The 288,358-nt window shown below is 41.4% G+C and overlaps 1 protein-coding gene across 1 annotated transcript; it reads left to right on the top strand.

Annotated features, from left to right (window-relative positions):
* Positions 1-75,631: 75,631 nt before the first annotated feature.
* On the top strand, positions 75,632-178,982 carry EPHA4 (EPH receptor A4; the record flags this gene model as incomplete). Its single annotated transcript, XM_082003822.1, has 17 exons — positions 75,632-76,720; positions 77,569-77,636; positions 82,006-82,669; positions 120,476-120,631; positions 135,725-136,063; positions 156,612-156,736; positions 157,944-158,103; positions 159,155-159,266; positions 164,538-164,596; positions 165,389-165,502; positions 165,683-165,868; positions 169,876-169,937; positions 170,449-170,658; positions 173,181-173,330; positions 175,716-175,909; positions 178,425-178,580; positions 178,868-178,982. The coding sequence occupies exons 1-17, from the start codon at positions 76,630-76,632 to the stop codon at positions 178,980-178,982; spliced, it is 2,961 nt and encodes a 986-aa protein (XP_081859948.1). The 5' UTR covers positions 75,632-76,629.
* Between the last annotated feature and the right edge of the window lie 109,376 nt (positions 178,983-288,358).

Raw genomic sequence — 288,358 nt, 5'->3', positions numbered from 1 at the left:
CCCTCAGCCGCCTCTCATAAGACTTGTGCTCCAGCCCCCTCACCAGCTTCGTTGCTCTTCACTGGACACACTCCAGCACCTCAGCGTCCTTCTTGTAGTGAGGGGCCCAAAACTGAACACAGGATTCAAGCTGCGGCCTCACCAGTGCCGAGTACAGGGGCACAATCACTTCCCTGCTCCTGCTGGCCACACTATTGCTGATACAGGCCAGGATGCTGTTGGCCTTCTTGGCCACCTGGGCACACTGCCGGCTCATGTTCAGGTCCCTTTCCGCCAGGCAGCTCTCCAGCCACTCCTCCCCAAGCCTGTAGCGTTGCATGGGGTTGTTGTGGCCGAAGTGCAGGACCCTGCACTTGGCCTTATTAAACCTCATATAGCTGACCTCAGCCCATCGATCCAGCCTGTCCAGATCCCTCTGCAGAGCCCTCCTACCCTCCAGCAGATTAACACTCCCACCCAACTTGGTGTCATCTGCAAACTTACTGAGGGAGCACTCGATCCCCTCATCCAGATCATCTATAAAGATATTGAACAAGACCAGCCCCAGAACCGAGCCCTGGGGAACACCGCTTGTGACCGGCCACCAGCCGAATTTAATGCCATTCACCACAACTCTCTGGGCTCTCTCCTTTGGCTTCTTGCTGTGGAGAAGACCATGCAACTATGCATTAGCTGGTACTATTTTCTGCTGGGTTTGATTGAGCAGCTTCAGTGGATTGCTGAAGCAGCTTAGAGCTGCAGCACTGCTCCCCCTTTGCTTCTCTTTCAAAGCCCTACAGTACATACGCTAACGTGTATGCAGGAACTCCTGGCTCCTTTTCTTCTGCTTTGAGACTCTGGCAGAGGTTGTCCCAGGGACTACCCAAATAGGTTGGTTCGGAGCTGAAGAGACAGACAGCAGAGCGTGGCCAGAACAACCTCTTACATACTTCATACCCCACCTCCTGTAACGGTTGTGTTCACTGTATAAAACGTGCTATCTTTGAGGCTAACAGCAATATAGTTTTCTCAGCACAGACAGGGATTAGCAGATTGAGGTTAGTTTATGGTTATGAGAATATACTTTGGAATTTGTCTACAAGCTGTTTTATCAAAAGAACTTCAATTCTACTGACATTTCAGTATCGAAAGTATCACCAGGATTGGCATACCTGGGTAGCATCGAAATGCCCTAGTCAGGATCCTGGATATTTCCTCTGCTGTGCAGTCACAAAGCAGAGCTGTGTCCTTGTCCCAGAGGCTATGGCAAGGACTTTCTCTAGTGCAGTGTTAGAGGTCTTTAAGAAGAGATTCAAACTTGAACTGAGTGCCTACACTCTGTAGTTGATAATATTGGCGAATGAGCTAGAAAAGCTTGAAGGAAACTCCTCAAGTGTGAACTCAGAGTCTGACACTTGAACAGCTGAAGGTGATGCTGCAGCAAAATTATAGCCGTCTCCCTCAGGAAGCCATAAGGAGGATGGGTAGAAGAGGAGGGTATGTATTACAACTGTATCCAGTGTTGCGTTTACGCCTATAGATACTGTACAGATGGATCTATTCAAATGAACACATGATGTGACTGATAATTGTCCAGTAATGAATATTAAAAAAGAATTACTGTTTCTCTCTAAATGCTGATAATGCTGCTTTACATCACATGATGATACTCAAATTCAGTATTCTTTCAGTAATACCAGTTAGAATTTAAAGGAATGTGAAACTGGAAGTGCAGTTTGAATAAATCTTATCAAGTGCTCTTCTCACAGAAGTACCTTTCACTTTTGTTGCATGCAGATTATTTGCACGACCTGAGGACAAGTCTGGAGATTATTTACTATCTAGGTGACAGAGTTCTGTTTGAGTTTCCAGCAACATGTGCCAAAAGAAGGCAGATACAAAGTAAAATAGTAACAGAGATTTTCTTTTTTAACTGAATAGAAGAAGCCTTTGTAGCTTGTTACAAGCCAACTCCAGCCCACTGCCAGGAATTTGATTAGCTTTTTTGATAATTTATCACGTTTTGATTATTTCTTTTTTTTAGTCTTTTTATGCCAACCTTACAATTTGATACTGAAATCTTAATTTCTGAAGTGTGGTGTTTCCTTTCTCCCTCTCCTTCTCCCTCTCTCTTTCTGTTTCCTCTCTGAATTGTAACATGATCCAAGTTAAACCTTTAAATACTGTTTTATGCATTTTATGGCATGTGGACAAGCACTGAAGCTGGTCTTACCTTCTGGAAGTGTTTGAGGATGGGCTCTGGAGGGTAACCAACTCCTGCTTCTGTAGTAGTAAGGTTAGCTTGAGTAACTACGTCCCCGCATAGTGATGAGAACAGGAGCTGGCAATGCTGGACCATGTGCCCATCTGAACTGATGACTCCATGTCAGGGGAACAGAGCTGAGAGTCTCTCTCTCGTTGGTATTTTAGGCCACCAGTGTTCTTTGGAAGACCTGGAGAGCTGTCCATGCTCGCTGGGGAGAAGAGACTTGAATTCTCCATTGTTAGCCAGGCCTCATCCCTGGCATAGCTTTCCCTCCTCTGTGACCCAAAAAGCTACATCCCAGCAGTGGTGCTGATTTACTTCATTTTTATGTTGATTTTAACAGATCTGTTTCCTGGGTGAAGTACTGCTTAACATCAGGGTGGCAGCAGGATTGAGTGTTTCTAGTTTTTGGTGTGTATGAGGGTAAAATGAAGCCAATAATAGTTATTTAGGACAAGGGGGCATCGGGAAGCTCATCGGGTAGAGCATTTTCCAGCTGTTAGCAACAAGCTATTAGGAAATATCCATGTAGTTAATTCCTAAGACTGGAGAACTGAGGCAAATTCCAAGAGGAGTTACTGGTTAATTATAATAATAAGCAGAACAGTATCGCAAATAGTACACCAAATCAGACCTATTTTAAAAGCATGCTCTGCTATGTCTGTAAGTCATGAAAAAGAGAGAAAAGCAGTGCAAAACCTCATGAGAATTTTCCTAACATCTCTTTACTGTCTTGTCCTTCTTGTCTCAGGATCTGTTTGCAGTGATTCATGAAAGAAGCCCTGAAGAGCTGACATTTGGGCTTTGGTCTTTGACACTTAAGTAAAATACTTTAAAGTGTAGTTTGGGAGCTTTAGACTCCCTCCTTTCACTCACTCTTTCAAACACTTTTGAAATAAAAAAAGCACTAACGGATGTTGGTTTTCAGTTTTCCTTTCTTCTGACTTAATCTCTTCTCTGGGGTGCTTGTGGAAAGTGTATCATTTCAAGGCAGCGTGGCCAGCCCACTTGCAGGTTGTAAACCCAAGGGGTTCAGGACTGTGGCAAACACTGCCACTTTGTTTGTTCAGCTCTTTGAGGAAAGCCAGTGAATACAAGGGCAGTGTGAACAGCTATGTTACCATGAGGAAAAAACGGGAATGAAGAGTTAACGTGCAGGAATGCACAATAAAATTATTAGGGCTTTTCTACTGCAGACCTGCCTATGAAACTAATAAAGATAGCACTTAGCACCTACGCAGGGCTTTGTTTTCAAAGATCCCTACGAACATTACCTAATTCCCTTCTGAAAGGGCTGTAGGAGTGGTTGAAAATAATTCAAAGTCTTTGTGCTTCATATATGGAGAAGAAAAGCCTTTGAATCCGTAAACAAAGACTGTTACGCTATTTCCACGTGGCTTTACGATGAACGGGTATCAGAGCCAGAAGCTCCCAAGCTCTTATTCAGCCTTTCTGTTTGCATCTGTGCTTTTCTGCCAGATCTAGCTGTGTGCACTGCACATAAAGTCAGAGAAAATAGAAAGCTGTGTTTGGTAAGGTATTCATACACACAAACCAATCTTACTGGAAAGTATTAACAATAATGGACCAGATCATGATCTCGGTTATACTGATGTAACTCTATCATAACCCTATTGACTGTGCTATATATGTTTCCTAATTAGCATTTTTTGTTTGTTTGTTTCACCATAAAATTGCATGATATGTTGTAAGTGTCAATAATGTGCCTTGCTGACAGTACTTGCTGTACTTTTGCAGCCCATTTCAGCCGTAAGGTTGTGGGTACCAAGTTTCAACATGTGCATACTTCAAAAACACTTGGGAGGCTGCATCTCGGCAGGAGCTCTGGGGAACAGCCCTTGATCCTAAGAGGACTAAACAAAAAATACACAAGGGTAATTAGGTGGCAGCAGCTCGAGTTTATATTAAACATCCTGCAGCTGTATCAACCAAATTCTCTTGTCAGTGTTGGCCACTATAGATGTCTAAGCTATTCACAATACAGCTCTTTACCCGTCAGCCATAGTTCTTGTGGAAAGGGCAGGTGGTCCACAGGGCTGAGATGCATTCAGCTCTGTCTTCTGCAGCCCAGCATGACTCAGACTTCTCCTGGGGAGAAAGGATATTTTTACTTATGATGATTCCTGAATTTCAACACTAAACACTTGCAGGCAGAAACAGAGAGAGGTGTCCTAATCTGATACTGGAATCAATGTTTTGTTAACACTAAATCCACTTACCTTTCCCAGGCAAAACCCAGAACCTTATTCCCACCGATCTGTGTCTACAGAGAAAATGGCTTTTCCTTATAGATTCAAAGAGTTAGCAAGTAAAATTGAAGTCCCCTCAAAGGGTCATGAAGCTATTCAGAGGTGAAATAACTAGTCCTAGGTGAGGCAAGAAATGAAACCTGCTTTGTCAACATCTCCAAAGTGTAATTTTTGGGTGGTATTGCTGAAACTAAGCTTAAGAGAATACTTCAAAGTAAAGTGATCTGCTTGGATCACATCTGCTTGCATGCTTGTTTGCAGTCATTACCTTTCCATCAAAGATGTGGGTCATGTGAACCTCAAGAGAAAAAATCAGAACAGAATATTCCAAATATTTTTCAACAAAATTCTGCTATTTTCCCCAATTTCTTTCTGGTGTGACTTCCTTTTGCTACTCAGAGATTTTGTTTGGTTCATTTCATTGCTAAAGACAGATGAGACAAAGATGTACATGGATTTTTCAATTTGTGAATGAGCACTACAAAGGAGAAGAAATGACATAAAATAACATCTCCGTCTTACAGTAAACAAAACAAGCTACTATACAATGAAGGAAATGACAGGAGCATGTTGTAAGTGTCAAAATGAAATAGGACATCCGTGTAGTAAAAAGTGCTGCTAAGAAAGCCTTTCAAGTGTTTAATGAGGGAAAACAGATCGTTAAAGTATGGATTTGATTTTTGGGAAGAACAATGCCTGCTGCTTTTGACAATGGCTCTTGGGCTGTTTATAATCAATATATTATCGCACAGTTCTTTCAGACCCCTTCTGCATTGTGCTGTTGTGTCAGTACCTGATTCGGAAAGAAGCTGAACTGATTTATCAATTAACTGCTTTGTAGTGAAATCATCACCTATCAGACTCCAGCATCTAGAGGTCACCAGATTAATAATGTGCTGGGAGACCCTGGCTATGCCTGGGGCCTGTTTGCAGGAGAGAAATGAGAAAGGAGGGTCAGTTCTCAATACAGGATCCTGCAAGTGCCTCTTAGCACTAGTGGGAATGAGAAGAAATCTGCAGCCAGTGGTAGAACGGAGACTGGACTGGAGTTTAGGGTTTTTTTGGTGTATATATTTGGATGAGTGGGAGCTGGGCAGGTATTTGAATTAGTTAAGGAAGGCATGACCCTCTTCAAATTTAAGTTCACTGTCTATCTGCAAGCTGACACTGCTATGACAGCAGGAGAGTGGTGTGGCTGGGAATGACTGTGGATAAATAAAGTTTACCTAGTTCCAGTCTGGGCAGCAGAGGATTTACCAGCATCTCCCCACGGAGCCCAGAAAACCAGGCTCTCGGCTGAGCTGTGCAGTCCAGCCGACCCTGGCGGTCGGCCTCGCTGCCCAGTTCTGCGCCCAGCGACCGGCAGCCGCTTCCAGCTGATGCTGCAGAGAGAAGAGGCCATTTTGCCACTTTGAAGGAAATTCTTCTTCCTTTTAAACAAGATTATTTTGTGCCTTTCAGTTATTTTTTTGTGGCATGGAATACATCTCTAGCTAATACCCTTCATTATGGATTTCCTTAATTATTTGGTTTCCCAGCGGCTTAGTAATCTAATATGACTCTAGGGACAAATCCTTGCCTGAGATCACAGCTAAATATCTAATGTTTTATGGGATCCAGAGATTAGCAGAACTAAATCCTAAATCCTCTGGGGCTAGAGTGCACCAGTGAAATCGATGGGGAACTGCCACTATGTGGCTGAAATCACAGGGAACAGAAGTCAAATAATGGTGCATCCAGATAAGTGGGAATGCACTGGCTCGCCCGCCACTCCAGCCTCTCCCATCCCCGAGTCTTAGTTGTTATTACAGGGGCACAGGGATTTGAAATGGGACAAAATCAGGGCGAGGTTCGGTGGAGCATCACCACAGGTCACTTGCAGTGGTTGGAAAGGGACGTCTGTTGTCACACACAAAGCATTCGTACCGAGGGAGTGGGAAAGAGAAGGAAGAGCCTCTTTTTTGCTATGCTATGCTGCTATTCCCTCCTGTTTTCTGGCTGTGGAAACAAACCCATTATCTCATGAACTGTTACAGCTATTTGTCTGATGCAGAGTAGTGAATCACATCCCAGCCAAAGGGAGGGCCCCAGGTTTTGATTGAATCCCAAACCAGACAGGTCCTATTATCCTTCTTTTTGTCTTTTATTCAAATGTGCCTGAATCATTATAGATTTTAACTTAAGGTACTGAAAAATATGTAAATTTCTGTAGGATTTCAGGCTTCTGAGATTTAAATTTTGCAAAACCAGACAGTAGATTTCAACATCTTATTTTAATGCAACCCTGTACCTGCAAATCTGGTCACTAAAATGTGCCTCTCTTTTTCTAGATCAGTTCCAATTATATACCGGGTCTGCTAACCTTTATTTTATCTATACATATGCAGTCTTTTTGGTTTTTTTTAATCCCATCTCGTTTGATAGTCTGGGAAAAAAAAATCGTTTATGGAGTTCAAAATTTTCATCACAGTAGTTCTGAGGTTAGAGCTCTGTCACCCTGTGTGTATATGGAATAGTTACAGATGTGCTCTGTACGTGTATACATGCTAATTTAGTATGGCCCTTGCCATGAATTTTGACATTTTGACCATACCAACTATTGCTGGTTTTAGTGGTCACTTGGGTCCCTCCAACTCCTGGTAATAGAGTCATCCTCACATCAATGCAGTATGTATGCAGCTTTGTCCCATATAAATTGCTTTGTATTGGAACTATCATTATAGCAATACTATTATTTTAGGAGTATAATGAAGTGCTCCGTCCCACTTTTGTTATTAGTGTAACTTTTCACAGCTCATTCTAGCAAACTTTGCAGCTATCTTAAGATTTCCTTTACAGCAAAAAGGGAATGAAGCATTAGGCACATCAAACAGTCTAAGAGCTACTGAAGTGTTACCCTTTGCTCTTGCGCTAAAGGCTTGTTGTTACTACCTGTTTTGAGAAAATAAGAGTGTTCAGTTCTTCAAACCTAATGAATACCAGCTGGGGCACATTTCCGTTTATATAAAGGAAAGTAGGTTTAACCTTTGTACAGTGGTGTTCACCCAAATTATTCAGCCTTGGGGATATTCTGCTGAGTGGCAGGATCTTGCCGAGCCGTGCATTGCTTATTTCTGCCCCATTTGTCATTCCAGCGCAAGGGTGTCTCAATAAACAACATCTGGAAAGTGACTTGAGAAGTTCCTTGTTAATCATTTATTGGTTATAGGCTGAAGAGCATTTGGTGAACGGGGCTGATGCCAATTACCTGGCAAGAATTTTGGTTTGCTCAGAAGACCTAAAGGACGCTGGGCTGGGATCATTAAATTCTTTCAGTCTCCCCTCTGGGAAAATATTAACTTGAGAGAGGCAGAGCTGTTAAACGAGAAATTTTAACAATTGATAAATGTATGTGGCAGGCTCTTCACAAACTTGTCTGCTGAATAAAATGTTTGCACTTTTTATCATTGGTATTGAAAGCCTAGTCCGTAGAGTTGTTTGCTCAGTCTCCAGAGAACAATCAGTTCAGATCAGTTGCTTTCAATGCTCGATGCACCACTCAGAAATGTTACTGATGTCTAACCAGCCGCGTGGATAAGAATCAAAAATCTGGGTGACATTCTACAAAGGCCGTGTTCATTCGGTGTTAGGAGCTTTCCTCTCTGACTTCCCACAGTAATGCTAATATTACATGTTGTTTTTAATAACAGTATGACATTACTCTCTGAACCTTAATATAACTTAGAAAAAGCAATTATGCAAACGGATTTCTACTGTGTCACAGCGGTTACCTGTGGGAGGGTGAGCTGGAAAGCTCTTAGATAACTGACAAAATGGTTTCCTTTTGGGGTCTGCGCTAGCTGGCTTGCTGCTGGGAGCTTGGGTGTGGTGGAGCACAGACACGGTGGAACTAGGGACAAACATTTTCTTACAGGACAACTGTCCATATTTTTTAAAAAAAGAAAATATTCAAGAAGTGTAAACAAAGCTGCACAACTGCTGCAGTTTTAATTTGCTAGAAGTGCAGACAGGGTAATCCTGATAACATCGAATTCATTTAAGCTCTTTCTGTCAGCAGTTTTCTTAATGTGTGATTTTTATCACAAGGGATGCTCTGTTTCCTTTGGCCTCTAAGGACTACTGTAATACAAATAATCGCTCACTGAGAGTTAATTGATAACTTTCACCTTTTCATAATCTTTGACCTTTACTCTTCTAATTTATACCAGCATATAAATTAGAAATTTATACCAGTGATTCTGGTGGACTTGCTCTGATCTACACTCAGCAAAGACAGGTCACTTGATTTCTGAGAACTGCTCTGTCCTCTCTTTCCTAAAACTGGTTGGTGGGAAAATATTGTCAGCAGGGCCAGTTTGTGCATGGCTGGGCTTAACAGAAGATTTCAATGCAATTGATTGCAGAAAAACAGCATTAAAAGAAATAAGGAAATATTTCAAGATTATGGATGTTTTGGTGGGTTTCAGTGGTATTTTAATGAGTGCTCCATGAGTCTTTACCACGGAACTATAATTATCCATTAAAAAAATAGTAAATTGATCAGTGTCTCTTTAAGATGAAATGAAGAATCGGGCTGGATGATTATTTAAATCCCTTCTCAGTCCTTTCTCTCTTTAGAAATTATATTTAACTGTATGTGGATGCTCCAAGGTTATAGTTTAGGTCTTTGATTACAGGAAGAGCGAAAGAGGGAGGATGGCTAAAAACCAGGGGCTTAAGATAGCCAATTTATTATGGAGTTAGCCTGGCTTCATACCCAAGTAACACAATTGGGACTCTATGCTGTCCACACTTAAGCTATGCAGATCTCTCCTTTTTCTATAATTAGAAAGAAATGCAGAGCTAAGTAACTGTCTCATCTGCATTATGCAAAGTAATTTTTTTCTCTCTCCTATAATTAAGTGCACAGCTTACGACACTGCCAAGTGCTGAAAGCAGCTTTAGCTTACCTGGTAGTGCATCCCAAGAAGATCACGTGGACTTTGGTTTTGATTTGAAAGGACGTTGTGGAGGTGAGAAGGTGGTTTGGAAATCAAGCATTATTTAAAAGTTTTAGTGAAAGCAGAAACTCTGAGAAATTTGCACATGAGACTTTTCTATTTCTATAGATTTTTCAAACAAGGAAAGGACTTTAAGTAAAACTGTAGAGATTCTATCAGTCTGTGAGTTTGGTAGCAATTCAGAGCTGACTTGATAAGTCAGACTTTCCTAATGTAGCACCATTCTAGCTGCTTTTATTTTTGCGATTTGCTTTTGTAATCTCCCAGGTAAATAATTTTCTAGTAAGTCTCCATGCAACAGTTTTGGAAGAATAGTAGTTTAACCAAACCTGCCAAATCTACTGTTGTGAGTAACAGAGTGAGGGGTTAATGATGTCAGTTAATCACCTGCCTTTCCCCTACATTTCCATCAACCTGGGATCATCAGAGGACTAGGTACTGCTTATGTGCACATTACTCATGCTTGAGTCGTGAATCCATGGCGTGTTTTGCACCCAAAGCACCGGCTCATTGTGTCAGTCTGACTACAAGGTGGCTGTGCTGAAGTGAGGGGGACTGTGTCTCTGGCCCTCAGATGCCCAGTGGCATGGTGTGAAGAGGGCACAGAGAGGGCTGTGCATCCTTTGCCTTTGGAGGAGTTCACGCTGCCTTCGGAGTCAAGCTGAAACATAATCAGCAGAGAGCACTTATGGTAATTCCTTCCAGGAGCAACTTGTTTGCCTTTGGAAAGGCCCAAAAGGCACCAAAAGGCACTTATTTTCAAAGCATTCCTAGGGAAAGATAGAACAATTCTATGTTTTCTTCCTTACTCGAGTCAGAGTTTCCATCCCACAAAAACAGACAGACCAACTGACCAGTTGCCTGCATTCAACATTTGGCAAAGCTTGATGAGTTTGCCAAATGGTGGTGGCTCTTTTCATAGATGACATTGCTGGGGAGAGGGTTTTTTAATTATTTCGAATGACTAGATCTCATGATCCCTTGCGGCGACATACCTATGTAGCTATTTGCAGTAAATTACAAGATTTTCCACAGGAAGTGGAGACAAGGTTTTGGTGTTTTTGAACTATTGGTTGCTTATAATGTTTTACTCTATTTGAGTGTGTTTTGAAGTGTTCTGCTTAGACATGGAGAGCACTCTCAAAAAGGAGCAGAACTCACGTGTGTGTGGGGAGTCTCTGGTGCCTGGCTCCAGCCCCGGGAGAGGACACCTCCAAAGGGACACCACTGCTCACCACAGGGAAGTGGGTTCAGCTAACAGGGGGATGGGAAGCTTTGGATTTGGATCCTGGTGATTATTCCAGTGAGAGGGAGATGTCCAGAAAATGAATGCTCTTCTGTGCCTCTGTGTAAATACCAAGAGCAGGGAGAGATGAAGGTGATGTGAGATTTTCAATAGAAAACTGGGAGAGGAGGGCTGGAGTGACAGACCCCACCAGGCATCCTCTCCTTGACAGGCCTGGCTGGAGTGGGCAGGAGTTGCTTGTGTGTCACAGTCAGGCTGTGTTTGAGCAAAAGCAGCTCAGTCGTTCAGGAGAACCTCACCGTGATGCGCAGCGCGGGAGGTGAGAAGAAAGAAGGGTAAGTTGGTTGACAAAGAGCGGTGTGATAGGAGGTGCCTTCTGCTTCTGGCTGCAGCCTATACAGATGACTAGACTTCTTTTGTATGGCTTTGCTTGTACGTCCTCACTGGGCAGTGACATGGCCCGTATGTCTGGCTGAGCAAGGGAGAAAGCAAGAACCAGAATTCCCCTTGCTGCCTTCTCCCCATACAAACAAGGAGTGTGTGTGTGGGTATATAAAACTTTCTCAAGGCTCTTGTAGCCGCTTCTACAGTGAAAAATCTTCAAGTGAGGTGCAACTAAACAAGATGTGTGTGTCTGTGACAGTGACCCAGCTGTCTACCAGTCAAGTCTGCTGATTGAAATTTCACAGGTCTGCGTGGCTCGCAACAGCTGCAAAATCACTTCATGCCGCCAGCAGATGTTGCCTGCTAGAATTCAGGCCCCCTTTCCCTCCCATCTTAGCTACTAAGGTGACCTGTATAGCTGAAGTCCTGAATGTGGGTGCAGTATTGATAATCAAGGCTAAAGATCGTGATTGCCAGGCTCTGAACAGAATAGTCTGTTGCCCTGGGTGCAGCACGTCCTCTGAGCCTGCTGCAGCTGGACAGACTTCCCAAGGACCAAAGTCAGATCAATAAAATACCCGCCTTGATTCTGCCAATTCAGAGTGTTTTTCCATTTTGTGATTCGGGTTCTCTGAGCATGCTGTCCTTCTCCTGTCTCTGTCAGGAAAGGGAAGAATTATGTCCTCTGTAGATGGTCAGGTTTTTCCACTGAGTTCAAAGGAACTGTAGTAAATTGGACCAATTAAGAGTCTGTCCTAAAACTTAATGTGTAGTAAGGTAGTGGCAGTAATTTAGTCATCTCAGAGAGCAACAACCTCCCCCATATCATGTGGAAACTGCTGAGGTTCTGGAAACTGCTGAGGTCCTCCTGCATGGAGGAGAGGAGGGATACCAAAGTCTTTCTCTCTTATTTTTGAGTGCGAGGCACAGTCCCACAAAACCAAATGTGTTTCTTCCCCTGTATGCCGAAACTTACCAGTAGCTTTCCAGTGCTTTTGTGGGGACAGGTTATCTTGAGAAAAACCACTGTGATCTGTGAGATTTGCAGTGTCAGAGCCACCAGGCTATCATCACAAGTGGTGGTGGTAATGAAGGAAGGGAAGGGAGGTTTTATTCTGTTCCTTTCTCTGAGTCCTCCACAGGCTGTAGGCTGATGGCAAGCAGCCCACAGGCACAGCCCGTACTTCAGGTAAACTGGTGTCAATCCAAAGTGACTCTGCCGAGCTGGAGTTAAGGGTGTTGTGGCAAACTCACATGGGAAGAGCTGAGAGTAGAATCTGTCTCACAAGCAGGTATCCAAAGGTAAATAAAGTTTAGCTGTGCATTTCTTTACGGTAACATAAGCCATTAGACAGAAAAGTGACGGTTTCTCCATTATTCCTGGGCAGATATACCAGGTGTGTCAGTGTTAGCGTGTTGAAAAATAATATCCAGTAATGCTTTCCTAGAAAGGAGAGTCAGTCGTCAGATTAAATGCAAGGAGATCATCATGCTCGAAGTGCAGTACTGTGCTTAACCAACGTAGGCAGGCGCTGGAGGTGTGAAATTGAAAAAGTCATGAATGCTTCCTACCTTATTCTTTCTAGGCGGGTTTTCTTGTACTTACTTAAAGGCCGAGAGTCCCAAGGGACAGTGTTACCACCTTTATTACTTTCTCTCTAATGAGATTTTTCAGATTTGTGGCAAAGCCACATCCCATATCACAAATGAGATACCGGCCTTTGCTGCATCAGTCAAGTTGCCTTACAGTGAAGAAGCAGCTGTAACTCTTGCCATTCTGTATTTTCTTAGCTTTCTTTAATGCATTTAAAACTTAACACAGAGATGCTGCCCTTTCTGAAGGGGAAAAATTCAACCTTGACAAAATTGTTATGTCAGTCAGGTACTCAGTAAGAGGGAATTTTTCTCAGAATTGTGTTTTAGATAAGACTTAGGACTAGGTTGGGCAGCATTTGCTTGTGAACAGAAGCCAAGTAAAAATAAGCAGAACTATTCTTTTAAGTCAGTACTTAGATCAGACTGTCCTTAAAGGTTTTAATTAACTTTTACTTAATCTCCCAAACATTTATATATTACAGTACTTCACTTACAACTTCATACCATACAACTTCATACATGTGCAGCTTTGGGACCACTATTTTATTTCCAAGAAAATTTAACATGTGGGTCAAGTGAAGACAACTGGAGCTTACTTCTACAAGGTACAATAAAGTTACATGGATATGATGACTGGTTAATATTCTTGGAGGTATTTAGCATGTGGTAGAATGGCAACTTGAAACACTAGAGCCAGGAGAACCAAAAATTTGGTAAGTCCCATTTTTTTCCTTTCAGAGAGCTGTGTATTTTAGGAAGCAATGGTGACTTCTACAAAGCCATATGGGGTCATTTATATACTAAATCTATTTTAGTTTTTGAAATCCAGTTTTGCAAGGCAGATTTTCCTGTGGAATATCCAAGTGGCCAGTGGTTTATTTTCTTTGTGACTCTGTGTTTCTTAAGTGTATATGCCTCTCACTCTAGGAAATGTTGCTACATTAAAAAACCTGTAATGACTTTTACCTCCTGGCATTATTCTGGACAACAGGACTCAGTCTCACTGTTTTCCAAGACCCTCTTTGCCTCACTGCTGTCACCTGCATCACACTGCTGATGAAACTCTAAGAAGTCAGATTGTCTAAGGGCTCTGTTATGGGGCTCTCGAAGGCAATGCTTCTCTCCTGTGGTCTGTGTGAACACTGCGAAAGAAAAATGCCAGCCCAACAACCTAGAATAAACTTGCCCTGTCAAGTAGACAAACAACAAAAGTGAGAGGGGAGGAGAGTAAAATAATAAGTTGGTGAAAATCCTGGAGGCAATACAATTTGTCATATTTTATCGTATATCACAGAATCACTAGGTTGGAAAAGACCTTCAAGATCATCAAGTCCAACCATTAATCTAGCACCACCATGTTCCTTAAACCATGTCCTGAAGTGCCACATCCACACGTTTTTTGAACACTTCCAGAGATGGCGGCTCCACCACCTCCCTGGGCAGCCTGTTCCAATGCCTGACCACCCTCTCAGTGAAGAAATTTGTATATGTCAGATGTGAGGTGGACTGATAAAGATTTTGGAGGGAATGCTGCCATAGCACTTCCTGGGGTCTTGCACAGGTGATTTTGGGAGTGAAGAGAAGTGGTTGTCCCCACAAGGTGTAAATGTGAGCAAAGTAGGTTGTAACTCACTTCCTCAGCCAAGGAAGATGCCTCTCCAGAGTCAGTTGCTGCATCTGACATTCCTTCTGCTCTCCGCCTTCCCTCGCTGGCTCACGACGTGGCACCTCTGTCACCCTGCTCCCACCAGGCGGGTCCACGGAGGACGCTGGTTTCTTCTGCGGGTGTGTCTGTGAGGTCTGAGAGCCCCTGCTCCAAATTCCTCCGGGCTCCTCAGTCAGGGTTAGATCTTGTACTGACTTGGAGGTGTAACAAGGAGGCAGTTAGCAGACTGACTGCTTAATTGGTGTTGTAAATGCATGAGTAAGTCTTTTAGTGTCCATGAAATCAACAAAAATGCCACAAGAGGAACATTTGTTTTCAACAGCCGCTTGACTGGGGAGACATCTTGCATTGATCCAGGGCTATTGGACTGCTAGACTTTTTTTCCAGTGTAGTCATCAGTAATGAACTGGTAAGGAGCAGTTAGAAGGGCTGAAAAGACTGCAGCCCTCTAATGTTAACCCCACGAACAGAGAGAAAGGATGACTCCAGCACCCATAAATACAGGAGAAGCATGATCTGAAAACAAGATCTTGTTGTTGAAAGGCTGCTCTCAGAGGCTTTACCTCTGCTCATTCCGGCAAGGTCCCAGTACAGAAGTCTTGCTAGAAAGTGTCACACAGTACTCCTCTGAGCTGGGAGGGGAGTCTTTCACGAGAGAGATGAAAAGTTAAAAAAAAGAGGAAGATTCCGTGACTGAAAGAAGAGCAGATAATTGCAATTTGTCTCTCTGAGCTTTTGTGAGCAGGTATTGAATAGAAAATGGTTCATATAATTGTATTTTTGGGAGCCTAGTTGCAGCCAAAGATTTATAGGTTTTTTGCCTGCAAAACCCCTGCTCTTTTCTATTTTAAAAGAGGGACTATCACCAAGTGTCACCCTGAAGAATTGGACCCACTACAGTGTTTTGTTACATATCAGAAAACAAAGTGCAAGGCTGGTACACTATTAAGCAACAGCAGTGGAGCTGCCACTCTCAACCTCATTATTCAAGCCTCTCTTTAGTTCAATTATACACCTCTACAGCTAAGGAAGATAGATGAAGGTCATTTGGGAGCTGTAAACCACAACGCATTGAATGCAGAACTATGTTCTTAAGCTGATTTACACCTTGTTCTTCAGTGTTGTACAGCATGGGGCTTCGATTGAAATGCAGAGGCAGTGATTGAAAAGCCTCTTTCCTCTTCTTAGCTCCAGATCCACTGCCTGTAATTATTACCTTGATTAGATGGTGAGAGACAATGGCTTCTGCTTTCTGTACCTGGGTGCTGACAAAACCCAAAATCTGGGGACTTGGGCAGAGAACCCACGGGGGATGCACAATGGTGTTTACCTTTGCAACAAGTTAATTCTTGATTGTATATTGGTCCAGCAAGGAAGAAAAACTGTGTTTGAGAGAAGCAATTTGCCTTTCCAGGAGAGACAAAGAACTGCCATCTTGTACTGATTTACCTCCTGTGTATCTCACAGCATGAGGAATGTTGTGTATATTGAAGAAAGTTAATTAAACAATGCAAATGCACACAAAAAAGAACGCTTTCATGCTATTGGCAGATGATTGTAGGTTTTACTTATAGGGAACAGAGACATTTTAAAAATAACTTAGCCCAAAGTATACTGTACAGAAACATCTGGGACCAGATTCTTAAGGCAGTGAATCTGGGGGTACAAATGCTAACCGTCAAGTATCCGGTTACCCAGTAATGCCCCAGGGGGAGACCAGTTTGGGTTTTCTAGTGTTTTGTTTAACTGTAAATCTGCCTCACTGTCCCTAAACATTGTTCCAGAGCTTATGCAATGCAAACACCTTGCTTTGTATGTTAAGGTTAAATTGCACATTATTTAGCACTTTTACTAAAGTCAATGGAAGCAGATGACAGCTCTGATTGAGTTAGATCTAACTAAATATCACCTTGTATTCCAGAGTTGTCTTGGGAAATGTTTTGTCAGTCTAAGCTAACTTAAGAGGGGAAAAAAGGCAATAAAAACAGAGTGATTTGAATTCTTTTCTGAAATGTGGTTTGCTAAGCATCCTGCATCTCTAGCAACTCATCTTTATTTAGAAATAAATTCTAACAATAATCATGCTTTTGTTCTTTTAACAGAGAGAACAGGAATTAGCACAGAGCCGCAGGTACTTTTGATAGAGAAATAAAGCCTACTTTAGCAAGATTGTATTTTTATCCGTAGACCAGAGCTTGCTTCATTAGCATTTCCTCTCTTTTTATATTAAGATGGAACATTAGGCACCATGAATGCATTTTTATTTATGATGTTTCAGAACTTGTTTCAGGTGGAGACATTTTTGCTATTTTTATTTAGTGGAAATAATCACAGAAGACTCTTTCAAACATTAATATTATATGAAAAGCTTTTACTCTGAAATATTTAAAGTTTTTATCATAGATATATATGTTTAATTTTTAGAATTAGTCCTTTCAAGTTAAAAGGAGAGAACTGCTCTCTACTTTGTCCTCATCTGACCCTCATTTTAGTTCCAGGGAGTCTGTTCATGAGTCCCCCTTGATTCCAGTATTGTGGCACTGTAAAAAAACCCTGATTCTGTCCACAAATGTGCACATGTGATGCCCACTATTTTCCTAGTACCTTCATCTGAAGGCCAGCATTCAGTCTGTGCTGTTTGCCTGAGATTTCATTATTTGCAACACCTGGTATCCTTAAGAAAAGAGCTTTCTGTCCATGTGCTCGTCAGGCTCTCCCTGCTGAGTTTGGCCTAGGAACAAACATGCAGTTCCCACTTCTAGCATGGCCCTGTTGCGTTATTATTTCTAATTATACATGAATCCAGTCCTGCTTTTATTAGAGTCAATGGGAGCACTGAAAGGGCTTGAGATTGCCGAAAAATGGAATCTCTAAGAAAGAGTTCACCAGGGAAAAATGTAATGATAGATATGCCCAAAGACAATAAAGTCATAATTATATATAATTTGCTACTAACTTAATTACGGATATTCTAAATGAAGATCTGGAATCCCCTTTTCTCACAGGAGGAATCCTACTTTTGTCAACAAGGCTGTTGTGTAAAAGCAAGCAAGACTTGGCCCTGGTGCACATGACTGCAATTTGCAGACCTTAACTGAGATTTTGCATTGATTCTTTCCTGCACTTAAGATTTGTGCTTCACTATTTATAAACTTTTATCTTCCTATTAAAACAAATGTCTTTTTAAAGGGGAAAAGAAGTCTCTGGGAACTACCCCCTAACTTCAGCATACTTTTGCTACGGAGATGCACACTCTGGAGTTGGTGCATGTGCTTCCCAGTAATAATGTCAAATTTAATGACTTGGAATTGTTAAAATGAAACTTCTTTAGTATTCATTCAAAACTTTCAACACAAACATTTACTCAAAAATTTGGGCAGCAATTTCCTCACGTAAAACTAGGGTTGTTCCCTGGTAACTGTTTTTTGGGGGGGAGTTTTTTTTTTCCCCACAAGTAATAATTTAGTTGTTGTCTTATTTATTTCCCTTGATTGCACTGATGCAGCTGTTTGCAGGGCTGCCTGGTGAACCAGATAAAGGAATGGTCTGGATTAAAAATATCATCAAAGGGCTTGAAACCTGTAGCAGTGTGGCAGCTGTGGGGATGGTGCAGGGATGGGAATACCTGGCCAAGGACAAAGAGGAGAACTGCCTACGCCAGTACAGATGCTGACATTTTTCAACTTCAGACTATGTATCAGCTGACCCAAATGCCAGACCAGGTATTGGCATAGCCAGTCTCTAATTGTGAGTATGGAAACTACTCACATGTTGCAGGCTGATAATCACTGATTTCTTGCCTCCTGTTCTCCCCCTCCCCAAGTTATTAGTAATTGTACTCATGAGGCAAAATTAATAACTTTGAATAATCCTGGCTTTTTAATTTTTTCCTTCTTCTGGCAGTGAATTTCAAATCTACCATACGTCCTATTCTGGCTGAAATACTGTTCTGAGTCTGTATTGGCATCCTGCAAACTCTCTTGGAAAGGGCAAGGCACGGCTGTACTCCAAAAAGCGGGGAGCAGGGAGGAGGAGAAATAGTCACGCCGGGGTGCATGTTCTGTACCCTGTGTGTAGAAATTCCCTGCAGAGAGCACTTCTGGGGAATGATGGTTCACCTCATCTGCATGAGTTGGCTTGTTTTTCAGGTCCTTCCTTCAGAGGAACTTTGGAAACTCCAGGATGCTGCTGTATCTTAGATGCTGCTATTCACATTTATGCTCTTAAAAGTAATTGCTATTTTTATTTGCCAGGTAAGATGACAAATGAAAGACGACAGGCCTTAATTTCAGGGACTGGGAATGCAAGATATCACAGAGGTTTCTACCATTTCTGCAAGCCATGGATAGACCAAGTCTTCTGCATCTTATCTTCCAATTTTTTTCCCTGTATTTTTTTTTTAATGCACCGTGAATCCCAACAATGTTAGCTCCAGAAATTATTGCAAGCCTTGCAGAGAAGGCACTGAGTGCATTGCACAGCTAGCAAGTGATGGTTTGTAGAAGACATGCTGTTCCTAACACCACTGTATGTGGATCACTGTAAAGCTTTCACCTTCCTTCTGTACCTCTCTTACAAGTGCAGTGTAGACAGGGTGAATTCTGTGTCCAGTTTCTTGCTCTGTCTTTTCCTTCTGTAAAAATCCGTGGGGTTTTTTGTGTTGAGAGGGACCAAAGACTGAAATAATCCTGCCAGTTTATTGGAACACATGGCAGGGAGGAGAACTTTTTCCACTTGTACATTTGGACCTTGGAAACACTGCGTATGCCAAGATGGGATACCCACTAGCTCGTAGCTGGAACCTCCCAAGGAAAGGATACAGCAGTATCAGCTAATTCCAAGAACTGTTGGAAAGAACAATCTCATGCAGGTGTCTAAGTGCTTAAACAGAATAGTTACATTTTTATTTGTCTTTTATGCAATAATCTTCTTCAGGGGCAACATCTGATAGCTTTATACAAAATCATAATAAAGTACTCAAGCAGATTATCCAGGCAGACTCTCAATTAGCTAAGACATCTTGACCTATGAATCTGAATAAAAGGTGCTGAGCTTATTGCTGTGACCTTTCTAATAAGCATGAAACTGCCATGGGTAGAGTTGTTACTGAAATAGCCATACTGTGGGGCAATAATTCTGAAAGAAGGTTACATCTACTCAGTTTTCTTATTTGCTCTTTGTGCAGGAGGGTTTCTGAGCTTTGTTTAATGATCCCAGCTGTTCCCGAGGAATTCAGATGGGCTTGGACTGAGGCATGTATCATAAACAAGGAGTAGCCCTGTGTATCTGTAACATTTCTTGGTCAAACTGACTGAAGGCATTTTATGAGCACGTGCTGTACACGTCATTGAAATGCAGTGCCTTGTAGGTACTAAAAAAGCAGTGCATGAGCCCCATTAGTAAGGAAGGATATATTATTAACCAAAGACATCAATGTAAACTTCTTCTCTAATCAAAAGTACAAGAGGTTAAGCTGAAACGGTCTGCCATTCTCAGTCTTCTCAGGTCTCATCCAAGAGATTTGTAGGTACTGTATTGTTTGGTACTCCATTTATTTTTCTTGGAAGGTGCTGAGCTGTTCCTTCCAAGGCCTCAATCTGTTCTCAAACAGCTACTCTGTGCTATTGAGGATCCGTTAATTTGAACATGTATGCCTCTTTGCATGTGCCTCCATCCAAAAGAGAGCCTGCTCTGATCAGAATACCTGGGCTACCTAGTGTTTTTAATGTAAAGTAGACTAAGACTCATACTTTTTCTGGTTTTTGGACTCTTGCTGTCCTGCGTAGAGCTAGTTATCTTAGAAATGAGAGACTTCTGTGACAGAGATCTATTAGATGTCCTTGCAAGAAAGCCAGAACAACCAGGGTTGTTTTTCCATGTGTCTTGGCCCCAGTTCCTGTTGCCTCTTTGCACCAACTGTTCAAGTTGAAGCATCAAAATGTGTGATTCTGCCCCAAGTAATTGAGGGCCCTGATAACAGGCCCCTGCTTCATCCTGCATGTCCTCTGACACCATGAACTGCACCATCTCCTTCTGCACAGTGCCACAGCCTCTGGGGTGGGAATGAAGCTTTCTCAGCCTGTCGTTCAGGGATTACAGCTCTCCTAGGAGACATGGGATCTTGGCTTAACATCCAAGTCCTGCAAGTCCTCTAACTACACACCTGCTGTATGAACTACAGATGGCAGCAATACTACCTCTCCTCTAACCATGTTTGTTGTTAAAACAAAGACATTACAATAAGTTTTGTGAAGGCATCATTCCTTAGACCTGCTCTGAATGTGGCTAGTGGAAGGGGCACCTTCTAGAGGACTGGCATGCTGCTCTGTCTGCCTTTGCATCTTGACCAGACTTTATCTGGGGATGTGTACTTAACTGTTCAGATTTGGTCAGTTTTCAATAAATGCAGAAGTGAAACTGTGGAGAGTGATCTCACTTTCAGGTGAAATAGGGAAGTATATACTTCATTTAGCTGCTGCTGTGCTGAGGTGTTGGTGGAGATATTTAGAAAAATGCAGGTGGAAGGGACCTCTGGAGCTCATCTAGTCCAATCCCCCGTACAAAGCGGAGTTAACATCAGAGGGTCCTGAGGTTAAATGCTTATAACCCATAGATCCTTGTATCAGTTTCCACAGTCTTTGCTGGACCTTTATTTTAAGTGGCTGGGAGGTCCAAGCCCAGCTGTTGGGACCGTCATCTTACCTATGTACGAGCAAATAGATGGCGTGGGGTATTAACAGTTCTGTAGGATGACTTTATGTAACAGAGAGAAGGAAGAATACTTACTGAGTTACATGGGAACACAGCATTGCAGCAGCATATAGTCTGGATGGTTTTAATAAAGTCATAGACTTTGAGGCGAGAAGGGATCATTATGATCATCTGTTCTGATCCTCTTTACGATGATACAGGGCCATTGAATAGACCTAATGCTGGAATAAAATTGTCTGCTTAGCACTACTTTTCTAAAATGATTTCTAAGTATTATAACATTTTTCTGAGTTATTCTCTAACCCCTAAATTACTCTTTTTCATACAAGGCTGTCAGTCAATCTGTTCTCTACTCCTCTGATAGCTTCGTCCCCACCTTCCAGTGTCTCAGGTGCCTTTTTTTTTCTGCTGTCAAACTCAGGCTAATTCATTTTCAGTTCCCTTAAGAGACCTGTTTGAGCATTGAAAGATCTGGACTCTTGCTATTTCATTAGCCCTCATTATTTTTCAGTTAATGGTTAGCTGGCAGCATTCGTTTTGATTTTTTTGTAATAGAAAGGAAGTAGGTTTGTATTTTACAGTCATTTTCCATCAGTCTCAGGGAGAAAAATATCTCTGTCTACAAAGATATTACAGTCTCCCCGAACTCAGGCTGTATTGTTATTTGCATCACTTTCAGTTATGCACAAGTTTAGTGGGAAAAGCGTATGAAGTTAGAGTGCAGGCAGCTGTTCACGAGTGCTAGCAGACCCTGCCACAGTCGCTGCCTCGCCACCTTTGTGACAGGACCTTAATTTTATCAAGACACTGAAGGGGAAGCTACGGGCCGAGATGGAGAAACAGCACTTAGTTTGCTCACAATACTATATGTTTTCTGATACTTTAAAGATACAACAGAGCTTTTAGGAGTATCATGATTAATTTTGCTACTCTGGAATAGAGCACAGAGGGTTATCGACTTCAAAGTGGCGTTGTTCAATTTGGCTCTGCAGTTAGCCGACGCTGAACTGCAATTTTCAAATAGGGGAGGGGGAGTAGAATACTTCCCTGATTACCCTTTACTGGGGTTACTAATTAATCAAGCACAAGCTTCTTACAATGACTGACTCAAGAATCATCATACCAGCTCTTTTTGTGGAAGAAGGATGAGAGAGATGTAAAAAATGTAACAGTGGCATGTGAAAATATTTTCCTGAAGACTGCAGAATCACAAGGAAGGAAAGATTTGAAATATTCAGGTCATTAGCCTGAAGTTTTCAACATGAATTTGGGTGTTAGATCCCCACAATTTCTTGCAGCTTTGGTAATCTCAGCTCACACAAAGTCAATCAGAAAATCAGCTAAGCATATCTTAATTTAGAGCAGACTTAATAGTCCTGTTGAATTTACCTGCATAAAATTATGCATGCAGGGTGACTTGCAGTTGCTGGGCCAGTGAGAAACAGGGCTTTGGAGTCTGAGATTTGATGAGCACTGGTAATAGCTGTGGTCTTGGGCAGCAACTGCATCCGAGCAGCTCCACTCAGAGCGAGGTGATTGTCACTTGTGATCATTTTATCAATAAACTCAGTGGTTATTTGTAAAAAATATATTTTACTCTCTTCCATCCTGGCCTGTTGCAGAATGTGTATTAATTCACTACTTATTATTCATTCTCTTATTATATATCATCTGTCAGTCTACCATCGACAAACCGTCTTCTCCATAACTGAGTTTACATGGAATGTAAACCTATGCAATTAACATTAGTTATAATTGCACTTCAGCGCTGACAGGGGAAATGACAAGAAATTTGTACTTGATGGAGAAAGGATTGCAAGAAGTAGTGTTTGGTAATGCAGTTAGTGGCATAAAAGAGTTATCCAGAATTAGCAGCTGGATCAGCATTAGCTTTCCTGTTTTTCCCAGAAATGTTTCTGCTAATAAAACAAACACAGATGTGGAATGGTTTTATAGCTCATCCTTAAGTATCCTCGTGTGGTGTCTGAAACCTAATCATTACAATGTTTTGCATGAAAGCCAGAATGTGAGCAGGTCATTATGTTGCTACGTGTTGACATGGTTCCTCAGTATCTTCTCCTGAAATAAATACAGCCTCTCTGTAGATTTGCTATAATTGGATTCTACTGCACTGTAATATGTAAATCATAAACTCCAATTACCAGTGCATAAAAATAGAAAATCATGTAAGTGTCTTAGAGAAAAATATATAAGCAACTAAGAATGTTTTGGGTAACCAAAAATATATATTATTTTGATACCGTCATCATCATGACCCTGAATCTTTAGGGTTTTTTTGTTTGTTGGGGTTTTTTTTCCCCAAAAACAATTTTACAGTTCTTGGTTGGGTCAACTGTGTCAGTTAGCTATATTTCACCGACCTTGTACCATACTGCTGACTGGAGGTGCATTGGCTCTTTAGTCTGTCTGTGATATTTTGATCATGAAATACCTACCTTAAAACAAATAAGCAAGAAGGTGTTTTAATATGTTGTGGTTTAAATTGCACTTAGGGCAATAATCTGAGTGTTTAGCTTACCTGTTGCTGTTTCTATACAGTTTGTGATGAGTGACTTCAGCAGTTTGTAAGTCTTATTTTTAGAGGTATGAGAGTGAGGACGGCTAATGCAGCACCTCCTGAAGGGGATGTTGGTACTGTGAGGCAGGTCCCCAAGAGGACTTTCATGCTTATTTTTCACAAATAAGAGAAGACATGGTCACACAATGGGGAAGGGACCACAAGGAGAAATGAAGAGATTGGTTTTCTTTCATATGGCATTTCACAGCCCAGAAGTGCTGGGTTTCACCGCCATGTGGTGTGGTGGCTCTTGGCAGACCACTGCTTATGCCAGTGAAGAGGCTGTTGTCTCATGGCCTCTTAGTGAGGAGCAGATGGCAACAAAACCTGCAGCAGCTGTACTGGATCAAATGATGGAGCCTCATGCACGAGGCATGAGATTTGACTTGCTGACGTAATTTGTCAAGTACAGTTGTTTAGAGGCAGCCAGCAGGAAAATAGGAGAGGGGTGAGTTTATCGGTGCCAGCTGAGTTAATAGAACAAAAGAAGCGGTCTTTGCTGCTTTCCTCTTCTATTTTCTTCTGTCACTGAAGTTCACTTACTTTGGTCCCTTAAATAAGGAAGACCAAACCTAAATTCCATTTTCATCTTTTGCACCAGCTCAACTCTCTCTGTTTTCCTGAGGCCCTTCTGTTCCAAACTGTTCCTGCTGCCTGAAGCTAGCTACTGGTAGAAACGTGTTCCACATTTACATTGCGCTGACACTGTATCAACATGCAGGATTCAAACAAATGGGCTGTTAGAATATGTCTTCAGGTGAGCTTTACAACTAGTGTCCATCACCATGTTCCAGAGAGATCGTTCCATTACTGTCAAAATGCATTTACTTTACTGATGTAAGTAACATCACCACTCATTACTATTATCACCAAGCCGTGGAATAGATTATTCTACATGTAAGTGTCTCAGAAAGTTGTAATTTATTTTCTTACCTGCCCAAAAGATTTCAGTAACAAAGAGATCAAGGAGGAAATGTGAATTTCTTCTACCTGCTATTTAATTCTAGATCTGCTTTTTTTATCTTAATGCAATTTAATGTTATGACAAAGAAATCCAGTATTCTCTTGCTATAGAAAATGTGTAAATTCAACTGTTGTCCTTTGTTCACCTTATATTCAGTGTATAGGTCCAAGAAGGTATTAAGGCAAAAACTTTCAAAGATACCTTGAAAGTGTAATTGCTTAATTTTTGTTGAATGCTAGTGTGATATTGGTGTCTGGTTCTTAAAGACTCTATGAAGCTAAAAGCTAAAAGGTGTCTGGTTCTTAAAGACTCTATGAGCCTAAACAAGCTTGTGTTACATTCGGGGCAATGCAAATTCAGGTAACTTTAGCAAACTACTATATCCATTATTCATTAATATTAGATGGTACTGAAGTTTGCACTTTGAGATGATCAAGTGCAATACCTTAAAAAAAACATTCTATTAGAAACCTTGCATCTTCAGTAAGAAAACAGGCCAGAAAAGCTTGCTTAAAAACACTACTGATTTCAAGATAATTTTGTGCTAAAGTGAAAGAATGAAAAGCCTGCAGCTAGCTTCAGCAGGGTTTGTTTAAAGATATGTTTAAAGAGGAATGCTTTTATTGTTAAGAATTACATTTCCAGGGAAAGGCCTTTGATACTAAAGAAATTAAAAATAAAAAAAAAGTTGGTCGTGCGATGCTGGAAAAATCCCATCACTGCTCTCCAGCTAGAATTGAGCCTATAATACAATGGGATCCTATCATGATCTTTCATTCACTGAGCCCACTATATTTTTTCTTGAAGGAGCAATTACTACTTAATCTCGTTAGGATAGATGGTAATGGAGCCTAGCTGTAAAATATACCTTTGTATCTTTTCTTCTATTTTGTTTTCAATCTATTGCCTTGATTTTTATCACATTTATGTGCACATCAAAGCACAGTTATTCATTGTTAAAACCAATCTGCAATCAATGTCGTTTTCTGTATTTTGTTTACCCACATTAGTGGCTTGATCCTGCTCATTGACTTCAATAAGAGCTTGACTTACCCTCTCCTCCCTCTCCCGTGGGTCTCCATTTTACAAAGGAGGAGTTTGTCCTTGGCCCTGGCCTTGGTGCACAATGAAAAGGGCCCGTGATATGGACTCCTACGTGCTCTGAGGAAACACCGGTGATATTTACCTATGCAGTTGCTGGGGCAGGGCAAAGTGTCATCCCTTCAACTCTCCTTGGCCTCCAGTAAAGGATAGCTGGAGGACAGGGGCTGGGAAAGGGTGGAAGAAGAAGTTGTAGGGAGGAGGATGACGGCAGAAAATCACTGGCAAATGAATTAGGAGACCAAACCACGGCATCCCAGGCAAAGGCTTTGTCATGCAAAGAGCTGGGACTGAGCTCCGCTCACCTGTGAGTATGAGGACCTGCAGGGCTCCTCTGAGCTGTCCTGTTTCACCTAGGGAAGAGCCTGTGGCTAAAGGCTACAAGATTGTCCGGTGAACTCTTGGGACAGAGGACTGTGTGTATGGAAATTCGGTTAATGAAGACAACTAAATGGAGGAAAATGAAATGTTCTCAGAGCTTAGAGGTGCAGCCCAGAAGAAAGGGCAAAAGCAGTCCTTTCTGACCTTCAAACATGTCTTTGCTTCAGAGTGGTTCCAGTTTCGAGCCATTTTCTGTGCATTCACTAGAAACCTTCCTCTCTTCAACTGATGGGATATTTGTGCTCTCCACCCTTTCCTGTCACTTTAGCACTTGTCATATATCCCCTTCCTTAAGTTATGAGCAAGTAGTTTTTTCCCCTATGAGCTGCATTCCTGTTCTGATGAAGAAACTTACTGTAACATTAAGCAAAGAAAGAAACTCAATTTCCTATCTCTCTAACTTGACTCAGGCTATCAGTTACCCTGGAGTAAAGTGGAGATTAATTTACCCCGTGTGTACTTGCTGTATTTAACAATAACAGTCCACTTGCCTTATCAATCTCCCTGTGGAAGTTTTGATCACAGAACTGAAGGAAGAATAAGCCTGTGTTGACTCTTCCTGAGGATCTTGACATTTGGCAGAGTGTTTACCCTGCTGGTTCTGTGCCAAAGCATTATGGCCCCAGTTGGCTGTGCAAGGGAGGGGGAAAACAAGTAGGAGAAAGCCCTCATTGGGGAGTGCTGGAAGAGAAAGCCTGCAGAGGTCACAGCGCAGTTTTGCTACCCACATTTAGTAGGGAGAAGTTGCATGGGCAAAGTAGGGTTGTCCCTGAGATGGTGAATCTTGCCTGCCACGGGGAGCATGCCAACTTCACCACCACAACCAGGCTGTGATTTTTTCGTTAACAGGAATATGTTACTTTTACTGCTCTTGTTTTTCTCTGAATATAGACTGCTTTCTGGTGCTCCAGGTGAGATCATATCCTCCTACCATGTATTTCAGTGTGAGGAATATCCAGTTAGCTTGGTTCTTGCCAGTCTGTCCATACCAAAAGGAATGCTCTTCCTTGGGTGATCTGAAAAGTCAGAATTGTCTCCATCTTTAAATTCTGCCTCAACAATCCTCTGTAACATGCTGTGCACAAGAGGTCAGCTAGTTAATTCTGTGGTAGATTAGTGGTGCTTGGGATAGAACATGTTTCATAGACAGTTTTTGTTTAACAAATGACAGTGAGAAGTGTCCTAGAGTATTGCAACTGCTAACATTGCACTTCCTCTACCTCTGCCCTAATTTAATTTCCTTAAAAAATACATTTTGAGCATTTCAAGGCACAGAAAGTGCCTGACTGCAGGTATATGGGGTATCTAGCATTATGGGACCCTAATTTCTACCTGGACCTTGTAATATTATTTCACATAAATAACAATTAATAACCTTTGAAGAGGAAGAGATCATTCTCAACCTTAGATGTATGACCAGAAATCTGGCCTCAGCCTGCCAGAGGTGTTACTGTGATTTTGCATGCATAAAGGGAAACTCTTCCCCCCACCCCGCTTCTGTACCAGTTCTGTGGTCAAGATAATCTCCTCTCCATGGATCATTTGTGGAGGGGCATGTACCATGGCCTGTTGTTTGGGAAGGGAGGAGTGCCATGCAGACCTGCCAGGCTCCTGGATCTCATGGGACCCAAGTCTCAAAAGGAAAAGGGGAAGGGGGTGGCCAGCAGAGATGTTGCCTGCTGCTTTGGCACTTCTGTAGAGGCATCCTCATATTACAACTCAAGTCAAAGAAGCTGCTTGCACCAGTTTGCAAACTCTTTTTTTTTTTGGGGGGGGGGGGATAAGGAGAAAGAAAGGACTCTTTTTAAAAAGAACATACTATTGTTCATACTTACTTGATGTCTGACAGTAGTTTTCTAGTCCTTTTTAAAATTAATCCTTACCCTAAAATGCAACATTACAAATATATCCTTTTCATTTCAAGTTATAGCAATTTTGCCAAGTTCTACTTTTCTCCCCTATTGATTTTATTCTTGTCTAAAACCTCTTTCTGTCATTCTCTAATAGAATAAAAATGGGCTAAATCAAGCACTTTATCCAATCGATGACTCTTCATACTTGACCAAGATTCTCTGTGCCAGAAATAACATTCCACAGTCTGGAAGCGATAAGGATGAAAAGGTCTATTACAACATATTAATCATTGTTCTTTCATTTTTCTTTAGGCAGGACAAGTTCCATTGCTGTTTATTCTGTGACTTGTGATGGGTATCTTTGAAGCTTGCTTTACAACAGCAATGACCTTAGGCTCTACATGCTTTCTTTGACTTTTTAAACTGCTGTGCCAAAATATGTGCCCATTGGTATGCATAACTCGCACTGAACACAGTACTGACTGGAAGTCTGCTGCGGGGTGGGAGTTTGGTAGTGTTTCTATGCTTGACCTGAAAGAACAGATGTGGTAAGTGCGTGGCGAAATCAGGTTCACAACTGTGTGTGGAAATATTCAGATGGTAGATATTGCCCATGCAGTGAGAGAAGTCAGGAGGCGGCTAAAATCCATCCTCCTCTATTTGTTGCAGGAGAAAGGAAATAGGCAGAAAGGGTTAGAGGTCTAGAGGTGGTGAGAGCTTATCAAAGAAATGTGGTCCAGCTGTTTCTGTATCAGACAGGAGAAGTAAAACTTGTGCTCAATCTCGAGTAGGGTTGTTGATGCTATAAAATAAAATGTCAAAGAAACAGTAAAAGAAAATCTTAAAGCTGAGCGTTCATCTCCTACCATGCTACTTAAAACTCTTCCTATCATGTCTATGCTAACCAGGGCCTGTAGAATCAAGTGTTTATAACGTGTATTTGCAGTGATTAGTTTGATTCACACAAACATTGGTGTAGCTTTTCTCAGCTTGGGACTAGATCTAGGAAAATGTTTCAGAGCAGCTACAATGCCTTGGGTTCCTTCGCAGTTCATGGGGAAGTACGGTGCTGCTTCAGAATGGCCTCTAAAGCATGCACTCTGTTGAGCATGGTTGTTTAAACCAGCCAGCAGGAAAATGGGAGAGGGGTGAGTGTTCAGTCATTTTCTTCAGTTGTAGGGAGGCTCTGTGCAATATATTATCCAGAGCCTCGAAACCTCTTCTGAAGGTAGGGGCCTCTTCTCAGATAACCAAACAGGTCTCTCTCTGTCTCTCTTGCTTTATTGGTCATCTTCTAAAAAAGCAATTAGAAAAGGAAAAGGAAGAATGATGCTGCTCACTCTTTAGTAATTTAACAGACTAACTATGATCAATTCCTTCTTCTGCCAGAATAAATTCAGCTGCACATCTTCTGGAAGGATGCTCTGTAGACAATTGTGGAGGAACGTATGATATCATTAACAAAAGAAATTGAGGTTACTGGGATCAGGAGGACAGGCTAGACAGGGACTGCAGCTGTGATCTGGTGTGGATTATGCAGGGGGGGACCCCTGCTCTCTGGATTTTCACAGCAACTCTGATCGAGTGAACCCCCCAATTTTTTGTTCTTGAATTTATTTTTACAGGGAAGGGTGAGCAGTCCCATTTCTCTTGTCCCATGCCAATCATACGCATTGGGGTACTTCCAGAGTATAACCCTGACCCTGGGAGAAGGATGTTTACCCAGGGCTAGGAATTCCCAGCAGAAGGCAAGTATGGCTTGGAATCCGCTCAAGAAAAAGGAGATACTCAGTAGAGGCAAGGCTGTGTGAGAGGCACTTCCTATCCACATCTCTCCTCAAAGTAACTACCATAAAGATTAAACTATATTTGAACAAAGGCTTTCAGGGTAGAAATTTTGGCATCACCTGAAATATAATTTCAGTGCTCAAGCCCAACGTCCTTTATTCAGCGGAGGGATGACAATCAGTGCAGAGTTAACATGTCTTGCAACTGAAATTGGATCTTTAGAAAGAACGAAGTTCCGCTGCACATGCCGAGCGGAGAATTTGGCCCACAGTTATTTTTAAGTATGCAGAACCTGGCCCCTTACTTCCGATGTTTGTTCTCTCCTCCCTCTTTCCTTCTGAAAAATAGTTAGACTTAAAATAGCTTACACTATACTTCCCCTTCATGAAGCAGTACTTACAAAGTAGGTAAAATTGAAAATTACATGGTACGTAACTGAGATAAATAATTAGAGCTACTTTACATAATCTAAGACTAAGTGCATGACTGTTGGGGTGTTTCTCATTAGAAGTTCATGGAATGTTCTTGCTTTCTTTTGCTTTATGTTACCTGTTTCTTGGTGTTTCCTGCACAGACTTACTGAAATAATTTTTTGTGTATTCTGCCATTTCCCCATTGACGTGGATCCACATTTCTTGTCCATTTAGTTAATCAAAAGTTTTGCAGTGACTTACGCAGCACTCAAAATTCAGGTTGAAAATATTTTCAAGGGTTTGCCATTTTAAAATGGTATGGATTTTTTAAAAAGCCAGCATTCTTGATACTGAATCACATGTTATGAAATGGAGATACGTAATGTGGTGGCACTTCTATTATTCATGACAGATCAATTTTATATGGAAGGTTATGGCAAAAAATGCAAAACAGACTGCCACGAGAGTTTACAACAGAGATAGATCACAGGTGACATTGGTTTCTGTAGAAACTACAGGCAGATAAAACCAAATATATTAGCAGGACAATGTTTCTCTTCTGGTGTTATTGGCAGAAGGATCAGATAAGTTATTTACTTGTTATTTTACAAATAAAGGAACATACAGAGAAGACGTCGTCAGAAAATATTTTGGACTCTAGATCATGTCCAAGGACTTCTGTAAATATTAGGAGGAAAACAAGCAGTGATATTCTTAATTTAAAATTGTGACTTATTTTAATATAACATTTATACCTGCATTTTTCTATGCTTCTTGAGCCGAGCAGAATCTTTAAGGAGCCCTCATCCCTCCAAAACCAAGTCTATATGCGGAGTAGAGTGCTGATTTGAGACAGAAAAGTCAGGTTCTGTCCCTTAAAAGCTAATCTCCCCACCCATCCTTCAGTCAGCCTCATGCAGTAACAAGCCCGTGGATTCTTACAAATAAGCTCTTCGGGTCTGTCCATGCTTAGCATCAGCCAGGCTGGTGTTACAGCATCACTTTCACTGGGGCGAGGGGGTGGTACCTGCTTTTCTTGGCTGGGAAAAGAGAGTGAGGAGGGGGGAAGCAAGCCCCGTGCGAGGAGGTGAGTTGGGGTGCAGCGCTGGCGGGGGAGAGCGATGCCGCTGGCAGGAGCAGTATCTGCACGGCGATCTCCCCGAGCTCCATGGCCCCAGAGCACTCGCCACCTTCTCACCCTCGCGCTTTCCCTGAAGCCCGTGCGTAGTGGCCAGTTGGGGAGTGCCACGCCTGCAGGTTCTATATGGTAGCCATGACTGCCCATTGTTGGGGGTGACAATCACCAATTTCTCCTCCACATTACTTTTGATTATCAGTTCTCCTATGACTAGAGGGTCCAGGTTTTGTGAAGGATGTTTCTTCACACCTAGTGAAACAGATATCAAATTGACCTAAAGGTTATTTCCTCTAAATTTCCTTTGGGTTCTGTTTTCTTCAGCTGGCTGAAAACAGGTTATTTCAAATGAAATTAGCCTACCATAAATCTTCTTTCACTTCCTTTTCTGCCACAGGCTCTTACTTCCATGTCAGCATTCTTCGATTTTTAAAAAAATATATTTAAGATAGACTTAGAGGCATTTTTGTAGATCTTAAGCTGATCACTACAAGAGTGTAAATTCAACTTCACATTAGTGAAGAATCTTTCCTGGGATGGCTAGCACCAGGGGTTGTACCCCACTCCTAAAAAATACGTTTGCTGTGTTCCTTCTGTTTTGGTGTGAATAGTAATTTTTAGGATGTCAGTATGGGGTACCTTTGTCACTATCAAATTTTCATGATCTTTCTGAAGTAATTCAGAAGGAAATGATTGAGTTTTGTAATGTGATGTCTTTTAAATGAGCCGGCTATACATGAGTTAAGTGAAGGTATTACAGCTGTTTCTTTATAGGTCATAAGTGCTTGGTTTTCATCAAAGCCTTAAATGTTAGCCTATTCCAAGGGGTCAACCTTTATATTAGATATCATTTATCAAGGTTTAACACAAAATTAAGTTTTAATTGTACAGTATGATGGAAAGTGGAATTTGTTTAAAAGAGGTAATAAAAGGAAATTTATGTGTTTAACTGAATAGCAGACTGGGATTGGGTGACTAGAGAATGCTTAATGTTTTTTCAGGAAAAGTAAGGAGGTGAAGGCAGAGAGGGGAGACAGGCACTCTGCTCGCTGATAACCTTCCCAGCCAGTGGAATTGTGCCGGGATCTCGTGCTTGACTGTTGGAGGATGACACTGCCATACGTTTTCATTTAAGCCAAACCTCCCAAAGATTAAAGCCACTTAGGGAAAGGCCAGCTAGCCAGCCGCTCTTATATTTTCATTCGGGAGTAAAGCTCACTCTTCACTTGTATTCTCAGCAATTTGGGGCTTGACTGAGATTGAGTTTGACAGTAAAAGAGATAAAACTTATCATTCGGTGTCATGATTCAGTACGTAGCCCAGAAGATAACTCATTTCAGACGTTGATAAAAATGTATTTGTTCATTTGCCATTATATGATCTGTTATATTTTCAAGCAATCTTACAATAGAAGAAACATCCATTAGCTAAAAACAGCTGTGTGCTGTCTGTAGAGTTAAAAGGCATTAAAGCACAGTTGTGTTTAAAAAACATATGTGTATTTTCAGATTTCAGCTACAGCTTGGTGAAGAGCCATTAGATACTTGGGTGGCCAGAAGAATAGTCACCGCTGAAATGGACACCCAGGCTAACGGCAGGGCACTTAGTAAAATTCCTCTTGGAAATAATTCAGCGTGTGCCACTGGCAGGTCAGCGCTCAGCCTCACGGAGCAGGTTAGCAGCTAAAGCTCTGCCTTCAGGGAGCGTAGCCGTAATCCAGGGAGGATGCTGGAGCTGGCCAGTGCATCTGGTACTCTGCCCTTTTTGAGAAAGATTTCAAAAAGCCTATGCGAATATGCAGAGATTACAAGAGGATGGATCTCTGTGAGTGACAGTTAAGCAATCTTAATGGGGCCATGCATTACAAATGTAAAGGCTTTGAAGCCCGATTTTAAACCAAAGGGAAAATATTCCTTCCAGCAGGGCTGGAGAAAATGGCATCTTTTCTGTCAAAGAGCTCTGGGCCAATTTCTTCATCTTTTATGCACTCCCTTTCTGCCTTTGCAGTTTCCCAGGCTGCCTTCCTTAACGGGCTTTTGCAAATCCTGCCTTTGCAGAAGGAAGCTGTCAGGTACTCTGACTCCTGTGCTGGTTTGCACAACTGCTAGAATGGGGGACAAGCTGTTCTCTCTCTTGCTCTCTTATTGATTATCTCACTTTAGCATCATTTGCACAGTTTCTGAATCACAACCTAGCACTGCTCTGCTAAAACCTCCTCTGACCAGTAGTAACCCTGGCGCAGGGATCTCCTATATCTCTCTGGAGTAAGAGACATTGCACGGTTACAGAAGAGCTAACTTAAATCACTGAGAGATTTATCACCAGTAAAACCTTCTGTTTATGTCTGCAGAAGCAAAAGTTATCTTAAATCCAGAATGAATCTTGGCATGCTTTACATAGGTCCCACAGCAATATGCAATTCCTTCAACAAAAAAAGTTAAACTTAAGGTCCCAATTCAGAAACACAGCTAAGGCAGTGCTCAAATTCTTTTCTGATCCATGTCCCAACTCAGCGTTTTCTTCCCCTTTCCAATGTACTTATGCTAATAACCTGACGGGAAAATGTTTCACAGGTTATACTTTTGTACCTGAAAATAATTTTCCTGTAGCCTGTGAGATGCAGTATGATGCATTGGTCCTGCTGCAGAGAGTTTTTTTCTGAATGTGCTTCATAAAATTATTATTACAAATGTAACTCCTTGAAACAAAATGAGATGACAAATGAGTGGAAATTCTATAAGTTCCACAGAAAATAACAACCAACATTTCCATGGGCACATTATTTATCAGTCCTGTGTCTTTGTATTTATACAGTACTTCTCATCATGAGCTGCTTTAATTATCCTTTCAAATACTTTCCTCTAAGTCAGGAAGTACTGTATTTTTGCTTAGAAGAAATCTGCTGAGAATTCACTCAGTTTCAGTTAGTTCTTGAGATCATATATATTTTTGTTCGTTTTAAATATCCTTTCCATAGCACAGAAGAATGTTCGATTTGTTTTTCTTGGTTTATTTACAAGTCAGCACTGTTTTCACTTTATGATCATGGTTTTGTAATTTGATTTTTATCTTCTTCCTCTCCCCCTGATTATTTTCTAATCAATGTCCCAAATATGCACAGTTAATTATTGATAACAGCCCCCCCTTTCACCTGTTACTTTTCTATGCTAAGCAGTTCAACCACTGTCTCACTAATAATATAATGAACAACTTTATCACAGAATATAATAATAAATAGCTTAAATTTTCTTGTACATAAGTCTCAGAGTTATACAGCATTATTTTCCCAAAATGATTGATTTAGACACTGGCAAATGATTGTTATTTATTACTGGCAATATGCAAAGTTGGGGAGAAAACACCAGTGTGTATTTGATGGTTATGTTTGCGGTCTGGAGTGCGTCCCCAGTGCAGCAATGCCTGACTCCTGCTGAGCGGGGACGGCGCGTTCTGGGCTGCTCCTATGGCAGAAGCCCCCTCCATACTCTCCCCCTTCCCTTAAAGCAGGCTGGCTGCGGTTTCCTGCCACCATTTCTGATGCCTTTTCTTTTCTCACATGTCATGGCACCTCTTTCTTTATGACATAAAACAGGGGTGACAGAACTGAGGAAAGATTGACCTTTTGTTCAGCTGTGCTTCTCCTGGATGATTTTTAACCTATTTTTGGATGAAGAGGGATTTTTGTCTACTTGGAAAGGCTTCTTTTTCAAAACCGGAGAAAATATTTCTGAGCCATCACTGAATGTTCAAATTAACTTTCCAATAGTTCTTAACTTTTCTGCCTGTCCCAGATTTATCCAGGCAATCACCTAGATGCAGAATGAATCTCTGTACTTAATAAAAAGCAGGTTTTTTTGCTAGTGGGAAGGAGGCAAACCATTTACTGCAGACTCATTTTTTGTAATTTTTCCACCTTACACCCGTCTGCTGTTCCCTGGTGGATATTCTGTAATATTGAGTACACTATACATTTGTGCCTTTCTCCGCTATGCAAAACATGCTCTCTTGAATGCTTTGCCATCTAGCTCCCAGCCTGTTTGTTACGTTCGCCCGCGCTACGTCTGTTGGGGAGGGATCTACCTTTTCTAGGGGCTTGATGGTGCCAAGAACAACGTTAGAAGGCTGTTTAAGCATTAGCACAGTTTAAATAATACTTAGCAGTCAGCTGGCTGTTTAATTAACTGTGAGCAGCTGACCTTGTCTTACCTGCATTCTTTATAAAACATGGACACGAGAAAGAGGATGTTAGTCTGATGAAGGTTTAATCAACAAAAACCCCTGTTAATTTTAAAGAAAACAGGGCATGATTCCTGTGATGCATTTACCTGTTATGTCTTGCTTCGGTATCATGCCTGATGAGACGTAAGTCCATGCAACGCAGTTCACCTCCGGCACCTTACCAGAGAATCAGAACAAAACTTGTTATGTGTACAACATCCATTAACCCAGGAAAAAATGTGCTTTCATTGATTGTGGCTTGCTTACTGAGTTAAGGCATAGTACAGCCATCCACGAGAAAGCACCTATAAATACCCCGTCCAGAGGTTTGTGTTGTCGGGGAGGCAGTGCCAACAGAGGAAAAAGCTCAAGATTAGATCTGTCCAAGTGCAGCACCCAATGTCTCAGTGACTTACTGGAATGATGGTGGGGTGGTTAGTTATTCAAAACACAAGCAGGTTCAGGAGCATTTCCCCCCAACACGGTAACAATCCTCAATTAAAATTAGTATAGAGACTTAGTAGTCTTGTGTCAGTCTTCCAGTCTGGACCTAGCTACCTGTTTCATTAAAGGCTGCAGTTGACTGTCTCGGATCTTATTCTTACCTCAATCTCTTCCTTTTTCAAAATAAAATTAAAAATATAGTAAAAATAGTTCCATGGCATTCATAGACCACTACTTAGAATACTGTGATTTCCTCCAGAATACAGCAAATCTCAGAAATAGTTTCAGTCCCAGTCTGTTACCGTGCTTGGTACCGTTTCTGGCAGGTTTTTCTGCAGCTTTAAAATGTGGATTTGGGATGAAAGGTTGAATCTATTTTGATAATGTGGTTCCTGTGATTCTTTTCCACGATGCTATTTCTGAACAGGCAGCAATAATAATTCCCCCTCTGCCCTCCAAAATAGAGCATATAAGACTCCATACTTCAATAAAAACATGCAATCCCCCCTCTCCTTAATTATTGTCTTTACAAAATGAAAAGCAATGGAGCTCATGGTTATTTGCCATGGATTTGTTAACTAGATACAGCAGGACAAGCTCTTGGGTCATAGGTGTCTGCCTGCTGTGTGCACGGGACACCTTCGGCAGCCACTGAAAACAGGGAAGCGCCCAGTCAGTATTACTTGCATCCCCCAAGCCTCGGTCCTTTACTCCACCTTCATTTTAGCAATTGGCTTTTCTCTGTAATGCTATTGATTGCAGAGTCATTGATCAGAACTGATCAATAATTGGCAGCCTCAATTTTAGCATATACTGCAAATTTTAGAGAAGTAAATTCTGACATTTACAAAGTGAAAAAATTTAATTTCGGAAAAGCCCCACCTTGTCCCAGTCAGACCTTGGTTTTCATACAAGATCCATCTCAGGCCCTCTTCTTGGCTGTCAGTCTCAAATTCCTGCTGAAGTTGATGGGAGCTGCAGGTACAACTTTCAGAAGCACATTCTTATAAGAGACTTGGAGGGTCTCTCAGGGAAAAGTGCTTTCCCTGCTCCCTCCCTTGCCCCCTACTACTTCTATGTGGTGTACAAAGAGGTCTTGAAAAGATGGAGCAGGGAAATCTTCAAACTTAAGCCTTCTAGGTCATCTTTTTATATCCTAAAATAATCTCAAGAGCAGAGACCTTTTAAAGGCTTTTCTTTTTGTTAGAATGCTTTAATGAGAAGTGTATAAACTGACATTGATCTCTTCACGTTAGGGTTTATAACACTGAGACGCTAGAGATGCTTTTAGGTGATAAAGTTCTGCTCAAGCACTCTGTAAATAAATGCCGTAATAGAGAGATTTGGCTTATGTCAAGAAGAGATGAGCTGAACAGAATAGACTATAATAGGCAACTTCTTCATGAAAACATTGGAGTATTATAAGAACAATGGGGTTTGTCAGTGTCCTTTGAACTCAATGAGAGTGAGTTGCGTGTGGTCTTATTTTAAGGATGAGGGAAATTGGATCAGATCTAAGAGTGGCTTTCTAAATTCTCCTCTTGGCTGTGCTGTCATCTTTAGTAGATGCTGCTAATGCAGATCAATGTTTCTGCTGATGTAAAGTAATCTTGCCATTGGAAAAAGTCTAATTTAGACACAGCCTAATTTAATTTGCTCTGTTTGGACATGCTGTATAATCCGGTGTTGAAAACCAAATCTTACAACAGCTTTTCTTGACTGTACTGACAGTTACATGAGTTAAGTGATTGTGCCTTTTGGGACAGCATGTTCACATCTTTGTGGCAGGTTTATATTTGTTTTATTTAGGTGCTATTTCAAGTCAGGGTTTATGTGATAACCACTCGGGCAGACAAATTAGCTGTTTCTGTTCTAATTAATCTCAGATAACTTTTGTTTGGAAGCCTTCAGGAATATTACTAATGAACATATTCAAGATAGATTACTTATAAACAAATACTTATGTCTTTATTCCTAAAGCATCATTTAAGTCTGAAAATATTATCACACGATTTCAGAAAGTTGTGTTCTATCCACTGTAAATGTAATGATTACATTACCATCACATTCACAAGCTGTCAGCTGTCAGATTTTACTGGTAAATATATTGAAGTAAATAGCGAAGCAGCATTGCAATTTCTTATGTTAATATGGTTCTGTAGCTATTAAAGCAGTCTAAATACATAATAAGTAAATAAAACTCAACAAACCAACATGGGAGGTGATTTGTTTCCCTCTCCAACAGTTTGTGGCATTAATGGAAGCGTGAGGTCAGGACACTCTGCCGGTGGTTACGGGATTAGTCGTCCTCTGGCGCGTTACGCACCGGCGGGGATCCGCCTCGCTGGCTCACAGACCTGGGATAATATTTTGGGTGCAATTTGCCTTAACACCGGCTTCCCAGAGGGGATAGATTTCTCTCTTGCCAGGTTTTTTGGGCGAGATGGGCGACAGAAAAGCTTGCATTGTCAAAATGAGAGAACAAAAAGGCAATTGGTTTTCTGTTGATCTAACAAAGCAAAGGGGAGAGTCAGGCTAGCAGGGCACTTGGGTGAACATAACTCTGGGCTCTCTCTTTCAGTGCGTACGGGAAACTACCCGTCCTTCCCCCCGCCCTGGCAGACCCTTTCCTTGCTACAGGGCTGAGAATAACACTGAAGTGAACAGTAAAATATAAAGCGCACCATCTTACAGTGTGACGTATCATTTTTCCTTGACATCTCATAATTTACCCTTTTCTACAGCTTTTTGTTCTGAGCCAAATGTCACAAGTTAATGCATGAATAAATGAGGACGGTTCTCACCACTCTCATGATATGTTGCAAAATATACACAGGTGGTGCTTTAAAGCTTGCCATTTGCCTCAATAACTAAATACCATTTGCATTTTACTGGCTTCTCTGTGTGTCAGATCCCGCACCTGTTCAAGACCGATTTCAGTAGGCATTTTACCAGAGCCTATATTTTACTTCTTTCCAGTGGTAAATAGGACAGTATTTCAAGACAAAAATCTATTAAAGAGAAAGTAAGTGTTCTGTCTGAAAGGAAATATGGCATGTATGAAGGTAAATTAAAAATAAATTGGGTAATAATCAGTCAAAAATGATAGAAGTGCTGAAGAAATCAGTCCAAACCAGAGGAGGAAAAAAACCCAAACAAACCCCAACTTCAAACTCTCATGCATTAAATTCATGTTTCCATAAAGCCTTTAAGTATGTACTTAACTTAAATATATTACTCACCCAGCAGTAATTGGGGTAAAGCACATATGCTTGAAGTTATACGTGTTCTTATGTACCTTGCTGATCTATGGCTAAAGTGGTCAAGCTTATTAAGTATCTCTGGAAAACATATTTCTCATTACATGTGGACAAAAACCACTGTTATGCTCACAGTATTTGATACTTTGAATATTTCTTAAAATACAGCAAGTTTGACCGTGATTAGAGGCATTGTGACACTAGATGCTGTGACACTTGATGAATAATATCAAGATTTGCTTAAGGGTTATTCTGAATGCATACATGATGCAAAGAACTAGTGGCTTTGGGAAGAGGTGATTTTTAATACTCCTGTTAACACCAGATGCTGCACGTAAGAAAAACTCCATGATCTTTCAAGGCATTGTAATCTATCTGGCATGATTGCTGATGGTTTTCAGCTTTCTGTACTCTGGTAAGGTGCTAGGAGTGGTTCCAGTACAAATTTGAGCAACCACTGCCTAAAGTGATCCATCAGCCACATTTCATCTTGTGCCTTTCAGCCCCAGCTAAGAACTTTGAGTCAGTCTGAATGAGAGTGTTTGTGTTGTTTACAGTTTACATTAAGTGGCTTTTGGAAAGGAAGAAAAGCTTTTACTTAATGAATTAACTGCTCTGTATATATTATTATGATGGTGCTAATAGAAGCTAGTGTACACAATAAAAGCAGAATCAAAACGCATCAGCTCTGGTTGTCAGGAAAATCAGAGTTTTTAAGAGTTGCATGTACGCAAATTAAATTGCGTTAAGAAATCTGTAATGCTATTAGGTGGCCTTTACAGGCTTTAAATTTATGAAGCAGAGCTTAGGTTTTCCCATTTCCCATTGTCAGTGGGCATGTGTGCGCACTGAGAGCTGGAACCGGAACCAAAACGTACATGAACCCAGGAACACCCAATTCGGCACGCGACTAGAAAAATGAACTGCTAGGGGCTTGAATGAAAAGTGCTTATGTTTATGTATCCAGAATTAATTACAGGCACCTGACATATAGGCATTTAGATCTCCAACTGTTGTGTTCCTGGGCTGGTTCTGCACCCAAAGCAAGCAGTTGGCTGTGAGGGGGAGATGGAGCACTGGCAACAACAGGAACGCTTGTGCTGAATCCCTGAGCCCTCTAACCTTCTCTTCCTCCACAAAATGCTTGGCTGATGGAGGTATTAGCATTTTTGGGGACTTATTTCCCCCCAGCAAGGGAGAAAAAATAGAGGCTAGGCTGGGTCTCTGCTGTTGACCTCTGCTGTTATAGCTGGAGGGGTCAGGAGTGTGAAGCACTCAGACTGTCACTAGCAAAAGCCTGAGCGAAGAAGTGGGCATTTTGTACACACTGTGCTTTCCTGAGGTAGCTTGTACAGGCTTTGCTGGGGGAATCTTAATCTTGCTTTTCCGATACCTGTCTTGCTATCGCAGAGAGACAGGTTTCCCCAAAATCTGCTCTTGCTGTGGATGTTGGTATGACCAGAGGCTCTTTAACTCAGTGTCAGAATACAAATGTTAGAGAAAGGAATTGGTCACATAGTGACCATGGAAAAATAGTTATTAACCTTGAAAGTGAGGTGGACTACTCTGAGACCAATCCTCCACTATCACCAATAGCTTTATAATAGATATCGAGAAGAATCCTCAGGAACATCTGAGCCACAGCACTCCATCCTTCATACCTTTCCTCAAGGCACAATAAGCCAGTATGTTTGTTCAGATGAAAAAGTGGAAATAATGTGAGTTTCACTCAGATGTCTGCTGTTTGTTCTTCAGCACTAAAAAAAAATGTTTCAGAAATATGTAGCTTTTTCTGCAGGAAAGTGTGGAAGTTGTATCTCAATGAAAGTGACAGCATTTATAAAGAAAAGGCAATGAGAGCACTTTCACAGGATAACATTTTGACTTTTCTTTCCTAAGCCATTATGAGAAATACAAATATTAATCTGGGACTGTTGAAAAATACCATTTATTGAAATAAAATTACTCCATCTCGGTTGGCTGAACCAACATCTTAACTGCTGAAGTACATTTACGCCTACTATAAGAGGAAGGGTATTTTCTAGCCTTAAAAAAAAAAAAAATTGCCAGTGTGGGTTAAACTACATTTTTCCCATTTCCCTGTAGTAGGAGGCAGCACATGACTATGCTACCCCAAGAGCAGATCCGGGAGATGCATACTCCTAGAGTAAAATCAGGGTTATGTGAAAGTCGTGACCATTTCATCGCTGCGTGCCGGTGGTGTTTTAACAGGTGGGTTCCTGCTGCTGGTTGCTACTGGCTGGCTGTTAATGGCAGACGCAGTTTCCCTCTGCTCTGTGTCAGCTCCTTTGGAGTCGCCGTGCGTGACCTTTCGCTGCGTAAGCTGTAGAGGGATGTCCCAACTCTGCCTTTCTCGCTGAGGTTGGTGCCATTTGCCACAATGCAACCCTCACCATCACCTCCTTGGTACAATAAATTAAGAAAGAAAAACACCTATACCAATAAAAATTACATGGTGCTGAGCTCTTATTCCTAAATATAGCGTTTGCTAACCCAAGGCCATGTGCTGGCACCATCTAGTAGGAGGCATGTGGCTGAGGGTCACTGTGCCCCACTGTGTGCCTTTTCACAGAATCACAGAATCACTAGGTTGGAAAGGACCTTCAAGATCATCAAGTCCAACCATTAATCCAGCGCCACCATGTCCCCTAAACCATGTCCTGAAGTGCCACATCCACACGTTTTTTGAACACTTCCAGAGATGGCGACTCCACCACCTCCCACCTCCCTGGGCAGCCTGTTCCAATGCCTGACCACCCTCTCAGTGAAGAAATTTTTCCTAATATCCAATCTAAACCTCCCCTGGCGCAACTTGAGGCCATTTCCTCTTGTCCTATCACTAGTTACTTGGGAGAAGAGGCCAACACCCACCTCGCCACAGCCCCCTTTCAGGTAGTTGTAGAGAGCGATAAGGTCTCTCCCCTCAGCCTCCTCTTCTCCAGACTAAACAACCCCAGTTCCCTCAGCTGTTCCTCATAAGACTTGTGCTCCAGCTCCCTCACCGTCTTCGTTGCCCTTCTCTGGACACGCTCCAGCACCTCAACATCCTTCTTGTAGGGAGGGGCCCAAAACTGAACACAGGATTTAAGCTGCGGCCTCACCAGTGCCGAGTACAGGGGCACGATCACTTCCCTACTCCTGCTGGCCACACTATTCCTGATACAGGCCAGGACGCTGTTGGCCTTCTTGGCCACCTGGGCACACTGCCGGCTCATGTTCAGCCGGCTGTCAACCAGCACCCCCAGGTCCCTTTCCGCCGGGCAGCTCTCCAGCCACTCCTCCCCAAGCCTGTAGCGTTGCATGGGGTTGTTGTGGCCGAAGTGCAGGACCCGGCACTTGGCCTTATTAAACCTCATACAGTTGGGTCTGAAAGAGTTGAGCTGTGCAGCTCCCGTTGTTGGTGATGGAAACTGCACAACTGATGTGCCAGTCACTCCACCAAAGTTTTTCCTTTAGAAATATCATAGAGTGAGCCACAAAGCACACAAAGTGCACATCAATCACAGCTGCACCCTGGCTCGATGCCTGCCTGCTGCTCCGTTCAGAGAGCTGCAGTGTGCAGTCTCTCTCAGAAGGTACCTGCTCTTATCTGGGTGGAGGAGAGTTACAGCCTCCATCATGTGGACCTGTTGGCGGTGAGTCTTCCTGAGTGTTTTTGAAACACTGTGAATGAAGTGGAAAGGAATTCCCTCCTTGGGTGCTTCAGGTTGGGAAAAACATGTGGCAGTACACAGTACAGCAAGAAATTCCAGATAACTTTGCTGTCCACAGGCCATGTTGCTGTGAAGCATGCATTGCTAATTGTAGCATCTTAAACCCACCATCCCGTGCTTTCTTTGCTGTAATATACCTCCAGAAGACGCACCTCTTGGCAGAAGACAGCACATGCTGCATTTCTGATTCAGCTGATTTGCATTCCTGCATGCACCCCTCAGACCATCCCTGGGGAGTCAGTGCCTGCGAGTCACTGCTCAAACATAAGCATTTTGCAACCCATATTTAATCAGCTTTAAAAATAGGCTTTTTTGGCAAGTAGGCTCACCTGTAACTTCTGTTGGCTTCGAAAGGATAAGTTCTTGATGTTTCTTAAAGTTGGACTAGTTTTTGATTCCTGAGCTTTGTCCAGCATTTTCAAACTTGATGTTGTGAAATGTTTTGTATGTCTGTAGACCATATAATCGGAAAGCTGTTGGGTGAAAGCTGAATCATCGTCTTGCTTTAGCCATGGATATAACTGAGCATGTTCAGAACTGTCCTCCCTTCTAAAAGATCAAATTCTTTAAAAAATTCTTAAATTCTTAAAAAAAAATCTTATTCTTAAAAAAGCAGCTAAAACTAATGTATATTTTCCTTTGCAAAGTTTGGAATTTGGTGACTTTACATTTTCCAAATCAAGTCCTTTTTGATTCTTCTTCCTGCAGATTACAGTGTCAATTTTCCTTTCGCATAACGATTGCTTGGGCTGCCTTGTGTGTAATGATCATTTGGTATTACCATCACGTGAACCAAACCTCAGCATCTTCAGAGATTCCTATCATACCAATACACCTGTTCTCACAAATGCTCTCAGAATTTGGAGGTGCCAAAATACTTCTGGGTATTTACCTATTCTTATGTTTGTGAGGCTTTTCTCTAAACACACATTTCTTATGTGTGTGTTTGCTTTCAACAGTAGCTACTGTTTTATAAACACCGACTGCTATACCATAAAGGATTGGCATGATTCTTGTAGCAGTTAAGTCATATTTGTCCTACCAAGATTTATTGTCTACATTTCTGCATCAGGCTGGAAAACTATATAAAGATAAGCCCTTTTAGATTGGCTGGTACAGACTCAGCACAGTGGAATGTGGAACAAACCTTTATATATGCCATTCATTGAGGATTTTTGCAGAACTTCAGGCAAGCAGGCGGCTGATGGCTGGTGCGAGCGTGCCCAGCTCTGCAGGTTGTGCTCTAATGTGTCCTCCTGCTCCAGCCATGAATTTGGCTTTTAGACTTGTGTTTGTTTCAGTTGTATGTTAAAGGAATGTGCAGGGATATGGGCATTGTTCTGTTGGCATGGAAGTTACCTAGACTTATGTATGTTTATTTTTCTGAACCTAGGGGATGAAGTACTTGATATGGTTAATTTATTGTGAGACATAAATTCAGTAACATGGTAAAGAACTTACTGTGAAATGATGGACAACTTGTATTAGAATTCCTCTACTAATGCTGTGCAACACTCATTTATTATTATTATACATCCAAAAGTGCTTTTGGCACAGTTTTGACACACTCTACTAACAGACATCCAGTCCAAATTTATTGCCAAAGATTGATCCCCATAGGAATGGCAAACTATCCACACTGTTCCTCTACTGTCAGATACCACACTTGGCCAGCTATCCAAACAACTGCAGGCCGGGGGCCAGGGAAAACATATTATAACATATTATAAAACACTATTTTGACTTACACCTTTGTTAAAAAAATAGGAGACTGAATTTTAAAATAATAATAATAGAAGAAATGCTTTTGAATTTGGAACCTAGTAATCTGAAGGCAATTCAGTGACACATCAGACTAATCACTTATAAAGACTAAACATTCAGTAAGATTCTGCAGTCAGTGCGGGGAAGTGAAATGCTAACTCGTACACCTCGCCATTCATTTTTTCTTCCCTTTATGATTTAATATTGAACAACGATGAAATATGTCATCCATAATGGGACAATTGGCTGAAGTGATTTTCCAGTAATTAAAAAAATGTATGGAATCTGGGTCAATCTCCCAGCAAAATATCCAATATAAATTGATTCAGAGAGAGCCTAATCCATGACACATATGATTTCAGTTCATTATCTGATTTCTGAAATGTTGTAGTACCTGAGGATCTTGTTTTCACTATCTAGGCGGATGGAGAGTAGTCCAAAGTTCCTTTAAAACGAGAGGGTGCATTGTAGCTTCCCCACGATGGAAAGCGTACTGGACGTGATTGAAATGAGTGTCAAAACTTCAGCAAGTTCAATACGTAGGTAGGGCAAAAGCATGTTAAATCTCTTCCCTTCCCCTTCCCTTGAAGCAGTTTTCTTAGTTGCCATGGTGTTCCCGAGGTGTCTCCCGCACTGATGGGCCAAACACTACTTGCTGTAGCCATGCAGTTAGTTTGCTTGAAACCAACAGAATTATTTTTCTAAGTAAGAAGAATGGTCTTTAGCTGCATTAATTACATTCATTTTTTTCTGTATTCATATAAAGGACTGCCCACTGATTTCAGTGAGCATTAGATGTAGGTTTTATAGCTTATTTCTTTTTTACTATGGTAAGCTCCTCTTGGCTTCTGAGATGCTTTTCTGGCAGGAAGTCTGCAAGATCATCCAGACTGCAAGTAACTCTCTGGTAGGATATTTATACCCTTTCTTGTGTTGGGGGGGAGGGCATCAGGAACTATAATCTTATTTGAGGCCAGACGGTTCCCCTGTTCCATCGTCAGTAATTTCAGCAAAGTAGATTTTGAGATTTTGTTGTTTTAAAATTAGAATCTCTATATTCCTATTTCATTAGAAGAAGTTCAACAGATTTGTAATAAAGGATTTGAAATCACTCTAATTTAATGGAAGCTCTTTCCTAATATGAATGATAGAACTGGTACATGACTAATCGAATATACTAATGCACAGAATGGAGATTGCATAGGCTCATTTGTCTTTTTGCCCAAGTTTTATATTGCCTATATTTTACCTTTTTCTTTCCATTTTCCCTTTACCTTCTCTCTGAGCTTCAACTGGACAAATTCACTTAGGGTTCATTGTAAGATGGTCCCGGAGTAGATTACATAGCGCTTAATGGATTGTATTTCTGCAAGGCCATTTAAATTATTTTTATTAGGGAGCTTAGGTTTATAGAAAATTAATACAAGTATCAAAAGATTTGTAACATTATATATGTTTGTGGGTTCCATAATTTTAACAGTTTTGTATGGAGGTCTACCATCTTTGTAGACCTAGCAAGTGATATGTCAAAGAAACACATTTGCTGCTTTCTCTACAGTTTTGATGTTACACTCCGTTCACTCCAGATATTTTAAAAATCAAGAAGTCTTATAAAAGTTAATTAGGCCTTTAAAAATGTGAAGTGTAATCAAAGAGTTTTGCTTCATGTCTGGATTTTGGTGCTAGACTATTGGCATCATATTGCATGATTAAGAGTCACTCTTCTAATTTAGCTATTAGACAATCATTAGCCTGATTACTACATATTGACTGCTGTACTTAGCGCTCAGATCATACTACAGGAGGGAGAAAAAATATACCAGCAGAAAGGAATAATTTCCCGATGATAGCCTTGCATAACAGTTCTCAGAGCTGCTTTGGTTTTTAAAACGTTTTCCTTTTCAAAGTAAATGCTCACCTTGGCATTTAGAGATGTAAAAGCCTGTCAGGTTGTTACAGCAGACTGTGTGACCGGGGCCGAGTTTTATGCTCTGAATGAGGCCAAAAGCTCCCTTTCTATCTCGGGCTCTGAAGGTCACTCCAAAGTCAGGCTGTATTTTCATAGTAGAAGGTGGCAGAGTGTAATTCTGCTTCTGACACCCAGAAAGCTTGAAAGCTGTATTTTAGAAACATTTAGGTACCCAACTCCTGTTAAACTCCGTCTGTGTCACAGCTTCCTACTTGGAAAGTAGGAGTGATGTTAATTTGGTCTGTCTAGTCTAGTTAGGCTGTAAACCCTTGGGGAGGGGGGCTGTCTCCAACCATATGCTTGTGCAGTGCCTGGCACAGTGGGGACCTGACTTCAGCCGAGGCCTCCGAGGACAATGGCAATACAAACAGCAATGATACGAAGTCAAAGAGGAATTTTCGACTCGTACAAAGTTAAAGCGATACTCCACGATCCGGAGCCTTCAGCGTTGCTTTCCCCCAGAAGCGTGGTGGCAGTGGAAAGCCAGCCCGCTTGCCTGGGACATGGACCCAAGGACCAGCATCCCACCCACCTGCCGCCTTACGTGAGGCTTCCCAGGCATTCCTCTTCTGCCCAAGTCTTTGAGGCATCTCCTCCCTGTGTCTAAAGTCAACCCCCACAGGACAAGAGCGAAGAGGAGTCTTTGCTGAAAGAGAGGAGTGAGAAATCTTTTATCTCCTCATTCCTGTGTGCCTAAACATCCTCCTCCAGGCTGCTCTGAGCTTGTCAATGTCCTCTCTTGCCTGGGATACCTCACCAGGGCACAGGTATGGTTTGTCAGTGGGCGCATATGGTCCTCCTGGAGCTAGAGCAATGCTGGGCGTAGCTCTGCTCTCCTTACAATCCTTAAAATGTTTGTGGAAATGAGCCTCAATTGGGCCTAGGGATGGACAGCCAAACCAGGACTGCTGTTAGTGTAAAAATGGGTTCTGGTGAAATCTAATCAATGCCTTGACTTAATTTTGGGCAAATTTCTCCCTTCTGAGTTTGTTTTGGCGTAATCAGGCTTTCTGAAGATGAAGTCCTTGGAACATTGCTCCATATCACCTCTATTAGGGCTGATAGCTGTTGGTGACAATTGATACTTTCATTCTTCCTCAGCCTAGCCCCATGACCACTTTTTGTGCCAGCCTGTTTGGCGCTGAAATGGAGCTCATCATACCTAGGATGAGCACAGAAAGCATTATCATCCGCTGCTTCTGGGAGGCTTGCTCGGTGGCTGTGCTCAGCAGCATAGTGAATAACATCCATAGTAAATAGCTAATTTAGCATCTCCTATCTGAAAATGTGGTAGTGATGAATAATCAGTGAAGATATAAATGATCAGAAACTTAAATACTTTTTGAAAGACTGAAAGATGAAACTGCAATCTGCTATGATATTCTCTATGTATTATATAATGCTAAGTGCCTATACAGACACTTATGTTAAAAGATAACACGAACATTGTTGGGACTTTACCCCATGTAAGGCACTTTTATTCTCTCATCAAGTAATCTTAAATTATTTTCCTTGTCAGGATGATTGACTGATCTTGATTGAAGAATCTTTCATTGTCAGAGAATACCTTTTTGTTTTATAATTTCCCTAATTAGCTCTAAATCCTGCTACTCCTCTCTGTAAAGAACTGATGTCTGCCAGAAGTAACTGCCCACATAAATGCAGACCCCTTTGAATATCGCCTCACAAAAGTTTCTTTTCCATATCAAAAGACATATGTGTCACACAATAAAGCTAAATAGCTTCAGCTAGAAAAATGGAATTAAGCGTAGAAATACTGCCTCAGATAAAATGCCAACCTATGCAAGCCTCCTTGGCATACACAAGCCAGCCCTGCACTGCTGGCACTTGGATGCATTCTGCCGGTTTCTGAGGATGAACCCCAGCCGTAGGGACCCTGGTGTGCAGCATCCCGCCATGGTTTTGCTGGGAAAATAGCCCTGGCTTGCTTCCTGGCCTGCAGAGCTGGTGGGTTAAGGTTGCTGGCTGCTTCTGGTGCCTATTCTTGCGTCTCACTTCTTTTTCTACTTCCTGCTAGCTGCCCCCCGCACTCCAGAAGGGGTTTTCCCTTTAGGTGTGCAGTTTATAGCTTCAGAGAAGGTGCGTGCAAGAGCGAGGAAGAAAGCAGAAGTGGTGGGTGTACAGAGGCGATGCTGCGGTCAGAGGTGGCTGGGCGCTGGCGCGAGCCACCCAGTCCCCCCCGGCACAGCGCTGGCCTTCTCTAGGTCATGTCACCAATTAGGACTGCTCCCGTGATGGGGAGGTGACCTGCCTGCAACCAGAAAATAGGACCGGTCTTGGTTTTCTGAGGCTTTCAGCTGTATAAAGGGTTTAGATCAGCTTTGGACAAGTTTCTGAGCTTACGCTTTTGTGGGGCATGAATCTTTTTTCTGCTCACGTCAATGTGTTTTGAATCAGGCCTCTTGTTGGGATAGGCCAACTCTTTTGATATATTAGCCTGTTACTGATTAAATGTATATTTCACTTTTTAATTTTCACTTTTCGGGGTAGCCATTGCTCTAATGGAGACCCATTTAGCCATTGCTATAGATCAAAAAAGCCAAGCTTCCTCTGCACCGCTATGGATTTTCCATGGAGCTTCCCATAAGAGCCTTGAAGTTATTAAATCCTTTTGTTTTGCTGTCAATTAAAGACGGGTAAACATCAGTCAAGGAAGGGTGGGTTGGTTTTTTGGGGCTTGGTAATTAATCAGTGAGCCCCTTCTCTCTCTCCTCTCCGCTTTCCCTCTCCTTTCTGTGCTTTATTTTATGTCTGTCCCGGTTTCTTTCTAATAGTAGCAGGCAGCTGTACAGCGTAGACTTCAGTGCTTTAGTAGCAGAACTCTGTGCTTGGATCAGTCACAGCCTTACAAATTAGAACAATCCCTGGTACGCATGTCAAAATATGAAAGAGAATCACCCTTATTTCATTTCATTTTATTTTATTTTACAGTGCTGCTTTGCACACAGCACACACAATGTCCTTTTACATTAAGAAATTAGTTACATTTCCTTGATGGCTCACTTTCTTATTAGGTCACATTTGGCATAACTGTTCAGGGCTACTTCTAATTATTCATATAGTATCATCTTACGTATGAGGATGGCCCATTTTCCACTAATTTCTCAACCCTGTTTTTCTTTCTCTAATGGCTTATGACCAGCTCCTAACGTAAAAGAAAAGAAAAGAAAGGAGGGTGAATAAAAGGATAGGAAAAGAAAAAGAACTCTGCTGTACAACCGAAACGGGTAATTATGCTCCTCTAAGCACATCACTAGAGCCCAGCTGGCACAATTAAAGAAATAGCTGATCAGTTCCAGTTATTGATTCTGCTAACATGTTTGTTCACGGTTGCTTCTTGTCTAATTAGTTTTTTCTGCTTTCTTAGTCTGAAAGCATACCTTTTCAGTCAAATCTGTTTTCAGGCATCAGATAGCAATGCTTTATTTAGACCACTTGCTAGCCATTTATTTTAATGCAACGGTACTTCTGTTCACTTTTTTTTTTTAACCCAATGCGGGGCTAATTCTTTGGAATAGTGTTGACTCTTCTGGAGCTTTTTGAGATAGTATGAAGTTTAAGATGATGCTTCATAATAGTGAAGTGAACAGATCCGAAAGTCAGGATCAGGTGATCTCTTGGGAGCACCTGAAAACACGGAGATACCTCTTGCAGGTTGTAAGAAGTTACTGCCGTACTTGGCAGTTAGGGAAGAGCAAATGTTAAGGCCCTGTGCTTGCATTTTAATTGTGCAGATAGACGATCTTAACTGTTCAAAGATTCTTCTGGTTACCTGAATCTGGTCTCTTTTCTTCTCTTTTGAAAAAACAGCTCCTATGTAGAAAATAGTACTTTGACAAAATGGCCCTTCTTCACAAAATGGGGACTGGGCAAAGAAAAAGGGAGTAGGAACTTAGTGGGAATCCAAGTGTGCTGGGTTTTGTCATTTCTGAAGTGCAAATGTGCAGCTATAAAATGCTTTTGGTTTCAAATGTGGATTTTACATAAAAATGAAGAGGATTGATATATCAAACAAACAATAATTTCCTTCCTCTAGAATTGCACCATGTGAAAACTTTTAGAAATGTAGCTTTTTGCCCTGATTCAGAATAACAACAACAAAGAAGAAAAAATCCTGGACTGTTTTTCAGGACAGAAAATCTGTTTTCTAACCAGCACTAGTTCTGTCGTTCCTTTGTGCTGCTGAGCAGCTCTCACACTGCACCTCAAACACGAATGCATTGCAGTGGCAGATAAAGCTTTATATATTTCAATAAAGAATAAATAGATCATTGCAGTCCAAATAACTTTTATCTTATATTTAAAAACAGCAAACGAGAAAGAACATGCTGCAGTCTCCATGACACAAGGTGTGTGTCTGCACACATGGGTGAACACAGCAAGTATAAAATGGATAGTAGTCTGACAGATTTAAAGGTGCAGAACATAGAAAAGACATCATAATTCTCTAACTTAAAAATGTTGTTCAGGCAATGATTTCTTCAGAAAAGAGAATTGCTTATTGCTTTGCGCAAAGAGATTTGAAGGAGTGCATTATCTGAACTGAGAGAATAAAAATGACTTTTATGTCTGTTCGAATCACGCTGTTCTTAAGATTTCTTTTTGGGTTATTAGAGCTGTATGAATACAAGTTGCTATCAACTGCTTTCAGCACCCGAAGATGTATACATATTTTAGATATTGCAGTAGCCCTTGTCTTCGTGATTGACATCACTCTCCTGATTTCCCATTTTCCACTGGGGGGGGAAGCCAAGAAGTACTGCAGCTGTTAGCAGGTGAAACCTGTACCCTACAACCTGGTTATCATTCCAGAAGCATCCAGCACAAACATCCAAACATTTTTGACACATCTGGGCTTCATCATTTCTTCCCTGGCCGCAATATTGAGTGCAGTTTAATCCTAGGTCTTGTCCCAACCTCCCTCCCTCTGTGTCCTGGGACACTGTGTCACTCCTGCTCCCCAAAGCTACCTTCTGCAGGTACATCCCTGCAGCTACACTGCTCTCCAAGTGTGGAAAAAGTGTGGGGAAGGAAGGAAGAAGTGTTAAGTGTACTGGAAAAGTCTAGGAAGCTGCTACTGCGTACTGGGGATGTGCTGGTGAGGGACCTGGGGGATGTGGGGATCCGCAGACGGTGGCTGAGCTGGGTACAGCGTGTAGGACAGCGTTACCCAGCACTGGGGGATTTCTGACGTTTGGCCTGCCGGGGCACAGGCGAGGTGCTGCAGCAGGCCGGCAGAGAGGCCAGGAATGTCCCACCATTAATCAAGGGATTTGGGAATCTGAGGCTCAGCGCCCAGCCCTGTCGTAGACTGCCTGGGGGATTTTGAGCAGGTAATCTTATTTCACTCTGCCTCAGTTTGCTGTCTGTAACATATAGAAAGTAGAGAAAATGTGCTTCCCTCCGCCCGAGGGCATTTGTGAGGACGAAAGCCACAGGGGTGCCGTGGCGCGGTGGGCAGCGAGGCTCGAGGAGGCGAGGAAGAAGGGGCTGGCTTTGGCCAGGGGCTCCGGCGCTGCCGCGGCTGCGACTGTGCGGCAGCGCATGGCCAGACGTGGGGGCCGTCTGATCTGTCTTTACTGAAGCGACAGCTCATTGTGGTGAAGCTTTCTCGTCTTCCTACCATAAAAAAGATGTAAATTGGAAGGGTACAGCACTCCTCATAAAAACTCTGTGCATTTATATTTAAACACTGAAGTCACACCACTCCCTATTGAAAAGCCCTTGGCTCTATTGTTGCACATGACTAGCACAGAAAGAGACCATTATACTTGGCAAAAATGTATTTTCCTTGCTCATTTTCCTGGAAACAAAACCTTCCGAGCCCTGGTGGCACAAACCTCACCAAATGGTATTGATAAAGAAGGAGAAATTGCACATGGCACCAGATCACCGACTCCGTCCGAGAGGGAAGGAATAAAGCTCCAAAATATGGCAACAGATGCCTGTGTGAAATGGCGAGATTGCCTTTGTGGCAAGGCAGAACAGTTTACCAATAAAGTGCTCTCTGGCTGTTATAGTTGTGTTCAATAGCAATGACAGCTGTCAAGGAGCTCGGGGACTCGCTGTGATGCCTTCAACATTTTAATCACTCCAGCAAAGGCACGGAAAAAGTGTTTGTGTTTGGAGCACTGTTATTGCCGTATGATATTTAAAAGGAATTGGTAATTGTTATTTACCTAAAAATTAGAAGGAGCTTTTGATTGTTGTGATACAGCTCTCATTTCTGTAAAGGGAAAGGACAGGTCCTCTCACATTTTAATTCCGAGCAGTTAATTGGTGATTTACATAGCCCCTTTAGCATCACACTCTCAATCCTCAGACGATGAACTATTTTTCCCTGAGAAGCTCAACTGACAGATTTTAATATTCCATTAACTTTACAGTTTTACTATAACACTGCATCTTGAGACACTGGGGCACTTTGATTCAAACTACAGGAAATTAATTTTCTCTCTTTTATTATACCACCAGTAACTACCTTAAAAAAAGAAACTTTAAAACTCCCGATGACATGAGTATAATATGTAAAAATGACAGGAAGAATTATGAATTTTATTTCCATAAGAGAAGGAAAGGGGGGGTAATTATAGTGCCGAATCATTGTATTCAATCTGAAATTAAGATACTTTTCTAAGACATGAAATTCGCATAGTGAAGAAATGATCGTGATGTAAATCTTTGCAGTTGAAAGGCATTAACAGTTGTTAACCCCTTTTGTTGCAGCCAAAATGTTTTGACTGAATATTTCTGCAAAAAGAGAAAAACCCACAAAATTTGGTATTGAGAAGACTGAACTTTTTAATCTTGTCTAAAATGACCACAACTCTTCCTGTGGAGAAAAAAAATAATGGCTGCTTCACTTAAATGTTTTCTCTCATTTGAATGAGTTCAGTTTCCTGGTAATATTCTGTTATGGCAAAGGTCTAAAATTGCACTGAAATACTTGCAAGTTATGGAAGTGTATCAAGCTGAATTTTATAGGTGGATATAGAATATATAGATGAATATAGAATATAGATTCATCTATATTATGCAGACAAATATACATTTCAATATATAAGAGTATCTATATATTCCCTGAGCACAGACAAACAATGGTTAAAAGCTAAAATACATTCAACTGGAAGAGCATGTTGATCTTCACACACACAAAAACGTAAAAATAAAAAGAAAAATTGTTTTTTATGTAATTTCCCCAAACGACAGAAATGCTATGAAGTCAAGAGGGTTTCTGGCAGTCTTCCACGCTCTGAAACACTTATCTCTGCTACCACGCTCTGACCCCTGCACCCTCCCGAAGCTGCCCACCAGTCCCCGGCCCCGGCGCCAGGAATTCCCATCGGCATCGCTTCTCCCTCAGTGCGGCCCAGGCGCGGACGCAGTGGTGCGTTATTTCCACTGCTAGACACAGAATGCCTCATTTTTCACATCGAATGCTCCTGACTTCAGGAAATGTTATAGCTGGGAGTTTTATGGCCTGATGGTATTGTCTAAGCCCTCTCTCTAACCGTAATTACCGAAGCTGCCAAGGGCAGATTACAAGAGGGGTTTAGGCTCAGCGCCCCAGGCTAAAGGGGGTCCCCTGCCCCACCCAGCCCACGAGGAGCCGGGGCACCCTGCACAGCTTCACCCCGGGGACCGGGCACCCTGCGCGGGGCAGGCCGCTGCTCGGCTTACCTCCGGTTACCGTCAAAGCCCCGGTAAATGAGCGGGGTCTGCAGAAACGCCAGGGAAGCTTCTATGGAGCTGGGGGGTGTTTCGCGCCGGCTGCTCAGGAGAGATGTGGGACGGAGGCCGGGTGGAGAATACGAACCCACACGCCGTGGGCAGGTGTCAGGACTGAGGGGAGAGGAAATGGCGGTGGTGTTAAAACAGGGCTTCACTGGGGTGGTGCAGACCTTCTTGAGAAAAGGTTAGCAGCTGTCTGTCTGGAGTGGTATCCTGCTTTGGGACAGGGGTCTCAGCTTAGACCTCTTGAGATCACATTTGTCCTATTTATTTTTAACGATTCAGTGATTAAAATGGCGTGAGAGGGATGGATTCAGGGGAAACCTGTCTGACCAAGCAATGACTGAGAAGATGAAATAATTTCTGAAATGTGGTAGTGTTACCCTGATTACTGGGATCGTGGAAGAACATGTATGGGAGGATTTAAAACATCCTTGTTGTACTTGTGTTTTAATTTCAAATCAAACAAGGATTTACAGGCTCCTATGCCATAGAACTATTTTTTGAATGGGCTTGCACATGGAAGACTCTTCCCATTTATCTTCAATTTAAACAGAAAGGATTTTCCTGTAGAGTATTGTGTTGGGTTGCAGAAGACTGGGGATGTCTGCACATCAGCAAAGACAGAGGATGATATAATTGCCGCACAGTTTGTGGGTCGGGTTGAGAAGGCACATCAATTGTAGAGGGAGGGATCCTGCCAGCAGCAAGGTGTTGGTTGCAAAGTGTTCACTGGTTCTGCTTTAGAAAAAGATGAGAGTAGCCTGGAAAATGCTCATCCACAATAAAAAAGTGAGACTTGTGAAACGCTTTTGGGAGGCAGGAGAAGATATGGGTACTGCTTCTGAGGAGGTCAGGATGAATTCCAGCACAAAGCAAACAAGCACTTGCTCTGTGTTGCTGGAATTAAGGCACTTAAATAGAGACTGAAATTATTGAAGGTTCTGTCTTTTTCAAAGTAGTAATATTCTAATAATATTTTATCTTCTTAGCTCTATCTTTATGAAATTTTTGTCCACAGTCTTAATCTTTTAATGAATTCCTGTTTATGCATGATTAAAAAAAAAAAAACAGATTTTGCTCATACTTTTTGTGACACCTGTATTGGATTAGGGATGACCTGGGAGTTACAGTTTCTGCCTGCTGTTTTCACAGGGCTTTTAGCAACAAAACCCTGCAGCTTTATATCCATAGGTGAAGGATTAGTCACATGGAGAGGAACCTGTGCAAAGTAAGCAATGTGACACTATATTCCCTGCTGAGATAATAACTCCACTTTCACGACAGGATGAGTAGAGAAGTAATTGAGATCTCAAAGAAATTAATTACATGTGCATTGCAAGCAGAGACTATGGCAGTAGTAGCTTTATGTTACCATAACATAGCAGCTTTACTATAACTTCCATGTGCTTCAGAGGAAGCCAAACAGGGATTTATGAGCTTTTCAGTGCTAGAACATGGTATGAACATATGTGGCTGCTTGAGAATTGCACTGAGATTTGGTAAATAGACTTTGGCATTTAGAAACAACTTTCCCAATGAACTCTTCTGCCCCTTATCCACATGTTTCCCATAGCTTGAGAAATTCTAGCACAAAAGTGTTGATTAATCTATATAAATTCTCAGATGGAAACTGTCATTCATCCTTAACCGGCCCTGTAGCCTCCTGTGATGATTCTGTATTTATTATTGATATAAGATTTTGTCTGTGAGGTGATAAAGGAGAGCAGAGGATGCTCGTCGTGGTTCTGTCACATAGTTCTGCTGTCAGTCCTCTGCAGTTTTAGTCAAGCCAGCACAGTGGAGGGGAATGATAAATGCCAATTGTTTCACAGTAAAGAAGTGTTTGTGAGTTTTGGCTGAATGTGGGGTTTGAGGCAGTTGTTTTATGTAGCTCTTACCTACCAATGCTTTTTCTCTCATAATTGGAGATCGCTCTAGTCTTTTAGCTTAATCCCCATGAAACACTGTGGCAAATGTAGGTCATCTTACTATAGTGATTCTGAGCCCTGGAAATTTTACTCCTCTCTTCTGCTTTGATACCTTGTGAAGAACCGGCTTTAGCAAAAGAGTATTGCATTTTTACCCTCAACCATAAATCCAAATCCTGTTGACTTCAAGTGCTAGAGCTGGCACGTGCTTATGGGCCCACTGAGGAGCTCCTTGCTAAGCACCAGAGCCAGCACCACACGGGATGCCGGCAGGGCAATTGTGATGCTTTTAGTATTTTAGTATTAACAATGCAAGCACCTGAGAAGTCACCAATATTTATTGCCTCCTTTGATTTATTTGTAAATGCCTGTTGTGGGACGAGTCCCCTGTAAAGCTGCTTTGGAGGCTGAAGCTTTCCATCATCGACACAGCTGCGAAGCCTGGCCGGGGCGGTGGGGAAGGCTGCGGGACGGCGTGCGCCCGCTCGGCACGGGGCTCCTGCCGCGCTCTCCCCCTGCCACTTACTTGCCAGTTGCCATGGAGAGCAGATTTTGTCATGCACACTAGTGGGTCCCTCGTGTCTCCTCTCTGCCAGGGTAATCTGCTGTCACTGCGGTCATCACAATAACCGGGCTTTTTTTTTTTTTAATATACCCTTTTCAGTGCCACGTATTACTTTAAGCTGCCTAGGTGCGTTTTTGATGTTAGCAGCATGATGTGCTACTGCTCGTTTAAACTGGGAGACAAACCCCAGACATGTTCTGCTGAAAGAATTGCTTGGTACTACTGTGTATTCTGCAAGGTTACTCGGGATACGTGTGCCAGTATTTCACCTTTTGTCTTTAAAGAGATGTAGGATGAATGTCTTTCAAATGAAAAGACAGGCAACTGGAAAAAAAGGGGAAAAAACAAGTAACAAGATCAAAGATGTAAATAGAACAAAATATGCACAAGAGATCTCATCTGAGATCAAAGATGTGAGCGTAATTACCATGAATAAGATGCTCAGAGCTCGCCAGAACAGAATGGTTTGTGCGCCTGGAGAATTCTGCAGAAATAAACCATTCTGTGGGAAATCAAGCGCTCCACAGAGTGAGGAAAGGACATTTATTCTGCATTGGAGGGGGAAGAGCGTAAAGCCCACCAGTATGGCAGGGTTGCTTATTGCTGGCTGACCCCGTGCAGGGCTGCATCCATCGAAGTACCTCAGAAAAAATCTCCAAACCTTTTATGTTAAAAAGATTCTGATCTGGCGGAAAAACCCCCAAACCCCAGCTCTTTAACCCTGGGAGACATGTAGTTTTCAGGCAGACATTTTCAAGGGTAAATGTAGTGATTGTGCTACAGGTGCAGTTGGAAGAAAAACAATTGCTTCTGTTAAAGTAGCTTAACTCATAGAGGGATTGTGCAGAACATGAAGAATTTCTTTTCACTAACTCTGTTCAGTCAGGCTTTGCGAATGTATTTGTGATTTTTATGGCTGCTATGTACACGTGTCCACAAGCCCTAACAGAACATCCTTATAAATGGAATAAATAAATAAGTTGTCTAGAAAAGTATGTAAGGAAAGTTACAGTGACTGAGTGGAAATTGCAAAATGCTGATTGTCCCCAGGGAAAGATTTTATGAGCTATATGCTGGTCATATATACCAGAATATTGTTTGATTTTTAGTGGAGTTACTCCAGATTTATTCTTCTTTTTCTGAGAACACACTCTGGACACTGATCAATCCTTGCTGTACTTCCAGATAAGATGTGCCTTCTCCATGAATATCTCAAACATGGCAGGAGCTTGGAAATGCAGGAAGTTTTAGGAGTGATTCTTATTTTAATATCTCTCTCTTTCCGTTGGCATGAACCAGCAGTTCAGACCCAGGTCCACATGTCAGGCTTGTTTCCACTTGGAAGAGGGGACAAAAAGGAAATATGTATGCTGAGCCTACTGTCAAGGCTTATTTTTACAGAAGCATTACAGGAACTGTGTTTAGCATGTAGATGATTTTTTTTTTTAACAGTAGCTTACACCATCTTTGTATAGAAACACCTGCTGTAGGGAACCTGGAAGGCATGTGCAGTCTAGAAATTAGTATTTCCACTCCCTTTATCCTTCTGACCGCTTTGTTTTTAGGAAGAGCCCACCCCGGCCTATAGGTTCTGCTGACCATGCCTTTGAATCGAACACTGAAAGTACCAGCTCTGTCTGTGTCAGATCTCTCATTGATCTGTGAACTGTACAACCTGTGGTGGCAATCTGGCTTTCCATGACAATAGACCGTCTCCATTGCAAAATCCCTATCAACATAGGCTGGATAATACCTTCAAAGGGTCATTTCTGCATAAAGTTCATTTCTTCATTCCATGATAAAGATATAGACTGATTCTGATGCATATAAGCATTTTGCAGGTACTGTAGAATTTTTATGGTATAACAATAAATTTTAAAATGTATAATTTTCAGCAGGCAAAAAATCAGTTTACTTTGAAAAAAATGTTGCACAGGTCCTTCTATTCTCTTCAGAAGAGTAGGCACAATTCTATCTTCCATCATGTCCCCATGATCTTTCTGAAATCGAGCTATACAGATTAAATTGAGAGAAGATTTTGTCCTTTTGAAGGAGATATTACTTCACAAAAAGAGCACTGTCAAGTCTTTAGGCCAAGGTGATTTATGATTTATCATCTTAGGATCATCGGATTCTGTCAGTTTAGAGACTGGGGAGAGTTTATTCTGTGGTGTCCGCTACTGTTTCTGTTCTCCCACGAGCCTTTGCTTGGGCTTCAGTGCAATCAGGAATCTGTAAACTCACTCATAAAATGAATAATATCTTTTTTTTAGCTTGAAGGTGTTGCTAGTATTCACAGATGCTTTCAAAATAACAAGTATGCCCATGCTCCCGGGCAGCCTGCTGCAGGTGACTCTGCCCGAGTAGGCGGTTGGATAAGATGACCTTCAGGGGTCCCTCCCAACCTCAGCCAGCCTGTGAGTGTATTTGGAGCTCCTCAGTCTCTTCATTTTGATTCAGATGGTAGAGCAATAGAAACCTTTGTCCCGTTTTATTCTATAAATGGGATCCATTCTACAAAATGGGCTCCACAGGAACAGTGATCACAAACTTCGTGTGTGTCTAATATACTTAGTTATTTTCATTAGATAATGCTGCGGGCTTTGGTTCAACTAAGTGCTTAAATGACAAAGGCAGGCACATGAATGATCCTGGGGAAGTCGGGAGAGGTGCTTTTATAGTGAATACTTAAGCTTAAGTGCTCGGCTGCGTAAGAGCCGTGCTCATGATTTTCATTAAAACAGTACTGAGAAGAGCATGTAGTTTGCGCAGCAGAGAGAAGGGCATGTGTTGCATGCAAGTCTCTACCTTCTACATAGTCTTTGAAATCTTGATGCTTAGCATTGGTGCAGGATGCAGAGTTGTCTCTGAAAATACAATTCACCATTGCTTAGCAATGAAGTAAACTGGATTTTGGGCAAATATCATCTTGCCCGATAACCAAATGGTTATTTGGTCTTTTTGCTGGTAAGAGTGAGCTGTCAAACCAATTTTCTGCGCCAACAGCAACTTAAGAGAGGCTCTCCTCCCCATCACCTCATCCAGCTATGCAAGTATTCAGTCAGTTCAAATAATTTGTTATTACCTGAGAGTTTCTGTAGCTCATGGCAACTGTGAACAGCCACAAAGGCATTAGAAGGCAGTTAAAAGGCAGTACGGCAAAAGAAAGCTATAGATACAGTCTCTAAATATATCTCCTTTTTTCTTGACTCATTTAACGCAAATTATATTGAACATATCTAAATTGTAAGATTAAGATTATTATGCCAAAGAGCTGCGTCACTACAGCATGTCCCAGGACACTGCGGGCTTGTTCCTCCCCCCCTGCGAAAAGGTGGCCAGGACTGCGACTGCTCACCATGGCAGGCTGCAGGCACTCATCTGTTTTCTTTTGGAAACACTTTCTCTGTCTTTACTTGCATCTGAGAAGTTCTACACATCCATAGCACTTAAGTAAAGTAATCAAGTGAGAGCTGGGTTTCGGTACAGCAGGGTCAAAGCAGGGCTTCGATCCAAGTCAGGCTCAAGCCTTTCATTTCGTGGGCGGCGGTGCTGTCTCTGCAGCATGGCACCTCCCGTTTGAATTGGCAATGTCAGATATGTTCCTCCCCTTTCCAAAATATTTTGGTCTGCCTTCTCCCTAAGACTAAAGCCTTCCTGGTGATTCCGGCAGTGAAAACAGTTTTACAGTGGGTGTAAAGATGATGCAAACCTTAGTTTAAGTGGGAATCAGGCCCTGAGCGTGTGTATCGAAGACTGAATTGCATTCAGCACTGTTCACGGTTTCTGAGGAGTTGTAAAGCCTGTTAAAAATGAAATACTGCTTACAGAAAGCGGCTTATGTTTTCTGTTCTGCTGAAAAAAGAAATAAGGAGGAAAACATATTTGTGCCTGTTCAAAGGCTGCCCAAGGACAGCTTTCATTCTTTGTGACCCACTTACGTTAAATGCTTTTACAGGAACTCCTCAGACACTTATTTAAAAAGAAAAGGAGAAAAAAAAAAGAAAAACACAGATCAGTGCTTCTAATCTTCACTCTGAGGACACATCCAGGCTCGGAGCCATTGATAGATATCTTGCATCCCTAGTTACCTGTATGAAAATTAAACAAAGCAAGAGATGAGCAGTACTGGAACTGAGAAATTAAGTCTGTCCGTGTCAACATTAAATAGCATAGTTTAAGATCATTTTGTTTTTAAGAAGTAGGACAATCAATTGTAACTTCAGCCAGCACAAGCTGACCTATTGCTCTTTCTCCAGTCAAATTTTTTTTTCTTTTGGCACTTTGGTGTTTTCTCTGGTATTACCAGACTTTCTAGAGTCCAGCTGGAAGCTTTCGTGGGCTTTTGATGCCAATGCCATACACACTGCCACAGTGCACGTACAGTGAAAGTGGCACTTACTGGACCCTTATAAGACAGGAACCCGGTAACTTTTAAACCTCTTTGTGTGGCAGGTGAACAGCACTGACGGGCCTCAGCCTGCCCTGCATCTTGAATCCTTACTAGGTTTACACAGGAGCTGATCCCTCTGCCTTTTGGACTCAGAACAGGTACTGTTGCAAATGAAATGTGTTACAGACTTTGTTACATCCTACCTAAAAACCAAATCACTATGTGCTTTGAGGGAAGGTAAACGAAGCTTTTTCTGATACTTCTTAATATTGTATCTGAGTAATGGTGTTCAATGCTACCTGAGGAACATGCAACTGGAAGGATTTCTTGGGGCTTGTGGTATATCCCTGTGCACCTTCCAGGGCTTCCAGAAGGGAAGGAGAGAGCGCACAGAGCTCCAGAGAGCACTGGGCAGCAGTACTGCATGTACACGGTGACAGAAAAAGCCTTTTGTGGAAACAGAGAGAGTCAAAGGCATAAGTGTGGTAAAATGCATCTGCTTGGAGTCCTTTTGGGTATCTTGTTTTCAGTGACTAAAGTAGTAGCAAATACGTTCTTCTTGGTGTTGTTGCTTCCTAATGAAGAAGAAAATAGAAACTAATAAAATCTGTTGTAGTTGCTTGTTGTGATTTTAAGACGTTAAGATACTTGCTATCCACATGTCGTGGTTTAGCCCCAGCCGGCAACTAAGCACCACGCAGCTGCTCGCTCGCCTCTGCCCCGCTGCGTGGGATGGGGGTGAGAATCGGAAAAAAACCACTTGTGGGTTGAGATAAAAACAGTTTAATAGGACAGCAGAAGAAGAGGAAATAATAATAATAACAATGATAATGATAATAATAATAGTAATAATAATAATAATGGAAGATACAAAAAACAAGTGATGCACAATGCAACAATTGCTCACCACCTGGTGATTGATAGCCCGTCCTCGAGCAGCGACTCCTGCCCCCTGGCCAACTCCAGTTTATACATTGGGCATGACGTTGTATGGTAGGGAATATCCCTCTGGCCAGGCTGGGTCAGCTGTCCTGGCTGTGCCCCCTCCCAGCTTCTTGTGCACCTCCCCATTGGCAGAGCACGGGAAGCTGAAAAGTCCTTGACTTAGTATAAGAACTACAACTACTTAGCAACTACTAAAACCACCAGTGTGTTAGCAACATTATTCTCATACTAAATCCAAAACACAGCACTATACCAGCTATTAGGAGGAAAACTAACTCTATCCCAGCCGAAATCAGGACATCACTATACTAATTCCCCTGATACCATGCCATGTTAGATCTGCCAAAATAAAAAAGATCTTAAAAAAGTCAGTGTTTTCTTGCTCTGAGCCCTGAATTCTTCTTTTTCCCATCATATGAATATTGAGGCATTGATATTTCATGTGTCACACAGAACGGTTGAGATATCAGAGAAAAATGATGATTTGCATAAGCATCCCAGAGGCATTTTCTGGCTTCCCAGCATGCAGAAGCTTTAGCCTATTGCCTTTACACAGAGTCTGCTGTAACGCTGCATGCCAGAGATGATAATTTGTTTTGTGAAACATGATCAGAAGAACCTTTATGAAGGTGCGACAGATGCAGCTGTAGCCATCACTTGAAGCACTTTCCCATAACCTGAAAAATGTATCTCCTTCTGATTTTCTTTCTTGATGACTTTTTTAGGCATTGTTGAGTTGCAACTGTTGCACGCAATGAAATTCCTAAAAGAGCAAGGGGATAAAAAGGTTAAAGTGCCCACGGCCACAGTTTCAGGACTTAATTGGACACTAGCTACTCAACTATGAGCATTCCCCAAAAGAATGGTGGAGTTCTTGTAGACTTCAAACAATGGAGATGCGTGGGTTGATGCCATCTGCAGCCTAGGGCTTGTGGAACAAAAAGATGTTTGAAGAAGAGGGAAATTCTCAGAGATATGGTAGAATGGGAATGATCTGAAAGTAATCAATCATTACGGTGACATAAATCACAACACACAACAGCCCACAGCCAGAAGATGTCAGATACCGCCCGCAGCGCATCAGTCTCTCTGGCATCATCACTTTTGTGTGTTGTGCCACTGCTCTTTTGTGGGCCATCAATTTTGTTGGGTGATGAAACTCAAGAATGCCGCTGTTTCTCCTTCGTCACTAATGCAAGCTTTATGATTGCGCACCCTAACGTGCACTTAAGGCGCATTCATCCTTTGACCCGAACCAACAATCGATTGTGAGCTAGGTGCCAAATCTGCCAGATGTTGCTTGATCTCATAATTACGTTAGTCCTATTGCTCCAGCGCAACAGCATCAAAACAATACCAGCCAATCTGGGGCACAAAGAGAGTCTGCAGCTCTCATGTGGTCATCTGGTCCACGCCTGACATTTTTGCCTAAAGCTCTCAGATGTTAAACTTAATTTCCCTTCCTTGATTATAAGCAAAATGATCTGTGCACAATATTAAAAAAACATTTATCAGCTGGAAAACAGTAAAAGGCATGGCATAAACTCATATAAATGTTAATGAAAGACAGACAAAATTAAGCAATAGTAGTGTGTTCCTCAGGCTCTCACACACTTTTACTTAAAAGAGGATCTAGTAGGCGAGGTCAGAACAGGGTTGGAGGATAAGCACAAAAAACATTGTTTTGAGATTTACTGCAGTTCTTCTTGTGGTTCAAAACACTGGTCTGGAAGTCCTGTTAAATGGAACAAGCATAATCCTCCTTTAACTTATTCCAATATTGATCATCAGATCAATATAAATCATAAATCCCATTGTCTCAGTAGAAAGGCTCCATCTTTCTGCTGTTGCCTATAAAATGAAACATGAGCTACTGGCTGCATAGCTCCTACCAAGAAACTGTAAAAAGTCGTTAAGCATTGACTGTGCCGGTTGCCAAATGGGGTCTATTCCTCCGAGTTAGAGCGATGCCATATTCATGGTCTGTAGGGCAGTCTGAGCACAAGACTCCAAATCCCAGTACAAAAATGCCTGAATGCAAATGACTCAAGCTATATTATCCTTCATCTTGTCAGACTGAGCTATAATCTGCTAACCTGGAGCTGAAATAAAACAAGGACATTTTCATTCCATTTTTCACACCCTCCAGATTGCCAGTGGGCATTGTGCCCCTCTCTCCTTCACCTGCCTTCCAGTCCACAGAGCTCTGAGACCTGCACTTGAGTCCTTTGGCGATGGTGGTGTATGTGGGAGCAGAGGTTCAGGGTGCACTAGGGCATTGCATAGCCCGCTGTAATTTTCTGCTTTTTAAAAAAAATATGGGTGAGTTCTCATCAGCAGCAACTGCAAAATCACAGCATTTTCCTTCCCTTTTGATTGTGAGCTACAACATGTATTTCAAATAGGCACAAGGAAAATTGTAGCACAAGACGGTAACTATCAGCTAAAAAGATTTTCTAAACAATACAAGTTGTCTTCAGCATGCCCTACTAATATTCTCCGTCTTACAGTATTTTCATTTCAAATAACAATATAAAGTCATACCACATATAGAAGAAATTTTGTTTCCTGTACTACTGCAGTTTTTAAGCATAATGGCCCATGTAGACCGGTGGGCAAATATTACATCCTAAAGTTTCAAATAATTGCCGTCTTTATGCTTCATATCTGATCTTTAATAAATGTTATTTTACACAGTGCAATTAGACTACAGGATTACTGAGTAATCCTGAACCTTTTAGCAGAGCTGGGTATTTTCAGGGTGCATTGATGTCTAGATTCTGATCTAACTAATGGCACAAATCTGAAGTAATTTCCTTGAAATCCATACAATTACACCAGCAAAAAACCCATAAAAGTGGGATGAGAGTCAGATCTTTATTTCTTTTCCAGTCAGCTCTAGAGATACAGTATTTTCCATTTAGTCAACTGAAAAGAACTGTAAAGGGATAGAAAGAAATGATAGAATAAATTTTATTATTTAACATATGTGAAACTTGGTTATTATTTTACCATAAGCACATGCAGGAAAAAGAGCCTGCTGAAGTAAAATGGAAAAAATTCACTTCAGGTGTTGTATCATGAAATCCAAGGAAGTGACATCAAAGATTAAACCCGGTCCATTTATTTTTAAGCTATTTTGTTTAAGTATCATATTTTATGTCTGGAGTTTTCCTTTACTCTGTGAAATTTTTTTTTTTTTTTTGGTAAGCATAAAACTGAATAAGGATCAAAAAATTTTGTTTTGTCACCTCCGTACCGACATACGACCCTTATATTGGGCACTCAAATTCTTTTAACAGTCTTGGGCATTGTGCATGGAAAAGCTGCAAACTGGGGTGAAGGTATACCCCAAGTTGGTGCACTGGTGGTTTTAGCCAAGCAGAAGGCAGTCATTTGCCCATGGACAAGCCATGGCTCACCGACTGCCAGAGAAGCCTTTTTCTTCAAAGGGCTTCTGCACTACTTGGTCACCCTGAGACAATCTTAATTTTCCGTTAGGTAACACTACCTCTTGGCCACTCCTCTTTCTTGAAGTGGGAGTGCCAGCGCTGTCCGGGCAGTCAGCCTTGCCGCCGTGCCCCCGCTTACCCCGTGAAGCCGCAGCCTGTTGCGCTGGCTGGGGAAGAGGCGTGATGGCCAGCGCTGGCTACTGCGTTCATTCGATTCATTGCACTAGCTCAGAAGGGTGAGAAAAGACCACTTGGGAAACCACAGGAAAACTTCCAAACTCTTATGGGAAGAAGAATTAAACGGACAGAAAAGACCTTGCTGTGGTTATGGGAGCCAGTAGGGAAAATATATCAGGGAGAGGGGAGGTGGGGACCGTGGGAGAGACGGCTCCAGGCTGACCCATTCCTTGCAGGCAGCAAGGTGCCCTGGAAGTCCTCGGCACATGGAGGTCTTCTTTGGGGCTCCTCGGCATGGGCCAGCCCTCCCCCAAGGGCTGGTGTGCTCTGGAGTATTTACCTGGACTTTCTGGACCCGGGGAAGTTCAGAGGAGTGTGGAAAGCTGGGTACGGAAAAGACATGTATCTGTCATGCTAAATTTTGTTCCAAGTCCAAAACTGAAAACCTTTTTGTGGGAAGAAGTTAACTGGAACTGCTGAAGTTTCTTTTCATGGGTTATTTAAGCAGTACAAGATGTTGTTAATTCTGAGTTTCTTCCATGTTATTCAGGAAAGTATGTCTGATTATGTAAATTAAAAGTTGCTGCTTAAAAATATTTTGCTTGAGAGATTGCAAAGGCAACACAGTAAATGAATTAAGATCAGACAGTCTTGCTCAAGTGAGAAGATTGCATAAGTAACCACATGTGTTACTGAAAAATACATATTGTTTACAACGTATTCTTACAGGATCCTTAAATATTTCACTTTGAGGTTTGCTTGATATAAAATATTGCATTTGTTCAAGTTGTCACACAGGCTGGGCTCTAAGCTGATTTGCAGCTACATGCAGATTAAAACCGCTATGCTGTCCCACTGCAATTTTGGATTTAATTTGGTTACTTTCCATCTTTTCAAGAGAAACAAGAGAGTTTTCAAACCAAAAGGCATTGACTGCTTACCTAATTAAAAATGTATCCATCTGCTGGTTTGGTGGCTGACTTGTTATTCAAAGCATGCAGATCTAAGTAGGTTGATTTATTTATGAAGACCTTGTGACACTGAGAGATATGCACTCAAAAACATGCAAAAATAAATGTGGCTGCAGATGGGTAGACACACACAGATCTTTATGGGGTTCTAAATAACAGATAGAGAGAATCTGGAAAATGTGCTTTACAGGAAAGATCCTTTTATGTCGCTTCCACGTGTTTAACATTTAGAGATCAAATAACAAAGCAGCCAGCTAACATGTTGTGAGATAACTCTAGTCTAAATATCCTATAGTGCCTTCAGAATGATTGTTTCTGAAAGCTTCGTGAGTGATAGACTCTTAAGGAGATGATACATTTTAAGCAACGTTTTATTTAGAGAACACTTTAAAGTGAATTTTAATTAAAGGGGGAAAAATCATTATCACTCACAAACGTCATGCATCGGAATCACAGTAAACGTCGTCTTATATTTAATTTCCTTGATGTATTGGTAAATTTCTACCAAATTAAGCTTCTTAGTAACTGTGCTCAGGCTTTGGAAACATCAAGTTCTAATGGACTCATTCTCAATGCTATAAATATTGTTGCAATCCTCAGGTAAAGTTTATTCATCAGTTTATAGGCTCTAGGAAATTCCCAGTGTAATGAAACCATCATGGTATTTCCAGGTGGGGTGTGGAGCTGCTGGTGTTAAACCTCACATCATTAGTGGTGCCATTCCGCTGGTGTGAGCTGGCTTCTTAAACTAATACAAATGGAATAATACCCATGACTTGTATATAATGCTCTCCATGAGGCTGGGTTTGTAGGTGGTCTGCATCGGCCACCTGAGGGGTATGAGGAAAATGGAGAATGATGTGGCTGGGAAAAACTTTGGAGTAGCTTTACGGCCTCGGTTTCTGTTTACAGCACAGTTTCTAGTTGGTCCTTCTTGGTTTTTCTTCCACCCGTGTGCCTGGCAGCATGGGTATTCAGCTTTTGTACGTGGTTGCATGTGTGTTTGTGTTCATAGGCAAAACAGAGCATTTTATCCAAAATAGACAGAATTATTCCTTTATAGACCACCTGATCACACTGGTACACTCTTAAATTGAAACTGTCTTGCACCAAACGATAAAGTTTTTCAGCAGAAATGTATTTTTTGCTGTATGTACCATGCCTTGACAATCATGTTCAGCTTCACAAAAATGTATTTCCCTAATCCCAAGGTCAGTTTAAACTGGTTCCCCAGTATACACATTTTTAAATTCTCTGTGAATCTCTTTTTATTTCCATGTCAAGACAAGCATGTCAGTTCCTTAGTGCCAACAAAATACAGAAACATGGTTTGTCTGTACGTTTAGTCAAGGAGGATATTAGACTGAGCTGGCTTTTGGTACGAAGCCATCCGGGCATTTCTTTGGAAGACTCTAGAGATGTTTGAATAATCCTTATACTAACAGATGTCACCACTGGGAGTCTGTTTTACTCTTACAGCTCTTTATTTGAGTATCTTGCTGGCATTTTGGGATATTTTGGAATAGTGGGGGAAACTCAAAAAAATCTACATTGTCTTTTACTTTGATCTTTCCCAAAGATATGTTTTGATGAAAGTTTCAGATAGTAATCAAGGGAAGAAAAACCATAAATTTTACTATGCGTGTTCCCTTTGTGCAGAAGGGAGTGGACAAAAAGATGACCAGTGATCCTCTCCTTTTGTTTCCAACACGCTGCAAGTGGCTCTTTTCTCTTTTCCTGGTGCTGTGCAAGCCCTTAAAATGGGGGAAAAGGGACCGCAATGGGTCAAGGCAAATAGTTAGTCACAGTCTTCCTTAGAATTGACCCCATTGTTCGAGTAGGGTAAGCAAGTTTTGCACTACTAATTTTAGTCTGCGTTAGAAACTATGGCCAGTGTGGCAACGTGAATAGGGATTAGTAATGGTGACGGGCAGGGGAAGATAGCTGAAGGGAAGGGTGGCATTTTTGTTCCCGTAAAAGCTGTAGTGGTTGCACATTTCTCCCCGAACATAATATTTTTGCTGTTTTACCTCAGGATACTGCAAGAGGAAATGTTTGGGAAAAAAATGTTGTTGGAAATATCAACTGCATACGTGTCAGGAAAGTCTTACAATTGACTGTCTCAGTAAAGCAATACCAATGAGTCATTTCTAATGGAAACCTTGCCTTAAGGTAGAATTCAGAGAGATATGTTCCTGCTCTTTACTGCTGTTATGGACCTGTCTACAAGAAAATACACTCAGGGTTTGGGGCTGACTTCCATTAAAGGAATGAGATGGTTACTGCTGAAGGAAAACTCGGAGGGGAACGGGACTTGACAAAAAGTGGTTGCAGCGGAAGAAAAATTGTTTGTTGGTGCCATTGGTGTATGAAATAAGAGGAATTAATTTGTATGTCGGAAATTAAAAAAATTCTTAAAGTGAGGTTCATGCCCGTGTAACAGAGGATGCAGGTACAGACCTGTCCACATCTTTTATTCTAATGCTAGAGTGATGCTCAGATCCCTGAGAGTGGATTTGAGATCTGGTTGTGCTAGCAGCTACGCAGGAATATCTCAGTATTTGACAAGACCCAGCAGATGGGTATAAATAAAAAGAGAACAAGGAAATAGAGCGGCAGTGTTGCCCAGCACAACAAACTACCTTATTGTCTGAACTCTTCCGAGATCAGTGACGGTACTGAGGAAAATAATGGCTGCCACTTTCTGACATAAAAGCAAGGGATTTTTTTTTCCACTGTCCTTCTTGCAGGTTTTCATTTCTGTGCCTACTATTTTGCTTACATGAAGTTAATCCACACTTTGCAATATTCTGCTATAAAATCAGGGCAAATACTGAGCTAGAACACACACATATGCATATACTCGCTTTCCCCAGTTAGTGGTTTCCCTAAAATAGGAAATATAATCTCTTAGACAATAAACAATGATTCATTGGTATCTATAAGCTTCTCTGAAATCAGAGCAGAGAAACACAGGCAATGCTTCAGATTCTGAGGTAAGCTCATCATTATTACTTTAAGGCTGGACAAGTTGTAGACCACAAGTCCCACGATGCCTTCTAGATGTTACCAAATGCAACCGTACATCTCCATATTCTTTGCAAGAATGGAGCAACAGGCACCGTATGCCTACGGATCTCTCTGACTTGACATTTGTTTAGCATCGCTGTTTTAAGGTGGGCATTTAAGGTCATCATCTACATCCAACTTCAAAAGTTTTGCTGCAGGTCTCTAAGGAAGTCTGTGAAGAACTTGGAGCAGAGCCCGTCTCCCAGATGTAAATTCACACTCTTAATCTTTCTCCTGTCCTGTCAATGTATCAGTCATGCCTGCATGCACAGAAAAAATGCACAAATGCTTTCCATTTTTTAGAACAAAAAGCGAGGTTTTTATATTTCATTCTAAAGAAAAAGAATCTTCCTCTGCCCTACTGTTAAAAAAATTGCACACATTAAAAAAGAAGGGGGGAGTGGTTTTGTTTCTTATTTTAAACACAAACAGTTTTCTTCTATATGGTTGCAAATATTTTGTTCATACAAATGGGTGGACTATCTCAGATAGGATGGTTTAATCTGAGTTAATTAGGATTTACACTCTATTAAAAGTGCCAGAAATCTTCAGTGCTCTGTAGGGAACCTGTCTCTGGTGCAGTTTGATTGGTACCATCATTGCATAAATAATCTCTGAAAAGATCACTGTCTCTGAACACACAGAATAAAAATGAATTAGAGCTCTGACGCTCTGTTCTTTTGATTATTTTACCAAAAAGACAATTTGAAGACTTTGCACAAAAATTATCTTTATTTATAGAGAACATTCAGTGGTGCAATAATCCTGTATCCTTTTTTTTTTTTTAAATAATACCTGCAGTAAATTATGGCAGAAAACCTAAAATTCCAGTATGAAAACAAATCTGGAAAACATTTTTTTTCATTGATATTAATTTTAGAAGATTTATTCTGTTTCACATGAAGGGCCCAATTCTGCCTACCTTAGTAGCTAAGCTGCTACTAAAATTCAAGTTTACCTTAGTACAGGCCAGAAATCTTAAAACTGTGACCCTATTCTTGAAAGAGGAAAACTAAGTCTGTCTGACTAAATAGTTTTTTCCCATTGCAGAAAAATGGGTGCGTGCTTTTAAAGAAATCTGGGTGTAGTTTGCAATTCTCTGTGCTTGGACTTTAGCTTTACCCTTCAAATGCAACCAAGGCTCCTCTGAAACTGCTACAAACGGATTCCCCACAATTTTTGGCAGGGGCTGTCTCACTTCCACTTGCTTCGTTATTAACGGAGCAGGCTCTCGCAGCGGCTGCAGGGAGCACTCGGGAGGAGGCCGCCCATGCAGCCTCCCCGCTGGCTGGTGGCCCTTGCCGCTGGCTGGTGGCCCTCGCCGCTGCCAGCAGCAATCCTCCCGCCGTCGCCGCTCGCCAGCGCGCGCAAGGCCGGCGCGCCAGCCCTACATCTTCATTCCTGCATCTGGAAGCTGACGCTACTCCCAAATGATCATGAGTGAGTAAGAAGCACAGCTGCTAGGGACTGGCAGTACAAAGCCGGCGATATTTGAAAGCAGTTTGTAATAATTAAGGTGTCTGTTAACCTCCACGGCTTTAAATAACCTTTCAATGAAACGTAGGCAGGCACATTCCTCTCCGGGTTGCCAAGCATCTGTGCTAGCACTGCAAACAACCTGCAGCTTTATACAGTTATTTGCACTGGTTTATTGGTCACACTGGCATGAAAAAGCCTGCAGGTTGCTGCTTGCCCCCCGCTCTTGATGAGGGCGAGGGCTGCAAAGAGCTAAGCTGACACCAACGCTGCAGAGGTGGGCACTTGCATTTATTACGTTTGATCAGCTTATTAGGTGAAAAGCGGTAATACCTGGTTTGACATCCTGGTGCGTTCACTCCTCTTTTCTTTGCTCCATCCGTACTGCTTTTCAGATTTTACCTTTTGCTGGTGCCCTTTAATGTTTGTTTATTTTAGAAAGCATAAACTGCATCGTAAACACTCCTGGCTTTGTAAATAGTTTCGGTGATAGGATTTCCTTTCAGGGACTTGATAATGGCATATTACAAATTTTAGACTATGAGATTTGAGTTGTGTTGTCAGGAGCAATGTAATACAAGGCACTACTTCAATTGTCATTAAAATCCCATTACATTTCACTTACGACTATCTAGTTTTCCTTAGCGCTGTAGGTTAGAAAAAGCAAAAAATCTATGCATCTGTCTGTCGGTGTGTTGTCAAGTCTCCACATGTGCCTAGTCTGAATAAAGACACTGTCACAAGTCCTGTAATCAGCATCAAGGCAGTAAAAAATAGGAACCTCTTGTGGTGATCATGAAGATTAAGAAAAGGAAGTGTAAATAATCTACAATGCCTAAAGCTCACTTTTTTGCAGAGTGGATTGCAAATGAGCTATAAACCTGATCCTTTTCTTATTGAGGTCAGCAGCAAAACTCCTGCTAATCCCAGCTGAAACAAAATCATTCTGCCAGCTTGATGTTTATAGGAATGCACATTATCTTCACATAGATGTTCTCCCACTATGGCTTCTTCTATTACAGACTGCAACTTCATCTAACGTAAACATGACCTGAGGAACGAAATCTTACTCATATCAAATAAAAAGCTGTTATTCTCAAAGAGCTAACAATAAATTTTGTCAAGTAATTTATCGGCAAATGTTTAATACTCACAGGTCCATTAAGACTCAGTAAATCCAGGGAGGGAAAGGCTCGGCACATCTGAGCACTGGGACAGGGAAGGAGCCGGCGGTTTACTCTCTGGTGCCAAGCCCGATGAAGGTGCACCTTTGGGGCATTATTCCCCGTGACAATGAGACTCTGTGTGTCAGTGTTAAACTTCCTGGCGTTATTTTACACTCCTTTGCAAATAGCCAAGTAGTGTGGAAGTTGTGTGGGAGTGGAGTAAGGGGGATTGCATTTTTGTGGGAAAAGGCTTTTCAGAGGAGCCGGGTGAATTTTTTCCTGCAGGCTGTGGAATTGCATACTAAAGGAAGAGCTTGTGCTTCCTCCCCCCTCCCGCTTTCTTCTTTTTGCTCTCTACCCGCCCCCCCCTCTAAATTGTAGTGCTGGGCCTCGGGAGGCCCATGAACACATAGAGCTTCCTACAGAGGTTGTCACTTGACTGACAGCAGAAAGCTTCTGGGGAGATGGACGAGCGTGAGTAGGTGGACATAGAAAAATGGAGAATGAAAAGATAAAGTAAAAACAGAACAGAATGTTCATCCAAACTCACAGCCCTTTCGGGGGCTGTAATGTATTTAACCTGCGAATGCTGTGTTTGTGATTGGGGAAAATGTAAAGCAGCCATATGTATATGAGTGTGTGTGAGAGACAATATCCATTCAGAATGCTCTATTAGAAATTATATCAACTATAGAAACACATCCAAGACAAACCACATGTGTCAATGCCCAACTATTTGTATACTAATATATTCCCTCGTTGTTTTAAAATAAGAGGAACACAAATTGTGAATGAATAGGAAATACAACAATCTTTCGGTCCTTCCACTTCAAGAGGATTTACCGTCTCTCAAAATCTCTGTGTTTGTGTGTTCATGTGCCTGTTTGTCTATATCACCCCCGTCCTACAAACAGATCTCTCAATAGTTCAGCTGGGGTTGACCTCTATGAAGCAGACAGGATCAAACATTTAACACACTGTCCTAATTATTACAGTGTGGGCTGCAAGTGAATATAGCTTCACTAAGGAGCTGAGACAAATATAAGAGACGCCGGCTGTGCTTTTTCGAGCTGCATTAAATTGAACGTTTAAATGGTGTAAACTCGATTATGGTGCAAACATGATTAGCTCCCATCAAAGCCGGATCGCTCCTGACAGTGCGTGGCAGTAAGAGAAGCCGGCAGGTTGGCAGCAGCGCAGGCTGCCCAGGTAATAGGCAGTTAAGAACAATGTAGCAGACCCAAGGGCCGTAACAAAATTTTAAGGAATTAATTTTGATGTCAGGTACTTTGTTGTATGCTGGAGTTACTTGCTGAAGCTGAGAACAGAATTTAGTCCAAGTATCGATGACATCTGTTAAAACCAAGCTGGGCTTTTACGAGCTGTTGAAATGACACAAAGTAAGGAAATTGTGATTATTTTGGCAAGGCTTCTTAAAAAAACACCCTTTTCTTGGAGCCAAAAATGTAGTGAATTTGGTAGAATTGCGAACATTCTAGTTTATGACATTTGCAGGGCCTTTTTACATTGTCTTTGTTTATTTTATGTGAAATTTTAAACAAATTTAAATTGCATTAATATAACAAAAATACTTTTAAAGTTTCAACTGACTTTTCTGGCATTGCAACAAAAATAACTTCAATTAAAAAAATATGTTTTGATGCTCCACCATTCCCATAAAGTTTATCCTGACTTATAGTAGATCTCTCAGGCGCATCAAAGATGTGGAAAGAAGAACACTTCGATTGCTTTAATTGAGGACTGCCTATATTTTTGTGTAAATAATAAAAAGGGAACTAATCCTTTTCTTCCTCCTCATTAGGCCAAGAATTCTTGTAGATAATTAAAGTCAGGAAGTACAAGATTTAACAGTTGCATTGACTGTGCTGCACTGTTTTCCAGCTCCCATTATCCACGCAGCCGCTTGGAAGATTTATTTTCTACGGAAAGAGAAGAACACACCAGCTATCTTTGCAGAGTTACTTTTAAGGTTCTGCCAGTGGGAGCTCCAAAATAAAAGTTCAAGGCAAAGGAAAACTATCTGAGCCTCAGACTATGGAAACCTCATTGTAAATACAGTGTTAATAAGCCTTTTGGGTTTAAAAAACAAAAAATGCATCCTACCTAGATCTTGACCTAAAATTAAAACAGGTGGAAGACACCCTATATTTTGAAGAAAAAAGTACTAATTAGAGTGTGTTTAGAAGTATGATGTTTTATAGGTGTTTGCGTTTAGAGTGATTTAAAGAGAAAACAGCTGATTCACGACAGGCACGTTTCCTGAGGCATAAAACTGTTAGTCGGGCTTTCCGGTGTATTGGAAATACTCTCCTACGTAACCGAGCTGCGATGGGGTTCCGTCCTTAAACTGCCGTTAACGTGGCGATAGCTCATTTTACCCCAGGCGGAAGAAAACTTGTCAGAGAGCCGGGCTGCCATCCCCTGCCTCCGCGGTGCAGCGGTTTGCGTGCTGCGCGGGGCGCAGGCAGCCCGCTCCGCGGGCCGCGTTACCGGGGGCGCCGAGGCGGCGGGCGCGCGGCCCGCTCCCGGCTGTGCGGCGGCTGGGTGTTTTCTCCCGCCGAGGGGCAGCGTGCCTGGGCGCAGGGCGTGAGAGAGCTGCCTCCGCGGGAAGGGGTCTCTTCCCGCTCGCTCGGCTGGGGGAGCGGGGGCAGCGCCGCCGAGTGCCTCAGGTGAAAGCAAGGGTGGTTTTAGCGCCCGGGGCAGAAAGCGCTTCCCGCGCTGCCGTCTGTGAAGCTTTTCAAAGAAAGAGCAGGGCGGGCTGATGTTGGAGCCTCACCGAATAACGGCGGTGCCGAACGGGAGCCCGCGAGCCGCGGTCGGGCGCAGCTTCGGGGGTGGGAGCCATCGGCCTGTCCCGCCGGAGCTCGGCCTCCCCGGGCCCGCGGCGCCGCTGCGGGGGGCAGCCGCGGGCTGACAGGGCCGCGGGGCGGCGGTGAGCGCGGGCTGTCGGGGGACGCCCCTCACCGCGCTGGCACTTGCTGGCACGGCGAGGACTCGGCGGCGGTTAAAGGCCGTGGGGTTGCTGTAAATCGGCGTCTGGGCAGTTTTAAACGAGGAGTCTCATGGTCAAAGCAAAGCAGGTACTTCTTGTGAGGAGGAGGATCTCTGCATTGCTTTAAAGACGTCAGCCAGTACAGGTGTTACTTGGTACACGGCTGCTTGAGTCGTGGGGATCTGTACAGGCACGTATTCCGTATGGGGGCGTGTGCGCCAGCGTCCGCGTCCTTACGGCTCTCGGCAGTGTCGGTCACGGCGGTCGGAGGGGGTCGCTCCGAACCCCGGCTTTTTCCTACTCGCCCCCTTCTCCCCCCCGACTGCTGCCCTTGCGCGTAAAAGCGTTAACGATGTGCGTATTCGCGGCGGCCGGGGGGGCTCGGCCGGGAGCTGCCGCATCTCCTCCAGCGGTGACCACCGCCGCCCGCCGAGCCCAGCGCCCGCCCCTCGCACCGGGGGCCACGCCGGCGCCGCCAGGTGGCGCTGTTGCTCAACGGTGGTGCCGGGCTGGGCGGGGTGGCGGGAGCCTCCCGGGACCCGGGGCCGCCCCGGGCTCGGCGCGGCTAAGGCCCGTCTGCGCGGCGCGCCTGCGGTTCCCCAGCCCCACTTCACTCCGCGGCACCGGACAGAGCGTGAAGGCTGCTCCTAACTTTTTTTTTTCCTCCTTTTTCTGTCATTTTTTGGTGTTCGGATAGTGTTAACGTTAATGACCCCCCGCGGAGCGCCGGGTCCTCGCCGGCGGGACCGCGGCCGCGCGCTACGCTCAGCCAGCCCGTGGCTGCGCGCCCCTCGGCCGCCCGCGGGGCACAGCGCCCGGCGCCGCTCCCCGCAACGCGCTCCGAGCTGCCGGGGCGGGGCGGGCGGCGCGGGGCGGGCAGCGATTGGCGGCACGTTGTGACGGGCAGGCGGCGCCCCGCCCCCTTGGCAATGTCTATCGCCCGCCGCGCGCCCCATGTAGGCAGTTATTCCACTGGGATAGAGCGGCCGAAGTGGCGGCATGGCCGGGGTCCCATTCTGCGCCCTCCTCCCGCTCCTCGTCGGCGTCTGCGGGGCCGTCACCGGCTCCCGGGTCTATCCCGCCAACGAAGGTGAGGCGCCGCGCGTGTCCCGCGGCCGGGCTCCGCGTTCCCTCGGCGGGGCGCCGGGGGGGAAGTTGCGTGCCCCTCGGGCGGGCGGCGGCCGCCGGGACCGCGCCGCCCCGGCCGGTGTCTGGGCGTCCGGCGGCCTCTGCCCCGCCCGAGCGGCGGCACAGGTGTGGCGGGGCGGAGCGGCCCCCGCCTTCCCCGCGCGTCCCCCCGTGCCGTCGCCGGTGCCCTGGGCCGGGCCGGCCCGCGGGGGCGCCGCCGGGAGCGCGGCTCCGTAAACCGGTTCTCCCGGGAGCCTTCGGCGGCGCCGCGCCGGTGCCCGTCCCGTGGGACTCTTCGGCGGCGGCTTCGCGGGGGAAACCCGCGGCCGTCCCGCGGGGCGGGCGGCGCCGGCCCCATCCGGGACACCCCCGCCCGCGAGGTCTCTCGGTGCCCGGCCCCGCTCCCAGTCGGGTCCGGGCGACTCCCGAGTGCCGGCAAGTAACGATTTTCCCCTCCTCGCCAGCGTGCGGCTGCGCCTGTACCAGACGGCGGCAAATGCCGCGGTCCCGGCCGGCCGGGACGCTCCCGCTCTTCCCCGCGCAGTCGGAGCGCTCCTCCATGCCCCGGCCCGAGGTGCCCGCGCCGCGCCCCGCCGGCCGCCTTAGCGCGCGGGGAAGGAACGGGCGTTCTCGGAGCTGCGGCAGAGTTTCACATTATTTAAGGTACTGGCGCAGTTGGAAGTAACATTTCAAGGGGAACGTGGATGCGATCGTGCTCCGCACATATGGAAACGCTCGCGTAAACGATTTCTTTTAATACTGCCTTTTGGCAGCTGGAACTTAATCTATTTTATTTGTATTTTTCTGCAGTTACCTTGCTGGATTCCAGATCAGTTCAGGGAGAACTGGGGTGGATAGCAAGTCCCCTGGAAGGAGGGGTAAGTTTTTAAACCGCTATCTGATCAAAAGGGTAAAGGGGGTGATTAGTAACTTTCAGAGAGTCCTAATGGCTCGATTATTGTTGATTGTGGTGAGGAGGTCGGGTTTCTTCCCTGGCTTACCCAGTGAATTACTGTTTGTTGGAGAAACTCTATACTCCCTTTGGATAGTTCTGTCATGGAAGAAGTGGAAACCAAAAGGATAGAAAAGAGGTTTCAGAATTAGGAGATTCGTTGAGGCCTGGCCTTAGATGCCTATTTAAAACTGAAATACCAACAAGAAATGTGATCTGGCGACTGAACTGGCATTCTTGACTGCAGTTATTATATCTATGGGCTGTCTCGGCTGGGAGATGTTCAGGGCAATTGCAGTTCTATTTCTGGATGAAAGGGATCAATATGCAACACAACCTTTTGGTGTGATGGGGCAGTTGTCCTATTTCAGTGTGTAAACATCGTATGTTTTGGTGTCTGAACAGATAAACTGAAGCACCCAGTGCTCCAAGGTGATTCCTTGGAGTTTCTCTTCATGTACTTTTCAGAGACCGTTCTAAGAGAAGATTGCTTGAATTCACTGCCTGTATGGTGATGTGATGACATGAAAAGAATCAGCCATCCAACACTGGGGCTTAGAGCCCCTTTGCTTAGTGAGCTGCAGGCAAGGTATCTCTACTAATTTAGCTTTATATTAGTGGATAGGCACCTTGCTGCTCCCTCATCTGTGCCCCATCCTGCAGGGTGCCCAGGGCCTCTGTGGGAAACTTCTGAGAACGCTGGACTCTGGAATTGGTGGGATCTCTTGGTTTTTGGGGTTTTTTTTTTTCTTTAATAAGCAATTAGAAAGGCTTTTTCTTTGAAGTGAACAATTTAAGAAAAATGCTAGCAATGCACACAAAACACTAATATATATCGACTCCCCCCGTCAAATTCTTTTAATATTAAATGAGCAAAGCAGCTTAGTATGCTTAAGTAGAAGTAACTAAGTCAAACTGATTGAAAAATAAAAATGCTGAAAGACTAGGACCTGTGCACAACAAAGCACTGGATTCTTCAGGAAACCTACAAATTCACTTTTTTGTGTGCGTTCCCATTTGTAATTAGGAGAAACAGAGCTAAGGAAACAGCAATGAGTGGAAGGAATCCGAGGTTGTGTTGGTTGGTGATGCATTATGCATAAGCTCTGAAAAACCATAACATGGGAGAATGGGGGATTGTTTTGCTCCCCCATTGTTGTTCTGGGTGAACTTGACTACAGTCCTGGCTTGTGCTCTGCCTGAGCACACTGTGCTGTCCCCGAAAATCGGTTTTTCGAAAAGTGGGGAGGTGATTGGCAGGCCTCTGGCAGGGCTGACGGTGCACATTCACTGCTGATTGCAGGCAATTGCCCTCATCTTTTGACAGTGTGGAAAGGTACAGCTCTATCTCGGCGAGAGTTGGGCTTCCTTGTTAATCCTATACCCTGGAAAGGTCAGTTAATGACACAGGGTCTTTCATATGGCTCTCCAAGGGATATCTGCGCCGTATATTAAAATAAGACCTAAAATACAAGTTTTAATAAGTTGGTAGTGGCATTGATAATCAGAGGACAGCTGTATATTATTCATGGCTGCTGGATTCCCCCTTTCTCACCATGTTTTCTCTGAAAGCGCCATGCAAGCTTGAGAAGGAAATGTGTGCTCTTATTGTGGACGTGATTCGTTTCACTAAACCTACATATGTGTGTTCTATTTTTAAGCCAGTAGTGAAAAATTTAAGAGTACATGGTCTGTCTCTGAGATACAGTGCTTGGAAAGCATTTATTTTAACTTCATATGCTGCAGGTTTATTTCAAGCAGCAGAAATGAACTTTATCTTCTTGGGAAGATTCTGTCCTTCAGTGCTAGTTTTTCTTTAACTGTGTGTACCTTAACGTCTGTTAAAAAAGCTGATTTTCTAGATCTATACAGTGTGGTTCGTGAGGTGTGAGGGTTGTGTGGATAAGAAGGGCTGGAGATAAACAGTGATTTAGCAGTGACTAGCAGTAATCAAATATATAGTAGCTCTGGAGGAATTAATGAATTGCATTATAAGTGTAATTAATGATTTACTCTTGCATTTCACAGTTGAAAAGCAGGTTTTGCACCCAGAATGTTTTAGTCTGCATCATTAAACCGTGGGAAGAGTTGAATTATAAAAGTTAATTTCAGCTTGAAAGAAAAAAGTTACAGCTTTGACCACATACTTAAGGTTACAAATCATTTACAGTGGCTGGAAATTTGGGGCTGTAGTTATTTTCAGCTCTGGCAGTAAGACACAGTTAGGTTTGTTTTGTGTACCTGTGGTTATGAAATAACAAAACCAGCTCTATATATTTGCGTTGTTTGTCAGGAGACAGAGGTGTGTTGAGAACCTGATCTGAAACTTGCTGAATTTAGTTGCAGTCTGTCTGTTGACCTCGGCGGTCTCTTTGTTGAATCCTTTAGCAGCATCCTCCATTGTATAAATGTACTCAAGGAAATCCCATCAACAAGTATTATTTCCCTCTGCTTCTTCCTTTCTCTTTGTACCGCATGCAGTATAGGTGGTGCAGACAGTCTGAAGATAAGCAGAATGGAAGGTGATGGATCATAAAGACAATATTGTAACAGTAAACTAGCTCTGTGGCAGCTGTAAATTAAACAACTCTGTCTTCTTACTAACACCATGTTACACTTTACATTGATAGATGACTTTTTAGGATTTATTTTTTCTGTTTCTGTGAAAAGGAGTGACATGCTGAGTATTGATCCCCCCTTCATTTTAATTTGCAGTTATCTCTAGGCAGCAAATAAAATATTACTCTTTCTGCTCCTAGTGACTCATGGTGCTAACTACTGTCATTTTATAAACGGATTCTGCTAAGATGGAATCTTTTTAAGTAAAAGTCACTTGCATAAGAGCCATCCTTGTGAGAAGAATGCAGGATGTTATACAAGAAGCCCCTTAACATTAAGGTTTCTGTTTATCAAAGCCACAGCTTCAGTAGTTCTGAAAAGCACTTCTGGGAAGTCTCTTTAAAGTTACTTCTGTTTTCCAAGAGTAATTTTATATATGCTTAATTGTATTGCATGCAAACCCTGGCAGTATGTCATTATCTAATACATTATATTTTAAAGAAGGATTTTTCTGATGCTGAAGTCCTACGGGTTTTTTGCTTGAAAGATGTTTCTCCATAATGCCCTTGCTTCCCTACCAGGAGAGCACTGTGATAAACTTTCTTCTACTTAAAACAATTTTTTTCAAAACTGTTGGTTATGCATGCTTTTCTTTTATAAGTTCATCATGCCAAACTACTGAATTAGGGCCAGATCTCTTTTTTTTTTTTTTTTTTTTTGTACCTTCCTTGGATTGCATGTGTTGTTTCTGTTTCATAATTATGTTGCCTGTTAGTTTGGCACTTCTGAAGATGCCTGAACTTGACTTGAGGGATGTGAGGGTTTTAAATCATGCAGCTAACCTGATCTTCCAGCTTTCACCCTCTCTGCTAACCTTTTTGGGTTTTTGAGAATATGACTTTAGCTATTTCCTGACATTTCCTCTAGGACACAATGTGCAGTATTCCTTCTCTTCCCACCTTCCCACTAACAAGAAACTTTGTCTGGATAGCAAAGTTATGGCAGTGTTGTTGGTAGACTGATGATGTTTGCCTCCTTACTGGTCCTTCCATCTTCTAATGCCACCCAAGTCAGGGACCCCGTTCTCTGTAGACAGCTATTTCTGCCCAGCTCCGAAGTAAAGACTATTTGCTGAGTGTGTCTGGGATATTGCTAGCCCAGGGAATTAGTTGACAGCTTAAAGAAATAATAAGGGGTGATTTAAGAGTTCAAAATATGTGGTAGTGATGCCAGAGATACGGCTGTTACTCCCTCTGCCCTGTGCTTTTTGTGCGACTAAGTCGTGTGATCTCACTGTTTGCTATTCCCACGTGCAAGGTGGGCTCCATGCACTGCCTGCCTCGTCCCCCACCAGGGAAACACCGCAGTGTCAGGGCTCCATGTAGCCCTGACCTAGGCAGGGTCCTGTGGACTGAACTGTAGTGCAAATAAACATAGTAAGTCAATAGAGCATTCTTGGCTTGGTTCAGAGGGCCTTTAAAACACATGCTTGCTCCTCGAGGTGCTACTTGATTTGGAGCTTGTTTCTCCTGGACAGATTCTTCTTTTAATGTCCAAGTAGTAGAGGTCCCGGCTATGGCCTGCTCTGCTGGGTGGTTTTCTTTTTCGTTTGTTTTCCTCTAATGGAAGAAATGCAATCTCCACGTTAGTTGTGGAATTGCAGGTTGTGTTTGCTGTGAAGCCCTGTTGTTCCTTTTAATGCCAATGTATTTTTCTTCCTTTTTTCCTCTTTGTAGTGGGAGGAAGTAAGCATTATGGATGAGAAGAACACTCCGATCCGCACCTATCAAGTCTGTAACGTGATGGAGCCCAGTCAGAATAACTGGTTACGAACTGATTGGATTCCCCGTGAGGGGGCTCAGAGGGTGTATATTGAAATCAAGTTCACGCTAAGAGACTGCAACAGCCTGCCAGGTGTCATGGGAACTTGCAAAGAGACTTTCAACCTTTATTACTATGAATCAAACAATGATAAGGAACGTTTTATTCGAGAGAGCCAGTTTGCCAAGATCGACACCATCGCTGCTGATGAGAGCTTCACCCAGGTGGACATTGGCGACAGGATCATGAAGCTGAATACAGAGATACGGGATGTGGGACCACTCAGCAAGAAGGGGTTTTACTTGGCTTTTCAGGATGTCGGTGCCTGCATTGCTTTGGTGTCTGTTCGTGTCTTCTATAAGAAGTGCCCGTTGACAGTTCGAAACCTGGCACAGTTTCCAGACACCATTACTGGGGCTGATACATCCTCTCTGGTGGAGGTTCGTGGCTCCTGCGTCAACAACTCGGAAGAGAAGGATGTGCCAAAAATGTACTGTGGGGCAGATGGTGAATGGCTGGTGCCCATTGGCAACTGTCTCTGCAATGCTGGCTATGAAGAACGTAATGGTGAATGCCAAGGTAGGATGAGCCATATTGTACTCTTCATTAGGGCTTAGTTGAATGCATAATTGAATTGGAGATGAGAGTAAATGGACTAAAGCCAGTAATTAGCAGCCCCTGTGGGATGCGGTGGGACAGAGGGGTTTAATGAAGAAGTCCAATAGCTCCAGGTGGCAAGGCTAAGAATTATGTAATGCAAAACAAATGATACTGCCATAATAGGCAGAAGGCGAAACACATTTTCTAGCAGGCGCCTAAATTTGAATTGGCTCACGATAGTCACCAAAATGTGAATGACTGCAAAACAGTGCAGTTGAGCTACTGTTGTTTAAAGAGACAAACCTTTACAGCTTTATTTGAAGTGAACTTTGTTAAGCGCAGGAAGTTCTGGCAAAGTCTCCTTTGGATAATGCAGTGGGGTAAAAACCAGTCGGGGAGGGGGGAAACAGGAGTTTTGGCTGGATTACTTCCCCACTTTGGGAAGGGGAAGTCTTTGGTGTTTTACTTGTTGCAAATTTTTAGCACTAAATAACCCTTTGATATTTGACACTGCTGCCTTTGTTAAATATTTTCATTTCTCAGAGGGTCTCCATTGTCAGCTTAATAATAGAGGTGCTAGGATACTCTTAGAAATGCTAAAAGTCTGCACCCCACCCTTCTACACACACCATCCTGTGTGCTGCAGAATTAGGGATTAAAGCTTGTATAAAAAACAGATTAGCCTAAAAAGAAAAAAACCTCAAAACCTGTGTTCTCTTCACCTCCCCTTTGTAGAAGAAAGTACTTGTAAAAGGTTAGGGAAGGAGAGAAGAGAGTTTATAAATAGAATATCTTTAGTCTCTGCTTCTAAACCTTTGCTTATATAAGCATAAATGAAAATCAAACTTAAATGGATTCTTGCACAGGTCAATGTGCTTAATTTTGGTGGCTGCTGAGTTGAAGGCGTTCAACTCTGTAGTGGATTTGGACCCATGTTTTTGGAAAAGGTTCTTTGGAGCCAGATGATTTTGCTTCACATCATCTTGGTGTGTTTTCCACTAGGTCTTTTATTTTTCATTTTGAGGCGGAGAATGAGATGGCAAAACAAGTAACTGACTGCTTTTGTGCTAGACTTCTAAGAGAACAGCATCTTTTGAATGTCCTACTTGATTTCTTTTAAATGATAATTTACAGTCAATATGAAGTTCGTTATTATACACTGAATTAAGCTTTAGCAGGAGAGAAGCACTAAGTATAAACTTCAGCTTTTGTTTCTAGTGTTTTTGCTTTATGGAGAAAGCCTAAGTGTGCCGTATTGGCAACAAAATTACCATGGGCTGTAGAGAGAACTGGCAAGATGAGCAGCATGATGACAGGGCATCCTGTCTGGGGTGAGTTGCTCTGTTTTGCTGGAACCTCGTGAGTTGGAAACCTGAAAACCTGTGTATTGTTAAACGTGAACATGTGGCTGTGGTGCTCCTGGGGAGAGCCACTGGTGGCTGGGGAGATGCTGTTACTTTCTAATAGCTTGGTAACTTCTGGGCAAAGCTGCTGGACACCTTTACAGCCTGGGTTGTCACAGAAGGAAGTGAATGGCAGGGGGGAAAGCATCTTGGTTTATTGTACAGAAATTATTCTGCCTTCTCCTAAAGGCCTGCTGGGCCGGTACTGGGGCACTCTGACACAGATCTACCATTTTTCAGTGTCAGTGGCCCAGATGTGATAAGACAATTGCCTAACAGATCCTGTGTTGCTCAAGGGAAATCTCTTGAGGCTTTGGTGGGCAGCAGTGATAGTGGGATGCTTTTTTTAATTTATTTTTGTGATGTTGAACTAGATCTTGAGGATGAATGTCAGCTTACCTCCCATCTCTCAGCTGCACCCAGGGAAGGCTGGGCTCAAGAGACCCAATTCTCTGTTTCCTGAGTAAAAGGAAGATCAGGCCATACCGTATTTACAAAGGAGATGGAAACGTTCTGTTTCTTGGGCTCTTCAGAGTGAAGTTGGCCTGTACTAGTCATTTTGAGAGGATTTGAGCCAGCATGTAATTTGAAAGTGCTAAACCCATTTCATCAGCAGTTATTTGTGGTTTCCTTTTCTCACATTTGCCATTCTTCAGCCAGAACAGTTTACTGGGAAGCTCCTCTTCATGAATTCATGAAGTTTACCAGAACTATGCAGCTTGCTCTCCGGTTTCTAGTGAGGCTGTTAAAGCAGTTTGGCCTTTGACACTGCTGAATGAAGCTTCCCCTTTTCTACCCCACTTAACTTCATAGTTCAGCAAATGTGCTGCTCCGGCAGGTTTTTGGAGAGGAGGAGGAGGATGAAGTGAGGAGGATTCCTGTGGTTTTGGTACAGAGGATTGCAGGCAGGGGGAGAGACTTTGAGTTTGGGAAAGGCTGTAAAAGGGTGCTGGGCTGGGACTGGAGTTGGTGAGCAGGTTCCACCTCAGTTGTTTTTCAATAGGTTGACTGTAGCAGGACAAATACAAGGGAAGGTCAGAGGTTGTCTGTTTCCTCATCCATCTTCCCCTGTGATCTGAGGGTCAAACTTAGGATTGATTAAGATCTTAAATGTTTGACAAAAGCTCGGTGGGCAGAAATAGTTTAGGCCACTGGAGCGGGGCTCTGTACTTGTTGGGAGAGCCATGGGAGGTGTCGGAGCTCCCTGTCCTGTCCTGGGACCTTCACCCTGCTGCACAGTGCTGGGATGGAGCAGCTGGAGCTTGGGTTGCCCTAAAAGCTGCCTCAAGTTCCCTCAACCTTCTGACTTTTAAATAATACATTTTCCTTGAGTTGCTTTTGCTTAATTTTTGATGTGTGTGTGTGGGAAGCATAATGAGAAGCCACTTCACATCTAAAGTGCTTCCTATAGTGGGAGTTAATGACTCTCTGACCTTGAACAGGATTTTTTTTAAATTATGTCAGTGATATGGAGATGTTTGAATGTGATGACAAAAAACTGCCCTTCCTCTGACTTCTATTTTTTTTCCAGCTGACTTTATTGATGATAATTGTCTTACTGAGCATCCATATATATATATATATGTGTGTGTGTATGCATGCAGGCATGCATGCAAAAACCCAGGTCAGGAAGGGAAAGGAGCCAAATATTTAATACATATGTATTTGGGAAGCTTCAAAGGTGTGTCACAGGAGTGGTTCCACAAAATTGGTTCTGATCAGTAGAAATATTAGGTGAGCACTGATTCTTTGCTTACAGCTGAATTTGTAGCTGTGAACTTGATGCTGAAAAAAACGCTGTTTGGGTTTTTTTTCTTACTATTTATTCTCCCCCCAAACTTCCTGTGTTAATGGCTACCCACTTCAATGTGGAATATTGTTGATGGAACATGGCTGTCCCAGCTAGTGGCACATCTCAAGGCTAAGGTAATTAGTGCTTTAGGGCAAAGCTGAGACATAAAATAGTATTAAACTTCACTTGTGTGCATCATTGTTATGTAAATTGGTTTGTTATATAGTAATATAATGTGGTTTGGATTTAGTTACGATTTCCTTACGATAAAACACATATCTTTTTAACTCAAAGGAGGAGGGGGGAAAGCAAGCAGGAGAGGAGAAAAGACAGATTAAAGAAGCAATAGACTGTAGCCATCTGTGATGATTTTGATGCTGTGAAATTACAAATCTCAATTTTAGACCTGCCATTTAGTATAAATATGTGAGACAGTTGAGATTTTTACTGTGATATTGTAAAGGTTATGAGAGCCAACAGCTTTGTCTTCATCTACACTTGCTTTTTTGAGTTGTGAATTGGCCAATTGGCAGAAAATCTAGTGTCATTTCAAATATGGCTCAGTCCTGGTTTCATATCACTGCTGTTTTTAGAATTTTCCTTCAAACTTTGATAAGAGCATCCCTAAGAAGTAATAATTTGAATGATAAGATTCTTTTTATCTTGGAGGCTTTGAAGAGTGGCTGTGATCGTTGAGAGCAGCAGTTCAGTGTACATCAGAAGGGTACAGCCTAATTATATTATTTTCTGTGATAAGATTTTTGGATGGTGCGTTTTGTAGGGGCGGGCAAGTGAAGTAATTTGTGTGTACTTTTCTGTTTTAGTCATAGACAACTTTTTTTGTCAGAATAACACTGATGAACAGTCTGGCTGCACAAAAGGGTAATCAGAAGGGTGACTAAAACTGTGCAGATTTGAGATTTCAGAAGGATTTTTTTCAGGTTGATTATTTTTGGCAGGAAAAAAAAAATGCACAGGCTCAACATGTTACATTTTAAAAGAATCTGAGAAGACGGAAGCTACCAGGAGGGGCATGGGAGCAATACTGAAACACTGTCTGAAGCAAATTTAGTTGGTTCTCTTCTCTGCTGAAGGAGTGATTTGGTTATGTTATGTTCTTGTGTAGCTCAATAGATCTTCCACGGGTTACTTCCTCTGATTTTTGTACCACCTGGTGCATTTAAAAACCTCCATTTAAACATCATTGCAGCTCTTTATTGCTTTCCTCCTCCCCGGCCCCCTCAGAAATCAAGCTACAGTTGTCAAGCAATTGTCCCTTCATGTACCTCTTGGAGAAAGGCTGGGATTGCTTCCTTCTGAATTCTCGACAAAATTTCTGCTGGTACACAGGGGAGCAATATCTGGTCCCTATTCTGCATGTTACTAGTAAAAAGCACAGTCCTCGGAATCAGAGCCAGATGAGCTGTTGTGGTGGTATGAATTTCATGTCAGGTTTGGATAGTCTTTTGTGGGGCATATAGACCATTTTCTGGTTTTTGTGTGTGTTTGTGTTGTTTTTTTTTTTTTTAAAAAAGGCAAAACAAAACTTCCCAGACACTCATCTTGTGTCTGATGACTTCAGTATTTAGATCTTGGCTGGGTAAGGGTTATTATCTGTCTAATAATATGCTCCACTGAGCTTGGTCTTTATTGCGCTTGTGAGAAGTGATTAAAGAAGTGCTCAGCAGTTACACTTCAGTCTTCTGAGACTGCATGAAAAGGCCCCCCAAACTTATGAGATAAATATCTTATCTGGTTTCGTTCCATGATGCCACATCCTTTTGATATGTTGCAGGGAGCAGGTGAGGTCACAGCTTTTTGTGAATCAGAGACAATTAACACTCCCATGACTAAATGGCCATTTTATGAATATTCAGAGCCTGCTTCACCTCCCTGGGAAGCAAACATGTTGGTTCCCTTCTCTTTCCTCCTGCTGGAGACTAAGGAAGCTCTCCCTGTGAATGGGGATTGGCAGCTGTCGGCCGCTTTGCCTTTTGCATGCAGCAAATTCCTCATTTACATCTTTTGTATACACCCTCATGCAAAGTAGCACACCCATTTCCCCATTTCACAAAGGAGATAAGAGTTTCCTTTGGAAACGCCAGCTAAAACCTCCTTCTGTTTATGCAGAGCTCAAAGATTTGGATTTTATGCAAATGGCTTCTGTTTTGATTTTTTTGATCTCTTTGTTTAAGAGATAGTGTAATATTTACACAGTGTGCTCCCTGTGGCTCGCTCTCCCCTTGACTATGAATGATTGTCACTCTTTCCCCAAGCTCTGCAGCCCGCTTGCTCGCTTCAAGCGGGCGTGTGGGAAAGTGCTGTGCTCTGAAACCCTGGCCGTGTTTGTAAAATGATGGCTGGAGGTGCGCGGAGTGCCGTTTCTCATGCCTGGTGGGGCTGCAGGCCCTTGGGTGTTGTCATCTCTAGATGTTCACTGGTGACCGTGAAGCCCTTTTGCAGCTACAACCTCAACTAGGGGAATGACCATCTTGAGGGGGTGGGACCCCCCTGCACTCTAAGTGTGTACACACACATGTGCCTGAAAACGGTGACGTTTTCTCTGTGTTGCGTTGACCTGCTCAGCCCTGGTGTAGTGCCCTTCACTTTGCTGGGCTGGCGGCAGAAACGGGCTTGGCCTATGGTTGTAGTTTGGTGCAAAGGGGAAGAGAGGCTGGTAGCGCTTGGGTAAACATGCACAAATGAACTGCTGTCTTTATTTATCGAAAGAAAATAATCTGTGAGAAAAGTTCTGCTTGCTTAAGCCTCATGATTACACAAGAACCCATATTTTATTTTATTTTTGGTTTTAGTGGCTTTCTTTTCTTTTTAACTTTTCTTTATTTCAACTTTACTCAAAATTGCCTTTGGCTTGAAATAAAGCTGAGGCTCATTAAATGCTCCCAAAACACAGGCTTGTTCAGAACGGATTTGTTGAAAGGTTTATTGATATAAGTTAGAACACATGGTGCACAAATGTACTGTATTTCTTTAAAGTACTGTTTTTCATTTTGTGTCTTTATAAATCAGTGGTATGAAATTGGGACCCTGATTGTGTTGAGGCTACAACCTATAAGAAACCAGAAGGGGGGGAAAAAAAACAACAATGGAGGGGTGTTCGTTTTTGTTGGATGTCCAATTAGTGTTTAACTTGAAGGTAATTTCACAGGGGTAGTAAACTGCACAGTGTGAAACCTCGCGGTGTAATTAAAGGAGGAAAGGCTCTTTAAAACAACAAAGGAACGTGCAAAAACTTTGCTTTTGTCTTAATAGTTACCTAGAAGGGGAGGTCATGCTGTTTAAAGTACAATATGGATGGGCTATTAAGGTTTAAAAAAAAAAAAAGCTATACTGTGCAGTTGGTATTTGCTTTGGCTTGTTTAGTCATGGATGCCTAGAGAAAACTCAGTTTGCTGATCTATTTTTTTTTTTTCAGATGGGTGGGTTTAAATCTCACTAAAGGAATCCTGTAAAACTAAATTCATCTATACAAACCCACTGAAAGGTGTGTTCGGAAACAGGCCTTGTATTTACTGGGGTCTGGGTGCCGCTCGGCACGGGCTGCTGAGCGGCTGTGGTTTCGGCCGGCTGTGTGAAGGTGGGGCTCCTGGCCAGGAGACAGAGGAGGAGGAAGGATGCTCTTGTGCTGCAGCAGCTGCAGGACGGAGGGAGGAAGACTAAGTAGCTTTTCCAGAGCCACACAGGATGTCTGTGGCTGAGATGAGACCGAAGGGAAGACTCAGCCTAGTGTCCTTGCTGCAAGATAGCTTCTCCCCCCTCCACTCTGGTTAAAAGGCATCGGTCACCTTTCTCTAATGCGTTACCCACCTTGCTCACTGGAACTCCTTAAAACACTGTTTGAACTAAGGCAATCGATAACTATTGCTTCTGCTTATATATGGGAATACTTCGTACAGCCACAGTACAAGGCTGCAGTACAGTGTCTTAATTACCCAGATAATCCTGTTTGCTTGTATTTTTAAACTATGGAGCGCTGGGTAATTATTCAATTCTTAATAGAAGGCAAATGGCAATGTAAACAATAATTAGGATGTTAGACTAATGCGCTTCAAAGCAAATTGGATTTTTTTCATACCGTTCAGCATGAAGTCTCATAAAGCTAACAATTTAGTGGCAAGGAAACAAGTTCCATTTTGTTCATATTTTCTGGTGTTATCTCTTCGTGCCTTGTTTCTGTGAATGTTTGCTCCAATGATGCTGCCTGCTCCAGAGCCAACATCGGGTTGACAGTTGGGTCCCTGCCGTTTGCCTGCGCTCTCCTGTGGCTTCCAATGGGCTTTTTGTCCCCTGTGGCCAGGGGTTAGAGGTCAGCGGCATCCTGAATTCCCTCCTGCCACGGGGGCTGGTGAGCGTGGAGGGCGGTGGCTGGTGCTGCAGGTGCAGCCGGGGCTCGGCTCGGTGGGTTGCGGCTGCCCTGGGCCGGGGTCCAGAGGAGCAGGCTGGACTCAGTGGCTGAGGCTCTTCCTTCATCTGGGTTCAGCTGCTCTTGCTTGCCAACCAGCACTGACTTTAGTCTTGGAAATAGAGACATACTTGAAGGGAGATTCAAGTTTTTGTCTCTTCAATCTTTGAAAGCAGGGTAATATGCTGTGGGTCAGAGCTACAACTCGTTATCTCCCTTAGCTTGGAGAGTGTTCCTGGTTTTCACAGCTCATCTCTGGTTTTACTAGAAGCATGATGTGAGCCACAAACATGGATGCAAAACACTCAATTGATTTCTGTTCTGTCTGCAAATCTTGTGTATGTAATGTATTTCAGTACTTCCACAGACCGTTAATTAAATCCTGTCATTGTATCCATTCCTCACATTGTATTTAGCCAGTGATCGAAGACTGTGTGTTGGTAGCAAAGGCGTTAGTCAATAATGCTGCTGCTTTCAGAAATATTTTAATAATGCCTCTGTCACACCGTGGGTTTTGTCTGGCCTTTGCCATGCATTCTCAGCGGTCTGAAGGGATTGAACAGTCGGCTTTATTTTCCCCATTATCAATGTTAAGAAAGGCCAAATGTTCTCCAGTCTTGACGCTGAATTACAGAAATTGAATTACAGAAATTTAATTTTAACTACATTTTACTTTTCTTCTGAGAAGTAGTGGTGGGGGAAATCAGTGGAACGCTTCAAGAGGTTATGGCTGAATTTTTTGATACTAATACAGGCTATCGTTATATTAAAGTACTTAAAGGGTGTGGATTTTCTGATTTTAAATCCCAGAGGCTTCTTGCCAGGCCACATTTTAATAGCATTAATTAACAAGTCTGTCTTTCTGTACATCAAACATCTCTGTCTGGGGAGCTGAAGAATACCAACCAGTGCTTCTCTGAACTTGGTGCTTGAATTCATTTGTTTTCAGTTTTAAGTGTTTTCTGCAGTTGAAAAAGACATCGCTGCTTTGAAAACAGTTTCCTTTTGAAGTGTCCAGCCGGGCAAGGACTGAAGCAGCCACTGGGCAAATTAGCATGTTAAAAGGACCAGATCAATACCTTCCCGTCGCCAGCTTTCCTCCGGGGCTGGGTCTGAGCAACCCTTGCTCGAGTCCGGCCAGCCGCACCCGTGCATTTCCGGGGAGCCATCAATAGCGGCGCGGGTTGCAATCAAGCTGAGACAGCTTGATCTAGTACCCAGGCTCTTTCAAGGATGGCCATTTGAAAATGGATTCGAGGGAATTGACAGCTTCGAGAAGATGAGACGGCTCGTGTAATTATGGAGAGGATTAGAAGGAAAGTGCAGGGAGAAATAGGAGATCAATCGTAGGGCACAAGTTGCCTGAACTCCCCTTCAGACGCTGGAGTATTCAGTTTTGTTGTACTTAGCTGATGTGTGTAAAAAATTTCTTTGGGCTTTTTTCAAGAGACAAATAAACACAAGTTAAAAAGAGCCTGTGTGGGCAGTCCCTACTGTTTCACAGAAATGCTTGGGGGCAGTGGCTGCTGGATAAGTATAGCAGGAGATGCTTGGATACAACAGTGTTTGCCGACAAACTGAAGATGGTTCTGGTTTCCCCAGTGTGCGGTCTGCAGCCACAGCCTATGTGCCTTCAAATGTGCAGCGGCACCCTCCAGGAGCTCTGGGTGAGATGCTCGCCCCTGCCCTTTGCTTTCTGGTGGCCGAACTCCTGTACTCTGACAAAGGCACCCCTGGGGCCTTTGGACAGTGCTCAATGTCTGTGCCTTGGTGGGAGAGACAGCTCCTCCACCCTTTCTTGGGAGTGGGGTGAGCATTGCAGGTTCTTCCTGTGTCCGTCAATGTTGAAAAAAACAAACAAAAAAATGGTTGCAGTAGTCAAAATTGCACCAGAGCCGTTCTGAAATAGAGCCTATTTCTTGAGAGGCTTCCTGTAGTCTCGCACACCAGAGATGCTAGAAGATAGCTGAATTCTGTTGCTGTTTCTTTTTAGTGGTTTCGGTATTTGCATCTTGCACATCTGCCAGCCTCCCCTTAATCTCTGAAGAACCATAACACAGTTATTAGGTTGACACATTTTGTCCACTCATAATTAGTTCTTGGATTTCCTCATGTATTTTTGTGGTGATCAGAAGTATCCAGGGTAGAGCTAATAAGACAGCTGAAATCAGGACCAGGTCCCTATATGTGCTCTACCTGCTCGTTAATCAAGGACTCTGCAGTTAATGAGAGTACTTTCCAGGTAATATTTAATCTCAGAGTAGCAATAGTTACACTTAATGTAGAAGAACTGTTTTGCAGTTGTTTGATGAAGTCGTTCCCATGGCATGTTAGAACTGTCCTCTTGTGCTAATCCCAGACACAGTTCTGTCATGCTGACCCAAATGTGGACTGCTTCTGAAAATCAAATCCATAAAAGATTAAAATACTGGATCCAATACTTGAGGCTGGATGTGACAATTTAGTGGGTGATGAGTACATGTGCGTACATATAGACGTGGCTGATAATGCGCTTTGAGGTTTGAAGGCCTGTCTGCGTGGGGAGGAAAGTTGAAAGGGATCAACTAAAGAGGTGAAGTCAGTGTGTATAACTTCAGGTGCATTGCTGATGACCTGTGAGATGATTTCCATTCTTTTTGGCTGATTCTACCTGCGTGCAGATCTTTTATCCATTTGGTTGATTGACCTTAAAATTCTTGGTGGTTCTTTGAAGATATGCACTTGGTACCCAGTTTTAATGTACCCAGAATTAATATACAACACACCCAATGGCTTGAAAGTGAGCTCAAAGAGTTGTGGGCACTGTGAAAGCACCTGCTTATAGCTTTAAGATAGATAGAGCACTTTGTTCTCCTTTCTCTCACACATTAAAATCCACCTACAGTCACTTGCAGTAGAGTGTGGAGTGGCAGCAGAAGGGAAAAGAGCATTGAGCATGGCCACAGCATTGCCAAGGAGGGCAGCTGGCTGGCTCCAGAAAGGGGTAGGAGACCTTGTCCGCTGTGAAAATGACGCTGGCTCTGGTGGTGCAGTGTCAAGAGCAGTATGTGACCCTATTAAGTATCGCATTTCCTTCCCATTAGGCTGCACTGGACAGTGACTGTGCAGTACTGGACCTTTTAGTTCAAGAAAACTGTAATCGGGGTATGGAAGTGTGAGAAAGGAGGTCTCCTCTCTTCCCTGTTTGGTTGGACATTGGTTTGTCCTTCCTTGCAGTCAGAGGACCCCTGTAGCTCTAGCTTGCACTGGGTTTTTTAACAGCTGCCAGCTCACTGTGGGGATACTGAGGAGAAGGAGCGGAGCCCACCATACTGGTCTGCTTCTTAAAGGGTCACTATTAATGCCTCTGTCTTGTGGCTGTACGTTTTAGCCAGTCTTCTGCAGGGATTGTGGTAATTTGACCTCTCTGTACACCTGTATTAACGTTTGACTTAAAAATGCACTGTAGCAGAGCAGGGACGAGACATTTTTCCGTGGGATTGTTGAGCTCTTTTAGAATGCCAAATGGCTAAGTTAACTCTTGTGCAAACACTGCCTTTTATTTGACTTTGTAATTTGCCCTTTGAAATACAAACATATTTGTGTCAATCAGCAAGTCTCCCTTCCGGAGTTCTGGTTGACCCTGCGTAAAGAAATGTGACTGTGCAATTATTAAAGGTGAGGCCTTCGTTTTAACAAATGCTGAGTAATTGCTATTCACTTGTCTCTGCACCTCTGTCATGATGGTGAACTGCCCCTAGCCCAGCTAAATAACAAGGAAGATACTTGTTTGGAAGGAATAATTCTTCAGAATTTGCTATGTGTCGGAAGTATTGTGTCACAGGGACTTGTAGGTAGGGCAAAAAAAAAAAGTTGCCTGTCTCAACTTGGAGTGCAGGAACCTTATTTAGGCTTTAAAATGCAATTAGGTCACATACGATATCTATGTCACTTGGCCAGAGTTAGAAGGGGTTGTCGAAGTCTAGCGGAGGGCAGAATTTGTCCATTATAAACTGATCTGAATTGAATATGGAAATATGATACTCTGGCAACTTACCCAGCACTTTTTATGATGAAAAAGATGAAAGCTCCTTCTCTGCCCTGCCGTAGTGTTGGCAGGTATTGGAAGAAGGCTCTTAATGTTTCTAGGAGCTTTTCCACAGCCTGGAGACTTGGACCTGGTTGGTGTCACTGCCCTGATCAATTCTGTACCGGGAAGTTGTCAGCCATGGTGACGAAGCTATGGATGAGTCATGCCAAAGAAATAGAAAATTGGACCTCACAACTGTTTTTGGAGAATAACCCCTGTCTTCTTCCAGATACTTGTTTTGTTGTTTTTTTTTAGTAAAAAACTTCTGAAGAACCAGAAGCCTGGTATAAAATCAATTTTATGAAGCATTACTGATGCTCTATAGAGATACCAAGATAGCCCAGTGCTGATTTGACCTGCTTTTTCTTTGTGTATTAGCTTATAATACCTATACCTTCATTCAGTCTGTGATTTCTCAAAATGAATTGTTTATTGCCCTGAGCTCAGCATCATGAATCTTGCAAACAGACCTTCGATAACAAATAAGTGCATGTGATAAGGGGAAATATGTTTTCTTCGAGAGCACTTGTCAATTTGTTCCTCAGAGAGGTTTTTTAGAAAGTAGTGGATTCTGTTTCACCAATGCACATCAACCAGTGTATTTTGGCCTTATTCCAGACAGATATAATTTAAGTACTAGGTGGTGTCTTTCTAAGTGATCTAGGCCTTGATTGATGAATTCGTAGCCCTCATGCAGGCTAAGGCATCCCTTCTGCCTATTTTAGCCCTTACTGTCCAGCTCCCTTAAGGAGTTCAAAGTTTGGACTTGCTTAGAGTTGAAGATATCTTGAAACGTCTCTCGCTTTTCTTCTTTAACCAGAGGTGTGTAGAAGTTGTCTGTAAAAGATGGAGCTGGTAACAGGGCAGGAAATGATGGGCTGAGATTGCAAAAAGAGAAGGTTAGGCTAGACATGAGAGGGGGAAAAAAAATTCATAATCACAAAGATCTGTAGTGTCAGTGCAGATTACCTGGGGATGTGAGGGAATCTCTGCACTTGAGGATTTTCAGAATGTTAGTTAGACATCTAGTAGCACGGTTTAAGTACAGGTTATTCTCCTGTGTGGCAGGGGAATAGACTAACTGGGGTCATGTCCAGCTTCATCCCTTGTGGTAGATGTTCTTGCGCAATTGCTATGGGATGACTATCATCTTACAGCTGAAAGGTAGCTCTTGAGGTCTGACCTAGAAATAGAGACATAATTGTGCTGTCTCCTGACCTCTTTTTTTGCCCCCACGAGGTTTCTTGGCTGCTAGAGTTCTTTCCCCACGTTTCGGTTTTCCAATTAACCAACCAGCTAATTTCAGCTAACCAGAACCCTCTTTAGGCATCCAGGATACCTCTCTCTGTTCCAATCCTCCACAGACCAGGGCGACACTGAATGGGCCCTGGTTTTTCTGAAGAACTGTGGCTCTACGTATGAGGTTTGCAGCTTCATTTTACTGGCCGTAGTGTCTCCTTATCTGAGCCCATGGTAATGATATGGTATGGCAGGGATGCTGCAGAGCAGCCACGAGGAGCTCTGCCTGTTACTGGCTCACCCGGAAAGACAAGCAGAAATGCTGCTTCCGTCTGGGTCCTTCCTTCGCCCCCGTTTGTAGCAGTACTGCTTTCATCGCTCCAAAACAACATGCAGTCTCTAACACTTCAAGAAGCCCAGAGTAGATGTGTGTAGCAGATGCGGTGCTGTGCGTCTTGCTTTGGGAGTCTGTGCTGTGTTTTGGCTTAATTTTGCATTCCCTCCCACGCACCTCAGATACTTGGCAAATTTATCTCAGCTTGTTGAAAGATGGCCTCCCTCACGCAGACGGAAACCTTCTCTTTGCATCCAGGTTGGTTTTAATGTGCAGCACATGTACTCACTTACAAGTTGAATAAAAAGGTACCTACTGAGGAGATATTGGCTGCTCAGGTGCAGTCCTATATCTGTTGGGATGCAGAGAAAGGATATTAAAATTGTTTACGAGGTCAGAACTATAGCGAGCCTTGCACCACCTTTGAGTTACGATATCATTACCTGAGCTGCGAGAACCAAGAAATAAAACCTTTTACCATGAAATACGAGGAGTGCTTATGACTTTGGAGTATAGAGTGGAAGAAAAATGTACACTATGTCCTAGTACATTTTTTTGGTTCAATTGCAGTGGGTTTGATTTTGCTTACTGGTGACACATACAGAATAGGTATGGCATTAGTTAATAATGTTTGTGCTACAGAAATGCTCCTTTTACTAGTTCATTTCTTTTTGGGTCATGCCAGGGCAAAGGTGCCTTTCTAAAAGCAGTAAATTACTCAAGCTTATTTAAGTAAACTTGCTATTACTTCGCTACCTGGTACCTGCACTGTTGCAAGTCCAGTCACTTGTATTCTTTTACCACATTGTTCACCTAAAGGATGGGAAGCACAGTTTTTCTTCTGCTATGGTGTAGAAGGCATTATTATGTTTAGACCAAATGAAAAATTGCGCTAAAACGTTGATGTAATAGAACAGAGATTGCTGAAGCAATATTGATTACGCTGATTATTCTCAGATGAGAGTAGCTAGCAGCTTACTTCTGTTATGAGAACCACTAGCAGTTTTTTAAAGACTGAAAGCAGTTGGTATCTTTATGCCCTATAGATAGCGATCTATCAAAACATATTTTGTCAGTTCTTATATGGTCCTTTATAGGTACTTGTCTCATAAGTCACTTTTCTGGCATTAAATAACACTATTACAAAGTTAAGTATCTGCAGAGCGAGAAAGACTTTAGAAGCCATCAACAAGTGAGAAGAACGTGTAGGTGTAAAAACTGGAATGAATGTGGGGTATCGGAACAGAAAGATGTGCTGCAGACGGCAGGAGAGGCAGCAAAGACTGTCCTGGGAGAAGCTGAGAGACAACTGCCATGATGAAAAGCAGTATATTCAGCAAAATTAACTTTTGGTTTCTTCAGAAACTGTATTTTGTGGTCTTGCTGGTCTACTGTTATGTCAATAACTTGCATCAAAACTTGCTTGAATCAGAACATCTGTTGCGGCCAATGGAAAGACTCCCCTTGACTTTCATGTGCTTTGGATCAGGCCCAAAATGCAAATACAGTTTTTCTCTCATCCTTTGAAGTCTTTAACATTTCATGGGCTCCCTTATGTTATTGGTAATTTGCACCAGAGGTATTTTGCATGCAAATGAAATTTCGGCAGTAACGACGACTGCATTTGTGAATATGCATGTAAGTGCGCACACACAAATATCAGTAAAGCAAATTTTACTTTTCAGTATACCAAACCAGAAATTTCTTGGTAATAGTGGGTTGTTTATAGTAACTAGAACTGCAATCAGATGCATTGACAAATGCATGTAAAAGACTGTATAAAACTGCCAAAGTACATTTTGATATGTCTATATAGAACCAATTGATTTTCCTTTTTTGTAGCTTGTGCATGTTAATGCATGTTTTTTATATGAAACTGGCGTTTGTCACTAACTTGTTACAGCAGTGTAGATGTCATAAATTTAAATACTGTAATTGAACCTGAATTCACTATGGTTTTATTTACCAGATCAAAGAATAACTTCAGCCTACAACACTCATTTTGTTTGCTAGTGTAAACTCATGAGCTTAGTGAAGTGCCAGAGAAGGATTATTCCTTTGAATTATGTGAGTGCTAGCAAATCTCACGGTTTTAGTTTTTAATAAATTGGAAGTGTATTTTGATTTTAGTATTAACATTTTAAAGTTTCTTAACTCATAAAGACTGTTGTTGTGCTCTGAGGAGTCTGCATGTGTTATTCTGCAATACCAGAGCAATATCATACGGCAATAAAATACGGCAAGTTTAGGGTGACCCCATTTACCTGATATTAGGACCTCACTCTATCATGTGAAGGGAATGAAGGTTCTTTGCCCCCTAGTACCTCTGCAGTTAAGTGTCTGGTGTTTTTCAGACAGGGTTATGTGGGCAGCATATTGACATCTCAAGTTGTCACCTGTCCTGACCACTGGGATGCTCGTCCTCATTTAAGGCTCATCCTCCCTTGTCTGTCTGTTTCCTTTCATCCTTTTCTCCCCTAGCCCTTTCTGCCTGAGCTCTCATTTGCAGGGCAATCCTGCCGAATCCCAGCAGGTTCAGCTGAAGTCGCATTCCCCTGCGGACTTGTGCCAAGGTCCTTCAGCCCTCCGCGGAGCAGCTGGCCCTACCTGTCCTGCTGTATGGCGGCTGGGTCACCTTTACTTCAAGGCCACAGCCAGCCAGTGACTGGGAGGGGAAAGGGGGAAAATAATGTGGGTTTGTGATTGCCCTAAGATACGATTAGGAACACCTTTCCACAGAGAAACGCCTGAGTATTGCAGGAAGGGCTTGTCAGTGCCGTTGCCTGTTAGGAGATCGCTGCGTATGACTGGAAATGTAAAGAATTAGTCACTCTCTTTGTACCTCAGGCTGTTATTTGAAGCTCTTGCTGGGAATGTCATTGCAATAGGGAGGGATTAGCAGGAAATAAGGGCTGGGGTCAACAGTGACAGCACTGAGTGGTGAGGAAGGATGCTTCGGAGGTGCCAGTGCTGAAAGCCCTCATCACTCAGGGGGCGAGTGCCAGGCAAGCAGGGAGCTCGTGGCCTAGCGAGGTGTCGGCTTGGATCGAGTTGGAGCTTCTGTCTGAATTCCTGTGCATCTATTTGTGTGTGTAAGAAAGAGGCACATGAATAATAAAAAATTGAAAGTGGTCTTTTGTAGACTGACATGTGGTTGCTCAACTCTTAAAAATGAAAGTCACCAAAAAGATTTGTCTGTTGTCAGTGGAAAGCATTTAAAGGAAAGAACTATCTTTCTGGTTCTCTGCATTTATTTTGTAGTGATTTAACAAAGTTTCATTTTGTGAAAGAGGAAAGACAATGTAAGGTGAATATATGAGGGGGGGTAATGTTGCAAGCAATATTATGTAGCTGCTGGCTGTACTGGGACAAAATAAGCTGGGCAAATGGAGGTACTTCAGCTGTTATGGGTAGCAAAGGTTTTTGACTAACACAGGTCCTGGTCTAGAAAATACTGAAGGGCAAGGAAGGAAAGGAGTGGGACTATGGACCAGGCTTTGCTAAAAGGTGCATTTGGAAGCTTTATAAAAACCTGCCTCTTCCCATGAGGCTATCCTCCGCCTGAAGTGCCCTGAGCCTTGCTGAGTCAATGCCTGCAGACCCAAGAGTAACGAAGGAGGCAGAGGGCCTCAGTAGGTTTTATGGTCCTGAGAAGCCAGTGCCAATGAACACATATCAGAAGAAGCCTGAGGCTGCCTTGTTTAATCCTGGAGCTGTGGGTTCTTTGAGCAACCTCTGACTTCAGAGGGGTACCGCTCTGCTTCCTTCAGTTGCTCGTACTGCAGGGTGGTGCTTGAGCCACTCTCAACTTTCCCTCCCCGGCCTTCTTCCAGGCGTTGCTCAGGGCGCAGCCTCAGGGAGGGCTTCAGGTGAGCGGGAGGGAAGGGTGCAGTGGCATTCATGCAAATCCCCAGCTGCTTTGAGCTCCTCTGTTCAAATGCAAGCTGTGGAGGTTTCTGATTCATGGGCTGTTCCATTTGCTTAAACATCCTGCTTGCTTTTTCTGAAGGCAGGTGGTGTCCCAAATTACTATGTAGCATAGACTCTTTAATATCATGAGTTCGAGGGCTAACTTTGATATGAGCTGCATAAGCAATGAATAATAGCTGCTTCATTCCTGGCGGAGGCTTGGCGACGGATATTGGCAGGGAGTATCTAGTTAATTTTTGAACTCTGTTCCTCCATCCAAAGTTAAAAGCCGATCCCAAACTATCAATGACATCTGGCACATAAACTACGTTGTTAAATCTCAACCCATCGGATTTTGTGGTTTGGGGGCACTGCTCAAGCCATACTGTGATACCGGAGCGTACTTGAAATTCACCTCACAAACATGCTGGTGTGTTCCTAATTCACTGCCACCCCTCTGGAGGGTCAGCAAGTGACCAGTCAGTGCAGTGAGAGCTGGGGTCTGTCTAAATTAGCATTCCAAAATAAGTGTGAGGTATTGCCCAATTAGTATACTCTGCATTACCGAAGACCATGAACAGCCTCTTCTGTGAGGGCCAAAGTTGTCTCTATAAAGAAACAATACAAAAATGTCTCTAGATATGCATGGAATGCATATTGATTATTTTAAACACTATAAAAGCCTTTCTTGTTATCTGGGAGACCAAGGACAGTTGTTTTATTGTACCGAGTCTTACAGCATCTTTGAAACTTTTCAGCTGCGTACAAGTCTTGAATGAGAATGATCTTCCAAGTCTGAATGACATACAAGTTGTAAGCAGTATTACTATTGCCAATGCAGAAGGGGGGATGGAGGGAGGAGGACGGTCCTCCCAGTAATGAGACGGGTTTAAAATTCAGAAATTGGGAGCTTACATGCTGTTCTTTGCAGTTCGGGGTGGGGACAGTTGTTTGTTTGTTTGTTGGGTTTTTGTTTTTTTAAACCCACTGGAGAGTATTTAGGTCATCATTCCAGGCTTTTTTCACTGCCAGGAAGGATGTGCTTTGACTTTAAGGTGAGAACGACAGTGCCCACTTAATTGTCTTTAGAGAGTGAGATTTTGATAAAACAACGCATACCGCGCAGATCGTGCAGCAAACGCCTGGTAGCTGCCTTCTGGCCCATAGAGTGGCACCTAACGTAACCACAGTGAGATTTAGTGCGGTGCACAAATCTGGTTTCTTGTGTGTCTTCTCAGCGCGCAGCCCTTGGGTCTGCTTCTCCTGCCTTACAACTTTTATATCAGTGAAACTCCACTAATGATGAGAATTTCAATTTGCTGCTTAAATTGATGTTAATGTCAATGCGAGGGGACTCAGACCATGTGTTATTAGGCTGGTTTTACGAGAGTAGTGATCAGGCTGTTGAGTCATTACATCTACTTTACGCTTTGGATTTTAATTGCTTTATGGAGCTTGTTAATTTTTGTTTAGTTCGCTGGTAGCTTATGAATGATAGTCATCTCTATCAAAAACTGCCACCAGCTCTTTCGTCACTACTTCTGTATAGTACCACAGTTCTTAGAAACATGCAGGCAGGATTTATCCTGGATAACTATTACATTGTAGCTTCAAAAATACCATTATGCTTTGTTTTGGCTTGTTTCCTTCTCTCTGTTAATAGGAACAGATACAACGCTCAGAACAGTGTGAGCAATAATCAGGATGTCTTAAAGATCAACTAATGTGGGAGATAAAACTACCCGGGTGACGTATTTATAAGTGCAAGCAGTAATAAAGCCGTATGAGAAGTCATTATCTCCACATTTTTAAATCATTTGTTGAGAAGTGTATTACTGTTTATTTAAAGTATCCTTAGCTCCTGGGAATACACAGCTAGAACGTGGTATGCAGGTCCCTCTGCGTGGGGCTTGCCACAGGCAGCTGTTCTTTCACCTCGCCCTTCATGAGGAGTTTTAGACTTTCATTTCTGGGTTACCAACTGCCCTCTCTCAGTATCACGCATTCACCTTAGCTTTCTAAAAATGCAGTGGCAAATCAGATTGCATTAATGGAAAATGCTGTGGCCTAGAAAACAGCTTTTACTGCTGACAGAACGGGCTGATGAAATCTGGGATGGTAAGGTATGCTATTTTTGCCTGTGAAAAGTGGCATTTTCTGAAGGTTTGCTGAATGCAGTAATGCGATTTCATGATCTTCGTTGTTAGTCATCTCTAGGTGCCGGTGATGGTAATGGACGTTGTTAATGTTAAACATTTAATCAGCTGAAGTATATGTCTGTCTGCTTTTCTTTCTCAAAATTTGCAAGGATTGTTACCAGTTCCATGTATTTTCAAAAAAGTCAAAAGCAGCTCAGAGAATGTGAACAGAGATCTGCTAAATCCATTTTAGAAGCCTATGAATGCAAATGAATGATTATGTGAAAAGAATTTAGTCTTCTCACTGGCTAAAGAGGTGCTTGCAGTAACCATTGGCTTGTACTGTCTTTCTCCAACCTTGCTGTGACTGTTTAATGAGGTCTGATTCAGACTAATTCCCACAATCTGTAGGTTTTATTCCCTGCTGAGTCTGGAATATTTGGATGTCTGTTCAGACATATAGTTTTCTTTTTAATTAGCACATCTGGTTGGGTTTTTTTTTTTCTTTTCTGAAGGCCACAACCTCTGTCCCAATCCGGGCAGGTGAAATTTCACAAGCACTTTATCATGGCTCATACCTCAAGCATCCGGACACACCTTTCTAATTGTCATTTATATCCGCCTGTCATTGCCTCTGGCATTTGCTGAGTTCACATTTCCACGTGATTTACTGCAAAACATTTTGTTTAACAGGTCGCTAACACACACTGACAGGGAAGTCCCCCTCAAGAAGCTGAAATAATGATTGCCTTCATCTCTGCTTTCTTGAGGTAGATGCTAAAAAATCAATCTGTTGGTATCAGTGCTTTAGACTTTGTAAATATGAAGAATTCTTGAAACTGGAAAACTCTGACCTTGAATCTGTGAGTGCTTTGAATTGCAAATGGTTTTTGTCATGGACTCTTGTGTGTGTAACAAGGTGGACGAGCTCTGAGGCAACACGTTTAATCCCCAGTTGCAGAATTTTGAGTGCAGTTGGCTTATGAGTCAGCAGCAGCTCTGCAAGTGTTCAGGTAACTATTACAGTATTTGGATGCTGAGGTTGCTCCTTAACAGCAGTTCTGGGAAACTTTTTAATATATGCGGGCAGCTGCCGTGTCTTCTGGACTCTTGCTTCCTTGGTCCCTGTCTGAGGGTTCCATGCTCAGCGGGGAAGGAGCCCTGCTGGGTGCCCTTCGCCCGTGGCCTCTCACCGGGGCACGCTGCAGCAGCAGCCTGGTGCGGGACACAGCCCAGGCAGGGAGGCTCCCGTTTCGCCTCCATGGACCCGGGAGGTCTTCAGCCAGGGGTCTTGGTGAGCTAGTTTTTAAGGCCATGGATGAGTCCAGTGTAACTGTTCCCATGTGGGAGCAGCTTTCCTTCTTTCCTTGCTGCTTTAAGGCAATCTGGGTAGGGGACATCTAATTTAGGCCTAGAATTTGCTCTCCTTTAGTTAAATATTCAAACCCCGTATTCCTCTGAAGCCCTAAAATTACTGTGCCAATGCACAGTTCTGTTTGTGTATTTCAGAACAAAGTCACTAAAGCATTTACAACGTCAGAACCCACTTAAAGTTGACAAAGGTGATTCGTATGGATCATTCAAAAGATTGCTTATGTCCCATAATGAGTTAGGTGCAACTTAAAAAAATAGCTCTAAATGACACATTCACAAAATGTAAGCAAATGCCTATAATAAATTTAGTGCAAACCATCTCCCCTCTTCCCCCAGTTGGTTGGTGATATCATATTTGGGGCTCTGCATGGCACAGTGCAAATTTACTGTCCCATTAGTGGCTGCTGTTCGGCTGCACCTTCACAAAAGAAAAATAGGTCTAGGAAATTAACTTGACACGTCAGATGTGCTATAGCTAATTCATTGCAGCCAGCACTTTTCCTCCTGCTCCGCTTAACTGCCTCAAGTGTTGATTATGTACAAACTTTGTGTTTTGGTTCTGTTAGAAATTCCTGGATTTGTTTATTTGAGTGGGTATTTCTCAATGAATGAATGGAGGCAAGAAAAAGCGTTAAGTGATTGCAAATAAGGCCTAATATGCTGATCTGAGCATTAGTTTTCAAAAGAACAGGTTCTCCTATGTTTTTTGATAGGCTAATAAAGATTTTGGTAATCAAGTGATGAAGCGCTTGAAAACTGAAGCAAATGGTGGTCCTTGAAGGACTTCTGACTGGGGCAACCTAGCAAATTCACAGTGAACTCTGTTTTGGTGGTCAAAAGCAGAACGCAAGTAACCCTTCTGTGGGGTGGGCGCAGGGGAGAAGTCTCTGGTGGCTGTAGATGGCTGCTGGGGCTGCTCTTGAGGATCATCCATGTAGTTGTATGGTGCCTTACTGTATGAAGCTTGACAGTCACAGGAACACCAGGAAGGCAGTGAAGTTTTGCAGGGTGGTTTTCTCTAGTTTGAGATGAATCCACTGATCGTTGACAAGGACAGAGAGGAAAAGGAGAACATTTCTGCTTCAGGTCTGTTTGGCTGAAGTTTGAAAGTGGAGGTTACTCTGTGTGAATTTGGGATCTCTTGAAAAGTGAAAGATAGGGGCTGAAAACAGAGGGTCTTGCATACACCAGTTAAACAAATACAGTTGGGTATGATCACCTTGTCAACAATATTTTAAACCCTCACTCTCCTAAGCTTGTCTTAGATGCAATTTGGATGCTACTGATAGCATTCTGTTAATTGTTGAGGCAAAATTAAGTCTTGATATGGTTTAGTGAGAGTAGATAAAAGTAGCGCTCATAAGAACTATGAACTGATAACTTATCGTATCAGGAAGAGCGCGGGGCGATCGGGGCGGATGTGAGTCACACGCCAGCTCCAGAGCATGTGAAGCCTTGGTGAGACTTGCCGCCAGACTTTTTTGCTGGAGTAAATTTTTGTGGCCTGGACTGAAGTCAGTGGTGCTTTTGGCCATTTCTAAATAGCTCCATGGTTGCCACAATTAATGTCTTTGTTTATTATCTTGTGCTAATTTACGTATCATGTAGATATATGAATAATAGCTCTATCATGTCATCCATGAGGGCCTCTGAGCCAAAATGAGATCTTATTGTTAGCTTTATTTGCCAATAGTTTAGTCGGAGATGGATGCTTTTCCAGATTAGAAGCAAAATTGTGTTCGTTTTGTCACTTTCTCCTAATCAGCAGCTGTGCGACATCCAGCAGGAATTTGAAAGGAAGCTTTTCTTCCTCTGCATCACCATTGCCAGGGTGCAGGCTCTGCAGGCGGGGCTGTGTCCTGACCTGTATCGCAGCCCGTGGGCTGTGCCCTGCGGGCACCTGCACTGGTGGCCAGGGGCGCAAGGGGCTCAGGGCGGTGTGGCAGAGCCCTGCTGGGGATGGCTCATCAGCTGTCCCTGCCGGGGACGGCACTGGCCTCCAGCAATCTGCATGGAGAGAGGGAAGAAGCCCACCATTTGTTCATCTATGCAGGCCAGCATTAACCCAGACACCTGAGAAGTCTTAATTTGCTTTAGTGATTGGGTCAGCTATGGGCTCATTCCTCATGCTGAAGCTGATCTTGTCTTGAAACTGCATTATCATGCCTTGGTTTGTGTGCAGCACCCAGAGTGCGAGCTGCATCTCCCCCAGGAGCAATAGGCACCTCCACTGTGTAAGCTTTCAGCCAGTGTGGTTTTGCTCCAGTACAGATGGATTCATACTCTGGATGCTTCACCTGGAGCGAGCAAGAGGGCCACTGCCTACCTCTTTCTTAATTGATCATTTCCACTGGCTTACTTGTGTGTCTGCTGAGAGCCTCCCTGGAATTGCCTGGTAAAGGCTAAGCTGGGGGAGAAGAGACCTATCACAACTGGTTTTGTTCACGTCTAACATGAGTTTCTGCAATTCTTTGCCCCAGGATTTTATTTAATTTAATGTATTTTTTTATGTAGCTGCTCATACAAAGGGAGACTTTCTGCAGAACTCTTGAAGAAAAGCTTAGCTTAAAGCATTCATCAAATGGCTGCCTCCATAAACAAAGCTACTTTCAAATTTTACCAGGTGATATGCTCATTGCAGAACTGGACCAAATCCTGCACTCTTAGAGCAGCAGCTGTGTTGTAAATCTGTGGGTTATCTGGACCTTGAAGACAGATGGGCAGAGCTGTGATACAAAGATACCATACATCAGCTAAAAGGAATTAGTGCATGATGTGTCTTGCGAATTCAGGATAGGCGAGGATTTAAAAACTAAGTCCAGCTCAAATTGTAATTCTTCTTATCCAGAACTCACAGCAGCCACTCATAAAACTGGTATATCTCTGGCTATTCTTTTTCTGAACCTCTTGCTTACTAGGGTTGCTAAAACAGGTCCTCCAAACCAGCCTCTGGTTGAGGGAGGCACATTCAGTGCCTTTCCTTCACTCTGCAGGGAGGTGTGATGATGAGAAGAGGCACTGAGTGCGGGCTCAGGGAAGACATCTGCTCTCTGTAGAGCAAGCACGGATGCACCAGCGTGGTGGAAACCGTTCTGAGTGAACCTGAACAGGGTCAGCAGTGTAGCCTGGATCGCAAGTGTGCTGCTTTCCTACTCCTCCTAGATTGGTGCAGTGCCATGGCTGGCATCTCCTTCAGGATGTTGTGATATGCAACTTAACAGGGGTTCTGCTGCACTGGTGTTTCTGTCATGACCTAACATTGTGCTTCAGTGCTACAAGCGATATGCTTCTCCGCATATAAATCTCTCTCTTGCTTTTATTTATCAGTGATAATAGACTGTCACAGATAAATAAGCATGTTCTCACTTGACTTGATAATTTACATGGCATTGCTGAAGGTGATTTATAATTTATACATGGAAAGGATTTGCTGATCTCATTAATAACTTTCCAAACATGTAGATAAACATGCTATTGCTCTGAATCAAGTGAGCTTGAAACAGCCAAGGTATTCACCTGCAAGGGCTTCTGGCACTCCGCTCTTTCCCAGACAACAGAAGTTTGACAAAAGAATGTGGGAACTGCCAAAACGCGTTTCTCCTCACAGCCACCCAGATCACCCTAAGGTGGGAGATTTCATCTATTCTTGCTAAATTATTCTTCTCTATTGAAAGGCTTGTTGACGGGAGTAGATTCCCAGCTCTTTGATTTTTAAATAGGGACCGTATTTCACAGCTCTGAGTGCTCAGCCCATGCAGGCATTTCTCTGCATCATCTCAAATGTCCTGCCAGTGCCTGTGATGCAAAGGAGCAGGTAAACAATCTCCGCAAGCTTTCTCTACCAAGGCTATAAAAGGGAGTTCAGACAGCCCTGGATATTCCCTGCTGGGTACACCAGGTTGTTGCCATGAGATTTTGTTTCATCAGAAGTAATCACCTTCTCTCTTGTATGGGTGCCTTGTTATCTGGAGATCTTCAAGTGCTCTGTATGTGCTTATTGCTTAATTAAACCTCACAACAGCTTTTAGATGCATCTATTGTGAATTTTATTGCCACTTTGTAAGTGGATAAACTGAGGCAGGGATATTGAAGTTTAAAGTCTGGGTGTCTGTGTAGTTACACCCTTCAAATTAGGGGGTCCATAGAAACAGTCCTACTTTCTCTTCCACTGCTCCCTGCTTCTTTCTTGCCATTAACATGTGTGAGAAAGGGTTATCTATGCCTGGGAGCCTCCCATGAGCCGCAGGGAGATGACCTGGAAGTTACTGAGCAGAAGGTGAGGCCAGACCGGCTTGGGATGTGAATGAATGATTTTTCCTCATAATACTGTGATACACACCATGTCTGTGAATGCAAGAGGTGGTTCGGGCAAGTTGTCCTCAGCCTCTGTGACACAGCCAGGAACCTAGACCTGGGTGACTGTCTTTCCTAGAGCCATGAGATCACACCTTCTTGTGAGGCATCGGGCTGTGAGAACAAATATAGAAGGATGGCTTCCAGATGCCTCCCTGCATGTTTTGGGTTTTGTAAGTTAGCCCAATAAGGAGCAAATTTTCAGTCTGATTTTTACATCTAGGATAAAATTAGGAGAAAAGGGTACCTAGAGAAATCCGGGGTGGTTTAAGTCTTCCTCTTGCATTTTCAGAATGTCTTTGGTAGTGAATGACAGGTTTAAAGAAGGGTGCACCTGCACATGCCCTATGTCTGACACTTTTCCTGAAAAGGTGTGATCTGTGTCGAATAAAGAAACATAACAGCTTGAGCAAATTTAAGGAGGAAAGACAAACAATTGAGCTGCTGTTTTCCTCTTGTTCAAATTAAGCTTCGTGCTAAACTTTGCATTGGTTATGAACTATAAGGGAAGAGTGACTGACGTAATCTACCTGGAGTTGTGCAAAGCATTTGGCACTGCCTGAATGACATCCTTGTCTCTAAATTGGAAATATGTGGATTTGATGGTTGGACCACTCAGTGGATAAGGAATTGGCTGGATGGTTGCACTCAAAGAGCAATGACTTGATGTCCAAGTGGAGACCAGTGATGAGTGGCATTCCTCAGGGGTCGGTATTTGGACTGGCTGTTTAATTGGGACTGGTGCTGTTTAACATCTTTGTTGGCGACAGGGACAGTGGAATAAAGCGCACCCTCAGCAAGTTTGCCAGTGACACCAAGCTGTGTGGTGCGGTCAACATCTGTGGAGGGAAGGAATGCCATCCAGAGGGACCTTGACAGGCTTGAGAGGTGGGCCCGTGCAAACCTCACGAAGTTCAACAAGGTCTAGTGCAAGGTCCTGCACCTGATTTGGGGCAATCCCAAGCACAAATACAGGCTGGGAGGAGAATGGTTTGAGAGCAGCCCTGAGGAGAAGGACATGGGGGTGTTTGTTGACGAGAAGCTCAGCATGAAAACCAACTGTATCCTGGGCTGCATCAAAAGAAGCATGACCAGCAGATTGAGGGAGGTGATTCTCCCCCCCATCTCTGCTCTTGTGAGACCCCACCTGGAGTACTGCATTCAGCTGTGCAGCTGCCAACATAAGAAAGACAGGGACCTGTTGGAGTGAGTCCAGAGATGGGCCTTGAATATGATCAGAGGGCTGGAGCACCTCTCCTGTGAAGACAAGCTGAGAGAGTTGGGGTTGTTCAGCCTATAAGGTTCTGGGGAGACCTTATAGCAACCTTCTAGTACCCGAAGGGGCCCTACAAGAAAGCTGGAGAGGACTTTTTACAAGTGATAGGACGAGGGGTAATGGCTTTCAACTGAAGGAGGGTAAATTTAGATTAAAGTTATATCTAAGAAATTCTTCACTTAGGACAGTGGTGAGGCACTGGAACAAGTTGCCCAGAGAAGTTGTGGATGCCCCATCCCTGGAAGCGTTCAAAGCCAGGTTGGATGGGGCTTTGAGCAACCTGGTGGAGTGGAAGGTGTCCCTGCCCATGGCAAGGGGGTTGGAACTAGATGATCTTTAAGGTCCCTTCCAACATAAACCATATCATGATTTTATTCTATGATTCTATGAAAAGTGGTCATGCACTCCACATAGCAAAGGGCAAAGAAGAGAGATGCAACTCATCAATGTATGACCCGCTTTAAAATGTCATGGGTAATCAAGTGTGAAGTACTTAATGGAGCATGATTTGCATGCCACCATTTTGATTGATGTACTACTTAGTAGAGGATTGATAGTTTTTTACAGTGATGCTGATGGGAGTCTCTCAGAAGCACCTCTGTCTATTTTCTGCAGTGCTGAGGAGAGCCAAAGCAGTGTTTGTTTGAAGCCATTGTGTTCCCAGTATCTTTGTTAAATGGTCAAAAATAGTGCAGAGTTGTTATCTTGCATAGACCCAGATCTCACCAGAACTGCCTATATTTAGGCATCTTCCAAAACCTTTGTGTCAAGCAATTCTCCGGGGAGACCAAAATAGCTTTGTGCCTTTTTTTTTTTTTTTAAATAGTGTCATACAGCCATTTAGAGAGGATGTGATGATTAAACCATATTAAGGCATCTAGCTATAGCTCCAAAGATATGAGCTTGAACTCTGTTCTGGGCTGTTCACAGTTAACCCAAGAATAAAAAAGCCCAGAAAAAAACCTGTAGTTTTCAGTTTGCTGGCATGAGGTGGCTCCATCCCAGTCATGATACAAGTTCAAACAGTAGCAGAAAACATGACAGCTATGCTGGGTTCTGCTGCGGAGTGAAATTCCGCTTGCATAAAGGAGACAGCATTAAAGGATTTATGCACAGGATCAATCCAAAAATTCTTGACAATAGACAATTCGTTCAAGGGTATTAACGTAATAATTATTTCAACCACCTTGCAATGTCTCAATAGTATGTATACAATACAAGCACCTTTTAAAATAACTGAAAACAACATTTTAAATGCTTTTTAATACCTTACGAGTACACCCTTTTTCGAAGTCCAAGACCCTTGGATGATGCCAGCTGATGCTTGTGTTAGGAGCAAATAGACATTTTAAACAATAATGCCGGGCTACATGTTTGGCTTTTCCATGTCAAACTGCTCAAGCTGCTACTGTGCTCTATCGCAGACTTCATCTAACTTTGGAAGTTTAATTGCCTTTCTGCAGAGCTGTTAAGATTTAGGAGATGAGAGAGAATCCCAGGCTGGCTGGACAGTGCTTTGAGATACAGATCTCTGTTCCCATCAGTGCTTTTACACCACTGGGGTGAGAAGCTTGTGAGCAGGTCTCCTGACAAGAGGATTAGGGCTTGTTAATGTGGAGATTCAGGCCAATTAATCAGCTTTCACTGGAGTATATTGTAAATCTTTAGCAGTGATTTTTTTTCTTTCTGTAAAATTCAGTTGCTTAAAGAACAAAAATCACGATTTTCTATGGGGTTTTTTTTTAATTTAAACAAACCTTTAACTTCTCAGGTTTGCTTAAAAATCTGCTAGTTTTGTGATTCTCCTTGTGCTGCTTCTGTTCAAGGGAAACCATCAACTTGTTTTTCTAATTGAGTAATTATTTGAAAGTGATTAGTTGACTCATCTCTTAAATCTCACAGCTTGTATAACGGTGATTAAACTTTGAAAGTTAGATGAAGTCCGTGACAGAGCACAGTGACAGCTTGAGCAGCCTGAAACGGAGAACGTGCGAACGCTTGACTCGGTACTATTTTAAAGATCCCCTCAGCACTTGCAGATGTGTGCTAGCAATGTTAGTACTCTCTGCACTGAATAAGGACACAAGTGCCCAATTGCTGTTTCTGAGAAAAGGGGTCTTTATCATAGCAGGGCATCTGTTTTTTGTTTAAATACTTGTTAAAAAAAAAAAAAAAAAGGCAAACCATTGAGGTGCCGAGTGTCCAGGTCAGCAGTACATCCCTATTCGTTAAAGCACTTAAATGTAAAGTTACGCGTGCTTTTAATTCTCTGCTGGATTGGATCCTACAGCTGCCTGGAAAGGAAGGGACACCTCCTGCAGACGTCGCAAGGACAAACAGTCCTTTCCGTTTGCCGCTGGTGGAGTGCTGGCCGCTTCACTTGCGATTGCCAGTCCTAGCAAATATCTTCCTGTAGAGAGCAGAGCAGGTTGGGATTTTCATTCCCTGTGGAAAGCGCTGACTTCTCACTGTGAAAGGGTTTTGTTTTTTTTTCAGTCAGGAATTGTTTCACTCAGACCCCAAATTTTTACCTTTCTAATTTTTATTTTCATTTCAGACAAAAAACCGAATGCAGCTAGTACTCTGTCTGGGGGTGATTTTTCCTTTTATATGTCCTGATGAGACTTTTCAGCTGACCCTCCTAGCACGGGGCTGGAAGTGGCGTATGCAGGCGGTGTTGACACTTCTAATGCGAGATCAGGGCACTACCAAAGATCAGGAGCAATCATGGTGTAGAAATGTCGAATTTATCCCCAACTATTTCCCCTCCAATACCACAGCTGTAGCAAAGACGGTTACATGTTGCATATGTAAGCTATTATTATTAATTCATCGAAATACAAAATTTTCAAGTTTGTATATTTTTTGAGCGTGGAGTTTGTTTTTAGCAGTTGTGATCTACCAGCTGTGTAACAAAGTTCAGAATAATTCTTAGTGTTTTTTAAGAATAAAAGCTAATTTTTCATTTTTGGGCTTTCCCATGTATATGCCTATTGAACTATTTAACATATGAATTGTATATATTTTTTTTTTCTTTTATGCTTTTGACTGTCTAGTTTCCCTAGAAAAAGGTGACTGATTATCAGTAGGTTTCCGCTTTTAAAATGATTGGGTTATCAGAATAATTGTATTTCTTTTGTGTGAGATAAAGTTAGTTTGAAGAGTTTCTTTAGAAGACAAGCATAGCATTTCTCTGTGTAAAACCTAGGAGAACTGGTACTCCTTAGGAGTGGCACCCCAAAAATACAAACTGTCCCTAAAGAGAGTGTAGCGATGCCCACGGTGCTGTGGGTCTGCGCATGCAGTATGCGGTCTCCAAGTGCAGGGCTGCACCGTAAAAATGTCTGGAGTTTGGCTGTATCCAAAAAATGATACCCGGGCGCAGCAGACCTCCTGGGCTGGGATTAATAGCCCGTTCTAGCGCTGGTGTCGTACACCTGGCAGTTTTGTCTGTGCCTGTAGCTCTCTTGAACAGATTGCCGTATCAGGTGTCCTCCTGTTGTGCTTCTTATGCCCTTTGCTGAGCAAGCAGTTTCTTCATTTCTCCTGTTTTATTTCGTGTATGTGTATATATATATAAAAAATTAAAGCTCTGGACTTCAGCAGAGCAGATTTTGGCTTGTTTAGGAATTTGCTTGTCAGGAGGGCAGCGAAGAAGTGCCCGTGACCTGCTGGGTTGTAAAGGACTTGCTGAAAGCACACGAACAACCCATTACAGCTGCAGAAGGCAAAGCAGGTGTAGCAAGGCCAAGGCTGATGGGCAGGGAGCTCCTGGGATGTCTCAGGCACATAAGTGAAGTGCCCAGGAGGACTGTATAATCTAGCCATTGCCTGAGGGTGCAGGGGAGGAGTTAGGAAAGCCAAAGTTTGGCTGGAGTTGGACCTAGTGAGGGATATATGAAGGACCACAAGAACTTCTGCAGGCACCAAAAGGAAGGCTGAAGGAAAATACGGTCCCACTGCTTGGTGGGGCAAGAGACCTAGTGACCAAGGACATGGAAAAGGCTGAAGTACTGAATGCCTTTTTGCCTCAGTTTTCACTGTTAAGGTTGGCCACCTGGCCTTCTGGATCCAGCAGAGTCTGTGGAAGTGAAGTGTTACAGGACTGAGTTAAAGGGCATTTAAGTGAAGTGGACATACAAGAATCCATGGGACCTGATGGAATGTGTCTGAGGGTGCGGCGAGATTTGCTCATGTCGGTGTATGGCCACTCCCCACTGTCTTTGACAGGCCGTGGCGATCAGTGCCTTGCAGTTAGCAGTGAGTGTCTCATCCCTTTCCCTCCTGAGGTTTGAAGGAGAGACCTTGGATGGTGATCATGATTCATTTCCACACTTAAAGATTTCTCTAGCTCCTTGCTCCTCACTTTTAACTTCTGAAACTGAAGTAGACAGCTGAATTTCTTGTCTCCTAGGAATCAAAAAAAAAAATCTAGCCACCTATCAATGAGGTGATCGTCACCTCACTATGGATGCACACCAGGCAGCGCACTGTTGGATTGCCGAAGGTTTCTGACTACTGCTGTGACTACCTACAGCCACTGCCTTGGGATGCTGCCCTCCTCTCCCTCATCCTGCTGTCTGCAGCTGAATCTTTCCTGATGGCCAAAAGGGCTGCAACGGTGCAGCGGAGCTACCATCATTTGGTCCGGCATGGCCGAGTCCTTCCACGGTGGCTGCTGTAGGTGTTTGGGTGGGTGCAGGTGGCTGATGGAGAGTCACTCTGTGGTGCTGCGCAGCTGGAGACCACACGCCTGGTGCCTGTCTTCTAATGTTTAGAATTACTGCGTTGGAAAAATCCAGCCAGATAAAGTCTCCTTGGAGGATGTGGCCTTTGGCCTTGCAAGAGTCACGCCCAGCGCAAGTTGGGAGGGAACAGCCCCGCATGCGGCTGCACGGCTGCCACCTCCGGCAGTGCTAGCCCAGCCTGGGCTGGCCTCGTCTCTGGGCAGCCCCCGGGGGACCCTGCGCTCTCCTGGGGCTGGGTGCCTGCCACCCTCCCCTCTCACCGCGCTGGGTGGCTGGGGGACGGAGGAAGGTGAGCCTCGGCAGCCGAGTGGAAGCCGCATGGCGCACAGGCTGGGCTCGCCCAGGGCAGCGGGGGAGAGGGGCCGTGTGCTGCTTGCAGCCGGCTCTGGGAGGGACATGTGTGCGAGGTGAGCGGCAGCAGGGTCATGTCACCTGCCAGACTTGCGGTCCCCACCCTAGGAACCACCGGAGGAAGCCCGGCAGAGGAGCAGACAGCCCTGTGCGCTGTCTGGGGTGGCCGTGCTTTCCTCCACTCCAGCCAGGGCTGCAGCTCTCCTGTCGCCACTGGGTCAGTCCCCGGGGTTTAAAACAACCAAACCACAGCACAAGCTGCAGACTTGTAGTCAAGGTTGCTACAAGGGAAAAAATAACCAAAGAGTTATTTAAAAGTGCTTATAAAAGTGCTTTTTTAAGGATGTTCAGATTTGGCTGTATGAAAAGCTCCTCCACTCAGTTTATGCGGCGGCTTTGCACAGGAGGTCTGCGTGTGTGCCTGCGAGTGTACCTGTGTGCAGAATTTCAGTGGCTTAAACAGCGTTTGGATTTCACATCATACTACATTTGTGCGCCAAGGTCCCTTTCTGTTCTGAACTTCCCAGGTTTGTACCCAGTCACGGGGTAAAAGTGAAGTCAAACAGCCTAGGTTCTTTCCCTAGTGGGATTGTGTTTGTGTTTCCTCTTGTCATTCATACAACAGAAATACCCGCATAGTGTGTAGAAATACTGGTTTTCTCATCAGAGATATGGTTAAAAATGGAGAACTTGTTTTAATTTGTAGTAATTGTACAATCATTGTTAACAGGAGGCAAAGATCTTGCACTGTGAACATCAAAGGAATCTGACGTTATTTGGAAACAGCATTTGGTATATCGCATCAAATTCTACAACTTGACTTTTAAGAAAAGCTCAAGAGAAAGCTTTTTTTTTTTCCCCTTTTATTTTATTTTTTTTCCCCCCTGGCTTCTAAGGATCTTTCTTTATCACCCTCAGGGGCATTACAGTGAGTAATTAGATTGGACCAGGAGAACGACTTAATTTTACAAGAAACTCATTAATTCATCCTATTTAAAATCTTCTCATTTCACCCCAAACCCAATTATGCTCGTAGTGGCAATGATCTGGAAGGGCATTGTCTCGTAGGTATTAGGGGGGCCACTGGGACTCCTGCAGTATTCATGTCGGGGAGACAAGGGTGACTCCCTTTCTTTGACTTTTAGGTCAAAAGAACTAGTTGCTGGGACAGCTTGACAATTAGAAAACCCTGATGAGCATTTGGAAGTAAAACAGCTGTACAATAACGGAGGGGTTCATGGTGCAGGGCAGAAAGCTCATCAAAAGAGACTATCCAAACAATCGAGTTCTATAATTAACACACAAAAATCTGTTCAGAAATGGTAATAACAGTAAAAGAGAGCTGAGAAGATGCTGCCTACTTATGCGGCAGATGTGGTTTTGTTACAATCTGAGAGAGAAAATCCATCCTCTTAAAGAATGAGAACAACATTAGAGGGGAAAAATAAAAGTAACTTTCTGTTCCTAAGGGTGCAGTTAAAACATGAGTTTAAAATATTTCCAGACAGTGAAGAGCTGTAGGAAAAGTAACCAGTGATGAATGACATGAAATATGCTATCAAAGTATTTTTTCAAGTCTTTATCTAAAAATTCCTTTTCTCACTGAAATTTATAAGCCTGACACTGAAATATCTTTTCTTAAATTATTTGCTTTGTCCTTCATTTCACCAAGAATACTATTTCAGGGTTTTTCATTAAAGTTGGCTACAACCATTGACTTAAAAAATGTTTCCCCTCTTCTATTATGTGTGGAGGGAGATTTGATTCAAAATTGCATCTCAAGAAATTTTGAAATTTTCATTGCTATGTAGCGGATAGGTTTTTCTGCTTCAAAAAACGGAAACTGTTAAATGAATAGTTTCTGAAATTTCAGTGAACTTTACAGATCTTTAGCCATATTATTCACTTGCCTGTGATAACACATGTTTTTGGCGGTGCGCTGGTCTCTCTTGGGAAGGAGGGGTGCAGCGGGAGCGTGGCTTGTGCTCGGTTGCCGATCCTGGCGTGGTTGAGGGCCCTTTCCCTGCAGAACTCTCTGGAGAGGGCGGCCTTTAGTGTAGCGATCTGCAGGGCGCCGGCGCCACGCTCCAGCGTGCCCGTGCCGCACCTCCTTCTGTACAGGACTGCCATCCCGCTCCTCTTTGCTGCCGCTGCTGCAAATAAGAACTTTAGAACGTCTATGTCGAATTTTCTTCTAGTATAAGTGTATTGACTTAACTAGATTTACTTGACCAAAACCATGGTTCTGTGCTTGTTTATTCACCCGTTTTCGTCACTAGCTCCTAATCTGGAAATCAGTATTTTTCTCGGTTGTGAACTCTCATCTTCAGGAGAGGCTGAAGCAGCAGATGGAAACTTTCTTCTGGCCTTGGTCCTGGTTGCCAGGGCTGCTGCGGGAGCTGCTGCCCAGCGGTTGTGCGCTCGGGGCCGGCCCGCCTGGGCCCTCCCCGGCCGTCAGCTCAGCCAGCCGCGCCTGGCCCCGGCGCCGCTCCCCGCCCCGGTTCGGAGGCGCTTCTTGGGGGTGAAGAGCAGAGCCCTGCCTCCACCTGCGGCTCCTGCGAGTTTTGAGAGATACGCACTGCAGTTTTAGTGATTTAGGAACCTGTCAACGGTAAGATTGGGATGGTTTCTTTGTCCAAGCCATCGCAAGAAATTACGCTCTTTTTTGAAAAAAATAACTATTAAATATGCCAAACCTTTTCCAAACTATGATGGAAAGATTCATTGCCATTTCAGCAAGGACAAAGGAACAATTTAAGAGCAAGCACTGGGGGATTTTTTTTTAACAACTTTTAAATTTGCAAGAGTAATTTTTTTAAAGATTCCCCTCCCCCCCGTCAGGAAAAAATATAGCTTATTTAAAAATACTTAAAAACAAGTTAATACTTGCATTTTGTTGTAGCTGTGACTAAAAAGAATGTGACTAGAATCCCATGCGCTGTGAGATGAGTTTTTAAATTCTGAAATTGCTGGCAGAAATTTTCTAGTAGAAAATTCAGCATTTGGAGAGACCAAGCAAGCAGACTTGCCCGCCCACACATGCATTCTTTTTCTTTTTTTTTTTTTTTTTTTTTTTTTGAGAAAGCCATGAGTTTGAAAACCAGGTTTTAATGAGAAAATGGAGTTTGAAAAACAGCTTGAGAAAATTTGCATCCAGGTTTGACTGAAGTTCCATAATTCTTCAGAGCAGTTTCTGCAGTTTTAACATGTATCGCTCTGGTAAATTAAAAAAAAAAAAAAAAACCAAACCCCAAAACCAACATATAATAATGACCAGCAGTGTTTGACAAATCCTGTCTTACTTTGAGAAATAGAAATCAAATAGATTTAACATTAGAATTCAAAGATATCAGCATAATTATTTCAAGCTGATGTCCATTTAAAACCAATGTGATTTGTTCTGAGGAAAACCTGAGCTTTTTCATGCTGAAAATATTTTTGTTTAAGAATTTTCCTTGGATCTAGTGCAGATGCTTGTAACCTTGTTATGCTTGTGGGTGATCTGAATGCGAGAAAAGATTTTTCTCTCTTCTTTTTTAAAAAGAAAAAAAACCCTAATTAAGGCAAAGCTAAGGAATTGAAATCAAAGTTTGCATTGCACATGTGAACTAATCTTTTTACAATGGTATCTTTCGAAAGCTGTGTAAGAGCCCCATTCATTCCGGGGCTCACCCAGCAAATCCTTCCTAGAAAAGCAGCCGCATGAAGATTTGTCATGAGCAAGCAATAAAGACTTTCAGGGAACAGGTTCGGTACAGACTTCTTGTTTGCCTACCAAATCATTAACCTTCAAAAAAAGCCCATCCGTAGCCTTACAGGCATTGCTTGCGATAGGTGTGTCAGCAGTACTTCATGCTAAGAACTGCTTTTACAGGATTAGATGGGAGTTTTTAAGTGACGGTACCATGGAGCCCTTAGGAGCAAAGAACTACTGGTTTAATGCAACACATTCTCTAATGTCTTTTTGTGCCATGTGCTGAAACGTGCTGAATCTCTGAGCGTACTAAAATGAAGAAAACTAAGTGTTCAGGAGTAGGTGATTTTTGAAGCAAAATGGCTGTGTGTGCTTTAGGAGCAGCCACTGCGTTTGGAGAGCTTTCTTCAGGTCTTGAAATATTAATGATCTGGGCTTAATATAGTAGAAAACAAAATGCAGTGCATGAAACGAGGAGGGAGGGAAAAAAAAAATCCTTGAATTACAGACTGTTGACCTTGCAGTACCCACTGAATCCATCTATTCCCTTTTAAACCACTGAGTCTGAAAAGACAGTTAAGGAGAAGGAGGAATGGCAGCAAAAATCTTTACCTGTGAGATTTTTCTACCTTTCCAACACCAAGTTATAGCTTGATCAGGATCTTCAGCCTTGTGCTAGATGGTTTATCATCTAAGTATTTTAATACTAGGAAGATGCTAGACAGCTCTTTGTTTAATAATTTCTGTAAACTATCATGTTCCTATTAACAGTAATGTTAGAGTTTACAAGTTTGATTTTAAAAAAACTTGAATAATAGAATTTTGTGGATAAAAGGTGTCAGACTGGTCTCCTGTTGTGTTCTGTTTTTCCATGCCTTGTCTTTATATATGGCAGCAAGATTCTGCCTGTCAGTGTCTGTCCTGGTCATATACAGACTTAGGCGTATTTCTGATCTGAGTTGTGACAGTGAAAACCGGGAATAATCTCTCAGATCAGCATCTGCCGCTTTGCTGCTGCTGTTAAACCAGGCACAGGAGGACATGTAGCGATAGTACAACTCACTCACCAGATACTGCAAATCATATCCAAAAATGAAAGGTAATTTTCCATGGTTTTTTAATTTATTTTATTTTTTTGGCAATTTGCATCACAAGCAGGATAAACTATTGTACACGGGTTGCCTTTGTGCCACGGCTGCCTGGCTGATAGGCCATACCCAGTGGGTTTGTATTTGTGTGCAGGGATTAATTGTCTGTGATATGGGGAGGCTGGGTTTGACCCCCGTGAGTCTTCCTGCCAAAGCTGTGGCTTCCGATTTTAATCGAAACCCCAAGGCCATTTGAAGCACAGCCAAAAAGCACCTTGCAGGTTGAACCTTATCTAATAACGTGATGCGCGTCAACGCTAGAAGCATAAATCTTAGTCACTTGAGCAATGTGTTTTTGTAAGGTCCTCTGGTCCGGCGAGAGCCCCAGCGGGCGAAAGCGGGCTGATCTCCCAGCTCTCTTGCAGATGGTGCACGGCACGTCGTAAAGTTAGGACTCGTTAAGGAAATTCCATAAATGGCTTTGGTTAATAGGAGTGAAGTAATTTGCTGTTTTATAAATGTGTTAGTAAAATCCCTCGCCGTTTCCCGTTGGAGGGCTTCATAAGAGAAGGAGGGAAAGAACAAGGAGGACTAAGGGAAGGGTAAAACAGAAAGAGCGACCCCGGCTGTGTGGGGGCCTGCGCCCTGCGTACTGAAGCCTGTGCATAGCAGAGGAACCCTAAAGGTAGCGTAGGTGATAAACGACGCGATGTGAGCGTGAGTCACGCAGTAAATACTGGGAACAACCTTTCATTTTTACACATTTGCATGCCTGGGTATTTCCTCTGTAGTGCTGAAAGCCCGTGGTGATGGTGGGCTTTTATCTCTAGCCAAGGGAGGAATTTCTAGGATGACATACCTGTTAGCCACTATTAAAATGTGTTATTAATGATGCTAATGAGTTTTTTCCAAGTGATGTAAAAGTAGCCATTCATGTAAGCATTGCATTTATGAAGATGATGTCACCGAAAGCTTGCCAGCTGCACGTGGGACCTGGTGGCAGTGGTGCAGCTACTGCTATGCGCTGGCTTCGAGGAGGGGAGAGCGTTGCTGGTTTCCTCCCTTGGGGAGAAAGAGCCAAATGAATCCTGCCTTGCCAGGAGGGAGACGTGCTGTTTCCGGGCATGTTAGGCTGAGGGCCTCGCTGCCAATCACAGTGGGTTCCTGTCCCACTCCCTCTTAAAAATTGGCAGTGTCTGACTGTCAGCTGCCATTCCTTAAGTGGTCATAGAATAAACCAATTGCACCCCTTTTGTCATGCTCTGTGTGTGTGTGTGAATGCAGGTGGACATGGGTTAAGCCACATGCAACTCCACAGTAAGCACAAAGAGGCAGCTGATTCTCTGGCAGTGTCAATAGAAGAGTATTTTTTTTTACCATCTCCAAGCTGGCTTTTAAAATGGCTCTTGCTGGAATTAGAAATCAGTATCCCCTGATATAGGAGTGTGATGATTGTTAATTCTTCACCTGGGGCTAAGAGGACATCATTAGATCTCTTTGAAATGCCTCCTGCCTTGATTTTGAATAAGTAAGCTAGCAATTTATGATCACAGCCTGGGCAAGTAACACTCTCCCTTCCTGTTCCTCCATCTAGCTTGCAAAATTGGATACTACAAGGCGCTCTCGACAGATGTTGCTTGTGCCAAATGCCCGCCTCACAGCTACTCCATCTGGGAAGGCTCTACCTCCTGCACCTGCGATCGGGGCTTTTTCCGAGCTGAAAATGATGCTGCCTCCATGCCCTGCACTCGTAAGTTGGTCTTTGAACAGTGTCTTCCCCTTTTATCATCCATGTCGTCTCCTGTCTTTCTTTCACTGTGGATGTTGGAAATACTGTGTCTCTAAGAAGTGTCCTGTTTCTGAGAGCAGCATTCCGTAGCTCTTGCAGCCCTTTGCAAATGCAGTTTGCATTGTGGCTCATGCTTCCGGGAGAGAAAGTGTTAGTTCTCAGCCCTGAATTCCGAACAAAGACATGGTTGCACTGACCCTTGAGAGCCTACAGTCTAAATAAATCAGGAGACTGGGAGGAGACAAAGCCACAAAAGAGGGAGTGACTTGCACACCTCAGTAACAGAGTTGGAAATAAAATACAGGTCTAAGTTCCAGTCCAAGGACCTGTCCAGTAGATCACATCACCTTTCATGTCTTTAAGTATTGATATTTGTAGAAACTGAAAGCTTTTCTCATAATTGTGTGACCTAGGGTAAATAGGTAATATTTATAATCTTCTTATATATCTAATTTGCTCAAAACATAGCTGGTGACCCTTAGGAACATAAAAGTGTTCCTCTGAAAGGGGTGGTAATAGTAAATCTTAAACCTTAATGAAACAAACACCCAAAGGTTGGTTTATTTTATCCTTTGTAGATAAATACATCATGTATAGCAAATGGAATTTGCTCTAGTTCCACCAAAATGCCTTCAGTGGGGAGAACAAGAGGCGTAGTGCACTGAGCACACCCGCGGGGTTGCTGGAACAGCTCCTGGTCCTATGTGTTGCTTAACAGCTCATGCAGACGAAGACCTGGGATTCCAGGCATGCCCTGGTGTTAAATCGTGATCGTCTAGTTCATTGGTTTTCACTTCTGTAGGAGCAGAGCAGTTTGAAACAGTAAGTGAAAGGGCTGTATTTTACCAGGGGATATCCATGTGTGGCTTTCCCTGAAAGCTGTTGGAAATGCTTCCAGATTTTTGGAGTTCAGCTGTATATTTATGTAGAGAGAGTATGTGTGTCTGAGTGAGGGAAGGCTGAGATATTTCTTTTGTAACATTTTAATATATTCCAAATTAATTTTGGAGAGATGACTCACATTTATTTAAATCTTAATTTCTCCCTTACAAGGCAGAAACAAAGCATGTCCATAACTAAGCCAGCACTCATCCATTCCCCACACCCCCTTGATTCCAGCTCTTCTTCAGTGATCTCCTTCTTTTCAGCTGTGAGTTTTGCTGGGTGGTTGTTAGACAGGTCTGGGCATAGCCAGGAGCAGCTGCTTTTGCTTAGTAGGAAAGCATAGAGGTCTGTATATCCCTTGCCAAATGTTGACTGGGGATGGAGGTCTAACTGTATTGTGAAACCTTGCTGAAGTGGGTAGGAACTTGCTTTTTATGATATAATTTACACTAGGAGATACAAAGTCTGAGCATTTTGATAGGAAAAATGTCTTTTTGCAACAATAAAACTATTGTTCAGAAGGTGCACCCTAAATAACATTATACTAGTAGAAGTTTCTCATAAAGCCCTGGTCCTAGTGAGTGATATCCTGACCAAATTGAAATCAAGTTAGTAATCAACTGGTTGAATTTAAATAAGCCTGTGCAGCGAGTGAAGCATGAGGAGAAAGCAAAACACTTCCAGATGGGAGAATTGTGAGCAAATGATACATATCTTCGCTTTTATTGCAAAATGTGCCCCTGCAAGCTTAGCCCTTTTTTGTCAAGTCTTGGGCCTGCTTCTGGCACCCTTCCCCATTCCTGTCTTCAGAGGTCAGTCAAAGTTAAGTCCCTGATCTTGGTCTTTTACCCTGAAAATATGAAGGGGGAAGAAGAGAAGGCAAGGGCTGTGATGCTGGCCTCAGTCTTCATCTCTGCAGCAGTCTAGGAGGCCTTGGCGTGCAGAGGCAAGCCAACACCACAATCCCATGGACACCTGGTCTTGGAAAACAGGCCTGCCTCTGGAGGTCCCATTTCATAGCTTTGAATTTTCCTGTAGTTTAAAGGCTTCTTTTTCTGTGATCCAAGGTGAACGAAGACATGGAGGTTATTTCTGAGGTGACTTGTGGGGCAGCTTTGCTCCACCACTCACTGCTGTGCTTGATAATATCCCCTTTTTGAGGTCTGCCTTAGCAGTCTTTGACTGTTGCTACAATGGTGGTACCTGCACAGACACAAAATGCAGCCCTGCGTGTGTGATGCACCTCTGCGTTGCACAAGGAGTGGGGTGCAAGGGGCTCCTGGGGGGGCCGTTTGTTTACCGTGCTCCCCACACTGAGCAGCTTTCTGCCCATGCACTTGAGGCAAATGACAGAAAACGTTTAGAGGGCCTCTGCTGAAGGAAGCCCCTCCGGAAGAAGCTCCCCATTTGTCTGCCTTTCCTGACAAGATGTGGAGACAGAAGGGAGCGTAAACATCAAAGGTTCTTTCAGACAGATTCAGACTCTAATCAGTTCTTACCAGTTGGTTAAACCAGGTGACAAACCCAATTCCCTTGTGCTGACAGCCATAATAATCAGGCACCTTCTTTGTTCATTATGCTCTCTTTAACCCTGGTATTCTCATTCAGTCCTGCATTTAGTAATCGCTCAGTGTGACGGCGCACTAATGAAGAAATAAAACACAGTATCTGAGATCCATTCTTCTAGCAAAAAGATAGACTCTGCTCCACTGGCTTGTAAAATCAGGTTTCTGTTCACTTGGAGAACTATTAGACCAGGTGAATAAAAGTAACATTGCGTAATTTGGAGAGAACACCTGGAATGGACTGTGGATTGATCCTTTCTTTATTTAAATACTTTTTAAGATGAAGAACTTCAGCCGCCTTAGGATGTGTTTTTGTAAAGCTTTGACCCTTGGCTATTGATTTCCTTTAGTAATAAACTGGCTGGCCTCGTCACTTATCTCGCCTTCTAGGTTGGGGGAGGAAGACTGTTACGGGTTTCCATTAGCCTGATTGTGCTGGTGGATGAACGGGAATTGGAGAATTCCCCTTCCTTTTCCTTTCTCTCAGTTCCCATGGTAAGTAATAAAAGCAACACCTACTTCCTGATGCACTGGTCAGCAGAGGTCCTCCAGAGTTTTCTCATCTCCATCCGTTGTTGAGTTGTAAAAACTGTGCCTAACCTTCAGGTAAGCCAGGCATCCATTCTAAATAACTCAAACTCAGGTTTTAGTATTCTGCTCTGTTTTAGCCCTGCTAGAGTGAGCAGTTATGGCTGGCTTAAATCTTGCACAAGTAAGAGCAGAATGTGGAGGAACATGAGCATAGCAGATGGTGGAGTGGGCTGTGTTGGACGGCCAGGCACAGACATCCTGACATACACATGTTTACTGATGGATCTTCTCCCTCAAGTTTGCCTCGTGGGGATAATCATCAACGTGTCTTGTCACCACTGAGGAGCAGAGCCGCCCTGGATCTGCCACTTTGACCTAACTCAGCGATTTAGACTTTCAACTCTGAAGCACAGTGAGCTTGTCAGCTGTGTGCTTGGGCACGGAGATGGTATGATTGACCTGTAACACACCTGAGCATAAACTGTGGAAAACATGGACACCTTTCCCTTTTGGAAGCATCGCAAAAGTTGTATTAAAGCAACTATTCAGACTTTCATTATATTTCAGTACTTGCTGAGAGGATGGGTCTTACATAAAGTTAGCAATCTAATGGAGAATAAATTGCCTTACCAACACACAAATCCATGAGGCTGGAAAACAGTCAGTCTCAATCATGGTCCACATCCCTGAATTTGCTTCTCCGTACGGAGATACTCTGTGAATTGCAGCCTGGCGCAGGCAGGTGCAGCTTCCACCCAAGTTAATGGGCGTTGGTCCTGTGTCGCCACCGTTAATGAGTCGGATTCTCTGTTTCTTAACAAACAATGCTTACATTATGAGTGAGAACGGGACGGTTTTGTATTGTTTATATTGCCTGTTCAATTCAGATTATTAATGATTTTTAATTGGGAGCCTTTTACAAAAGAGAGATTACCAGCATAGACTGTCCAGCTTGAAATCTGTCTCAGTAAATGACCCTGAATAATTTAGTCCGTTGTGCCACCCAAACAGTGACTGATTGATTGATATTTTGGCGTGGCCTGAAATATTTCTAAAACGGTTGCATTTAAGACAGTTTATACCGGAGAAGCTTAGACATAATGAGAGCAAATTTAGTGAGATGCAAGAGAAAAGTGCCTGCTTTAAAAGGGCTTTCTCCAGTTTAGGTTATCAAGAAATTGAAGAGCCTGACTTCAAACAGCAAACGTCACTTACTTGTCTTTACATTCGCCTCTTCTAATTGAATTTAGTGCACTGCTGTATTTCCTCCAGAAAGTATATTGTTTTTAAATTACCATTTCAGTGCTATTACTCAAGGCTCCTGCTTCTAATGCTTTCTGACAGTTATCAGCATAATGAACCATAATGAAATGATGAGCAATCTACAGTGGAAACTCAATGTGGATTCCACTAGAGCTGTGTGACTGTGTTGTTAAAATTTGAATGCACATTAAAATAACACTGTCCTTATTTGTTTCCAAGGTCAAGGCTTTAAAAAAAGGTCTGAAAGGTCTAAACACGTCAATTTTGTAAATGTTACAGCCTAATACATGCCTTTAGTGCAATCTTGTGTTGCATTTAATATATGTCAGAGATACGTATTTGACCTGCATTTTCAAAAAAGACTGAATTTACCTACCTAATAACTGTGCTTGCAAATGAGTAATTACACAGGAGCTGATTATTTGAGCATATGTTTATTATGATTGCTTAGACTTCTAAATAAACAAATGTGCTCTTTTTCCTTCAACTTAACTTATACCTCTTCTAAATTTCCAGACAGACACTGATTATTACTGTTCCAGCTTTTACAAGAATCAGAAAGTAGGGTGCAATGCGCGGTCATGCTGGCTAGCATGTTTTAGGTAGCTTTGCACTGGCTTTGCCATGCTTCCTTCCCAGGGTTTGCATACTTCTTGTGGCACTACTTCAGTCTAACCTCTGCTGTTGGAGCCCATTCTCTGTAATATGAAGTATATACCTGTACAGCCTCTGACCTTCAGAAGTTAAATTTATGACATAATAATTCTTCCACATCTTTATATATGTCCGTACCTTAAGTAAATTATTTTGTTCTTAAAACATCATGTAAGGTTGTTCATTATGTAAACAATACATTAAAATGCCTTTTAAGGTGTACTACAGCAGTTGCAAGAGCAGAGGGAAGAGTGGGTAGGCAGTATGGAGAGAATGATTTTTTCTTTTCCACATAGGCTGGGAAAATAGACCATCCATTGCTGCCAAACTGAGAGAAAGGGATTGTGAGTGATGAGAATCTCAAAGGAGAAGGCTGTCTCCCCTTGTCTGTGGTGATGAGCTGAAGGAATTGAGAAAACGTTGAATAAGAAGGGGAGTGGTTATGGCTTGAAGAGAAGAGACGGGAGTAATTTGACAATGTGTGTTTATAATCAGTAGACTTAAAATCATCACTCCTTTAAATACAACAACTGTTTATTAGCTGTCTTCTGATTTTCTGGCCAGAGCCTTAATTTAACAGAGGAATTTACTCAATTAAGTGGGGGCTTTGATTTGGTTAGTCAGGACCCAGTTCTGTAGAGTCATTGAAGTAAATTAGAGGGCTAACACAATAAGAAATTCAGCAGTTGGGCCAGTGACAGAACAGCTTATTTTTCTGGTTGGATTTCTTTCCTGTCAGACTGTCAGATAACTTTCTGGTATCCACAGTGGAATTCTTCTTTTTCTCTTGAAAGAATGAGTGAACACAGGTGGTATTGTCTGCAGCACAGCGTATTAGAGTAGATGCGATAACGTGTCATAGTGTCTGTGGCAATGCGGAATGTTCTTATATGGTGGTTTTTGGACGAGAAACCCAGAACCCACAGGGGTGGCACCTGCAAGCATCAGTTTTCCCACACCTCTGCCAGTGGAGAGCCTGGAGAGAAGAGGAAATGTTGATTGGATTGTTCTCCAGGTGAAAGGAACAAAGCCTATTGTGAAGCTGGTAACCAGGGTTCTCTTGGCAAGTAAATGGGAAGTCATACATGCCAGTAAAATGGGCATTTTATCATTGGCGCTGGTCCAAGATCATCCCTAGCCTGGCAGAACTCCCACTGAAGGCAAAGGAGTCTTGCCTGAGTAAATAAATTAAGAATTGTTTACCAAATCAGTTGCCTTATTAAAACCCAGTTGTAATGCTAACTGTGCACAGAAAGGAGAAGGGAGTGGAAATAGAGTAGGTGACTGATATTTCAAGTGGCTGCTGCATCTTGTGGACTGTTGACTTTGGACTCACCAGTTGTAAAAACACATAATCTATAATGATAAATGGTCAGGAATAGCCCGGTAGACAAGAAGTGAGGGTTGTCCGAGCTGTCAGTGCTTGTGTAAATTAGCCCACAGCATCAGACCTGTCCACAACTGCTGAAAGAAGCAATTAGTGGCAGCCACATATACAACTGTCACAGGAAAGTGTGGGCTTTATTTCTGAGTCTAAACTTACACAGCCCAGGTGTTTACTCTGCATTATAACTTGTCTTTCAGACGGTTAAAGATCAACAACAAAGGCTTATCTGAAGGGCTTCACAGCTCACATGCTGAAACATTATTGACAGCTCCACAGTTGTACATGTTTAATGAAGCTTTATGAGACGGAAAGAGGAGGCCAAGGTGCTTTTTCTTGAAGGCTGTGCCTGGCACCACTTTGCCAGACATTTTAGTGAGGGAACTTAAAGAGTTTAAAGACATTGATTATTTAATAATTACTTTCTTTGCATCCATTCTGAAAATGGTAAACTATTTCACACTCAGCCCTGCCTCCAGGGAGATGAATTTTAGGATCACGATCGAGTTACAGAGTATTGACTAGATTTGTTAAAGGCTATCTGTACAGTAACGGCGTTGTGGGGCCTCGTTGAGAGAGTAGCAGCATGGTCACTGCATCGGCGAGGCTGGCAACACGGCTAAAAGCCTTAGCAGAGTCATACTGCCTCTTGGTGCCTGAGCTAGCCCCTTCAAAGGTACTTGATGTACTTCTAGTGACGTTTCGTTGCTCTCTGTAGATACGCTCCAAAGATCTTCGGAGTTGGTCATTGGATGCATCTTTTCCTTTTTCCAGCTCTTTTCTTTGTTCTCTTTATTCTTGCTGTGTTGTACACAAAAGCTGGCTTGTATAGCAGATGTGCTAAACTTTTCACCACTTCTGACAGTGCGTTTCTAGTTGCGTTTTCTTGCTATTGAAAGCAATTGAATATTGAAGTTGGATGCTTACTCCCAGGTGCCTGCTGTCCTGTAACTTACCAAAGACTTAACTGCTCCTCTGTAGTATAGCCAAGGCCAAGTCGCTGATTCAAAACAGGCCAGTTCATACTAGGCTCCTTTTAAACGATGGTGAGTCATATGTTGTATGAATCTTGTTTACTATGTAGCAAATTAGCTCAAGATTTCTGAATACCCTTAGTTCCCTTTGAAATCACCCGGGATGAAGAGGGTCAGTGTCTCTGGAGCAGGCTCCTATAGAGGATCCTTTTGTCAGTCCCCGTCCAAAGCCCATTGAAGCCTGCTGGTCTGCCTGATTGACTTTGATTAACAAACACCCGTAGTTGGCACTCTGCTGCATTTAACAGTGTGTTTGTAGGGTTTTCTCAGTTTGAGGGCAAAGTTAGAAAGCTTCAAACTGCTACAGGTTATCGTATTATTTTTACTGCTTGTTAGAATAATTTTTAATCCTTATCAAGCTATGGTCTACTTTTTCTGCCTCAAAAAAGAGAGGTGATATTTTCCTCAAGGAGAGTGCAGGAATGCTTAAAGAAGATTAAAGTCTCTTCTACATGCTTGAGGTTTTCTGATGTCTGGTGGGAATTGCCAATGAAGCTTCCTTCCAATTTCACACTGTCAGGCGAATGCAGACTGAATGCAGGGTGACAACCCACTTGAAAATAATTATCCATTGCCCTGGCTGCAGGGACATCCATTACCTGATAGAGAAATGTGCTTTTACATACATGCACAGATAGACCGAGTGAATTATTTTTTAAATAATTTTCTTCTTCCAGGGCTCAAAAGCCTCATCCTGCTTGTTACTTAGTAACTTTTGAAAGCATCTTTCTTCTAAAGGAGGGTACATTTTAAATGCACTGATCTGGTGACTGACAGGATGCTGATAATGAAGTCTTGCCTTCTTGAGGGTATATGTTTGAAATATCTTCATTAGCACTTCCACGGAGAGTGTGGGTTTCAGCTTGCGTTTTTAATAAGAGCTCCTCCCACAGACAGCTCTTTCAAGGCAATAGATATTAACCATACCGTAGGTTAGTAGTAAACAGATGTGGTTAGAGTCCAAATACTGATAATATCAGTTTAGTCCTTAATGGGTAATGTGGCTGCCAAAATAATCCACTACCACTGTTAGTGGCTGAGGACTCAGCTGGCACAAAGAAAGGAGCTCCAGGCACGGAGCCCTCCGCCAGGGGACGGGCTGTGACGGAGGACTGCGCGCAGGCGGCTGTTCGTGGCTAGAGGCCTTTATTTTGGGTGCCATCAGAGTGGGATTCTCGTAAGTGCTAAATTCACTTTAAAGGCATTAGGTGTCACAACCCTGTGCTGAGGTGCTTTTTGGTTTGTTTGGTGATGTTTTTTGTTTTTCAAACCAAGAAAACAGTATAGCTATCATATAAAATTGGCCAAACCAAAGCCTACGACTTTATCTTCTGTGCTTTGTCCACAGGATCTCTGAGAAAAGGGGAAATAATTTTTTTACTTGCTTATGGCTTTGGTGAACAAAAGCTGTTTGCCCAAAATTTGGGGCTGCCTGTTGTCTAAAAGTGGAATTCTGGCATCCTATGAACCTGGGGCAGCAAAGAACCAAGCTGCAAGTTCCTCCTTATGTCTTGTCATTTTATGGGCCAACAAAGTCACTCGGGAGCTGTTTTGCTGGGAATCATTTATTTCATTCCCCTTTCACTGTCTCTTAATCCATACCTCCTAACTATGCACTGTTGCTGAACTAAATTAACTGGTTTAGTGAAGACAGTATTCTTTATGTCAAACAAGTCTGTCTGGTCCAGTTGTAGAAAACTGTAGCTGAATTTACTGCGTACACCCACAGACTCTTGCAGAGAAGCACCTTGCTGGGCAGATCAGTAGTAAGGAAGCAAGATGTAAACCCAGAGATATTAAAACCTTTGCCATAACCATTTAAATACAGTTTCTCAGAACAGTGCACTTACAGCTCTACCCTCAGATCCAGAGGTATTTTTCAGTTGCGTAGATCGGTCGGGTTTACAGCTGTAGGGAGAGGGGTGGACTGACTTGATTGGAGTCCATCTTCTATGGCCAGCAAATCGTGCCTGTCTGATTGTCTCGCTGGAGTCCCTCCAGCTCCGGGAGCCTAGCTAGAGCACGTCCTTTGACGTGGGTTTGTAGTACATGGAGTTTGTCAAGGGAGGGGCACGCTTTTGACTCATGGCTCGGTGGTGGTGCTGAACTTGCAGTCCTGGTGCAGCCTGGTGAGACCCTGTCCATCCTTGGGCACTCTGAGGGTCCTGGTGTCTGTACTTTCCCTTTGGCATATGTGAAGGGCTGGACGCGACCGATCCCTGAGGGCAGCAGGAATATTCACTCAGTTGCTTTGTGAATTTGTCTTTGTGCTATTTGCCTTTGAAATTGCATTGCAGGATAGACTTTCCTTTTCCTGGCAGAATGATTTTGCCAGTTCCACTAGGTTGAACCACCTACACTTGTACTGTGTTATCCTTTGGTGGCAGGAAGAAAGGGGCTTTGGGATAACTTCCTTCAGCAGGATGGTATCTGACCAACAGGCAAACTTTGAGTGAACAACCACTGATGGTCCCTCAGTGTGTAGGGCAGCTGATTTAAATGCAAAATATTATTTTCCTTGTAGATAAACAGTTTACTGAAACGTTGTTATGCCCACTGTTAGTCTGCAGCTTGCTTTGCTTCACAGCTGTGGCCCCTTGCCATCTGCACCCCACAGGTGCTAGTTCAGTCCTGGATTGCAAGTTCATTACTGGGTCTTCACTACGGAAACTGTATGCAAGTCACTTCGGTGCTTGGACCGGACTTGGTCCCTGGTATGAATCACAGAGGCTCCTTAGCTATGTCTACAGAGACCTCTAATCTACAGAGAGCTGGCACACAGGTAACTTAGCTCATGGAGATGTCCTGTGATCTAGAAGGCGGGACGCAGCCCGTAAGGTGTTCATACATGCCCTTGTCATGGTTTTCATCAGGCCTCTATCAGTCTTCCAGTGACATGCGGCAGGCTTCTGCCTGGAGTGGGACTTGAGCGTTTTGTAGGAAGGGACAGGGAGAAATATTGATGGATGAAAAGTTAAAGTGCAGCGTGAGGTTGTGGCAAGAGTGCTAAAATACATCACTGCTTTTAGTACAAGTAATGCTTATGCTGTTAACCCCTTACAAGCTCTAGTTTTCCTGAATATTAATTTGACGTAGGATAGAAAATTGTCCTTAAGACAGACAGATCTGTCTATCTGTGGGTGAAAGAAACAGATAGATATAATGGCTATAGCTTATTGCAGCAAGAGAAAGACAAACAATCTGCATTGCCCAATACATTTAAGTAAATCTAATAGGAGGGTTGAGGAAGATAGCAAGATTAGCTTGACAAAGATTATTTGTTGCTAAACAGACTCTTCAGTGTTTCCCTCAGCCCTGACGTGCACAATGAACTGTTCCACCCAGGGCCTTTCCATTTGCTTCATGGCTCAGTTGATTTTGATGGCTTTATTGTGAAGCAAGATTTATGGAGCCCCAGGAAGGAATAAAATTAAAAACTTCCGTTCCCTGTGTTCCCACAGAGGAGCCCCCCGTGTCCGCTCATGGTGCTAGTAAATGGGCTGGGTGAGGGATCCTGCTTTCAGGCTCCGTGATCAAACCGTGTCCTCTTTGCGGTCCCTGATGGGAGAAGTGCGAGCGGCTTTGCAGATCCATCCCTCAGGTTCTGTTGCCTTGGGCAGGGAAAACGAGAGCACCTGGCTTCCTAACATCATAAAATGAACTTTAAAATTAGTTGTTTTACAAAATAAAAATGTCTAGATTTTAATTTTTTTCTGTAGGCACTGTCACATTTTTAAGCTCTTCTGGGTGGTGTGGCAGTATTAGCTCAGTGCTTCCAAAGTGCTGAATGGCTCATGGAATAACATATTCCATCAGCAGGAGTTTTAAGAAAAATCCTGTAAATCATGGGAGTTGGGACAGAATCACAGAGGTTGGCACTAGTGTTTCAGAGGTGCAGCTCCTTGTCTGCCCTCTCATCTGCCCCGTAGCTAGATTTTTCAGCCAGAGGACAACGGTTTTGTGTGAGGGTGGTCATCTGGCCGGCAGGACGCTGTTCCTGTGGGATCCTGCTAGCTGGGTTCATCCTGGAACGGCGCTGGCACTTCCAGCCGGCCACGGCCCTCAAAGGGTTTTCGTTTCATCTGGCGGCAGTGGCTCTGTTGTCAGAAACAAAGAATCCCGATCAGCGCTGAAGGAGCAGATACGCCCTGTGTTTCAACATCTAAAACCAGGCCCATCAATCTGAAACTATTCCCCACTCCCAGTGCCAACAGCTCCATTGATGACTCTGCTCCAGAAAGAAAAGAAATTGCTTTTCCCCTCACTGTAATGTCAGCCCACCATTTGGAGACTCCCCCGCATCTTCCTTTTCATGCTGGAGGTGGTGCACTCATCTCTGTGACCTGCAAGCATCTGCTTCCCGGGTTTTCCGCTTCATTGCATCGCTGTTTAGACACTGCAATGCTCTGTCCCACATACTAATTACTGACTTTTTGCTTCTGAGGAGCTTGATTCATTCTGGCACATTTTCCCACGTGAAACTGGACCTAGGGCCTTGGAAAACATCTTAATGGACATCAGAGTAAGTCTGAGTTTAACCCCAAACTGGCTGCTGTATCTGAGCTAAAAGGCACATCTTTCAGACCATAACTGTGGCAGTATGAACCTTCCTTGCGTGGAGTGCTTTGCCTCACAAACATCCCCCTGAAACGAGGGCAGTCCTGGCAGAGCTGGGAGTACTCAGGGAGGGGAGGTGTTTGCACTGGCACCGCTTTATCTCGGCTTTCTTGGCCGTGCTCCGAGTTGATGCTCTTGCTTGTGTGATTGCAGCAGGAGAACGCTGTGTAAGAAAATGACTTCTGCCTTTTCTCGCTGTAAAGCTCTTTCCATTTCCCACAGGAGCGGTGTCTGTCCAGGGCTGGCTACTGCGAGGTACTGAACGGCCTCTGGGAGGACGGACGTCCTCAGCTCCCACCAGCTCTGGTGGCCACTGCGGCGACGGCAGGCCTTTGCTGCAGAGCATGTTCGTGGGCTTGTAGTCTACTGAGGCTGCTGGTTTCCTCCAGAGGCTTTTGTTGTGTTCTCCTGCCTCCTTGACAGTGCGGAGGAAAAATGTTGTCACCTTGTGCACCTGCCCGCCCTGAAAAGACAGCGCTGGTGTGAGGCAGTTTGGGGAGTTCTGGGGTAGATGGGGTTTAGATCAGTTCCTGCTCGGCAGTTCCTGCGCTGCTGCTTGAGTTCATGATTTCAGGACGTTCTTCTACCTCATTGCAGTCGGAGTGTATTTTTGAAAAGGAGGCTCGGGTATTTGCAGGCTAAGCAGAGACTGCTTTTTCCTGCCCAGGGGAGCTGGCAAACCCAGCTTTTGGGAGAAGGAGAGCTGGTTATGGGGCAGAGGCACAGGGCTGAGGCTTGGGAGAGTTGTGACCGATGTCCAGATGTGCAAGGTACATCTTGCGTGCCCTTGTCTGCTCACCACTTCCCTCTGTACCTCGGTTTCCACACAACCATCAGAGATTAAAACCAGTTTCTTTCCCTTTTCTTTCTCTGCTAGCTTTTAAGCATTTTTGGAGCAGGAAACATCTCTTACTGTGTTTGGTAACTGATCTTTGAGTAGAAGGGTTTTGTCCTTAGGAGTCCTAAACGCTGCCGGTGTATAAATAAAAGTCATGAATGGCAGCGTGGTGGTGCGGCAGGCGGGAGGGCTCCCCATCACAGAGGCTGGCCCGGGCGCTCTCTTCTTGCAGTAATTCTACCTGTCAGCCCTGATTAACTCGGAGAGTGTTTCAAAGGTTTGGCAGGAAGGGAGGATTTCCTTCTTTCCAAAATGAATATATTAATTTCATATTTGTGAAGTGAGCACAGAGAAACAATCCTTGCTCAGCTAACCTTGCAGCAGAGGCCTTTCATTTAGGTACCGAAGATAAGTAGATACATTTGACCTCTATGTAATTTAAGACTCTTTCCTTAACCTACCTGCCTGTCCTAAAATAAAAGTCTTGCCTCCTGTTGAACGTGTATTACATCCTGGTGGCTTCAAGCACAGACCTGGGCATGCGATGCAGCCCTCCAAACCTTGTCCTCCGCAGTGTGCTCGGGTCTCGGGCTTCTTTTTAGATGCACCTGATGAATCCGGGCAGCCAGAATTAATCTTTGCCATAGTCACCTCTTCATGGCTTAATCTCTTCCCTGCTACCCTTGAGTCACTTTGTAATTTCAGCAGAATTTCACTATAATGTATTGGGTTCCCAGCTTAGCCTGATGGCTGTTTTTGTACCTTTGGCGTGTGAGAGATTGATTGATTTATTTATACACCGAATGAAACTATTGGTGCTGGCTAAATTTTTGCAATTTTGTAACATTTGACAAATACAGGAATGGAAAACCCGGAATGAAACTTGCCAGAACTTTCTTTTTTCCTTCCTTTTTTACCAGGAGACCTGGTTGAACTTTTTTTAATTCCAACCATCAAATGTATTTTGATAAAATTTAAGAAGTTTTCATAATCTCTCCTGTGTTTTCCAGCATTTTCCTGCTAATAATATTTGTATTTAAAGCTCTAACTGTGAGCAATTACCAAGTACTCCTATTTTTACTGTATTCCAGTTTGGATCATTACATTTTGCAAGCTTTGTTCTCACTCTGTTTCATTTCCATTCAATACAATATTTACTTTATGACCTGTCCTAAAGTATTGTGCGCTTAGTGAGAGTGCCCTTGTGCTCTACCCCAGAACAGGCTGCCTTTTGATGATCAGTGAAGCTTTTGGTGATGTATAAAATACTCATCTGTTTCATGGGGTTGCTCTGAATCATCCGTGTTAAATTTAAGGGTGCAAAAAGCATGTCTCACCTCAACTGCATTGAAGTTAGATTAAGAGTCACAGGATTAGCTCTTCTGCAGTTTCAACGTGCTTATTGGTTTGGGGCCTGTGGGGCTTTAAGCATATAAAGAAGATTTCTGCCTGTGCATGGGTTACGGAGGGAGGCAGGGCGCTGCTGGAGGCAGTTTGCCCGTTGGGCAGAACTGACCATTACCGTCCCGGTGGGTTGCTGAAGGTGTTGGGAGGAGCTGCCTCCTGCGCACTCTGCTCTGCTCCTGCCGCCCCTTCCCTGCGCCCAGCTCTGCCCCTCTCCTCCCCAGCCTGCCGTCGGCTCTGTCCCCAAATCCCATCGTCCCTGTGCTGGAACCAGCTGGGAACTCTTTGGCTTTCTACTCAAATCTCCTTCCTGCATCCCGAAGCGCCATGTCCAGCTCCCTGCTTGACGGGCTTCGGTGTTCACCAAATACGATCTGACATCAACTTGTCCGGAAAATATTGCACTTGCATTCTTAAGAAAAAAATATCATGAGATCAACAATTTCAATGTGAGTCTGCCTGTTGGTAATGGGGGACTGTAAAAATCTCAAGTGAAGCAGGAGTTTGTGCGTTTGGTGCTTTGCTTGAGAGATCATGGAAAAGTGCATGTAAAATATATAAATTTTAAGTTTTTCATAACAAGTATAAATAGCAAAAGTGAAGAAACCCCACTCTTGTTTAATTGCAATACTGGGCTTACAGGTACATTTACAGCTGGAAAATACTGTTAATTCATCAGATGAAGATACCAGAGTTTAACTCTACCAGTTAATTTTTCACCTTCATTAAGAATACAGAGAAGTAAAATTCTGTGTGGTCTCCACTGTCCTTAACTTAACTGAGGGTTGCACATGGTCAGTATCACCTAGGACCCTAAGGCTGAGGATACTGTGTAAGGTTTTTCCACATACTAAAAACATGTGAACTTTTTCCTTCTAGGTCCTCCATCTGCTCCCCAGAACCTGATTTCCAATGTCAATGAGACATCGGTGAACTTGGAGTGGAGCCCCCCGCAGAACAAAGGTGGTCGGGAAGACATCTCGTACAATGTGGTATGCAAGAGGTGCGGCGTCGGTGACCTCAGCCGCTGCCGGTCCTGTGGCAGCGGTGTGCACTTCAGCCCCCAGCAGAACGGCTTGAAAACCACCAAAGTCTCCATTACCGACCTCCTGGCACACACTAACTACACCTTTGAAGTCTGGGCGGTGAATGGAGTGTCCAAGCAAAATCCCAGCCAGGACCAAGCTGTGTCAGTCACTGTGACAACTAACCAAGCTGGTAGGAACCTAAACACAAATTCTCTTCCTCTCTTTTCTGCCTGTTTTTTAGGAAAGCTGTGATTTGCATTACATTTAGCATTAACAAATGAATGCAGGGACCCCTAAGATGCAGAACTGGGTCAAACCCTTATTTTCTGGTTATTTATGTGGATAGTTTAAATTCCTTAGAGCTAGAAAAACAGGAGGATTTTACTGCTGTAGCTGGGAGCAGAGCTCTGCTGCAGCACGCTGTGAGGACACGGGGAGGCATTCTGCAGAAGCAGAGCAGCCCAGCTGGCCTGGGCGACACGAGGGGACGGAGCCAGGGGAGCCCTGCACATGGACACGAATATGCCCTTGGTGTTTACAGAGGGCAAAATACGCACTCGGAGAGCACAGGATTGTGCTTCTGCTCTCTCTCCAAAAAGACTGAACGTGTAAGATTCAAAAAGAGGGATGAGCTGGTGCTCCCTTGCCTGCTCCCTCTCCTCTCTCTGCAAAGTCAATTAGATTCTGTTCCATTGTTAAATAAATACCTCCTTAACCTGCTGCTAACGACGTTTCAATTGATCAGAGCTGGCATTACTTTAGAAATCCTGTATGAGCTTTCATCTTCCTGCTGGCTGATTTTTGCATTTCATTCATCCGGGAGAGTGAAATACTATTTCTGTTTATACCTGATTATTTCGGATACCCTAGGCAGTTCTACTTTTTTCAGTCCCCTGTGCTTGACCTAGTAAAGGCTGCTGCAGCAGATTGTGGTTTAGTTTTGATGAGCATTCGTATGATTTTTTTCTTTAATTACATGAAAGCATTTCTTGTTTGCAGCTAGCTAGGGTTTTAAGCACAGGGTTCCAGTTGAATTTTTAATTTAATGCACAAAATCATATACATTTGAATATGACACTCTTCTATATGCAAATTAGATACCTAGACTGTCAGACTGACTACAAGACCGTCAAACCTGTTATCTAATCGCTCACAGCTCTGATTGCCTTCAGGTCCCACAGATGTTGCAGGCATTCAGCACCTTAGAGCGTAGCTTACAGGGTTATAATTTATCGTTAGACTTACGGTGTATGGGACAATATTAACGTTGTATATTTTGATAGCACTGGACTAGATAAATATTTTGAATTATGGTTCCTAGTAGATGCATGTGAAAAATAGGTATGCATAGTCTAAATCTACAAATTTTAGCTGTAGTCCAGAACACTTTGATATTAACAGTGAGAGATACACTCAGTTTTGCAGTGACAGTTACAAGCAAAATTAAGTCCACACTGAAGCACCTTTGCAAATGTGGTCCAGTGTTTTTTGTTCTTTAAACCTACAGTTGACAGTATCCCTTTTAAATTACGATTCAAAAATTCAAACTACTGCTTTACCTAGTGAGAAAAAGACTAATAGAGAACAGGGGCTGTTACACAGTCTTGGCAGAAAGCTGCAGGAGAATGCTATCATATGCTGTATGAAAAGAGAAGATTGAAAACAGCAGCAGGGACAGTGGTTTTGTGCTGTGAATGCCTAGCAAAGAGAGTATTTCTGACTGATTTTGGCATGTGTAAGGATTAGTGGATGCATATATGCATGAATAAGTGAGTGGGATCCATCTACCGTGTGAAAATTCTACCATCTTATGCTTTAATATGCAAACCGAAATCTGATTGAATATGCAAATAAGAATTGATTTTGTTTATTATCCATGAGTAGCAGTTCTTCACATCAGGAAATTTGTATTTTTCCCAACATACCCAATTATGAAACATGCCCAGTCTATCAAATGCTTCAGAGGGCTGGAGAAAACTGTACTGGTGCAAATGAAAATTAACTCCAAGGTGCCGGAGTTCTCCCGTTGTTATACGACACTGTGTATTCTGCTGCACAGAAGATCTAAATAGAAATGTGTGGCCTAAACCTACAGATCTCAACTGACATAAATAGTCCTTACATGTGCAAATAATCCCATTGATTTCAGTGTAAATGCTTGCTCCAGTAAAGGTTTGTAAAGTTGGACCCTTGGGTTTTAGAAGTTCTGATCTGTTTAAGCATTGTAAATTGTGTCTGGGGTGCATTAAAATTCTTGTGCCACTCATTTTCTTTCCCTTTATTTCATTATAAAGGAATCATGTCATGATAGAGCACTGCCACAGGCTTGGTTTTGATCTTGCACCTTTCTTACACTAATGTAAAGCTACCTTGCTTTCTTTGCAGCAATTTCTAAATTGAGATTAGAGCCAAACTCCTCCTTTAATAACACTCTCTCACTGCTTTGCTAATAAAAATGAAACTGCCAACAGTGAAAATCAAACGACTTGGTTTTGCTATCTATGCTTGTGCTTTCCAACATTTGATAGGGAAAAAAAAAAGTTGCTAATGTGGTTCTTTAGTTCTTTAGATATGAGGCAGTGCTTTTGGGTCGCATTCTGGGCATTTTGCTGGAATTGTTTGCAAGAGGTGCTTCTTTGAATTAAGTTCAGTAGGGTTGATAAGTATGCAAGGGACCAGGAAATCCTCCCTCTCAACAGCAGTCTCAAATTGACCTTCCAAATATGCAGCCATACAATCTGATGAAAATATACAGAAATTTTAGAACGCAGTTTTTGATGTCAGAATCAGAAATCCAAATATTTGTATGTTTGCTTACATTGGTGCCAGCCCCTCTAGAAGGCATGTGTTTGGAGACAGATGGAAAGCAATGAGAAATCAGCACAAAATTGAAGAAAGGTGTTGCAATGACATAAAAGATGCAGTTGAAAGGCACAGGTGGCTTTTTGTTTGCTTTTGCCATTTTACTCCTGGAGATAATGAAATGAGGTAGTTTACTTTCCTTCTTTGTTTAGAAACTCTTTTCCGTTTCCAATACTGTAGAAAAATGTTTAAATGAAAATAAGCTTCTGCCATTCAAAGTAGGATCGAAAAGCATTTGAAAAAGTATTTTTTTCTGCTTCCTTTGAAAAGGTCCTAGTTTTTATAGCTTCTTTTTTTAAAAGAGAGAAGCTAAATTTCAGACTTTGAACCAAGTAAAATTTCTATCTCCTAGTGAAATACTTCGGTGTTGTGATATTTTGAGAATTTTGAGTGGTGAATTCAGCTCGCTCTTCTTACATGTTCTGTATAGTAAATTTTTTTAGTTTTTTGAGATGGGACCCACCACTCTTTTCCCATGTAAGATTAAAAAGAAATTTAAAAAGCAAAGGATGGAACACTGAGCTGTTGAAACTTGCAGCCAGCACCCTTATCACAATGAGTACTGGGAAGTGCTGCTGGTATTAAGGGTCTCCACCAGCAGTGGTGACTTTTGTGGCTTTCTGGTTTTGATTAAATGAAATCAGCACTTTGTCCATCTTTTAAAAACATGAAATGACTTGTGGAAGAGATGCAAACCAGCAATTCTCTTGCGATGCTGCTGGGAGAAGCTAATTTCAGTGAGAAACTCTACCAGGCAGTTGACTGAATAGCTCAAATATCTCTGGGCTCTTTTTTTTTTTTTCTGCTCAGGATAATGCTGTGAAGCTGTTCAAAATTAAAAGTAAATCTCTCAATAAAGAGACCTTGTTCACAGCAAGCATGAAGCTTTTGGTTTTTTTGAAGGGTGCCGAACAGTTTATATTTTTATTAAAGATTACAGCTGGGCTGTTTAGGTCTCCAACCGGACAGCCAGGTTCACCGCTAAGCTCGTCTGTGTGCCCGTCCGAGGGGGCAGCGCCGCAAGGGCACATTTTGGCAGGGATGCTAAAGGCGTTCGTAAGGCAGGGCAGCGGCGGGGAGAGCCTTCACAAGCTCTAAATGAGATTTAAAATCCAAACTAATTCTGCTGCTTGCTTTTCGCCCTTCTTTTTGTTTGCCTTTTGTGAGGGATATGTGTCCTTCTTGCTCCTTTGCTTGTTGGAGTTAAAACAGTTGGTATTTCTGAATGAACAGACTGCCTGGTGATTCGTTACCTGGTTAGGTTACCTTGGGCTCAGTGTTTCCTTATGTGGACCAGCACAGCTGGATGGAGGCAGGATGTGCTAATTAGGATGAAAATACAGTATAAATAAATAAACTTACTCTTTCTCCCATTGCATCGGACTGGATGTTTTCAAGCTGCCTGTGCTCAGGATCAAGAACTGATCCTTCTTATGAATATCTGTCTCTCTGCCCCATTTTTCCCTCTTTCTGTTCTCGTTCCTCTCCCCGGCTGCTTTTTCTCGGCGATCCCGCACACCTTGCCTGTCTAGCTGTCTGTTCGCCTGTCTGAAAGCCGCTTCGTCTCGGCAGCAGCGCGGTGTGGCTGGCTGTGCTGCAGTCCTTCCCCCCGCCTTCCGCATGCTCCCCCGGTCCCTCACCGTCACTCAGAGCCTGCGGTTGTTCGGTATCCATTTCCAGGCAGCAACGAAAGTGGGTCACGGTGCCGTCAGGACTCCAGCACCGCCGAGAAGACCGGTGTGAATTGAGTATTCTTCTGCGACAGGCTGCAGTTGTGGTGGCCAAACTGTCATGAACCCAAAATACCGACATTGGGGCAGGGAAGGAAAATGTCAACTGTTACTCAGTTTTATTTATCCTTTAGGTTTGTTTGTTATGTTCTTAATTCCATTACGAAAAGGATAAAAAAAATCTGACCGATCCTGATCCTTTGAGGATGATTGTGTTTCAAGTTAGAGTGTTTTTAGTTTAGGTGGCGGGGTGGAGGCGGGGGGGAAAGAAGGGGGAGTTATTTGCTTCCAGATGACTCACAAGTTCTACTGGACTTTTTGTAGGGGTATACATACTCCCGTTTTGCACTTCGGTGGGTCTTCTTTGAACGCCCACATTTCCTTTCAAATACTGATTAGCATTCCTCATGTGTTGTACAGAACAGCACAGAAAATGCATATAAGGTCTTGCATTTTGCCAAGCGTGGTTTAGCCTGTGCAGAGCTAAATTTGCAGTCAGTAAAAATTCATGGACATACATTGCCCTTGGTCAGTGTGCACTCTTCATATCGACAAAGTAATAGTTGCTCAGGCACATCAAAAGCAACACATGCCAGGGCCAGGATACCCAAGGTTTTCAGTATTTTCTCTTTCATGTGCTATTTATAACTTATCTATAAAGAATTGCTCTGTGGTGAGACATCAAAAGACATTGTTAAGTAGATTTCAGTCACAGAGCTTTCTTCAGGTGACTGCATGAATACCCTTAAACTACTACCGGAAAATAAAATTAACAGATACCCTGAAGATCGATCGATCCATATGATTCTCTAAACTCTATCGTGTTCTTTGAGTTTAGTCCTGGTTTCAGTATAAATAACAGTAAATCTTTCTGTTCGGTGAGAGTGAACATAACATTTTTTGATTTTGTCTGTGGTGATATTTATGTACATATTGAGAATCTTATCGATAGGGAGGTGGTAAAAGAAGTTAATTTTGCTTTCAAAAATAGCAAGGTCTGTAGTTATTCAGACTGCTACAGTTTTATGCTCAGCCCTTGTAAAATTTTTCCTTTTTTTAATGCAATCCTGGTGATGAGCTGTTTATTGCTGTGTTGAAATGTAATTTTGAAGAGCTGTATAACCCCAAGGAAGATGTCATCTCCAAAGAGCCAGGGAAAGAGCTCCGTGAACTTGAAGACAGGTTTCATCACACAGTCATGTCACAGTTTCATAGACCCTCTAAAATAGCGTAAGTGGGCAAAGTCAGTCATTTTCTGTTCTGACATCACCCTTCCCTAGTGCCTCCTGAGGGCATGGGGAGGCTCATGCAGGTCAGCTCCCCTTTCGCGGCTGGGTTTCCAGTCCGGCTCCCCGCCTGGCTCCCTTGGGTGGTGCGAGGACGGGGCAGAGCCGGTGAGGTTTAGGGCGTTGTGGAGGGCAGGGTTAAGGTGCTGGGACAGGCTGTCACTAGGCGAGTGTTTTGGACCAGTTGGGAAGTGGTGAGGTTTGCAGCAAGTTGGACGGCTGGAAGCTGTGAAGGTGGGCAAGTTCGTGTCTCTGCCCCAACAGAGGAGCGAGTGGCACTCCAGATGCTGGGCACAGCAGTACCTGGCTGTAGCCTTCCCAGACACCCAGGAGTCAATTCAATTTTTTATTTTTATTTTTTCTCAAAATACTTGCTACCAGCGTGGTCCCACCCTTTCCAGTTACTTGTTCCCTGCAGCCAAAGGATACAAATAGCCTGTTCCAGGAGTCGTTTCACAGGCACACAAACCCAGGAGGAAACTCGTGCACGTAGCAGGGTGTGTTTAAACAGTCACAGCACCCTGGCCACCCAGTTCCCCACAAGCCTGATTTAAAATAATCTCTTGGCAAACATCTGGATAGATGCCAGATGTCCGGAGCATGGGATGTGTGTGTGATACTCCTAGCTGCTGCATTCTTTTTTCTGTAAAATGTCAGGGTAATGAAAAAGGGGAGTTGCAAGGGGGTGTTTTTATTTTGCTTTAAAGGTGTTTGTACTAAGGATGATGGATCGGCAGCCTCCTTGTTCCTCAAATGGAGCTGTGTCAAGCGTGAATTCAATAAGGAAAGAGATTCAAAACTAGTGAGCAGGGACTTCAGAAAGGGGTGATTGGTGAGCGTGACACCCCGAGTGATTTGTTGCAGCATTTTGCCGGATTCCGGGCTAATTGTATGCAACTTTCTCGTTCTGAATCTAAACCAGTGTGGTTTCTAAGGCTTCACATTTTCTGCTAGACATAAGCAGCAATCCCTCCCCGTAGACACACGTCCCAGCAGAAGCGTTGGGACAAGTTGTCAGCTGTTGCGGGGTTCCGCCTGCCGTAACCGGTGAGGTGACCTGCCAGTCGGCGCAGGACAGGGACCTGCCTCGCTCTTCCCTCCCCTTGTTTCTCCGAGGGAGCTGTGTTTTGGCTTTTGCTGTCTGAAGATCTACATGGAAGGGAGTTACCTCGAGGACTTCTGAAGCAAACCAAATAACGTGTTTTGGGAAACCACAGGCCTTTCAAATATAAACGCAGCGGGAGATGCAGAAAGAAGATAAGCGCAAGAAATTTGGGAATTGCATGGAAAGCAGCAGTTAGGAATACTTCTGAATGGGCAGATTTTGGTGTTGCCTCAGAGATGGCGTGTGTTGACCGCTTCAGATTTCTTCTACTGCACATTTAATTACGTGTGTAAGATAGTGTGTCTGAGTAAGGAGCTTCTCCAGGCTGGCAGATGCAAGTGGGAGTTTCTTGTTAACAACTCTGTGTTCTTGCTCGGGTTTTAACTGATGGTCTGTAATAAATGCGTACTTATAAGCATACGTGCTCCTGTCTTAAAAACAAAACCGGGAAGACTATTGTTGGGAGGGATTAAATTATTATTATTTTAAGGTAACTACAGCTTTCCACAAAGAAATAATAATTAAAATAACAACTGCCTGCTTGCTGGCAAAGCCGCCTGCACCACCCATTTCCATGAATTTGTATTCAAGGTGGGGGATACAAGTCTTGGTCGGAAGGGAGGAAAAAAAAAAGTGCTTTCTAAAGATCCTTGGTAAATAACCAGCTTCAGGGTTCAGCGAACAGCTTAGACAAGTTGTATGTCAGATAGAGCCAAGAAGTAATTGCAACATTTAAATAGAAGTTTGGTCACATTTTAAAAAGATCTCATGGTTTGCTAGGGAAAAAAGAGGTTAGTTACATATCCTCCTGGGAAAAAAGGCATTTAATTTCAGGACTGGGTAGTGTTGACCATATTTAAATTATATAAATTTACTTTTAGGAGGCATCAAATCAAATTCTGGTCTCAGTGATGTTGGTACAGATGAATAGTTACCAAACTGACAGAGATGAAGATACGGTTCTGCAGCTTTTGTTTGCTCTGGACTATTTAACTGCGCGTTTTCTTTCGCTGGCAGCACGCTGACATTTCACATTTGTGAAGCTTGCTGTCCAGTCTGAGCGCTTCCCTTCAACAATTGGCAAGGAAATACTTTCATGTGGAAGGAGATTTTGCCAAAGAATGTTTGTGGCTACCAAATGTTTAGATGGGCTTCTGAATTTTCTAGATTTTTTTTTTCAGCTGACTAAATTAATTGGAAAGCAGCCAGAGAAACAGCAGAGTCCAGTCTGTAGTTGAGCAACAATAAAAGGCTTCGGAGAACTTTATCAAAGCTTCCATTAACCCCCTGCTGATGTCCTCAAACAGGCTTTTTTTGAGAGAGTGGAAACACAAAAGCTAGGCTGCACAACTGCCCCTGTGTGTCCATTCAAAGGTTTTAAATCCGCACAGTTACTAATTAAAATGCCATGCAGAGTAGCACAAATAAACATCGCTAGTCCCTGAAGCCCAAAGTTTCTGCACTGGCTCAGAGTTTGGAGGGCAGGATGCTGAGCTGACCCCGTAAGGGCAGGTAAAGCAGCCCCCTTTGGTTCAGATATTCTGTCCTTGTACAGGGAGCTTCAAAATGTGTGTCGAGTCCATCCATATGCATGAAATCATACTCCCAGAATGCCGTCCCAAGGCAGCCTGTTATTTTTATTTCTTTTTTGCGTAGCATTGCGTTGAACCATGAGGACTAAATAGAGCTGTGGCATGCCTGCTGGATCTCTGTAATCAGGTTTGCCAGATTTTGGTGGACATCAAAATGCTGAGCACGCGAGTGAATACTGCTCCTTTCATTGAGAAATGTCACTTCAGATTTATCGCCACGTGTGAACTGGTGTGCAGGGAGCGCTTTATTATTATGGCAGGGCTCCAGTGGGCTTCCCCTCCCAAACAAAGCAGGCGAATGCATAGCCTCTATCTGCGTCTCACTTGAAGGATTTCATGGCGTCTCCTTAGATTAAGGTAATCTGCCTTCATTACTAAATTCGAGAACCGGCGTCCCAGAACTCTTAGTAGCGCGCTCCGAGAATGGATTCAGGGTCTCTGAAAGTTGTGATTTGTAAACTGATAATAACAAAAGTTGATCATGGTTTTGGATTGTGTGGTTTTTTTAAATATAATCTAGAGAGATGTAGGAAGCTCAAGCATTTGTATTTTATTCCTCTGGTCATTTGGATTTCAAAACATCTCTTATGGAAAACTCCTACTGTTAATTTAAAACTCCTACTGTTAATTTAAAAAAGGCTTTTGTTTCAGCCTTCTGAACTGTTCCTGCAGAATTTATTAGGATTTTTATTCCTGCTATCGAGTTCTATCACCTAGTCTTAAAAAGACGATAGACTGATTCTGATTTTTTTATTAAATACTTCTACTGTTCCATAAAATCTCTTTGGTTTTGTCTGAAAATCTCTTTGGTTTTGTCTGTATTAAAATCCATTGAAAGTATCCATGGATTATTACAGACAGAAAAACCCTTAAACTGTAATGTGCTTTGGATATAAATGTCTTTCAGTTCCGTGGATTACTGAAGACTAAAAGGAAAGCACTGAAGTTTTTAATTAGGTTTTTATTATTTTTAATTTTCTACGTGCCATTAAATGGTCCCATCAATATATAGTAGAATAAGACAGTTTTGGCTAAGGAAAATAAGAAGGTACAGTGGGCTGGGAGAGATGTCTTATATATGAATTGAGTTTTGTGTGGCGTCCATTTATTCTGGCAAACAAATAAAGGCATGATCTCAAGACAACCCACTACAACGGCTTCCTGGGAAGATTGCGCTTGTCTCGATAACATACTGCGTTCTTTAAATCTGTCCTCTGAATCGGCCTCAATTTATCTTTCTTAGCATAAAAGGGAATGCAGATGGAATGGCTGCAGCCTCCCTTCTAGTTTATCAGGACATTGTGCATGCACATAAATAAGACAGAAAGTGACTGGAATACGTGAGTGGCTGAGTGTTAAATCCCGTGTTTTTCAAGCTCCCCGGGCGCTCTGGGGCAGGGTGGCCAAGGGGGCTTCTGTAGGAGCTGCAGAGATCTGTGGGCTCCGCGTCGTACTTCAGACGTGATGCGCAGACCCAGCGGTGCCTTTCCAAGAGCGTTCCAGCCGTTTGCTTTCGCTGCTGCCTATGCTGAAGGTTAAAACTCCAATTATGCAAGTACTGGGAAGAACTGGTTTGAAGAGAGTGGACTGGGCTCAAAGGGAGACTTCTTTAGCACTGCTTGCAGATGTGGCATTTTTCTTTAATTAGAGACTATTTTTATTGATATTTGTTACACCAAAAAGCTGCGAACATCACAGGTTAGAGGGGCTCTGCAGCACAGGAGCTTCCTAGCTTATTTTCAATCTGATTGATCCTTAAATGGAGGTTACCAGCTTCATCTGGATCAAATGAGAAGATAATATAAAAGTTTGGACCTGCTGATAACAAAACTGAGCTGAAAACAAAGCCATGAACCTTACATGGAGGAGAGCCATAGCACTAAAAAGTGCTTTGCGTGCTGTTGGAAGAAGAAATGATTTTTGAATTGCAGGTTTTGAATGAAGGTTATGTTTTTCCTTGCAGTCCCCATCCTGGGCGCTTCTCAGTTCCACCCTGTGGGTACCCTTTGGGGCCCTGGCCTCGGAGGGGAGGAGAGACCTGCCGCAGAGATCTGATCAGGGGTCAGGGTGGGCTCTCAGTGTCCTTCTGTCTGCTGCGAATCTGGGACTGAAAGTGGAGGTCCAGGCTGGGAATGCAGACCCATCTCTGCGATTGCTGTGCTAATTTGGATTTATTGTTTTCACGGGCTTTTGTTTGCCCGGACTGTAGCTCCGTACTCCTTCAGGAAATAAACATGGCTGATTTCTTTGTACAACACTAAATCCTCATAACCTCATGAGGTTGATGATTTTTTTTTGTTTTAATTTTTATTTTTTCAGGATGGAAATTGTTCAGACTTTGTAATGGCACTTGCATTGCACAGGAAACTTTACCAATTATCTTTCTGACTGTTTTCCACTGAGGCAGCCACCTTTAATATTTAATTGCTTATTCCATTTGGGGTTTTTCTAATTGACACAATTTTTAAATGAATAATGCACTAGTTTTCAGTATCCGGCATAAAACCAAAATAATAAACCCCTTTTATAAGTTTAATTATGTGCTATCTATGATGTAATCAGTTACTGACATCACGTAGATTTGAATTCTAAGGTTTATGTTTCAGGAAACTTAAGACTCTTCCCCAGTTTGTCCCTCATCACCTTTTTTTTTTTTTTTTTTTTTTTAGCTGAACAGCAAACTTCAGGTAGCTTTGCTTTTTGCAGCAACGTTGTGTGCAGAATGTAGTTTTCTCTCTCATTGGGTCTGTTAATGATTTTTAATTTCCTGAAGAAGTCTTTCCCTTGTGGATGAAGGAAAGGGGACTTAATTCAGTTCCAGTGAGAGGACCTGGTAGAAGAGCTCCGAGCGTGCGCGTTAGGTGTGCTGCAGTCTGATTCTCTGTGGTACTTTTCCAAAAGCACAGAGTATCTTTTTCTCCTGAAGAAGAGGAGCTTTGAATGGGGTATATGGCGGTGACTTGCAGCACCCTGGAAGAACTGAGGATCTCCAAGTGCTGTCAGACCAGTGTCCTTCACGAACTGCTACTAATGTGAGCACAGAAAACCTAAACCTTGATTCGGTCTCGAGAGTTTCTTAACAGCCCAGTGGCAGAGATTATATCATGTTGAATCCATCTAACCTTTGTACAGAAGGTACTTTATCGGGGTTCCAGCTGAACGCTCTGAATATCAACTATAATTAAAATTTATAGGTTGTTCAGCTGAAATGTAAATACGTAAATGCAAATCTTCTGCACCAGGCTCTTCTGTGTGATGGAGCTTAAAGTAAATAAAAGTGAAGTTCCTTAACTTTGGTGACTTTGAAACAATTTGTTAGTCTCAGGGGTTAAGACGGGAAATGTGATTTTTATTGTCAGATGAGTCCTGGGTTTTGATTCTTTTGGGTGCCACAGGCTCAGGAGGGCATGTTTGAGACCCAGCCTGCAGTTGCTGCTGGACCTGTGTATCACGGTTGAAGTAAAATATTTATAATTTTATTATCTTTTCTTCCTCCAAGATTCTGGCCATTCCTGATGTTGGGTGATTGATTTGAGAAACCCAAATGGTGGAGTCTAACTCTCTGCTATTACCATAGCCCTTCAGAAGCCAGGATGAGACAATGTGGCCAAACCTATTTATTAAAATAGCGAAAGCTGCTTTAGCAAAATGAGTCATAACATTTATTTATTTATTTTGTTTAGAAGATACTTCAGTATTTCCAAAACATCTAAGTGGCATATAGGACGGAGGCTTTTATTTGTCTGGCTTTCAAAAAGGCTTTTAAGCAGCTCTTTTTACAAAATCTAGTATTTTTAATGCTGAAAGTAAGTGACAAAGGAATTTATTTTGCGCGCGCGCACACACACGCACACATATATATGTATATCATCTAGACTTCCATGTCTGAAGTAAATAAAAAGTAACTGTGTGAGAACCAAGGAGAACAGCATTAGGAGATGTGGTGCCTTGGGTACCAGTTCACACATTGTCCCATAGTGGGTTAAGCTTTACGCCGTACTGCTGGGGTAACCATGTGCTCAGATGGCTTGGTGGTAAGTACGAGAAAGGACCAAGGAGCAGAAATGAAGTTTTCTGTTAGTAGATATAGACATGAGGCACCTGGTGAGAGCTGTCCTTTGCAACGCGAGACAAAGGGTTGTCCCTTTGGGATATTTAATAGAGTAGGGTCAGTATTTTTGGTATTGTTTTATGGATTGTTGATACACTGCTGTAAGTGGTTCAAAAGCTGCACGTGAGAAGTAGTTTGCAGGGCGCAGATACAGCAAGTTACTTCATTGGTCCTGTACAATTCAAGAACAGCCCTACCCGCATCGTCTGTTGACGCATGAACTGTACACAGACATGTCTTAACTCCTCTGACTGTGGGCAGAAGAGTGGGAAAACAGGAGGAGGAGTAGCTGGATGATTGCTTGACTGGAGGAAGGGTTTAGAGGATGGGACGGGGTCTCATCGCATCTGATGTGTCTTTGAGGATAGCTTTAATTTCCTTGTGGAAGGGGCTGGAGGAGGAGTGAAGGAGGGTGTTTTGAAAAGGCAGCTCAGCAGATCCTCCTCCTGTGCAGCAATACAAAGGTGAAGGACAGGCTACTTCTGGGGACAGTTGGCTCTGGTGGCTGCCTTGGGCTTCCTGGGAGGAACAGCGGGGTATGTGGATGAGGTAGAGTTGCCCTGAGGGTATGGTGGTAAGTGGGTCAGATTGCTCCAGGCTACTTATTTTGAGCGGTTGGGGAATGCCCCATTTCCAACATTATTATCTGTTTTAATAACTAGGGGTTATGGTCTCTAATTTCTCATTCTGGCTCCCCCAGAGCCACTGTACCCTGGGGTGCTCTACATTGTGTCCCAGCATCAGTGGTTTCTGGTGGTCTGTGCTGGACCAGCGTCTGGGAAGTAAGAGGATGATTACAGCAGTGCTTCCCAGAAGCGTTCAACCCAAGTTCGGGTCATGGGATCCTGCCTCCAAGCGCGACTGGTCCAGGCCCTAAAGGAGGACTCTGAGAGTTACGGCAATCTTTCTTCGTCCGGACTGCGCGGCCCATTTTCTCTGCTTCTCTCAATCCAATGTAGTGCAGCTGAGCATCAGTGTCAGCTTCTTTAGGCTACAAAATTTATTGTTGTTTATATTGGGTCAGATTCTAACCTCAACTAGAGGGAAGAGTAACTGCAACGTGACCTGCTTTGTGACCAGCGGCTCCAAACCTGCTCAGGTCAGACAGCTGCTGACTAATTCCCCATCTTAACAAATTGCTTATAGCTCCAGAGTTTCTTAGAGCAATTCACGGCGCTAAGTACGTTCACCCTTCTTGTGTTAATCATTTTAGTTTAAGCGTTTAGAAATATTTCGGTGCTGGTTTTTTAAAGTGGTTGTAATGTTCCGACAGATTTTTATAAATTGCCTTCCAACGAAAGACTTGTTTTCCCGTTTGTTTTAAACTGGCATTCATACATACAGGAAATACACAGTATTCTGCCATGTTTCTGTTGGCAACTATTAAGTTATCCTTGTCAGAACATGCCAACAGGATTTCTTAGCAAGCTAGCAGAAAGAAAACAAGCAGTTCTCAGACTAAACAGACCCCATGCTTGAGTTGTAATACAGATCTCTTGCTAGATTCTGTAGTCTTTTGGTTTAAGGCAATCTTTGGGATTGCAAGTTGCAGATTCAGATCTTTGGAGTTACTCCAGACCTGCATTGCATTAGCTGACGTCATTATTTGGCCTTCAGAATTGTAAGGCCAGTACCTGAAAATAATATATTGCTGTCAAGGGCTGTTCCTCAGAAATTAATAGCCAGAACGAGCCATCTCCTGGGTGTGCAAAATCTTCTTTGTCACCCCTGTCTCATTGCCGTTTTTGATGTAAACCACAGGGAACTGTGGTTAGACCTCAGCCACTATAATGGGTTTGATCTAAATTAGAGCAGTTCTGGTATGCTGAACTAGTCTGTGCTAAAACTGACACACAACTGGACGTGCAACCCAGAAAATACACAGGCTCTTTGTGGATGCTCAGCAGCTACTGCATGTCTCCAAGAACTGAAGCTGGAGTTGGGTGGTAAAAATACAGCACTCTAATAATCTTCAACTACTACTATTTGTTGCTGCTAACAGCCTGGGTTTTCCTTCAAGCTTTTGATTTGATGCAAGTCAGAGCCAGCTTTTGTGGTTTGGCAAGATTTGCAGCGCAGGTTCTTTTGGGAGAGGCAAGAAATGAAAACTTTGAAACAGAGGAAATGTTTAAAACGTAATAATCCTGTGTTAACAGTGTTTAAAATCTCATTTTCTAGCCCCTTTCTTTATGAGCACATCATTACAAACATAACTGAAGTGAGCTGGTCCCTCGATTCGAGAGCTTGTCACTTGTTTTTCTCAGAGCGCTTTGGCAGTGACTGGGTTGTGGAGCCTGGAAAGGAAGGGAAGACCACTTGTGCCTGTCATTTTGGGATGAAGGTGTCCTATGAGGCTATCCTGTGGCTGAGCTGGTGCTTTTCCTGAGCAGTGTAATTTCTAGTAACAGGGAGAGTTCAGATCAGAAGTATTATGGCTGACTGAAGGGATTGAGAGAAGGCGGCCAAGCTCAGTTGTCACTCCGCTTCGTCTTACGTCGGCCAGGATTTTCAAGTGTGGGTGGATAACCTTGGGCGCTTTACTCCAGTGGCGTAGATTTAAAATCTTTGCTTTAGATGCTAAAGCTTGGAAATGCTGGCCTGAATCTTGGCGTGTCTCAGTTTCCAAGCTGGGAGGTGTTCCTTGCCAGTCATCATTCCTGGGGGAGGGAGAGGCAGACGGTGGGAAGACAGAGGACTTGGGAATGTCTTGGGAGGCTTCCAGTGGCTCGGTTGAGCAATCAGGCCTCTAGATCCTTGTCCAAGTCCTAACCTGGCCCAGTCGTCACTAGTACAAATGTTTGCTCCACTTATACGGAGGGAATAATGAAAAAAAAAAAAAGTATGCGTGCGGTTAGTTTGTAAAGTGCACATCCAGCCCACAGACCCTTGCTGGTCCCTAGAAGAAAGGCAGAGCTGTCATGCTGGCAGTGAAGAATGGGAATGCCAAACTCTAGCTCGGTTCTTCAGATGTGCACAGACGTCTCATCTGCGTGTGCATATAGGTTTGGTTCTGCAAAAGCCTTTCATGTGCTTATCCTTATGTACACACATGGCTGTTACATATGCTATGCATATGTTTTGAAATTTGACCATGCTAAAATGCCATTTGCCAGGAGTACGCGGAGCACAGGGGTGACGTTACTCGGACACAGGAGCATTTCTGCCTGGACAAGAGAGAGGAGCGGGTAAAAAGCCCAAGGAACCGACGGGAAGCAGAACTGAACACCAACGTTTTAGGAAAGAGCAGAACTGCTTTCTTTTTCATTTGTTCTGGCACATGTGACCAAATAGGGCTGGATACTCCTCCCGTCGCTTGATTTGAAATCAGTGCGACAGCTAGTAGAGGAAGTTGCTCTCTTACATAAATAAAATTACCAGAGTCTGGCCTGGAGAATGTTGCCTTCAGAAATCATTAAAAACATATTTGATCCTCTGTGTTGTATATCCTTGTCTTTCTGTGAGATTATTTGATAACATAATATACAAAATCCCATGTAAAACCCCACAATAATACAAGGTAAATATTCAAAGAGAAAACCTGAAATGTGCCAGGTTCCCTTAAATGTGTTTTGTCTCAATTAAGAGAAGATCTTTTATTCTCTTGTTTTGATTTCTAAGAGCACTTTTCTTCAGTGTTAGATTCTCACAAATTTTCTTTGTTTTAAGTAATTTATAATGAAGCAGGCTTTTAGTATCTACCCTGGAAGGTAAAAACCCTTAATCACAGTAACATCATTAGTGCTTTCAAGCATTTAATTTTGATGCTTGACAAAGCGCATAGCCATTGATAAGAACAAATAAGTGGTGTTGTGTGCAATTGAGGGAAAAAAGAAAAGCATGAAAACCCCTAAGCTCCAAGTAATTAAATTTAAATATGTTATTTGAATTTAGCTGAGATAATGTACAAAGTGTGGGTATATTTTTCAATCAGTGAAAGACCCCTTGAGTAAACATGATCCATTTAAATTCAAATCATGGGGAGTGGAAAGTAAACCCTGCTGTGGTTAAGAAGGCATCTTCACTAAAACACTGGGCATTGTGTATCTTTGATATCCGAGTACTCATGTGTTGTAGTTTTATAAAGGGCTGTTTTCACTCATGGATGCCTACATGCCAGAGACTTTATTGCATCTATTTATTTCCCTTTTTTTCCCTCTACTCCCCACCTAATTTGAACCAGTAATTAAAAACTGACACTCTGCTTCTGCCATCCTTTAAAGTGCCTCAAAACTGTTACAATTCAGCACTTATTAGCCTTGGGATATGGCTTTATGGCATTTGGGTGAAGTTTTTGTGGTACATCTGTGCTTGCTCGCTCTCTGTAGGCCGCAAGCTCCGAACTGCAGTAATAAAACTACTAGTAGGTGTTTAATTGTAGGTTATTGAGGAAGTAGATAAAAGAAAATTGCAGCATTCACATCAGTAGGGAGTGGGGTTTTTCGGGGAGAGGAACTGCTGAGCTTTGAACTAGGGAAAGTTACACTTGGTGCTTTTGTTCAAGGGGACTCCGTTTTAGACACCAAAATACCTCGTCATTCTTCCCCGTGAAATGGGCTGCTCTGGTACAATTGACGCTTGGTATGTACAGTCTGTGCATGTGTGGCAGGAAAACTTGCTGTTGTAAGTGATGGTGATGGAGAAACAAGTTTTTGCTTAGTATTCCTTTCTAAATATCAGGGAACAGGGAGGAGGGAAGTGCAAAGGTGAAAGAAAAAGTGATCTCCCACTCTCTTCCAAAAGTATTACGTGACCTTATTGCAAACATCTTAATTGTGTACGGTATTCTTTTTGGTCAAGCTGTCCTCACTATGTTTTGTGTAGGACTGTGTGTATATAATGAACATAAGCCCAAGCACATGCAGGAGAAGATTCTGTCTTTTATTCTGCTCATGATCAAAGCATCATTTTACAACCTGTTACATGTTTATCTTCAGATCACCTCTATCAGGCAACTTAAGGGCAAAATGGAGAAGAGCAAAGAATGTCAATATTCTGCAGAAGCTCACCCAGAAGGCTGTGACTGCTGCCCGCATTGCCATGATGAGCTGGCAGTGGTGATGTCCTCTTTGTCCTGGACTCTACTGACCAAACTTTTAACACCCTTTTAGTAATATATTATGTCCAAGGAGACCCAGACCTGTTGTGCTTCCGGAGGCCCAGCCTTTCAACTGCTTAGGTCAGCTGGTGGATCCTGGAAAACAAGGAAACAAATAAACCTGATTTGTAGGGCTATTTGCAGAAATAAGAGAGAATTGGTAATGGAGGATTTTATTCATGCAGTGGGATAACTGTAGTACTCACTGTGGTTACTGAGCCCAGTTCCTCAAGGTCCACAGAGTTGCAGGTCACCGTCCTATTGCGTGGATGGTTATAGGTCCGTGCTGCAGAGACGCCAAAGAGCTCCTGGGCAGCCTCTTGCAGTTTTGGTGCTTCATCCTGTGGTTGGACTTGAGCACTCTTAGGATTTCTGTATAGCATATGGAGAGGCAGGATATACCGTCAACACAAAACAACTCAGAGACAAATTGCTCATCTGCAGAATACAGGACAAAAGAAGAGATTAAAAGTTAAGTAAGGTGAATTTGCATATAAAGGACAGGAAGGAAAAAATAGGGCCATTCTTACAATTGTAATCGTAAGGAGTAACAAAGGAATTGATGTACAAGTCCTCTTCGTGTCCTGGAGGCCAGGAGCAGGTTATTTATTCTGGTATGGTGTAGTGCCTGAGATCAACTGTCCATTTTTGAGAGACATAAGAAAGCACTTGTTAAACTACAGAAAGCTAAGCATCTTTCACAAGAAAGGGTAGTAAATATATATTCTGCTGCTGCAAATAGGCATTTTACAACAGAGAAAAAACGTGTTTTCATACAGCACTTACCAGCCCAATATTGAAGGACTCGCTAAATTCCAATATAAATGCCTGCAGAAATGAAATGGGAAACCAAGGAGGTTAAAAAGAGGATAAAGGAAAGAAAGTGAACTTTCTCTCTACAATTCTTGAGGTCAGACCAGCCTAAGTGACAGGTTGTCAGTAAAAAGAATTGCCTGTCTGCCCTGCACGAGGCACCGATTAACTAAGCAGATTTCTCTCTGGTTGGTGTATCAGTAATGTCGTGCGCGTGTGTGTTTTAGGGTAACAAATCTGCTTTCTAATTTATCAGCTGAGCAGTATTCTTACTGCAAAGGGGGAGGAAAAAAAGTCTGGTCCTCTGTTGAGGAACTGAGAGGTTATTAAGCAGGTTCTCAGTCATGCCACAATCATAACTTGATGGAGCACACCTGGATCCTCCCTGTTGGCTGTGCTTATAGTCTCCTCTGTCATCTGGTATTTGCCTTTGCGTGTGAGAGACAGACAAGGAAAAAGAGAGAAAGGTTCTGGAGGCATTTCTAACAGAGATGCCAAACTGTCAAATAGTAAACCGGGAAGCAGCTCCCTGATGGTTTCACATCAAGAGGAGACACCCTTTTGTGACTGTGCGGCGTCTACCGGTTATTTTCACTTCCATCAGAACTGTCTGATATGGTCAAGTAGGTTTCAGGCTTTCAACATTCAATTTTCCTTTCATTTATTGTGGCTGTTTTATTTATTTGTCGTTCTTGGTAGTTTTCAAGGATACATGTTTCAAGAATACTTTTTACTCTAACATTTTCATGGATCGTCATCCCAAAGTTAAGGGTAGAAAAAAAAAAAAGAAAGGGAAAGGGGGGAAAAAAGAGCAACAAGGCTACAGCTTCAGGGGACAAAAGAAGAAATATATCCAATTTAGGAAGACCTCTAATCTCTGGTTATACAGGACAGCTTTGTTAGATAAGATTAAAAATTTCATGAATGTCCCTTTTTATCTCTGGAGACTCCCCCATTTATACCAGCTATTGTCAGCATCAAAAGAGCTTGATAACAGCTGGCTAGAGACGTGACCACACAGCAACACAACAGCAAGAAAGGGGCAGCCGGGTTCATAAATCTTCAGAAAACCCGTTCCCCCAGCGCAGCCATGAATCTGCTGCTATCACAGTCAAAGGGAGAATGCATTGTCCTCCAGCCAGCCAAAAACCTGAACTTCAGCATTAGCAGGGGCTCTATTGAAAGTGTAGGGTGCACAATGAGATGTTTTCCATTATCTTCTTCATTGCAGCCCTTATTACTGCACACAGATACAGTTTAAAGGATCTTTGAGTTTAGCTTGTTGCTAGGTAGAGTTTTTCCAAAAATCATGCAGCCCTTAGCCTTGGCAGCGTAATCCTGCTTTTTTTATTAATCGCATCAATATAGCGCCGCATGGGACAGGGTCAGATGATGCCAGTTTGGTACACAACGGACCAATCTCTGGGATCTTCTGGCTGGGAAGGAGCTCTCAAAGCCAGAATCTGGCCCTTGGGTGCTGAGCTTCCCCACTCTCCGGGCACTGCTCACAGACTCGGGCACAAGCAGGGCAAGTTAGGAAGCACATACTGGCTTAGACTCCTGAAATACAAGTTTCCTGGTATTGGAAATGAATGAAGGGAAGGTCCAAATTCATAGGTGTTCAGCTTTATTCTGGTCTTACTTAATTCAATGGCAATATTTTCTCAGCTTTAGAGAAAGATTGGTCCCTCAGAAATTTCGTATTTCCTGTAAAGCAAATAGCTAACGAAGTAACAGCAGTTAATTTTAGGAGGTAGAAGAAGAGAATCACTGTGGACCAAAAGAAAAGTACAAGTCTGTGCACTGTGCCTAACAAAGGACAAAAATAAAGCAGAATCTTTTAGTAACTTAGCCTTTTATGGAGTTTGTACCTGGGTGTCACAAACATTGCAGTCTTTAGACAATTGTATTGTTACTTCAAAATCCTCCTATCTAATACTGCCCAGAATCCAAGAACAAGCTTTATTAGAGCGGATTAAATGCAATTTTATTAGAGAAAACAGGAAAAATACTTAACGCTTCGAACCCCCACCCCTGCAAGAAAAAATTTCTCAAAGTGCTTCTGTTGTGAAAGCTATGATTAAAAATATATGCTCTTAATTAAAACTAAATTATTGCTTATAATTTTTTTTTTCTTCTGGCAGCTCCATCCCCAATTGCTTTGATCCAGGCTAAAGAGATAACAAGGCACAGTGTTGCCTTGGCTTGGCTGGAACCTGACAGGCCAAATGGAGTCATCCTGGAGTATGAAGTCAAATACTATGAAAAGGTACTGTTCAAAAAGCAATTCCTGGACAAGCAAGGAATTTTGTTTGGGTTTGGGGAGAGCTTTTTACTTCATTCCATCGTGGTTTATTTCCAGAGAGGATTCCATCATTTGAAACCAAATAGATTCAGTTTAATAAAATCCAATTAAAAATTTCATGCACTTGAATGGTTGCTTGAAAGAATAAAACTCATAGGCTGTTCCAGCTCAATGGTACGAGTTTATTTTGTTATTTTTTCCTACCTAGGAACTGAGCTTTTGTAGCAAGCGTATTTATAATGAGAATCAATAATGTTGGGCAGAGGTGAGACGTTAGCTTTACTTCATAGACAGAAGTGTAATAATGAAGTATATAACACAGTAATAATGATAATAATATTTGTTTGCCAATAGCTTCTGCTTAGAGTGATAGTGTGGGCTGGATGGCTTTTAATAAAGAATAAGGAAAGAAAATTATATTCTTCTTACTTTCCAAGTTAGAGGGAGATGTTATTCCTACAAATAACTTCTCAAGTGTGGAACTATGAAAAGAGCTATTTTCTTTAAAGGTTTTCTGCAAAAATGAACAATTACCTGCTCTTGCTTGTGTGCGCTTTCTCTCACAGGCACATGCATACTTCTAAATTTTTTTTTTTAATAAAGATAATCACTTACTTGCTTCCCTAACACATACAGAAAAAGGCATTTGATTTGCAGGGAAGCTAGGTTATTACATTTTCTGATGGATTTTCCAGCCAAAAATGGAACAGTTTTTAAGACTGGACTTTCTGGAAGACATTTTCTCAGTCTTTTCTTCCTTAAGATACTTTTACCTTTTTTTTAATATGGCTTCTGGCTGGTAGGAAGAAGAAGAAAGTGCCAGCATGTGTGAGTAAAATGTGGCTTGTTCAGCAAGAGGATCCTATTGGAAGGCTTGGATATTTTCCAAAGGATTTCATTGTGTGATTTCTTAAATAATCAGTGATATACGAGTATCATACCTACTACCTCATCATCCTTTTTTGGCTTGCTCAGAGCTCCATGCGGCACACAGTGCTAGGGGTATTGAGCAAGGCCGACCGCAGGAGCCCTAGGGATATATTTTGAAAATTCCATTGTTGTTACTCACCTTCTTTCATCATGACAGTTTTGGCAAGAAAGTGGGGTTCCATGGTTCATGGTGCAGTGAGGCATTTTCACTTGATCCACCACTGTGTTGTTTTGTTATTAGGACCAAAATGAGCGCAGCTATCGCATTGTAAAGACAGCCTCCAGGAATACTGACATCAAAGGCTTGAACCCCCTGACTTCATATGTATTTCACGTGCGGGCCAGGACAGCAGCAGGATATGGAGACTTCAGTGGGCCATTTGAGTTCACAACAAATACAGGTAATGGCATGCTCACTGATTTCTTTTTCTTTTCCTCAAGCAAAGAGTGCAAATGTAACTGAGCTGTGTGTTGGGAGTTTCCCATCGGTGACTTGGACAGAAAATGTCCTTCCATGGCCGCGTGACTGTTAGCAATGCCATGAATCTGACCCGAGACGCCTATTTGGATATGCTATATTCTAGATTCTAGCAATGAAGATACTTCAGTGTGCCGTAAGGAGACACACACCCTATAAACACTTGGAAGCCGTTAATGCTTGAGAGATTTATGTACTGAATTTGTTTACTGTAAATGTAGATGTTTGCACATGTTTTTGGAATATCTAATTTCCAGGAGAATAGAACCCTGTTACTCCCCTTCAAAAGCTATTGACGTAGATCAGTTAGGTGTCCTTCATGCTCACATATTTGCACTTTTCCTTAAACAGTTATATAAAGACAGAATATTGTTGTCAGTGGAGCTTTTCACTTTACTCCATGAAACACACAAATTTAGCCCCCAAAATGTGTGGTTTTCGGTGGCAGGAAGGCAATGTGACCAAGCCTGTTTTATTTTGGACATACAGGTCTGCTTAAATCAATTTAAGGTCATGCCAGTTAGTGGCAACATCCTTCAGGATATTAACAGCTGAAAAGAATCAACCCAGCGGGAAGAGGGTAGACATTTTAAAATAACTTACTCTCTTTGTGTCAGTTGGGGGGTGATCATCTGGCCCCACTGAGAGAAAAAGGAGGAGGAAAGAAGAGTGGAAAGCAATTAGAAAGGCAAAAAAAAAATAGCCATTATACCCTCTGAGCAACACTGAAGGGGAGAAGGAGAGGGAGCCCTTGTTCCCAGTGAATTGAAGTTCCCCAAATCATTACCAAACATCATGTCTTCAGCTAATTAGGGCCCTGTTGGAAAATTGTGTTAAATGACTATATAATAAAGGCCTAAAAGTAGATTTGAGTGCTGCTCTAAACTGCCTGCACAAGCCAGAAAGCCTCGTTGAGTGCTACCTAGGTTGATTTTTTTGAGGGTGTCAACTAATGCTCCCTTTTCTGTTTCCAGTTCCTTCCCCCATCATTGGCGATGGTACCAATCCCACAGTGCTTCTTGTTTCAGTGGCTGGCAGTGTTGTTCTTGTGGTCATTCTCATTGCAGCCTTTGTCATCAGCAGGAGGTAAGAACTTAAGCTTCTCTCTCCCCCTCTCTGTTTCATGAGGGAGCTTTTTGTCTCCTCCAAACAAAGCTAAATTCTTTGATTAGCATCATAAACAGTACATTTGCATTACAAGCCTTCTCCCTTGTAGCTTTGATCTTCTCAACATTAGTACCAAGCAGCATGTGATGTAATGGCAATAGTTCCAGCTCTATTTGCCCTTCAAATGCAAAGCTGATTCCAATAACTGGCGTTGAGAAGCAAGCCAGCTAGAGATTTGTGGTTAGTGTAATTTGAAGTTAAGTTTAATGGGTATGGGGTACAGTAGATTTTCTTGGACTGACTCCTGATAGACAGGGAATAAACAACTGCACTGTTGTGAACTAAGCCATCGGACTGCTATGCTTGTGATTTTTGTATGAGTCTGTATGAGCCTGCATTAGTCTTTTGGGTTAGTCCTTCCAGCGTGAGTGGATATGACTGTAAAACAGAAGCCACAGTCATTCAGCATCATAGGCAGTAACACAGCAGACTGGATCGATGGTTATTTCATCAGAGCAGGACCATAATCTTCTACCAAGTACTTGTTCATTTTCCCAAATTCAACCCAGGCTTCAGGAACAAACCTGTGAATGGGAGGACAGTGTAGCAGAAACACAGTGTGTTTCTGTCTTCATCTTTTGTGTTGAGTCTCATATAAAAAGATCAGCATGATTTTGCTTCAGTGTAATTCTGGGATAAAACTGGACATGTCATTACTGCATCTGAAGGCTGGGCTCTGAGGGATGCACGTCTTGTCAGTCTCCGTTGATCGGTTTAATGGCATCAGCCATAAACGTGTACAAATTCCTCTTGATTTGCTCTCTTACTTTAAATTGTCTTAAAGAGCAGTTAAGTCACTATGATGGTAATATCTGGAAAGTAGATGTACATTGTTATAGCTTTCTGTGGGCGTTCAACTCAAAGCTTCTGTGCTGGCAAGAAGAAAGAAGAGCAGAACATATGAAAATGTAATGTGGAGAGACAGGTTTATTAAAAGCCGTTGCAACAGAAAATAGCATTACTGAGCTTGATGACTTAATCTCCTCTCCGCTTTTATTGATCACTTTATTATTTAAGGCAGGATTGATAGCAGGATACATTGGATTTCTAATTATGAGTCGCCACCTTGGAGAATTGAGCCTGTCGAGCTGCTTTGAGATGATTCCTTCCCCTCCTCCCCCTATAAAAAAAAAGTCGCTTCCCAAGGCTGATAAACACTGCTTGATGATTGGACCTCAATGGATCACTTTTTAGAAAATGAAATGTCAACCCCTTGCCCTCATATTGATTCTCTTTAGTATCGGCCATAAAGCTGTCAAAGGAAAGGCTGCCTGGAGCCAGGTAGCTGACAGACTCGCTGATGCGGGTGCGCACTCAGCTGGGTCTTCTCACCGCTCAGGCTGTCTGTCCGGTTATCTCTGCCCACAAGTGCTCAACTTGGAGAAAGACAAGACAAAGAGCAGGTGGGCAGTAGCAACAAAAGGCTGGTCCGAGCACTGGTGGGAATGGAGATAAAAGTATCCTGGTGGCCATGGGCTCAGAGATGTCCTGTAGCTCTGCACTGGTAGGTCTCGGAGAGGCCGTGGAAGGGGCAAGACAGCAAGATGAATGAAATACTAGGACAGTGAAGCTGCTCTGTGCATACTAATGCATGGCGCCTTGCTAATTAATAGCCTTTCTCAATACACAACGCTCCAGTAGCTGGAAGTAGGTCTCAATAAACAGAATCTACTTTAATATTCACTGTTACTCTAACGATTTTAACCACTTTACTAGTGTCATTTAGAGGTGTGGGCTTTGGGGATATTTCATGATGTTCCTATACCAGCAGAATTTAATAGCAAAATAATTTGCTCCAAAATTACTTAAGATGAGAAAAAGCTTTTCTGTCCACACAGTGCCCATGAGGAGGTTTTGTAATCTATCCATGACCTAACAATCATATTTGTACAATCAAACCCGTGCTTTGGCCTGCAGACATGGCCCCTCTGCATCTGTGAGCCAGTTGTGGGAACTGGGCATGTGCTGTAGGTGCCCGCTTCTGAACCCTGGGTTATTACTACTAATTTAGCATTATGTTTTTTCAAGTCATCACTCAAATCCCAAAATTCATCTTTACAACAGAATTTGTCAAATTCTGCTCAAGCTGTTTGGTTCTGTCCTCTGCGACCACAGCATTTGTGTTAACATGAGAACTATTCTCCCTACTTGTTAGTTTAAACTTGCTGAGGTTAAGATGAGCATATGCATAGAGGTGCAGGAGGTACCGTGAGTGTTTCTAAACCCTGCCCTGCAGGAACGCTGAGTGAAATTGGGGTATCTCAAATACAGTTGTAAAGGATTTTGGAAAGCATAAAACAGAAAGAGCAATTTTCTATAAGGGCTCGGGTGGAGTAAGATGGCCCTACGGAATCCCCTGGTCATCTAAAAGTTTATGTTGGAAGGTCTTCCGATGGAGAGAGATTGCTTTATCTTCTGCTCCGTAAGCAGCTGAGCGCGTGTGCCCACGTTTTGTTGGCGCTGTGGGACCAGCACGCTCCGCCAGCCTGGTGCCTGAGCACAGCAGCACCCCCAGCCCCTCTTCTGTGTGGGGAGGAGGAGGTGGGAGCAGCGGTGCGGTGCCAGGTCCTGCTGTTTCACCTCAGCGGATGCCAGTCTCCTCCATTGTTACCTCCTCTTCGTCGCCAGCCCCCACCTGTAGATCTGCCTGTGTCTCTGACCCCTGCAGTTTCTGAGAGCTTCTGTGTTCTTTTCCTGAATGCTGGCTATTTAATCACCACCGCCAAAATCCCTGTAATTACGGGGTTCAAATCTGCACAAAGGCTTCCTTCTGCCACTCAGGTGAGCTGCCCCGAGAGGCGGCTCCAGCCCCGCGTGCCCCGTGGCGCGGGGCTCCGGGGCCGCTCTCGAGGACAATGGCAGACAGGAGCGTCCTGCCCCCAGCCAAGCAGGAGAGGTCACCAGGTGACACAGTGAGAAGTGGAAGTGGGTAGTTAGTTTGGAAGGTATTATTTAAGGTTAATAAGCTACAATTATATTGCTTGAACAGTAATCCCTTTGTTTCCCTTCCCTTAGTGGGGGAAGGTTATTTTTTTTAATCTGTTGTTAGGGTGCTTGTGCTTTTTCAAAATAAGATAAAGAGCATTTTTTTCATACTTAAAATGCTTTCATGCAAAGTCTGTTTGTGTTTCTTATTTCCCATCTGCACCTGAACATTAATAAAATTAATTTGAAGGGGCCCTGCTTAAAATGCAGAATCATCTTTTTTTTCTTCCTTTTTTTCTTGCCTCTGAGAGAAGTTGTATAATACCTGAAACCCATCCCTGCAATCCCCTTAGCTGACTTGGTCCCACATGGCACTGAGTGAGATTTGTGTGGCCTCTTCCTTCTTACTCAGTTCAGTAACTGGGAGCAGAACATAGTCCTTTTATTTAACTTGGCTCTGTTACCCCAGTGCTGTAAAGTCTTCAGCAAATAAATTGTTTAAATTGATGTTTGGATCCAGTGTGGTTTTAATAATACTCTTCTTGTGATTTGGAGCGATTTGCGTTTAATTGACTTTCATCAAGAAAAGAAGCGCCCAACCATTTATGGTTGGATGTGTACCTGCTTTTTATGTCTAAACACAAGTCCTGTTGATGTTGGGAGCTGTGAGGCTTTGTTCAAAGATCGGGTAGTCTTCACATGACAAACAGGATTTTTTTTCCCTTCTGTTTCATGGTTAATTTATAGTTTTTATTATTGGCATAGAGTGTTTAACACCCAGCACTAAAAGACTGCAAAGACAAAGGCTGGGAAATGGCCTTTCAGCTGACCGCAATGGGAGAAGCTGCCATTCCCCGCAGGCCAGGTGCAGAGCGGGAAGAGAGATGCTTTCTGTTCATGGGCAGAAGGGTTTTGCTGACAGAAGGGGAATGGTGAGACTCAGGAAGATCTGCTGCAAGCGAGGCTCTGAGTCACCTGTTTTCTTCCCGTTATCTGCGAGTTTTTGACCCTTTTTAACTCGCATCTCCAGCTAGGTCTTTCCCTCACCCACTCCCATTTTCCTTCTCTACTCATTCACCATTTCCAGACTTTGAAGCTGGTCGCAGCCCAGTGCCCCGGGCAGGCCTGGTCGTCTCCGCCCCACTCCAGCCAAGTGGGTTGCACATCGCAGGCAGTCTCGGTCTTGCCTCCTGTTCTCCAGGCTTGCTTTCTCCTGCCTTCTGTCGTCTTCACACCAGCCCAGACTCTTCCCAGTTAGCTAACGTGAGTCTGACACGCTGAGAGACTTGGACTTCCGTAGGGACAGGCAAACTGAGGAGTAAGCAACAAGAAGCCCTTCTCTTTGGCAATGTCTGTTCTTCCGCCCGGTTCTGAACTTCCAGGGAATGAAAAGCCCAAATCAAATCTCGACATCTACGTACCATTAGGTGCTGGGGAACTTCAAATCCCAGTACACGTTTGGCTGAGCTGACTCCTCAAAATCTTACCTAACAGACTAACCTCTTGTATTAACTTTTCTTAATGCCACTTTTCCATTGAAGTTTAAAGCTGAACTAATTAAATACATAACTGGTACAACATCATGTGTGTAGGTGTAGAAATACTAATCCATAGAATTAACATACTACACTATTGTGTCCAACTCAGAGGGTTAGTAGAGGAGCTCTGTCATCAGGAGTTCTTTGCCCCCGTCAATTATACAGTGATTAAAAGAATAAACAAAATCCTTGGGATCTGCATTTTTGGTGGTCAGGGGAGTTTTTTGCTGCCATCCTGATTTCTATGTTACTAGACTGTTTCCAGTTTAAAATTTGCAGTTAAATAAGTGTGTCGGTATTGACATTTGCCTAATCATGTTTGAAAACCAACCTACCAAAACACCTCTGCTGCGGCATTGAAACCCATACGTGGTAGGGATAAAAAGCAATTTGGCCCTTTTTGGCACAGAATTGCAAACGTATGTTTGAAGAAAAAGTAGCCGAAACGTAAACTTTCCTTTCTTTCTTTAAACGCTGAGGTGCAAACGCAGGGATTTGTGTTTCCCTTGATGCTTTGTTGATGCCAATAACACTTAAAGCAGTCAAAGAGTCTCCTACCCTGCTGGTAAGTGTATGTTGTGTTACGGGCTGTTGCAGGGGAGCTGCCAAGCACAGGTCGTGGCAGGTGCAAACAGCTCAAGTCTCAGCAGGTCAGGAAGATTGAGCTTGTCTCAAAGTAAGATACTTATTTTGAACTGGTGTTTGTTATTTTTTTTTGTTCTGACAGGCGCAGTAAGTACAGTAAGGCTAAGCAAGAGGCAGATGAGGAGAAACATTTGAACCAAGGTAAAAGGCAGTGGTGCTTGGGTTTTTTGATTCGGGTTGTAAAACATGTCCCATGTTCTGATGTTTGGGAAATAAGGGATGACACTTCTCTTGAGATAAATATGTTTCCGTTTTGCTCTCTTGCAAACATCCTCCTTCAAAACTATGCACTTTAGTAACAGGGAAAATGGAAGTATTTGGGTAAAAATTTTTGAGGAGACAGACAGGAGAAAGGTTCATCAAAATTTTCCATTATTCCATTCCACCGAAAGACATCTGTTCTTGGCTAGTGAGATCTGGGCATGATTTTTCTTCACAATACTCTGCTGGGGCAGTTTCTGGATGGGCTGGAGGCAATCCTGCAGGAAAGGAAATGTGAACTTTGCTGCCTTTTTTCCAGGGCTGAATCCTATTGTTACTTCCATCTCAGTCATCCAGGTACCAAGCCTAGGACCTGAGCTCAGAATTTCTTGGCTCCCAAAAGGGAAATGTGATGTGTTTTATTCTCACAGGTCCATAGACAGCCTATTGGCATGTTAGTGATGGCAGTGATTTGTGAAGCTCATTTATTGGCAAAAGCCTGATTCCTTACATCAATATTGGGAAATATTAAATGTTTACATTTGAAAAAAATCACATTGGGGGAAAAATACATTAATTCCTTCCTTACTTCATCAGTCATTCCTGGCTTACAGTACATTTTTATTGTACACTCTCTTTGCTGTTGTATATCATTAAGGCTTCAGTCTCATATGTTCTGTGTTCAGCAGCATGTAGATCAGTGACTTCAAATAAAACATTTCTGCCTTGCAGGTGTTAGAACATATGTGGATCCTTTTACATATGAGGATCCAAACCAAGCTGTGAGGGAATTTGCCAAAGAAATTGATGCCTCCTGCATAAAGATTGAGAAAGTTATTGGTGTGGGTAAGTGCCAGAACTTTTGCATTTTTTTCTGTAAATATAGTTTTAAATTTGCTTTTAGGAAACATGAGATCCTGTGATTTTTGTATGACAGTTCCCCCAAATGAACTGCCATAACAGTTTGACAACACAAGCGTGTGCTTCGTGTTCATGACCATGGATTCTTGTGCCCTTTTCCTTAAGGGGAATTCGGTGAAGTATGCAGTGGACGTCTCAAAGTACCAGGAAAAAGAGAGATCTGTGTTGCTATCAAGACTCTAAAAGCTGGTTACACTGATAAACAAAGGAGAGACTTCCTGAGTGAGGCCAGCATCATGGGACAATTTGACCACCCCAATATCATCCACTTGGAAGGTGTAGTTACTAAATGTAAGTAGGTCATTTTCATGACAAGGCAAATTTGGAAGTCACTGAGAAATTAAGTCTGTGGTGGTGTGTGCGGCGTGGTGGTTTTTTTTTTTTCCTTTTTACTCTCTTTCCCGTGAAATGACAGATGGAACAGATCCACTGATAGCTAATAGGAGGAAATCAGTGCAGGACAAGTCATTAATCTTGTTGTCAGCTATAAATGGGTTTATGGTTTCAACTGATACTCTATCTGTAGGCAGCTTGTACGAGATTTTGTAGGGGGAATTAATACTGCAGGGGTTGGCTTTTTTTTCCCCTTCTTGCTATGCCAAGCAGGCATCTTTCACATCTTTGCTAGACTGAGCTGATTGTTACAGGATAGGCAAAAGCAGATGGTGAGCAAAGAATTCAAAATGGCTGGGGGAAAAAAATACCAAAACAAAATTACAGAGTCGTATGTTTAAGGTACAAAGCACAGATGTAAGGAGCAAGCCTTTGAAATGAAGTAGAGTATTTTAGTGTGAAACTTGCTTATTTGTTTTCTCTGATTTACAGGTGTGCTAACTTCACTCTGCTGAATTTACCTGGCTGATCTTTTTGTTTGTTTGGTTTGTTGTGTTTTTTTTTTTAAGTCTGTTAGTGTTCACTGTGCCATGAACCCTGCCTTAGAAAGAGAATGACAGAGCTTGCTGGGTGCTGTTTGTAGGCTAGAACTGAAAATACACCTGTGAGACAGATGTGCTTGGGTCTGACTTGATAAGGTGCCGCTGCGATGGTGTAGTTCTTGTCCCTACTCTGAGTGCTCTAGGTAGCATGTTGGCAGAGCCTGGCACTGATCACTAATCCTGAAAGACCTTTTGGATGCAGGGGCTCATGCTCAGGGTAGCAAAGGCGGCAGACAGTAATCTTGTCAGCGGCTGTTAAAGGGTGGAATTTGTGAAGCTTACCTTCTGCAGCTGATGGTGTGCATGATGAACATGAACGCAGGGTATTAATAGTGTAAGGAATTAAAATTAGATATGGATGAAAAGTTAAAAAGTAAAAGAACATGGTATCTCGCATAGAGGGTTGTCAAAGCCATCAATACCACTGAAAAACCCTGTCCCTCTTGAATGTCGGTGGGAGTTGGATGCTTACTCTACCGCTTGTGTTTCTGGAAATCGTACCCTTACTCTTTTGTGTTTCCCTCTCCTAGTCTGCCTTCTTTCACAGTTGTTGAAAATGGCTCATACAGCGTGTCGATGTTTGCTTTTCAAGACAAATTCTGCTAGGGAAAATAGGGGTTTGGGCTAATTTTGTCCATCATTTACTGAGGGCCTCCCTCAAAACTGAAATGAAAAGATAATAATCTGTTTAAATTTTGCAGGTCTGATTTGCTCTTTCTCTTTTTGTTGTTGTTGTAACGAAAGCGGGGGGTTGTGGTCAGGCCGCAGTGTTTGCTACAGCCAGTGGTATTTCTAGCACCTCTGTAAAAGAGAGGCAACAGGGGAATCTTTGTGTTGAAATCCCACCGAGGCTGGAACCCCCCGAGCTACTACAGCTAGCAGTTATAAATGACTGTATGCATTTGCATAATGCAGTTGTCACTGAATTAAAATGATTTGAAATTTTCACCAAGGAGGTGGTAGCCTGACCTGAGAACGTTTCATTGCCTGGCTCGCAGTAAGCGATGCTTCCGCAGCAAGCCAGCTTGGCTACCTCAGAGCTGGTGTGTTTGGTAAACGGGGCTACTTAAGACGACATTTATCTCAATTTCTCCATAGGTTTTCTGAATGCTGTGATAAATGAATGCATTTAATAAACTGAAAATTAAAATGTGAGATAAATAGTGGTGTAGATGGGGTTTGAGAGAGGCAGCAAAAAAACACGAACACATTATTGGCTGCTAGTCAAGTACTTTAATAATTGACTCACTCATGGTAACTTCTCTCTCTGTCCCCCTCCCCTGCTAAAGAAGTGCCTGAGTAATGAAATTACACGTTAATGCACTGAAAGAGTCTCCCTGTCTTCCTTTCTACGTTGACATAGTATCTTGTGATTGAGGAAGGTTAATTAAAACTCATTTAGCTGTATTTGTTCAGTGGAAGGGTTCCGGTCACAGTTGCAAAGGATAAATGAAACAGTGACATATGCAGATTTGGTTGGAGTTTTTTCTCTTTCTACCAAAGAATGCATGCAAAAGTGAATTAGAGGGAGAATGACGTTTTATCACATCCCTTTCCTTAAGTACTCAGCCAAGGTCACGACGCCCTTCATCCAGAGCAGTGTGCTTTATGCAATACCGTCACTTCTCTGCTGCGTTCATGCAAATGAGAAGGGGTTCCGCTGCCAGACTGGCATTCCATGGGCATGCCAGTTTGCATGGGAGCGAAACAGTGAGGGTTTTGATATTGGTTGGGAAGGGAAGGAGAACCAGGAATAGTAAAAGGCCTGCAAAGGATAGGTTGGGACTTAAAAGTTGAAATAGGTAATGATGAGTGAAATAAGTGATGTATCGCACATAGATGTTGGCGTAGGTGAAATGAGGTAAAATTTTCAGTACAGTCAGTCCTTATAGCATTTTGTTTTCTAATTGAAAAAAAAAGGTTATTTCAAAAACAGAAATCCTTGACAAATGTAGAGAAAAGCGTCTTGGCGGAAAATGCACTGAGGTAGAAATGATTAGGGGAACTTCCAATGCTTCAACGTTTCATGGTAGGGTAATGTTCATAGCTGGTTGTTCTGGAGCAGATACTTGCTGGTGACAGAAGCAAGGAAAAGTTGAGTAGTTCTGATAGCTCTGATGCCAAGACAGAATTGAGCTATCTACAGTCTAGATGACATGTCCACTGAACCCTTCTTTCCCTATAATGTTCCCTTTTTCAGAGCTGCTCCAGGAAGTGCAAAAGCAAAGTTTCTCTGGGACCCTGTCTTTTATTTAGGAAGAAGCTCTATAGCTCCTGTAGCTCAAGCATGACTGGGAGGGTTGCCATGCCAGCCTGGCACTAATCATCAGGTGCTCCCTTGACTTCAGGTGGACTTAACAGTGCTCATCTTGGGGCCAGGCTTTTGCCATTCGACCTTCTCTACATCTCCTGTTGCTCACTTTTAGAGTGGAGATGATATTTGACCTATTTCTGCAAATATCTAGGTGCTGAATATCCAGCGTGATTTAACCCTGTGAAATAATTAGTGTTACTTGTATGTAGCTGTTTTCAGTTTCAGCGTGATATGACTTTGTAAAGATCTTAAAGACAACATCAAGCATTAGTTACGTATTTGCTGTTGTTTTAGGCAGGTGGGTGCCTAGAAAGCATCCCCATGTCAGCTACATTACATTACATTTCTCTTCAGATTGCCCAGCTTGGCTTTCTGTATTGCAGCGTGGAAAGCTCAGTGCTGCCGAAGCACTATGCCCCACGTGTGACACAATTCATTAATCATTTATCCTGTGGTTGACTTCATGAGGCAAATGGCTTTGGCTCATTTATAAATGACGAGAGACACAGGATACAAATTGGGGACAGAGAAAGTTAAAAGGAACAGCTTGTATTTTGCATTCTTGAATCCAGTTGTCGTGGAATACCTTGTAGCTGCTGACAGCTTCTAACTCAGCTAAAGTGTTGATCTTTCAAAAGAGGCAGAGACACCAAAGCATTCACAAATTACATTTTGAAAGAGGAAGGCTTTCTAGACTGCAAGCAATTTAATTACACTAAAGATTTTTGTCGCGTTTGAACAGATCTTTGTTTCTTAGCTCTCAAGTATCAATTCATATATTCCTTAGAGAACAGGAGCCGCTTTAGTTAAAGACCTTGTCAATGAGTCCACCAAAGGGTTAACCTTCCAGATGGGGCCCTTTAAATGTTTCTGTCCTATAATATTTCTTCTCTTGCTTCCCACAGCTGAGGCATAAGCTCAGTGCTTTTTAAATTAAATTAGATTGTGTAAGCCAGGTGTCTTGGCAGTAAAATCATGTGCAACCCATTTTTATCCCATTAACATCGGTGTTCATCAAGAAATTGTGTTTTTCTTTCTGCGAACTCTAGGTAAACCGGTAATGATCATAACTGAGTACATGGAGAATGGCTCCTTGGATGCCTTCCTCAGGGTAGGTGGTTTCTTCGTAATAAGCTAAGGAGATTTTATACTGGGAAACATTTTCTGGTTTTCATTCTGGTTCTTTTTTGCAGAAAGATCCTGAAAATTCAGCATTTTTAAAGAAATCACATTTTTACTTAGGAAATTCTGTTTTCTGGTGTTACTCATATTGAAAACTAGAGTAAATGTAATGTTTAAAATAGCAGGGTCTTAAATAATCCATGTTTAATGGGAATAGTTCTGATTTGCTCCATTTTTGAAAGCATCACAATGCTATAGACTCATTAAAACTGGATTCATTGCAAACTGGATACTGCATCACTGGAAGCTGTGACAGAACCTCTGGGTTTTTACTTTACTGGTGAATTATAGACACTAGTCAGGAGAGTGAGGAAATAACATTGCATTTTATTTGAGAGAAGATGGGAATCCAGAGATACGCTCTTTGTCATTTTCAGCAATGGCAATAATGTAGCTTTTAGCTTAATGCTCTGTGATTTTCTTCCTTTCCCCATATACAGAAGAATGATGGCAGATTTACGGTCATCCAGTTGGTGGGGATGCTTCGTGGCATTGGTTCAGGAATGAAGTATCTGTCTGACATGAGCTATGTGCATCGGGATCTAGCTGCTCGAAACATACTAGTCAACAGCAACTTGGTGTGCAAAGTGTCTGACTTCGGCATGTCCCGCGTCCTGGAAGATGACCCTGAAGCAGCTTACACCACACGGGTAAGGAGGGAAAGAAAATGTCCGGTGGGTTTTCTTGCCAGCATATTGGTTTTGTCTGACTGTGTGGGAGGTGTCAGTGGTTTGTTTTAAAATAATCTGAGTCACGAGTGAAAACCTATATCACAACATAAAAATAAACATTGGCCCAGACTCCATAGCTAGTATAAATCGATGTAGTATTATTGCAATATCAGTAGCTGCATCAGTATTTCTTCTCTGAGGATGTGACCCATGTATTCCTCTGGTTCCTTCAGTGTGCTAGACTGCGTGACAGGAATCTGATGCCAGAAATTAAAGCTTGGGCTTCTATTCCTTCTGATATTTACAGACATGCATAATGATTTCCAAGTGGGTAGTCCCACTGAGGTTTGATACAGTAGGTGTAGGTATGCCACCAAAAAAAAAAAAAAAGATAAATCCACTTTTGCCTGTCACAAAGCTAGTCATAAATTTGACCTAAATAATTTGGACTGGGAAAAGTGGGAGGTTTGCATTCCCATTTTTTGTTTCTTTCCCATTTTATCTATATTTCAGCATCCCACTGTTAACTAATTTTGCTAAAGCCATTTTAATACCCTGCATGTGGAATAGTACTAATGCAAGTACTTCTGGCCACAAAATGACATCCTGACCACTACCAGACTTTGTACCAATACCTCTGTAATTAACATGCATGCAAATTAAAAAAAAAGAGTTTATAAAGTCTCCTTTTTTAATTGCTTATTTTCTTTATTTTTAAATATCTGCCATTCTCCATCTGTTCTCCCTAGTGCAGAGTTTGTTTGCAGCACTCAGATTTTGCAGTTTAATCCCAATACTCATCCTTTAATGGATTCACAGTTCATTACAGGGAAGGATGGATTCACGTAGTATTAAATTCTGGCCAGCCTTGGTATTTCACACTCATAATGGTGGCAAGTGGAAGAAGTAGAAGCAGAGGTCTGAAAAGCTGTATTCAGGGAAGTCAAAGTTTAGACAAACACACAAGAGCAAGACAGAAATGATTGAAAAGCTTCCCTTTGAATTTAGTGAGTGGAGATATAGTAGTATGTTTGCTCTCAAGAGTAAACTACAGGGAATCAATGACATTTGCTTTACAGTGCATTGTCTTCATTTGGTATCAGTAATGAAGGATCAGGAAAATTTGGATGAACTCCACTGTACTTGAGCAGCTAAATAAAAAGAGCTTATTGACAATTTTTAGAATGACACCCATGTATAAACAATGTCCATGCATCTGTGTCTGAAAGGAGGAATAGAGCTTTTTCATAACCAGAGTCGATGCAATAGAATGCAATTTTTAAAGCATCCTTTTTTAAGAGAATGGTGCGTTCTGCTCCCCATTAGTAGTATAACTGATTAAAGTGAGAGCATCCTGTAGCCACACAAGGCACGTACTGCTACAACCTGGTTCACAAAGGGCTTGCTGCAAAAGCCAAAGAAGCCAGGAGAAGGACCCCTTTTGATTTCACTTGGCTTTGGAACAAGTCCATATTAAACACTTGAGAGAGATACTAGAACAATAACCCATTAAGTATGCACACACTGCACTCAGTTATGGATAAAAACTATGTAGAAGATCGCTGAGAAAAAAACCTACCAAAATAAACTTAATCAAAAAAGCATAAAGGCAAATGAAAAAAACCTAAAACCTTTGTTCGGCTTAAGTTGTTCCCCAGGTGGAACTGTAGGAAACAAAAAGCTCAGTTAAAAACACCTTGCATATTAGCATAAAGGAGAAATCTCTGGCCTGGGATCACCCAGCTAAGGCAAAATCAGATAAACAGGATGGAGTGAGTTCCTTTCCAGTGCAGCACCTCAGTGGCCCAAATCAGGTGCCCAGGTGTTTTTATTTGTTTAAAAAGAACTACTGTAACAAGAGGCAGCTCTCTCCAACAGGTATCAAAAGCAGCCTTGTGCTGTGGTCTGGTGTTGAACTCCTCCCACAGGGACTGGGAGAGCCCAGAGGCTTGCTTGCCTTCTCACATCTCTGGTAGGACTTGGGATATTGCCCATGGGAAACGCTACAGTATTTATAAATCTTCCCAGTTTATCCTCTCTTTATTTTACCTTTTTGAAAAGCAAAACGTTTATAATCCCATTTTTCTGAAACAGGCCAAACAGGTCAGACAGGCAAGCAAGGAAACAGTCATTAACAGCATGTACTTATTTGTTTTGTCAACTAAATCTCTAATATATACTTTGTAAAACCCCTGGCTTGTTCTCATGCTTCAGCATAGCCCTAAGCAGAGATCTCTTAGCGGTCTGACAAAAATACATTTAACAATTTACTGGTGCGCTTCCTTGTGACTAAAGAAAACAGATGGGCAGCATTGCCTCCTGGTTGGATCTGGCAGGTTTATGGCAAGAAACAAGAGAAAGTGGGTGCCTTTTTAAGAAGGATTCTGGAGTTGCATAGAGAAAACCATTTTGTATTTTTAATGGCGGTATAGAACAGTGTCAGCCACACGCATTAGTGGGTCAATGACTCACTAGCCTGTGGTTTCTTTTACTTGTGACAGGGCGGCAAGATCCCCATCAGGTGGACTGCACCAGAGGCAATTGCCTACCGTAAATTTACATCAGCTAGTGATGTGTGGAGCTATGGCATCGTCATGTGGGAAGTGATGTCCTACGGAGAAAGACCTTACTGGGATATGTCCAATCAAGACGTGAGTCTCCGAGCTTCCTCTTCCTTTCCTCTTCCTTTCCCCCGGCGCCTTTATCTTTGTCCTTAGATGTCTGCTGACATGTTGCTGTGTCAATTGCTGTATGGTTATAAGACATTGACATGGTTCTTAAAGGATATCATGGGTGGTAGATTCCTGTTTTCTCAGGGAATCTCTCTGGAGCTAAGACTTCCTTGAATACTTCAAACCTGGGCTATGGTCAGGGAATAGGGGATTCTCAAGTTAGGGTCTATAACTTGTGCATGTATCTTTTCGCCTTTCTTTTTTTTCTTCTTTTTTTAGGAAAAATCTTATAAGCAACTAAAGTAAGAAATAAGAATGGAGGAAAAGGAAATTAATATATTTAAACTGTCAGATTGTAATACTATCAAGAGAGGGAAGATTTGAATGTTGATACTAAATCTAAACTGTATTGAAAGTCTTTAAGAAAAAACACTTGAATTTAATGGGGCTTCCAATTAGTAGTTAATTCTTCAAGCCCCAGTATGCCTGTAATTCTTCCAGATTATTTTATTTCTTGTAGGATATCTAAAGCAATACATATGAAATCCAATGCTGATTATCAGTCAGAGCATCTTTGTGACAATTGCATAGATGCCCCCTGAGGACATTAAAAAGCAGCTTTCCTAAATGACCATTCTTAAATTATGCATGTCCTGTTTAACTGTACCATCTGGACTACTTCAGTGTATTCCAAGAGGGAGCATGCACAATGGCTGCTATTCCAGAAGAGTATTTAATAATAATGCTAATAAGAGCTTTTGCTAATAAAATTTTTATTAAATGAAAAAAAAAATCCCAGTGAAAATGAGGCATAGATTATCCATAATTCTTTTCCCAGGGGATTTACAAACATATGAAGGAAGAAGAAAATGTTAATCTGAATATACGGTCATGGGAGTGGTTAAATCATTTTACAAGTCATCTGCTTTCTTATGCAGAGCTGAACATTTTCAAAGAGTGTCTAGATGCGGATGGCATTTAATCTAAACGGGATATAATTTTAATTTCCTTCTGATGTGAAATGTCTTTTCTGGCACCCAATCTTGCCTTCCTTTGCTAACAGGAAGTCATGAAGACTTAGCAAGAAAATAAAACACCAGATGTGTCTCAGTTATATCAGGCATGTCTACACAGCACAGTGGAGCTCAATGCAACAAATGCAGAGCTAACGTAAGCTGCTGGTGTGTGATGCTAGACCATGGCTTGAACAGGACAGCAAAAGCCAGTATTACTGTCTTTGCATCCTCTTTTTAGGACATGGCATAGACATACCATTTTTTCTTCTTACCTATGGTGAGAGCAGTGCTTTTCACAAGAAAGCAGAAGTGGATTTCAAATTATTCTCGGTATCTGTTGAATCAAGAGAAATCAAAAGGATCTTCATACTTTCTGGAGTAGTGAGAGCCACTTTGTTTGTGGTCACTGAAGAGCCACTAATAGTGCAAACATATCCCTTGCCCTGTCCTCCCAGTGGATTTTAGCCACTAATTGGACAAGACCAGAATGAGGGAATTTAGTGCAATTCAGTCTCTGTGCACTCCTGGTCTCTAGTCTCGTGGTGAATCCTGCCAGCAAAGTTATATCGCTTAATTAAGATCTGAAGGCTTCTGGGTCATGTCCCTGTCGTATCAGAATTGAGTCTTGATCACGTCCCATTCTCCCGAGAGAACTAAGAAACCATCAGAGTACTGAGGTCTGGAGTCCTTTTTGGAGGGTTTGAAATTACTTCAGCTTGTGAGTTTTTCTGGTTTCTATTAAATATGAAATGCATACTTAAGGTGCTGCATTGGACTTCCGTAACTTTCTTGAGAAAGTTGCACAAAAAGGGTTCTTATCTCTGCATTTCTTGGTTCGGAGCATACAGCGGTGAGGGAGCAGGTTCTCTACAAGGCCTGTATTACTGACAGAGATGAGCTAGCCCGGGAGGAGAGGGTGATCTGCTGTACCCTAAAAATGATGGGGAAACTTTCATCTTCGAGATACTGCATCCAAAACTGACAGATGCTAAAGATTTGCTGTAGAGCTGTTGCTTCTCCAACCCTCTGCCCAACAAGGGTAGTTGCTAAATTCTAACCTGGGCTATTTTGTCATCCCTGTACCCCATCTGCTCGTTTGTGATACAATGCCCTGCTGTATATCATGTCTGCTTTGGATGCTGTACCCTTTTAGTTTTGAACTGCTGAGGAGAAATGACAATTCTGAGACCACCAACCGCCTGAGTCTGAGTGCAATTTTCCATGTTGTTTCACTTAATTGTGGATTTGTTTCCATACTTTGGATCGCCCTAGGATAAATGATACTCAGCTGGTAGGTGTGAGTAATGTCTGATGTTCTCTAATGTCTCCCTAATTGTGCCATTTATAGGTTATTAAAGCCATTGAAGAAGGGTATCGGCTGCCACCCCCGATGGACTGCCCCATTGCTCTCCATCAGCTGATGTTAGATTGCTGGCAGAAGGAACGCAGTGACAGGCCTAAATTTGGACAGATCGTGAACATGCTGGACAAACTCATCCGCAACCCCAACAGCCTGAAGAGGACAGGCAGCGAGAGCTCCAGGTCAGCTGTGCTTTTGTAATGGTGACGTATGAGGGAGCACAGTGGAGATGACAGGCAAAGCTGCAAGTCACCTAAACCTCCGTGCTGGGATTAAAGCGTGCTCTGTTGCTCTGCAGAGCCAGACTGCACAGCAGACCTTGCACCGTGCAAGAGAGCAGCAGGGTTGTGCTGGCACGCTGCTGAACCCCACTGGGCACCCCAGACCTTCCTAGCTCTGTGAGAAGGAAAATTGAATGAGCAGAGCTGTTGATGTATCACACCAGCACTGACCAGGTTTATAGCACAGTCTTAAACATGTCCCGAAAAAGTTCTGATGCAGGCAAGCTCTCTTTGAAGATAAAGTTTGCAGTGTCTTTTCCCTCTCCCCCCTAGTGAAAGGGCTTGAATGGGTAGCCTTAATGCAGTGTAGCTAACAGGAGTGATGTGGTTTTCTGCAGGAAAAGTACATCATCAAGTTTTATAAACCCTAGATTTGTGTAGGATTTGCAAATGAGCATTACGGCATTACAGCCAACGCCTTGCGGGCATTGGGAAGGTGTGGATTAATTTTTATGTGAATTTGAATTTAATTTTGTGGAAAGCCAGTTTCATGTCTCCACCGATCCCGCATTACATTTGTGTTTTGTTTTGTTTGCTAAGCATGGTATACCTGGTACGTGCAAAAGAAGCACAGTAGGAAGGAAACGCCCAGAGTTGTAGGATAAAACCAAAATATCTTTGTTGGGACAGATCAGCAGTTTGTTTAAGCTGGTGAAACACTACTGAAGTAATGGGAGCTTTACCAATTTACACCAGGTTTGTTCTATTTTTTTTTCAATTGTCTTTGCTTTGTCAGGTAAATTTGCTTACAGCAAATATGGAAAAAAGCTTAAAAGAAAAGAAACAAGAGGAAGATAATGGGAAAATATTTTTCAGTAGAAGGAAAGGTTACAAAAATATCCATTGGGCAATACAAAATTAAGTTTCTTGAATCAGTAAAGGAGTTACAGAGGTTCTGATTCAGCCTCCAACAGAACAACATCCAGGAAAAAGCTATGTTCGTTTTCAAACTTGTAGGTCCCTTTGTGAGTCTTGCTTACAATGTACATTATCAGAAGAGGGATTATTAACCCTGCGAGGCCACTATCACCACATATCTCCCAGATTGCCCTAATTGCATTGGTAGCCTGTCAAAAACGTATCCACCCTTGAGGCTTAAATAATTTACATGGTGAGAATCACAATATGATCTGCTGTGATAATTTGATTTGAGAATCACAGTGTGAACTCCTTCATTTTGCTTTCCAATTTACACGTTCTCTTTGAAAATATATAGGTTTTACAAAAGTTAATAGCCTGTTCAAGGTCATTTTGTGTGTGTGTGTGTCTGTAAGTTAATAGCCTATTCAAGGTCATTTCATGTTCATGGCTATTTATAGATCTTTCTATTTCTTCTCTTTGGAATATGAATTTCAAATATGCATATAACTTTATTGATATATGACTTTATACATGAAGTATAAGTGTATATAATTAGGTTGCCATCATTGGTCTTGTGTTGGTACAGAAAAAGAGCTGTACCAAGTATTACGAGCATGTACTCAGTGCCTTAGGCAAGACATAACTATGCTGTTGCACACCTAATCTTTGCTGATGTGCATTTTCAAATAAATTGCTAAATGATAATTGTTTTGGTTAGATAGATAGTAGTAATTTATAATGGTTTAATGAAACTGTGATTTACAATATACATGAAATAAAAAATGAGATATTCGTAAGAGAAGCAAATTTCATAAAAATAATTATTCACAAATCTGTGCAAGGGAAAATGAGAAGCACATTCCACAGTGCAAACAAAGATCAAAGCTCGCCTGATTCCCGCCAGTCCTGGCACACGTGCCGGTCAGGAATGGATTGATTAAAGAGGGGATTAACTCCCTGCTGTCCTGGGTTTGATTGAATGCACTGAGCTTGCCTGCGAACCTGGCTAGAAGCAGGACTTATCTGAACCCGCCCTGAGTTTTGCCCTCCAAACCAGTCTGGCAGGTTGTGAGCTCCCAGTTCCTTTGCACACACTTCGGCAGCGTTTCCATAGCTGCTGAGCTGAGGTCTGACACATGCAGGGTTGGCAAGGTCTGGCATTGCTGCCTGTGAGATACAGACCCAGTAGGCTGAACGTGTTCCAGCATTACTATCTTCTTTGTTTTTTAAAGTAAAAGCATTTTCTATGAACTCGGTTGCATCTGAGGTGAAAATTGTAAGCTACATAATGGTTTCACATTAGATCTGAAAGGAAAAATAGAAATCTGAGGTCAAATTTATTCTTAGCAGAAATTGGCCTATTACTTTGCATTTTGTTAAGTTTCTTGCACTGATCTACGCTGCTGTGCAGAGAGCCACCAGTTTTTCTGGGCACAACGTCTTGCCCTTACTTTCCCTAATCATTGAGGATAATTGTTGCAGAGACCAGACTTTGGTTTGTGATTCATGATCCAGCTGACGCCATTTCTCTGTCCTTTCACTGTTTGCCATCCAGACCTAGCACAGCCCTGCTGGATCCCAGCTCCCCTGAGTTCTCGGCGGTTGTTTCTGTCGGTGACTGGCTCCAAGCCATTAAAATGGAGCGATACAAGGATAACTTCACAGCTGCTGGCTATACCACCCTAGAGGCTGTGGTGCATATGAACCAGGAGTAAGTACTCAGCGATATAACAAAAAAACTGGTAAATCTGGATTTAATCGGCCTCTTTTGCTTTGTGCTGCATATCATTACACTCATTAAAGGAATGGAATGCCTTTCATTTGGATGGAGGATAACTTTAAAATGCCTCCACAATGCCTTCACTTACTTAATTAAACATTTCTGTACATCTGCCTTGCTTTTGCTGTGTTGCTTGCGGTTGACTCTTAATATTTTTCTCTGCGCCAGCATCTGATCCACGGTTCTCAGCCCCCTGCTTCTTCTCTTGCTTTCCACAGTGACCTGGCAAGGATCGGGATCACTGCCATCGCGCACCAGAACAAGATCTTGAGCAGCGTTCAAGCAATGCGCACCCAAATGCAACAGATGCACGGCAGGATGGTTCCCGTCTGAGCCAGTACTGAATAAACTCAAAACTCTTGAAATTAGTTTACCTCATCCATGCACTTTAATTGAAGAACTGCACTTTTTTTACTTCGTCTCCTCGCCCGTCGAAATCAAGATCTGCAGCATTGCTTGATGTACAGATTGTGGAAACCGAGCGCGTGTGTTGAGAGGAGGGCCTCCAGAAATGACAAGCCGTCATTTTAAACCAGACCTGGAACAAATTGTTTCTTGGAACATACTTCTCTGTTGATCAACGATATGTAAAATACATGTATCTATATAAATATAAAGTCACGTTCAAGTTTTGATGCTATGTTTGCTGCCAGATACTGTGCTTAAAAAACAAAAACAGAATTACTTTCCTTCTCCCTATGGACCCATAGGATTACAACCATAGTGTTTTATTTGTGGGTGAAACCACCGTTGTGCATCTTTCACTGGAATGAAGAACCTGCCCTAGGATATTTTTTGCAGACTTGATGCATCACTAATACCTTGCAGAAACCTCAGTGAGAATATCATTTGGCTAATCAGTGCCTGACGATTAGTGATCTGCCCACTTAAGGGCTTGAGACCTTGAGAAATGACCCACCTCATGGATTACTGGGAAAAACTGGACTTCTGGGGAGATTATTGGCTGTTGTTGTGCCGTGATGAATCCTACCACTTAAAGACATTTTGTGAACATCTTGCCAGTAATCAGCTGTGACAGTTGTGGCTCTGGAGCTTTCAGACTTCTTTTCTCTTTTAAGAAGCAATTCCCTTTGCCACATGCAGAAGGTCAGTGGAAGTACAATGTCAACATGTTCACGGTGCTTTATTTCTTAAAACGTGCTAGGATTTCGTCACTGGTGGGGGAGAAAAAAAAAGAGTGCTGTGGTATGCATTATTTGGGGTTCCCAGCTGGTTTGTGTGACCCTGTGCTGGTTTCCCAGACTAATTGCGTAGTGTTTTCCATGGTTTGCTCTCTTTGATGACGGTGAAAGTCACGCTGTTTCAAAACCCGGTCTTGCTCTCAAGCTGTTGCATGTTAGGATGTGCAGATGAGGTGTAGGACTGCATCCTGGGGCTCGCTCAGTTCAGTGCTAAGAGCCTGACCCCACTTTACACTGAGAGCAGTAGAGGTGCCCTTAATTTTTGGTGGACAAACCCACACATGTGGATCCTATAGAAAGTAAGAATAACTTTGTGAAGTACAGATACTCGTAAACGCACCAAGAACCAAGGACTCTCCTGCTCTCTCAGGAACAACAGTAGAACCAATGTTTGTGTTTTAGAAAGATCAATCTCAGTTGCTGTGTCAGTGGTTTTAAGGGAGGGGGAGTAGAAGGAAATGGGATTGTGCATGCAGCCTTCCTGGTTTTGCACAGTTTGGGTGTCAGGCATGGTAATAGCTCTATGTTATTGCAGCAGTGTCACACTTCAGATGCAGTGATCCAGTCTCATCAGCTGTGGGAACCAAATGCACTTTTGAAACCAGCCCCATAGGCTGGATTATCAAGGCAGCCGTGGGTGTGAGTGCCAGGTGTAGGCTGCATAGCTCAGGTCTAAGCGCCTCTCTGCACGTATGGCAAACAAGGTGGAGCATGACCTGCTCGAAAAGCTGCCCTCCAGCTCCTCTAAGGAACAGAAGGAGAGTTGAGCGAGTGGAAGCATCCCCTGGGTTGCTGGGTGGAGGTGACTGCTGTAGCAATGTGGTTGTCCTCATTTGGTCACATTGGATAAAACTTCATCCAGTAAAAGCTCTGAACACATTTAGGCGTGAATTTTATTGATATTAAAGCTTCTATTACTCTTTTTGAACAGACCGTATAAATTAGATTCCTTTTAAAGTCCTTTTGAGCACCAAAGTGATGAGATGACCTTAGAAAAGAGACAGGATCAGGCCCACCTATGCTGTGCTGGGTAGGAGGAGGATTTTCATGACACATCCTCTAGAACAGACATTGCATTTCAGCTGTGCCAGGCACAGTGTCAGAAAGGTGAGGTTTATATTTTGATGGTTCTCAGACTGGTTCTTTGGTCTATAGTATTTTGGTCCCATCCGCACCTGACAGCAAATTCAGAAATTATTTAGGGGCTTTATATGTCAGATTTTTTTAATAATTGCATTTATACTAAATCCAAAACAGTTTGCTCGGTTGGACACGTCATACTTACTGTATCGTCACTCATCACTTTTTGTCACTTTTAACAATAACTTGCTGGTTTTAACCACTAACTCTCCCTCGCCCCCAACTTTCTCAGAAGACAGCTTGTTCAGAATATGGGATGCTATATTTGGATCCTGTCAAGTCATGACAGCTTAGTAAGAACTGTTCTGCAGTATTACTTATAAAAGCTTTTCAATTTCAAGAAATTTAAGATTCTTTTTACAAAACTTAAACCAGCATGTTTTAATGTCATTTTGCCGGGCAACATAAGAAGTGGTTGCTCATTTTAAAGACTTGACACCTGTACTTTGAGCAGCAAAAATTCTTTTGCTTAAGCGCAGAGATACCTTAAGTTTCCCCTTGCTGTAAATCTGTTGCAATTCTGTTCATTCTGTCTTTTTACGTAAAAACAAAATACACCCAGTTTTCTGTCCAGTTTGTAAAATTGCTTTCTTGGAGTCTAGTAACGGTAATTCAAAACACTCCAATGCTTTCCACACCGAACGAAAAACTGTGTCCCTATAGAGTGAAAACTGTGAAGGCAGCTCAGATGCCAGGTGTTCAGAACTGCCATCGGTGGTTGTGTTCCCTGTGATAAAACACGGCCAGTGAGGGGGCATCCACCTGAATGTGATTTTAGCTGGAGGAGAGCAGGTTAAAAAAAAAAATAGGTGGCATATATATATATAAAAACCACATCCATTTGTAAGATAGGTCATGGAAGCAAGACTTTGAAGTAGTGTGAGGGAAAGAAAAGGGACAAGGAAGGCAAAGTGTTCTCACCCTTTGAGAACCACCGGCTGTATTTGTCTCGCTGGCCCAAGACAGCCGAACCCAGCAGCGAGAGCATGGCAACGTGCTGCAGCCTCCTGCGTTTGCGGCTCAGCCGCCTTTTTGTGTGAGAATTGCATCTCTTCCTACTTTGTTCTCTGTCCTTTAGGAAATCCTTCTCCCCTCTCTGGGGAGAGGTTTAATTCCGTGAACCTGCTGTCATGCCACCTGAAGAGGTGAAGATGGCGAGTTCAGATGGTGAGCAGAGATGAGTTCAGGCCTTTTCTTTTGATGTGAATCAGTAATTGCACCAGCCAAGGAAGGGCTGTCACCTACAGCAGTGCTGCTGCTGGGAAATCTAAGAGGAGGCTTTCAGGCAGGCATGTGTGTGTCTTCTTGCATGTTGTTTAATATATTTGTGTTTTCTTTTTGTGCAGGGAAACTAGATTTTGCTTTCACGGCCTCATAGCCCATCCTATTGATCATATTGACCACGGAGGAACACAGGCTAGACATGAAGCCTTCTGGATCCACAGTTGCATCTTCCCTAGTACCGATTCTGGAAAACACATGCTGAACAGTCATCGGTCCCTGAAGAGAGTGTGACTTTTACTTCCTCTTTTTTTTTTTTCTTGCCACCCACTCTGTTTTTTGATTCATCGAAAGGTAACTAACTCGATAAGACTCAGCACCCAGTTGTCACTGAGGAATGTACTGTGTCAAAGCCCTGCAGACTTCTGGATTGTTTTTTTTTCCTCCCCCTCTTCTTGCCCTTCCTACTTTTGGTTTTATTTATATATTTTGTTATTTCCTCTCCTTACCCCCCCCCGGCTGTCACCGCTGCATCTCGGAAGAATGCAGGTGACGGAGCACTACACATCTTTCCATGGACGCCAGGCCAGGTGCCGCAGCAAAGAACCCAGTTCCTGTGAGCTGCCTATATACGTTGCTGAAGTGACGTTTTACACAAAACGTGCCATTGCAGTGATATAAATATATTTTTTTCCTTGAATGGATAATGGATTATTACCTTCTCTGAAAGGTGCGTATGTGTGCTTGTGTGCGTGCGTTTGCGTGCGAGTCACCTCGTGTGTAGAACTGCCTGTGAATGAGGCGAAAACATCTCTGGAAGCGCAGGAGTCCGCTGTCGTATGAGAGCAGGCCAATAGCTTGTGTCTGCGGTGGTAGCAAGAACACACACATTAAAAAGTGTTTGAATTTCTGTATCTATAAGTGTATTTTTTAGCTGCCACACTAACCTTAATTGAGTAATTCTGCAGCCTGAAACAGGGGCAATTTCAAGTTAGTTTTGGAGTTGTGGATCATGGGATCCGTAAGGGTGATAAAGATTTTCCTAAGTGGTGTTTATTCATACTGATGCCCTCTTCATGATCAAGACTGACCAGTTTCTCAATGGCAAGGTGATGGAGTAACACCTGCATTTCCATCCACTGGTAACCCTGAACTGAATTCTTAAGTAGCCTTTTTTATTTGCAAAAATAGGATTTTAAAGACTTGTTGAATGCGAACAAATATATGCAATTCTTCCATTCACAGAAACCCCTTGCTCTGTGTGCAAGCTGTGAAAACTTGTAACGTAATAATCAAAACACGTCATTTGCTCCCAGCACAGTTAAGGAACAAAAATGCAACAAGACCTGTAAGGTTACAGTACTTAGCAAGAGAGTTGTGAAATGCGTCCTGTTCCTCGTGGGGGTGAAGAAGAGCTGGTGAAGTGCAGTAGAAGGCAACTCTGCCATGGCTCGAGGAACAGTGCTGCGACTTACCGGTGCTACCTAGAAAAGCTTTCTGTCTTTGGAGAATTCACTGTTAGTGTAGCGTAAGCTAGTTTCTGAGTGGAGCTGAGCTCTGGAGCCCGGGGAACGTACGGCCGCTGGGTATTTGGAGCGGGGCAGGCGATGCTCCCCGCTTGCTGCCTGGACGCAGGGGCACAGCAAACTGCCACGGGACGGGGAGGAAGCTGGAGGCGCTGCGTTGGAAGAGAGCACAGCCTCGACCAGAGCCCTAAAGGGGTGTCCCAAAGGTGCTCCTGATTACTCCTCTTTTCCCTCCTCACCGGCGCTCCGAGTCCATCGTTAACCGCAATTCTGCTTGCTCTGGCGAAGGAGCAGCTGCAGGTCTGTGGCAGGGAAGCGAGGGCAGCCGTGCTGTCGGCAGAGGCCGGGCACGGTCAGGATGCCGGGAGGTGCCAACTGCGCTGGCCGGCACGGGGCCACCTGCGGTGGCCGCTCCAGACAGAGCTGGGGGCGAAAGGAAAGCGAGTGCCGCGGCGCTGCTTCCCCGTAGGGACGAGGTCATCACCAGGACTGTCTCGCGCGATAAGCCTCTGTTTGTTAAGAAATTGTCCTGCTCACACACCACTGGTTGATGTTTGTCCGGGTTTCTTGCTGTACTAATTTTGTGATGGATCTTATGTATTAAAAATATATATGTATAAAATACAAAAGGCTGGTAAGTAACCAGTAAACAGGACTTAAAAAGCAGTATTTTTCTTTTATGTGACATTTTCATAACCAGAAAAAAAAAATCTGAAATACTAATCAGACAAATAAAAAGAGAGTGCATTTATTTTTTTGTATCACTGCAAGTATGTTGGAATATGCAAGGACTGTGGTTAAAATTAGAATGTATGAGGCGTATTATAATTTAGTTCATACTGAAAAAATCTAACAGCATTTCTTGGTTCCTGCATTTGAACGATCTCTGGGTTAGATATAGAGATTTTTCTATTTTGTTTTAATTTGTAATTTTTTTCCCCCTTCCATGAATTTTAGGTACACATAACTTATGTCATTTATTTATGGTCTTTTATAACTAGTTTGTAAAATTGTAAAATAGCAAACAATGCAAACATTTGCATTTGAAAATAATAAAGTAGTTGCTGTACAAACCTGAAATGGACTATTTCTAATTATTGCATCTTTTCAATTTAGCATTTAAGCACAGCAGATACGAATAGAGAACTCAGAGCGATAATGCTGGTGTTTGCCCCAAAGGGATTAATTCTCTTCAGTAGATTTCACAGGAACGCGCTCCCGAAGTTCATTTAAACTGTGAAACTCCCACATGTACCTTAAAGCATGTTGCTTTTTCCTGTTGCCGTCACAAGTTGTGTGTTGTGCTGAATATTTGTATTGTGGGAAGGATGCTGCTGACCTTGTTAACGATATCGGGGATTTTTCCGTGGAGACCAGGTGGTATCCATGGGCGCCATACCCGAGACAACCTGCAGGATCATCATGTCGTTTCCATGGCTCTCCTAGGGTCGGCTGGGAATCTCCCCCGCCATCGCCCGCTGACTGGACCTTGTCTGGGGCCAGTCGGCACCTTGGCAGAAATCTTGCAGTTGTCGCAGCTTCCTTTGGGCCAGAATTTCGCCTCTAATGTGGGAACCGTGACCTCGCCGAGTTATGGCACTTGCTGCTCTGCTTGTGGGTGACGTTTGCGTGGGTTGGTGGGCGCGTGCTGGAGACTCGTGGCCAGAGAGAGAGAAGGTGAAAGGAGCAGGAGGGAGAAGCTGAGGGGTGAAGTGCAAACCGGAGGTGTGGGAGTGTCAGGAGCAGCGGAACATGGAGAGGGACGTGTCTGTGACCAGGGCTCTGAGCTAGAGACGAGAGAGTGGGTATTGTGTAAAGGATGTTGCTGCGTAATGGTGACACACGCGTGGGCGCGTGCTGCACTGCAGTCTGAGTGCCAAGGGTGTCGTGTCCTTAGCTGTCGCTTCCTTACAATGCTGCTGCTTAGTTTGGGATATACTGATTTTCTGGCAGCTTACTACCGGAATTACCTACGTACACAATTCAGAGGTACCACAGAAAAGGTGGTGGCTGTCCTAGAAATTTCCTTAAGCTGTTGACTTGCCTATTTGAAAAATATTTTTAACTAGATTCTTCTTAGGAAAGATTGCAGTGAAGCCAGTGGAACTACATCATAACAGCACTGGTCCCGAGAAAGTCCCGCCAGTGGCACTGGGTTTATGGTATTTGAAAAATGAGTTCGTTGTGTCCTTTTGTGCTTGAGAGAGCAAGCCAGCCAGCTGCGTCTTTCTCTGGTGCCTTTATTCGGCCAGTCGGTGTATTAAGAGAGCACATGTCATGGCTGGAAAAACTGACTGCGTTTCACACACACAAAGAAAAACTTCTATGAATTATTTAGTTGCATTGCGAAATGAAAGCAGGACCTTTACATCTTTTTAAGAAACAACTGTTTCAAAATGTCCAGTGAGGATTGAACACTTGGGTGCTCTCCCCTCTCTTCCTTAATCTCCTCTCCTTTTTCCTTTTAGCTCCCAAATCTACAAAATCATCCTATCAAAACTTTTTACCCCGGTGGTTTTATTTTCTTCCAAGTCTATGGATTTTACTGAAATATTTCCTTACCAAAAAGACATTTCTTCTCTCTCTGCCCCTCACTCTTTCCACATATTTATACAGCAGCATGAGGCAAGTGATTCTAATTAGATACAAAGCCCATAGATTTGCATCTCCGTGACGATGTACATAGCTGGCGCTGGGCTGAGCATGGAGTGGTGTGAGGAACAGGCATGGTTTATCTAGAGACATTGGGGCCGTTCTAGGCATGTCAAGAAAAACAAAATGAGTTTTGACAATTGTGAAGGAAAAAAAAAAGCATTTTATGCTCCAAATCAACAACATGATTAAAACTAGAGCTGCGTTTGAGGCCTTGACCTCAGTTATTTTACCCTTTCCCTTGCAAGGAAGTACCCTTGGGCCATCGACCGATTCTCTGTTGAATGGGTTACAGACCTCTGACATATCTTATTTCTGGCAGGGGCCCTGAATGTAATTCTTTGTTTACAGGAGCCTCTGAAAAGTTACATGAATATGTAGACGTTTTCTTTTAAAAATAGAATTAAAACATAAAGCATTCTATTCCAATCAGCTTAATAAGATGTGTTCTCCATGGGTGGATGGAGATAGTAGCCACAGGAATATGCTACACTAACTTACTTTTATACATATACATATATATAGGGCAATTATATTCCAGTAATCTGCTGTGCATTACTAGCCTGTAACCAGACCAACAAAAGATAACGAAATCCTTGATTTTATAGTGCTCTTGAAGTTACTCATGATGCTGCTCTATAAAATCTTGTAACGAATTAAATGGGCTGAGGTATTTTGGTATTCATTTTTTGAAGATTGTTACTCAAATTAAAAAAACTACTGGTCAGCAGAACAAAACCACGGTCAGGAGCCCTGCTCTCCTCCCGCCTCCGTCAAGGTAACTTGCCTCCCCCGGGGTCAGTAACTAAACTCTGAGGGCCGGGCAGTCGAGGGCTGTCAGGCAATTGCAGGTGCAGGTAGGTGCCTATTGGCAACTTTTTAATGATGCTTTGGAGCTGCTTAGCCGAGGGGTGCAGCCGCTCGCGTAATGAGCTCCCGCTTCCCGGGTGGATTTTCGGCCTTGCATTAAGTGTCTTGCTGACAAAGCTCCCAAAACATCTCCATCACCTGGGGAGGGGTTTTTCAGAAGTCACAGCAAGAAGCCACGTAAGCTCAGAGAGGTTGGAAAGCTGTGGAGGGACGTGCTGTGCTGCTCCGGTCCCCCTCACGCCTCGGAGCCTGTGGCAAAGCCTGCCGTGAGGCAGTCTCTGTGAGAGACCTGCCCAAGGTAGGTCCTGCCCATGCAGGCCCTTCTTCCTGCCTCTCGTGGTCTCCACAATCGTCCTTCTCTCACAATATTACTGGGATGACGGCTTTCATGAAAGGTGGTGTCGTGCCTCCTCCTCACCAGCAACCAGTGGTCTGACCTGGGCCTCCTGTCACATGGCCGGAGCAGGGTCACAGGTACGGGAGGATCCCCGGTGAGCGTGGGGCTGGGCCGATGTCCCCTGTCCTGGGAGATGCTCTCTGAGCTTCTGCTCGTTTGAAGGCTGGGGGAAGGTCGGTTGCTCTGGGACAGCATCAGCATTTAGGCTGTTCGGCAGCAGTGGTTGGCCAAGTCATACACATTTTGAAAATCCGAATGTCTGGGAGGTGAGCAGGCATCAGAGAGAGAGTTTTCAGTAGATTTAAATGCAGAAGTACCTTAAAAACTCTGGCCTCAAATTCTCAGAAGTGCTGCGGAGCTCGGTGCCATCTCATTGCCACGTGCCAACAGGATCGCCTGGAAACTCAACACTTAAAAATTCATCACAAGAATCCCCAGGGAAGCAGGGGAGTGCCCGGCTCATCTGCTTACCGGATTCATCTGTGTCTGAGAGCTTTCCTGGGACCTTCCACCCAGCAGATTCGCAATATATGACAAGTATTAACAAGCATTTACTTTCACCTGTTTTAAAAAGTGGTTAAAACTCCTTTGGAAAAAAATGCTTCTGGAAAAAAATGTGAGGTGAAAATGGAATGACGGTGTTCCTCCACACTTAAGGAGGCTGCTGGGTTGACTGAAGCGGCTTAATATGAAAGGCCTAGGAAATGTGACACTGACAATAATAAGAAAAGAAGGATAATGAGTTGATCTGGTCCCACAGGTGCTATGAGCTGATCTCACTGGGAGTACCTAGGTTTGCATCAGCTTAAGGATCTAGTCCTTAGCTACGTGAAACTTTAAGGTAATTTTTATTTATATTTTTCACTAGGAAATATACTTTAAAGTGCATTTTGGCAGTAACTCAAGTAGTGATAGCACATTCAGGTTGGTCTTTTTGTCTATCGTATTTTTTTATGTGGCCATTACTCATGCAAATATTTGAAGTACATATTTAACAATACAAAATAATGGTATCCAACAACAGACAGGAAGGTTTCTGTGGAGTCAGCTTTGTTCTCAGGTTCATATTTTGATGGCAGATGGCTTTTGTTTGGCCAAATGGTTAGGATTGCAACACGGTGTCCTCAGAGACCTTTTTTGCCATTTTTGTGGACTCTCTCTGAGTGTTCCACGATGGTTGTTGAAGAAGCAGAACATCTATGTGTCATTCACCATCTTTGGATCTCTACGTATCCACAGGTGGAGGAAAGAAATGGGAAACTAAACAGCCCCCTCTGCCATTAAATGCATTCCAGGCTGGGGCGGGTGCACACGGACACAACATGCTCCCAGTTGTCCGACAGCCCAAGCAGGCGGCTGCGGTGCAGCTCTGCCTGGCAGAGCCAGGGCAATGGCAGAGCCAGGATTCGGGGTCTTTTGCTGAGTCTGCTGATCACTCACAGAGGGGAAAGCAACCTAACAAGCTGGCTGTGGTTTTTTCAGAAGTACCAGCAGGGCAGTTTCTGTTGTTTCAAGTTTTGAAGATTCACCCACGACGACACCGTTCCACACCGTGGGTACTTGCGTGGTGGCTTCCCGCTGTGCTGGATGGGGTAGGGAGGAGAGCCTAAGCCAGTGGTGGCTACTGAATGTTTGCAGGCAGTGTCTCCACTCTTCCCGTGCCCAAGGATACTGCTTTCCTAAGCAGTGCTGACTTCAAAAACTGATGTCTAGAAACTTCTTACACAGGTGTTGCTTCACTTTTCACCTGCTTTTGTCTTCACATCGGGCTGCAGCCTGCTAAGAGCTACTTTTGACTTACCCAGGGCTTTGGAGGCAATGAGTTTTGGAGCTGATTAGTTTTGGAGCCAGGCTACCATCCTGAACAGGTGGAAGAGGTGATCAAAAATTTTTCATCAGCTTTGGAAGTGGGTGTAGTTGATGCAAGAACAAAAAGCATTCACCAACTGCTAAATCCCATCAACCGTGGGTGACTGATCACTTTTAGCTTTCTTAATTGATTGACTGTGGCATTTCTATGGAGGAGCTATTCTGAAACCCAGGGGAGTCCACAGAACTGTTTCAATTCTGGGAATAACTTGTAAGTTATGTATTAAACCAGTGTTTGAATTCAAGAGTACTGAGTATTACGAGCAAAATGCATGGATGGGTGTGCAAGAGCTGTGCTGCATTAGAGTGGGTGGGGTTTTTTCTCTTGCTTAGTAGCAAGTTTGGTAGCGGGAGGAATAAGTTTATGGATCCTTTTAAAAAAGTTTAAGGAGTTTTTCCTAGTAAAAAGTTGCTGTAATACTGCCTGGTAGCATCCAGCACTGGGGTTTTCAAAAAGAGGCTCCTTTCATCCCAACAAGGTGTAGATACAGACAGATTTTGTACTATCTATGTGTATATGAAATTACCTTGCATACACACACGTGCAAGAAAAGAGCTCTGTCCTGGCTGGCTGTCGTGGTGCAGCGCAGAGCACCGTGCCTCTGCTCTCACCCCCGTCCAGCCCTGTCCTTCTGGCAGCATTACTGCTGAAGACAGCTGCTGAACTTATGCTTGACATCGCACTGACGCATCAAGCGTGCTGGTGGGCGAGAGCTTGCTCTGGAGGATATGACCGTAAGCTCACTGTGTGCATGGGCTTACCTGTCCCTGCACCACCCTTAGGAGAGAATTCAGCTTTGTAATACCAGTGTCAGTTTTTTAAATATGTTCAATTACTTATACAACTGAAAATGAACCTGTCAAGTGCTGAAGTACCATTTCCACAGCAATGCTGCTGCTGCCAGTGTGTGTGTTCTAGGGCAAATCATTAATGTCATTATTGTTTATTTTCAACAATAAGACAACTCCAGCTGGCAATGAATGTGCATAATACACAGGGATGCTTTTGGTACAATACGGAGCAACCTGTCAGAACGTGACTCGGATCCAAACAAAGGTACAAGCCCTTATTCAGCAGGACTCACTCATCACTCTTGGCTTTCAGACGTGCCTGGTGATGGGCTGGGACCAGGGCCGTCGTGGGATCAATGGAGAACATTTTAAAAAATGCTTCTGAGCCTGTGGGAATATTTGCCACAAGTGATCAGGGTCCCTGGGAGTAATCACTTTCCCCATAAAGCACAGGCTTCTTCCTAGTTGAACCTCTTTTCTCTGACAACAATTAGAAATACCTTGGGAACATTTTAATAAAAAGAATAAACTCTTCATTCTTATAAAAGAAGATAAGTAAGTCACACCAATCTGTCCCTGAGCTTGACTTGAAGAGTTTATGTAGGACTGGTGACATATTAAAATGATAGAGATTTGGTTGGTAAAATTCTTTCTCTGGCCCCACTTTTTACCGGCACATGGGCGTAGTCTGATTAAGGAGAAAAGACAAATACGGTGTTGACATTGCATCTTTTTGCTACCCTGACTTCAGCTACATTATTTTTGCTTCCATCTGAGGTAAATGCAACTGGTTGTCTTCAGCATGACCTTTGCAAGGTGTATAAAACCACCAGTGGTCAATGTGTATCTCGCCTTTGCCAGTTGTGGAAATTATCCAAGGTGTATCCCAGCTGCTGGGCATCTCTTTTAATTGCAAACCACAATTACAGTGCTCCCATGCTCTTGGCTCCACAGCTAGCCAGTAGCCACTTGGAAGGGGAGAAGGAACTCACAGGGAGCCAGTTCCCTGAGGATACAAGGTCTTTTTTTCCTCTTTGGGCTGGGAGTTGTTACGGTATTGGGAGGTGCAACTGCTGTTGCTACATGAATAAGTTGTGGAAGTGGTGCAAGCCCTTCCTGACCACAGTGTGCTTCCAGACTCAGCCTGGGAAGCGCCTGAGCCCCGTGTGTCTTGGGGCATCTCGAGGGATGGATGGTGTTTCTGGGCTTGGAAGCTGAGGAGCAACAAGATCTAATGCCTTGGCTGGTGCTTTTGTGGTGGTATGTTTTGTATCACAGCAAGCGTTTAGCTTGTCATTTGCTTGCTGAAGGGGTGGGGGAAAGCAGCAAACAACAAAGAAGTGTGGCTTAAATCAGAAACACCTGCAAAATTGTGCTAAGTTTGTGTGTGTGTGTTTTAACTGAAAGCAAGGGCATACTGGTTTTTTGGATTGCAGTTTTGCAGTTTGTTGAGAAATGATATGGTCTCCATTCCCTCCTCCCAAAGTTAATTGTTGTCAAACACTGAGCTGACTGAAATAAGCTTTTGTTAGTCACAGTGGAGGAAGAAAAGCTGAACAGCATTGGTTTGTGTTCCAGGAGCGCATACGGCCAGCTCTGGGCCTGAGCTCAGGTTTGTATTGCATTGATGAAAGAAACCAGATAAAGCAATAAAGGCAGCAAGGGCCTTGTCTGGACTGTCAGCAGAATCACTAGGTCTACTTGGCAGGTTTCACCTGAAATTCTCCTTCTCTCTCAAGAATCCTGCATGTTTTCATTTGAAAAAATACATTAACTGGTAATTACTCCACACACTGTTATCAGCAGTGCCAGTACTGGGCTTCTTCACCTGTGCTTGGGTCTTCAGTCCCTAAGGGCATTTATTATTGATGCAGGCAACCTCAAGTCAAAGTTTGTCTGATGAAGTGCTGGTTTATTGGTTTTTTTGATCGCTTCCTTCCTATGCTCATCTCAAATTATCAATATTTCCTATTCTCCAGCTCCCATTTATGTCAGTATTTCCTTTTCCATCATTAAACCTCCCTCATCTCTCACTCTTAAATTGCCACTGGTGAGGATTTTCCATTTTCCCTAAGTCCTGAATGCACTGATTTCCTGGCAGTCCCGCTCTCACTACAGGACTGGAGAGGTTTGTGCTTGGCATAACGGCATATATCCCACTACAGTATCTAATGCAGGTACAAACATATTGCAGGAATAAATGAAAAGCAGCTCTACTTAAATGATTGCGGAAATAAAGACAATGTGCTGTCGGGTACTGCAACACTTCCTCCCTTTGTTCACAAAGCAAGCAGTTGGTAAAGGTCATGCACGTTCCTACATATGTGCTCTGTGTTCTGAGGATGAATTTGCTCCTCGTGTGTGACTGAGAAGCTGTATGTGGTATTGCCAACAGACACAGGACTGCCCAGGCAATTCCAAGTGTTCATGTAACCAGTTTCCCAGCACAGGGCAAGTCGCCAGACGATTTTTGTAGCACGAAGTCTTATTTTCTTGCCGGAATATAAATCTTTTTTTCATCCACCCTTTTCCTTATTGGTTCTAATTTTTATTGTCTGTCGAACAAACTTATACTAACGCTAAGCCCTTTCTGCCTGTATTAAAAAGGGATTTCCATGGACTTACAAGCTTACCTTTTTTTAATCAGAATAACATGTTGGTTTATCTGATAATCTTTAATATCTTATTATCAGCAGGAACAGCATATGGAATCTTAAATTGAGCAACAGGAGGTCTTATTTGTGAACAAATTGTGTTCATTGTAAAGTCTGAGTCTGGGCAAAAAACAAGTATGCCTCTTCCATACGTAACTGCATGAACTAGCATTTATCCCTGTAGATGAGGTGACTTGCAGTTGAATATTTACCTAGGGCACTATCGGACTGGTGGGATCGGAGCTGTGCTGCTTCATTTGTTTCATTTTGCAGCTTTTTCTTTTCTCATTGGCCTCAGTGTTGCGTTCTGGGGCTTTGGTTCAAGTGAAACCCACTTCAAAGCAGCTGCATTTTAGCTGTAAATGATATGTCATTTGTAGATGATATTTGATATATATTATGTTGTTCTTTTTGTTTATATATCATTTTGTAAATCAAACCGGATTATTTTAATGGATTTGCTGAAGAGCACCGCCAAGCATTCAGCTCCTGAACTGTCCTCTTTGATTCATTGCTATTTGAAATTCCATCTGTGACTGGACAACTGAGTTGCATGGAATTTTTTTATTTTGCCTGAATCAATCAAACTTTCTTAGTGAGAAACCATAATTTAAAAGAAAAAGACACAAAACTGAAAAACCCGGTTCATATTCTAAAGCCCAGATTTCTAGAAGTGCGAAGAAGCCTGAAAGATGGCTTGAGAAGTCAGCTGGGGTTTTCCTGGCATGAAATAACACCAAGTTAGTGCAGTTTGTCTTACAGCACTTTAGTTCAGACCAAGCATCGTAAGCAGGTATAAATCTGCGCAGCCCCGATGAGTTAGGAGGTTGTCTTTGCTCCAGTCCGGGCTCCAGGCTGTGAAAAGCTTGTGTTGAAAGGAGGAGATGGTGGCTGGGGCAGAGCTGCAGCCAGGCTGAGAAACTAAAGGAAAGCCGAGAAAGAGGAGGGGAAAAGGAGCAGAGGAACAACTTAAAACACAAAAATGTGGAAAAGAGCATGTTAACAAGTTTTTCAAAAGGGACAATTTGTTCATTTTTATAGTTATAATGAAAAGTGAAGTCACAAATTAACAATGTTTGCTCTGTTCTGATGAATTAAAAAAAGCATCATTATATTTACTAATTCTCAAAACAAAAGATAATCTAAGAACGCCAAGTCTGCTGTGTGTTAAGGAGTTCAGGACGTGGACAATGGACCCAAGACGTCCCTGGATGTGGCCTGAGATGTGGTGCGGATGTTCATTAATGCATTGTATACGTCCCTCCATGCACATCTGATCTGGGGCTGGCAGTCTGTGCTGTTATTTCACTTGATTTGTATATTTTAAAAGCCCCAGCTCCTTCCTCACTGAAGATGAGGAGATTCCTTTTTATTTTTGTTTTAATTGGACATGAGTAAAGCAGATTCCTGAAAAATCAAAAATCCAAACATTTTTATTTCTATTACTATTTAGCAAATATTTTTAAGGGTTCAGAGGGCTCTGCAAGCCAAGTGTCAGAACTGGAAAATGAGGAAAAGTGGGAGATGGAAAGGAAATTGTGGTGAAGAAGAATGGCAGAGTACTGGCTGGGAAAAACAATAATGGACATTATTGCTTTCTGGGAAGAATGAAAGGGCTGTGCCCTTGGCTGGTGTTAATTGGCCTAAGTCCTAAAGTTGGTAGAGGATTGATTCACAGCAGCTGTAATCCTAAAGTTAAATCCCAGCCCCACTGGGAGTTTTATCATTGTCTTCAAAAGAAGAAAGATTTTAACCTATGTGTTATTTTATTCAGTCACCTCGCGAACCTCTTAACAGTAAAAGAACTCAGCTCAGCCGGCGCTCCTCTGCGGGAGGGATGGGGTTCAGACTGCTTTATGAACTAGAAATGTGGAACAAGGTTTCTGGAAAAATTGTCAAAAACCTTCTGAACAAGGCTTTGTCTAACTTCAGTAGTTTATGTTTTTTTCACAGATATTATTCAAAACAGCTGAATTGTCAAATTTTCAAATTCAAGCCAGGTGAAAACTTCAGGTTTTGGATTGTTTCCTAAGAGGGGTTTGGGTTTATGTCCAACCTACGGCAATGAGTAATGTGTTTTCACATAGTCATGGTAGACAACTGAGCTACTGTTAACCAAACACAGAAGCACATGCATAGATCTCTTTTTTACTATGTGGCATGCGTAGGAAGCAAGTATCACAGGGTAAGTTCAAGGAAGCCAAACACTACTGCAAGGTGAGAACCAGGCCAGCTGACTAGGGGTGATGAGATTTAATGATGGGAATGACAAAAAATACAGTCCTGAGCTGGACTAAATCTCCACCTGATGGAGTCAATATGGGATTGGCCCTTAGCTGTCCCTATGCACACTGATGTGATTTCAGAGATACCACAGGCCACACAAACCCTAAGGGACATAGGGAGCATAAAGCTCCTATTTTTGCATCTTTTATGTTTTTTCCATGGTTTGTATCATTTGAACCATCGGAGAGCTGCATTTAGATTGCTATTCAGGCTTGCTTTTGCAGTTTCAAACACTGCCTCCTCTTTTATTTAACTATGTAGAGTTGTAACCTGTGTATACCGAATATTGACGCATTTCTCATTACCTTACGTATGGTGAATTTAAGATACTAAATTCAACTTCTGTTAGCAATAAACTGGGCTCTGTTCCTCAGGCTCTGAATGAAATAGCATGAGAAACACCAAAATCCAACTGTCAACATCATTCAGATACACACAAAGCCAAGATAAACTTCCCCTGCTCCCCTTACAACACAGCAAACATCTGTACACTAGTGAGCGGGAAGTAGACATGGAAAAGCAGTATATACATGGTTCATAGATGACAATATTTATGGTAAGGACCAACTTGCTTGCTCTGAGTCTTTTTTTTTTTCCCTCAAAATTTGTTTATTTTTTGTTGTTGAAAAGAAATGACTGGATAAAAAAGCACGCTTTTTTTTTTTTTGTGATAAGAGTTATGGTCTCTTTAGGTGCTGTTGTCAAAATTTCTAACTTTTTGGGATGTCCTGTTCAAAAGTTGATTTAAAATTAGAATAGCAGTTTTTAGCAGGACTTCACTTGTTTTTATTTCTTGAAAATGAGCCAGAAGAGTAACTGCTATGCCAGAAGGGCTTTCATAAGGCAAAAAGATAATGGAGAATCTGTTGGGTGTTTGGGTTTTGTTGTTTGTTTGTTTTTTTATTTTCTTCATGTTTTCTTTGCTGGTGAACCTTTCCCCTGAAATTGTTTCTAAGCTTCTACTTCATGACATTGTGGTCTTTTCAGCTTCACTTTTAGTTTCTGTTTTACTTTCCTTTTTTCCCTGTGGTGACTTTGTAACTGAATTTTAATTCCTTCCTTCATCAGATTGTTGCCAATTGCTGTAGTATCTGAGAGCTGTAGTATTTCATTCCATGGCTGTTTTGTGTAATTTTATACCAAATACAGGTTGCTGTTTTATGAGAAATGAACAGTGGTCCACAGCCATCATTATCTGAAAGTTCTCTCTAGACTTCATAATATTGGCAATGCTCTTGCAGAAGTGCTGTTAGCAGAGGGCAGGGTAAGGTTCATGTCTTCAGCTGTAGCTTTTCCACTCTAGCCATGTTTGTGGACAGGGGAAGGATGGGAACTAGGCTCTAGCAGGAGAGTAAGACAAATAATTACGGTGAGGAGAGCTTGGTTGGGAGTGTGTGCAGAGGACGACTTGCCTTTTTTGTCAGCTTGAAAGGAAAGCCTGTTTCCTCTGTCAAACCACATCCCTTCTCCTTAAACCTCTAAACTGCTTAGTCTGTTCTCAAACAAGCAGTTGTTCTTCTGTTTGAATATTAAAATAAAAATTAATCAGAGACATCAAAATTCAGATTCCACACTTTTTTTTCCTTTACATGCGTGGTCAAAGTCACAGCAACCCTAAGTCTGTGAATAAATGGGCTGAGATCCCAAAGCTCTCTTTTATTTGCAAATTTTAACTGGGAATTTCATTTCAGAGCTACTGGCAAAGGGCAGTTTGGGGGCTTTGGCTGTGTGACAAGTGTCTGAGCATCAAATAAACTTGGTATGGGGACGGGAGGGTTGAGGACAGAGCAGTTCTTTGTAACACCCTCTCCTTCCTCTCTTTTATGTCATTTCACCAAACTACCCATCTGCATGGGGCTAGCTGCAGCCTCGTAGAGAAGCAATTACTTAGGGTCCTTTTCTTGTAATTTAACATAAATTAGCACCATAGCCCCTGACAGTAAACATGAGCAATTGTAGACATTGCAACCAACAGCAAGACAAAGTTCAGGCTACAAATGCAAAGAGTGGAAGCCGATCAGCATCAAATTGCCACAGGCTTTAATAAGGACAAGCAAAGAGCTGGAGTCGAGAGGTAGTAACAGGAGAATAGCTGGGCATGCTGATACTTCTCACGGCTCTCTTGCTTAGCTGGCTCTCAAGAAATGGGTCACCAAATGCTGTGAAGACTGCTGCAGCTATCAATGCCAGTAAATAGCTGAAGTCCATTTAATTCTGGCCAGCTTAGGGGAGTTAAAAATTCCATCACATCATGCCGTGGCTTCCTCTTCGCACTGCACAGGCACTCCATAAATCCACACAGCTCTCTCACTCTTATCTGAATCGCAATGCAGTTATTAAACAAATTGTAAGTCTATTTCATATCCTTTTTAATACTTTGAAAACTGCACAATATAAGGCTTAATAAAAGCTGAATGCTCCAAAACTGCTCTTAGAACTGAAAATATGACTACATCAAAAGACTTTACAAGGGCGGGATTTTAATGGCTGAATAATACGCTGGAACAGAGCAGTAATTTCTTTTCGAATGCTGGGATGAATTATTTATGCTTTGACAACATTATGTGTCTCTAAAGCAGCTTTTAGTTATTCGCCTATTCGAGGACACAGCTGATCCTGCTGCCCGCTCTTGTAATTACATTAACCTCTTGACACTACATGACAAGCTTTTCCTGTGAACTGCGATCAATAGCCCATAACTGCTACCTATTTAATAGGGCCATGGTTACACTTCAGTTCAGATATAATTAGCTCTTTTCCCCCTTCCTCTTTTAACAGAGCATGGAAAAAAACCCATATTGTTTAAATTAAAAAAAACCCAAAAAACACCACACACACAACAAAATAAAGGCTGTTAAAGAAAAGAATCAAAGCATTCAGATCACTGAATAGGCAAGTAATATGTTCCCTGAGTTTCTGTTCAGAAATGCTCAGCCCTTCCATTAGTCCACATCTGCATTTAAATGGAACTGGAAACCATAGTGTACGAGGACTTGTAGGAATCAATTACGGAAGTGTTGGTACAGGTGGGCAAGGCTGTGACCTGATACAGTTGAAGCACACACTGATAATGAGATAAACTAGCTTAATTTCCTCTCTGTTTTAATCTAGCTTTAATAGAAACATAACAGTTTGTTGCATATTATTGGAGCTACTTTGTCTCAGGGATATATTTAGATGCAGATAAATACATACAGGATTTGAAATGAAGAAGTTTGACTAATAGTGTTAACACTTTTAAACAACTAATGCTTTCTTGCAGATAATATTTTTGCTGTCTGGGCTATATTATGGATTATCTGAACAGACTAATGAATATGATATGAAAGATAAAGGTTGGTCTTTACTTTGATGTAACAGAAATTACTTGTCCAGTAGCCTGTAAGCAGCTTTCCGTTCCTTGATCTGTAGGTAGGTGGCCATGCTCATGCCATTGGCCCAAACAACATTGCCCTAGTTGTAATTTAAAAGTTTATATTCCCTACTCCAAAGAATTCTTTGCATTTTCATGTGTTGCTTTGCAAAATGGCCTTTGGGAATAAAGAGGTTTTGTGGGTTTTTTGATTCTGTTTTTTGGTTGGGGGGTTGAGTACTTTATGCTGCTGCTCATTTTAAAAGGACAGGATAAGCACTTGTAATTAAGTTTATTAACTTTTTCTAAATGGGCTGTTTGCAAGAGTTGTATTCTTTCACTCAAGATCCAAAGAAATCAAGACCATGAGGCTCTTTCCAGCTCCTTCAAGGCATCTCCAACCAGGTCTGCACCAAAAACAATTAATGCTATCAAAGCAGATGAGGGTAGTGAAAGAACCTAGATGGTTTCTCTCATCAGAAACATGCCTTTTTATATCTATGAACGCTTCAGGTTGGATGTGTCTGTTTTTTAGGAATCTCACCTGAATTTCAAACTTTTTGGGGTTATGTGCTTAAATTCATGTAAGATGAACTAGATGTCTTAGGAAAAGATGTCTCAGGTCTTGCTTCTCGTTCTCTAAAATTACTGGAAAATATTCTTTACTTGCTTGACTTCATTGGCAGGAAATAAGTCTTTTGTGAGCGTACATGTTGTGACAAGTTTTTTAAAATACAAAAATTACAGACTCTACCTTCAGCTTATAAGCAGTTATTCTCTAAAGAAAATACATTTACTCGTAGTAAAATTAATAGCTGTTGTTTACTTGTGCTATAGATTGTAGATGTTGCAGAGGCAATACGAGGCCTCATGAACCTGAAAATGCCTTGCTCTCACTGAAACAGAACTTCAACTGCTCTGTGACATTGATTCTCTGGAGTAAGGGTGAGGTTTGATTAACAATGTGTATTCCCAGGAAGGCTTACCTTTGCTTAGTAAATATTCTATTTCCTATTTCAAGACTATAACAAAGCCACAGTTTTACCCCGCCCTCAAAAGCTCAGAATAGAATAATAGGTATGAAAGCATATTTCTGCTACAAAAGCTTTCTTATCAGGGCATGCAGTTACTATCTGGACACATTTTTTTGCAGCATAGATGGATTAACAGAATTGCTAATATCACTCTAAATTAGAGTAATAAACCTGTTTGAGATGGTAACTAGATGCTCCTGGGGATAGCACTGAAGTAATCAACCATAAGGCACAGGTTCCAAGGAAGCTCTGAAACACCTTCCCATTTCTCCCAAGAGACAAAAGACAAGAAAGAGAAGAGCTGAAGTAGCAGTTAATAATATATAATGAGTTAGAAGTTTGAAGTTTATGATGATTCATAATTATTATAAGAAACCAGTTTGTAGATTCATGAATTCAAGACAAGCTTGTTTTCCTGCATGCTGCCTATTGCCACTTGCTGTACTTGTGAGGTGTTTCGCCGCCTTACAACAAAGCTTCATGTTTGGAGACATTTTTTTTCCCCTACAGCATGTCTGTCAAGTAAGCAAAGGGTTTGGCTAGGTTTTCTGTTCCTCCTCCTTAAATAAAAAAAAAAAAAAAAAAAAAAAGGAGGCCAGTCAGATTTTCAAAGATATTTTTGGTAACAGCATTTCCCTCTCACAGATTTGTTGATCCCAGTAGCTGACAAGGTGTGTTAAAGCAAGTTCTTATAAAACTGCTGTCCTAAGAAAAATGAAAGGTTATCTGCTTCTCTGCAGAAGGCAGGCATCCTCTTTTTATGACTTCTGAGTGTGTCAGAGGTTCTCGATTTTGAACCTCTTGTAGCCTTGACAGTCTTGAAAATAGAGTGAAGGAGACATAGGAAGGAGACAGAGGTAAAGACCTGAGGGGAGGGCAGGGAAAGGAGGAGGGAGAAGGCTGGTTCTCAGAGCAGGGCAGAAGTGAACACAGCAGCTGCAGAATGGATCAGTCTGCCTGAGACACTGACATTTGGGAGTGCATCAAATAAAGTCATTTAGCAGCTTACTAACTTCCATAGTTAGCAATCCCTCTACCCCAGATGAAAATAGTGATAATTTTCTTCCTATTTTTATAGGTTAATTCTATTAAGATGTCAGAAGATCTCAGTCTTTCTTTGAGGATGCCTTTTGTTATTTAAACACATCGGTTACAGTTTCTCCACCAAAGGTAGTCTGGCCTATTTGTAAAAAAGGGAATGTTTCATTATCCCCAGTTTACGAAGTAGGAATTGAGGCACACTGAGAGGTAGTTATTTTGTTAAAAGTCACTGAGACAGTATGTGATAAAGCCAGAAAAGAGAAGTCAGATCTTTAAGATCACAAACCCGTTCCTTAATCACAAGGATATCTTTCATCCTGCATTTTTACTGTTTGAAATGGGCTGAGAAACCCTTTATGACTGTGGATTTGTTTAATGGTATTACAAGTTTAACACTAGTCATCTGACTGGAATTTTCACTAGCAAGTCATATCACTACATATTTATTTAATATAAGATAACCTTTCTTTTTCCTGCTGCAAATATTTTATTTCAGAGATACTAAGCTGACTAAACTTACCACTTGCATGAGTGATATGGAATTTGAAGTTAAACAGCAGAATGTTTGTTATATTTATAACTGATAGCAAAAGGTATTTCAGTTCATAATTAAAAATAAAAAAATCAACAGCTTGTCAGCATTAAAGTGAAGGAAGTCTGCACTGGGGGATGCATAGCATAGCTAAAGAATTTATGCACCTACTTATTTTCTTGTGCACCCATGTGATTAACCTATGTGCTATCAACTGGGCTTCCAAGCAAGGATTTCCTCAGCTCTGTATTGCACAGAGCAAGGCAGGTCCCAAAACGACTTGAGGGCTGCTTCAGTTTTCCTGGGCTTTTCTTTTTTCTACGGTAACTGGCAGATTCTGGATTGAGAATGAGAAGGGTGTTTCTCATCCTGCTAGGCCTTTTCCTAGCATCCCTGCCAATTTGACCTCATAGCAAGGTACACTGGTCTTTGAAGGCTGAATGAGCTGAGAATGTGGTTGGGAGTGAGAATGTGGTTTCGATCCCTATCTTTGAGCAGATTTGGCACCTTCATCTGACGTGGGGAAGTGGAAATGAAAATCAAACCTGGAACCACCTGTATGGCAATGCAAAGCATTCCCACTAGGCTGGCAAGACAAAAAATTGCAGGACACATCTTGAACGTAGGCACAACTCCATTAAAGCCAGTATTACCCTAGTTCAGGAGCTTCTTTTCCAGAGGACACTGGTTCATTCTTTTCTCAGCTGGGCGCAGTTCAGGCACTTTCTAAAAGCACCTAAATAAATAAGGTCTTTGAGTGTTTCACTGAGGTAACACTGGAAGTCATAGAAAAAGATATTTTCCCCCCTTGTATGGCAATCCACCGCCACCCATTTGCCTATACATTATTTAACAACGGTCACCTAAGAATGGCAAGAAAGTGGTATCTCATGTCCCCTTTGAGATGTTACAGGAATAGTATTCTATTACAGCATATAGTATCCATAATGGCTTGAGAGATACGTTCTCTGTATCCAGTGACCATTTTAAACAGGGAAGGAGAACAATGGTAACATGATCACACTGTCTGCACGCTGGAACTCAGGATACAGCTGGGCTGCTTCTCTTGAACAAAAAAGGCTTAGATTTGACAGAACAATTTGCTTCCAAATTTGTTTTTCTATTGCATTATTCCAGAAAGAATTGTTGCTTTAAAACAGGATTTCAACTGCTGCAGTTTCTTGCAGCAAGCAAGCTATGAAGTCTACTAGCTTGTTGAGGTTAGCAGAAGACAGGCATCCTGAAGAGAAGATTTGGAAATCTGGGTCCTGCATCTAGAAATAAGACTCCTTCATCCTATGTCCCAGGCAGGAAGCAAGGTCAAAGGGAGGGAGTTGAAGGAGCCCTGCAATGTCAGAGAGGTCAAACTAGCTGCCAAGCATCTCTCTGCTCCTTGGCATGATGGTGCTTGGCTGGGCATCTCCTATGGTTAGAAAACTCCCTGGGGGACTGCTTGTCAAGGCTTCCAGTAGGATTTTCTTCCCATCTATTTCTCCTCACGCTTCTCGTACAAATCAAGTACATCAAATTATTCCCCAGTCTTATCCTTTCGTACCTCACAAGTCTTCTCACCTGATTGTTGTCTAACAATGTGTAGCCCAACATAACCTCCCACAGAAGAAAGTATGTGAATCTTCAGGAATAGTATCTTTCCGATGTTGGTTTTTTTTTTTTTTCCTTTTCACAGTGTTTAGATATAGTCTCTAATTATTTTTAACGCTCATTCATATTTTAAAATTATTTGATTAAATGTTTCATGAATTTTGCTTGCACTTTAGTTAACTATTTCCATATTTAGCAGTCCTTTCAGGCTGTTTGTTCACTTCATATTCAGTCCTGCAATCAGGGGAAATGACTGCCATACTGCTCTGCATGGGTCTATGGCACAGATTGCCACAAAGTGTATGGTATTATTTTTACCTCCTAACTAGATGAACATAACCCTCATAATCAGATTCTTGTGTGAATGATCATGTATAGAAAGTTAAGATTTGATTTCTTGAGCATTCAGAGAAAAATCTTATAAAACTCAATTTCAGTGGTATTTGCAGAAAGCAAAGGTATCATGGATGCCAATATAACTTGAACAGTTTGTGTTTAAATTTGAATGTTTTTGCATTATTCACCCCACTCCTCTTTTGCCTATGGACAAAATCTGATTTATGTAGTGAACGTTATTAATTTTACAGGTAGATTTGACTCTTGAGCTGAAAATATAATGAAATATACTGTGGAAAAAGGCAAACTAATATATATGAGAACAAAACCTATCTATCTTCAGTGTGCTCCAAAAGGGTAGAGCAAGAAATGATGTAGTAAAAAGACTTGGGATTAATTGTTTTCATAAAATTAGCTTTGGTATAACAGGAAGAAATGCTAGCACAGTTTGGGGCTGCATTCATTGGAACATGTCCTGGAGCAATAAACCATAGATTGGGTCTTGCTTTAAGTCCCTGGGTTTTTAATGCTATCTGTTTTTTCCCCAGACTAGCTGCCCTCCATCTTTCCCAGTGTTCTCTTGGGGCCTTGATATCTCTGCATGTATCCTCACGCACTTGTGTTTGGGATATCTTGTAAAGATATCAGTGACCTGAAAAATAAAGTGGACTGGAAGGACTGCTGTATAGGGGTAAACATAAGGTGTTATGGTAAATATTACATGCTTAGCAGGATACCAGTAAGCAGCAAAATAAATTTATGTATGTAGAAGAAAAGCAAGGATTCAGTCACACCGTAGAAGCTATGATATAATTAGGAACAGTAGAATGAACATAAAAAGAAAAGAATAATTCGAATATTAGGGGAAAATATTCTGGACTGCCCTTAGCCTTTCAAATAACATCCCAAGTGAGGTTGGGGGGGATTCTTGAAAACTGATCCTATAGGTATTAGTTAAAGAACCAATAAACCTGCAATATGCAGCAATCTTATGTCTCCTGGAGGGATTGCCCAAATGATCTGTGCAATATTTTTTCTCTACCACCTCTGACTTATGCAGATGAAAGAGCAAAAGCAGTAGCAATGTCTCCAACCAATGTGTCTCACCTGGACGTCGGTGAAACATGGAGTCAGCTGGCCCTGCAGATGCCAAATGGAAAAATGCAAAGAAAAGAGGCGTCTGGAGGGGAGAAGGGCAGAAGGTACAAATGCAGTGCTCTTCTAAGAGATGTGTCGAGGAAAGAGAGCAAAGTGGAGAAGAGGCTTTTGAAAGGGAAGAAGCGATGAGAGAAGTGACAGAAACCTGTTTGGGTGTAAATGAGCAAATGTGTGTGCCCATAGCTGTCCCCACAGAGGCTGCCTGGAAGCCCCTGGGGAGCAGGCATAGGGGAGTGGGCCCTGGGGACCCTCCCTCCCTCCCTCCACACACCCCATGGCTGCTGCTCCTGCCCGTTTAACCCGTCCCTTCGAGCAGAAGTGAATCACAGATTTAAGAGACCTTTTTTCACTCTTACTCACCCTGCTGCTGACAAGCTTGCCCCTGGGGAATGCGTTGCCGAGAAAGTTTCCATAGGACCGGAGTGGTGGGGTCAGGCTGTTCAGGGTGTCCTGTCCTGGGGAGCCAAGCTGCGGGCCCTGCCACGGGCCCTGGGCCCTCACCCACACCTGGCAGCCACTCCTCTGCAGGCCCAGTGGCCCCACAGCAGCCTCCCCCTGCTGGGGCAGCGCTGGCTGGGCCACGGCAGGCAGTGACAGCAAGACTGATTTGACAGGAAAAAGCAGCATCATTTGGTAGAATTAGGGTAAATTTTTTTATATCCCTAATAAACAAAGCTAAAGGTGGAAAGTTTCCAGTCAGAAAGGCGATGGTGGGTGCCCTGGGCAGGGATGCCCTGGCCGACCATGGCTGCTGGCCCACGCCTGAGGTCCACCAACACACCATAGGCCCAGCCCAGTGGTGAGGGGACCCGGTGCCTTGGCAGCACTATGTGCTTTTCTGTGAGCTGTTGTTTAACTGCCAGAGGGGGAATTTCTTTGGTTTGGGGTTAACAAGCACAGTGAGTACTCTTGTTAAAAAGCTGTTGGGGACCTTGAGGGTGCTTCGCTCCAAAACCTGCTGCCTGCCCTTTTGGAGGGGTCTGTCCACGCTGCCGACAGGGTGTGAAACGCAAAGGGAAGGTAAGTGGTGATTTCATCTGCTCAAATCATCCCCTTTTTTTTTTTTTTTCCCAGGCCTAGTAATTTTTTTTAATGCCACAAAACTGACCCAACTCTTAGAGATCTTGCAGCAGCCTTATAGCCAAAAAAACCACAGTTCTTCTTTGTTCAGCAAAGTGCTTGGGTACTAACTGAAGGTAAAGGGGATGTTTTCCTTTCCCTATTTCAGCTATTTTTGCTGAGTGGGTGTGTGGGCTGCTGTGGAGGAGCATTGGAGCATCATACGCCTCTGGGGCTGCCCGTCCGCCTCTGCTGGGTCTTTCCCAGCAGTCTTTCCCAGCACTTTCCCAGCAGTGGGTACCTCTACTCAGGCTGGCGTCCTTCCTCCTGCTTATATTCCTTCTAGGATTTGATGAGAGCAGTGTTGAAAGTGAAGGGCTATTTTACAGACATGCGTACAAAATGTATCCATGGAAAAATGTGCACATGTATTTGAGGGAGTCAAGCTGAGAGGACTGAAGGTAAAAGGTGTTTTCTGAGCGTGCAGCAGTAAATTCAACAAATATATTCCCAAATGTTATGTTAGGTAAAAATCAGCAGCTAAAGTAGTCATTGTATCAACTGCTGGTTGATAGGTGCTTTGGGATTTAGTGTTCCCAATATCATTGTGAAGGAAAACGTCTGTTTAGCCAGAAACTGCATGCAGCAACTAAGGTCGCTACTCCGATTCCCTGTCTGTGTGTCACATGTTCACTTCTGTTACAGCAAACACAGAAAGCTGCAAGATGTCTGTCTCATAACATTCAGCAAATCTTTTTCCTGTTTCAAACCGGGATTTTTCTCTCACTTAAGAAATGCCAAGTCCAACTCCTGGCTTGCGTATTGCAGGAACTCCAGTGACTGGGGAAGGGATTGCTGTTTGTTTGTGTGTGCAGAGGAGCCTGCTCATGTGAATGACTTGAGACTGCAAGAGGAGAAGCATTATTTTGTGTAATAAACAAGGGGTTTATTTTGTGAAATGACTCCATGCTTTCCTATCTGTTTAAGACTGTATTTTTTTGCAAAAATCTATGTATTTAATCTAATTTTTACAACATGTAAAGGAATTTAAAATGTAGCACTCACCATTAACTCTTTGGAAAAATACAGAAAATTGCAGCTGTTGGCTTACTGCTTGATTAATATTGTAGCTATTCTCCTTAATTTTTTTCAATTTTCTTATGGTCTATTTTATTTCTTTACTTGTGTACAGGTAACTTAAGTGTTACACTGTTTTCTTGTACCAGAGCTCTTGTTAAGCGGATGAATAATACAAAAATGCCACTACTAATGCAACACTTTTTTCTTCCTTTTTTTCTGCACAATTTTCTTCTGAGAGGTGGATTCCTACTGATACCAGTTTCCATTGTAATCACATTGGCAAGTGTTCGAAGGTGTGATGGGAAAGCTTTCAAACATGTGAATCCTCCAATTGAATATGAGTATCAGTAGTGGAAGTGCTTTTGAGGTCATGCAATGATAGATCAGCAGTAGTACAAGGTAACTTTTCTAACCAGGCAGCAACTAATTAATGTCACTTGTACAATGAGAAATGACTTTCCACAGCAACTGATAAGAATCAACCCATAAGGTTAAATCAAAGAATACTGGGAATTTGCCAAGCAAGTGAAGATCACACTCTCGACAGATATTTTGCAACAGAAAAAAAAGATTCAATTTCTTGAATAAATGACCTTTGTGGGTTATTCATCTAGCTCTCATCAGAGCGGGTGCTCTAGGTTTCCTCTCTTGATATTCCTTGGAAAAAATTTATTTTGTTTTTCCCTACCTGATTGCTGTATTCCTTTAGAGGATATTTATTGTTAAGCCACGGCCTCTGTTATTTCCTTTGCTGCCTAGCTTAGTCAGAACTCTGCGTGTCAAACATGCAATAAAGCCCAGTAGCAGAGGAAATAACAGTGCAGTTAACCTCCTTAACATTGATAATAAATAAGCACTAATAAGATATGTACCAGGGTAGCAATTGCCCTGACATAATGAAATGCACTTGTTTAAATAAGTGGTGCTGGTGTCATCGTGCTTTTCAGTAAGGAACCTATGCAGGCACTCTATTTTCTAGGTAATTTATGTGTCAGATTTTCGAGGGACCTCAGCTGCATTTAAGATATTTAGTCCAAGTGGCCCAGTTTTCATAAATTCTTGACACTGAGCAAAACCCTTTGTTTTTACAGGTGCCTATCTTGGATCCAAGCTGTTTCTTTAAAAATATTACCCTAGTTGGGGGTCCTGAGCTTTCTTGGAAATCTGGTGTCTGTGTCCTCCCTCTTTAATCCAGTGAAACACAGTTTAAACAAAGCCAGTTCGATTGAGAATTTTGCTTCCCGGTCGCCACTGTGACTCTTGATTGAACATGGTATCTCTGCTATCAATTTATGTCCCTGCAGATCAAATAGCTTTCTTCATCTCACCCTACTGACAAGCTATCATGACAACTCCATGGTGAATATACACGCTCTGGAACTGGAGGGGAGGTTTGCGTTATTGTAAAGCAATTTTTCAGGGTGGCTTAATGACATGTTTTGAAGGAAAGACCAAAGGTTCTCTTTGTAGCAGGCCTAAACCAGGAATACATAAAACTATCTCACAGCTTGGGCTCTGCTTAGAACAACTCATGTGCTGTAATGGAATTTCAATATCTACCAAAAAATATGGTAGTACTGAAAAACCGGGAGATATTTATAAGTACCACTATTAATTAGACAGTCATAGTTTATAAAAGCCACATGAGGATATGATTTATGAATTCTAACTAAGTCTGAGTGATTGTGCTAATTTATTATGGTTTGGAAACAAATGTAAATTTGTAAGGCTTGTGCATCATTATTATGAATTTTTTTTTTTTTACTCCACAGTTCCCCTGACACTTACTGTATTACTAAAGACAAGAATAATAATACCAGAAAATGGTCATGTTTTATCTCTGTGATATTGCTGGCAAATTGAGACATCATGGTAGCAAAATCATGGAGGAAGCTTTCTCTGAAATGCCCACCTCTTTGGTTTATGGAACTTGTCAGATTTTCATCATTGCTTGGTTGCAAAAAAACATCTGTTCTTGCTTTTGAGGAATATTTGTAGCAGTTTTACAGCGGGATTTAATTACTGCCAGTGGATGGGTGTTGGGTGCCATACAGTACTAACAGATTTTTATCTACACTCTAACTAATCTATGAAGTGTAAATGACAAATAGGAACACTATTTAACTGTGACTTTAGTAACAAAGGTTATTTGCTGAAGAACCATGTGGCGAGAGAGTTCAAACAATGGGCAACACTCGAAGGATTTGGTTTCAGAGTTGCTCAGTGATGTGATTTGTTTCTTCTTAAGCTCTGTATCAGAATGCAGCTCACTAAATCCTAAAACTGTTAGCCACAGGAGAATCTCTAATATGAACCTTGAGTGAATCTGAGATACTGGGGACCTTCTGAGCAGCTGCAGTTATTGTTGCTTACGCTTTCTTAAAGTGCTAACCACTGCTAGCTCTGAATGCTATAATGCTATGCTTTTCATGGAGATCTGTTTTATTAAATGATTTTGTTAGGTTTTAGTCATCCATCTGCTGTTTGGGAAACATTTTCTTAGACATCTATACTATTGTGAAGATACAATCATATTTTTATAGTGTGCAGAAAGGGGGGCTTCTTGCTTCTCTAAAAATATCAGTGCATAAACATGACTGATGGCATTTAATGATAACAATTTCTCTGGTAATTAGAGAGAAGCACAATACCTGAGGCAGCAGTAATGCCAGCTTTGGTTCCCTCCCTTTTCTCCAAAAGCTTACACAATTCAGATTTTTGAAAGCCTTCTTTCTTCCTGTTCTACTAGAAAAATAAGCCTTTTCGCACATCTGATGACTTCCCTCATTTGAGTTGTCCATGAATTCTCTGAATTCTTCATCCTTGTCAATTGTATTAGATCTGGAGAGAGAACCAACAGCAGGTCCTGCATTCTCTTAGTGTGTGTGCATCTTCAACTGAATAGCAAAGAGGATGGCTTTACAGGCATAAAGCCAGGGGCTGTCACAGATGTTAGTGGAGTTCCAGTTTGGCCTGGGGAATCTTTCTACTGCAGCTCCCTATTCTGCTCACACCCTTTTTGTACAGTATTTGCATGAGAAGGAAAGAGTCCAGCTTGGCTGGTAGGGGCAGGCCTGGGAATTTGTGGAGAAACTCCTCGGTGCTTATATATGGGACATTATATATGGAAATAATGATGTTATTACAGCTTATAAGAAGCATTTATATTAGGGTGGCACCCACATGCTCTGCTCTACATTTATGTATGCAAATAAGTGACAAAGCATTTGCAGTTTGCAACTGACAAACTTTTTTTCTTTTCCTTTAATCTGAATCCTCGTTCAGTGCCTCCAATGATCTAGCTGTGGCAAAGGTTCAGACTGTGGTATTTGAAAATAGTTTTGAGTGCCTTCGATGTTTTTTAGCAATACTGACATGCCTGCACAGGCAAACAGACACAGTCTGGACTCTCTTTATACCAGCAAAAAAGTGTAGTTGCCAGTTTATCTTGTGTATGGTTCTGGGATTGAAACAACCTATAGCCCTAGGGATATTTTACATTGTGTTTGTATGGGGCTTTTCTCAGCACAGAAACTTAGAACCCCAGCAGATGCTGTTATGCTGGCAAAAGCTTCATGTGTCAACCTTTATTTTCTTTAAAAATTCTTGGAATTCAAAAAACAGTCATCCTGCCCTTTCCTTGCTTTTGGCTGCTAATGCTTTGCAGAAGGTTTGGTGATGGATTGCTTTGTCTAGGTGTTTGTTACACACTGACATAAAATAGCATATGCAGGGTTAATGTTATGAGTTTCAGAGAGACTGAGAAATCCTCCTTCAGCTTTCTCTGGAGCCCTAGGAACTCATTTCACATCTCATTCGTTAGACAAACTAGCTGATCTGAAAGCAGCATGCAAAATACTCCAGATTATTCTGATGCAGAGGTTTATGTAGCCTGTTCCCCCGAGGAGTGCCAATAACTCAACCTTTAAACCTCAAAGAGAACCTGATTTTGAGGGTCCAATTTATGACGGTTTGAAAATGAATGTAGGGTAGTGTTTGTGAAGAACTGTAAGCTAGAGACAACATGCATTTTGTTAGTTTAAAATGGCAGGCCTGCCCCCTCACCTGTAATCTCTGAAGATTACCGGCTCCTACTACACTCACAACACTGACAATGCACTGTTCATAGTGTACTGGCCTGGGGCAGATACATAACAACTCACATTTCTGCTCAAGGTATATAATTTCATTGCTTTGACACAAGCAGTATTTAGAATAGCAAAGGATGATGTTTTTACCCTATCTCAAATGAGTGACAATTCTTATATTCTCTCCGCCCGCCCCCCCCTCCGCCCCAGGTGTGTTGCTATCAATTCTAATGTGATTTTCAGTCTTGCATATATCTATTTGCAAAGTTAAATGAGCTATTTCCTTGTATGGAAACATTGACGACTGATGAGGAGGCTTGCTAAGGCAGTGTTCAGCATAAACATGCTGAATTCAGATAGTTATACAGAATGTGAGGCACTGTCAATCCACAAAGTTGACTGGAAATTTTTTGATAGCGTATTTTCCTACTGGGTCTCTGGAACTTTGTTCAGGAATTAATTAGGAAATTCTAAGTTTCTGAAGAGGAGACTTCTTTGACATGTACCTGGCATCGTGCTGATGTAGATCAGAGCACCCAAACTAGCAATTCTGGCACGAAGATTACCACTTCAGTTTGAGTGATACTGCATCTGAAAAGATTTGTGCATAGGGAAATGTGCTGGAAACATATTCAAATGTGAAGAGTTCAAAGACCAAAGTGACTGAGAAACTGAACCATTCCTCTGGTAATGTCTTCTAATGACTTAATTAGCTTCTGTATTTAAAAATTTAGTTCTAGTAGTCTGAATTAACTGAATTACGAATTTCTAGCTGTTGCATTTCACTATGGCTTTTTTTCTACTGTTATTACCACTAGATCTTTTTTTCCTGTAGGTGCTAGCTTGAGTATGTCCATGCATGCTTCAAACTCATACCTGTTTGTAGTGTAGACAAACACTATTTAGTCTCTGAAGAAGTATCAGGCTCAGTAAGCAAACCCAGTATAAGGCAGGTGGGGATCCAGGTGCAGGGAAGTTAGTGACTGCACAGGTATATCTGAAAAAGCCTGGAGCCAAACTGAGCTCCATGGTCTCTCCCTGAGAGCTCTAGGCATTGCTTTTGCCTAAGTAATTTGATTTGTTCCTAACATAGCAGTCTTCTTACAGATGGGATTATCCTCTATGAAACCCTCCACAGTAAAAGACACTTTTCAGTACCTATAACAACATAAGTTTAGGAAAATGCCAGCAGTAATAGATTTTATTCCGCATTGTCTAAATGGGCCAAACTCTCCCATTGATTTTAATAGCTCTTTTGCCTGAGTAATTGTTATGTGAGCAGGTCATGATTGAAATGGCCTAATCCCCATTTACAGGAAATGTGTATGAAATAGAATAGAAATATCCAGAGAATGCAGCCAAGTGATCGTGTGTGTGGTAAAAAGGGTTCATGTGTGGTGGAAAGTAATTTTAGCTTTAAAAGAAAAGCTACCACACTGAATTCCTTGCTTCTCTCTTTCATTTTCTTCCACCATTGCCTCTGCTGCTTTTTTACAGGTCATTTTCCTCCTTTTCTTGTCAAGTTCTTCCAGGCACTTGGAAGCTGAATGGTGATTCTGCCTACAGCTCTGTTCAGCTCAGATTATGTTTCTGAGCTGGTCAAAAGTAGTTACACAAATTCCTAAATATGCTAAGCAATTTCCTCTTCTAATTAGAAAAATAGCCAAGAATCTCAGGTCCCCTTAAGTCCCACCCAAAGCCCTTGTCTTCTCCAACAGACTGAGAGATTTAAGAAGTATGGTAAATTACCTTTTACCCCTTTGGTCCCTCAAGTTAATCACATCCTCTTAAGGTAGCTGTGTTTAACTTTTTTGGGGGGGGGGGGCGAGGGGGGGGGCTTTTGTACCAATTTTCATAGAGCAAACAATCTAAAGTCCTTGACCAAAGTGACAGATAACATTAGAAGATTCCTGTAGTATTCAACAGCCTCATCCTGCACTTGCAAGAGCTAGACGTTGGTAAAAACGTCTCCCTGGTTCTGTGGTACAAGATGGCACTTGTATCAATCAAGGAAGCACTTAGCTAACTGAAGATAATGCTGTAGCTGAAGGATTTTTTCCCCCTGAAATTCTTGCTGCAGAAAAAAGTACATTAAGATAAATACTCCAGTGTCCGATGTGCACAAGGAGACCTCTGTCTTGTCTCTCTCAATGTCACTAGATAAAAAAAAAAAATAGAAACACACTGTGCATTCTGCCCACAGTTACTCCAGTGTAAATCTGGTATCCTTCACCTGGTTGTACAAAGAACCGCTCCAGCTTTTTACCAAGGCATGTGACAGGAGAGATTGCCTCCTGATTTCTTAGTATTACTTAGGGTATTTTTATGCCTATATATTTATTGCAAGAAACTTCTTTTGTGGGCAGAATGAGAGCTCATTTATTCCCTTGAAAGCTATGATTTGAAGTTAGGGCAATCAAGTTCTAAGCTCCTGATTTGCATGAGTCCAGGTATAACATAGATACTTTGGTGTGTGACCTGTGTGTGAACTTAAAGGAGAGAAAGCGAGGAGGGGGAGAAATGTGCACGAGAGAGAGATGGTTAAGGGAGGAGATGATCATGTAAATGGAGTAACCTTGCTTGATCATCACAAGAGGACAAATTCTCCAGGGGCCAAAGGATTACCGTGTCTACAAAGGTCCAATAAAGGGGAAGGCTGAGCTACTCATAGTGTCATCATAGCTGTAATTCTCAAGCCATAATAAAACCCTGGTATGTTATTAATTCAGCTGTTCTGGTTGCTGTAGAGATGATATTCAAGTACTGCCATTAATTCATCTTTTTACCCACTAATATATGATTTTCAACAAGGATTCATTGTTTTAACCCTCAAAATGAATTAGCCTGTGGCATATTTCAAGGGTTTCCGCCCAATTACATCAGTCCAAGGACATACACATTGCATCAGAGCCACTAGCATTACATTAGCAAAGATAAAAACCACAGTCAAGAGGGTAGGATATCTTTAATGGGACTTTATCACTGAGACTTGAAGTTATATATATGAGAAGCAAAATGTGCTTGGCTATTCCCACAGAGATCATGCACTCTAAAATTGCCTTAAAATGCACAATCACTAACAGCAGTATTTTTCACACTCATTGCTCGTTAGTTTAGACCAGAAAATTACTTCTGAATAAATGCTGATTTGCCACAGAAAATATATAAAGCAGTAATGTCTAACTAAAAATGATCATCAAACTCCAGCATTGCTGGGACTTGTTTTTTACACTTTCGGGTGATGAAGGGTTTTTAGCTAAAAAGAAAATGAACATGCATACTGCTGACAGAGAGAATGGGAAAAAGTGAAGTGGAATGAATAACTCACTGAGCAGGAGCTAAGCAGCTTGGTGGACCTGAGCTTGTCTGGGGACTCGGCACCAGGTTCTGCGGAATATAGCACCTGTATTGTTCATGCTTTTGCATTATCTACCATATCCAGGTTTCCTGCTACTCTGGATTATGGAGAGCTGTCTGTGTACAGCTCTACTTAATTTTTCTGTTCCCTGGGCAGCAGGCTGGAGAAGGTAGCAGATAGAAATAGCCATCCCAGATCAAACCCTCTTCTTTTTTCCCCTCCTCTCTGTGTGGAGTAAGCACAAGTGTGTGTTTAATTTTTGCTTATCACTACTTGCAGAAACTGCGATGAGAGTAGATGTGAGCTTTGTATACCTACACTATTTGAATGTCTGCCCCCAGATTCTCAGTACAGCTGTCTCTGCCTCCTATAGTGTAAGTACTTGCCACTAGTGATGGTTTATGCAGAATACCACCTATTCATACTGGCACAGTTTATTCTGACATTACAGAGAAACATTTCAGAATATCATTTGTTTTCATGGTATTAGTACCTGTTTTTATGACACTGCCATTTACAAGGATCTGACAGTGCTCAGATGCAGAATTCACTGGTATCAGAAAACAACAAGGCAGAACATAAAGGCAGGACAGATTTTTACTAGGTGTTATACCACACTAGGGAAGGCATTTAAAACACAAATAGGCAATACGTAGCACATGTACTATTTAGCTTTTACAGGGCATTATTCCACTCAAGGGATGCTGGTGGTCTTAAAAGAGAGAAAAACAACACAGGACCCTGAGAGCAAGACAGATCTTTATAGGGAATTATCCCACACCAGGGAGGCTGCTATTGTGAACAGAGGAAAGAAAAACAAGGCAGGAGATAAAGATGAGAGATTTTACTGGCTTTAATGTTTGCCTCTGTGTGATCTAAAGCAAAACTGGTAACACTGAATGAAGAATGCACACTGAAAAGCTCATCCTAAGATCTCATTCTATTTTCCTGTTTGCTAATTGCGAAGGTTGAACTTGGCAATATTTTCAGCTACAGAAGTTGTTCTGTGGACATTTTTTTGTCTCAATCTATGGAATAAAATTGCCAGTGAGGCACTAGTGAATGTACTGAGAACAGTTCTTTTCAGAACTGAGGTTTTTCAAACACTCTGAGAGCTGTACAAAACATAAAGACCAGGGGGGTTTTGCTGAAAAAGGGAGTTCAAGTAGAACAAAAATAGTTACTGAGTTAGGGTCAAAATAAGGAAATGCTTTCAGACAAAAGAAAGTATGATTTCAAAATGCCACTTTTGTTGTGAATGTAGGTGTGAATTAAAAAGTGTGTTCTCTTAAATGTCTTAAAATAAAAAAGTTTATTTCAGCTTGACGCAAAATATTTTGATCTCAAATGGAATTTTTTTATTTTATAAAGATGCAATTTTGATTTTAAGCCATTCTGAATTTTTTTTTTAACTTTACTTGCTCAGACACCAATTGCAGTCATGCAATTATTTGAGTGCTGACATTAGTAAAGCTTCATTCCTTATAGAGTATGGTCCTACGGTTTCCCACACAAGTATCTTATGTCACTCTTCCTTTGGTATCTGAGAAGCATGAATCCTTCCTATGGCTGGGCATTTATAAAGTTTCTGTGCATTCCCTGGTGTCTAATAAGGAGATACTGCGATGTAGCCTTTCTCAGAATCAGGTCTCATGACATCCTTCTTTTCTCAAGTTGGCTGAAATCTGCAGAAAGTGCTCTTTTTAGATATCTTTCTGCTATAACAAATTTAGTTGAAATGAGATGACTGTCATAAAAGCTACAAGAGGGAACAGCGCAGACACAGCATCTTCCTATAGCCCTTTGTCCCAGAGAAAAGCAGATGAAGGCTGATCACTGAGTCAGCTTCACTGGGTAGCATTCCCTATACGCTGCTCTCCAGTGGTCCATCACACAGTCTGCAGGGAGGTGCAGGTGTCTTAGGAGCCCTGTCAGAAAAAAGGCTGTCTGCCAGTGGGGACATAGGCCTGGCAAATGGGGCCACTGATCTACTGCTGCAAAACCCAAAGTGACAAATAGCCTGCCCTGCATTCCTAACAGCTGCTGCACCTTCGTTTGTGTATAGAGAGCTGTATCTCCCTCAGTTGTAAAACAGGGATATTCGCTTGCTACATGCCATGCTGCGTGCTACAAGTATTATATTGATTAGAAGATTCTCAGATATTATAGGAAAGAAGGTGATATAAACTGCTTTAACTGATATAGTAGACAATGTGAATGTTTTAATAGGCTTTCCAGGCCATTCTGTAGTATTTAATAGGCAACTATGTCCTTGTGAATCTACAGTTAAAAAAAAAAACCCAAAAAGCAACAGGACCATACCCAAACAATCCAACCATATAAAAAGCAGAGCTCATAAATTCTGTGGTCTAACAAATAACTGTTTTGGTGCAATGTCAGGGCTGATAAACTCTAGGAAGCTTTTCCAAAAAAAGGGCAATTGGTGAAACAACAGTTTTCTGAAAAAGAGGAGAAAAAAAATTAAGTATGTGAAAGTCACAAGGAAAGGAAGAGATGACAATTACAGGGCAAAAGAAAGGGAGGAGATACAGAAGGTGACTTTTTCAAAGAAATTGGACAAAGTCCTCAATAGTTAAGAGAATAGTAGCAATAGAATAAAGAAATACTAAGGAGGGTGGAAATGAGAAGGAAACCCAGAATGTGAAAAATATCCAGTGGGTGGAAAAAGAACAATTGTTATGACTTATGCGTTTTGACTGGTACAACCTTGCCAGTATGCAGTTGCTAGTTTTTAAGACACCTGTGATTCAGTAACTTGCTTTTTCTTGGGTTTTGGGGGAAAAAGCCTCAAACCACCACAACTGCACCTTGAACAGTGTGGTTGATCAAAGGGAATTGGAATATACTATATGTAGAAATGAGCCAAGAACTGTATTTCAGTATTTATTTTTGTCAATGTAGCATTCTTCTGCCCAAGTGTTTATATGCTGCTGATCAAGAATGTTTCTGTTCAGAGCATTTTAATGTGCGTACATATAATTTGTTCTGCTCTAAATGGATCTTGTTTGCCTCTAAGTATTTTTTCTTCCCCCCCCCCCCCCCCCCCCCCCGTCATCCATGCGTGGATTCCAGGAAGAAGATATATAATCTCTTTTCCTTCATACAGACCAGTACAACTTCCTAAAGCAGGCTAGTCCTCTGAGAGGTCATTAACCAAGAGAATATGCCATTGTCCTAGCTAATAAAATTAGGGGAAACAAGGAGCTGCATCTTGCATTTTACCTTGTAAGTGGTACAATTTAAGCTTTGTCAGGATTTTTCTGGGGTCAAAGTCCAAGGGACTGCTACTGACAAAGAAAAGCCTTCCCTAGCCATGCCTGGCACTGCTCAGGGCCTCGGTGAGAACAATTAGAGCATTCCCACCTGACTTGGAGCTGCTTCGGGGCAGACCCTGCCTCCGACACTGGTAAACCCAAACTGCTGAGTGCTTTAGCTGGAGTTCTGGAATGATAAAAATGAATTAATTGCAGAGCTTTCTCCTAACTGTTCTATTTGTCAAATTTTGCAACTCACTCCATGCTTTTGAGTAGACATGTTGTCTGCAGTGGGACTGCTCACAAAAGCACCTGCATTAATACTCTCATGGTCATGTTCTGTGAATTATATTTGCCCCTGGGAATGGCAGAGTTATCTGGCAGCCTTGCTTGCTTTCATCCATTTGCTTTCACCTCCAGACAGAGTGAGAGGCTGTTAGCAACCCCTGGGAGCAGCTGGAGGCAAACAGAGGAAAGACACTGGAAAAATTGTGGTGGTGAAGGCCCCTACAGTTTTCTTCTGCTGCTGCACAAAAGTGCTTTATGCTGAAAGGTGTGTTTTCTATTCACAGTGAGATGTGTACAAAAGCTTTTGCCACTATATGTGATACCTTCTGTTGGTGTGTAACTTGTTCAGTCAGCAATTGGTATTACTGCTGTCCTCAAATCCATGCTCTTTGTACCTAACACAGCCAGATTAAGACTCAAACATATTAGACATAGCCCTAAAATGTCTGAAAGTCATGGCCCTAACAACCCTATTTTACTAAGAAAAGTTAGTTGTGAAAAAGTATTTCTGACCCAAGTCACAATGTGACTGAATGATACCTGATGTCCAGCAACATCTTTCCGGGTCTGCAACTGGCACAAACCAAGGTTTGGTTGTGTGAACCATTCATTGTAGCAGGTGATAAACTCTCTAAAGTGTTGTAAAATGTGGCTCTGCTGTGTCCTCTTTCTTTGGTGAAGCAAATACAAGTAGTCTTTTTGCTCAAGATAATTTCATTCCTTCCTTGAGCAAGAGGGTGGAAGCTGCCTAGCCTCTCTCTCCTATTTTGACTTGCCCAGAAGAAAGTGGTACTGTGTACCTTGAGAAGCAGCGATTGTGAGCTGTGTGACTGACCAGTACACCCCTGAAATGGAAGAAGGCTCAGAGAAGACGAGCCAGGGTGATGTGCCCGTGAACCTCAGGGAACAATGCAGGATATGACTGACCACAGCTGTTGCAGATGAGCTGGCTTTATCTCAGAACAAAAGGGGTCCAGAGGGTGGCTTTTGTTTTACATAAACTCCCTGAGTTCATTAAAAGAGTGTGAATGTGTCTCTGAGTTAGCCAGACCAGCATGGGGGGAGTGAATATGTTGCTCAGCCCAACACAGAGTATAAAAACTGAAGAGAGCAACGCATTTGAGTTGGCTTCAACCCACATATTCATTCCTGGTGACTGGGGATCCCAGCATTGCGGTGATGAGAGTATTCTAGAGACTAGTAATGGCAATCACATTAGGATTGTGATTGAACTGTGTATTGCAATTGTTATATATTTTTCTAAGTGTAACTTGTATTTGCATTGTGTTATTCAATGTGGTTTTTTATCACTCTGCTAAATCAGAAGTGTAACATCAGCTATCTTTAAATAAGTAAATTTTATATTAAACATTAAACCCTCCAAGTATGGAATATCTAAAAGAACCTGCTCAGAGAATATTGGACTTCAGTACTACCAGAGAAATGGGATGTGAAGGAGACCCTCAGACTCTACACTACACTGTGGCATATAATATTATCCTGCTTGTCATGTTATACTTCCCAACAGGTGTTATCTGTGTCCAGATTAGATTGAGCTGTGTGATTTTGTGTGTGTGTGTGTGTGTGTGTGTGGTTTTATTTAGCAAATTCAGGATTTAGACTTCTGGCTTTCACGCGGGTGGTGGGAGAGAGAGGAAAGAGCTCAATATCTGAATTAGCTAGTTATACTTTTCAGTTCGTGGATTACTGGGTATTTGCAAGTTGTCTAACTAGTGATCACAATCATTTTCTAAAGTTGTGGTTTTTTCTTTTCATTGTTTTATTTTCCCAGTTTTCTTCTTTTCCCTTCATTTCTGCTCACTGCTGGGCTCACAAGCAAATATCCCTAAATAGCAAATGAGCACCTGAAAGTAACCTGTATGCAAGGAGGAATAGGACTAGGTTGTGTACACCCTCCCCTCGCTCACTCCTCCCCTGGATTCAGTGGAGAGGGATCTGCATCCCTTTATAGCACCAGTTCTCAGTACATCTGTTCAAGTGGAAAAGCAGGAGACCATCTAATATTTCTTTTTCACTTCCAGGTTTTCTGTGCTTACAAATATCAGTTACAAGGTTTGTGTAAATTACAAGGATGATGAACTTGGAGTAGCTACAGTATGTTTGAAACGTCTGTACAGGGATAATAAGGAGATCGTGAAAATCTGCTCTAGGAAGTCTCAGAGACATTTCCAGATAATTAATGCAATGTGTGGAAACCTGAAATCAGCACTGGTGGGGTTTTTTTTATAAACTAGTAATTTAGGAGTGCATTACAGGAGCACATTAAATTAACCATTATTAGATGAGGAAATGTTAAGATTATTAAGATAATAAAAACCAATTAGTGTAGGGTTTTTGTGTATAACATGGGTCTCATATAGAAAACCTATTATGCAAGAGGGACCACAAATATTTGGGGATATTTCAGGTAGAAGCCAGGGCTTAAGGGGCTTGGGCTTTTTTGCAGCAGGAAAAGAACACTTTATGAACAATGTACTCTTTGAAACATAGCGATGTGACGCTGAGGATTGAAAAAGTGGTTACCCCAAGATGATTTCAAGTAGTGTGTAAAAAGTTTGTCCATTAGTCTTAAATCCTTTGGGAGTCCATTGTGGCAGCTTGAAGATGAATAGAAGTTTGTTTATTTGCTCATGTAATGATGGAAACAGCTTGTCTGTTTGCTCATGTTAGAAATGTTTCGATATCATTCCTGGAAAGTTAATGGATCTGATTTTCTTCTGGCTAATCAGTAAATTAGAACTATTTCCATTGACATTAAAAGGTTGACATCACTGTAAGGATACTGGAAAGGAGATGAGAATCATTCCCAGTCGGTGTCTCAATAAAGGATAACATGATTCTGTGAAACTATTTACAGTGAGTGGTGGAAGATGTCTGTAATAACAAAGCAATGTATTTTCATAGCTGTACCAAGCTTCTCAGACAGCTTGTGTTCTCACATTGTTTTAGTTTTGCTCGTGTGGCTGTGACAGATGATTAGAAGCTTATCAGCACTTCAGGCAGAAATCACACAAGGTCAATAATTTCCCTATTATAACTTTAGGACATCAACCACCCTTATAATCCTTGCATCACATTCATTTAGCTGTTTCCTGGGCTGTTATCTGAGGCATTGCTATTGATTCTTGTTGGTTAGTTTGTTGCTGTGTCCAAACCCATTTTTTCAGATTAGCTTCAAGCTGGAGTCAATTAAGGGGACCTTCATGACAAGTGTGTTTCCCATCTGGTAGTTTATTCAAATGATCTCTCTTCATTTACTAATCCCAAATGCCAGTTCTTCATATGACAAACTCTCGTCCTTCAGAATGACTTCCATCCCACAAAGCATAACTGTCAACCTAAATCTCACTTGATTCTTCCATGTGATAGATCTCTTGGAGATGCTATATCTAGCAAACATGGTATGGCCTTCACTTACCTCCTACTTCAGGAGTAAGTAGAAGTAGTGTTTGTTTTGACCTATGGGCTCAAAATATGACAAGCTTTGCACAGAAATGCGTAATTGCATATCCTTTGTATGTATCAGGTTGCCTGGCTCTTGTTGAGTCAGAGGCATTTCTATAGCGAGACTCAGCTAGCTGTTGTTGGAAATGCTCACCTTTTTTCAAAGAGAAAAGTAAATTCCTGGTCCCCATACAGTGTCTGTCTGCTGTTTTCTGTCTTCCCTGGACTAGAGGTTGTCATTTTGAAATGCTGCCTCCTTTGGAAAGACTATAAGCAATATCTCTTGGTTTGTTTTTTTTTTTTTTCCCCAAACTTGCACAGGTTTTGTATACATCAGGGCCCTGAGTGCACCAATAAGCCTTAATTGTCATGACCAGCCTCACCTGAGACCTCCACCGCTCACTTGTGCATCTAGAAGCCTAATTTAAACTCAAACCTGGGCTTTAAGTTGTGGTCTGAGCTGGAAGAGCAGAGCAGAGTGGTGATAGAGCAGTCTAGCCATTGTCAGATGAAAGTAAGGTAACAGGTCTGGTCTGTGGTCAGTGTGGCAAGTCTGAACAACAGCAGTTCGGGTGCAGGAATAGGAACAGGTACACCTAGGACATAGCTCAGGCCGGGACTGTGGGCCTGAGTTTAAATTATACTCCTGGATGCATGGGCAGAGGGTGTGGGTACAGGTCCTGGTGAGGCTGGTTTGGGCAGGTAAGATCTATTGGTGCACTTGGGGCTCTTGACTGTCTGCAGTTAAAATGCATGTTCATGTGAGTTTCTGTGGTGTTTTATATGCTAAAAGGGTGTCTCGGTCAGCTCTAAAGGCAATCTGAGCAGGTGTGTTTCTGAGTTTGTTTTTGCTGTGTCCAGTTTTGTCTTTTACTTTCAGCCAGATCATTTCCAAAAATAAATGTGACAGTTCAGGAAAAACCTGTGTTCCACCTGTTTTTATCTGGGAGAAAATGATTCAGTAAAAAAACATTAATCAACATTTGTTTTCTTTAAAAATCGGACCAAATTCTCTTGAAGGTACTAAACTTATGTCCGTCTCTGAGAAAAACCATGTCTGAGCTTCATGCTTGTAACAAAGCCTGAAATGAGGCCAAGGCTCTCAGCATTTGGTTTCATTGCCGACATCTCGCAGCGCACCATTACATATCTGTGTATAGAATATCTATAGTAGTCATTAACGTGGGCTCATTACAGCCTGCCATCTGTAGTGGTGACAAAATGAGCTACATTATTGCTTCAAAATGCTGTGATCTCAAAATGATTTTGCCCTGCATCTTCCTCAAAGCATGTGCTAAGCAGTCAGGGAAATTAACACTACAAGGAACTTTTCTTCCTTTGCAATTTCTGTTCTGTTCCTTTCACTCATTCCAAGACTTGCTGTAGTTTTAAATTCCCCTTTAGGTAAATATAAGGAGATGTGCTGACTCCTGTCTCTTCATAATTTTACTTTATTTGGAATTTGTCTTATTTCTTTGCTTTTGGGGTTTTTTGGCTGTGGGTGACAGATTTTATTGCCGTCCTTTTTAAAGTGATGCTAAATGTTGCTCAGACTTTGAGTGAAGGGTGTACTATGTGCCTTTAGGTCAATACCACTCACAAGAGAAATGTATTGTAAGCCCCTGCTCAGACACAAAACAATGCATTTGTTCAGAAAGGGAGAAGACATGAAAGAAAGCTAGGATAAGGCTAGAGACAGTTTCTGGACATAAACAGGTAACATGATCTTGTAAGATTATGGAAGATTAGTGTTCTATTGAGGAGCAGAAAAATCCTTTTGGGAGAATAAAACCAATGGATTAAGTGCAGAGGTACCGGTCTCTGGTTATGCATAACAACAGTGTTAAGGTTCTGCTTAACAGGGTAATTATACGATGAGACAGTTAACACTTTCTTAAGTCTTTCATATTTGGCACCATTGCAAGCCTCAACAAAATCCTGGATACCTCAGAGAAGTTTACATCCCCATTGGTCTGGGGGAGTGCCTCACTCTGTCATAGCTTTACCAAGATTTTTTACAGAAGTTTTAAATGCAAAATTTTCCCAAGCATTGTTCAGAAATGATGAGGGAAGGAAACCCTCAGAAAATGTCATCAGACCTGTTAGTGTCCCAACATCTCTCTCCTTCTGTCTTCCTTCTTTCTTACTAAGAAAAAAAATTCCTAAATTTCTTATTTCTTCAGTTCTAGACTTTTCTTTCTTTTTTTTTAAAGTAAGATGCTCTTTTTTGTCCTTTCCCACTGCTGTACTGTTCTGTTTCCCTTTTCTTCAAGAAGATGCCTTTCAGTCTGGCAGCACTGCTGTTTTCCCTGAAAACTGCTCTGCACTTTGTTACCTCACTGCAATTTCTGCCTTGGAGCTGATCGTTAGCTGTAAGTTCAAGACACAAAGTTTTTGATGGCGCTGTGATAAATTGTGAAAAGGTAAATTCACTTTGCTTGAGGTATTCGGGAAGAGGTTAAGCTTTGTATTGCCACAATCAGAAACTGGTGTTTCCAATATCTATGCTACCATATATCCCCGTGGAAAAGTATCATGTTATTATCAGCATAAGTGGCCCTATTTACTACTACAGCTACCTTTTTTTAAAAGAGATTTTAGATTAGTTTTCAAAACTTTATCTCAATAAAAAGTAAAAATTAAGTGTAAGTTGTCCTTTGGCTATCATCTGGATACTGTAGACTCCCACGTTTCTAAGAAAAGTATTGAAGTTCTAAGGTCTCCTATAAAAAAAACACCCCCACCACCACCACCACCACCCCCCTAGTTGAGTACTGTGGTGTCCTTCGTGGCTCTGCTTACCCTGTGGTAATGAAGCACTGGGAACTGAATCAAAATATATATTGAATCTATGATTGCACTGCTTCCTCTGTACCTATTGCACGATTCCTGGAAAACTTTATTGAGATAGATGTGTTTGGAAGATGTACTGGCAAAGAAGACAATGTGTAGAAAGGTTAGAAGGTACCTACTTTTGATTACAATTGGATCATATCCTACTTAAACAGCCTAGACTTCATAGGAGAGACTGCCAAGATCTGGATGTAGTGGATGCATTGTTACCACAATGACCTTGACTTGATAAGGTTGACTTTTATTCATTATTATTTACATGAGAAATAACTGAGGCTTTTAGGAACGCTTCTAGTAGTTAGTTCTGAAGACAACTAGAGTTACCTTCCTTGGAGTGCTTGCTTCTCTTTGTTAATCACAAGCGATTTCTTCAGAAGATGAAAGAAATTAAAAGGGACATGAAAAGGTGACTCGGAACTAATTTTGAACCTTTTAAGTAAAGCTTAACGATGGATTTACTTTAAAAGTTCCTGCCCATTCCCCAGGAGGATTATAATGACAACTGGAATGTATTTGTCAGTATAGTTAGTGGGGGGTGGCAAAGGCAAAGATATGGCTTCTGTACATGTGGGAAAGCACTGTAATATCATAGATATGGTGGGAGATGAGACAATTTTCTAAACTTCAAAACAAGCTAAATGTGGACCTTCCATATGACCCCAGTTCTCTGTGCTTCTAACACAAGTGAGGGGTACCACCCCCAGGCAGAGTAATAACCAGATCCACTGACTTTTACTGTAGTCTGAATAATCTTTGTTGACTGACCATATGCTTTTAAAATTTGTGTCTTTTGACTGTATTGGAATATTATTAAGCCTGTCTTACTGTCTTGAATCTAGAGACAGCTAGTGGCTGAATTGTTATGGGGACATGCAATACACTTTCAAGATAAGTACATGCAGCCATGCTGTCAATCTGTCCTTCTTTCAATTCTCAGCAGCTTTGTAACTCACTGGACATCTTCAGCTAAATTTGGTAGAGGGATATTGGGTCCTGCCCCGCCCCCCCAAGCAGAATGATTATAACTTGGCGTCTTTGCCATTCAAGAAAGCAACAGCCAGCTGGACAGTCATCACACATGCAACTTAAGTTTGACAGCAGCAACTACTAATCACTCTGATTTAAAAAGTTGTCTGTAACACCTTCAGTTTCTAAGGGTATGTGGCTCTGGGAACTAAGAGAGAAGGCAGGAGAGGAGGAGCTGTTAAAGGATGGAGGACACAAATGGGTAGGACCATTGCTTTACTTGGTTGTGGTACTCACAGGACAACTTGCTTAGCTTTTTTACTTTAATTTGTTAAAAAAATGTGAAAAAATGCCTAAGGAATTATTATAACCTGGAAAGGGTCTGGTGTGCTCTAAGAAGAAAGTAGTGCACTGCAAATGCCCATGCTGCATAGTAACATCTTTAACAGCAAAGGCAGAGTTTGAATAGAATAAATTGCAGTAAAACATGAAAGGAGGGATTAATAGAGGATTACAGTTTGTAATTGAGATGAAACCAACATTCCCTCCTAAATTGGATAGTACAAGTGTGAAAACTACTTATAGGGCTATTGATGGGAGTGCTTAGCGTGCTACAAATGCAACAGAACACTTTTCAGTACAGTGGTGAATGGTCTTAGTTGTGACAGGACACTTACTTTTTTTTAAGTTAAGTTGCCATAACTACAGAACATCCAGAAACCCAAGCTCTAGGGTTGTCTGTCTTTCTAAGTCTGTATTGAGGCTGGCAAATTTTATATAAAACCAGTTTTTTTCATGTTTGATTTCGTTCTTTGTGAAATGATAAACTGCTGGCAAAGATGACAGATGTCCGGACAGGCTGAAGTGGTATTCACCTCTGTTGCTAGGCTTTCTGTGGCTGCGGAAACCTTTAGCTGGCTTGAGGGATGCATGTTACAAGAAACTATTGTATTCACAGACCTGCTGAACTGGTAGTAACATCTCCTTCAGTGACACAGAACCATTTATTCCTCCTGCCCACAAAATAAGGGGTTTCTAGAAAAGTGCCTGATATGTGACCCTCTTATCCATCAAAACTGGAAAAGCAGGAGGGTGATGGGGAGCGAGCGAGTAAGTTCCCCTGCTCTGTGTTGCCTGGTTTTGGAAGACACAAGAGCCCTGTCTTGCAAAGGGAGCACTGAAATCTTGCTTCTACCACAGACCTTGTGAATGTTTTGAGCAAGTTATATAGACTCTTTGTGCCTCCTCTTAGTACAGTAGAGGTTATGCCACTGCTTTACCTCAGGAGTGTGGTAAGGTTAACTGCAATTAAGGGTTGCTGGGTGCTCAGCTGTTCTGATAGTAAGAGCCATTTAATAGCCCAGATAGGTAGAACCTCTCAGCTGCTTTTAAGGAAAGCAAGGGATGAAGGTTAGGAAGCAGCTTTCAGGCTTTTATGGTTTCATAGGAGAATTTTTCTTTCTACGGTGGCGTGGGTAATATCTTCTGTAAGAAAGGGTAAAGGAACTGGGCTACCATCACAGTTTACAGACTGGATTAACTATCCATTTAGTCATGATCGCTGGTACTGCAAATCAAAGACTGGGTGCCCTGGAAAAAGCTATACAGAGAAATAAGGGGAAAATCAATGATGTTTCTTTCTGACTGAAACAATAGGAATTCAGTACAAAGATAAAGTATGTGAAACAGAAAGACAAAAGAAAACTAGAAATATCTTTATTTAAACTGTGATACTACTGTCATGCTTAAGAAAAATAACTGAAGTAGTTTTTTGTTTGCTGGATCTAGACTTGTGGATATATAAAAGAGTGATGGATGAAGCAACACAGTTGTTGCAAGCCTCCAAGCTGATGAGAGTAGGGAATATAGTTCAGACAAAGACTCTACATGCCAGTTCTGTCATCTGTATTATTAATATGCTGTGTTTGGTCCCTGTGGAGAGCTTAAACTGAGCCAGAGACAGGATACGCATCCAGTGAACGTTTCCTATGATACTGGATTCATAAAGTTTGTTTTAATAGTCTTGAAAGTTAACTCCCCTCTCTCCTTTATCTGTCTTCCCTTCCAGAGATGCCCCAAATGTTTGATTTGCCTTGAATTGGTTCCAGCACCAGTCACCAAATGTTTTACTTGTACTGAAAAAAGAAAGAAAAGCCAGGCTCACGAGGAAAAGGTAGAGGCAATTGTGAATCATGAGAGCTATTGCTGGCTAAAGATTTATGAATACTTTGGGAGTTTGTTTTGAAGAAAGATAGGGAAAATGTAGGCTTAATGGGAAGCCAAATGGGAGTAAGTCCTCTTAAGTTCTCTGCTTGGTGTTTTCTTTTGTAATCTTGTTTCCAACTTTGCAATCTACCTTCAGTATTCAACCTTCTTTTGCTAGGATAAGCTTCTAGTATTTCCAGCCTTGAACTTATGTTTAAATTAACTTAATGCTGACAAACCCAGGGTGCCGTCTTGTTTGGAGTAATAACATTGAAGGTGTTGCAACCTTTTGGAAAACTTGAGTGGATCTGAGCCCCTGGCCACTTGACAAGCTGAAAGTGTAACTCGAAATTGCTATGAAGCCTAGTGTTGGATGCCAAATTCTGAAGTGGCAGGGAAAGACCAGTCCTACTCCAGCCAGGAAAAGCAGCAAAGTGACAACTCTTTTCCGCTCTGGTTTGTCACACTCTATTAACACTTGTACCTCTCAATCCCACTCAGGAGCATAGTCTCTTCTAAGATCCTGTAGCCAAGATTATTCAGTTTGTATAGTCTAGAAAACTGATTAGGAGTTGGGTACGCACTTCAGTCTTTGAAAATGTGGACTAGATGTTAGAGAACAGGGTAGCTACTTGCACTGCATCCCTACCATATACTGGACTTCGTGTGTTTGGATCTTGTTTTGTTTTTTTTTTTTTAATTTTTTATTTTTCCCTGTTGCTGTTCACCTTTGACAATCACTTCCCTTCACTCCTTACTAATATTTTTTTCTAGTGTTAATAGGATATTCAGTTCAACCAACAGAATAAGGTCGGAGTATAAAAGGTTTTTGAAAGGCCTCTGTTTGATATAATAGTCAGATCTCTTCAAACAGTACTTTGATCTTCTAGGCTTATGTTTCAGTATTTCTGTGCCCTTATGTATGGCTAGGTTATCTCTGTATAAATTCAATCATATGAACTCTGTTTTATGATGAGATTGGATCTTTCCAGTTTAATGCCAGAGCATTCTGCTTGATATGTTTTTGGCTAAAGACAAGTGTTACTGTAGACATAGATTCTTCCCTGGCTGCAGATAAGCTGAAAGAAGAGACCAACCTCCAGGTGGCTGTCTTTGTCACCTTGAAAGAATACACTGCCTCTCTGGTATCTAGCAGCTGAGCTGCTTGTGACATTTTCCTTAACCCTGTTCCAGTCAACAGGGACTGGATTAGTATTAGCAAAGACCTGTTATTAAGCTGTTTATGCTAATCAGATTTACTTTGGCTGAAACAAGCACTCAGAGAAGTAGCTTAGCTGGGAGGTCTGAGAGTGCAGTAGCCAGAGGGTGGAGGGAAGCTCTGATGAGGACATAGGCAGATGGGACCTCTTCTGCTGACACAGCTGAGGTTGAGAAAGCACTTGTAGCCACAGCCCCAAGTTAAAAAATATTCACAGTCTGATGAGAATATGGCTCCACAACTGCAAGCACAATCTGTGTTTTTATATGGCAGTGAACCCTTTCTCGTCTAGGCTGGAACATTCTCCTGCTTAGAGAGGTGCAACATATAATTTCAAATTTGCTCTTCCTAACTTTGGCTCATCTCTTATGATGACTCAGCCCTTTTAATTGAGGAGCAACTCAAGCGGATGGGATGCTGTCTCCCCAGCCAGCCTGACCCTGTGGAAGTAAGGCTTGTTCTGTAGTCATCCTCAGAGAGGAACATGGTAGTTATTCTTTATCATCAGCACTAGGCAATGTTTTATAACTGGGGAAATGACTAATTTATTAAAATGAAATTAAAGAGTGGAGAAAAATAGAGGGTGTTTATGGTAGAGAGGATGTAGTTATCCAAGCTGGAACATGGTTAGGATACTTAGATTAATTTCTGCATTCTTTCACAATATTCCTTGGGAAAAGTAATGAGAACAAATGGCCATTTATGTCTAGGTAGTCTCTCGGCATGTACAGGAGGTGAACAAAGAATCCATATTGCGCGTGGGCTCCAGAGTTTTACTGTATTTGGAACATTTCAGCACAGCTCTCAAAGATCTGGCTATTCAAAAGCGTTTGCAGCTCCAATAGAACTATTACTACTAACTGGTAAAAGTTAGTGCATGGAGTAGCTCATTAGTCAACACTGCCTCTCTCTGTATATTAAATGAAGAATGTTTTTCAAGTAACAGGAAGCACCTAACAGTATCTAATTATAGAGAGTAGTTGGTAACTATGTCACTTTTATTTTAATGGCACAATCAATTTTATAGATGAAAGTTTGAATTAAAACTTAAGGAAACTGTAGTTTTAGGCAGATAGCCAAAGCTTGAATTACTGTACTTGGCAACTTGAGAAAAAAAAAATAATTTATGCAAGTTACACATGTCTGTATCTTTTAAAAGGAGCTCTTGATTGCTTTTGTTTTATGTCTCTTGAAATCTTGACTAGAAATCAGAAGAGAAATAATAATAAACTAGATGGCTCAAACTCAAGTGGCCAACACTGGGAACATACGTGTATGGCCTCAGAATATAGGTTAATCAGGACTGTGGCTGGATTTTGGAATGAAGCTATTGTGGTTTCTCACGATGGAAACCAGTCAGACATGCCTATTAACAAGAATTATGTTTTTCTCTTATTTATTCTGAAGATATACTTTTCCCACCTGAAGAGTTCATTCAGACAGGACAGAGTTTTGAAAAAGCTATGTGATGTCTCTGTGAAATTGTAGACACAGAACCCCCTTAACTAGTATTCAGGTGTACAACTCAAATCTCTCTGGACTTAGAGTTTTGCACATGGTAAAAAATAGGTTCTTCACTAGTTATTTGTGTGGGGAGTGGTAAGGGTATATCTGAGGGTTTTGATGTCAAATAGTGCTTAAGCTGGTTATGGACCAAAGTATTAGAACAATTTTCCGTATGTTAAAATCTGTCTCTTCTGAAAAAGTCTCATAATTCAGAATTGGCTTATCTAGTTGAACTAAATATTTTTTGTTGTGTTTTTTTAGAGAAAATTCCTCTTCAAACAAGGTGAATGTCAGGGTACTGTACAAAGATTTGATTTTGGATAATGTTGAGTTGTCTAAATTGTATTTAAAATGAAACCTGTTGAGGAATAACTCTTATAATGAGTACTGTAGGAAATGAGATAAACATTCTGAATTAAAGTTTTCTAGAAAATAAATAATGTAGTACATGGAGGAATGGATGGAGATGATTCTTTCCTCTTCTATGCACTGATTCTTCTAGCTACATACCTAAATAAAGGATCAAGGCTGTCTGTCAGGCTCCACAAAATTATTTTCAATCAGTCAAGACAAATCAGGGATTTCCAATTTTGCCCAGTGGTCAAACCAGGGAAACACAATACTGGGACTTGAATTAGACAGTGCTTAAATGCATCACAGAGACTCAAAGGTCTGCATGTATATTCTATAATATATGTATAATTTTAGTGACTAAAGGGTTAATACGCATTTAAACATATGCTGTTCCATCCCTGATAGTTTAATAATATTTTAGGATTACTAGTAGTAATTTTTAAATAAGTTCAAAGCTTGCAAGCTGTGCATTCCAGGTTTTCTGGTAACAGCTGTAAATCCCTAATTATAGTTCACAGGTTACACATTCATCTGCCAAAATCTGTAAATAAACCCTGAAAGGCAAGAATTCCACTTCCATAGTTAAATTCTGAAGGCTGCAGACTCAATCACCAGGGAATGGACAAATAACTCAATATTACCTTTCAGTATGCCAAAGCATGAAAACACCCACCTTTTGCTGGATTAAGAAGGGATTGTGAGGTTAGTATTTATGAAATCACAGGAGCTTGTTCGTTGCTTGTAAAGTGAAAATATTTTAAGTACTTGGATAAATTGCACCTAGTTGCTTGCTGATTTCATGACATGGATAAAAGATAAATGAAACTAAGTCAAGCTTCCACCTAACAGCAGATCTGCCTCTAAACCTTTCTGTTTTTTTTGCATTTATTTGATGAGGGCTGAAATCTTGTTCATCCAAAAGACAAAGCAGTGGATCCAGAATGATTGTAGACTGGAGTGAAAATATCTGTGGTCTCTGCTTCCCACAGTACAGTGGATGACATACATTTAATTTGAGCTTAAAGGTGGCCTGGGAGCTAAGCAGTTGCCTGATTTCTCACTTGCGCTTGCTAGAGGACTGGTATCACTAAGGTTCTTCAGAATCCAAGCACTTGGGCTGGAAAATGTGATTAGGGAATCACATTTTAGTGAGGGGCAATAATTCAGCATCCCATTTGTTGAGTCCTTGACCTGGGCTAGAGGTAAACCAATAGCTGATTACATCTCTCTCGAGCCATCTACTCTCCCAGACCACACTTTTAATTAAAGTAATGAGAATGGTTACAATTTTAAGGGTTAGGAATAATTTCCCAAAGCAATTATATTTCTTCTTAAGGTTTTCAGTTTATTCAATTAAAGGAGGTTTGCTCGCATGTCTTAGGAGTTTTCAGAGGTAGATATATAAATATATAAAGGTAAGTGACATAATTGTACCACTTGGTGACAATTAAAATGGCTTAACTTGTAAGTTTCCATGGAGAATCACCCACTGTTAGAGCATTCCATAACTGTCAGTATTTTTGCCTTTGTAGGATAACTTCTCTATTTCTTTGGATAGAACTGAAGCTATTTATTTATACACTTAACACAATTTAAACAAAATAAACCAACCAGAAAAAATGTTATTTGCCTGTGATTGTCACACATCAGCCTTATTGCTATTAGTCAGTCTGAGCGTCCTGAGGCACTAGCAGATGTAATGCATGATAGAAAACTGTTTTACTGATTTCCTGTTCCAGAAAATATAGGTCTTATTACTATGTAACACACGTTATTTAGTTGGATATAAAGATAACATGAGGATGTTAGCATATATGAAAGCATGATTTAAACTGCATCAATTTCTTTCCTTTTCTCTTGCATTTTTGGAAAAGACTGTTCGTTCTTGCCTGCAGAATTTGTCCTCACTTAATGCAACTGAAAAAAAAAATATTCTGTCCATATTTCTGATATCTCCTATGCCACTGTAACCCCATTGATTGGGACAGGGAGGGTCTGGGGGTGTTACGTGCTTAGAACTTCTGAAGCTGAAACAGTTCCTATGCCTCTAAAATAGTGCATCCAACAATTAAAACACCCTACATTAAAACTGCTTATGGAAATACATTTCTCTGGGTAAACTTGCTTTTGTGCAGAGGACCTGAACAATGTCTGTGCACTACTGATGTCTTCCATGTACTTGTTCAAGTGTGAATTCATTACCTATTTCAAAAAAGCAATAGCCATATTTAGGAAGTGCCCTTTTGTCTCCTGTTGTTAATGGGGTTGCACCTTCAAAGACAGCCTGTTTTTCCTTTGTGTAAGTGTTGCATATACCCTTAGCAATCACTGATTACAGCAGGGAACATGGATGGCTGGCTTGGTTAAGTTGGGGGCAGCAGGAAGGCAAAAATCCCCATGTTCACAGATCCTGATATAGAGCATAACCGTGCAGCCTAGGGAACTCAGCTGGCTGCAGAGATGTCTTTTCCACCAACTGGGTTGTGCTGGCAGAAATTTCTGGTGTATATAGTGACTTAAGAGCCCTATAAAGTGGACAGGCTGCCTAAAGGTTGATTTCCTCTCCATAGCTTTGAGGTTTATTTTTTTTTTATACAGCACTCTGTTGTTGCATATGTTCAGCACAGCATCTGAACTGGACACAGTGAAGAAGAATGGAGTTCAGGTCAACATGGGAGGAGAACAGTATATTCACAGTACCTAACATTGGTGCCTATTTCAGGGGTTGACTGATCTCCCCACACTCCTCACAGTAAATAGGAATGCAGTTCAGATCTAGTGTATGTAATATAAATTCCAGAAGCTAATCAATATAGTCCCCTCTGTATCTACCTGCCTATTCTTTGGGACATGTCTTCTGCTTGTATAGACTCCACATGGGTCCTGTTGACCAAACGTCTGGTTATCCTTCTTACAACTATCAAAGATAGACTGCAAATTTTAGTCTGTGTGTTAAAATAGTCCAGTGAAATCCTTCCAAGGATGTATGCGGAGGTATTCATGGCACAGATCTCCTGGGGACAGCTCTGTGCTGTGATGGTGACCTCCTTGCCTCCTTGCCACCAGACTGCAGTCATCATTTTCCCAGTTAAACCCACAGCACCGGTGGATTAAGAGGTCATCCTAAAAACCTCAATACTCTTTTTCTAAAAGGGAGGAAGGGAGCTTACTGCTGACGTGAGCTCTGCGTAAGAGAAATACTACAATAGAGAGTGAGGAGCTATTGTTTTAGAAAACAAATGGTTTACTTCATTCTGTCAATCACCTTCATGGATTTGCCATTTACTCATACAGGAATACATCCTGCTGTATTAGTCTTATGCGACTGAACAAAAGCCAACATCTTCAACTGATGGAAGTTTTCATTATTTGTTTTTTCTAAGGCTGTACCCCAGTTACAAACCAGTTTGTGTAACCATTCCAAAAACTATGCTGAACAACATTCAGTGCTTCAAATATATGTGTGTTTAACTATTTTTATTGCACATGAGATTATACATGTTACACAAAATTAGGAAAAGTATAAACTTATTTTTGTTACAGATATAGTGTTTCTTACTTATGCATATACGTATTCATACTGAATGGAAATTTCCTAATTTGTTGTGGTCAGATATTGTTCATAATATTGAAGTGTGCCTTACTGTGTGCAATCCATTTGTTGCAATTTGGTTTGTTGCTACAAGAGATTTCTCTTATTCCTCTTGATTACTTGGTAAATGTGACATTAAATTATTCTATGATGAAGAAATGCTTTATCACAGGACAAAGGTATATGCCCACATAATAAGAACAGGTGTATTGTGTGAAAGCACATGGGAAAGTTCTGTAAGGGAAAGGAAAAAATTTTGTGAATGGAATTTATTAGCATCTGCACAAAAGCCTTTAAATCCCCTTAATTTACAGCTGTAAAACTAGTTTACAAGTGGAGGTACTGAAGACTTACGGTTTTAGTGCATGCCACTTTATGTTTTTATGTTTGAGCCAAACATTTCCCCACACACATAGAAAATCAAAGCAATATAGTTTGTAGCACGTGCTGTGGTGTGCAGTAAGCTGTGGAGGCCTTTCTAGCTGGCACTTGATAAGAGTTGTTCCCGTGAAACAGGCATATTCCCTTAATTATTTATAGAGTTACAGGAAGGAGTAATGGATTGGGAAATGGTACTTGCTTTAGGAAAGTAACCCACCTGTGTCTCCTAGGCAATAACACTGATGCTGATTTTATGTTGCTCATGCATGTGTGAGTTCAAAAATATTAACCAGAGAGTTGCCTAGAATACTGAAACCCCAAAACAAAAAATTACGCTTCTGTTAGAGAACTACCTTTAAAGCAAATTGGTTTTTGCTGTTTTTTTCACCCCATATTCAAGTTTCAACAATTTCTGGTGACATTAGCAAAGCGAATTGCAACGAGAACAGCTGGGAAGCACAATTTCTGAGAAAATACTTGTAAAAATGACCTTAAATATCAGAGCTAATGGAACAAATTCTACTCTCTGTTATACAGGTAGGGGGAAAAAAAAAAGACCACCACCAATCTGATTTCAGTGCAATGCCTATCTTTGTGCAGGGCGTTAAACAATGTTGTTTTTTGGTGGGGGGCGTGTGTGTTAAAGTTAAAATGCATGAAGAGCTTTGGATATTGCTATATATAGTCTGTAATCTCTTAAATAATTAATTTTAATACTTGATTCTTACATGGCTGTGCCCAGCTGAACTAAGACTGTGAAGAATTGCTTTGCTGTAGAGATAGCAATTTCTCTTCTATTCAGGAAAAATGCTGAAAGAAGCAGAGAAGGATTGGGGGCATAGACACATTTAATTTTTGTTCATGTCCTAGTGAGAAATTCTGTCTCAAGCTAAAACGCTTTAATCTAAATGTAGTTTAAGCTGGGAGAAAGAGTAATGCACTCTAAACTTAAGAACTCATATAGCTATGGTTTTATAATTTATTCTCTGAAATAGAGGTGCACATGAATCCAGCCTCTGCCATTGTCCAGGCTTTCCTCTGCTGCTGTGGGATATCCTTACTGCCATTCAACTGCAAAATTGCCATCTATGGAGGGGTGTAAATGTATTTTGCCTGTTAATATCACTGGTCTAGGAGGAAAGAAGAATGAGTCAGTCAATGTCTACCTGTGGCATTATTAAAAAAAAAACCCTAAAAATTTACGTGTACACTCATAGGCACATACATGTGTGTAGCTGCAGCATTCCAAATTCAAGTTTTCTGCTGTTGAAAGGGAATTCCTCAAAGTGCCATGGGGGTATAAATATTCACTTGGGCAGGAAAGGAGAAGAATGAGAATTTCACTGCTTCAGCTTAGATCCTGCAAATAACTGAAGTTATTTTTGTGCATGGAGGTGATTTGTTCCTGTTTGTTTCCTACCCAAACACCCCTTGTTTCAGGCAAGAAATGGGTCTGTCTCTTTGTTACAATGATGCGCTTTAAAACTAAGACCTGGCAGGGTTGGGGTTTTGTGGTTTGGGGTTTTGTTGGGTTTTTTTGTTTGTTTGTTTTTTAACCAAAACAAAGCATAATAATTCTTAGCCTATACGTTGAGCTTGCACGTTATAAATGATAAGCTGCTAAAAAAAGCCCTTGGATTACCTGCTGTTCTGTGGTGAGGTAGGGTGAATGACTAATGAAAGCTGTTCTCCCCTGTGTCCTCAGATACCAACGGTTGTTTAGTTCATTATCTAGCATGCTTCTGGAGGTACTAGTTGTACAGGAAATGGCAGAATACCCTGATCAACATAGGCATGATTATTTTTTATTTTCAGCACCCCATGGACAGTCATTAATACACTGGAATATCTACAAGGAAATAAATGAACCTTTAAATATATATATATATATATTCACATGATATGTCTAGTAAATCCTCCTGGATTTCAACATTTTTATTCTTCCTTTGCTATGCAGAAACTTTTGAATCAAAGTATTGTCACACCAATGAGGTGATGTGGTACCATCACCAGAGACAGTATAGCAGTCTGGGTCAATGAATCTCCCCAGCTTTTGAAATTTTAAATTAATCTCACATGTTAATGAGGCAAATTTGTAAAATTTTAAGGTCTGTTTGCTCCTCTCTTTTGTGGAAAACTGGAGGTTAGAAGACTTGCTTGTTAAATAGATATGCTCAGGGTCTGTCCCCTTGTGGTGACCCATATATATGCTAATTTACTGGGTGCTTCGTAGAGAGAGATAGGCACTCCAGGAGGTGATTCAGCATACTGCAGTCTGACTCTTCCATAGGTGTCTTCTGAAAGTGCTGAAGCTGATTAGCCTCCTAAATTAAGTTTCAGTTAGTTTTGGATTCATGCCTCCTCATTTGAGGCACCTATGTGTTTGTACATGGCACCTAATGCCATGGAGTCTTGCTCTCGTTTATACAGTCTTTTAAGTTCTTCTGTAATACAAACAATAAACTTACATGGTGTAACTGTAAGACATAGAGCAGAGTTTCTCCTGGTCTACTGTACAGTATTTGAGTTCAAAATCAAACAGCTGGGATTTGGGCTAAGACAGCTGAAAATCTGCCAATTGTGCTAGCAGACCTGGTTGTGTAAACACCTGCATTTCGAAGTAACTGTTAGAAAATTCGTCCATTACATAGCTTACCAAGCAATCTTCAAATAGGTATTATTTTTAGCCAGACTGGTCTTGCGAGGTTTTGATATGGCTTTGTGCCATGTATTCGATTTAAACTGGTAACTTAAGTACCCATATCTCATTCCCGAACACCTGAGCTATACAAAAAGCTGGTTTTACTTTAAGCTTAAATTATTTTGCAAAGCTCTGTAGCAGACTATCCACACATCAGAAATGATGTAACCTGACAGACATAAAGTGGAATTAAGGTGAAATACATGTACCGGTTAAAACAAAATCATCAATGTCATGAATGAGAAAAACAAAACAGATGTAACTATGTCCTTGGTCATGCATCAGAGGATTTTCAGACTCTTCTAATGTAGTATAATTTAATAAAGGGCAAAACCCTTCAATATTCAAAATGTAATAAAGTGAAAAATGTGATTTTGTAATCATGTTGGAATTTAGTATCAATAACTGCAAAATAAGGAGTGCATTGATGAAATGACATTAGAGCTTAGGAAGAATATACACATTGATTTATGAATGATTGAACAGATATACACTTCAATTGTGGTGTCACCAGCATACTGACAAAGTAGCTTTATATTAGCATACTCCATTGTAAAAGGAGGATTATATTGCTTAGTGAGTGGAGTTGTGGTTAAAAGAAAGGGAAATGTCACAAGGACTTTCAACAGCCTGCTAGCCCCATCTGCAGAACTGCTCAGTGCTCAGAAACTGTTCGAAGCATGCAATTCTTCACACACACTTTATCCTCCAACACTGTGAAAGACGAAGCAGTTTGGTATAATGATTTTACTAGAGTGAGTTGGAGCCACAGGGAAGTCAGCAGTCTTCATGTTTGGAATGCAAAAGCTTGAGCTCATCAGGAAACTTCATCCTGCCAGAGGCCAGGAGAGGTGCATATGTACAATAGTACTGGTTGGCTGGATGTGGAGAATGTACACAACAATTCATTCACTTTGAGGCACAGATTAAGCAAGGTAAAGCCAATAACTTTACACTTATGTGTAACAAACCATAGTGAGTTTCAAATAGTTTGCACAGAGAGATGATTGTATCAGGCGGCACCTACTTATGGATGATTATAGAATGTGACTCATTTCTGTGCTCTGTATAGTCTGCCTTATTCCACTACTTCGCTGCATAGTCAAAGCCTATAGTGCATGTAGTGTACCACTACCCCTCTCAGATCAGAGTAACAAAGCAACATGTAGAGAGGATAAATGCCTTAGAACTTAAACTATGGCTTGCAGAGTCACTTTAGATACATCAGTGACATTATCTGGCATTTAATATACAAATGTTTTTGTGTTCTTTTCCTCTTACAATAAGAAATACAAATAATAACAATATTTTCTGTAATAGACAGTTTAATCACAGTAATGTGGTCAGGATCCGGGAAGAGAAGGTCTTAGGTACGAAAAGTCCTTGGGGACTTTTATTACTGGAAATGGGATCTTTGCCAGAATGTGCAAACTATCTTTATAGAAAAGACAAGATAAATGGACTCTTAGTATAGGATTGTGCCAGACTTTTAATTTTCAGGAATCTCTTTTTTCTTTTTTTTCTTTTTTTTTTTTTTTTTTTTCAGTCTAGTAGAGGATCAACTTAATTTGTGAATCAGTTGAAAAAGGAAGAAAGGAGGATAGGGATGGGTAAAGCAGTTGATGTTTTAAGCTGTAGAAGCCTCTGCAGAAAACAAATTTCACTTGACAATCAAGATAACTTAACAACCATAAACACGTTGTCAGAGGGAAAAATTACATTTTGTTGTAACACAGATCATACACAGATGACTGATTTCTCTTTCAAGTTCAAGCACAAAAGGGCTGTTTATATGTATTCAGCATCTGACCTAGCTCTTGAAGAGCTGAGGAATGGTGGCTAAAGGGCTCTCAAAACACTCCTTGGCAAGGAGTGCAGGATAACAATCAGTGTAAGTATAAATAGCACAGAATGTTGATAACAAGAGTGAAGTTGCTTCAGATAATTTGCAAGCCTTGCCTACTTACACAGATGCAATCAGAAAGTTTTTGTTACAGTACATTATATATCAGTTGTGAAGCTGCTTTGGATACCTGCTACTTTTCCTTTGCTTGGGATGTGCTAGAAGTACCTGTGTCTATAGAAATCTAGAGAGTGTATGTTTGTGTAAATAAGGGATATTCTGCAGTGTGGGCTTGGTTTCTTTAATGCATTGGATCCTTGTGCAGATAATTGTCCTCTCTAGATGGTGCTGGAAATCATGCTGACGTAAATAAAGCTTCAGAGTGCTTCCAAATCTAGAGACCATAAGCAGAAAGTATCTTTCTCCTCTTATTCTTCTATTAATTAGTATAGATAAGACCAGAGGGACTCTTTCAGCTACTTGCTTTCAGTGGTCTAGTGCTTAACTGTGGCAGCATGGTTTGTACTTGCAATACCTACCATTTGCAGGTGGTTTGTATCTGTACAGCATTCGCCTAGGATTGTTTAACTTTCAAGATCATGCAAAATCTTGATGCGTTCAACACAGAACAATTTTTACTAAGAGGAAGGTGACTGTGAAAAGAAATGTATAAGGTCCTTCTACCGTTATTTCCCACAAGGCTTTGTACTTTCAGTGGTGCTACACTGACAGGGTGTTTCCCTAGCCTTGACTTTCCTTTTGAGTCTCCTTTTAGTTGTCTTTTGCTAAACTGATGTAATGTGCTGCCTTAAATGGACTTTTACAGGTAACTTTCGTATGAGTAGAAAAGTTAGTTGTCCTTGATCTGTCCTGCTGCTCATACACATTGCTTTGTGTGATTGTGGGTTTCTTGAAGAGTCACGTACAGATGAATCCCGTAACAGCACAGGAAACAGCAGTTGTGTGAATTTTGACCCGTGTCTCCTGCAGAAGGGTTTGACTGATGGGTTTTTCAGCTCTAAAACCAGTATTGCAATATTGCTCTAATCTTATCATAACCCTACTGATTTGATACAAGTGTTACGGACAGTATAGATATGTGACTGCTAATATGAGTCAGCTGCATGTAAATAACTATGTATATAGAAATGTGTACAATTTGTACAATACCTTGATTTAAATTTTTTTTTTTTTTTTTTTTAGTTGGGAAACCTGAATTCTACCTTCTGATATTTCTTTTTTGGCTTTTAAAATAGCATCATTCAGCGCTCTAGTCTTAGTGGTTGCTGCATGCTTCATTCCTATTACAGAGCTAACAAGGAAGGTGACAGACCAAAACTTTGAAAAGTGTAGCATGGCCTGGAAACTCACTGTACTATGCAAGTGGGATCAACAGACATGCACCAGTTAAGGAATGTCCAGGACTGTAAACATCATTCTTTTTCTTAGCTGAGGAAGCTTATTGCAAAGGGAGTGTTCATGTCACTGTTTTTTGTGGTTTTAGTGTTATGTGATTAAGGAGCCTAGGTCATACTTGGTTGACACGAAGACTTTTAAAACCAGCTTGTGATTTGCTGGTGCCTATGTGGTTTCATGTGTTTCTGTCTGTCAGCTACACTGCAATAACTATGTGCATGCTCTTCGCAAAAAAACACAAGAACTTTTGGAATATCTAACTAGAGATATTTTGAAAAATTCAGCTTTTTGGAAAGTTTGTAGAATGTTCTCTGAAGGTTGTCATTCAAGCTGAATACTGTGAAGTGCAGGTTTCCTTCCCAGAACAGTTGAAGCATACATGTCAAGAGAGCTTATTGGTGTCCTCTTGGAAAATATGACTTTGTAAGAGTTGGACAATGTAATGGATGTGTTTCTGAAGAAGGGTCAAAACAGGAAGGCTTCTGAGTTCCACAGAATTAATCTTCAGGCACTTCTGAATGTTTGCATTTTCAATGCAGCTGTGTCTTGTAAAATATGGAATATAGAACAAATAAACAATTTTGAAGCTGACGGCACACACAACTGGGCTTCTTTCTCCAGGCTGCTTCCTAACATAATTTCTGTTAAATATACTTGTTTTTAGCTTGTGAGATTAGAAGAACACTCCCTCCTGAAGCACTTGGTAATTAAATGCTGTTTTTTCCCCACCTGCTCAGATTGGTTTTATTGTTAGTTTAATAACATGTCTATTAGCGATTTAATAATGGAGACAGAAGATCAAGCAACACCTCAAAAACTGGAAAAGTTTGTCACAGCTTACCAAGACACTGAAGTAAACTTTTTTTTTTTAGTGACATGCATTTTTTTCCTCTTCATCCATACATATTTAAGAATTTAGGTTTTACGGTGTGCCCCCGTTTAATTTTTTTTTTTTTTTTTTTAAAGAATATAATGATTTCAGAGTGATCTTACCGGGAAAAAAAATCTCAAGCATGGGGAATGGTACATAGATATTAGAAATCTTAAGAACACATTAAGATGCTTGATCTGTTTTTTTCTGTCAGTATGGGATTTATTCATTTACGATTTGGTCAGTGTAGTACCAGGTGAGTCAGCTACAGATTTCCAATGAATAAAAAGTAAAGGAACGCACTTTATCAATAAAAACAAATAATTAAACCCACCAGCAATAGAAGCTGAGGGAACTTAAAAGCACATGTGAGTTAAATGAATATGTGGTGTAGTTTTGCTGATGAGACATAAAGCCAAAGGCCTGATTGCTTATGGTTATTAACAGTCCAATGGTTCTTTTTGTAGGATAGGGCATAGTAGCCCCTGTGTCCTGGCCTAATCCCAAATATGTGTTCATTCTCCTTCAAATCTCCCTGAAGTGTCAATTGGATATGATACTCTCTTCTTCATTTCCTCTCATTAACCAACACGTACTGCTTCCCAACCCAGGAGAAGAACAAGAACTTGGGGATTGTCCATACAAAAACCTGTTACATTAAATGTTAAAAGTTGTTATTATAATGCAGGCTAAATTTTTTTAGAGAAGAATGAGGCTAATTCACACCTTCCCAGTGTACTTCTTCCTTGCATCCATGTGAGGAAATGTAATGACTTCAGAGCTCATCCCATATATTCTCAATATACTGGAGAAGGTTGATTTGTTCTGAATCACACCCTTTTGATTATTCCTTCTGCCCTTTCCTGGCAGCTAGATTTATGACCACCCTTTCATTCAGCATAAAATACCCAATTTGTGTGTGGCGATATCCCTCCCTCCATTCTTGCTGTACAGATATTCATTATTGATGAAAACCTCTGGACCTCTTTTTTAAACCTGGAGACATGTGCGTATAATTTTACGGTCTATCTCGTGTCTTGAGAAGCAAGGCAAGTTTTTTCTGTTTGTGTCTGGCCAGTCACTTTTCTATCAGCCATCAGCAAGTGCTATGAGCGGGGAGAGAGCAGGAGAAATCTTTCAAGGAATAAATGAAATTGGAAAGAGGAAGAAAATGGGAAGATAAAAATAAGAGCAAACTGCTCTACAAAAATAGTGTCAATGACTTCCTATGGGAATGCGTACATTGCAGAGGGCAACCTAGACTAACTGTCAGGTTGCTCTGCATAGGCCTGACCCACCATGTAACTCAGCTCCGATGTTTAGGCACACTGGGTCTGCACCTGGCATTAGCTTTGGGTGAGGATATCTGCTGTTGAATTTGGTCAGAGATAGAAGAACGTGCTGTACTCTCATGTCCAATAATGATACTCTTGGCTCTTCAGTTTGTGGCTAAGAGGAGGAAAGATGGTGCAGCATAAAGACAACTGTAGTAAGCAAAGAACCTGGTTCAGCATCTTTAAATATACCTAATCTCAAGAAGACTTGTGTACTGCTTTCAGGAACTTAAATGCTGTATTTTTCTGCCAAAATGGTGAGTTTCTACTTGTACCAAGATCTAAATCAGTCTTCCTGAACTGAATGACCTCTAAGGAATCACAAGTTAATGCCTTTTTAACTGTTCAGAAAGTACTGTATGACTAGTCTATTTATAGGCTTGTTACAAAGAGTAGCTTTTAAATTTAACTTTAAAATTAAGATTATGCGTACTATAAGCATTACTCTTAACTTCTTGGAAAAAAAATCTGATTTTGAGTTCATTCAAACAAACTTGAGCTTGCTTTATTTTTCATATGATTCCAGCTTTTTAGCACTGTTGCAGTTTCAAATGGTGTCATCCTAGATAGCAAGCATTAGTTGACTCTGGAAGACTGTTGCATCATTCTTCCTAAACTGAGCTTCCTCCCTGATAAGAAGATTATTTTCTTGATTAATTTCCCCAGAAAACTCAATGCAACCATCATTTCTAGCACAAACTGAAAAGTAGTTTTAGTCTAGTTTCTAGACATGCAGAGAACTCACAGGTTCCATTAAAATGTGAGAAATCTGGAAAAGTATCCCACTTTGGTAAAAGTGAACAACCACATCTCTTTCATAAGCTAACAATGACATAAGACTTCATAAGAATTTTCTGCTTGTTACTTTCTTTAGAAGCAAATGTTATTCTTAGGAAGGTGTAGAACTTCCAAAAGATGATCTTGCTTTCTGCAACCTGATACTTCAAGAAATTCACCCTGCAAAATGCCTTGGAGAAGAAGTTTGTACAATTTTAACCTGTATAGTATGAGGTGTGATCTTTGGTATGTAGCCTTTGTGAGACTTGACAGCACACCTGAATGGAAAGGATGATTCCTTTTAAACGTGCATCTTTGTTAAAAATATTTGTATATAAAGATATACAAGTTTATATATAATATCTTAATATTTTTCTGTTAGGAATGCCATTAGATCTGTTAGGCTGGGGCTGTCAGCAGACATGTACAACTGTATCTGTGTAAGGCACTGTCAATCTGGAATGTCCGGTTGGAGACATCCTGGGCTCAGCTCCGTGATCTAAATGTAGTGCTTAGTGCTATTTGAGGTGTCCCAGTCATCCAAGAATTCCCCAAAAGTCTGGCAGGTACCGTAACAGGACCTACAGGAAACTCAAGCACTGCTAGACTGTCAGGTGGAGTCCCCCAGGGCATCTCACACGCGCTAACAGCTATGCTTTGGCAATGGATTGAGTCTTCTATTTCACTTATGTCAGAGGCAAAATTTTTACTGATTTTCCTGGGACCCTGTTTTTACTTTATAATGAGAACTAACTAATACCAAATTAAATCTCACAATTTTTGCACAGCAGCTTCTGAAAACTCATCATCCTGGGATTATTGCTAAGTACTGCTAACTAGAGTTGAATTGGAAGAGGTACATCCAAATCCCGTGAACCTTTCAGTATTTTCACTATTTGGTTGGGGGTTTTTAGTGTAATAACCTAACTTCAACTTTTTATCAAAAAATAGGTAAAAGATCTCTGAGTAATGAAAATGGTACAACACTCCCATGGTTCTTGTTTCTAATGGCTGGGAAAACATATTACTGGACTTTGCGAATTGCTACACTCAGTAAGCAGCAAACGCAATTAAAGCCAGAATATACTGCATCACAACATGTACTAAATTAATTTATCTTGACAAGTTTCATTTAGTTTAAATAATTCATAGTGTACTTTTATTAAAATCTGAAAGGAAAAGTAATGAATTCTTGGTTGCACGGTATTTTACTGTAAAACTCTTACATTATTAAAATTATAAATGTAATCACTTGAAACTATTGCTTTTTTTGCAAAAAAAAAAAAGCTGTTGGAGGTGATTTTTTGTACAGAATGATGGTGTGAGAAGAGCTGGAATTAGAAGGATGTGTTTAAACGTGATATTGCTAGTTATTTATTAACCGTACTTTGTTTTTCATAGATCTTGGTGCAGCTTGCAAGGGCAGTTAGTATTGCCTCCACTGTGCACAAATCTACAGGGAGTAGAGAACTGTAGAGGGGTGAAAGAACTTGCGCACAGCCATCCAGGAAACCAGTGGCACAAGTGAAAACAAAACTTTAAAACTGTGTTCAAAGGCAAATTCTCTTTCTTCCCCACACCCCTACATTTCAGTAAAGTGCTTTTGTCAGTATGCTATGATTTATTCCATTATGATTTCTTCATGGCTTTGTCTCCAGTGGCTTTGTTGACCACCATTGTTCATGTCTGTGATGAATGTCTTAATCCTGCTTTTTAATCTAGTTCTAGTTTATAGCTCTTGGAAAAAAAATAGGTATTTTCTGTGAGAAGAGATTTGAACTCCTGCTGTGTGGAAACTTTACCCCCTCCTCTCTACAGTCTCCTGAGCATAATAACGTGATCAGAAGATCATAACGTCAGGTGCAATAAAAAGCAGCTGGAGAAGATGATGCCTAATAAAGAAAGATTTGGTTTTGTGCAAATTGTATGAGTGATACAATGTAAACTGAAAACAGCAACAAAACAACATGTGAAGAGTATGTTTGACAGGGATCCTTGAGTTCAGATTTCCTGAAAAAGGCATTCTTTCTTAGAAGGTCTCTTTTCCTATTTAAAGAGTATTATAATGAAATAGGTGAACCTGTTTGTTCAAATGTAAAACATTTTTCTTTACTTAACCTGTTCTGAGATCTATGTTTTTGGTAAGCAAGCTCCGAAAGGGAGGGCAGACTTTACGTTTGCTCTGGACTCCTGGTGCCGTAGCTCTGCTCCTTCCCAAGGCCCTTCTCAGTAGTTTAACATGGGTTTTTTGCTATTTACTGTGACAGCATGGTCTGTCACAAAATGTTTTGGATAAGTGAGGATAGATAAATGAGGTTGTGCAGTGTACTGAGAACGTAGCATTCAGTGACTGAAACTTCAGCTTCTAATAGCATGCAATAGAAGAAAACTGTTCCTGTGTTTGTATTCTTTTCCGGTTCAGGACTTTGAACATGCTGAAGCTAAGCATTTTTTTTTTTTAAACCAAAAAGAATATTTCATGCTACTGTTGATTTGTGCAAACTGCAGAGCAGGACAATGCCATCAGACCATTTCTCTTATAGCTGCTGATTATCGAGTTCTCACAAAAGTCACAGGTGTGCACTTGACACGGCACTGAGTGCCATGGAGGGAAAGGAGGAAAAAAAAATCTACTTTGTTTATACCATATAGTTCTTTCATTTTTCCTTCTATTTTTTCTAGTCTCTTTCCTTTTTTCTCTTCTGGCCTTCTAAATGACTTTTCCCTCACTGTATTTCCTTTCACCATGTCCCAGTTACCTTTTCTTTGTCTTCTTCCCATTTAGCTTAGAAGTGTTGATTTTAGCCTTGTTACAAAACCATTACAGGATCCAGTGTCATTGGCAAGAATTCAAGAAAGGCTCCACAATGCAATAGTTGGCCATTTGCAGAGGAGGAGTGATAAAGAGATGTTTCCCCAAAGACCAGTGAGTTCTAGCCTTTTTAATAGTCTGTTCATTTTCATGAACACCAAATTCGCATACATTTATATAGTGTTAAAACTATAATAATAATGTACAGGTAAAGCATTACTTAAAGATGTGTACACTGTAAAATGCTGCAGCTCTACATTTAACAATGTGAGCAAGCTGTGCTGTAGATGTCACTGAAATATAGAACGTAGTTTAAGTATTTTACCCTAATAGACTTTCTGTAGGATTGATGTACAAGTATGTGAGAGATTTTTCTTTCTCTCAGGTCTCCCCCTGAGACATTGACATCCATAGAGCCCCTAAAAATCAGCTGGTATGTCTGCCATTGCCAATACCAGGACATTCTGGTGAGGCAAAACCTCACTAAGGAGATCACGTCTGCAAGAGCTGACAAGCAGTTACAGACACTGCAGATTTCAGGTAAGTGGGAAAACTCTTCAGCTTTTGTTCTTATTAAGAAAGAGATCCAACTAAAAACCCTTTGTCGATCTTTAGGTGTTTGGTCGCATGCAGAAACGCAAACTAATTTGTTTTACAAGTGTTACTCCAAGAAGCAATTAAAGAAAAGGGATTCAGGTTGTTGCTGTTGTTACTACTTAAATACTATAGTGTTGAGGATATAGATTTTAACTAGATCAGCAGGCTGGCAGAAATGAGGTAGTAATACCATTGGGGAAGGCAAAAAATTGAACAAATCAAGAAGGTTTTTTCCTACTTTTTTACCCAATCTTTCACGATTCACTGTTGCATTTTTCTCCTTATTGACCCCATGAGTTATAGTATCTCTACTGTATGCCACCAGTAGTGAAATGACTGACCTCTGATCTTCCAAGTATTTCACTACTGACATAGACAACTTCAGGGGAGACAACCTGAGACGGTTGTTTAGGTTCTATAGATATAGCGCTGTAGCAGCTGACAGGTTGGACAGCTTCTTTTGGAGGTCATGTATTGATGATATTATCTCCAGTCTGGGAACTTCCACTAGATTTGTGTGATGCTGGCTCATCTCTGGCTAACCAGAATCTCATCAACTTGCTACTGTGTTTCTTTGGATGTTTGGATACAGTGTACTTCTTCCAAGTTTGGGTTTTCTTTTTTCCTTAAACTCTCCATTAATTTTCTTACATACAGTTCTAGAAATGCTCAAATCATAACATGAGTGTGCCTTTGAATGAGTTATAGCCCATCCTTAAGAGACTTCTGCTCTTTTAAATCACAGGAAGTCTGGGTGGCCTCAGAAATGTCCATATGGTTTGTAACATGTGGACTAGATAATGATTTTCCTCTGAGAATGTGGACAGCATAATTCTTTGGGGTGCATATTTCTTGACTTTGCCTCTAATATCCTCATTCTCTTTTTAGCTGTGTGGAGAAGCAAAAGAATGAAGAATCCGTTTATTCACTGTGGTCAGAAACATGCTGTAGTTAAAGCTGTATTCGTACTGCTTTCTTGGTTGGACTGAAAACTATCTAAATCCCCATTGCATCAGTCAGCAAGCTGCATTTGACCTTTAGCACTTCACACAAGAAAAATCACTGAATCGGTGAAGTATTTGAGTCAATCATGTATCAGTGCTTTAAATGTAGACAAAATTTTCCGCTGGAAAGTAGTCATGACCAGGGCAAGTTAATTGGAACTGAATTACAGTTAACTTGGTCATTTCAGTTTGTAATCTCATATGCTAAAGATCTGAATGAAGTAGCAGAGTGGGGACAGACCATCAAAAACAATCTTGTTGGCCTGTGAGTTGAACTGTTACAGTTCATTTTTCCAGACAGCATGATTTTACTAATCTGGGTTTGTCTCAAGTTAGCTTTTAAACATGTGAAATATCACATGTTTATTTATGAAGTTTCTTTTTTTTATTTTATCCCTAATGAATTTTTCAAAAGTGTATCACCAGTATGTAGGGGTGTGATCTTCTCTTACAAGTGGAATTTATCCTCATCTGCAAACAGGAACACCTAGCAACAATATCAGCCTCATAACTGCCAATATTTTAGAGTGTTTCAGAACATTATTAGAAAACCTGGTTAAATGTGAAAATAAATTAAAGTACTTTACTTGACCTTATAGAATAAATGTATTTTCCTACTGTAATGTGATCTGGAAACTATTTCAGAACAAGTAACTTGTTCAAATGTTTGACCAACTGCAGGTTCTTCATGGCTATGAATCACACTATACATAGTGCTGATAAAGGCAGTAGAGTTAGCAGGAGTTTTTTTCCCAAAACTCCTCTGGCTTTTATTCAACACCTTTATAAACAGTTTCTTCCATTCAAACCTTCCTGGTTCTGATTAACTTCTTCCCACGTATTTTCCAGCAACATTTTGTTAGTTAAAACTTAAATGATGCATTTTGATAAGCTGCTACATGATTTTGAAGTACCTGTCTCTGACAAGAAATCTATAAAGTAATATTTGGGTCTTCTGTTTCAGTAGCAAATCAAATGCATTTTGTAGCATAGATTGGTTTTCCAGAAAAAATATGGAGAGAAATTACTATGTTACCCAATGTACCTATTAAGGAGTAGCTATCTACAGTATCTGTTACTTTTTCAAAAGTAACTATGACCTCTTGATATATATGTATTAGAAAAGTTAAGCTGAAACTTAATCCATTGGAATTTAATGTGGATCGCTTAAATGACACCAGTTCCTTCTCCTAAGCTTCACTCAAAATTAAAATGGCTTTAATTTAGGTTAGGCATGGAAGTAAATTAAAATATATTTGGGTTAGTTTATATTAATTCTAAAGGAGAGCTTCTACATAGTAGTTTAACCTAATTAATTTTGAAAACTCTTTCAAAAATGAAAACATGACAAAATCCGAATAACTCGAATTACTCCATAATTGAACAAAGCACATGTGTGTACCCTTAGTTTTCTGCTAGAAAATGAAAACAAACAAGTTTTTACAACATTCATGTTTCACCTAGCTCAAAAAGTTGGCTTTTTTTCAAAAAGCGTCTGATTTTTGTTGCCGATGATCTAAACAGAAGATAAATTTGACAGCCCTCTTTGCAGATAAAACTGGAAAGGTGATACTATGAAAAAGAATTATGGCAACATCTGCTTCTGCAAAAATTAAGAGAATGAGCTGAGAGCCAAGCATTGCCTGAGCTATCATTTCCCATAGTAAATATGGCACCAATGTGTAGGCATGTAGATAGCTGTTTTGGAGGAGGAAAACATTCGATATGGTAACATATGGAAAACGGGTAGATTGCGTTGGTACATGTTATTCATATGCTATCCTTGATCAGTATTTTTTTTTTATACTAAAGAGTCACTTCTCTGAATAGAAGTGAATCCTACCCTCAGTGGTAACGGTTATTATAGTGCCTGCGCCACATAATGGTGCTCATTCATATGCAAGAGTTAGAAGCAGTACAGATCCATCCCTGACATTGTATCAGCGTGTATCAAAGTAGTAACTTTGCAGGGGACAAGCATTTTTTTTTCTAGAGGTCAGAGTATATACATAGCCCATTTATTGTTAAATTGAGATGGAAATGTTACACAGATATTCTTAATAAACTATGATTATCCAAATGTTGTCTGATCTGAAAAGAGCAGACTATGCAGTTGCAGATTGCAATGCATTTGCCTTGATAATGTAGACACAAAAAAGCAGCTAGAAAAGCCAACGTAGAAACTTTTGCTATACCTTATCAAAAGTCTTACGTAAAGAAGATGGCACTTACAGGTAGACGTTTTTGCATTCTCGGTGGAGTTAGTCAATAGGTTGCCAGATAGGCTTAGCTGTAGGTCAACTAGGTCAATAACCTCTTCCTCTGATTGTACCTGCTAGTAGATTTTGGGGGGGGGGGGGGAGAGGCAGGGGAAGTGGGTGTAAGTCAAGAGTGGAGTGATACTTCCCCTTATTTACTCTGCCAAATTCCAGTATTCGGTGGTTTTGGGAATTCCAGAGCTGCAGATTATATTTGCCCTATTCATACAATAGGCCTTGGTGAAACTCTGTTCTCTAAATCATGCTTTTTTTTCTTTAACTGGCCTATGACTTTGGCACACAAAACATCCTGTGGCAAGGAATTCAACAATTAAATTATGCATTGTGTGAAAAAGTACTTCCTTTTGTTTGTTTTAAACCTGCTGCCTGATAATTTCATTTGGCGCCGGCTGGTGTTTTTATGCTTAAAGAATTAGTGGGTAAGAAGCTTGAAACTTCACAGAAATTTAGCATAAAAAAAGACATTAAGGATTATTGATATGACCTGTGCATAGCTGGCTTTCAAATTCACTGTCAATGACTTAGTCTTGCAATAAAAAATATATAATATATTCTCATTTTTATAGGAGTCTGTTGTGCTTGATACTGTCCAATGTAATAAGGTAGTATCTGTCTTCAAGGTCATTAATGTGGAGCCTTTTTTATGTCCCTTTTTTTTTAATTTAGGGTATATTTGAGTTGCACATTCCTCTGCATCTTAAGAGAAAGAACAGATCTACATTTTCTTCAGGATGATTATAAACCATCTACAGTATCACATTTGTAGTTTTAGAAGAAAACCAATAGGCAAACTTAAAAACAATTTATTTGAAAATTCTAAGGTTGTAGGAGTTTATCTGTATATCTAGTAGTTATCAGATTTCATGAACCCACCTTGTTAAGTTAGGTTTTGAAGTGGTCTGAAAATTTCCATCCTTCTTGGCTTGCTATTACATATGCATAGACAGAGGAGTATATATGGATATATTTGAATGAGTGAAACAGGAGATTATTTTTGAGTCCTGTGCTGACCTTTGCTCTGCAAAATGTATTGACTGGAATTATGCCAAGATAGTGCCCAAGTGCAGCATGCTCCTGCATCTTGGATGATTTGATATAGGGGAGTAAAACTCTGAATTTATTGTTTTACTTTAAAAGGTGCAGGCTTCAAAATGCACATACAGCCATTAATTGCAAATTGTCTCCGTAATACTTTGTTTTCTTAACAAATTGCTCTCCATATGTAAATGTATTTCATTCAGAGCTTTCAAGCAAAGATTGTCATCAGTAGTCTTCACGCTAAGGCCCAAATAAAGTAATACAATAGCTAGAATGACAACAAACCTGGCTTTGGCATACGGTCCAGATGAAGCATGCTGCAGAGAGAGGGCCTCTGCTGACAATACGTTGTCTAGGCTTCAGCTTTGGACCCTTTGGGGTAGTGAGGGCAAAGTAGCGATTGTAACATTTGCCTCTCTCTGTATTTGCAGTTTGGCTAAGTATATCACTAGATGGAGCTGAGCTTGATGTGAACAGGTTATGACACTTCAACCAATGTAATACTCAGTTTGGTTAATTTGTCAAAGGAGCTTAATGATGAGTAGTTTCTGAATATAAACTGTGACTGCATAGCCAAAAGTAGCGAGCTGAAGAAAGTTCTGTGCTTAAAAGGCTCATAGAGAGCTTTCAGTTAGTGTTGCATGCAGTGCTAATATTATTTCAATTCCAAGAATTAAGAGATGCATACAATTTCCATTAACTTTAATTTGTCATGGGAGTCCTGCCTACGATATTTAGACATACAAATATGTGCTTGTGGAAATTAACTAACAAATGACAGGCTTTGGTTTAAGAATGCTGCTTCTAAGGTTACTTTGTCATAAATCTACAGCTGGAAAGCAGGAATTGCTCACCACTTGTGAGTATGATAAATAGAGGTTATTACTCAGTTGGTTAAATATTTTGGTAAAACATAGTAACAATTGACAACATTTGCCAACGTGCTTCCTGAGATGCAAAGCCTCTTCCATGATGGTTTTAATGTGCAAAAAGCAGTACTTAAAAGCAACTTATAAGATCTGTAGTTTGTCCTTTTATTATATTGCCGCATACTTATCAGAAACAGAGCAGTGGCTTGGCAGGCAGAGCACATAGTAGTAACACGTAATTGAGCCTGGAATTTTTGTGTTCCTAAAACGTGAGACGCACATTCTCTACCATTATAGATCCAGTGGAGGGTTTAGGTTTTTTCCCTCTTCTCTTTTGCGGGGAAATGCAAGCAATGGTGTTTGAGTAGAATTCTTCTGAAGTGCTGAGCTGGAAATCATGTCAGTGGCTCACGGCTAGCACAGCAGGCTTGTCTTCAGGGAAGCATGTAGTAATGTTTCTTTGCATGCAGCCAGATGGTGTTGATATGTACACCTTTGCCAAAGAACTGGAAAACTTGTAAAAGGAAGTGCAGTAAGGTTCAAGGGGAGAGAAGATCAAAGAAATAAATAATAATGAGTAAAAGGCCTGCTGGTTCCCTATGAGCAGGGTGGAAATAAGAGGAATTGTTATTTTAGTGGCATGGATTGCCCAGATAGGAAGTGTTTTGCTGCCACAGTGCTTAACTCTTTACTGTCTGGAGATTTCTCAGAAAACTATGTAAAGTAGAGTTCGTGTTTCATGATTTTGGGAGTAGTTGCAAACCACCTTATGTTAGTTGCTAACTATAAGTTTGGGTTAGGATGGGATTTTGAAGTAAATTTGTATATTTCTAGACATTTTTTAGCTTCTCGGCTCAAGATTAGGGAATAGTGCATTTTGGGGTGACTAAGGCCAAAACCCATCTATTCAACTTTGTTTTCTTAGAACAAAAGCATTTCTAGATTGCAGCATCTATCAGCCATTTCCAGATAGGTGGTGAAGAAATATGCTGTTGTTTCGGCCGCAGTAAAGCAAATGTATTTTAAAATGTTAGAATTGCAAAAATTTGCTTTAAAATTATGGAAGTAGTTTTGGGTGAGAGTATCTTATTTTATTCAAACTATTTCACCTTCTGCTGTAAAAATGACTGATAAAATTGAGGCAGGAAAAAAGCTTCTTACTGTGTTAAGAAATTTGAAGTATGAGAGTAACTTCAACATGTTTAAAGGTGTTGCTGGAAGCATGATAGAAAGCCTTTTTCATTCTTTTATAGCACAGAAATTGTTCCTTCAGAGTAGTAAAAAAAAATGCCTCATATGAGCATTAAAACTCCTCCTATATAACTGAGAATAAAATTTGGCACATAACTTTGTATTTCTTACAGAGTTCAGAAAAATCCTCTTAATTGTAGGAAGTGCAGCAACAGCTTGCTAAATACAAACTTATAATGTGCATCCACAAATGTGCCGTGGAAAGCTAGAGCAGGACTGACTGAGAGCAGCTGCCTCTATTCTTTCATGAGTCCCAGTATTAGCTGGATAATACCTGTGGAATATTTAACAGACACAAATTCTTATGCAAGAGGTATATTTGCAACTGAAGGGAGTTCGTAGAAAAGTGGTAATCCTGGAGCACAAGCAGCTTTTTGTAATAATGTCTGAAGGGCTTCCCAACAATTTATTCTTCATGGAAAATGCCTGCAGAGCTGAGTAGAGTATCATAACCAGTCTCTGACATTTCTGAGTCATCCTAGGGAATTGTGGCTTCAATTCTAATAACAGGAGCTTTGTTATCAACTTTAATGGGCCTGCATGCCTTCTATAGAATAGTTCCTTAAATTTAATAATACTAGAATAAAATGAAATCATTCTCAATTGAACTCTTCTATTTTGGAGGGTAATTTTTATAGACCCCTATTAAATTCTAGGCAACATTTTGATGATGGAGGCTTATCTTGTCTTTCAATGATATAAGACACAAAAGATCTCAGGGGGTGTCTCTGTAAAATGCTTGCTCTCTCCTAGTTCCATAAGGAGGAGGAGTATAGCAGAAAATATATCTGGGTGCAGTGCCACACTACTGCTGCCATACTGCTTCTGCCAGTAGAGTTAATGTGTCTTTTTTGGTGCTGCGTTGAACTGTGTAGACAATCCAGTTCACATTGAGCCAGGTGAGGTGTTTCTAGGATGGTATCAGGTTGTGCAATATAGAAATGTCCTGAGATCTTACCAATAGCTCTTTTTATGGAATCCTCCTGGTAAGAAAGGAGGATGCTGTAGTAAGAATGCCAGTTCTCAAGTACTGTTGTTTTAATAGGATTACTACTGAATCACGAGCCTGTTTAATTAGACCTATAAAAGTTATTTAGCAAGGTGTGGATTGGGGCTTGGGGGAGGAATATCAGGAGCACAACATGTCTGGAAAAGTGTCTATAAAAATCCCTCTATAAAAGTCTCTTACTATGTGGTCTAATTAAGGTCTGGATACAGCACATACATTACTTACAAAACAAACAGGTTAGTTTCTGTTTGCTGCACTTTATTTTTATAACCTGATTACAAACTGAAAGAGTTTGTTAATTTAGTCTTAGTTTAGGTATACAGCAGAAAGCAGTGCTTGTCGCTGGTTTAGATCAAACCTACTCACGGCATTCTTTGGAAATAAACATAACTGAATCAAGTTGTATCAAATAGCTGCTTTTTCAAATCATTAATTTGCTTGTTCTTGTTGGTAGAAGGTTAGATTATAAACACATCAGTGATATCATGTTTTTGCCTGAGGGAAGTTAGCATACGCCCGTGTCTGGAAGAGGGAGAATAATTTCTAAAATGTGGAAAACCGAACTGTAGAAGTCTGATGGTGAACCTATCGCAAGAATATTTTGAGTTGCATCTGCAATGACGAGCAGCATGGGATGGTCTGGCTGAGAATGGGAGAATGGTGGCACCACATTAGTGCTGTAGCAATGTATGTTTCAGCATGAGCTTGCCGCAACTATCATGTTTGTGTTCAGTTACAGCAGGGCAAAGTAAAGTAACCCTGAATTCCTACTGCTGCCACCACTTACAAGCAGAGTCTTTATCACGAAATTATTTAAACTTTTTTAACATCGTTTGTTGCTCTCTTTTAGGTCATGTTGTCACTAGGATATTGCTTAAGAATGGCCATAAGATATGTTTGTTTGTTTGTTTTTCACAGTAAGTGTTGTCAACAGTAGAACAGGGCGGTTACGAGGCTGTTGAACCACCATCTTTGGAGCCATTCAGAACTCACCTGGACAAGGCCCTGAGCAATCTAACTTTGAAGTTAGTCCTGCTTTGAGGAAGATGCTGGACTTCAGCGCCCCTTCCAACTTAAACCATTGTATCGTTATAGCACCAATGTACATGGCCAGCCTACCAGGCATAAGATGGGTCACCTAGTATGGCTGATAAAATGCATAGTACAGAGCAGCACTGATTTCTTCTATGTACAGGTGGTGACTGCAGTCAATTCCAAATGGAAGAGGCATTCTCTGGAGCTATTTTGGCATTGCAGTCCTTCTTCAGTAATCTTTAAGGGTCGTAAGGTGATAGTGGCCACACCATCCCACCTTGGCTTCCCAAATGAGTAACCAGATGCTTGTATTGAAAGTAAACTGTCTGTTGTATGTCTAGTGTGCAGAGTGTAAATAGCATTTCAAATACCATGAAATGTCAATATTGGTGCCTGATGGTATTGCAGAAATTAATTTTAAGTCAAGCAAATCTAAATCTAACACAACCGATTTGTTTATATTCTCCAGCACTGAGGAACAGATTATACCTCAGACCTCCTTTAGACTTGTTTTAGTGAGATCTTTGCTTTATCTCCTATATGCACCTCTTTGCTGCAGCTATGACATGGTACTTCTGCTTTGTGGAACAGAACAAAAAAGATTTGTAACTAAATCTATCTGTAACAAGCTTTGGGGATAAGCAGGTGGTGAGTTACTGGGTGAGAATAAATTTATGGCCTAGGAAAAATTAATCCTGGTGGGATATAGTAGGATTATTGAAAATGACAAGATACAAGGTTCTGCTGGATATTTTTTCACTATGGTAAATGCTGGCTTTGGTTAAAAAGATTGTCTACCTGGCTCTAGATCAAAAACCTGAGCTTTGCTGGTTGCAAACTTGTAAAGTTCAAAGCAGAAAAATCAAGAAAAATTATGTCTGTTTATTCTGTTTGCCTGTCTTTCCCCCACTCTTCCAGCTTCTCACACAAGCATAATGGTTGGCAGAGGTCTGTTCTTTAGAGCAGACCAATTGTTTTACACCAATCAAGTTTCTAAATCTGAGCAAGTGAAATTTTCATCAGTCTTTTCCAGCAGTTGCCATGTCACTTTTCTCCTGCTGGAGAAATAGTTGGAGAAGCTTAGTGAGAGTGAACTAATGTTATTGCCACATGATGTCCTGAATGCCGAAGTGGGCTACGGGAGATAAGTGTAACTTACGTTCTGACTGATGTTGGTGCTGGCATTTGGGTTTGTTAAAGAAGGGTTTAATGGAGCTATGCTGATTTATATATGTGGGGTACAGGTCCTTTCAAATGCTTAGTTTCTACTGTTTTATAGCTATTTTTTATTTTATTGCTGACCAGCAATCAAAGTGATTTCCTTTCATCTTTTTCTGGCCAAAGTCTGAGACCAGTGCCGCAGGTCATGGGAGAGGAACATGCACACTATCACATGATGAACAAAGCCCTGAAGGCCATGGCAGGGGCATGTGCAATTTCTAGTGAAGGTGTACACAAGGAGTGATGGGTTCTCTGGGCATTGTACCACAGCCCTGGCTCGGAGACCCTGTCTATCAGGGTGACGAACGGCAGAGCAGGCTGAGCAGCTGTGTATGGTACTGATGTTGTGGGTCATTGGGAAAGGTGGCAGCACTTGGCTTCGACCAGGTTTCTGAGGAGTGCTAATGCTCACCCTGGATGCTGTGGGAGGCTTCTCAGGTCTCCTGATCGTCTTTCTCTCACTCTGGTTTAAACCTATCTTAACTCTCCTGGCTCCCACAGAGCATGCTTCTGGTGCCAAGAGAAGTGGCTGAAGAATTGGGACGTTTCTGGCTGCAGCATTTTCAGTCCTATTTTCTCTTGTTATTTTTCTAGCCTTCTGCTTAACCCTCCTTGCCAAAAGCACTCTTTGGTGACTAGCAAACTAATTGGCTGGAGGAGGTGTCATCAAAAATTCATCTCAGGTAATTAGACATTGAGCTATTATTATCCTAGAGGTTCTGATCATTTTTGTTTTCATTAGCTGTGTAGTTCCCTGTGGTAGATATTTCTGATAATTTCTTGACACTGAGGGGGTCATGAGTCCTGGCATTCTTTCAGACATGCTTCTTTTACGTGACCTTGCTTACCTAGCAGGAGTTGGGGGGAAGAGCTGTTATTAGTCATGCTGCCTATTCACAATTAGGGGCATCTTATGTAAGAACCAGAGGTTTCACTAGACTTTGCTAGATAGCTGGCAAATTCAGTGCCACATAGTTTGTGAAGGAGCATTTCTGTTTTTCCAATGTTTTCAGATAAATGTAATTTCAAACAGCTGTTGATAGTGTTAAGAAATCCCATTTGCATTTTATGTAATTCTAATTACATAGTAATTAATTTCTGATACAATGATAGATTAATACTAGAATTAGGTTCTTGAAATTTTATTGCTTTATATAAAGCAGAACTTTCTGTTATGAGTCCATAGATGTGAAAAGAATATAACCAGATTTCTGCCAGCAGAGCATAGCACTTTTAAATTTTTTAATGCAACAGTGAAATTTGGAAAAAAAAATGGGTAATTCTTTAGTGAGGAATAATCTGCCTTTGTCTATGATATGAAGAAAAGCTTTCCTCTTTTTTTTTAAGCTGCTGTTCTATATGTTACAGTAATAAACAATTCTGCGTATTGATTGGAGCCAGCAAAACATCGAATATGTATTTTTTGAAAATCTTGATATTTGGGAACTTGTTTTAATTCTTAATGAAAATCCAGACACAAGAACATATGTCCCCAAAATCTGTACCTAAAAAATTTTCTTGGATCAACTGAAATAGTCATTGGAAAGCCATTTTGAAATGAAAGCTGAAAATACTTTGTATGGTTGGACGTAAGTTAATTCAGGATCAATATACTCTTACAGAAAACACAGATGTTGCTAAAATTAAGTATTTTAATTGAAGGAGTTTTCATTGTAAATATTTGTTATATTTTATTATACACATTATATCCTGGAAGTGTAATGTTGTTGGACTGCATTTACATATTTAAAAATGTTTTGAATGCATTTAAAAACTATATTCATATTTGCTAAACACCTGCACATTCAGCCTTTTATAAGACACAGGAAGTTATATCACCTGTCTTTCGAAACTTAGAATAAGCAGTCGACAGTCATTATTAGCCTGGTGCTATTGATTAAAATGTTTCATGGCTTTTGTCTCCAGCTGTTGATTGCTTCCTGCTAAGAGAGGAACCATGATGCTGTTCATAACTTAGAGATGTGAAAATTACCTGCAGAGAACAGTTGATTTACAGCTTTTGTTTGTCCTGTATATGTACCTCTTGTAAATTCAACATTATATTCAAAATGCAATGGCATATAAGCAAGTTGTTTAAGTTGTAAGCTCAGGTTTCACCCCGTGTTTGTCATGAATAGCTCACAATTTGAATTCACTAAGAAGGCAGTATGATCGCTTGTAACAAAGCGTGGACTGAAGCAAAGTTAAGTAAACAAAACCCTGCAATAAATCTAGAGTTCCTGTTTGTTTTTAATCAAACCTGGTTTAGTTTCTTGGGTAGAGATCTGCAATTTAGTTTTATGCAAACATTTTGATGAACAGAGCTGGTAGGAAAGATAGGTGGGGTCATTAAAAACAAACTTATGTCAGTGTTACACATCTTAAGTTCATCCCACCTTTATCTGATCTCTGTTGAGCTTAGTACTAGGTTTCTGCTGGCACACTTGTTGCCTTGGACTTCAGTGGAGCTCTGCTGACGTGCACCAGCTGGAAATGTGGCTGAGGAAGCTGGCAGCTTTCTAAAGCTCTCTAATAAGATTACTTAGCTTCCTGTTGCCTCTGCCTTTTACGTCTGAGTTATGAACAGCAAAACCATATACAGTGTAGGCACCTAGACTTCCCAGTGGTTTTATTTAATGTTTTTCAAGGATATCGCATTTTCTTTTTCTAAAACTTGTAAGCTCTCTTCTCCATGATGTACTGCTTTATCACATCCCCCACTACAGCTTTTCTGTACATTAAAACTGGATGGAATGATGAGTGAGGGTCATTATATTTCTCCCTTTGGCTAAGGAAGCAGACTTCTCCTTTGAACTTAGTTGAAATTTCATTCTAGTGTATCAGCAGGTAGGCTGATAATCTGAAATGCCAAATTCCTTCATCAGTATAAGCATATACGACTGCAAGCCAACTAATGATGTGAAAATATTTTAAGGAACAACAAAGCAAACTAGTGTGAAGGTTGTATATATTCATTCTTATTTTGAAACCAGGACAAAATAAATAAAAATCACCAGAAAAGTAATATCTCTATTTTTAAAACGTATCTTGTGAGCAATGCAGTCATTAGAGTGAAACAATACTGAAGAATTCATGGTCATATTCAGTGTTAAATAACATGGTAGAAGGACATTGAGACCTTCATCTTTCTTTGATAAAGTATTTTTGAAATGAACATCTTACGAGATCAGAAAAGCTGGTGATTGATAAATGAGTGAACCCCTTCCCAGATACTAATTTCAATATTGTTTTCTTACATTACAATCAAGTTTCCTCACCTGGTATACCCTGCATCTTGCTAGACAATTATCCTTGTAAAGGTGTATCTATGTGAAATATGCAGCATATCACTTTTACTATCCCTACTTATATCCTGTGGGACATGAGTCAGCTCCAGACCAAGTACTTGTATAGTGGAACAGATTAGACATAAGTTAATATATCAGACAAAGCAGTCGGGCTCTACTAATTGCACCTAATCAGTGGCTGATTTATGACTTCTGGCTTTTGGTTGGCTTGCAGCATAGGTGAGGCAACACACAGTGTACATTGTAGACCTCCTTTAATTAACGTGCATCACTGCATGTGAATTCAGTATAATTTCTTATTTCATAGAGATTTCTACTGAAAAGGTAGTATTTTGTCAGAAAACATGAACCCTTACCCTTTGACTAGGGGCCAGCTTATATATCTGCATCCACAGGTATTTGTAATGAGCTCATTTATCCATATACCTCAAACACAAAGAGTATCTACATAATTTTATAAATTTTAAATTAAATGTACTGGTATCTTCTGGTAAGACCAATCCTTTAGTTAACATTCTTGCTTCAATGACTTGATCAGCTTTTAAAACAATTTATACACATAAATCTTGAGATTTTGAATAGCGCTCAGGCACAGTCTAGAAGCCCTGTGAAATGAAGTCCCCTGTGAGGTTTCTGCTTCTGTTTTGGAAAAATGGTCTTTTTCTCATACTTGCTTCAGGCAAATGTGTTTCCTTTGGTCATCTCTGAAGTCCTGTAGGGCCAATACATGGACTGCTTTTGTGGCATATGAGATCCATCATTGCTTTCTGCTGTGCTCTGGTACCTGAAGAGAAATACAGAAGCCCTCATGACTAGCTTCTAAGTTACATTGCATTTTGCTGAGCTGGCTTAGGATGACCTGAAAGTTGCAGGTTCTTCCCAAGATCACTAAGTAGCTTGTTCTAAATGAACTGTTAAAAAGCAAAACCAGAAAGTACTATGAAAGAATAAGTACTTATCTTTCTACCAGAATACATAGGAGTTGAGATGAAAATGGTAGTAACAGCCTGTGAAATGTTTCTTAATACTCTTGTGTACCATCTCAAGCAGGAAAAGATGTGGTGCTTGATCGGATAGAAAAAAAATTATTTATTACTAATGAGTCATAGGCACTGTAAAATCAGGATACAGCATGAAGAATGTCTGAACAATTATATTTGCTTCAGTGTTCCAATTACCTAATGTGTTTATTTTCAAAATGCAGAGAAACGAGTACAGGATCAGTTATCTGTAACATCAGTGATGGCAAGGTGTAGGGCAAGGATGGGCTTTAAATATTCTCATCATGACACTTTCTGAAGGCTCTTTGGAACCTTTAGCCCAAAATCTGATGCTACAACTCAATAAGCTGGAAGTACACACAGAAAACATCATAAAACCTGAAATTTGGGATGGGTTTTTTCCTCTTTTTAAAGAGGAAGAATCTCACCTTTGCAGTAGAGTTAAAACTTTTCCCTGGTCATTGCTTGGCCATCTGGTATGAGGTAGTAACACACAGATCAGCTTTTCCAAATGAAACCAAAGGAGTAATTTTTCAAGGATTAGGACATTGTCATCAGAGTTTACCATGTCAGCAGAAAAACAGGGCAATATTTATTATTAGGAGCAATTCTGCTGCTATGTGCTAATCCAGCCAAATAATTTAAGGTGTATTATACCATTCTTGCCAACAGTTTTTATTAGATGCTGATTATTTTATATTTATACATACCTTAGGAATTGTATTCTTCTAAATAAAGATCCCTGGGGTTTTTATCTTGGTTGCTGTTTTTAGCAATACAAGTATGGCCATTTTTTTTTCTTTTTTGGTGGATGATATTTGGGTTTCCTGCTGTTACCTCCCCCTTTTTCTGTCTTGTAGGCACAGCTTACTGCTTCTCTGCAGTTAGCAGTTACTTCCCCTCCTTCCAGCCATATGGTCTGGAGACACAGGAAAGGCAAAGCCTTTCCCCATGACCATGATGGGAAGGGGGAAGTCAATTAAACATAACTGTGAAGAGGTGGAAAGATTTCTTTTCCCTGTTTTCCTTAGTGGTACTAGGGGAAGATATAAGCTTTGCCACCAACCTCTCTTCCTTTAAGAGAGATTAAACTGTCTGAATCAATGGGAATGAAAACTCACAGCCAGTTTGGTCCTGATGGATAAATACCCGTATTTCTTCAAATAGCAAAAAAAACTTTTGCAAAAAAATAGGCCAGTAAGCAGACTGGATGGAAAGAGGGTTAAGGTGTGAGAGAAGGTATGCAGTAGACATAAAATAGTACTTGGAGTCTGGCTACATTGAAACATTAGCTTAGGCATATCAGAAGCTTTTGATATAAAAGTCATGAGCTAACATATTTAGTCTAACTGGGAGCTTGTTATACCTACTGCAGATCAAAATCCTATTTGTTTTGTGAATATATTTATTGTATTTCTTAGAATGACAAATATTTAGTTCCAGAATAGGTTTTAAAATGAAAAAAAAAAAAAGAAAATTATATCATTCTCCCTGATAAAAGTGGTATCTGATAGTTCCAATATATCTTTTTAAGTTGAACCAGTGAGGTGGTTATATATGAAACAAATAATCTTGTGGCTGTAATTATAATACCATTGACTTCAATTTTTTGGGTCCATATAATTTATAAATTTAGTGTCTTGCTATTACTGTTTATCAAGATGTGCTTGTCCTGAGATAGATCACACTAATCTCCCAGACCTTGGTCTATGGTTACATGTTTGCAGTCACTCGTTTGCAATTCAGCATTCCTAAAGTCTGTTTCTGCTGTTTTTCAGTGTCCTGCCATTAGAACATGTTCTCAAAGATAGAATGAATCTCTAAAATATTGTATTCTACATGTACATTCTCTCTTTATGTCTCTTCCAATTATTTTTAAGATAAATAAAATGGAATTGGCAAGAAATATTTTTTTGTTTTGTTTCTACTCCTAAATTTTTGTACTTTGGATGTGTTCTCTTAAGGAACAGATGGAGTAATTTCTAAAACCAAAGACTTTTTTTTTTAATAATAAAGGCTGGCCTGTATATGCAATGAGTCAGAGACTTGAAATTAATAAAAAAGAAACTTGAAAATAAAGGTCACATGCAATTAGTGAGATAAACAATTTTGGGAGTTATTTTTATTTATCATTGCATCTCTCAAATGACCATAGGATAATAATTATTGTAAATTGTTATTAAAAAATGAAAGAATAGGGAGGTGTTAAAATGTTTTTTAAAACAGCACTTAAGATCTTTTGTGAGGAAGAAGGTGGTAGTTTGGTGTGGTTTTTTTGGTCTAGTCTGATGATAAATAAAAATACTATTCTTAAAGAAGGCTGGAGTCATCCCTATTCAGTAGAATCGCAATGTTTTCAATTTTTTATCTTCTCTTATCCTACAATTTGCTGTTTACAAGGCATATTTAAGAGTAGTGTTGTTTCCATTCTTCCTAGTGAACATTAAACCTGCCTGCCTGTTACAAAGGACTCTTGCCAGAATAAACAGAATTCAGAGACACTAACTTTTTCTAGACCATGTGCAGAAGTCCCATTCTATAAAACAGCTCCTGTCTACTCTGCAGACCAGTGTAGCAAATTGCAGAGATAGTCCTGCAAGGAGCTCTTGCAGATCTCAGCAGGAAGTGAAGTTGCTCAGCACCCAGAATGATGCCCAGATCTCTGTTGTTGCAGTCCCCAACTTACAGCGCATGAAACTGTAAATAGCGCCAGTGCTTTGAAAGTGCCCGTTCCATTGTTTGCAGTACAGCAAAGCCATTTCTTTTGGATGGCTATGAGTATTTCACTTGGTCATGGAAGTCTTAACTCATCACTTCTTTGGATATTAGGTTATTATGAGGAGAAAACATATCCTGCAGAGCAAGCAGCTAGAAGAGAGGGATAGTTTAGTGTAATCGCTTGGCCTACAGGCATGGCAGTACTTCAGTTGAAATGATCAACTGTAATGTGTGTTAAGGATTTTTTTTAGCTGATTGAAATCTAACAGGGAATATGAATACAAAATATTACTTGTCACTTGTGTCAGTAATTTGATAATCACAGACTGAGATGTCTTCAAATAGCTAGTTCTAAATAAACTGGGTTGATATAGTGTCAACTTGAAAAATCAACCAGATTTGAAATGGATATCAAGGATGCTTTCAAAAAGTCTATTGTAGTAGTAACTGTGTAAGATAGAACTAGGTGGATGCATTAATATTTGAGCTGTCAGAATTACTATACAATTTACATGTCAAGTGTCAACCTGATGGGCTATCTTGATAAATGCCTACAAACTATACTACTTAGTGCAAAACTTTGTTGTTTGACAGTTCGGATTTAGAGACTTCTAGCTAGCTTTTTGCCCTTTGAAACTAAATACAAGGTAACAACTTAGGACATGGAAAAGTACTCCTTACTCTTACAGATGGACTCTAACAGTCAAGAATTATAATATATGATAATACCACACCAGTCAGGGATCTGGGTCAGGAGAGGAAGTGCAGTGGCACCGTGTATCCTGTGATATGAACCCCTTGCTCCTGTTAAGGAGATTATTATCTCTTTTGTTGCATGCGTTGGCTTTAATGGGAATTTTTTCTGTCAGCTTCAATAATTGCACTGGGCCCTTGCAAACTAGATGAGTGTGGGTGTTAAGACATTGTACTTAGCATGGGATCATTATTTAACTTTTTAATCATCAAGTATAAGTGTCTATGCGGTATTTTCTCTTTGCAAAGAAGATTCTATCCATATTCTTGTAATGTTGCACAGAAGCAAAACTGCTGTCATGCCGTATTCAGAATAAAATCCTAAAAGGAAGTTGCATATATTTCTCCATTGGTTGAAGCTGCAGGTGCATTAGTAATATTTTTCTATTATTTAGTTCATATTACCAGCAATATGAAGGACAACTCTTTGACCTAGAGCAAAAGACTATGGCTATACTTTGTATTACTTTTATGTCACACGGTGTGGCTCTGTCAGACTGTAAAACCTGAAATACTGTATTTTGTATTTACAAAATTATTCTCTTTTTAATCTTAAGGTGACATCCTTGTTAAATATTCACCTTCAAATATCAACATCTCTTTCTCCTAAATATTTCTGCTGTGATATGTTAAAGAGGTTAAAAAAAATAGAAGAGCCTACAATTTAATGTTTAGTATGGGTTCTTAGTCTTTTTTTTTTGGGGGGGGGGGGACGACACTGATATTCTAGATTATCAAATAAATGACTAGGGAAGTTTTATTATTTTATGCCAGAATTGATATAATACATTTCTGCTTTACATGTCAATATGTAGGTGTGTACCATTTTTAACATATCTTATGAATCTATGGTTGTGTTATTTCATGTATCCACTTGAACCCCACATATGCTTTCTAAACTAAAAGATTAGTTATTACTATCAAACATTATTATGAGCAGGGATAAAGGGAGAAGGTGTAGCTGATGTCCCTTTGGAAAGGGAGGTAGGTTTTGCTTGATAAGAGTGACAAGTTTTGTTCCCTGGTTTGTCAGAGAATTCCTAATACATAGAACAGATAAGGAAGTGAAAGGAAAGAAAAGGAAAAGCAGAAAGAAAGCAAAAAGGAAGGAAAAAAGGAGAGAAAATAGGAAAAATTATGTCGGCATTGAAAGTGGAACTTGACATCTTAACCCTGATGAAGTCCATGTTAGCTTAACTCCGCCTACCCTCCATACATGCCTCTAGCCGTGAAAATGTTTCTGCTTCACCGAAATCCCGCAGGCTCCTACAATTCCCGCTTTTGTGCGTGAGCACGACTGCCTTGCCTTGCTCTTGCCAGAGCTTAGCATCTTGGAAACGTCCTGTACTTAAGGCAGAGCAGGAGCTTCGTTCTAAGCATTTCTCTATCTGTGTGCCCTAAGGAGCTCGTTGTGTTTGCAACACGTAACAAGTAGACCAGGACTGGGGGCCACACAAAAGACGGCGACAATGATCCCTTCCATACAAAGGTATTGACAGAGCATGAGTTAGATGTAACTTTTAGGTATTTCACCTAGTATACATCAACCGGAAACTTTTCAGACTAAGAAACAGTACCTAGGTTTTTCAATACTAGGCGAATGCCCTTACGGCCTCAGGTGCAGAAGCAATGAGTGCTGTGCTTTATGATGCAAAGTGGCGTGACTTTAGAAAGGAGTGTGGAGACAGGATACAGAATGGTGTTTTGGCTTACTCCTCTTCAAAGGAAAAGATGATAGGGATTGGAGCTCTTTTGGAAGGACAGAACTGAACTGGAGTCTGTAATGTTCAGGTGAGTGCTATAACTCCTAAAGCTCAGCTGTGACCTCTTGGTGCTATTCTAATAGTGATGATAATGGATTATGTGACAGATGGTTGTGTGGTAGGGACTCGGCCTGCAGTTATACCTAAAGAAAATTTATACTTGCAAACACAGAGACAAGTGGGACTGTGGAACTGTTTTAACTTTAGTTTCTGCTGTACCAAGTCGGGCACAGACTATTCCTCTTCAGGAGAAAGGATAGTGCATCAGCCACTACGTTAGTTTGGTGTCTCTGTCTGCCAGCTGGTTTTAAGAACTATGAGAGATGATAGCATATCCTTAATATTTGTTGACAGTACAATATTTTTACTTAGACTGTCTATTCCAGAATGATGCTTCTCTGATAGAATGGCCAGTCAATCTCACAGCGTGATAGAAAACAGATGTAAGATTAGGATGCAAAGTAGTTTTCCAGATACTTGGTCCCAGCATGCTGTACAACCTAGCCCTAGAGTTAACCAGCCAAGTGCTGACACATGTCTTATAGCAAAATATCACTCACAGCCACAGTTCAAAGGCCTTGCTACCCTCCAGGGCAATTAATACAGCATCACATTCAATGGTGCTTGAACCAAATCCATCGAACTCTCAGGGGAGGAGTAACGAAGCAATCTCAGAGCTCAGACATGAGCAGCATGCTGCTGCAGCTAAAGTTTCAGTCCCCAAGAACACAATCCTTCCTTAAGAATGCTTGTGTGACAACGCATTATAAAAAGTAGATTGTTCTGCCATTAAAGTTTGTGACAACACTCTCATTAGCATCACTAAATAAAAGTTCAGACTCTAGATGTGGATCTCCACTTTTCAAAGCATTTATCACAGAGGTAACTCCAAAAGCCTTTCCCGAAGTATTTGGAAGTTGGCTTTTGAATGAGAATTTTAAAGACAGTTTAGAACGAATAAATGAAAGATGTGTACTGCACATATACTTTTTTGTATGAAGTTGTATGTGTATGTTCAGTGACTGTGTTAGTAATACTAATAGCTAACCTTAATACATTTTACTTCAAGTAAGTACCTACCAGGATCACATTTCATTTTAGAAATTATGGGCAGATTTGAATACTAATGCTTGTATTATGCAGCATTTATTCAACTAATGGTGCTATTGAAAGTACTGAGGCGTCTTATAGTATAATTTAGTACTTGGTGTGAACACGATTTGATAGCCACCTTGTACCTGGGAAGTCTAAAATTAACTATGTCTATTACATAATTGCATCACACCATAGAGTGCAGGGAATAACAATAAGTGCTTTTTAACTCCTGATTTCATTTCAGCAGTTCCCAGTTCGATTTCTATTTATTAGTGTATGAATGATATGTTCCCACTGATCCTTCTATTGTGGTTACGATAGTTCAGAAAGAAATAAAATCTATGTGTAGATGTGCTTTACACTGCTGAACATAACTTGAATATTGAATTGAATATTTTTATTCAGGCGATTCTTGGGAATTCCCAGACTGGTCATATCCAACAGAAACCAATAAGCAGTCCAAGTTCCATTGTAATTAAAAGTAGCATGTGAAAATGAAAAAAATAAAAGAATAACACTTCAGTGCTTTTACTGTTTAAGAAAATTAATATTTTAGTGGTGGCTTTATGCTTCATACTTCTTTAAGGAGAAGCTGTGCAATTCTTAGGAAGGCATGTTTACATCCTGTCCTACAGATAAGAGCTTACAGTGGTCAGTTTATTACCAACCTGCATGCCTGCATTTATTTATTTATTTGTTTTTTTATTTTTAACGCATAAAACATTTATAGATGAGAAAGATGAATCTGACCAACTTTTTTTCTTGTTTCAGATATGAATAGTCAGTTCCACATCAGATTCTCCATACCTGTTTTCCTCCCCTATTAATTCCTCTCAGGTATCTAAATTTCAAAATTCTCTTGTAACCATGCTTTATTTCTCACACTTGCATGTAGATGTCACAGGTGTGGGCAAAGACGGCTGTTTCAGGCCTCCTCTTATAACATAGGTGCTGGGACTTCAGAAACCAAATTCAATAATACGTATGACATTATTTAGCCTTGACACGAAGGGAATGATGGTGATGTGAAATCATAGCTAAAGACGACAGGGGTTTTTTTGGACCAATTTAATTAGCTGCTTGAATACATACTGGTATTAGGAAGATCTGTCTTTATATTTGCAGATTACATGATTCTATAAAGCTAGAAGTATTGCATATAAATGATTGCTTTGGTTGCTCTAAATATTGTAAGGTGTCTTGTCTAATGAGTGTAGCCAAGGCTGTTGGATAAAAATCCTTCTAAATAAACTATATTTTCTTCTGTTTTTTACTGGAACATACTTGCTTTTTTCCAGTGGGATATTTTTGTTTTTTTTTTTTTAAAGACACCAGTTTGTCAAAAAGATACTGATGCTTGCCAAAATTCTGTCCTGATAGAAAAATTGTTTTGATTGCATCTTCATACATTTCTATACAATGTAAACTTACTGGGATCATTATTAAAATTTTGTTTTCAACTGTCTTTTTACTTCAAACTCTAGAAATAATACAAAGTGAAAAAAAAGAACAAGTCAAAATGCAGAGGAAGATGTTGGAAGAGATGGCTTCAATATTTTGAAACGCTGCTGTAAATTTCAAAACAGAATTTTCCTCTTCTAAAATGGAAAAGTGTTTGAAACAAAAGGATCTCTTATAAAGTGAGCAAACACAATATTCCTGGGTGACTCAGCTTAATAGTGACAGAAATGGCATTTGTCCCATGTGAGGGCAGGTGAACTTTGCATATTTTCTCTTTCATCAAAAAGCCTATACGTTGCTTTGTTGGTCTCCTCTCTCCTAGTACTTTCTCCAGATCAGAGTGGGAGTACAGTGGAGAAGCAGTTTGGTGGAGATAAGGTGCTGCTTCCCATCTGTAGTACATCTTTCCTATAAATGATTATTTTGATCATTTGTGCTGTCAGTTAAGCAAATTTATCCCTGCCTGATCACTCTAAAACAATACTGTGAGGATCTGTAGTCAAGTACTTATTTACCTTTCACTACCAGAAGTTAAATGCAAAGCAATGACAAAAAATTTGTAATTACTAATTTAGAACAAATAGTTGATGAGCTAGAAACTGCTTGGTAGAAGTCTGTGCCATATTAAAGCATATTGAAATAGGATCCATAGAAAGGTGTATAAACTGTCAAAAAGATTCTAGGAAACCACAGTTGTTCTAAAGAAACTAGGCTGAAGTTATTTTAAAAAAGAGAGTCATGATTAAAAATGTAAAATTGCACTTTTTTTCTTTGTTCATGTATTGTCCTTCATTCCCTGTAACTGATTGTGTTTAATGGGTCTCCAATGTCTCCCTTTTATATGATTTTCCATTCATAGCTCACATTGCTTTTAGTGCCTCTCTCTAGATCAAAGGCACGGGAAGAAGAAAAGAAAAATGGTGACTGAGAATGATGTCTGCAATCTTCCACATTTTAGCATTATTTTTCTAAATGTTCTTACCTTGATTTAATGCAGCTTTTGCTCATTATAATTCTAGGACTCACTGTAGATAATCCTTCACCATCCTGGGTAACCTAACCCTTCTTACATCTATAGAAGTTAGTGCTCTGCCAGCCCTAGTGATAAAAATTCAAGTCCAATATAATTAGAGATTCTTACATACATTTCAGCGGCTTTCTTTAAATTTTATTTGCCATCTGGCTATGCGAGCTAGTATGGCTTATATTTTTTTGAATTTTGAAAGCTAGAGGTGTGACTGTTTTTCTAAAAGAATGCCAAATTATCACATGGCTACAGGCACTAAGGATTTTCAAAAACCACCAAACATTGTGAGCAAACAGTAGCCCACTTCCATATATTCATACGTTGAATTTCAGAAGCCTGGTGCTTGGCATCTCTTTGCCTGGGATGAAATGTAACTCCTGGACAGTGTGGGATTTATATCTTGTAAGCACTTAGAACTACCCTCTGAATTTCACTTGCTATTCTTGGGAATAGTTTATTGTCTTTAGGTATAGAGCTGTAGAGGTAGGGAACATATGTATATTTGCAGGAAGTGATCTCAGTCTCAGATGGTACAGTTTTTGCCAGCATACATTAACTCTAAGGGAAACGGAGAGCTCTTGCCTTCTGTATGCATTGCCACAGCCTGCTGGTAGTTGTGGCTGCAATTCTCACAAGGAGTGGCCTTGACTTGTTGTAGGTATTAGCATGAACTTCTCCACAGTGCTGTGATGTCTTTGTCTTCCCTCTCTTCCCATGCCAAGCCTCTCCCTCATCCTCAGGTTTGGCCTCTTTCAACAGTGATATTCTTACTAATGCAATGTAAGTAAGACTCTTGACTGTATAATTCTTTTTGGTACTGACTGCATAGCTGATTATCATCTTCTATTAATCTGCCAGTAATTATCCTTGTGTTTAGAAATAATAGTAAAAGGATATTTAAAATTTGGATGGGCCTTTAAGATGTAATTTTACAGTGAAATTGTACATCACCTAAATTCTGTTTGAAGATACAAACTCCATAGACCAAAAGGAAAAAAAAAAGTCAATGGGGGACTTGGTTTAGATTTTACGGAATATTGAAAAACATGACTGTTGCTTTTTCCTCTGATTTTCAACATCCAAATTGTCATAGGTGCTTGTGGCAGCAAAAAATGGATACATTTATGTAATTCTACAGCACTGCATCTTTTTCAAAAGATATGAAATTTTTTCGGAAATGCTATTTCAATGGAGCAGTTCGTTTCTGTCTGTAATTGGTCAGACCTATGAAAAGTCATGGATTTTGATGTCTAGTAACAGGCTGAGTTATCTTCTAACTAAATAAAGCAACCTGTTTCAGGCTTGACCTCATTTTCATGTATACATTAGGAAAGCCGGTGATTGTAAACACAGATGGTCTAACACATCATGTCATACTGCTGCCCTTGTGTTGGAACAGGGCTAAATCTTGCATTGAGAATGAGGATTTTTATGTCAAACAAAGCACTTAATTAAGAACAGATTTCAATATTTAATGACTACATGGTAGCTTATTAAAATGTTTGCACTAGTGTTTACAATGTTTGGTGGATTAAATACCAATATATTTGTTAACTGCAGAACTACTTGCATTGCTATTGAATCAGATCCAAACCTTATCCCTGTGATGCTACAGAGGCTCCCTGTCCCAGAAGCACAAAGATTAAATCTGTTTTTCTGGGCTAATGTCTGGAGAACTCGGCATGATTTGGGGCAGGTTATAGTCAGAGGGTACAAGGAGAATCTGAATGGATGATTTGGTAACCTTTCGTGTAGGACTGCTATATCCCTAAATCAGAAACAACGGGGTAAAATCTTTCTGCTGCCAGCCTAGAAGAGCATCTTCTTCACTATTTAGCTTTTGGAGGGTTAAAGGCATCTGTAGAGATTTCCTCAGCCACACTAGGATGTACATATGCTCACAATCTACCCCAGTTTCTTCCCTGAAATCATAGATGGAAGCCATGGGTGGTTTCTTTTCCTGAGTTTAAGGTATGAAGCTTATGAAGTCTGTTACACTTCAAAATAGAAGTGCATAGTTGCAATTTAAACAGATGGCCTTTTAACTTAGACCCTTGAAGAACCCACCAACTCTCTCCCTCTTTTAAACTGTGGGCAAGAGGGCCATTTCCTTCTCCTGCAACATGTACTTTGTCTTGGGGTATGGTGAAGATCCCTTACTGTTTTCATGCCGTTGGTTTGTTAAGTGATAAAAATAGAAGACCACGATGTCTCTCTTCTTTCCAGGATAAAAATGTTTCAACATTTCTCTTCTTTTCCAGCAGCTCATTTAAAAATGATAAACAAACATCTCATCACTCTTTTCCTTTGGGTCCTATTCCTCCAGATGAAAGAAAAAAATCTCACCATTCAGTTCCCTAAATGATACTTCTTCTGAGGAAGTCGTCATGGCTTCAAACTCTTACATATGGTATTGTACATACATACTTAATGCTCTGGTCCTGTGAGAGATGTTAGCAATTTATACCTCCATCTGCAATAAGTTATGACCACCTGCATCAGCACAACTATGCTGCTAACGTGCGAGGCCTCCTCCATTCCTGCTGCCTTCCCAGATTATCATTTATGGGGGGAGTCTAGTACCTTTAGAGATGGAAGTCAGGCTGTTACTCATGACCTTCCCTGAGAAATGTGGTTAACCAAGAGCACCATCTACCCCAGCAGAATGGGTGGGTTAACCTTTGGGGAAAAAATTGGTGATTAATTTGAAAAAAAAGAAGCAACAATATTCATAGTCTGAACAATTTCTTACAGGCTATTCAGAGAGCTCTGTACAACATCATGGTTCCTCTTGTACTGTAGGTTTTTTGCATGCTCCGATGGCAGAGCTGCTGGTTGGGGTCCTCTGTCAACAAAGTTATAGCAATCGTTTGTCATGCATATTTCTAATTAAATCTAAATTAAATTTTCATCTGAAACAATTTAAAATGAGATTGCAGCTTTTTGCCACCAAATGTTGAGATAGAAAATATATATTTTAAATTTCTACAGCAAGGAGTTAAAAATTTGATGGAATTATGGTTTTTGGACAGCAGCAAAATTTCATCATTGAATTAATGTTTATTAAATCCAGCAATACTCCTTACAGTATTATACTCTTTGGAGTGTATATTTTCTCAGTTTCTATTTTCTGGAGTTAGATCTGGCTCTGTATATTTGATTCTGTCTCATATTCAATGCAGTAAAAGACGTTTTTGCTGCTCAGTGCAAAATCTTATTGTTTGCATTTCCATGATGTCTTCCATACAGGAATCTTAAAGACCTTTGATAACTGATGCAGCTTTGCAGCAACCTTAGAGGCAGGCAGCATCATGATCAGTGTCTGAACATTAGCAGAAGTCAGGCAAAGAGTATTTGAATAACTTAAATAAGCAGATAAACAAGCTTGTGGTATAGCCAGGAAGAGAATGCAGAGCCGTTCTTTCCAGACGAGGTCTGTTAATTTTTTTTTTTTTTTTTTCCCCAGCAAATAATTCCTCAGTAATGTAATTTCAATCATTCTGAAATGATTTGTGAGTTTGATGACAATTTATGCAACGGTTTTATCTAAAAGTTGGAAAAAAAAAAAAAAAGATAGGCTTGATTCCTAACTGCTGAAATGAACATTTTCACTTTTTTTATTTAGGATTATTTTTCAGTGTGCCCACCCTGGAGAAGGTAAGGCCTCTCCCTCCCATTCGTGTAAGCAGGAGCGAAGAAGGGCTGTGGAACCTAGTGTGCAGTAGGGTGGGAGAAGAACGTATGCCTGCAGGGCTGCAATCAGGGTTCCTGGCCTCTCAGTCAAGCAGCAGAAATGAATCTTGCTATTCCATTCTTGCACTGTTACGTAAAAGTACAACAACAGATTTTTTTGGTTCAATCCTTTGCTGCTTTCATTTTCCACAAAGACTAGGTCTGAATAGGCTGTCTTTGAAAAATCCCTAATAAAGTAGTTAGACTGAGCATTAGAAATCTGGAGAGAAGTGTTTAAACTCTACCGTGCAGAGGAGAAAAAGGAATATAGCTTTTTGGTTGACCAAAAAATGACATTAATTTTGTTAACTGAATGCAATTTTCAGTTTGTTTGCTTAAAAAAATTGTTTACACAGTTTTGTTCCTAGGCTTTAATCATACATATTTTCCTCTATGAAAAATGCTAGATTTCCTTACAGCTTTGCCTGGTTGCATTATCCTTAGGACCACATGCTGGGGTGCAGTGAGTTGCTTCTGTTGTTATTTCTAAAAAAACAGCAACAAAATTTTTGACTTATGTCACCTCACTGAGCCGGATTATTCTGCAAAAGTATAAGTCACTGTTGTTTCTGGGTACTCTGGAAAGATGGGGCCAGGCCACTTCACCTCCAGCTGGGATGATACTTCTTCACTTCCTTGGAATCTTGAATAATTTTTCAAAACCAGAGTTGTGGATAATGCTTTGTGGATAACCTAAGACAAGACATTTGGGAAATGGATTTGAGTTTAACTCTGGTAAAAGGAATGAGAGAAAGGCTTGTTTGTTCTATTGTCCCATAGATATTTGGTGTATTATATGTTGTTGCACAACCGGAAGCAAATTCATAGTTTCAATGTCCATTTATCCCTAACGGTACAGCTAATCATTATAATCATTAAATATTTTCCCTATTTATACCAGTCCTGTCATGAGATATCAGCTTGATTTCCAGACCTTACAGATTAGTACAAGGTTACTGAGGTATGTATGAATTACTTTGGAAGTCTAATCATTTTTCCTTCTCAAATAGTAGAACATACTGCAGTGCTGAAATTGGGAGTGATTCACAGCAGATAATTTAACAGATTTTTACCCCTTTTTCTGTGCAAATATTTTAAGCATCTTTTTCTGCAATTTGCTTGCCTACTTTTTCATGTTACATAGTTATTTCTCTGTGAACAGGTTCAGGTCAGCTGATTTTTAACAATCTGCTCCATGTAGATCACTTTCATATTGTTTTCTTCACCAAGACTGTCTGGCAATCTGCTCTTTTCTAATTCTAATGCAGCATTGTAAATGCTTTAGCACAGGGTCTTTGTTCTCTCAGGCTAAGGGAGAAAGAATGACAAAAGAAAAAGCAGAAGATGAGTTCATCTTGGAAGTTTGACATTAAAATTTCTCCCTGGCCCTGTCATAAGAAAAAGCATTGTACATACAGACCTAGTGTTCAAAATTTCCTGATCCTTTTCTGACCCACGGAGGAAGATACAATTTAGGCTTATTAGTTTTCAGAGAACTTGAGATCCCTTTCTCTGCTATCATAGTTATGTCATCTGATTGCATGTGTGTTCATTCACATGATTCTGTTTGGAAGATTTGTCAGGTCTTTGTCTGGTTTAATTCCCTTGGGTGCCTGAGCTTTCAACGTGTGTATAATTTCGTTAATCTCTGTAGCCACAGGTTAGCAGCACAAGATATTTCACACAAACACCTTTTTGAATGCTGCCTTCTTGAGAACAGGTACATATTTTAATATTTTTTACATATTTTCAAGTGTCTTTTTCACATCTCAAACAGAATAAAACTCCTTCTTGGGCATATGAGCAACCTGAAATGAATTCACTGACTTTCTGATTTGTAGACTGTGTTGCAGTGCTTGTATTTGGCATAGTAGTTCTTTCTCCAGTGCTAATGAGAATATTTGCACTCTTCTTTTTTTGTTGGGACAGTTCTTATGAAAGTTAAAAATGACCAGCACTAAAAAGAGATAGTGGTAATAAAACCATAAGGTTCAGAGTGAGTAACAGTATTACTTTGGCTAAGGAATTTTGAGAGAATCTAAACTTTAAATTTTGCCCAAGGGCTACATCTATTGTTACTTGAAGTCTTGGAGCTGAAAAGAAAACAGGTAGTTGAACAAGTAAGCTGAAGAGTATGAACAGAGGAAAGCAGTAACTAAGTTGTGAAGGATCTTGTAAGGAACTTAGATGCTAAGGGGAAGGGCTTAGGACAGTTTTAGGCAATTTAGGAGGCATCAAAAGGTAGTGAGCTATATTTATTGAATGGGTGTTCAACATGTTCTACCGTATCGCTGTGTTAGTAACTGCTTAAGGTGCTACCTGACAAGGAAACACTGGGGAAAACACATATGTCACCATTTCGATGCTGTGATTCTGAAGTCTTCTGTGATTCAGAGGTTCATATGTTGGGAAATAACTGGGGAAAGTTTTTTGGACAGTGTTACTAGGAGTCTTTTTTGGTGTTGACAGAATCCCAGTGTGAATCACAGACTTCTGGACTAGCCCGCAGAGATCAGATCAGTAGTTACAGAAAAAATGGGTTAGTACTATGTTTCTACCACTCTGATATCAAAAATTGTTGTTTATCTTGCCTCAAGTGGCTTACAATTTAAATACATTATCCAGAAAAGTTTTGTTTCAATTTTGTAGAGCAGAAATAGATGTTCAGAATGAGGGGATTTGCACTTAAAGTTCATGCAGAAAAGTGGGAACTAAGCTCTGAACTCTTCATTCCTAGACTAGACTCGTAACTGCAAGACTATTCTCCCTGTGTTTACAGATCTTTCACTGATGCAGATAAATGTTATGGTATGAAAATACAATTCAGCTGATTTATATCAATAGGAAACTGACCTTTTAAAAGAAGACAAAACTTCAGAGTTTGATTATCCACTTGAAATCTATTTTGATTTCTTAATACAAGAACTATAATCCAGAAGAGAGCATGTCTATTGCAGATTAAAATTCATCTTGTTTCGTTCTATATCTGTTCTATCTTGTTACACAGAGAGAAGTACTGGGTTTGCATGGCAAAGTTTTGGTAGTGGGGGGGCTTACAGTAGTGTCTGTAGTGAGAAGCTGATAGAAGCTTCCCCTATGTCCGATAGAGCCAATGCCAGCCAGCTTCCAAGACAGACCTGCTGCTGGCCAAGGCCGAGCCCATCAGCAATGGTGGTAGCGCCTCTGGGATAGCAGAGTTAAGAAGTGGGTAGGGGGGAACCCACAGCAATTGCAGCCAGAGAGTAAGAGTACATGAGAGAATCAACTCTGCAGACACCCAGGTCAGTGAAGAAGGAGGGGCAGGAGGTGGTCCAGGCGCCAGAGCAGAGATTCCCTGGCAGCCTGTGGTGAAGACCATAGTGAGGCAGGCTGTGCCCCTGCAGCCATGGAGCTCCATGCTGGAGCAGATCTCCACCTGCAGCCCAGGGAGGACCCCACGCCAGAGCAGGCAGATGCCTGAAGGAGGCTGTGACCCCGTGGGAGGCCTGTGCTGGAGCAGGCTCCTGGCACGACCTGTGAATCTGTAGAGAGAGGAGCCCAGGCTGGAGCAGGTTTGCTGGTGGGACTTGTGACACCGTGGAAAGGACCCATGCTGGAGCAGTCTGTTCCTGAAGGACTGCAGCCCATGGCAGGGACCCACATTGGAGAAGTTCGCAGAGGACTGTGTCCTGTGGGAGGGACCCTACGCTGGAGTAGGGGAAGAGTGTGAGGAATGTTCCCCCTGAGGAGGAAGGAGCAGCAGAGACAAAGTGTGATGCACTGACCACGACCCCCATTCCCTGTTCCCCTGCGCCACTCGTGGGGAGGAGATAGAGAACCTGGGAGTAAAGTTGAGGAAGGGAGGGGTGGCGGGAAGGTGTTTTAGTTTTTATTTTCTCATTATCTTACTCTGATTTGATTGGTAATAAATTAAACTAATTTCCCCAAGTTGAGTCTGTTTTGCCCATGACAGTAATTGCTCAGTGATCTCCCTGTCCTTATCTCAGCCCATGAGCCTTTTGTTAAATTTTCTCTCCCCTGTCCAGCTGAGGAGCAGAGTGATGGAGTGGCTTTGGTGGGCACCTGGCATCCAGCTAGGGTCAACCCACCACAGCTACTTTTTTTTGGTTTGTAATCATATTACAGTCTGTTAGGTATTTGCATTCAATGCCTATGGTGTATAATAATGGCATCTGTTAACCCTGTTAAGCTTGTTTCTTCCAGAAAGACACACTATATATGATTATGGGCAAGGAGAGGAAAATGAACAAAAACACTGCAAAATTAATTGCAGAGCTCTGCTCACTGAATATAATCGATAATGAAAAACATGACATGGAAAGGAAAGTTAATGAAGAGAAGGATGATAGCAGAATGACATTTAAGAAGAGGTGAGATTTGGATTTGATTTTTGTGGTTAAAAGTCAGTTGCTGTTACTTTTTTATGATTCAATAATATTGAGGTTCAACTATATGGGAGATTCCGCAGTTGTCCTTGTCTTTGAAAATGCTGTAAATAAACCTGAACTCTAGAAGGACTGCTATATGTATTTTGGAATCTTTTTTAATGTATATAATTTATCATTTTAGAGTGGTAGCCAGGAAAGGATCTCACTGAATTGTGGGGTGGGAGAAGAGCTTGCTTTCTTTTTTTTTTTTCTTTTTTGGTTGTTAATAATGATCACCAGCCATATGCTATTTCTGGTGAACTCTTGATTCTTTCTCTTCTGGGAGCAATATTTTTTGTGTCATTTTGACATGTTGAACTGATTCTTCACCTGACATTTCATTAACTCATTGGTCTTGATTTTTTTCCTTACACAAGGATGAAAATTGAGAGCAGCGTATTGGTGTGCAGCTAGAGCGAGTGAGACCAGGTTTGAATTCAGTGACAGGATCCTCTCCCCCAACAAACCTACTGCTCAAAACATGTTAATGTGCCTTTTGGGATTCTGAGACTGCAGCTAGAGGTTGGGTAATAATACAACCCATGTAGTCTTCACCCTTGTGTTAACAACTGCTATTTTAGCACAAGCTCTTGCACAAGAAAGTGGTGAACCTGACTGGGGAATTGATTTGGCTTAAAAAGAAATTGGCTAACACCTGTACTTTATTTTTCAGCTAAATCATTTTTAGTTCTGGCTTGTTGGATGGCTGCCAAATGCTTATAATGCTCTGGTACAATGGGTAAGAGCTGGCAGCAGGGACGTGAGACTGTAATTATTTTACCCTAGCACTGCTGTAAAAGAGTTATTGTGAAAAGGGAGGAGATGCCTTGAGATGTTTTGCCTATATTGCTACTGCTAGGTGCCAGGACAAGCTTGCAATTCATCTTTAAACTAAGTGGAAAATGCTTCCCTGGTCCAGAAACCTCAGAAATATTCCTCCTTCCTAGTTTTCAAATTATGAAAAAAAAAAATTAATTTCTGTCTAATTTTGAGCGCTTTTGTAATTATATCCTAAGTGTATTTTTTCTCTGTATTTCTGTGTTTGCCTCTCTGAGATTTTACAGATGCCTTTTAGCACATAATACACTCAGGGAACATGGAGAGACTCTTTCTTGTGGAGGAAAATGATGCACTTGTCAATGTTATCTATTTCAGAGACTATTTAAGTAGGTCAATCCTGACGAGGGTAGGGAGAACAAACTCAGTTTCTGGTGAGGGGAAAAAGAATCCTATGTCCTTCTCACTGCTGAATAGTGTGGAAAATAGCAAAGATGTTTTGCTGTCCTTGATAGATATTGACAGGAAATGTAGTTAAATCTTTATATAAAGGTTTCTGGAGGCCTACACCTGTGTGATCCTCTTTTTCTCCAGTGTTAGGCTAGAGTAGTTGAACTGCCAATTAATGGAACTACATTAACATGAAATTGGAATACCTAATGGAGAAGGAGCATTCGGTGATATTTTTAAATTTTTTTTTTTTTTTATCTTAGAGATTCTCTTCACTGTGTGCTGCTGACCAGACCCAAGGTCAATTGCATCTATCTACAACTTGAGCTGTGGACGATTTCCAGTGTGCACTCAATCTCTATTCCAAAGTGCAGAGTTCCCATTTTGACTTATATTAGCAATAGACTAGTGTTTTAATTTCTGAGATTCACAGTAATTTCCATAAAAAAAAAAAAAAATTTAAAGCCTTCGATAAAGACTACTGGCTTTAACCTTGATTCTGGCATTGTCTTAAAAGGGACATTACACAGTTAGGAAGGGGGCACCAGTGTTTGACAATACCACAAAACTGAGAGCACTCAAATACAACTGAATGTTATCAAGATTTCTGGCTCCATTCAGAATAAGGCAGAATTTTCCTCAGTGCAAATTGCTTCACACTTGGACACTCTGCCAGCAGACAAAATTGGATTTTGTTTTTTACAGCAGCCAAAGTATTGTATATACATTATCTGAGTGTGTAATTAAGCCATTAAGCTGGAAGTTTCTGGGCTTGAGCATACAAGGAGAACATTTGACATACAAGGAGAACATTTGAAAAGAGTTAGAAAGATTGCATAGTCTTAAGACACTGTAGACTGTATGATGGGTGCTATCAGAATGGGCTGAGCTCAGACAGAAAGCTTTTGCAGGGGACATACGAATATCGGATACTGCTATTTCTACTGTCTTATTTTGACCTGCAAGAGGCAGTATAATATGTCATGACCACAGGTGTAGCTTGCTTTATGTACTGGACCATTTAGACATGTAACTATCACACTTTTAAAACTCCAGGAAAATGGCAGACAAGGTGTGATATCAGCTGCCTTATACAGATTTCTACTTTTGAAACACAGTTCTCTGTCCTATTATCTTTTTATTGTTGCTTTTGGCCTTTACCACTACTACACTACATGTCTGACTGCTGGGCTGGTGGAAACCTTGCTTCTCCTCTTGTTCTTTGCCTGCTCTCTGCAGGTGCTCTAGGGAGGGAGGAAGGAAATGGACTTGAAATGAGGAGGAAGGAGGTTAGGAGAGAGGTTCAGGAAATAAACAGCTTCCTCCTACTTACAAAACTCTGTAGTTCTGGTCAATATTTTCATGAATGGCTCAAGTGGTGGAATGGAGGGATTGCCAGACTTACGAAGAACTTGCAAGTTTGTTAGATTTAAATTAGAAGTCAAAATAATAGAGTTGAAGATATGACTTCGAAAAGTCAGGATATTGTCCAGAAAGGAGAAGTGGAGGTTCAACTTTTAGGCAGACCTCATCAACTGCTTCAGTATTGGGTGCAGGAACAGGGTGTTAATACAATTGTGAAGGAAAACATCTAGCTTACAGCTGATTACAAGTTGGGTTCAAGCCAAGGGCCTCATGATGCTGTGAATAAAGCAAACATGACTGTGTGTGGAGCATAGCCTGCAAGATACATGGAGTCAACTTTCTACTCTTTTCCTGCAGCAGCTTCAGCTGGAGTAGGGTGCCCAGTTGTTGACACTGCATGTTGTGCAGCATATTGGCCAATTGGAAAGAGCACATCAGAGGGCAAGGAGAACCGTCGGTGACTTGAAACACAGGGAAAGTTTGAATAAACTGAGGTTGTTCAGACTAGGTAAAAGACTGAGATTAATTTAAAAATGCAGAACAAGATGCTGCAAAGAGGGAGGGAATAATCTGCCCTCAATGTCTAACAGCTGGAATGAGAAATTATGGAATTACACTGTGGCAAAACAGATTTAGATACTGAGTTAGGATAAACCTTCCCGAGAAGGATAGTGGCATTCCAGGATAAATTACTAGCAGAGGCTGTTGAATCTCCATTACTCTTGGAGGAAATCTTAAGGAATGTAAACTATAGATCTGTCAGGAATGGTATGGATATCATGGTTCTCTCTCACTAAAGAGATATTTTTTTTTTAAACCTAAGTAATGGTGTTTGATTCCCCCCCCCCCCAGCTGGAAGACAGAGTTTAAGAAGTGGGGGCAGTAAGAAGCATAGGATCATAAGATAATTCAGGTGGGAAGGGACCATGGGGGGTCTCTTGACCAGCCCTGCTGAGAGCACCGTCAGCTGTGAGATCAGGGCTTTATCCATTCGGGGCTCAAAAACCTCCAAGAATGAAGACACGCAAGTAGCTGCTTTTACCACTGGCCTACTAGTACCTCCCTCTCCCTGCTGATGCCTACCGGGTGAATGTTCCTCCTCTTCCCTGGCCTAATGCAATCAAAACCCATGTCTCCTTGATTTCACCTTCTAACTCCTGAATGTGAAAGAGGCTTCAGTCCTTGCTCAGAATAGACATATAGGCACCTTGTACCGTGAAACTGAGCAGAGACTGTGTGTTCACTGAGTCCTAGATAGTGTCCCCACAGAGACACCATCCTTGACTTAGAAGTGAGATTTTTCAGAGGAATTCAGGAGAGTTCAGCTCTATAAACCACAGCCCTCCTTTAGAAAACCCCGCACCTAAACGAATACAGGATTTTTAAGACATGTTTTTCTTTTAATCTCCTTCTTATGGATATTTTAGGAGGCACTGGATTGAAAATAATGCTTGTGTTACAAGAAACAGTTGAGAGAGCAATTCCATGGAGAAGACTGAAGTAGAGGAAGACAAGAGAAACAGGTACCTTGGGAACTATTAATCAGTTGAATGAGTGGAAAGAAATAGATATGAAATAGGACATCATGGCTGACTTTTGTATCAAAGGGAGAACGATGCATATTTAAAAATAGTTTTCTTAGCCACAGTGCTTATTCTTCAGTTTGTTCTCTGGTTTCTTATAATTTTTCTAATTCTTCTATAATAGGATTGTTATGAGCAGCTACTCTTGCTAATGAATGGCTTAATCTAGCTTCCTCCAAAGACAAGGAGAGATTTCTATTGATTTTAGTGGGAAATTAATTAAGTCAATTTTCTTTAAACTTGGCACCTGTTGTCATCACTTAAAGCTATTGTTCAGGAGATGGTAAGTAATAGAAAAGATTGGAGTTAGCATCTGATCGTGTTGCCCAAAATGTGCTCTTGGCTAGATCCAAATTAAATTCATGTTTTGTGTAAACTGTCCAACATACCAAATTGTCCTTGTCCAGCAGTTTCTTCTCTTTGCTTGCTACTATTCCGAACCATTTTATTTGCTCTACCTTCGTATCTGGGCCTTCAAGCTCTATTGACCCTCGCTTTGCTTGTGGCCTCAACAGTTTGTGGCCCTCAAACTGGGAATGGGGTTCTCGTTGTGCAAATGGGTTTAATAAGTACTGTATGTCCTCATGCTATTTCCCTTCCCAGACCAATCCTGTTCTTTTGTTGTTTGGATGATCTAGTTTCCTTCTTTAGCAGACTGCTGAGTTGAAAATATCCATGCAAATGGTCTCATTCCAGTGAGCTCCGGTGATGGAGGCCTATTTCCTCTAGCAGCTGGCCGTACATCATTGTAAAATTGTAAATGCTTAAAACTTTTGCTCCTGTTCCCAGGGGTTCCCCCATTAAAATGATTTTGCATTCACTACCTGCCAACTGGGCCTGTAAGTGAGCCAGAAAAGCAGCAGATTAGGCATAACTATGAATTCTGAGTGGAACGGAGGGGTTGGAGATTGAATTTTTAGCTGGAAAACAAAAAATGGGCCTTTCATGAGAAACAAAAAACTGAGTACCAAGTGCTCTGTGGGGCCTTTATATTGAACTGTAGTTCACAATTAACACCTCTGCTGTTTTCTCACCATGGGAATAGAAATCCTCCAAAAAGTTGATTGTGTTAAGATTTGCCCTCCACATTTTGGAGATCATCTTCCAGCCAGATCCTCTTTTTTCTTATTTCTGTAGGCAGAATAAGTCATTGTGACTTTCTCTTTAAAAAGAAGCTGGGTATTAACTGCATCATTCCAGTCTTTTCCTTAGGCTTGTAATCAATGGATCTAAAGTTTTAATCCTTTCAGTTTTACAGACCTGCAGAAATAAGTAATGAGAGAAAAGCCTCTTGCATATTTTCACCTTTAAGTGCCCAACTTTTCAGTGGTATGAACAGACCAATTGTGTAGTACAACAGATGCTGTGGTCTTTCATCCTTCATAACAAGGAAGAAAAAAAAGTCAATTACACATTTGCAACCTGGAAATGTTTTCTAAGGAGTGAAGCTATCTTTCTATAATGAATATTTATAGTATGATTTTTTTCAGTTCTTAATTATCATGAAGAGCATATCTCTTCCATTGTGCTTCTGTAACCTGTGCTTGTGAGCATGGCAATTTGATCTTTCTTGTGGTGTGATTTGTTGGCATATATGAGCTTGTGTTTCCAGTAACAGACCATTTTTTTTAAACAATATATCTCTTTTCCTTTCTCCTACGGTAACTTGGGCTAGGTGCTAACGATTGCCTGCTGACGTTGAAATGTAGCATCACTCTATGTTTTATTATATAGGAATAATTTTCTCTTAGTGTTTTAGGTAATAGATGCATCTTTGTTTGACAGGTGGAGAGGGAGAGGACTTGCCATCTCTTATTTACTATTAAAATTCATTTAATGTTGTACTGTGGTGTCTTTGGAGCTTACGTAGGTGCTTGATACCGGAGATCTGTTAAGCATGAGATGACCGAATGCTACTTCAGTATTGTGTAGCTTTATGAGACCCGACACGAGTATACAAATATGGAAAGAATATTTTGGTGGCTGACATAATGGAAGAATTAAAATAGTTTAAAAACGGGAAGACAAAGGCCACCAGTAACCTGTCAGTTTAGCCTTAACAAATGCTCCTTAGAGACACGTTTTCGGTTGGAGTCCATAGAAGACAACCTGAAAAGAAAACAACCCAAACTAAGAAAAGGTGGGGGAACACTTTCCTTCTTATTTGTGCTGGTTTTGTTCTGCTTTCATTTTTGAAGAGACAGAAGCCAGAAAAAAAAAGCCCGAATCCTATTCCCTTTCTGATAATCAGCCTATAAAACTAGTAGCTAGTGCCATAAATAACAGCTGTATAACGGCTGAAAGGTCTGGAAACAGAAATGTGTGGTGATGTATGATAGAACATTAAGTGATGGCTTTAAAATATTATTGGTGATACATTTTCTCATTCTCAACATAATCCAGGAAGAAAATATGAAGGCCAAAAATAATTAAAATGTGCTTTAGGTGTGTTTGGGTTTTTCTTAAAGTGGAATTGAAATAGGAGCTTTATATATATGTGTGTATGTATTTTTTTCATGATATTTGACAGCATAAACTTCTTGAGTTTAACATTCTGCATTGGGAGTAGTCTAATATTATTCTTTAAGCAAGTGAAGGAAAACATGCCAATATGATCACACTGAAGCATTAAAAAAATTATTCATATTTCAACTAAATATGGGTAGCAAGATAGATGAAAGTATTTTAGGCTTTTTAGTTCACATACTTCATTTTTTGTTCTTCCTACTTCACAATGCTTGACTTGAGCTGTATTCTAAGCTGTGACATAGCCCATCATTGAGGTTTGAAGATCTTGAAATGAACTGGACCATGTTACAGAAACAAAAGACAATACATTTTGTAACATTTCTCTGGGGTAATTCTTAGATCAGAGCAACCTTAAAGGACAAGGAGTGAACATCTATATAAGAATACTTGTCCAAAAAACCCAACTCTTGAAAGAAGGGAAATTCCAGGAAAAATCCACAAATTATTAATTTCAGAAATACAGAAAAACTGTGGAATAAAACCAATACTTGTTCAGAAACATCACTTCACAAATTGTAACTTCACAATTGAATAGGTAAAAGACAAGAAAAAGATCCAGTGTTTGTTTTCTACCTGGTGGTTATTGAAAATTTTGTTTGAGGCATTCAGAATTATTGCCACATTTTGGGACAGGTGACTGTTCAATGACTTTTTTGAATAGTTCCTCACACTTCACTTATAGTGATAGTGGTCCCAGTTTGTGAGCTGTACATGTATTAATTCATTTTTATTCTGTTGACTCCTGAAAGTTTAGCTGTCCACTCAAGAGGCAGAAAGGATGATTGATCACAAGCAGTATTACTGCTCCTCCAGGTACATGATCATGTACTTGACATGTTTCATGTTCCCTGGGGGAAGAAATGAAAATACTGGCAAACATGACCTTCCTTATGTTATCATGGTGATATTGATGACAGATGTGTTTCTTTTATTTGCTTACTTCTACCTTTATAGAATAAAGGTTAATCTGTTGGTGTTGCAAATCCTTATCCTGCCCAGTTCATGATATTTCACATTATTATAAGACTTAAAAAGCTAAACTTTTTTTGCAGACACTAGCCTTTCATAACAAACCCCATACCACACATTGTTTATCAAATACTAATAATATAGCAAGCTCTGTTATTTCTCAATATTTGTCATTTCTACTAATCACTTCAAAAAAAAAAAAAAAGATAGCAAGTTAATTTTATTCTGGATTTCAGTGCCGCTTTTTTTAAACTATTTTATGGAAATAATTTAAAAATATAAACCTGTTCTTATTCTTATAAATCACAAAGATTTAGACATTCTTCCTAGTTTTTTTTTTCCTGGAATATGTAGATCTTAAAGTTACATTCACATTTTTATTTTGGAAAAATAAAAAAACCTTTTTATAAGTTACAGTCAGGCTGGCATTAAATATAAACAAATCTGGCAAGTACAGGTACCAAGACCAGTGTGACCTTTCACAGCTTAAAATGCAGTTTTGTCCTTAAGTCTGATCTATGCTGATGTAGTGTTATTAATAGCAATCGTGAGATTGTCTTTGCCTTCAAGAGAGGCTTTAAAACAATATGTTATTGTAGCATCTTATTTGGTGGTTGCTGTACTTTTGATGGGGTTCAGCTGCCTTATGCTATCAAGTTTTGCTTAAAAGGAGAGGTAAGAAACTATTTTGAAATTTGACCTTCAGATAAAGTCACATGACTTACCTGGGATTTTGAAGAAAAGCACCCAATGCAGTGAAAATTTTGATAAAATTGTGGGCACTGTCAACGTTATACTGTCTGATCAGTCCATACATTTTTTTAATACACTAGTGGTTAATAAAATGGAAGTCTTGTATGGTGCTTAGATGCAGTGCTTAGACACCTGATACGAATAGCCATTTTGAAAAGGATGGAGCCTATCTAGTTGTTTCATATGAGATTACAAAGTTCAGTCATAATTATGGGCCTTAACTGGATTTGAAACACTGACTTGTGTGAGATGTGATTCAGTTCATCTCTGAATTCTTATTCCACTCAAAAAAACATGGAATGCTAGATATGTCCTTCTTTGCAAACTATTTCACTGAATCAGTGGTATGATTTTTCTGCAAAAATTCCCAGATGATGACATGATTCTTTTTTTAAATTAAGTACTTGACATCTTCCAGGTTTTTATAACCTGAAAGTGGTTTGTAACTTGTAGAAAGTAGTGGGTATATTTTCCTTGTCATGGGTCTTTTCATCGTCCCTATCAGTTGCTGTCATATGATGTTGGGATGAAGGTTTCCCCTCAGCAGACAGAAGAACTCTCCGTGTAACTGTGTGGAGGTCATTCACGTAGCTTACCTGGGAATGAATAATGCAGCTGTGAAAAGAATAACATCCTAATAGCTGCAAATAAGATGTTTAGGCACACTGACATTCCAGTGATCATCAAGTATAGCTGGACTCTGAACAGATTTATTGCTGAATTGGTCCTTGAGGGGAAAAAAACATCAGAAAAGTGGATAATGTGGTACTGACACAAGGGATGAGTTATGAGCTATCATTCATAACATTTTGTTTCTAAGAGTTCTACTTTTCCAGTGGCAGAAAGCATTTGTTTTGTTTTTTTTTTAATACTTTAAAAAAAACAATCACCCCAACCCCCCAACCATAAACCAAAGCAACAACAAAAATGACAACTAAACAAAAAAATAAAGCCCACAGAGGAGCCAGTTTTAACTTTCCCTATTACCTAAAAACTCTGCTCTGGCTCTACCTTGCACCTCCCTTTCTCACAAGTTCTCTGTCCCTACACTAACAGGTTTTGAAGGGTGAGCAGACAAAAAGTGCAGTCCACAGACTCCCTCAGTTGATATCATGTGCCTCAGTGACACCAGGGCTGCTTTAGTTCACCTGAGAAGCCGTGTTACCCAGAAGAAAAAAGGAAGGTCTTGATTCCCTTCTTGTGTAGGCCTGAACAAATTTTTACCCTATGTTATTGCTGTCCTTAAAACCCTTAAGCAAAATTTATATAGTGCACTAGCAGTTTTGTTTACTTTGTCGCCCTGAAAGGGATTTAGATTATACGATAACTCTGTCATATGAATAAGACATAAATCTGAAACGCTGATGTTTTTTGAAGATCGGGGGGAAAAAAGTAGAACATCTATGAAGCAGTAAGTGATGGCTTTAGAAGCACTGCTTTTTGAAATATCACAGTGGATTTTGTTCTTCTTACATATTTCCTGTAGTTTCTCTTCCTTTACTTTAGTAAGACTGTGGCCTTTCCTATTTTCTACAATAACAATAATACTACTTCAGAAGGACTTTTCACCTAAGAATCCCTAAAAGTTTTACAAATAGCTGTTAAAGCTCATAGCATTGCTTGTCAGATTCAGGCAGGTATTTATGGTGCTTGCATATTAAAAGCATCATCTTTGTACCTAGCATGCCATCAATAATTACAGTATGTGATAGGTTTTTTTCCTTCCAAACAGGGCAGACACTTCATTCATGGTTTAAGATGGACAAATGTATTGAAGATGAGTCTTTCTTCAGTTTTATTTGTCAGTAATTTCTAAGCTGAGAAGATTCTTCTCAGTTTCAGTCAGCTGCTTCTCTGGCTTCCAGAGACCCAGGAGGTAATCAGGTGAAGGTATTTCATTTTGGGAATGTCGCATTTTGGAAAACATCTTGTAAAAAGTTGTCTCAGGATTTTAATTCCGCAGAAATTTTCAGCTTTAACTTTTTGGATGAAGCATATGAACATTTTCATGGAGTTAAAAATCTAGTGTCCAGTTGGGTCTTATTTCTGTCCCAGGTTCTCATGGAGGCTTTCAGTATGGTTGTCAGAATCACGAGAATGTAAGTGTCATGAGGTTAAGATTCTTCTCTTAGCCTTAAATGTGGCATTGCTTGACTTTTTAAAGCATGACCTTGCAAAATTCCTCTGGTATTGTTGCTTTATCTGTAATTATAGAGAGAGGTTGATTATGTCTGAGGAAATCCTTGGTTTCTGGAATTCATACTCCACTTCCACCTCTCCAGAGCTTGCTGTTCCCTGCAGAGTTCCCAGTGAGTCAGCCACTGATATAATTGTATTTTTGGGGGGGGAATTGGAGCTTCTGGCTGCGGCTGTTGTTGGGAAGGTTTGGGTGGGAAGACTTGTCAGTGGGTAACAAGCTAGCTGGTGTGAGGCAGAGCAGAACACCTTTTTTTGTGGCCAACTTAATTATTATGACCTTTCTCCCTTACCAGCAGCATATTTCAAGGAAATGTGAGATGTAGCTAGGCTGACGAGATCATAGCAGTTTAAGGAGATGCAATAGATGTCATGTTGTCTTCAGTGTTACT

This window comes from Phaethon aethereus (genome assembly GCF_964289735.1).
Source record: "Phaethon aethereus genome assembly, chromosome: 9".
Lineage (NCBI taxonomy): Eukaryota > Metazoa > Chordata > Aves > Phaethontiformes > Phaethontidae > Phaethon > Phaethon aethereus.
This window is presented reverse-complemented; position numbering and strand designations above follow the sequence as displayed.